The following is a 288,358-nucleotide window of genomic DNA, read 5'->3' as shown; positions in this document are numbered from 1 at the left end:
AGATGGGCCACCCCTGGGAGACCCCTTGTTCCTTCACAAAGTCGCGATACTCAAGAGTAGTTTAGCAACTAATCCCTCTTTCCTGAGGCAACGCTCTCACTGAATCCACAGGAAGAGCTGGAGTGACTGAGCTGATCTCCGATGCAGGATCTCCCCACCCCAGGGACGCATTATTGTTGCAACTTTGCGAACTTTCTCTTGAGGGAGAAACAACACCGAGATGATGAGCAGAGTTGTCGCCATGACAGCGAACACTCTCCATCGGAAATTGGAGCCAAGGAGAAAAAAACCCACTGAGTCGTACGGCACTCCGCACTGTAGCTCCTGCTGTGCCCCTGACACTTACGAGCCTATTTATAAAAAGAAATAACCATAGACAAAGCACAGACAGAGCATGCCATGTTTTAGAAAGAGAATGAGGTAACAGGGAACAATCCTCGTGGTTTCTTTCTCATAGGAGAAAGCAGAGATCCTGGCTGGAACTGCACTGAATATTCTCCTGATTCGTCGCTTGTTTTGATTTTTAGAGGGGTTGCAAAATCTTGCTTTTAAGGAGAAAATAAATATTTCCCCAGAAACACCTTAATGGTGAAAATATTTCAATTTATTTTTTCTAGTCCTTTTTCCTACCTTTGTTTCTCCTAGTGGCTGCTCCCCAGAGTGGCTGTGGATGGGCAGGGTATAAATAATAAATTATTATTAATTTTTATTATTTATTATTATTATTATTATTATTATTATTATTATTATTATTATTATTATTTTGCTTCTACACAAAGGGGGCCACTGTGGTGATCTCCAAGTGTTCTGGACTACAGTTCCCATCAGCATTAGTTGTATGGCCAATTGTCAGGGGCAATGGGAGTTGTAGTCCACAACATCTGGAAGGCATTATGTTGGTTACCCGTGTACTAGATCTTCCTGGATTAGTTGCGGAAGCGATCTCTAACAATCAGGGATCATATAATGAATTGAACCACACAACACTATCAGATTTGGTTAAGATAAGATGTCAGGAAGGACAAGCGATGCTTAGTGAAAATTAGAGCAATGCTTCCTCAGTCAGTCACATGGGTAATTCCAGCCAATTCTGAAAAATACGCCATTAAGGCGATAATTCCTGACACTGATAAGATGTAGGGTATATCCATGTTCCCTTCTTCAGCTTGAATAGTTAATTAAACATTCAGTCTGTGATCACTTAGAAAAGGATGCTGTGATTCCCAAGACTCAACATGGGTTTCTCAAAAACAAGTCATACCAGATGATTTTTTTTCAGTAGAATCAGAAGCTTGGTGGATTGGGGTAATGCTGTGGACGTAGTGTATCTTGGTTTCAGTAAGGTTTCTGACAAAGTCTCTCATGGTATTCCCGCAAAGAAGCTGGTAAAATGTGAGTTGAACAAGGTAACTGTTAGGTGGATTTGCAGCTGGTTAACTGACCAAGCCTAAAGGGGCTCACTAATGGTTCCTCATCATCCTGGGGGAAAGCAACAAGTGGGGTTCTGTCCTGGGTCTGTTGTTGTTCCATGTCTTTATAAAGGACTTGTAGAAAGGAATTGAAGGGATGTTCATCACTACAGCGACTACCCAGGCCCCCCGGACGTTTCACCATCTATTGGTCCCTGTGCCACCACTTTATTTCTCGCTGCCACCACCCAGGCCCTACCTGTTACAATACTGAGTCCAGTCAGGGTTAAATTGGAACATAAACTTCTGTTTATTTATTCCAGTTTAACAAGCGTATGGTTTCATAAACAGTATCGGTCAATTACATTCATGGGGTGCCTATCCAGACCTATAACTTTCGCTACCTGCTCTCACTCACTAAACCACCTCTCAGATATTTACTTCTCTGCCTATCCCCTAACTGTTCCTGACTCAGCCTACTTCCCTAAACTAACTCAACCTACCCACAAACTCTATCCCAATTCACCCCCACTCCATCCAACCTCCCAACGAACTCCTCCCTTCGCCCCTCCCAGAGCTGGTTTTATAGTCCCACTGACTCCACCCCCAGGTTCTGATTGGGTAACCTGTTTAACTATTTCACCTCCAGCACTCTCTCATATGTTAACGTCACAATCACCTCCATGGGACTGCTACACCTGAGAAGACATGCACAGGGTCGCTTTGTAAAAGTGGTGCAAGTTGAAATTAGTGGGAGATGCCGGGTCTGGGAAAAACTGAGGACCTCCAGGCTTGTGCAAATTTGCCCCGCTAGAGTCCACTTATTTTTAAGAACAGTCAGAGAGGCCTACATTGTGTGCAGGGCAGAAGGGGCAGCAGCTTCTGTGGTCTCCAATCCAGGCGCTGATTAATTGATCTAATTTCTACTACCCTGCCTCTCAAAGTGCTTGAGGTGGGTTCATAAAAACATAATCAAAGTACCACACCGTAAACATCTGAATGCAATCGCAATAAAAGCCAGCCTAATTCAATCTGGGAAGGGCAGTCGCAGCTATAGCCAATAAAGCCCCTCCAGCAACGTCGGCTCAGCCTGTATATTCTTGGAAATAAAAAGGTCTTCCATCGGCAGAGGGAGAATATAAACACGACACATCGATCCAGGCCAACAGCAGCTTAACTTTGACAACGTTGCGGCATCAAATCCTCTCCAAGACCCATTCATGGGAGTGTTCAGAGACAGGAGCCTTTCAAGGATGGGAATGATTGGCCCCATCTGCAGCATCAGGCCACTTTAAACAGTCATGACTTCCCCCAAAGCATCCTGGGAACTGTAGTTTGTTAAGGGTGCTCAGAGTAGTTAGAGGTAAAGTGACCCCTGACCATTAGGTCCAGTCATGGCCGACTCTGGGGTTGCGGTCTCATCTCGCTTTACTGGCCGAGGGAGCCGGCGTACAGGGTCATGTGGCCAGCATGACTAAGCCACTTCTGGCAAACCAGAGCAGCGCACGGAAACGCCATTTACCTTCCCGCCAGAGCGGTACCTATTTATCTACTTGCACTTTGACGTGTTTTCGAACTGCTAGGTTGGCAGGAGCAGGGACCGAGCAACGGGAGCTCACCCTGTCGCGGGGATTCGAACCGCTGACCTTCTGATCAGCAAGCCCTAGGCTCTGTGGTTTAACCCACTGCGCCACCTGTGTCCCACTGAGAGTAGTTAGGAAACAACTATTCCCCTCCCTTTGCAGTTGAACATGAGGAGACACTTCTTGTCACTATGAACAGCTTGAGAACAGAACCAATTACCTAGAGGTGGTTTCTCCCTTGCTAGAGGTCATGAAGGAGAAACTGGGCAGCCATCTCTTGAAGATAATAATAATAATTTTAATAATAATAATAATAATTTATTATTTATACCCCAGCCACTCTGAGCGGCTTCCAACAGACACTAAAATACAGTAACCTATTAAACATTAAAAGCTTCCCTAAACAGGGCTGCCTTTAGATGTCTTCTAAAAGTTTGGTAGTTCTTTTTCTCTTTAACATCTGGTGGGAGGGCATTCCACAGGGCAGGTGGCACCACCGAGAAGGCCCTCTGCCTGGTTCCCTGTAAGATGCCCCCCACTCTAGATTTCCATCAGGGATTGACCTCAAGACCTGCCTTCAACCCTGTGGTTGATTGATTCAATGATTCTTGAAACCACATCTTTTTAATGACTTAAATGATCTCACTGAAATAACTCCACTGGAGGGGCTGTCATACACAGCATAAATAGTGAAAAAATTGTTTCAAAAGAGAGAGAGCTGCATTGTGTACTAATCAAAGGGGGAAATCACTATGAAACACTTCATTGTCCTTAAATCCATGAACTAAACAAAATATATAAAAATGCAATGAGATGATGGAGCTATGGTCACTATGAAGTTAATTTTAACCATCTGCTCCATGAAATCTGTGTAATTACATCTCGCCATATCCCGTCTAATCCTTTCGGTGTTTCATTTGGCTGTTGAAGTGATACTCTGAACTATGTCAATTCTATTAATCTAGAATTTCCTAGCAGCAGCTAAATATCAGTTGCTAGCAGATGCCATTGTTCTAAGGCAGGGGTCAGCAAACTTTTTCAGCAGGGGGCCAGTCCACTGTCCCTCAGACCTTGTGGGGTGCGGACTATTTTTTTTGGGGGGGTGAACGAATTCCTATGCCCCACAAATAACCCAGAGATGCATTTTAAATAAAAGCACCCATTCTACTCATGTAAAAACACACTGATTCCCAGACCATCCGCAGGCTGGATTGAGAAGGCGATTGGGCTGGATCCGAGTTCCGGGCCTTAATTTGCCTACCCATGTTCTAAAGCTCCTGTAACAAGACTGAAATTGAAAAATCTGCTGTGTGCGAGTAAGAGAGGGCAAGCAAAATGCAGAAATTGCTACTAGCTGTAGTGTCAGGCTGCAGAGGAACCAACCCCCACAGGCAGGTTGCCAGGAATGACAAGGAAAAGTCCTTACCATCTACTTTATATTCAATATTTACAGAGAGAGGTGTGGGAATGCAGCCTCTTGAAATAATGGCGTTGTCCCAAGAAAATCTCCCTTCCCCTTCTTTCCCACTTCCTCATCCATCATCCCTTCTATGGGTGGTGCTGAGGGCCCTTTGCTTCTGAGCCCTTTGCACTCCTACTTTTAAAGCTCGCCGGGTTCTGGGAGATGGTGGGTCTGGAATGCTTTCTAGTGATAACATTGTCTGCCAGCTGCTCCAGCACTTCCTCCTCCTCCTCTCCCATTATTTCCCAACTTCTCCCCTCATCGTCCTCTCAGCTGTGACCTCCCTCAAACCCCTGTTGTGATTCGGAACTGACTTCTTCATCTCTGGAAGGGTCAGGCTGGGGAGAGAGTCTCCACCATTCCTCCTCTGCCCAGCGCCTGACATATAACTACTGACCCTGGTACTATGTTCCATCTCCACTGCCAGAGGCAATATGCTTCTGAATAATAGCAGGCCCAGACAGAGGGGGGGGGCATATGGGCCACTCTGATTCCAAAGGGGGCCTCAGTCAGCATATTCACAATCGCAGGGGATGCACAGTGGCCTCCAATGAGAGAAGCTTCAATATATTAAAACGAATTAGGTCTTTCTTTCGATCAACAATGGCTCAAGAACGCTTAAATGGTTTAGCAATGATAAACATAACCACGATAAGGCGAAGTTGCTTGATTTTTCCTGCGTAATGCAGGAATTCGCAGAAAAGAAAGCTAGGAAAGCATTTTTAAATGTAAATACTTAAAATAATCCTTTTCCCTGTGTATTTTTAAAAAGCACTATTGTATATCTTTATTTTTCCATTTTGTCTTTATATGCAGATACGGTTCAAGCCTTGAAATAAAATTATTTGTCAGCATAACTTTTGTGAAAATTATTTATATACTTATTTATAAGACTTCAGTTATCCCCAGGGTTAAAAAGGGGGGGCACATTATCTACCTAGCCCGGGCCTCTGCCTGACTCTGCAAGGCCCTGAATACCAGCTCCTGGAAACTGCAAGAGGGGAGAGAGCTGTTGCGCTCAGGTCTTGCTTGCGTCTTTTCCATAGGCATTTGGTTGGCCACTGTGAGAACAGGCTGCTGGACAAGATGGGCCTGTTGCCTCACCCAGCAGACTCTTCTTAAGTTCTTATGTTAAAGCTCTGTCTGACTATGGAGTCTGATTAATTACGGCAGATCAAAAACCGAGTGGGAAAATGCACATTATTGCGGTTATTATAATAAAGTATTTCATGTTTGAATTTGTTCTCATTTGACTTACAGAAAGTAACTGGGGGAAAGATGAAAGCCGCAAAAAATCATTTACACAGGGGGTAAATCTGAGTGATTGAAATGGGAACGACTTCTAAGGACACAAAAGCAACCGGGCTGGATCAGGCCAAGGGCCTAAGTCATGCAGCTTCCTGTTTCCCAAGTGCTTAAATCTTGGCAGCACCAGATTTAGGGTGGCGAGGGCAGAATTCCGACACTGGGCTGAGGGGGTGCAAAATCGAGAAGATCCAAAAAAAAAACCCTCAGTCTTTTCTGTTGGGGATAATTCAGATTGAAATCCCCAGGTGTCAGAAAAGGTTATTTATGTATGCAACAACTGCGCCTGTGTTTTGTTAGCCCAAAAAATGGAAAACGAGAGAGGTCCCAACCAAAGAAGAATGGCAACTTAAGTTGACAGAATATGCACAACTCACAGACTTAACATATAGAATAAGAGAACAAGAAGAACATACGTTTAAAGAAGATTGGGAAATGTTTATTGAATATATGGGAAATAATTGTGTACAGCTGAAAACACTGGCAGCATTAAGATAAATTCAACAGGGCAAGTGAGTTTTGATGGATGCAATAATGGAATACTGTATAGTTTCTGTAAAATATGCAGGGATTTATGATATGTAAAATGAACCGTGGGAAGAGAAGAAGAGAAGGGAAGTCATTGATATCTTAAGGATGTAAAATGCGTATTTGAAATTGTAAAGCAGAAAAGTTAATAAAAAATTATATACAATAAATTAATAAAAAGTTATATACAAAATTGAAAATAAAAAGTTATATACAAAATAATAATGCATTTTTAATCTTTTGTTGGAAGCCACCCAGAGTGGCTGGGGAAACCCAGCCAGATGGGCAGGGTGAAAATAAATTATTATTATTATTATTATTATTATTATTATTATTATTATTATGATGATGTGTATGGAGCTGATGGGGACAATTCTCCAATTTACATGTTCACAGTTGAGATAACATGGGAGGTGGAATCAGGACTGTACCTTCTGACTGCAAGCACAGACCTGATTCCACCCTCCAACCATCAATCCCACCCATATTCAGAATACATGAATAGGGCTCTAGTGGGAGAGCAGCTGCTCATTTTAAACCAGAGGGGCAAAAACATTTACCAAACTCAAATGCTGGATTTCGCAGAGCTGCTGGTGGAAAGACTTGCAAATATCTCCATCCGCAGCCGTCTCCTACAAAACCCCATATTTTAAACCGACATCTTCATTTTCTAGGAACAGTTTCATGCAGGCTCCCCATGAGAGTTTTTAAACTGCAGAATTTTTTTTTATAAAAAAAACAACAACTTGTGAGATGAAGCTGCCCTTTGAAATGCTTCCTAGGCAGCAGCGCCTGTGCTGCTTCAGCGATAACATCTTTTTACATGCCTGCTGTGTTGGAGGGGAAATCGACCCCCCTCGGTCAGAAAAAGACATTATCTTTGTGATTAGGTGCAAAGTGCTTACTGGAACAAGAAACAATGTCTTGCCTTCAGCTGAAGTCTTTTCCTGGAGGGACTTGTTTAGCTGGTTTAAGGCACATATCTTATTTGTCGCTCAATTTTTAAAAAATTGCATTCGGAAAGCTCATCCATCTAATGCGGATAAGGTCTTAAAAACGCAACTCCCTGCACAAGCTACAGTTTGTGAGTGTTGCAGGTATATCATTCCTGCATCAGAAGACACTACTGTAGGTGAAGGAAGAAACAGAACAAAGGTCTCAAGGACTGACTTAAGGAGAACCTGACTCCAACTCCCATCAGCACCAGTCATCATGGCCAATAATCAGGGATGATGGGAGTTGTAGTTTAGCAACATCTGGAGGGTCACAGGTGTTTTGCAAAGACATTTTGCCTATTCTAATGCATTTTGTATGCTATTTTCACCATTATATGCATTTCTATGCATGCTTTAGCCCAGTATATGCATTTCTGTACATGTTACTTGGCAGCAGAACTGCAACGAAAAATTTGGAGAAGTGTGAATTCCAAAGGACGGCTGTGTTTTGGTTTGTGTCTTGTTTTGGAACATGTGAATTGAGTAGATTCGCCTTTAAATGTGAATAAACTGAATGGAATTTGTAACCTAACCAGAGTTTCTACTCCTTGAAAGCTACTCATCTGGAGAGTGTTGTGGCAATAATATGGCATTGCAAAGAGCAACACAGTATCTGACGTAGAATGGCTGGCGCAAAAGGGGTGGACATCCATCCCGAGAATATAAGCATCTATCAGGCACGTCAAGCTGTCACATGAGATCTCCGTGACTGGCCGGTGTGAAATACAAAGTGATGGTCAGCTATTGCCCTCCACTCTACTGCCAAATGGCTCAGAGTCTTGGACCTCCGGGCTTCTTCTGTAGCTTAATGTGACCTGACAGGCCAGCCCTACCACAGCATGCCCCATCAAACCCTGGAAGCTGCATCTCAGTTTTGGAAGCACTCATATCAATTATTATCCTTTCTTTTATGTAAGGCCCTTGAGTGCCTCGCAGTCCTCACTGCACTTATAATGTTCCCGGGTCTGATTGAGGCATTCTGAAATTCTGGCAGAGATGAATAGATTTTCCATAAGCATTAGAGAACCCTTTCTCCCAACAGAGTGAACATTGGTGAGTTGGAAAGCTCAAGAACCGAAGGCAAAAATGTGGACTTCTTTTTTTCCTATAGTTTTCATTAAATTTTCTATTTTACATTTTAGAATATTCATTTAAACATCCTTAAAATATCAGTGACTTCCCTTCTTCTCTTTCCACGGTTCATTTTGCAAAACATAAATCCCTGCATATTTTATATGAACTAAACCATTCAGTATTCCATTATTACATCCATCAAAACTTATTTACACTGTTGAATTTATCTTAATGCTGCCAATGTTTTCAAGTCTACACAACCCCCCCCCCCATATATTCAATAGACATTTTCCAATCTTCTTGTTTTTCTTGTTCTCTTATTCTATATGTTAGGTCTGCAAGCTGTGCATATTCCATCAGTTTCAGTTGCCGTTCTTCTTTAGTTGGGACCTCACTCATTTTCCATTTTGGGACTAACAAAACATGGGCCACAGTAGTGGCATACATAAATAACTTTTTTTGACACCTGGGCATTTCTGTCTGAATTATCCCCAACACAAAGGACTCTGTTTTTCTTTCCTTTTTTTGAAAAGTGCTTTTAAACATTTTTTTCAATTCATTATGGATTATTTCCCAATATTCATTTACCTTTTTACAGGTCCAAACAACAGTTGTTTTAAATTACTTTCTTCTGACTCAGGAAAATCTGTCAAAATCCTTCTACAATTTCTACTTTAAGTATTTTTATTTATTTACTTGATTTAGATGCCCCTCCCTGCTCCCTAGCTACACCCATGAGGAATAACCACTCAGTGCTAAGGGGGAATGTTAGGTCTACCCAATTGTCATTCCCAGCAGCTGGCATTCAAAGGCATACTACCACTGAGAGTAGAAGCAGAACATAGCCACCAGGGTTGGTTGGCATTGATAGCCTTCTCCTCCGCGAATTTGTCTAATCCTCTCTTAAAGCTACCAACATTGGGGGTCACCTCTGCCTCTCGCGGAAGAAAATTCCTTAGTTTATGGGAAACTGGGTGCAACCCAGCTTGCAGAAAGGTTTGCACAGGGGGTTGAAGCAGATAAGGACCTCCAGATTCCCAGACTGCTGCCCCTGTGCCTTTGACATCTGTGCTGACCTCCCTACCCTTTAAAGTTCATCCTGTTCCCAAGCTCCTCCTCCTCCTCCTCAGACTTCTCTCTCCGATCTCAAGATGGTCATATAAAATGACATTTGCGTGGCACCTGCTTCATATAATATAGGCAGCTGGTTATAAAACTATTTTGTTTTCTCATGTTTTAATCAGTGCATTACGGTTGGGTTTTTTTAGCTGCTTTGGAACTTCTATTATTATACTATATATTGCTTTGTGCTGTATTTTCTGTTCTATTGCATTTGCATGTAGCTATTTTACTGCATTTTAAATAAATAAAAAATAAGGGTGCTAAATTAATTAAATAAAAAGAAAGATGGTCGCCTTGGAGTTATCCTCTGCAAACAAAGGAGCAGGCATGGCTGCCTTTCGTCCTCTCTGGATTAGTTAGTTAGAACTAGAAACTTGCAAGTTGTGTACTCCCTGTAATAAACAACTTTATTTTTTTGGTCTACTAATATCACTGTGCATGCGATTGCAACAGGTAAAGCCTGCTCTCTAACCAAATTCACAAGCCAATGTCCAGTGTTTTAGCTCTGCACTGTCTGCCCTGAGTTTCCCAATATTCAACTTCATTGGATTTGCAGTCGTGGGGCAGAGGGACGAGGACCAAAACCCTGCTTGTGGCAAGCGAGTGGGAAAGAAAGGGCATTCTTTATCCGAAGCTACAGGGAGCCGCCATAGGCAGAAATTAAAGAGCAACCAGTAGGCAATGGGGAATGGTGTTCAGTGGCCCTGCGATGAGACAGATCATCCTGAATGGCTCGTGCTTGCTAATCCTGGCATTTTCATCCTGACAGCAAGAAAAATGACTCTCCTAAGGGGGCTGGAAGATTTCCCGAGTCTGAAAGGCTTCTTAAAGATTTTAAAAAGTGCAAATTGCATCATCATGACACTCTCTTGCCCTCCCTGTCTGGCTACAAAAGGACCGTACCTTTTATTTTCTACTTCACGCGAACACACACACTCAATGTTTGATTTTTTTCCCTACACATCCACTTGAGCGAGCAAGGAAGGAGCCTCATTATATGAGCAGTGGGGGCTCCGTTGCTATTATTGAGGGGCAAGGGGGATAAATACAGAATGAGCAAAACACATTAGAGCTGGGACAAAAGTAGGGGGCGGGAGAGACAGGGACTTCAGCGCTCTTGTAAGGTATTTGCTATGCACTTTTATCTGACAGTTTTGCGGTTTCCTAAAGCGGCGCACCTTCCAGCGGAATGGGTTCACTTATTTCCATTTTGCGTTACGTTTGTCATTTATCTCGTTAGGTGGGGATGAAGGCTACAAGTTCAACCCACGTTTTCCAGAACGAGGGGCAGAAGAAAGCGCTCGCCTGTCTTGTTCCAAACCCAAAGGATGGAAATCACTCGGATGGATTATCTCCCTCCACTCTGAGGATGAGGAAGGCTGGGGAGAAGTGAGGGAAGGGACTCGGGGTGACCTTACAGGGACGAGGGAAGTACAGTTTAAAATCCAGCCCCCAACTAATTTCTTCATTTCCATTTATGAATCACTTCCTATAAAACATACTCAAAGCGAACCCATTAATGGTTCCTTTTCTTTTAAAAAAATAATTATTATTGGGTAATTCAACAAAACATATTATCTTAAAATATATCATCCTTAATTTTTTTCCTCATTTTTCCTCCTCCCCCACATAAACAACCTACCCTCCCCACCCCCGATTTCCCTCAGTTCCAATCTCTGGTTTCTCCACAAATGCCATTCTCTGCATGTTACGGAATTGTATAAGTCCTTAAATTATCTAACTAATTGTTATCAATAAAAAAAATTGTGAGTGTTTATTCAAAGCCTGTCAAGGGGTCCAATTCACTTTTGTTGTGTCTTTAGGTACTTTGTAAAAGGTTCCCATTCCTCTTTAAAGTCACAGCTATCCTTGTCCCGTAGTGTATGTGTCAATTTACCAGTTCTGCATGGTCCATCAGTTTCTCTTGCCATACACTAATGGTTCCTTTTCATCCTGGAAAAAAAGTGACAAGTGCGGTGCTGCAGAGTTCTGTCCTGGGCCCTTTGTTGTTCAACACCTTTATAAATGACTTGCAAATAAAGAGTTAACTGTGATTTACTGCTAACACATATGCAGCCCCCAGTCCTCTCTATTTTGCCTTTTTTATTTGCCATACTTTTGACACAAGCCAGGGAACGGTTGATGTGAAAAAGAAGAAAATCCCAAGAAAGCAGGGAGGGGGAGAGACCTTAAACCTACCTTTTTTTAAAAAATGTGACATCCTAGGTGACATCATGAGTGCTCACTGGAAGGACAGATCCTGAAGCTGAGGCTCCAATACTTTGGCCACCTCATGAGAAGAGAAGACTCCCTGGAAAAGACCCTGATGTTGGGAAAGATGGAGGGCGCAAGGAGAAGGGGACGACAGAGGATGAGATGGTTGGATAGTGTTCGTGAAGCTACCAGCATGAGTTTGACCAACCTGCGGGAGGCAATGGAAGACAGAAGTGTCTGGCGTGCTCTGGTCCATGGGGTCATGAAGAGCCAGACAAGACTAAACGACTAAACAACAACAACAAGGTGACATCATGCTGGGTCAAAAGGAAAGGGTTAAATGAGTGTGAAGTGATTGGCCAGTGGGAACCCAAGGGGAGGAGTTAGAGTTAGAGTTGGAGTTGTTGGGAAGTCAGTTGGGAGTTGGAGAAGGAAGAGGGAGGATAAGTCTGTGTGTTGGTCGAGTTTTGTTGTGTGTGTGAGAGAGAAACTGTTAGGAGGAGTCAGATAGACAGTTGGGATAATCAGTAAGAAGTTATTAGAAAAGGTATAGGCCAGTATAAGAAGGATAAGAATCTGACAAGAAAAATTATCTGAAACCATAAACTTGTTCATGCCTATAAAATAAACTTGATTATTTGTTTTTAATGTTCACAACTGTCTGGACTCAGTCTGTAACCAAGAGAAATGGGTTGGTGGCAGCGGGGAAGTGATCATAGTGGTGGCACAGGGATCAATAGACCGTCAAACGTCCAGGGACCCTGTGTGATCGTCACACCTGCCTTTAAAAAAAAAATTGTTGGTGGGGACAGGTAAACCAGAATCTATGGACCAGCTACATTTTTCACCAATGCTGCCATGGATGTATTTTTCTGTAACTTGGGATTCTCTGTGAACTGCAGCAAATTGCTCACATGCAAGCCAAGGAAACATTTCCTTCCACTCCGGTAGTTTAGACCGGAAGGAGGCCACTTTCAAAAGGATTTCTCAACCTCTGTTCCCGCTGTGCTGTTTGGCTCACCGCAGCAACACTCCAGAGGAGAGCAGGTGAAAGATTCTGTGCCCTTTTCACAGTCTTCCTGCTTACAGCCCATATGTAATCTGCTCACACCTCTAGCAAACTGCAATAACTCTTTCTGTGCGCCACACGGCTGTCATCTCTTCCACCAACGGAGCTCGCTGTGTGGACATCAGAAATTCATGGTTCCCAAAGCATCTCTTTCTCTTCTCAATAGCCTCAAATGTGCTAGCAGCAACCTTCAGAAATCTTCACCATAAAGTGAAATATGCCTCTTGCATTGGGGGAGCTAAAGTGAAATTTTCACTTCCATCTCCCTTCCCAGTCCGATGGCCATATAAGCCAGAGTTGGCCAAAGTAGTGCCCTCCCAATGTGGTGGTCTATGACTCCCTCATAACCCCTGACCTTTGGACATGTTGGATTGGGCTGATGGGGGTTGTAGTCCAAAAGAGCAGAAGGGAAACACAGATGACATGAGTCGAAATATATAATATATATATATATATATATAAAATGTCTAGTAGCACCTTAGAGACCAACTAAGTTTGTTCTTGGTATAAGCTTTCGTGTGCATGCACACTTCTTTAGATACACAGCTACCTACCTGAATCTAGAACAGGTGACATGGTTAGGAAGCTGCTGAAGAACCAGGTCTGCCTCCTCAGAATTTTATTATTATGGTCACAGACCAGTTTCGGGTCACTTACAATATGAGGAAAATCATAAAACACAACATTGAATTGCAATTGGCTATAAGAGAAACAATTCAGATATAGCGGTAGTTAAAAAAATATATTAAATCTTGGTCACTAAAATATAACCTAAAATTATCATTTAAAACCTTAATCATTTTGGTAGTCCAGCTTGTTCCCTAAGTTTTATGGCAGTCGCACAGAATTTGGCCACGCTTAGCATAGATCCTTGTCGTCTACCAGGAGTTTTAGACATTAAAGTTTGGACCCATTTGGAGATTTTTGTATAACAAGAGTGATAAATACTGAGTGTATATCCCCATAGAAATGGCAGCGTAACAAGACATGAGAGACAGTTTCTACCTCCATCAAGCCACAGGGGCAAACTCGTTCCATGCAATGAGGCAGATGGCAGCACGTTGAATCTAGCGAGGGGAAATGACCGTCTGTATTTGGGTATTTGTAATTTTGACAAATAATTTGCTGGGGTAGATCCTCTCCCATTATCTTTTATTGCTGGGTGTTTATTGATCTCACTCATGTGGCATTGCAGTTCCACATCTCAAATTCGTTGGCAGATTATTGTTCTAGCTTTCTCACAACTTACAGCTATCAGGGCCTGTGTGGAAAACCCCAAGTCTCTTAGCTTTTCATGCATTGTAGCTTTCCATTTGGATTACTGCCAGTAGGGTTAGGGGTTCTCCTCACTGTCTTCTTCTGCAGCTCAGGGTTCACAGTGGAAGTGGTAGCAATTACCAGAGCCCCTTCAAAGCCAGGTGGATCAGAACCATGGACAGCTCCCCATAGCCCAGATCAGAATCACGGTGCAGTGGAACCTTGGTTCTTGAACTTAATCTGTTCCCAGAGTCCGTTCGACTCCCCAAACCATTCAAAAACCAAGGTGCGGCTTCCGATTGGCTGCAGCAGCTTCCTGCAGTCAAGTGGAAGCCACATCGGACGTTTGGCTTCCAAAAAACATTCGAAAACTGAACACTTACTTCCGGGTTTTCAGTGTTTGGGAGCCAAAACGTACAAGTACTAAGGTGTTCGAGAACCAAGGTACGACTGTACTGTGGAAGGAGATTTAAACCTTCCCCAATTAAAACGCATACACCTGCCATTTCCCCTGCCTGTTTAGACTAAATGTTTGCAGGGGGGGGAGCTTTAATCAGGAATCTGACACAGAGGAAAGGGTTAGCCTCCCCTTTCTCCAGCACCATGGTCCCAATCGGAATAAGAGGGGCTCTGCGTGCTCCCAGAGCTGCAATTCCCAGAGTTTCCTGGGAAGAGGTATTGATTGTTAAACCACTCTGGGAACTGTAGACGAACAGAGCCTTCCTAGCAACTCTCGGCTCCATTTATAAACTACAGCTCCCAAAATTCTTGGGGAGGGGGGAAGCAATGTCCGTCTCAAAGGGTGCCATAGTGCTTCAAAGGCATGGCATGAATGTTTCCCAGTTGACTGGATGAATAAATATGAGAATGGAAAAGCAGGCTTGTTTACAAACATGGCACATTAAACCAAGAGAAATAGCCCCTTTTGGCCAGGCAACTTCCTTGTCAAGGTGTGTATATAGATATATAGATGGCTGGGATGTTATCCAAAGCGCCGTCCCCAGAAGGCAGAATATTGCTTGCTGCACAAACTTGGTGTTCAGTAATTGAAACCTCTGTTCCTGCTGACTGCGCCAAAACATAGCCCCGGCTGAAACCTTAAAAACCCTTGAATAGATTCTATCTGGAAAGAGCAGCTTTCATAACATCTCTCTGCGGCGAGCAGACGGCCAATTTCCTAAGGGTGCGTAATCCCTCACGACTGGTTCCTGAAGCAAGGGGATGTTTTCAGAATGTGGAGGTGCGTCTCAGTGTTCTTAATCTCCTAACCAAGCCACACGACTTTTAACCCACCGTGATAAAAATATACCCATTTAGATCTGGCTCTTTAAAAAGAAGAGGGGTGGGTGGATTTTAATTGTGCAGGAGAGCAGCAATATTCTCAGTTTGCAGTTAATCAAAAAGGATCCTTTCCACAAAAAGGATCCTTTCCACAGGCTCTGTTTGTGATGCTTCACACATAGCCAGACTGAGTTTTGTATAATTTAGCTTTCTTATTCTTTCACACTGACATAGATTCCCCCCCCCCCCCCCGCAATGTTTTTAAGGCCTTCAAAGCTTCCTATAAGGTGACCTTGGAGTCCATGCTAGGTTTTTCAGCTGTGGAAATTGGCCTCCGGCCATCCTACGCCATCCTATGATTCGGTCAGATTTCAAAAACTAAGTATGATCAGAGTGGGTCAGTACTTTGATGACAGGCATTGAAAAAGACGTAGACGCTGCCAGGAGATTTCAAGATGAGAGCCGCAATCATGAAACTCTTTCCTGCCTCACACACCCAAGCAGAACTTAATGTGATAATCTTCTATGTGAAATCATGAGCTCTGTAGGCATTATCTGGTAGGAAAATGCCTCTGAGCATCTGCAGAGGACAGCTTGCCTCTGTAATGAATTGCCACAGTCATTCCTCAGGAATAGGGATTGTTGCTTCCAGGCAGATTTAAGTTCAAGACCAGCGCCTTTCGTTTTATATATTACTGTATTTGCTGACTCTCCTAAGCTGTCTGCAAAACAGGGTCAGAGAATAGCCTAATCCTGCTGACTCAGGCTCTAGTACAAAACATCTGGAGGGCACCAGGTTGAGGAAGTCTGATCTAAATGCACATTGCACATTGCATTGCCGTGGCATTGTTAAAGCAAAGGCGGTTTCCGCTGTGCTGGCTCTCAGAGGTCTATATAAGCTGCTCAGAGATTTGTGCCAGGTAATAAACAGAGAGGTCAGCAAAGCTCCACTGAGCCAGGTTTGGATATGAGCTTCAGAAGCTTGTAAGAGCTCATCTCAATTGGGAAGTGAGCTTCTAAAGTCCCCAAGTTCTTCCACAGCTTAGTTCAAAATCTAAGCCAGAGAACAATTTCTGGCTTGCCTCGCACCAGCCCTTCCCCACCAGCCCTCAGCTTCACCCAAAGCCTCCTTGCTGGGGCCCAGTCCCTGAGTATGCAATATATAGAGATGGCCAACTTGGCTGGCTTTAAAAGATGATTAGCCGAAATCATGGTGGATACTGCTATCAGTAGCTACTATCCATGATAGCTATGTGCTGCCTCTGAATATCAGTTTCTGGGAATACAAGCACGGAGAGTGCTATTGTACTCAAGTCCTGCTCATGGGTTTTCCATAAGCATCTGCTTGGGCACTAGACTAGACAAACCTTTAGCCTGATTCTATAGGACTCCTCTGATGTCCCTGCTTCCCCTTAGTTGTAAAATATTGTCAGCACAGCAGTGGTGCATGAAGGCAAGATGCAAGGAGTTTTTTTCCTTCCTTTGCACCCCCAACCCAGAGTGCTTCCGCACATTGCATCAGGGAAGGGACATGCCTTCCTGTCTTCTTCTCTTCCTGTGCACTGCCACTATTCCCACTCGATGGGTAATTGAAGCAAAGTGGAGGGATGAGTGAGAGCGTTTTTCTTTTTTTAAAAAAAAAATTATTAACTGGCCAATCACATCAAATTAAATCACATCACATAAATTCCAAATTACAAAGCCAAATTTTTAAATTTTGTTTTTCTGAGCCCTCGGATTGGCTCCAAAAATGATCTGAGCTCTCCCAGTTAATCCAAGAAGAACTTGCCCATCTCTTTTAATAAAGAAGTATCCCATCACAAACGCCACCAAGATCATCCGTTAATTGAATATAGACTTACTGGTGCTGCCTTAAAGCACAGGCTGCAGTTGGTTTTGTGCACAGCAATCAAGGGGCAGAAGCGCATTGCACACATTGCACACAAGTTCAAAACGTTGTTGTTGTTGTTAAATAAATAACTTTCTATACCATCTTTCATCCACAGGGTGGTTTAAAATATAAAACCACCAAAATAGCATACCACAATAACTAACGAAAGCAATAACACACACACACAGGAAGAACAAGGGCAAGAAATTGTGGGGAGGCACCTTGTACAAAGGTGTCGATTTCAGCCCCAAAGCCAAGGACCAGATTGCACAAAATGCCTGGAGATCCTAGGTATGTTTGTTTTCCTTCATGCAACTGCAGTAGGGTGAGAACTAGGCAACATTACAGGTAAATGTAAAGGGACCCCTGACCATTAGGTCCAGTCATGGCTGACTCTGGGGTTGTGCCGTTCATCTCACTTTACTGGCCAAGGGAGCCGGCGTACAGCTTCCGGGTCATGTGGCCAGGATGACTAAGCCGCTTCTGGTGAACCAGAGTAGCGCACGGAAATGCCGTTTACCTTCCCGCCGGAGCGGTACCTATTTATCTACTTGCACTTTGACGTGCTTTTGAACTGCTAGGTGGGCAGGAGCAGGGACCCAACAACGGGACCTCACCCCGTCGCGGGGATTCAAACTGCCAACCTTCTGATTGGCAAGCCCTAGGCTCTGTGGTTTAACCCACAGCACCACCCACATCCCTTAGGCAACATTACAACCATGCAAAAGTCAGTAGTTTCTACATGCATGCAACACACACACCCCACCTTACCATCAGGGCAAAGAAAGAGTCACAATCAATTTTCAAGGACACCTTCAACCATCACCTGAGAAGGACACAAACTGGGACCAATGAGAAGCATGGCCTGGGAGGAGTCATGGCCTGAGAGTCCCAAGGGATGGATAGGAAAGTTTGGGGGCTGCATTCATTTCCCCAGGACTGAGGTTCCCATCCCTGGAGTAGATTATACTGACGTAAAGGAACACATTGTCTAACCTGGTACAAGGCAGCTTTTTGGATTCCTCCCATGTTGTTTCCGCAATTGAAATCATTCCACATGAGTACATCTGGGGAGAAAGACAGCTGCAATACAAGCACCTTGCATTTACCCTCTGGTGGACAGTAGCAGCTGAATGGGGGGCAACTTGACCTGGGAAACCACATGGGGGGAAATGGGTTTAAAGAGAGAGAGAAAACTCTGTCCCTGCTGCAACAACAAACCAATTTTCCTCACCATAAACTTTGAAAATGACATTAGAACCTCCATTTGCAGATGGGCTCCTTCCCATTTAATCTCCTTCAGCCCCAGACTTGATAACCCAGCAGAAGATGGGCAACGGGGTTGTGTGTGGTTTGTTTTCCGTTCTCCGCTAATGCTGTCGCAGCTATGAATTTTGTTCTCTGATCCTCAAGAAGACAGTGAAATGCAGAGCTTAGTAAATTTATGGCTAGCTTCTTCTTTTTATAATGGTAGTTACACGAATTTCTAAAGAATGTTGCTGGAGTAATATGGATGAGGGGAGTGCGGTGCCTCTCCTAAGATGTCCTGCTTGACTTTCAAATTGTGTCCAGCACCTATCTCTGTCAGCGCCGAGCAACAAATGTCAACCGTATTTTTATGAGCTCAGCTATGCCTCTCCCCACCCCCCACCCCCCTGCCCAGCACTTGCTGCTTCTCCTCCTGACAAAATGATTATATAGTTCTATTTTATGCACTTCAGTTGTGGGCTCAGCCACTCAAAAATAGCTACACATGTTTATTTGAAAGCAGACAGGGTAGATATTAAGAAAATAAAGTTTTACAACTCAGCTGGGCTAGATTCATGATAGATCATCGCATGATGTTGGCATTGATGGTCAGGCTGAAAGAAATAAGTCGTATTCCATGGGGTGTCATGTTCAGGGCTCTTCAACATTTTCATGAGTGGAAAATCACTCATCTATCTTATATATATTTAAACAAAAGAAAAAGAAATAAGTCAATAGAGAAATGGGCTCTGTTTGCAGAAAGACCAGCAGTACAGTTCTGGGACCTTACAGTTCAGTGCCCCTTCCAGAGCAGATTCTTAGAATAAATGGAAGCCCAGTCTGCTTAATGTTGAAGACAGATTTGTCAAGGTCCTTGCAAAGCTAATGTTGGAAGGACAGGTCCTGAAGCTGAGGCTCCAATACTTTGGCCACCTCACAAGAAGAGAAGACTCCCTGGAATAGACCCTGATGTTGGGAAAGATTGAGGGCACAAGGAGAAGGGGACGAAAGAGGACAAGATGGTTGGACAGTGTTCTCAAAGATACCAACATGAGTTTGACCAAACTGTGGGAGGCAGTGGAAGACAGGAGTGCCTGGCACACTCTGGTCCATGGGGTCACGAAGAGTCGGACATGATTAAACAACAACAAGAAGGGTGGGCAAGGGTGTTCACATTTAAAGGGGAACCTGACTAACTCGCAGCTTCAAAAATAATTTGAGAACTGAAACACAGCAGAACTTCGAGATTTGCATTTCTCCAAGCTTTGCACTGCATTTCCCAGCTGAATAATGTGTAAAAAATGCATATGCATCAAGTGTGAATCCAAGTGCATATATTGCCACCATCCTGCCCTAGTGCAATCCAGGAGTGAAGCAGCAAAACAAGTGTCAAGAGGGCAGCTGCACATCACCACATATGCTGCTATTGCAAAGGGGCCAAACCAGCAGCCCTCCAGATGATGCTGAACTTGAATGCAGGACCTGAGCACAAGAACACTCTCCCCACTTGTGATCCTCACCAACAGGCCTTCAGATCTGCTGCTTTGTTAGGGTGAGCTGGTTTGGGATCCAGTCACCATTTAAGCTGCCTGCTGGTTTTCATCCCAATACTCAGAGCTAAGCAGAATCCTTGTTTAGTGCCCCTTCAAACAAAATACCCAGCGCGGGTGCTTTTGCAAACACATCCACTTAGAGAACAGCCCATTGCTTTGTTTTCCCATCACAGCACCCTTATATATTCAGCCTGGGCAGGATGCATCATAAATGTGACATTTTATACCAGCAGTTAGTAAATTTTACAGAGGCTTACAGCCTATAAATTACCCCAGCTTGTTCCTTTGCTGATTTTATTACTGCAAACTCAACCACGGATAAACTCTGTGCCAATTTCCTGGGGATTTATCTTTTTTTAATACAGACTGAAGAAAATTCCTTCAAATATGCCCTCTCCTAACTAACAGCAACGTTAGTCTGACAATTTTTAACTTTTGTTTAATGCTCCATGGGACTCTGACCATTAGGTCCAGTCGTGGCCAACTCTGGGGTTGTAGCGCTCATCTCGCTTTATTGGCCAAGGGAGCTGGCGTACAGCTTCCGGGTCATATGGCTAGCATGACTAAGCTGCTTCTGGCAAACCAGAGCCACGCACGGAAACGCCGTTTACCTTCCCGCTGGAGCGGTACCTATTTATCTACTTGCACTGGTGTGCTTTCGAACTGCTAGGTTGTCAGGAGCAGGGACCAAGCAACGGGAGCTCACCCCATCGTGGGGATTCGAACCACTGACCTTCTGATCGGCAGGCTCTAGGCTCTGTGGCTCCACCCGCAGTGCCACCCGCATCCCTATTTGGGATCCGCATCCCCTAACTTAGGGGACTTCCAGATGATTTGTTTGCTGGGACATTAGATAATGTTGCATCAAAGCAAGCTATCCCACATTCCATTGCACTTTCCCCTTGCCTTATTGCAAAAAGTTAAATCTTCTAGGGAAGTGAGTTTGTTGTGCAAGTTTCCAAATCACCTATACTTGCACAACCTGGTATGTAACTAAATCCGATCCAAGAAGAGTAACATTCTAGAAACACCTTTTAGGTTAAAACAAAAAAAAATCCTTCCAGTAGCACCTTAAAGACCAACTAAGTCAGTTCTTGGTATGAGCTTTCGTGTGTATGCACACTTCTTCAGATACACTACCTATCTGTAACCTTTTAGGTTGTTTGCTGATTCCGTTAACTGCTAATCCCTAACCTGTTTTTCTGTCCCCCAGCCTTCCACTTGCTTTGGCAGTAAGGAAAGGGGACTGGTTTTTCATACAAGAAGCCTCAATCGCCAATATATACAGCAATCCTTTGGACCTTTTTGTGGGGGCGATTGTTAGCTAAAAGCCATTTGAATATTCAAATAGAAACGAATGCAATTTTAATATCCACTCTGCATGGGAGAATATATTACAAGCCACGCTGGCGTGTACATAACCTACATAGGGGAAACCAACACACTTGTTCATACATTACACCAAACACTCCCCTTTGATGAAAGGTTGCAGCCTTGGGGACTTTTTACTTTAGAGGAAAGGAGAGTAAGAGGTGTCATGATAGAAATCTTTAATAATAACGCATGTCATGATGAAAGTGGACGGAGAAAAAGTTTTCTTCCGCTCTCACAATGCCAGAACTCATGAGGATCCAATGAGGCTGACTGTTGGAAGATCCGGGACAGATAAAAGAAAGCACTTCTTCCCACAGTGCACAGTGAAGACTATGGAACTCACTGCCACAGGATGCTTTAAATTTCTCTGGCTTTGAAAGAGGGTCAGACAAGTTGGCGGGGATTAAGGTGATCAATGAGTACTAGCCATGATTATGATGTTGCACCTGCATGGTCAGAGGCCAAAATGCTTCTGAATTCCAGCTGTTGGAAACCAAAAGAGGGGAGAGTGCTCTTGGGCTCAGGTCCTGCTTGAAGAGGGAGCATGTGGCGCTGTGGTCTAAACCACTGAGCCTCTTGGGCTTGCTGATCAGAAAGTCGGCGGTTCGAATCCCCACGAGGGGGTGAGCTCCTGTTGCTCTGTCCCTGCCAACCTAGCAGTTCCAAAGCACACCAGTGCAAGCAGATAAATAGGTACCACTGCGGTGGGAAGGTAAATGGCATTTCTGTGAGCTCTGGCTTCCATCACTGTGTCCCATTGCGCCAGAAGCAGTTTAGTCATGCTGGCCACATGACCTGGGAAAGCTGTCTGTGGACAAACGCTGGCTCCCTCGGCCTCAAAGTGAGTTGAGCGCTGCAACCCCATAGTCGCCTTTGACTGGACTTAACCGTCCAGGAGTCCTTTACCTGCTTGAAGGTTTGCCAAAGGCATCTGGGTGGCCACTGTGAGAACAGCAGAGGTGGATTTAGGGGAGCAGGGCTGGTTTGCCTGAACTGGGCACTGAGCCGTACAGGGTGACACTGAAATTTGAAAGCCCAAAGTCCACCAGTGGGAACAGGATGCTAGACTAGAAAAGCCAACGGCTTGATCCTGAAGGACTCTTCTTATGTTCTTCTCAGCCAACACAGTGCATATGTTTCCCTGTTTCCCTTGCCTCCCTTTCCCTCTCTTTCCTGTGATGCCTCCCTTGCGTCAGTTCCTAAATTGTAGGGCCCTTGAGGGCAGAGAGCCATCATCTCAGTCTTGGGGAAGCACCATGTACGTTGAAAGCCCCATATAAACAGCAGCAGGAGGAGAAACAATAAGGTTGTCCATAACTTCAAGTTTTCCCAGAGCTTAATTTAAAAGCTACTGCTTTAGATGTCCCATGGATGAAGAGAACTGTACAAAAATTAGGCTCTTTGAGGTTGGAGGAGTGGGAAGAAAGCGAGAATGGTTTAGCTGAGCTATTTCTTAAGGCACAGAGCAAGCGATATTTAAGGAGGGGAGTTCTATGAATTAGGGATTTCTCAAACACAACATCTGCAGCTTAATTTTCCCTAATAAGGAGACGGTGCTTTTTCATAGCTCACGGTGAAGGACGAGAGAGAGGTAATAACATCAGGTGAGATAGCAAACTTTTGAAATCATTACCTATTCTGTATTCCACGGACAATTTTTAGTTTAATTAGGCTTTTATGACACCATTGTCATTTTAGTAATGGCTAATTACAAGTGGTAATTACATAATTATGCATTTATGGCGTAAATGTGTGATTATGTGGATTTGCAGTGAATTTGCAATTATACTTAATTATGCTGTTTGCTTCAGTGTAAACTAACCTGTTGCCCCCCTCCAAAAAAATAGATGAGATCCTATAACAGTGCTGTACACATCCCCAGTCTCTGAGTGGTACTGTGCAAGATCTGAGGGGTCCCAGCCACAAAGGTCTTTGGAGGCACGTGGAGGTTTTGTGAAGTTTGGTTTCATTTACACATTTACACATGGATTTACTGGATTGGCAGCTACAGTGGTACCTTGGGTTAAGAATTTAATTCATTCTGGAGGTCCGTTCTTAACCTGAAACTGTTCTTAACCTGAAGCACCACTTTAGCTAATGGGGCATCCCACTGCTGCCGCGCCACCGGAGCACAATTTCTGTTCTCATCCTGAAGCAAAGTTCTTAACCCAAGGTACTATTTCTGGGTTAGCGGAGTCTGTAACCTGAAGCGTATGTAACCTGAAGCGTCTGTAACCCGAGGTACCACTGTATAGATCAGGGTGGCCCAACTTTTCATGCCAAGTGGGCCTCAAGAGTGCTTCCACACACCACCATGTTGTAGGGGGGTGCGCAGAGGAGTGACGCCCACCATTGTTCTGCATTCCCAAAGCCAGCTAAGCTGGACTCCAGGCTTTGGGAAGGAGGCACGAGGCTCTGGCAGGGTCCTAGAGCCCTCCCATCTCCTTCCAAAAGCTAGGCAAGAGCTAACTAGGCTTTGGGAAGGAGGTGAGAGGACTCTTTCTTCCTGGGTGGGAAGAAAGAGGGAATGGAATTGAGCGCAAGGAGTCTTGACTTTAATTTAAAAAAAAAAAAAAGCTTTATGCATCTGTCTAATCTTGTCCCTTTCTAAAATTTATTTATTGGTGTCTGCTTTTCTTTTTGTAAAACTATGTACCAAAGAATAGAATATAGTGGTACTTCTGGTTACGTACTTAAATCGTTCTGGAGGTCCGTGGCAATTTATTTCCTGGGGTAATGTCCTAAAAAACACCTCAACAACTTTGGTCAGCCTTTTCACTGTCTGTCTCTTTCCCAGCTGGCAACAATCCTGAGCCTCTCCACAGTGCCTGCAAATTGAACCCTCCTGCAGGTAGGACAACATCAGCATACAAACAAAGTTACACTGTAGCACAGGATAAGCTGAATTAAGAAACATGTTCTTCACCAAACAGGGATCATATTTTAATGTGAAGCCTCCCTCTTGTGAGGCAAGCACTACCTTTTGTCTCAGTTCAGTGGCCCGCAACAAGAAATCTTGAGCATTGTCTCTTAATTCCCTGAGAAGCATTAGACAGGCTGACATACAGCTCTGTGGAAGCCTTCTCTTGATTATAAACTCTTAAAAATCCTCCTTAATTTAGGCAGCGTCATTGTGCAATTTCCTTCCATGGAGCTCTTCAAACTAGCTGGAGGGTCAATTGCTTTAACTACCCCTTTTGCGCCTTCCCTCTCTGAATAACCACATTGAAGTCCTGCTTCAATCTGATTTAGCAGACTGAGAAAACCCAGTCCTTCCTTTTAATTCAGGGCCCAAGATGTCCGGACACTTTAAACTCTCTCCTCAACTGACTCACGGGGAAAGGTATACTTAGCTGCTAACACTTTTGCCACATATTCCCATAGATATACTAGCTATGCTACTTTGAGTGTATTCAAACATATGTTTATTGCTGCTCATATGTGCAAGGGGTTTTGTTTTTTGGTAGAGTCTGCATGACACTGCTGGCATCAGAATTCTCCCAGTTCCTTCAAATCTACCCATTTGAGCGGGAAATCTGAAAAGTTTTATGAAATGCAAATTTCCCATTTGCAATATCTTTGCAGTATTAAGCTCTTGACTGAAAGTGCCCTTGTCCCTTAGGCTGCATAACACAGTCCTTAATCTCTTTGGCCAAAGCCCTGTTTAAAGAGCATTCCTCCAAGATTTGCTTGCACACAGCTTAGACTAGGCTTGCTTCCAGGCTACCTGTTTATTGAGCATTCATCTAGATTACTTTGCACAAAGTCAGCCAGAATACTCCTTTTGCATTCATTCTGATTTGCTTGCAGGGGGAGTTGGTAGTGTCGCATACAACAAATGTTACCTCACACTTTCTAGTGCATTTTCCCATCGTGTTCCATGATGTGAAAAGTCACCTTTAACTGCAGAACCTGAATTTGCCAGTATGCGATTAAATCCCACCTCAGAATAGCAATGGTTTGGGCAAGTCCCATGTCCAGTCTTCATTGAGCATTTCCTCTCAGGGGCGGGGGGCAGTCCGCTCCGGGTGTCATCACTGGGGGGGGGGTGTGACATTTGGCGTGCCACCTACCCACCCGGGAAGAATGGCAGATGAAGGTGGTGGACTACATGGAACTGGCAGAAATGACTGGCAGAATCCGAGACCAGGGAGAAGAGTCGGTGGAAGAAGATTGGAAGAAATTTAAAGTTTATTTACAGAAACATTGCAAAATTAAGGAATGTTAGCAGGATGTTGGAATGAAGTTACGTGGTTTTAGCAGAAATGTTATAAAGGACTAAGTAAAAATAGATTGTTAATTGGTGAGAATGTAAAGTTACATTATATTAAGATAAATTATTAGGATAAAAACAAAGATGGAAAGGATTTGCTGAAATAGCTAATTGAACTAGAACACAAAAAAGGGAGGTGTGAGGAGGTCAAGGAAACAAGCAAATGAAAGATAAGTTATGGAAGGATTGATTTGTCCTTTTTTAATTGTTTTTATTTTTCTGGGTTTTTTTCTTTCTTTTTTCTTTATTTTTGTAATCTTTCAAAACCTCAATAAATATTATTATTAATTTTTTTTTAAAGACATTTATCGTGCCACCTGCCCGCAACTCCCAAGCCTACCCCGAACCGTCGGGGGAAGGGGCAGAGCTGCGACTGTGGCCTTTCCCGCTTCCCCCTTCATTTTGACAGCTTGAGGGAGGCTTGGGAGTCACGGGCGGGCAGTGGGTCATTGCCCCCCACTCCCGGGCTGCTTCCTGGGGTGGGAAGCCTCCCCCAGCTGTCAAAAGGAAGGGGGACGGGAGGAAGGCTGCTGGCAAAGCGGCGCAGCTCCCCTCCCCCCCCCCGAAGCAGCCCACCATGGGTGGCTCACTCTGCCCCCATGGGCATCTCACCCCCTGGGATGTTCACCCCGTCCCATGGCCCCACCCCGGATGCACAGCATGTACGACGCTCCGGGTGCCGGAGCACCTAGCTCCGCCTCTTTTTCCTCTTATTTGTTGGCAGGGATATGTCAACAAGCATTCATCCTGCTTTCATTCTGATTTCCCTGTGCAATGTTTCTACGACTTCCTGTTCAGCCTACACTCATCAATTGTTAAATATAATTGGTTTAATTCGCACTGAAAATGGGAATGCCTGTGTATTGTTGAATACGTTTTAACATGGAGGTTTTCCATGGAGCTGCATTAAAAGCAGGGACGTGGGTGGCACTGTGGGTTAAACCACAGAGCCTAGGGCTTGCCGATCAGAAGGTTGGCTGTTCGAATCCCTGTGACGGGGTGAAATCCTGTTGCTTGGTCCCTGCTCCTGCCAACCTAGCAGTTAGAAAGCATGTCACAGTGCAAGTAGATAAATAGGTACTGCTCCGGCAGAAAGGTAAACAGTGTTTCTGTGCACTGCTCTGGTTCACCAGAAGCGCCTTAGTCATGCTGGCCACATGACCCGGAAGCTCCTGCCAACCTAGCAGTTTGAAAGCATGTCACAGTGCAAGTAGATAAATAGGTACTGCTCCGGCGGGAAGGTAAACGGCATTTCTGTGCACTGCTCTGGTTCACCAGAAGTGGCTTAGTCATGCTGGTACACCAGCTCCCTCGGCCAATAAAGCAACATGAGCGCCGCAACCCCAGAGTCGGCCACGACTGGACCTAATAGTCAGGGGTCCCTTTACCTTTACCTTAAAAGCAAAAAGAGATCCCTCTGAGCTTTGACTATTGTTGTTTCCTGCTAGCTAACCCGTGAGTGAGTAACCTTAGATCAGGTGACAAAGGTATTTGGTTGCTAATCTCCACTTTGAAGGGAGTTGCCTTTTAGTCTTCTCTCTCAAGACTCTGTGGAGTGAAGATGCAAATGGAGATCTCAAGGAAAACAGCTCCAGGAAAAATGGACACTGTTACAGAGAGAGAGACCTTTGCTTCTAGGTCTGTTTGGATTATTTCATATTTTCTAAGATGCTGAGTCTGTGCTGGACAGCACAATTTACTGTGGGGATATTTTTTACGTAGCATTTGATGTTTCTGTTTTGTTTTGAAGAGTTCTGCAAGTAAAAAATTGAATAATACTTTAATGGATCTGGACAATAATGTCTTCCAAGAGGAGTCAGTTCTTATGCTTCCAGTCGCTTCAAACTACTCAAAATATTAATATCTGAAATATCAATGCCTTTCCTTCTCATTTTCCTAATCAAAAAAAGGTCATTTAAAAAAGTGGATTTATTCCATCAGGGCTCAGAGTACTTTAATCCACTTTCATTGTGCGAGCCATAATTTCCAACATGTGCTTGAATCTCCCACAAATTACAGCAGGGCTGACAATGGAACAGACCGTTCTACAAGCCTACAGTCTCCTCCAGATGGGCTGTTTATTGAGCATTCAGTCTGATGTGCCTGTCCGCTCTTTATTGCATATCCCTTCTGATTTCTTTGCTGAGATCTTATGGAATGGTGAGCATTCTGATTTGCTTGTGCAGTGTGTATATGACGTCCCGCTAACCACTCATGCACCCCACCTCTTTCCTAACCACTGATGGTCTGTTGTTCTTAAAAGTAGATCTGTTGTGCCAGCATAACCCACTGAGGTGTATCACTTTAACAAGGTTGCACGTGCTCAGTGGGCGAGTTGAAGCAGGGAGCAACCACCGTTATGAGCAACTAGCTTATATTAATTCAGAATGGTTGGGGTGGTGCCTGTTGTCTCCATTCAGTAGGCCTTGAAGGCCTTGAAGCAGATGGGTGTTATTTTTGTACATGTTCTTGAAATGATGTGTGAGGATGCTCAGAATCAGAATTTTCTGTCTAGTTGTGGTGTTTCTATGTTATAAGGGCCTGTAATTATTTCTCTGGGACGAGGGTGGCGCTGTGGGTTAAACCACAGAGCCTAGGACTTGCCGATCAGAAGGTCAGCAGTTCAAATCCCCACGACAGGGTGAGCTCCCGTTGCTCGTTCCCTGCTCCTGCCAACCTAGCAGTTCGAAAGCACGTCAAAGTGCAAGTAGATAAATAGGTACTGCTCCGGCGGGAAGGTAAACGGCATTTCCGTGCGCTGCTCTGGTTTGCCAGAAGCGGCTTAGTCATGCTGGCCACATGACCCAGAAGCTATATGCCGGCTCCCTTGGCCAATAAAGCGAGATGATCACCACAACCCCCGAGTCGGCCACGACTGAACCTAATGGTCAGGTGTCCCTTTACCTTTACCTTTACCTTTAATTATTTCTCTGGTGCTTGTTTGAAGAGCACAGTGGAATCTAAGATAGCAGAGAAGACCCAGCAACATAGGTTCAGACAACCATGGTGGGAAATGCTTATGAATTATTATTATTTTTCAGCCACTTTCAAATATCTGAATGGCTTGTTTTCTCCTGCTGCAGAAAGTAAGACCCAAACCAGTGGAGTGAAATGAGAAGAAGGGAGATTCCAACTAAACAACAGAAAATACTTTCTGATGATAAGAGCTGTTCAACGGTGGAACAAACTGTATTGGAAGTTGGTGAACCCTCCTTCACTGGAGGTTTTCCAGCAGAGGGTGGATGACTATCTGCCAGGGATTCTTTAGCTGTGCTTCCTGCATTGTAGGGGGCTGGACTAAATGACCCTTAGGGTCCCTTCCAACCCTACAGTTCTATAATTCTATGATCCAGCAAGACCCAGCTTAAGTGAGAGAGAGATTGTGCAGAAGCAGCAAATAATTTTGCAAGGGACTGCCCTCATAAGTTACTCTTTTATTTTTATTTTTCTGATAGTGATTTAATTTGCATTGGGTGTGAAAATCCTTGTATATGCAATTTAGATTCATCGCTGTTAGTGGTCTGCATTCAAGAATTATACTTTATTTGTCTCTGTCGCTGCCTTTGCTGTGAGCCCCTTCAGAGACCCTTAATAAAGATCTTTGGTACACAAAAGAACATCAAGAATTGTGCCAAAAATAGTTACACCAGGTCAGGGTCTTTCAATCTACTTTAACTGCATAAACCTAAAGTCCCAGGATGTGCTGAAATGCAAAATACTGTCATTCTAGAGGCGCCCTCTCTCTGCTATCTGCCTCCAGCTTGACTGCGAATGTAACTAAGACAGCACATAACTATGCATGCCTACTCAGAAGTCAGTCCCACTGATTTCCATGGGGTTTACTCTCAGTTAAGTGCCTATCATTTTAAAACAAAAAACCAAGATCGTATGCCATCCGCCAAGCAAACCATGTTTAAATGAAGGAACTAGCCCGCCTGACAATTTGACTAAGTAATTTCACTCTGGACTTAATAGTCTTTTGAGGACCCCACCACCACCACCACTATTGTAAGAATAAAATAAAACTCATTATGGTCACATCCACAAAGGTAAAAACATAAAACCTAAAGCAAATGTAAAGCACCCCTGGACAGTTAAGTCCAGTCAAAGGTGACTATGGGCTGCGGTGCTCATGTCGCTTTCAGGCCGAGGGAGCCAGCGTTTGTCCACAGACAGCTTTTGCAGTTCATGTGGCCAGCATGACTACACCGCTTCTGGCGCAACGGAACACGATGATGGAAACCAGAGCACACAGAAACACTGTTTACCTTCCCGCTGCAGTGGTACCGATTTATCTACTTGCACTGGCGTGCTTTTGAACTGCTAGGTTGGCAGAAGCTGGGACAGAGCAACAGGAACTCATTCCGTCACAGGGATTCGAATTGCCAACCATCCGATTTGCAAGCCCAAGAAGCTCAGAGGTTTAGACCGCAGCACCACCCGCATCCCTCACATCAACAACATACAGTTAAACCACATTGTTGGAGGTGAGTTTTCCCTGGCAGCAGATGACAGAACCACGAGACTAGTGTAAAATACTCAAACAAGAGTTTTATTACAACTATACAAACAACAAACACAAAGCATGTGAGTGTTCTCTTTCTGCAGGCAGTTGCAAACTGCAACTTCTTCTCCAGCTGTGCCTAATTAGCTGGAAAACCAACCCAGAACTCATAGAAAACGTCCTTACAGTTATCTGCCCCCTTTTCTTGTTTCTTGACGAATGATACCAAAGAATACAAAGTTTGCTAAGGGTATTGGGAGTTGCAGTCTGTGAAGAGTAAGCTCCAGGTCCCAGGATTCTTTGGGGCAAGACATGTTGAAATTCTGTAAAACCCATCAAAACTGGTAAGGACCAGTTAAAGGGTAACCTAACATTTACTGTTAAGAGTGTGAAACAGCTCTAGATAAGGTACAAGGAGGGCTCTGCACATATAGAGGGGAAATGGGTAAAGTAAGTGTTCCAAGGGCTGTGATTGGATGACAGATGATGATGTGGCAGAAGCTGGTTGGACAAAGGATGAAACAACCAGGGAGACGTATTTTTCCTGTATCACTTATATTCTAATGGAGAGCTTTCTCACACTCTTTGGCCTCTGCCCCCTAACACATTACAGTGGTACCTCGGGTTAAGTACTTAATTCGTTCCAGAGGTCCGTTCTTAACCTGAAACTATTCTTAACCTGAAGCACCACTTTAGCTAATGGGGCCTCCCACTGCCACTGCGCCGCATGAGCACAATTTCTGTTCTCACCCTGAAGCAAAGTTTTTAACCCAAGGTACTATTTCTGGGTTAGCGGAGTCTGTAACCTGAAGTGTATGTAACCCGAGGTACCACTGTACTAAATAACGCCTGGCCAGTGGAGAACCTGGTGTGAGCCACTGTATTGAACCCCCCAAGGGAATCCCCCCCCCCCACAGAAAATTAAGCTGTTAAATGGTGCAGCTGTGACCCTAGTCCGGGTTCCTGATCTCAGTGGCCTATGGGCTGCCCCTAAGCAGGAGCTGAGTGCCACAGAGATATCCCCACTTATGATTAAAAAAAAAAAAAAAACACCTAATATACAGAAACTGGTGTGAGTGTCTCTCCCACTGTTTGACTCCAGCCTTCCAGCATAACTTTTTTCTGGAGCAATACTTTCCCTTCCCCTTCTGGAACAATACTTTCCCTTCCCCTCCTGACTGTATTAAAGATGGATAATGTCATGCATAAATGTAATTCAACTTCTTTACTAATTAGTGCCCTATTTTTCTGTCAGATACTTATCGTGTCCCCGGGGAGGACTTCAATCACAGAAGTACCCAGTGCTTTTGGTGCGCTTTTTGGTAATTAAATCTCTTCTTACATATTTATATACATTTTCTTCCTGTGGCGTCGGGACACGGCGGCGGCTGGTGGGAGAAAGCAGTGAAGATGGAGCATCCCTGGGTAACTGATGGGACATTTGAGACACAAAGGGTGGCAGAGAGATCCTTATCAGTGTGATGAGAGAGAGAGAGAGAGAGAGAGAGAGAGAGAGAGAGAGAGAGAGAGATGCAATTAAATATATTACATTCCAAAAGACTTTTGCTCCCTCCCAGATGAAAAGGGAAGAACTATTAATAAAACAATGCCATGTGCTCAAAGGCAATGTCATCCCATGTTAAATGAAGAGAGACTTTGAGTGTGTTTCATTGCCTCTGGGTACACAGTTTCAAGTCCCATTAACGCTAATAATGCAGTGACGGAATAACACGCAAGTTGCCTGTTCCACCCAATTCATAAAGAAGGCAACCTCATGGTGGGTGCATTTGCCAGAGGTGTTGAGATCATTTTCACCACCAACCACGTTTACCGTCAAAGAATATATTCAGGTGTCCCCCTCAGGGCGAAACCCCACAAGACCAGCAGCGGGCCTGTGTCTTTAAATGCAGATTTCTAGCAAACACCACTAGAATTTTTTTCCCCAAAGCCCAATAGAATGCATTTTTAATGCTATTTTCACTGGTTTCTGCATGTTGTCTCCTAGTATATGCATTTTTGAGCCCTTCTCTTCGTTTCAAAGTCTGGAGAAATGCAAATTCCAAGGGATGGCTGTGTGTTTAGGTCACACATATTTTTGGGAAAGTGCAAATTTGGCGGGTTCATCGTTAAATGCAAACAGAATTCCTTTTAAGCTGGTGCCAAAGCAATGGTATTCGTGAATGAAATGATAATGCCCAACTTATTCCAACAAGTGGAACCCTGTACGCATTGATTTGTTAAATAAAAATAGGTCACTAAGAATGTTTAAGAACATCATCCCCATTCTATACATAAATACTCATAAGGAAACTGTCAGAGTACAAAATAGATACAACAGGGAATTTATGGGCAATGCATTATTGTACAGATTAACTGCAAACTCAGGTACCAAGTGAAGATGGTTATATAACCTAAATGTGGATAATGAGAAACAAGAGGTAGATATTTTCATGCTCAAGGGAACCCAAACATTTGCAGAAGCAGTGCTTTTTTCTGGGGGTACTCAAGAGTATGCAGTCTCAACACCTTTCCCCCCCACCCAAAAAAAAAAAGTTAAAAGTGTGGCATTCAGTGTAACAACTTCATGTTGAGTACTGCCACCTTTTTTAAAAAAGGGGGGAGGGAGGGGAATCTAAGACTCAGGAAAAGGAACTCATCGAAAACAGTTCAGTGAGGTACGAGCACGCTCAGTGACTATGGCATACTGGCTGAATGGGGAAGGGGAAGAGGCAAAGAAAACTGTTGGAATGGAGTATTCTGACAGAGGGTCTCACTGGTTCACACACCAAGCAGTCGTGACCTGTTAACTGTAATGTGCAGAGCTTGCAACATGTTGTTCCAGCTTCTACTTGTATCTGTGCAGGATTGAACACTTCCCCTCGCTCAGGTGACATTAGTGCCTAGGAACGCCTTTTAACAGCTCCAGGTGGTTTGCCAGCTCCAGTCCCTTTTGGACAGAAGTGACATAGTCACTGGTCGCCCTTGAAAATGACTCAGAAACTTCAGCTGGACTAAAATGCAGCTGCCACATTCCTGGCCGGGGTTTCCTTTCAGTGGCGTAGCATGGGGGGTGTAGGGGGGGGCGGACGCACCGGGCGAAACATCTGGGGGTTAGGGTTAGGGGGCGCAAATGCATGGGTTAGGGGGCGCAAATGCATGGGTTAGGGGGCACAAATTACTTGCCTTGCCCCGGGTGCTGACAACCCACGCTACGCCACTGTTTCCTTTAGATCTGTATTTTTGAGGAACCACCTCATTTCTGTGATTGTTAGTTGCTTTAAACTGCATTGAACATTTTGTTGAAATTGTTGGAGAGAGAGAGAGAGAGAGAGAGAGAGAGAGAGAGAGAGAGAGAGACCTTGGGAGCAAGTGCAGGTAAAAAGGTAAAGGGACCCCTGACCGTTAGGTCCAGTCACAGATGACTCTGGGGTTGCGGCGCTCATCTCATTATATAGGCTGAGGGAGCCAACGTACAGCTTCCGGGTCATGTGGCCAGCATGACTAAGCCGCTTCTGGTGAACCAGAGCAGCGCATGGAAACTCCATTTGTCTTCCCGCTGGAATGGTACCTATTTATCTACTTGCACTTTGACGTGCTTTCGAACTGCTAGGTTGGCAGGAGCAGGGACCAGGCAATGGGAGCACACCCCGTTGCGGGGATTCAAACACACTGGGTTATTTGTTGTTATTTGCCTGCAAGTGCAAATAACCGAATGTGTCTAATGGAATGGTGGTGGTTTTCTTTATGCAACCTACTTTTCTATCTGGATAGATAGATTCTGGGTCCATTAGATACCATATTTACATGAATCTAATGTGCCATCGAATCAAAAGCACACCTCAAATTTCAAAATCTTGAAACCATGAAAGCATTTGCTGGAGAAAGTAAATGCACCATCAAATCTAATGCACACCCTAATTTTTGTGATGTCATTTGGCCAAAAAAGCTGCACATTAAATTCAAGTAAAGACAGTATCTTGGCACTTGCAGTCAGCTATTACAATGAGCTTTTGATTCCCAAAACTCAACAACTTTTGTGTCCTGAATCTTTTAGAAATATGGCAACCCTAACTTTGCAGGACCTCCTGGGCAATTTAATTATGAATATACACTCCCCTTTGGCACCTTATCAGATTAACCTCTCTTCTTCCTTCCTTAACCATTTCTGGCTGCTGGACCTATATTTGCTATGATGTGCACTTCTGCCTTAATATGAAACAACCGAGCCTGAATCGAAGCCGATTCTCTGCTGGAGAGGAAGGAGGAAAGGATCTAAATAATACTCTCCAGAACAAGCCTTTCTGAGATGCTGCTGGCGCAGATTATTTCCAGGTCAGCCAAAGACAAAGTGTTTCTTATGACGTTCAGTGGGAATATTTCTCCGTTCCCCAACAGCCTGCCTCACACTCTCTTACATCTTACGGTTTCTTTTAGCAACAATTTTAGCAGCAGACTCGGCAGTTAACTGGTTTGAAAGAAGACGGTGGATTCTCTTCTCAAGAAGGCACATGGTCTATCAGTGCCACGGAGAGCTCCCCACATCAGGGACAGAGCACTGCCTAGAATTTCCCCCATTCGTTTCAGCCAAGGGGCACATCTGCACGCAGGAAAGGAGTGAAGGATGCTGCCTCCTTGGCTGATTTTTCTGAGTGCCATATATTGTCAGGAGCGGGTGCCAAGAGCAGGTCAGCAATAAATCACACAGCATCAGTGAGTTAACTCTTTATCCAAGGAAACAAGGTTGACTCGCTGCCATCAAGAGAGGTGCAACTGACAAGGTGCCAAAAGGGAGTGTATATTCATAGTTAAATGACGGCAGCAAGAATATTATTGGCACAAAAATGGAAGCAAGAAGAATTAACGACAAAAGAAGAATGGAGGATGAAATTGATGGACTATGCAGAATTGGATAAACTAACCGGAAGAATTCGAAACCTGCGGGACCAGAGATTCACAGAAGACTGGTGTAAATTTACGGACTATTTGAAAAGTAATTGTGATGACCAGATTACGTTTGTAGGTTCGCAAGAAGTTTTGTCAGGTAAATTATTTGAATTATTGCAAAAAAATGGTTAAAGAGGTGGATTGTAAGTTAAGATAATTAAAGGCAATAGGAATTTAAGAAATGCAGAAGAAATGATAAAAATGGTGGGTTATCAGAGGTGCTCATGGAAGTCCGAAAAGATTGTATAAGATGTGAAATTCTGTGGAATGTATAATAATTGGTATGTTGAAATTAATAAAAATTATATATATAAAGGAAACAAGGTTGACTCAGGAGGCCAGGCTAGCGAGCACCACAATTCGTCCTGGTAAATCTTGCCCCTATGAAGCAGTTGTGGGGACTGAAGGTCCCTGCCTTCCAACAGCTGTCTAAGCCTTCTCTCCTGGATCATTCCCGAGCCATCTGAGACTCCATCACTGTGCCTGTATTTCCTGCTTCCTCTTCATACGTCTTCTGGTTCTGGGAGATCAGGGAGTAGAGGTGGTGATCCCAGCAGGAGGGGGAGGCTCCAGAGCTTCTTCACCAGCCTGACTTATCTCTGCCTCTTGGCCTCCCTCATCTCCTGCTTCAGCTTCTGATTCTGGACTGCTGTCTGCCACAGATTCTTCCTGCCCACTAAACCCTGTTACCTGCTCAGTTTCTGACACCTCCTTCTCCCAGTCTGTTCCCTCTTCTCTTGCTGACTATTCATCTTCATCCCACCACCAATCTCCTGGCTCCAAGCCTTCTTCCCTTGCAGGTTCCCCAGCTGGTGCCTCCCACCACTCCTCGACATCCAGCCAGTCTGTGATATCTATGCACTCCAGCACAGAATGGAAGTCTTTGGTGTTTCAATTGATGGTGGGTTAACTGTTATGTATCCAGTGGTCTGTGTTTGCCTGAGGTTGAGTCTGGAATAAGGATTCTGAGCCCCTATGTTCTGATTCGATACATGATATCCAATCACAGAACATTTCAGGATCTTGGCCTCTGCCATTGGCCCTTGAACTCTTAGTCGTGATTCGCAGTTTGGAAGTTTAGACAGCCAATCACGTTGGAAGTGGGAGTGGCCCAGGCCTTCAGAAATGTATATAAGCAGTTGATTTGCCCCTGTTGTCCAGTACTGTTAGTTCAATAAAGGATCTTGCTGTTATCACTGTGTCTTGCCTTGTGGGAACCCACCTACACTTCACTAACCATGAAGGATCCATGATGGCCACCAACTTTGGATGGCTTTAAAGGAGGGTTAGATGAATTCATGGAGGATAAGGCTATCTATGGCCACATGTTCTGCCTCTACCATTGGAGATGGTATGACTCAGAATACCAGTTTTTGGGAATCACAAGTGGGGAGAGTGCTGTTGTGCTCAGGGGCCAGGATTCAGCAAGTCATTCAACTAATGACCTATGCTTGTGCAATGGAGTTTCCCCCTGGATGACACACACACACACACACAAACTGGGGTTGGGGTGTTGGGAGAACCTCACACAGGAGGAGGGGATCATTCCATCCTGCAAGTCAGAATGCTTAGTGCAACATTGAATTCTTCCCAGGTCCTACTTGTGGCCTTCCCATAGTGAGTGGGTGGCATTCAACGAAGTAGACCTAATGAAATTAATGGACCTAACATACTTGTGTTTAGTAATTTCAGTGGGTTTACTCTGAGTAAAACTTTGTTCCTTATGTTCTTAACTGTAGAGGTCTACTATCATCCATTTGTTGTTTTTTTAGAGTAAAATGGAACACTTCCCTTTGAGATGAGCAAAGAAGTTTCTAAAAAGGGGTGGTGGAATTACTGGTTTTCTCCCATGACCTGGGTGCTGGTGGTAATTTTTTTATTTAAAAAATCTTTAGAAATGCTTCTCTTTCCTAATGAAGAAATTTCAACAGCCCTAATTAAATCTCCAATAGAATTAATAGAGTGGGAGGAGCATAGCAAAATTTATTTTCTAGCAGGCATGCTCTAATTAAGCATGAGTTTAAAGCATTTTTTAATCAAAGGGAACCCAAAGAAATGAGGTCAACAGAAGGGAATATGAAAGGCTCAAATTCTGATTTAATTTACAACAGGCTAAATCACCATAGCCTGAATACTGAATAGCTTCTGAACGGATTGTATGATCTTGCTTTTAGGGTGTTCTTTCAGGGTGTAATTAAGTGTTTGAAAGAACAAGTTGCTGCCACTAGAGATGGTTGCCCTGTTCTCTCTCCACCTCCACCCACAGCTAGGGAGGCCACTTAACACATCGCCCCCAACACCTCCTGAAAAGAAGAGATGCATCACTACAACGGAAGACAAAGCAGGACACCGTTTTGCATGATCTTTGTTATCACACGGTTGCCAGGTTATGACACCTGTTTGCCCAGGCGCTTGAAGAGTTTTCACCTATTTCCTTTCAAGTTTAAAAAAACTCTTCTGCTATTGCCATTGTTGTTTTAGACGTCTTGCTCATCAAGAGGATGTGTTTTGAAATTTTCAGTTGCAGATTGTGAAGTTGGTTTATTTTAGGAATTGTACTCTGCCCCAGTATCTTATGGATGAAGAGCAGGTTATGTCCACACTGATGCAGTGGCGTAGCGTGTGTTGGCAGTGCCCGGGGCAAGGCAAGGATTCTACCCCCTAATCTCCTTGTGGGCCTTGTGCGGGAGGCAACAGGCTGACTTTGCTGCACCCCTATGGCAGCTGCTCCTCACTGAAGTTGCCTACCAGTCATCGTGTTCACCCTCTCATCTCCACGAGCTCCCGGTGGGGATGGCGGTTAGTGCTCTTTGGCAGGCTTGGTGGCATCTCAGCAATGTCTGAGCCACAACTGCAGCAGGCCTAGGAGGAGGGCAACAGAGAGCAGGCCGAGGCACCAAGCACAGCCCTTCCCCAGGTGCTTCTCCTTGGCTGTGCAGCACAAAGGTGGGCACCAGTGGGTCCCAGGTGGGTGGGCGGTGTAAGGAGTTCAGCCTACACTTGAGTAGGACCCTGGCAGAGACACATGCCCAACTGGCGTGTTCTCTCTCTCCTGGTCGATCGTTCGGGAGCTTCATAAGCTTTCTTCAGCCCGAACATCACAGCGACCGATGCCAACCGACACTGGCACACTTAGGGATCCACAGAGTTTGCGCATCATGCGCATGACAGAACTCAGCATTTTGGCTAATCTACTTTATTTACATATAAACACATACGGAGCACTGCAACATGGCTCCCTCTCTCTCTAGCATCAGACAACAAAGAGAAAAAGAACAAAGGACAATAGTCCCACTCACAGAACATAGTAACACAAACATCCTGTTTCCGTCACTTCCCACTGTGTGGCGTCAAAACACATACCATCATGTGAAAGACAACAATCCTATGACTGCAATCATGGAGCAGGAATTCTAACAGGCGGCTCTCCTCTCTGTGCTCCCACTGCAGAGCCCACACCTCACCCAAGGAAGGGGGGGAGGGAAGTATCGGGAAAGGACCGGCATGAGCCCAGAAAAGTCCAGGTTCCGGCCAGCAGGAGTTCTGTCTAGGAACGAGCAGCTCTGGAAGACAGCAGCCATGAAGCTGTGTCCTTGGGCCAGCCACTGTCTCTCAGCCTAACCTTCCTCACAGGGTTGTTGTGAGAAAAGGTGTGTGCTATAAATGTAGCAACTTGTGAATGATAAGGCTCTTCGTCAGCAGATGTAGGAATTCCTATGTTTTGATACTTCAGCTAAGTAGTGCATTCTGTTTTCAGTTTGTGAGAGAGACAGAGAGACACTTTGTATTTTGTTTCGTTTTCCTACCTTCATTAAGCTGCCTTTCTACCCATTTCTTCAACATCTGTCGTTTGGATATGCAGATCGCCCTCTCGGCTCACCTCAGAGAGAAAGGGAGCCATTCTGCATCTTCTGATCTTAAATAATGTTTCATTCCCCTGCGGGTGATTGTCGAAAGTGGCGGTGCTGTTCTTTAAAAGCTTGTCTGTAAATGCTGGTGAGGGTTAACTGCAAATCAGACTTCACCGCCTCTGTCTGATTGAGAGAAGGAGACAGAAAAGAGAAAGAAAAGGGGACAGATTAACTACAAAAGTAGAAGGGATGGCAAAGGCATCTGTTTAGAACTGGTCAGAAAGCTTCGTCCTGGATAAGGATGGGGGAGAAATGAGCTCCAGTTCACATTTGAAGCCAAACTTGCCAGATTTGCAGTCCCCCCCCAAAAAAAATGCAAACTGAAACACAGTCATTCTTCAAAATCCACATCTTTCTTAATTTTGCAATGTAGTTCTCCAGCCAAGCAATGTGTACAAATATGCATGTATTAGGGTGAAGTGTGCATTAAAATTTGCATCTTCGTGAAAATTTGCATTACAAAAGGGGGAAATGCAAAACACTTGCATTCAGAAATGTATTTGTTAGGAGAGATTTGAACTAAAATGCAGGTGAATTTTCATGGAATGTGGATAATTGAATTCAAGATTTGAAAATTGAGAAGCTGGGAGACCCAAAACTGACAGATCCATCCATTTCTCCCAATTGGGATATGTTGTTGTTTGTTGTTGCTTAGTCGTGTCCGACTCTTCGTGACCCCATGGACCAGAACACGCCAGGGATATAATGAAATTAAATCTTGCTGGATAATTGAAGCAGGTTTCATTATTAATCGCCCATGTACTGACACCCAAGCCCTCTATTACTCCTCTGTAGAGTTTTTTTCACCTAGTTTGAACAAACATGAGCACCTTCCTGGGAACGTCTCTTGCCCACAAAATGAATATGCAAGAATATGCCTTGCAAGAATATGCTCTTGCCATCACACTCCTCATCCTCATTTCTGCAGCCTACTTTAAAGATGGCCAGTGTATATCCCATCCTTCCCCAGTTCATCCTCCTTGTGGGAAGACACAATAGGATGTCCCCCATCACTTCTTTGTGGATCATTTGAGTTGGTCCCCCACTTCCTCGGACTCCCTCAGGTGCTTGTGGACTCTCTTTCCCTGGAGGGTTTTAAGCAGAGGTTGGATGGCCATCGGTCATGGATGCTTGAGTTGAGATTCCTGCATTGCAGGGGGTTGGACTAGATGACCGTCGAGATCCCAAAGGTCCATCCATCCCGGCAATGTGTTCTCACCCTAGCCAACCAGATGCGCATTGGGAGCCCTGGAGCAGAACCCAAGTTCAACAGCACAGTCTCCAGACATGAATGCTATATTGTTTTTAACACTCAGTTGGGAGCCGCCCAGAGTGGCTGGGGAAGCTCAGCCAGATGGGTGGGGTATAAATATTATTATTATTATTATTATTATTATTATTATTATTATTATTACTGCCACCAACTGTGGGAAGAGAACCACTGTAGCCTTATCCTCCATGAATTTGTCTAACCCTCTTTTAAAGCTGCCCAGTTTGGTGGCCATTCACCCCATCTTAAGGTAGGGAATTTAGCAACGCACTGGGCGAAGAAGAGCTTTCTTTGGTCTGTCTTGAGTCTTCCAGCCATCAGCTTCGTTCACATGCCCCTGAAATTATAACCACCTTCTCCAAAAGATGCACAATACGATACACCTCCATCCTGTTGCCTCTTACTCACCTTTCCTCTAAATTAAAAGTCCCCAAGGATCACAGCCTTTCTTTATAGGGGAGAGATGGTCTTCTTCCCCTAGCTTAGACCCCATCCCATGGGCCTGTCACTTTGACACAATAGAGAGTAGCTACACAAACACATACAATGCTCTCCCCCAAGAAAGTTCACCTGGCGCCTTCATTATACACTCTTTTTAACCAGGCCTTTGTTTGATTTGATTGACATCCTACGCCCTTTAAAAAAAAAATCGGGGAGTCAGTTATTGGGCTGTTGTTTTCATTTTGATTATGTATTTTATGGTTTTACATTTTGATTTTATTCTATGAACCACCCTGAGACCTCTGGTGAATTTAATCCCCAGTGAATTTAAAACAATAACAGGGGAAATGAGAAGACACTAAAACAAATCAAGAAATGTATTAGATTTAATAAAAGGCCATCTAATAATTTTCTTGCATTTACAAAACAAAGTAAAAAGTAACAAAAAAAAAAGGATTGCGTTCTCCACAATGGAAGGACAGGATGCACAATGTTGTTGTTGTTGTTGTTTAGTCGTTTAGTCGTGTCCGACTCTTCATGACCCCATGGACCAGAGCACGCCAGGCACTCCTGTCTTCCACTGCCTCCCGCACTTTGGTCAAACTCATGCTGGTAGCTTCGAGAACACTGTCCAACCATCTTGTCCTCTGCCGTCCCCTTCTCCTTGTGCCCTCCATCTTTCCCAACATCAGGGTCTTTTCCAGGGAGTCTTCTCTTCTCATGAGGTGGCCAAAGTATTGGAGCCTCAGCTTCAGGATCTGTCCTTCCAGTGAGCACTCAGGGCTGATTTCCTTCAGAATGGAGAGGTTTGATCTTCTTGCAGTCCATGGGACTCTCAAGAGTCTCCTCCAGCACTCTGGGTATAGGGAGGTATATAAATTCAAATAATAATAATAATACACACCTGCACATGCCATGGCAGACACCAGACGTCTTCATTTTGCCAAGGCTAGCAGGTCACCCTAATAGCTACCAGGAAGCCGCCTGTCGCCTCTTCTGAATCTTAACTCCAATCAGCAAGAACTTCCTTTGAGATTTATGTGAATCGCTTCCTGCTGAGAGGCGGAGGTTTTGCAGAGGGTTGTGTGGAGTTTAGCCGGAAGATTTGAAAGGACTGATTTACTCTGATTTTCTTGTTTACCAGTTGGCCACTGCTATAATTTATACCTCTTGTTGTCGTTTCTCGTCCGGCCGCAGCCTAGAAGCGAAGGCAGCAGCAAGATCTTTTCCTATTTTGAAACATCAGCACCACCAAATGGCTTTCTCGGGCTTTGAGCGCTTTCTCTCTCCTTAATTCGGCATCTTAGGGAGCAGCCTCCCAGAGGTTTCGTGGATAAAACTATCAGAAATTGCATCCAAAGAACTTTGCGCAGAGAAAGAAAGCTGTGCCTTAACCTCCATTAAGTCCACCGTGTAGACTCAATACGTAATTGGTGACTAATGAATCGCAAACAAGACAAGCGTGAGTGGGATGCAAATTGCCACCCAAAATGCCAGCTATGTTTTTGCATTTCTTTTCTTTTTCTTTTTTTGCAGGGGGAGAACAATAAGCCTGGGGGGAAATATGGCGGTGCAGTATTTTGGCAGAAGGCATTGCTTGCTTGCTGGGACCCTGACTAGAAGAGCTTCATAATAAAAGGGAGCAGAAAGGGGGTGGGCATCCACAAAAAAAGATTTTGGCAATCCCACCTGCCATAGCACCCAAAGTGGTTTGACTATACATTGTTTTGGCTTTAGATGGACTCACGGAATGTAACTCCTATGTAAGTTGCAGGCTTACTGTGCAGAGAAGTCCTCAAAGGCATTTACCAAAAGAGTTTTTAGAAAATAAACATCAGTTTTAACTGCAGCAGACAGTTAAACCCCAAAAGAGTAGCCTTAAAATCAATGTCAGGTTAAGAAATGATTATAAGATAAGGAGATTAATAACAGTTTTGATGCCAGCACCACTAGGGAGGGGATTTCGTCACCAGGTGCTGCCACCAAAAAGGCCCTGGATTGCACTCCTGCCAACCAAATTGCTTTAGGTGGGTGTGTAGACCGGGTGAGAAAGAAAATGGCTGTTCCAAGGTGATCCAGGGAGTCTTGTGTCTGAATGAGTATGTGAATGGATTCTATGGAATTATGGAAAATTTATGGAAAAGTGGGATAGATATAAAACATATGTTCAAAAATATAGTAAAGGTTCGCTATCTATGCTAGCATTTGATTGAAGTTGGAGTGAGACTGGGTTGAGAAATAAGACTAAGAGCACATATTGATATAGGAATGTAGTAGATAATATGTAAAGAAATATACAGTGGTACCTCAGGTTAAATACTTAATTCGTTCTGGAGGTCTGTTCTTAACCTGAAACTGTTCTTAACCTGAAGCACCACTTTAGCTAATGGGGCCTCCTGCTGCTGCCACACCGCCGGAGCACAATTTCTGTTCTCATCCTGAAGCAAAGTTCTTAACCTGAAGCACTATTTCTGGGTTAGTGGAGTCTGTAACCTGAAGCGTATATAACCTGAGGCACCACTGTACAATAATAAGAGTACATTCATTTGTAAAAAAGGAATATACAATGGGAAAGACAGGAAGTCTAGTGTGTTGGTATGTATATGATTTGGGGGGCTTGTTTTTGTTTTTTCTCTTTGTTCTTTCTTTTTTTTGTTTCATTTTCTTTCTAGGTATATAAAATCTGTATATAATTTTTGTATACATGTTGGAAATTATATTATAGTAAGTACTGTAATGTAATATGACAAAGTTTACTGGTGTAATATAAGAATGTTAACAAATAAATAAAATGCAAATTCCAAAAATAAATAAATAGTATGTGAATGGATTCTGACATATGCTGGCACTGCCCACTTGACTCTGCAGCTAGCTGAGATGACACACAGCTGAGGAGTTGGATCCAGAAGTGTTGGTAGATGCTGAGAGTGTCCTCCTAGAGATAAAAGGTTGGTGTCTGAGAACATCCTGGATAGGTCTCAACAAGGAGGAAAGAAACCAGGATAAGAACACAAGAAGGGGCTGCTGGATCAGGCCAATGGCCCATCTAGTCCAACATCCTGTTCTCACAATGGCCAACCAGATGCCTCAAGCAGGACCCAAGCTCAGGAGCACTCTCTGCTCCCGCAGTTTCCAACAGCTGGAATACAAGAGCATTTCAGCCTCCAGCCATGGAGGTGGAGCAGAGCTATCATGACCAGTAGCCACCGATAGTCTTACCCTCCCGGAATTTGTCTAATCCTCTTTTAAGGTAAAAGTAAAGGGACCCCTGACCATTAGGTCCAGTCCCAGACGACTCTGGGGTTGTGGCGCTCATCTCGCTTTACTGGCCGAGGGAGCCGGCGTACAGCTTCCGGGTCATGTGGCCAGCAGGACTAAGCCACTTCTGGCAAACCAAATGCTGTTTACCTCCACACTGGAGCGGTACCTATTTATCTACTTGCACTTTTGACGTGTTTTTGAACTGCTAGATTGGCAGGAGCTGAGACTGAGCAATGGGAGCTCACCCCGTTGCGGGGATTCAAACCGCCAACCTTCTGATCGGCAAGCCCTAGGCTCTGTGGTTTAGACCAGGGTGCCACCCGCATCCCAGAATCCTCTTTTAAAGCCATCCAAATTGGTGGCCATCAACTGCCTCCTGCAGCAGTGAGTTCCGCAGTTTAACAACGCAGCAAATAACTACTTTCTTTTATCTGTCCCGAATCTTCCAACATTCCTTGGATGTCCACAAGGGGGGGCTTTTCTCTGCCCATTTGCCCCTATTACAATGCATATAGGGGAAACTGCCTTATAGTGCTCTGTGTTGCTCAGTATTGTCCACATTGGTGGGGAGCAGCTCTCGAATCGCAGCCCTACCTGTAGATGCCAGGGATTGAACAATGAACCTTCTGCATGCAAAGTCCATCTCCTTTCCCAAAACCACCACTGAAGTTCTGGAATATGCGGAATGCATTCCCCCCACTCCGATCGTGACAGCTTCAGCCTGGATCGGGTCAGATCCAGCTGCTTGTCCTCTCTAGAGCAAAACCCCGAAAGCTCTGGGTGTCTGGATCCTGATCTCCATGTTTTACAGATTCCCAGCCCAGGCACAATGTAAAGGAGAGCTCTTGAGAGAACAAGCAGCTAATCAGGTTACTGACCTTACAGCCGCTGCTGTCATTACTTTTTAGGAGGATGTGAGATTTCTTTGCCAGAGACTGGTCTTAGGAGAGAGAGAGAGAGAGAGAGAGAGAGAGAGAGAGAGAGAGAGAGAGAGAGAGAGAGAATGCTAACAAATAAACTAACCTTTCCCTTAGGAAAGACCTGCTATTAACATTAACATCCCATTTTTATTCTTCTGTTGTATCTGAAACCTCACTTTCTCTCCTCTAACTGTCCACTATTATTATGATTATTTTTTAAAACAGACTTTCTGTGCCTGTGGTTTCTTAGGAAAGGGACAGCTTTCGCAGGTCGTTAATTAAAAAATCCACCCTTTAGCTGAAATATTGTGTATCATCATGTTCCTTGTTCTTCAAGGACGAAAATGTTTTGGGGGTTTTGTTTGTTTTTTAGAAAAGGAATGGCAAGCAGAGGGAGAGATAACGACAGGGCAAGAAGCAGAAGGCACGGAGGCTTATAACACAGAGATACCAGTATTATACACCAATTTGAATTTTTATATACACACACACAAATAAGCCTTAGAATTGCTTCAGGGAGAGAAATATAATAAAAGCATATTTAGTATAAAAACCAGGTCGCAGTCAAATCCTTCAGAGCTGGAACAGGCCTCCTCCAACCTGGTGCCCACTTCAAATGCTGCGCTGGCTGAGGTTGATAAGGACACAGGAAGCTGCCTTAAACAGCTCAGGACCACAATACCTCAAAGACTGCCTTTCCCCCATATAAACTGTCCCGGACTTTGCATTCATCATATGAGGCCCTTCTTCATGTGCCTCCCCCACAAGAGGTCCAGAGGGTAGCAACACAAGAACAGGTCTTTTCTGTAGTGGCTCCTCATTTGTGGAATGTTCTCCCCAGAGAGATTCGCCTGGCACCTTCATTATAAGAAGAGAAGAGTTTGGATTTGATATCCCGCTTTATCACTACTCTAAGGAGTCTCAAAGCAACTAACATTCTCCTTTTCCTTCCTTGCCCACAACAAACTGTGAGGTGAGTGAGGCTGAGAGACTTCAAAGAAGTGTGACTAGCCCAAGGTCACCCAGCAGCTGCATGTGGAGGAGCGGGGAAGCGAACCCGGTTCACCAGATTACGAATCCACCGCTCTCAACCACTACACCACACCTTTGGGCGCTAGGAACAAATCTTCCCCTTTAGCCAGGCCTTTGGCCGATTAACAACCGATCTGTGGGTATAGGGTGGTATGCAATTTTTAACAACAATCAGGCCATCTAGTCCAGCATTCTTTTCTCACAGCGGCCAACCATACTGCCTCCAAAAATGGAGGTGAACCGCGGCCATTGTGGCTGGTAGCTGTTGATGGTACGTCCTCCATTAATTTGTCAGCACCTCCAGGATTGAAATTATTCAAGGGATTGAAGTTGGGATTGAAGTTGTTCAAGTTGATCATCATTGAGGGGAAGTGTGTGGAACAGGTGTCAATTTTTCGATTTCTGGGAATGGAGTTGAGAGATGACCTAACCTGGGGAGAAAACAGTAAAGACCTGACGAAGAGAGCACAGCAGAGGTTATATTTTCTGAGAATCCTCTGGAAAAATAATCTCTCAAAGGACCTGTTGATGGCATTCTACCATTGTACTGTTGAGAGTGTATTAACTTGTGGTCTGTGTGTGTGGTTTGGGAGCTGCACAGTCAGGGGAAAAACAATGCTGTCCAGGGTTGTAAAGACTGCGGAGAGAATAATTGGGAGCACTCTTCCCACCTTGGATCAAATCTATGCTTCCAGGTGCCATAAGAAAGCTGCAGAGATAGCACAGGATAGTGTGCACCCAAGAAACGATCTCTTTCAGCTTCTGCCTTCTAGAAGAAGGTACAGGGTTATAAAGACTAGGACAAGCCACCTGAGAAACAGTTTCTATCCAAATGTGATTTTGGTTTTAAACGCAGTATAAGATAGTCTCTGTGGGAGTATATTGTATTTAATTATGGGGTATCAGAGTTTTTAGGGGGTTAACCAGGCTGGGATAGCTGGGATAGCAGGCTTGTTGGTTTTTGAATGTCTGGTGTAGATTTTTTTCAATTTCGTTGTTCTGTATGGGACAATGACAATAAAGATTATTGCATCATTCAGCTGAGGTCAGGCTCCTGTGGGGACAACATCCTTCTCCCAAATCCTAAAGAGCTGAACCTCTCCATAATGTCTGGAATTGGATATCTCTTTCTACTGACCAGTGCTGGACAACGACAGCTCCGGATGAGCCTCCTTTAAGCATTATGCAGCTGGCCCCCATTCAGGCAGGATGGCTGAGTGGTCCAGGAGCGGTCCCTCGATATCATGGTGTTGGAGTCAACTCAAAACATTTGGCTGCCCTCAGATTGGACATATAGAAGCTGGCCATACTGGCAGCTGAATCTCACTTCAGCACCGGCAATGGGATAGTGACTTTTGTGGTGCTTGAGGACGAAAGGTTCTTGGGCAGCTCAGGGTAGACATTACAGCCAGGAACAAGTAAGCTTTTCCACTGCTGGGGGGCTGGCTCAGGAGGTCAGGAACAGCCAGAGGAGCTAAGGGGAACCTGTACCTGTACGGCCTCGGTCCAGTATATCTGAAGGAGCGTCTCCTCCCCCATCGTTCTGCCCGGACACTGAGGTCCAGCTCCGAGGGCCTTCTGGCGGTTCCCTCACTGCGAGAGGCCAAGTTACAGGGAACCAGGCAGAGGGCCTTCTCGGTAGTGGTGCCCGCCCTGTGGAACGCCCTCCCATCAGAGGTCAAAGCGATAAACATCTACCTGACATTCAGAAGACATCTGAAGGCAGCCCTGTTCAGGGAAGTTTTTAATATGTGATATTTTAGTGTATCTTTCATCTTTGTTGGAAGCCGCCCAGAGTGGCTGGGGAAGCCCAGCCAAATAGGCGGGGTACAAATAATAAATTATTATTATTATTATTATTATTATTATTATTATTATTATTTACCACGTACCCCAGGATCTGACGCCTGAGGCAGCCACCTCATTTACAGAATCATAGGCTCATAGAATTGTAGAGTTGGAAGAGACCCTGAGGATCATGTAGTTCAACCCCCTGCAAAGCAAGAATATGCAGCTGTCCCATACAGGAATCGAACCTGCAACCTTTGCATTATCAGCACCACACTCTAACCAGCTGAGCTATCCATGTCTTTTTCCCTGACGGGACTCGAGGCAGCTTACAGAGAAAAACAGGAATCGCTAAAAACATTGGGGGTATGGGAAACAATCATTAAAAACTAAACTGCAATAGATTTAAAACTATATAAACGTGTAAAATCCTTTTTTTAAAAAAACCATACCAAAAAATACAATAAAAGAAGCATGGCGCCAACCCTTTCATTAAAAGCAGTTCCTAAAAAGCCTGTTGGGGTGAGAAAGTATTCACCTGCTAGCAGAAGGACATCATGGCGGGAGCCAGTCTAGCTTCTCCAGGGAAGGAGTTTCAGAGAAGCAATAAAAATAAATAAAAATTGGGACTGGAGCCGGGGAAGAAAGGGTTAACTTCTTTCCCACCCACCTCCCTGCTGCAGTTCTGATCATTCTGATAACTTTAGGTAGGACCCCAGACAGTGGAGATGGAGCAAGCTACTGAGTCCAGTAGCCATTGATGATATGAAGAATCAGGTGAGCTCCTCTTTTAACCAGCATGTGTAAATTTGTACAAAGGAACCGCACAGCAGAATAAATAAAATGATCTAATCCGCACCTGAATTTCTTATCCTTTTTTCCTCCCCCCCCCCCTCCAAGTCTTGGAGTCAGTTTGGCCTAAGAATCCCATCTGCTTGATTCCCCCTTTCAGCTCACTTATCGTAAGACATTTTTTAATGCTCTAACCCAACTGGTAAAGATTGTGAGCTTTATCCAACCAGTGAACCGAATGAAGTAATAAGGTATCAGTGCTGTGCATAATCTTTCTTGTACCAAATGAGGGGGAGGGAGGGAGGCAGAGGAGGGGCCCAGCCCCGTTTTAATGTGAATAGGGACTAAATGTAGAGAAGGGGAAATGAAAGCAGCAAAATTAAACCCTGCGGCTTTTCCGACATTAACTACAGCAGATACAGATGTGCCTTTTCTACCTGTTCATTATCATTTATCCAACAAATGCATAATCTTATTGCACCCGCACACCCTCGGACACACTTTTTTCCCCCAGAAGACATGGAAGTAGGGGGGATGCGGGTGGCGCTGTGGGTTAAACCACAGAACCTAGGACTTGCCAATCAGAAGGTCGGCGGTTCAAATCCCTGCGACAGGGTGAGCTCCTGTTGCTCAGTCCCAGCTCCTGCCAACCTAGCAGTTCGCAAGCACATCAAAGTGCAAGTAGATAACTAGGTACCGCTCCGGCGGGAAGGTAAACGGCGTTTCCGTGCGCTGCTCTGGTTCGCCAGAAGTGGCTTAGTCATGCTGGCCACATTTTTTCTTCCTAATGTAACCCCCCTAATGTCTCAACAAATGAAACTGACCTATGGAAAATGTAACCTGAAAAAAGAGACATTGTGCATACCTTTGTAAACCAAGAAAATTTTAATAAAATAATTTTTTTTAAAAAAAGGGTGTCCTTCTGGACCATACACTTGTGGGAGCCTGAGAGCACAGCTCCCAAAAACTGGCGTTGGGGGGGGGCCTCTCTCACAGGAGGCAAGACAGTAGATCCTGGGATGACCCGGAAAGCTGTCTGTGGATGAGCACCGCAACCCTATAGTCACCTTTGACTGGACTTTACTGTCCAGGGGTCCTTTACCTTTATTTTTTTACCTTTATGGGGTTTGGTCTTTTATATGGATGTTGATGTTTTCCATCCTGTACTTAATTTTTCTCGTCTTCCATATTCTGTTTTGCTTTCTGTCACTAAACCGCTTTGTGTGTTTTTTCTGAGGAAAAGCAGTGTATAAATGCTTGAACTAAATCAATACCTCCCACCTCAATTAGCTCTTTCGTTCTCACTCACTAAGAAAGGGTCTCTGTTCTCCTCTGCCACCTGCAATCACTGGTCCAGGGATGAGGAACCTGGTGGTCACCAGATGTTACTGGACTACAAATCCCATCACCCTTGGCCACTGGCCATGCTGTCTGGGGATGATGGAAGTTGGAGTCCAACAACATCCAGGAGAAAGAAAACTCTGGTCCTAAACCTCCATTGCCTGCACTGCCTTGTGGGATATATTCAGGAGAAGAAAAGGTTGAGGAGTAAACCCTACACACATCTGTAGTGGTTTCACTAAGATAGTGGGATGGTGCCTTGTAGTCCTCCTTCCTGCAACTCCTGCAGCCAAGCTGGTGCCAAACATATTGTTCTTCTTTCCTTCAGACCACATCAAGGGGGTCTTATTGTTTGGGCAGCCCAGGACCTCCATTCACACTGCCCAGGCTTGTGCCTAGGGAAGTCACTTCAGTGCTGCTAACACAGCAATTTGGCTCCACCTGCAAAGGCACACTCCATTGTCTCTTGAGAAAGATGGACACGAAAAAGTTTCGGCTCTCTATTGTGCATCCTGAGTGCTCCCTGGAAGGACAGATTGTGAAGCTGAGGCTCCAATACTTTGGCCACCTCGTGAGAAGAGAAGACTCCCTGGAAAAGACCCTGATGTTGGGAAAGATGGAGGGCACAAGGAGAAGGGGACGACAGAGGACAAGATGGTTGGATAGTGTCTTCGAAGCTACAAACATGAGTCTGACCAAACTGCGGGAGGCAGTGGAAGACAGAAGTGCCTGGCGTGCTCTGGTCCATGGGGTCACGAAGAGTCGGACACGACTAAACGACTAAACAACAACAACAACAACATTGTGCATCCTGTCCTTCCATTGTGGAGAACGCAATCCTTTTTTTTTTTTGTTACTTTTTACTTTGTTTTGTAAATGCAAGAAAATTATTAGATGGCCTTTTATTAAATCTAATACATTTCTTGATTTGTTTTAGTGTCTTCTCATTTCCCCTGTTATTGTTTTAAATTCACTGGGGATCGCTTTAAACTAATCTGCTCATCATATTGCGGAGAAGCCCTCATCAATAAGCACCAAAGGGATGATTAAAATATCACTCCATGTAAAACAAATGAAGTCAAAATTACTGTGGGGAGTAAATTGCCCTCGCAGAGACATAATGTCAATGCCTTCATTTAGGCAAGATTTGTTATTGAAAAACAAAACTCTCTTGGAGTCCTAAGCAGGTAGTGGCTAGAATAATTACCATGATTAAAGAAAAAAAAGATAAATGGCTGCTTCTCATCATATATATTCCCCTCTTCAAATCCCTCCACTGGTCTTTACCTTAAAGCAGGCATCCCCAACCTGCGGCCCTCCAGATGTTTTGCCCTACAACTCCCATGATCCCTAGCTAACCGGACCAGCGGTCAGGGATGATGGGAATTGTAGTCCAAAATATTTGGAGGTTCGAAGGTTGGGGATGCCTGCATTAAAGCTAGATTGCGGAATCTGCAGTTAGATGATGAAGGGTCTAGAAACTTAAGCCTTATGAGTTGAGGGACCTGGGTATGTTTAGCCTAGAGAAGAGAAGATGTGATATGACAGCCATCTTCAAATACCTGAAGAGATGTCACATTAAGCAAGGTCGTCTCCTGCTGCTCCAGAGGGTAGGGCCTGAACCAATGGATTCAAATGACAAACAAGGAAATTCCGTCTAAATCTTAGGAAGGAATTCCAGGAAGAAGGACTGGGGGAGGAGATTCAGGATTGTGTGAATGAGAAGGAATGTTGGAATGTAAGTTTGACCTGACAGAACCCCCATCATCATTTGATTTAGTCGGTAAGCCTGAGAACAATAAAGGACAGATCGGAGATTAATTTTGTTTATGGAAGCGTTGTACAGAGGCTGTCCCGGATTGATATGATTTTTGGAAGAGTACAAAACCCACATAGAATGCCAGCTTCTAACCTGCTTGTGAAAACCATCAGAGATCGCAAAGAAAGGAATTTATGATAACAACAAGAAGAGAAAGGAAGTAACAAAGGACTATCCGGATCAAACTGGACAGAACTGTCTAATTAATGCAGTAAGACAAGTGATAGTTTTGCACTCGAGCTGAGCTTGATGTATGGGTATTCCCCCCCCCCAAAAAAAAATTAAAATTTGGCTGTATAATTTGGAATCCATGTGATATGGATAATGTGATGTGATTGGCCTGGTAATAAAAAATATTTTAAATAAATAAATAAATAAATCTTAGGAAGGAATTCCTGGTGGTAATTGCAGTTCAAAAGTGGAATAGGCTATCTCAGAAGATGGCACTGGAGGTCTTTAGCTGTGGTTTCTATGTTGCTAGATGACGCTTGGGATGCATTTCTACGACTCCATGATTCTATGACCACAAGTCCCATCGTTGCAGGTTTCTATGTTGCTAGATGACGCTTGGGATGCATTTCTATGACTCCATGATTCTATGACTACAAGTCCCATCATTCCTGGCCACAGGCAATGCTGTTGGGGGTTGATGGGAGTTGCAGTCCAGCAACCTCTGGAGGGCTACAGGTTCCCCATCAATGCCTGAAGGTCAACTTTTTAACATCTCTACATTTTATGCCCATTGCTAAAATGGGAAACATGCTTTCTGGAAAGTCCTCTACAGGATTAATTTCTTGACAATGTGATGCACACCTTGTGTGTCTTTTCTTGAGTTACCTAGTTGTTTTGCTGCCTTCCCGTTGTGATGCAAACTGTGGGTTGCATCCAGCCTTAGTCTCTGAGCAGGGAGGCAACACTGCAAGTGTTTGCACCTACTTCATGTTGCCGTTTCCTTGGAAACTCAATGGAAGGCCACAGCTCAAGAATATGGCACATTCTTTGCATGCAAAAGTCCCTGGTTCTATCTCTGGCATCTGCAGGTAGAGCTGGAAGGGACTTTTTTCTGTTAGGGCAGCTTTCCGTGCTCCTTGTATGAAGGTCACTGGAGACTGTGGAGTCCTTGTGATGTATGGTTTTATTTACACATATACACAAGCTGAGCATAAGACAGGAGGGCTCACACAACATGAATACACAGGCAGATTTTGCTGCCCCATTGAGATTTACTAGGGGACCCTCAAAGTTTTGACGATGGAGCACAGAAAGCGAGTTTGAGCCTCTGTGTCTCTTCTCACCTCAGCTCAAGACAAGGCAGGCCCCAAGTACAATGGTACCTTGGGTTACATACGCTGCAGGTTACATACGCTTCGGGTTACAAACTCCGGTAACCCAGAAATAGTACCTCAGGTTAAGAACTTTGCTTCAGGATGAGAACAGAAATCGTGCTCCAGTGGCACGGCGGCAGCAGGAGGCCCCATTAGCTAAAGTGGTGCTTCAGGTTAAGAACGGACCTCCGGAACAAATTAAGTTCTTAACCCAAGGTACCACTGGATATTGTTCTTTTACTGGTGACCTCCACCTGGGCAGGGGCTAAGCCTGCTCCTTTTAGTCCACCTTTTAGTCCACCTTTTAGTCCACCTTTTAGTCTCCAGCTAGTAGTACGTATATATGGCAACTTCCTTTGGTCCTTGTAAGAAGACATGAAAAGAGGCACTTAACAAATTTGGCTGGAGCCGTTAGCAACTAGGGACTCAGCCGTAAAACTACAAATACAATGGAACCTCAGTTGTCGAACATAATCCGTTTCGGAAGGTTCAACTTCCAAAACATTTGACAACTGAGGCGCAAATGGCGGTCGGCAATTTCAACGGTGAAAACTGAGAAGCGTGCCTCGGAAGCCGTTCGATTTTGAGGAGCGTTAGAACACTTCCGTTCGATTTCTGAGGCACATTCAAAAATGGAAGCAATTGCTTCTGGGTTTTCAGAATTCGGGTTCCGAAATGTTCGACTTCCGAGACGCTCAAAAACCGAAGTTCTGCCGTATAACGTTTTAAGTGTGTTCTAAGTGCATTATATTATAGGGATGCGGGTGGCACTGTGGGTTAAACCACAGAACCTAGGACTTGCTGATCAGAAGGTCGGCAGTTCGAATCCCCGCGATGGGGTGAGCTCCCGTTGTTCGGTCCCTGCTCCTGCCAACCTAGCAGTTCGAAAGCACTTCAAAGTGCAAGTAGATAAATAGATATGGCTCTGGTGGGAAGATAAATGGCGTTTCCATGTGCTGCTCTGGTTCGCCAGAAGTGGCTTAGTCATGCTGGCCACATGACCCGGAAGTTGTACGCCGGCTGCCTCGGCCAATAAAGCGAGATGAGTGCCACAACCCCAGAGTTGTCTGTGACTGGACCTAATGGTCAGGGGTCCCTTTACCTTTAAGTGCATTATAAAATGTTTTTTTAAAAAAGCATTTTGCAGTGTGTTTTTTAATATAAGCGTATATTAAAGAGACTATTAGTTTGATTGCTTTAGTGGTCTTTTTCTACAGAATCCTAACTTACAAATATAAAACTACAAGCTTGGGAGGTGTGGACCCCCAAGATGACATCCATCATAACCCCACCCAATTGTATAACAATACAGTGGTACCTCGGGTTACATATGCTTCAGGTTACAGACGCTTCAGGTTACACACTCCGCTAACCCAGAAATAGTGCTTCAGGTTAAGAACTTTGCTTCAGGTTGAGAACAGAAATCGTGCTCCGGCAGCACAGCGGCAGCGGGAGGCCCCATTAGCTAAAGTGGTGCTTCAGGTTAAGAACAGTTTCAGGTTAAGTACAGACCTCCAGAACGAATTAAGTACTTAACCCGAGGTACCACTGTACATTACAACTTCCCCAGTAGAAAGAAAGCATTGATACCTGCAGTTAGGAAGGGGGAGTTGTGAAGATTTCCCTTCATAGAAAACGAGAGATGCAACTTAAATGGTGTCTTCTGCCCCTGCTTATCATTGCATCTGAAACTGCTGTGTATTGGGAGCCCATCCAGCTGCAGACATCTTTAGGGCTGCACAAAATGCATAAATCGCAGGTGGGCCCTGTAATAATTAAGCAGTGAGATGCACTGGACCAAACAGAGCAGTTGATTAACAGGTGCCAGATCTGCCTCTCATCCTCCCGCCACCAGCACGCTTGAAGGGAGCATCAATCAAAGCAGGGTATCATGCAGCCTAGGGAGATTATGAAATGGGTGTTTAGAGTATTAAAATACTAGCGTGAGATACATATTTGCCGCTACTGATACAAATGTCGATCTACACCCCCGCTGCGGTAATTCATGGATGAAGTAGTCATTCATATATATGTGTGTGTGTGTGTGTGTGTGTGTGTGTGTGTGTGTGTGTGTGTATATATATATATATATGCAGGTTTTGGTGTCCTCGGGTGAAGACACCCGAGGACACCAAAACCTGCATTCCTGTACCCGTGAAAATCTACGAAAGCATATATATATATATATATATATATATATATAGCCCAAACTTTTATTTTTGAAGACTACTCATCGTTTTATCTCCCTGCCTCGGCCCCTTCCACAGCAGGTTGCTATGGTTACCCATTTCCCTTCTGCTCTAATACGCCAGGTGTAGTATAACCCTGGGCATCTCAGGTGCTAAGCATCATGTGCTCAGCACCTGGTCAGGCCAGAAAAGTATTCCAGCACATAGATCCCATATGGAGCGCACATTGCACTCGGGCTCCTATTTCATTTGTATATCCTCTCTCCTCGGCATTATCGGTGCTATATATATATATTCCTCTCTGCGTAGAGGCTGCTGCAGCTTCCAGCGACTTCTCTGCGCAAGCAAAACTTATCCATTATCGCCGTTATTGTAATCAGCATCGTTGTGGGTTTTGGAAGAGAGATAGGGGGCCCCGCCCCAAGGAAATTACAGCCCATTTTACTGCCCAGAGCGGCGAGCGAGGTCACACCTGCACCATATCTTTAAAACCTTAAAAGCACAAGGTTTCTCACTACCAAAGAAGGAGGCTTGTTACAGGTGCTGGGAACTGCAGCTCTGGGAGGGAGTGAACTGCAGGAATCAGGATCCTTTACAGGAAGCCCTGCATGTTAAATGTGTCGTCCCCTCAGTTTCAACAAGAGGGGAGGTGAGAAGAAGAGAAGGGAATCTCAGAGTGATGCTCAACCATACTTACTCAGAGTAGACATTGCTGAGAATAGGATGGGAATAGGTAAAAAGGTAAAGGACCCCTGGACGGTTAAGTCCGGTCTAAGGCGACTATGGTGTTGCGGCGCTCATCTCGCTTACAAGCCAAGGGAGCTGGCATTTGTCCACAGATATGTGGCCAGCATGACTAAGCCACTTCTGGCACAACGGGACACCGTGACGGAAGCAAGAGCGCACGGAAATGCTGTTTACCTTCCTGCTGCAGTGGTACCTATTTATCTACTTGCACTGGTGTGCTCTTGAACTGCTAGCTTGGCAGGAGCTGGGACAGAGCAACGGGAGCTCACGCCGTCACAGGGATTCAACCCGCCAACCTTCTGATCGGCAAGCCCAAGAGGCTTTTCAGTGGTTTAGACCACAGTGCCACCCACATCCCTATGCTGGGAATATGGGCTTGGAAGAGCACATCTTTCTTTGAGACTGTCTTGCCATGTTATGCCTAACATCCTCCTGACACAGCACATAAGGAAGGTATTGAAGCTTCACTCCTGGTGGGTGTAAATTGCCTTTAACTCACTTCCATAAAACAGCGTGCTTAACACGCAAGCCTGGTACACTTTCATCTTCATATTGGTATTTGAGTCAAGTAGCAACTCAGTTATTGTTTCCATTGACCCAACTATTCCAGTACAGTTGGTCTAACCTCCCACAGAGAGACCACTGAGACAAATGTTTGTACCTACCAACCATAACAGTTCCCAGTAAACCACAAGGCTGATTTACAGAAAACGGACATTTTATCATTCAGTACATCTTATCATTATCACCTTAGCTGTGGATAGGGGGAGAAAGTCTGTTAATCAAAACTACCTAATTTACAATTTGCAAAACAATATAAGAACACATCCTTCTTAAATTGTGGTGCCCAGAATTGGACACAGTATTCCAAGTGTGGTCTGACCAAAGCAGAATAGAATATTCTGCCCTCAAGGGACGAAAATCGAAAAGAAATCAGTATTCCTTCTCCCCACCAAAAAACAAATGAAGCCCCACCCTTTACCTTTAGTCCTTTTTGCTTTATGAATAGAATTTCAGAGGTCTCCTATTTTGGGTAGTTAAAAATGCTTCCAGCAGAGGATGATTAGCATGGTAACGGATTACATCATCTGTAGCAGAGAATGCAATAAATCTTTCTCATGGCAACAGAAGGAGTCATGACCCCCAGTTGTCCAAGGACTGGTTAAGTGTTCGTATCCTCACAAGGGGGAAGAAAAATTAAAATGGGGGGGGGAATAAGGAGGGAAGTCTCTTGCTGAGTCACTTTGGAAAGTGTTAAACAACTTTTCTCTTGTAGGTCAAATCGACCTGGCGCTGTTCTGCTGATTCCCTCCGGTTAGACTGCAATAATTACAGGTATGCTCCTCTTTCATCTTGAATGCTAAGAAAATCACACTTGGTAATAATAGCCACGTCTTCGGTTCCAAATAATCACACTTGCTAATCGCTGACCTTCAGCCGTTCACAGGCCCATTTCATTAGATCTAAATCGACTGATCTTCCCTTCATGCAAAGTGAAAACAAGCAGCTAGGCAGCCTGGATTTCCCACCCCAAACCCTCCATTTCTCTGAAATACTTTCATCGCTCTGCCATTTACTGTTGATTCGGAGCTAATCAGCTCTAAAAATCAATTTCCCCAAATGAGCCCATTAATTATATGCCGCATCATGGACCGGGAACACAGACGAGCGCAACTGAAGCCATCAGACCATACAATCCTTCCTCTCCAATCCTGGTTTCTGTCCCATGTTTCTGAAGTGTACAATTGCTCTTGCCTCACCATGTTCCCCACCAGGCAATTTATCTGGTCAGGTGGTCACAGTGATGGCACAAGTAGGCAGAGCAGCGGGTGTAAATTTTATCTTGACACAGTAGGCTGGTTTGTATATATGATCACACATCCTTCTCTTTTCTCCAGCCAGGCAAGCGAGAGACGTGGCGCAAGTTCAGGTACACACTCAATCCTGGCAAACATATTCATGGTGGGTGCGAAGCACAACTGGCAAGGGCACATGACCTAGGGAGAAAGGGGCATGGTTTGGGGAGAGAGCCAAGAAAGTCTGGAAGGCTGTATTCAACCCGCCAGGCCTGAGATTTCCCATCCCTGCCCACTGTCAGGGCTGGAGTCAGCATGAAAGATGTCTGGGCTTCATTGTCAGCGAAGTTAACTCTTTATTCAAGGCAACGGCATGTTGTTGTTGTTGTTGTTGTTGTTTTTGTTGTTGTTGTTTAGTCATTTAGTCATGTCTGACTCTTCGTGACCCCATGGACCAGAGCACGCCAGGCACTCCTGCCTTCCACTGCCTCCTGCAATTTGGTCAAACTCATGCTGGTAGCTTCGAGAACACTGTCCAACCATCTCGGCCTCTGTCGCCCCCTTCTCCTTGTGCCCTCCACCTTTCCCAACATCAGGGTCTTTTCCAGGGAGTCATGAGGTGGCCAAAGTATTGGAGCCTCAGCTTCACAATCTGTCCTTCCAGTGAGCACTCAGGGCTAATTTCCTTAAGAATGGAAAGGTTTGATCTTCTTGCAGTCCATGGGACTCTCAAGAGTCTCCTCCAGCACCATAATTCAAAAGCATCAATTCTTCGGTGAACAGCCTTCTTTATGGTCCAGCTCTCACTTCCATACATCACTACTGGGAAAACCATAGGCAAAGGCATACAACTCAGAAACTTTCTATCAGGTCTTGTCCCTATAGAGCAGTTGTAAGGATTTGAAGGTCCCTGCCTTCGACCCTCTCTAAGGCTCCTCCTCTTTTTGATATTCCCTGTAACCTCAGTTCTCACAGGGAGGGAACCACCAGAAGGCCCTTGGAGCTGGACCTCAGTGTCCAGCCTGAATGATGGGGGTGGGGACACTCCTTCAGGTATACTGGGCCGAGGCCATTTATGGCTTTAAAGGTCAGCACCAACACTTTGAATTGTGCTCAGAAACATACCAGGAGCCAATGTAGGTCTTTCAATACTGGGGTTATGTGGTCTTGGTGCCACATTCTGAATTAATGGGAGTTTCTGGGTCACCTTCAAAGGTAGCCCCACATAGAGCACATTGCAGTAGACCAAGCAGGAGATAATTAGAGCATGCAGCACTCTGGCGAGACAATCCGCGGGCAGGTAGGGTCTCACCTTACGTACCAGGTGGAGCTGGTAAACAGCCACCCTGGACACAGAATTGACCTGCGCCTCCATGGACAGCTGTGAGTCCAAAATGACTCCCAGGCTGTGCACCTGGTCCTTCAGGGGCACAATTACCCCATTCAGGACCAGGGAGTCCTCCACACCTGCCCGCCCCCTGTCCCCCAAGAACAGTACTTCTGTCTTGTCAGGATTCAACCTAAATCTGTTAGCCGCCATCCATCCTCCAACCGCCTCCAGACACTCACATAGAGTCTGTGTGTTCTTGGAGACCAGGGGGAGGGGAGTTTGTCGCAGCAGGAGAGGGGGACTCCCTGGATTCTTCAGCAGCCTCTTGACCTGACCCTCCTCTGCTTCCACCTCAGAGTCTGAACTGCTCCCTGTCACCGGCTCTTCCTGCTCACTAAGCCCTGTTGCCCCTTCAGCATCCAGTCCCTCCTCTCCTCCTCTCAATCTTCTCCCTCTGACCTCTCTTCGATGTCCCACCACCAAACCCCTGGCTCTGAGCTTTCCTCCTCTGGGGGTTCCCTTGGGAGTTCCCTGCCTGGTGCCTCCAACCGCTCCTCTTCATCCAGCCAGTCCTTGGCATCTAAGACCTCAGGGGCCTTGGCATTTGCCCAGCTGCGGCGAGTTCCAGTGCCTGGCCTGAACAGGGCTCCACTTAATGTTCTTTTGTTCATCAGGCAGCCCACTAGACATATGCCAGGTGAACAAAAGACTCAGCCCTGAACTAGATATCCACTTAAGCAGAGAGTCGGCATGACTGTTAAACATGCTCTCGAGTGATTTGCAGAGATACTGTCTTAATCAGAGGAGTCCAGGAAACTTTTGTTATAATAGACTATTTGCCAAGGAAGATTGCTGTCCCAGGTATTTAAGGCAAGAGCCTTTTGAGCAGTAACAGATTTATGAATTGTATTGTGGTTTTCCCCCTACCTGGGTTTACTTTAAGCCAGTTTTCAATTCACAGCCTGAGGAGCCAGAAGAAATTTAGATATTAATATTGCTTTTCCCCCCATTACCACCCCATGGCCCTTAATGCTGTCTAAAAGCAGACTAATTTGATTTTGTGCTGGTTTTCAAATGCTACATTTCTGCCACTGGGAAATGGCTTTTGCTAGGGGATAATGTTACCTTGGACTTCCAATATTCGCTTTGCTTGACCTTTCAGTCTGAGATATTAAAAATAAAATTGAGTTATTATCTCTATTTATTAGACGACTGGAAGCAGAAATCCTTTTGTTCTCCCAATTCCTCCGCTTTTCCTCACACCATTTGCAAAGCTGTTCAGAAAAGGATAAGGCTGAATTAAGAGGTGCGAGGCAATTTTATTGGGATAATCTTATAGTCCAGTATTATCCTCACATTATAGATAGCTGGCAGGGCAGGGGGGTGGGCTGAGGCATATAATTGTAGCTTTTCTGTATGAGTTCATGGGTGAGGTGAGATTTAGACATGGGGATTCACCGTTCAAAAACAGCTATAAACGAATCACTTGAATACACTCATACATGTTGCACAGACAATAATAATCTGTGATTATTTCTGTATCCAGTTTACAATAAGTGCCATTGAATTTCAATGGTACCACACTTAAATGATAGTAGGAACTAGAATGTTCTGCAAGTAAGTTTCTGGGGGGGAACATTTCGTCAGAACACCAGCAAATAAATCAAACCTAGGGCAACATATATATATATATATATATATATATATATATATATATATATATATATGCTTTCGTAGATTTTCACGGGTACAGGAATGCAGGTTTTGGTGTCCTCGGGTGTCTTCCCGTGTAAAAGTTGGGGTGTCTAGGCGACGTTTCGACGAGGTCTCACTCGTCATCTTCAGGCTGGTGCTTTCGGCTTCTTGTTGTAACAAGAAGCCGAAAGCACCAGCCTGAAGATGACGAGTGAGACCTCGTCGAAACGTCGCCTAGACACCCCAACTTTTACACGGGAAGACACCCGAGGACACCAAAACCTGCATATATATATATATATATATATATGCCTTTGTTCTGTCCAAGTAAGGCTCTTCTGACATCTTAATAGAATATATATATTCTATTAAGATGTCAGAAGAGCCTTACTTGGACAGAACAAAGGCCTAACTAGTTCAGTATTTGGTTCCCATAATTCTATCCATCTGTAAAACATGCAGCAAAGCAAAGCATGGAAATATAGTCTGTTAGATCTTTAAATATGCCCTTGTGGCTTCCTTCCAAAATTTCCCTCTTCCCTCACATTTGGTAAGTTAAATGTGGTTTACTTACAAAATCTCGAAAGGTCAGGTTCATGTGTTTTTCCATACAGCTTCCAGAAAACACACAGAATAAAACTTGGCTTAGTTACAGTGGTGAAAGGTCCTAAATGATTGGTATAGGAACAAGAGAAAAGCTTGTAGAGCCGTGCGGTCTGAGCTTCTCAGAAGCCTAAGGGAACAATAAGCTTGATTATTTTCCTCCCAAGATGAAGGGAAGTGACCTAGCTAAGTCTGGCAGAATAGCTTAAAGGTAAAGGTCTAGTTGTGGCCGACTCTGGGATTGCGGCGCTCACTCTATAGCATTAATTCCTGCAAGACTTAATTAGACTTAAGCACGTTGGTTGTATGAGGCCAGTTATCTCATATGCAGTACTTCCAGAGTCACCACTTGTATCAGCTGAGGTTTTAACAACTGTAACCTGAAGTGTAACTTTAAGAATTTGAGCTTGCTTTTCCCTCTTCCCTCCCCATTCCTCTCCCCTCGCATGTCATGCCTTTTTAGATTGTGAGCCTGAGGGCAGGGACCGTCTTGAAACTGGTTTCTGTAAGCCATTCTGAGAGCCTCAAGAGGGTAATGGGTGGTTCATAGATGCTGTAAGTAAGTCAATAAATAAAAATGACCAGCCAATAAACCTTCTTGTGTTCTTCCTCTCCAAGTGGGACTAAAAAAAAAAATGGGAGGTGATGGAGATAGTGAAAACAGATAACTAGTGAACCACTTTGATTACCCAGGCCAGCTTTAGACTCTACAGCCCAAGCCACCACATTGAAAGGATCAAGACGTCCATAGGTGTACATGTGTTACAATCCAACTGGGGGAGGAGGGAGACGCAAAAGTGCAACTTTGATTTAGTATTTGGGATGTCTCGCCTTATACTGAAGAGCGAGCTGTAATTATTTAGTCTTAAATAAGTAATTACTTTTTCCTGCTTCAATTTTCTGAAAATAATTATATTACTCATGGTTCATTAAGTGCTTCCAGCAGAATACCTGATTTTATTTAATTAACTAGACAGAGCTCTTTAGTTACTTTCTTTCTTTACATTGTTGATTAAGCATTACTTTCAGAAGATTAGCAACTCTTTTCTTTATTTATTTTAAAGAAGCACCATGAGCTTTATTGTAATAGATTCTTTTTCCTTCGGCTTTTGGAAGAAGAAGAAGAAGAAGAAGAAGAAGAAGAAGAAGAAGAAGAAGAAGAAGAAGAAGAAGAAATACAATCACAATAGTCCTATGATCTGTCAAAGGTACTTGCCTAGTTCTGGAGATTGCTTCATGTAAATCTGCCTTAGACCTAGTGAGGCCATTGGTCCTTTAGCTCAGAATAGCAACTTTCTGGGGTTTTGGGGCCATTAACCACACCCTTAAATAAGTAAATAAATAACCCGGATCATAGCTGCCAACTCCTTGGGGTCCTGGGTGCCTGAGCACCCATAAAATTCCACATAAATTTGAGTGCCGGAGCCATGCACGCTGCATCGCACCCATGGCCCCCAGGAACCTACGATCGCAGAGCCAAGTTGGAATTCCTGACCTGGATGGTTTTATTTTGCTGAAAAAGCACCCTCTGGTTGGGCTGGTGAGAGGTGTGGCTAGAGGGTGTTGCCTGCGGAAAGACCTGAGGACCAGATAGAGAAGCCCTGGGGGACACATTTGGTCTCTGTGCCTGAGGTTCCTCATCGCTGCAGCAGAGGCACATTTGACAGGAGAGGCACAACTGTTGGGATGTGTCTGGGGAGACGGGGGCATTTGGCAGGCCGGCAGCTGGGCGAACTCCGGTTCTCAGAACAGCATCAATCAGTGACACAAGCCTCAGAGACCTTTAGAGACTTGGCACGCTCTAAGCAGCAGAGTGAATAACTTCTCACAACGGAAGTGGCAGACAGAGACATGTGTAAGCATTATTTACAGGCGTTTATTCAGCATCAGGAACAAAGGGAAAAACATGTCTGCTTTCCTTTGTGTGCAAGCAAACAGCAGTATAGCAAAAGCAATATACAAACGGAAGTTCCCAGCAAGCCTGTGCTGGAAGTAAACAGGCATGTGACACACAACAGTCATGCCTGTTCCTTTTAAGGTGGAATGGAACTATGTCCTAACAACAACTAGCCGGCCGCTAATTGGAGGTGGCTTTTTCAGCTTCTTTCCAGTTGTGATCTGGCCCCTACAGCAACCCCTGAAAAGGGTTGGAGGAGAATCATAGAATCATGGAATTGTAGACTTGGAAGGGATCCCACAGACCATCTAGTCCAACCTCCTGAAATGCAGGCATCTCAACTAAAGCATCCCTGACTGGGAAATGATATACAATGAATTGAAAAGGATGTTCAAAATAACTTTTATTTTTTTAAAAAAAACCAGAAACTTTTATTTGGAGAATTATAGGGACAGAACTACCTAAATTGTATGGAAATGTATTTATGTATGCTACAAGAAAGCTGCTTGCCCCAAAGTGGAAAGAAGCAGAAGTCACAGCAAAGGAGGAATGTATACAAAAACTTGTGGAATATGCAGAAATGGAGAAACTTACCGGAAGAGTAAGAAATCAAGATAACAAACTTTTTATAAAAGACTGGAAATGGTTTATTGAATATTTGCAGATAAATTGTAAACAGATAAAAACATTAGCAGGATTGTTGTAATAACCTGCAGTTTTATAAGAGTATATATTCACAGTAGATAATTAAAGGAGCAAGTTAAATGAATTTGGATATGCATAAGTATTTAAAAATAAATTTAAGGAACCGCAGAAAGCGAAGTCAAATTTTGAAATATTCAATTGATTGTAAAACTAATGGAATGTATAAATTTGAAAAGTATAAACAAAAAAACTAAAACTAAAAAAAGAAGACACTGGCTCCCGGTGGAGTACAAGATCAGGTTTAAGGTGCTGGTTTTAACCTTTAAAGCCCTATATGGCCTAGGACCCTCGTACCTACGGGACCGCCTCTCCTGGTATGCCCCACAGAGAAACCTACGGTCTGCAAATAATAACATCCTCAAGGTCCCAGGCCTCAGAGAGGTTAGGCTGGCCTCAACTAGAGCCAGGGCCTTCTTGGCTGCGGCTCCAATCTGGTGGAACGCTCTGTCACAAGAGACTAGGGCCCTGCGGGACCTGACATCCTTCCGCAGGGCCTGCAAGACAGAGTTGTTCCACCAGGCCTTTGGTCAGGGCGCAGCCTGACTCCCTCCTCTGGCAACCTGCTTAGAATCTTGCTTAATTAGTTGCCATTAATTTGATTTTAATTGATTTTTATAATGAAATATTTTTAGAATGTGTGAATATCTGATTGTTTGATTGTTGATTGTTGTTAGCCGCCCTGAGCCTGGCTTCGGCTGGGGAGGGAGGGATATAAATAATTTTTATTATTATTATTATTATTAAGACGCATCCATGAGAGGTGGTCATCTAATTGTCCCTTTTTGCCAGGATAACGAGGAACTAGCTACAAAGCCACCTAACAGTAACCTCATCCAGTGATCTCATCCAGATGTTGTGTTATAAGTCCGCTCACCCTCATTGGTGGACAGTGTTGCAGCCAGGCCCCTGGCCTGGTGATCCGACCAATGGCAGGCCAGATTGCCCAGCGGTCAGATACTGACCAATGCCGGCAGCCCTTGGACAGGCATTCCCAGCCAATGGGGACACTTGGACCCCACTCCCAGGGGTCATTGCAGCCTGCCCAGCAGTCTTTCCTGTATTTTTCGCCAGATGTTGTGTTATAATTTGCTCCTACCAGACATGGGACCTTGAGGGGAACAGTGGGTAATAAATTAAAATAATTATAATAGATTGTATACATGGGTGCTCTTTTGCCTATACACAGATTAAACCCATGAGCATCAGAAGGGAGGAGCCATCAAAGTGAGCTGCAAGCAAGCATTAGCTGTCTGAACACAGTGCTTTGCAAGCCTCATCTTTTTAATTCTAGTGATGCCATATATACAATTTCAGCATCGTTCAAATCATGGTGGGCAAGGGCTGTCCCATTAAAAAGCACTGCTTAGTTCTCCTTTCCCCTCTGCTCCAATAAACCATTGATTTAAAACTTTCACAGACCATTTGAATAAAGCTTTGCAACAGAACCACAGTGCATTGTGAAGGTTTCAGGTTTTCTTTCTTTTTTTCCCCTTTCACAGCTGCCCAAAGATATGGATTTTTTTCCTTCCTTTTATCGGCTCCATCTGCGAAATGTAATGAATTCTTGTTCCTCTTTATAGGCGCTGTCCTCCTAACTTAAATCTTCCCCAAGAACCTGTTTACCAGCACTTACGATTCAGGCTGTGGGATCATAAATTGTCTGTTATGAACAGGAGATCTGGGGCTGTAAAAATAAAAATAAAAATCCAAAAAGTTCCAAGTAGATGCTGAGCAAGGAAAGTAGATTACGGGCATGAAAATTCTGCTAAATTGCAGAAAACCTGAAAGGTACACTTTGGGTATTTATCAGCCCTTTTTTGTTATTATAGAGTGTGGGAATGCCATACGAAGGTGGGCTTTTGTTTCATAAAGATCTAATAAAGAGGCTGCTCTTTCTCGAACTGAGTGCGATCGTGAGCCCAGTTTTGTTCACGAGGTGATTTTTCACTTGGTGTAAACTCATTGATTTCAATTATGACACTCCATCCAAGGTGGCTCCAGACAGCTCCATTGATCCCATAAACTGAATTACAAGGACGGCAACAGTCGTGCCAGTCTCTCTCCTCCGCTTTTGTTCTGTAACAAGCAGTCGCGGCCAACAGCAGTTAATGTCTGAGAAGAAGTTTGGCAGGACTCAGAGCCTCCCTGGAAGTCATGCTTTATGACCTCATCGCAGGGCCAGATGACAGCCAACAAGACGAGGCTCAATCTAGAAGGCTTCCTTCTTCTGGGTGGGGTTACACTCCCCTTGAAGGCTTAAGCAGCAGGTGGGGCAGAGCATTTAAAGTTAAAGGTACCCCTGACCATTAGGTCCAGTCGTGACTGACTCTGGGGTTGTGCGCTCATCTCACTCTATAGGCCAAGGGAGCCGGCGTTTGTCCGCAGACAGCTTCCGGGTCATGTGGCCAGCATGACAAAGCTGCTTCTGGAGAACCAGAGCAGCACACGGAAATGCCGTTTACCTTCCCACCAGAGTGGTACCTATTTTATCTACTTGCACTTTGATGTGCTTTCGAACTGCTAGGTGGGCAGGAGCTGGGACCGAGCAACGGGAGCTCACTCTGTCGTGGGGATTCAAACCGCCAACCTTCTGATTGGCAAGTCCCAGGCTCTGTGGTTTAACCCACAGCGTCACCCGTGTCCCTGGGGCAGAGCATACAAATCCCTAATACTTCCCTGTTGGGGTGGGGCAGAACAGCAACAAAACTTCCCTGTTAGAGGAGGTCATTTTTGCTTCCCAGATTGGCTCTGACAGTACATTTGCACTGTTCCTGGCTCCCTGTTAACTCGTCCCAGTAAGCAGCTGCGACCTACCTGCTGGGAAGCCAGAGTAGCACCTCTGCCCCACACAGATAGGGCCTGAACCACCAGGGCTTTTCTTATGTTCTTATGTGGAAGCAGGTGTGAACATTAGGGGGAAGCAGGGAGCTCCAGCAAAAGATAACCCACTTTCATCACTTTTGAATGTCTATATAACGTGATGGAAGTCTCAGAAGATCAGGGGTGGACTTTGGTAATCTTTGGTAATATGGTAATACCCTGAGCAAGGCCAACATTTGTCCCCACCCAATGGCTATTCTCAGTTATGGATCTTCTCAGTGCTATTTTGCTAGAAAAAGAGGTACCAGAACTCACCATGAACTTGTTCTCTTATCATTGCAATGGCGCCCACCTGAGAGGTGCCAGAACTCAGTTCCAGTGAGTTCTGGCAGGGGGAAAAAGTGCTGGACCTTCTCAATTTTGTGCCCCCTCACCTCAGCTCCCTGTGCAGGGGAACAGCCTGCATTGCCCTAGATCTGACGCTGCAGAAGATCCAATCCAATCGGCTTTTGCTATTCCTGTCCACAGTTTTCACTGATCAAGAGTATTCCTCAACCAAAAACCATGGGGAGCTCACCAATTCGGAAAAACTCACTATCACAGGTAGGCTTCCAGCATTCAAGGTTTTGAACAGTACAGTGTACAATGTAAATAAAAACTCAATGGTCAACAAAAACAGAATGCAACACCAATATGAACAAACAAGGGAATCCAGATGAACCAAAGACCAAATATAGGGTTGCCATATTGAAAATCTAGTCAAAGTTATTGAGCTTTTTAAAGGTGTGTGTGTGTGTGTGTGTGTGTGTGTGTGTGTTACACCCCCCCTTGCCATACGTCATTCTGCTGCCCATGTAACTAGAGTGTTGGACTAGAACCTAGGAGACCAGGGTTCAAATCCCTTCTCAGCCATAAAGCTCCTTGGGTGCCCTTGGGCCAGTCACTGTCTCTGTGCCTAACCTACCTCACAGGGTTGTTGTGAAGATAAATTTACACTCCCTTTAGCTCCTTGGAGGAAAGATGGGATGTAACAATAAATAAATGTTGCAATAAATAAATAAAAATGTTGTTGCCTCCCTCTGGAAGAGCAGTAAATTGCAGTTCCAGGAGATAGTTCATTTCACAACATTGAGACAACTGATGCACAGGCTCTGCTCCTAAGCAGAACACCCTCAACCTATGCTGAAAGGAAGACGGAAGCTCCAAAGCACTCCTCCCTCCTTCGTCTGACATCTAGCAGCAGCTATTCCATCTGGCTGCTGTGGAGCTGAAGATCAGCAGGGCCGCTCCATCACCTCTGCCAAAGGACCCGCTCCATTTAGTTCTCCCTCTTCTCAGAGGTGCAGTGCAGGAGTGGGGTCACCGATGGCGCTGCCGTGCCAACATGGCCCCAGCAATTCCTTAAAGATTCCACTAGTCGTGGGATAGGGATGCAGGTGGCGCGGTGGGTTAAACCACAGAACCTAGAACTTGCTGATCAGAAGGTTGGCGGTTTGAATCCCAGCGACGGGGTGAGCTCCCGTTGCTCAGTCCCTGCTCCTGCCAACCTAGCAGTTTGAAAGCACGTCAAAGTGCAAGTAGATAAATAGGTACCACTCCAGCGGGAAGGTAAATGGCGTTTCCGTGCGCTGCTCTGGTTTGCCAGAAGTGGCTTAGTCATGCTGGCCACATGACCCGGAAGCTGTACGCCGGCTCCCTCAGCCAATAAAGCGAGATGAGCACCACAACCCCAGAGTCGGTCACGAGTAGACCTAATGGTCAGGGGTCCCTTTACTTTTACCTAGTCGTGGGATGTTTGGAAAGTAGGATGGGAACTAACTGCTAAACAAATAACTTTTGCATCTCTCAACAGCTCTATGTTGTGGGTAAGGCTTCTGTTGCCTTGTAAAGGCTACCAACTGACAACCCATTGGTTCATTCCCCAGTGATTTTTCAGGTGCCCTTGATCCAAATTCAATCCACTGTACCCAACTCGTTCTCCTTTCGCCCTCTTTGTTTCCTCATGTACTGAAAAGTATTCTTCTTTTCCTAATTTACTTCTAAACCATTCTCTCTCCCCCCCCACACACACACAGGAAATAGAGGAAGAAAATTACAGCAAATAATAGGACATTCCAGGAGCTTTCCATGTGGGTATTAACATCTGCTAGAGAGATAACATTGTCATCGCTGGAGAATAATGCACCAAGTGGAGACATGTCAAAGTGATAGGAAAGGGATCTGTGAGATTGTTAGAAGAAACTTTGAAGGCTGAATTGCATACAATTACTGTCATATCCAGACAAGCAATTGGTTATGTGGCCTGGCTTACAGTCTGTATGGAAATGAGCAGAATTGTGGGTAAACGGCGATGTTATCCTAAGCCTGGAAGGGGTCCCAGCTCCAAGATATTCCAGTGACTGGCAGTGCATCACAGCGAGCATGCGGAATTAAATTTAGCGCGAGCGCTTGTGGCCCCCTCCAACTTGGTGGCTGTCAGTGGATCTTGCCAGTCACGCTGAAAAGATAGGATCGCAAGGTACAGAGTTGCAAAACTCGGGAGGAGGCAAGGAGTTGATGGATAGAATTAGGTCAGTGTGATCCGAGCCAACCAAAAAATGTATAGAAGGACAGGAGCGAGGGAGGGAGACAGAAGGATCGAAAAATTACTGTGTGTTAAAGCAGTTGTTGTAAAGTTAGAGAGAGGGGAAACATATTTTAAAAGGGACAGGGCAGTATCCTGCTAAGCCAGCGATGAGGAACCTCTAGTTCTCCAGTTATTGTTGGGCTACAACCCCCATCATTGCTCATCAGTGGGCATGCTGACTGGGGCTGATGGGAATTGGAGTCCAGCAATACCTGAAAGCCCCCAGATTCCCCATCCTTGATTTAAGGCATTGGTGGAGAACCTCTGCCTGTGGCCTCTTTGGCCTGGCAGGGTTCATGATTTGGCCCAAGAAGCCACATTTCCCAAGCCACACCCACTCACCCTACATCTGGCATCAGGTGGGCATCAGGTAAAGACGCCTCATGACGCCAAAACCAGGCTCGCAGATATCAGTGGCTCTTGCAGAGCTCTGTGGCCTACCCTTATGGTTTGATTTATTTATTATTGATTGATTGATTAGATTTCTATACCGCCCCTCATCAGAAGATCTCAGGTCAGTTCACAGAATAAAATGCAGGATAAAAACAGGTAAATGAGCAAAACGAAACAGCATAACGATAACTCCCTTCCCTCAGGCACATTTAAAAGGCTGTAGACTATTAATCAGCCAAAGGCCGGGTTGAAGAGGAACATTTTCACTTGGCACCTAAAAGTATATAATGAAAGCGCCACTACAGAGAAGGCTCACACTTGTGTTGCCACGCTCCAGACCTCTCATGGAGGAGGCACACAAAGAAGGGCCTCAGAAGATGATCTTGTGGGAATGTTCAGGGATGCAGGAGAGGATATATTGTTTGATTATAGCCTTTCCAACTTGTGTTAACAAGCTCACAATTTAGCAGAGTAACATTCCCCTTTTTAAACTCACAGCGGATGCATTTGCTCAGGCTCGCTAAAGCCTCTGTAATAACTGTTTTGGTATTTTCCCATTATTCCCTCATAAAAGATAAGACACAACACAGTCTTCTATAAAAGTATTCTGTTCACAATCGGATCCCAGAAGGCAGACTTAGCTTAGAAAAGTAACAAACACCTGGAAACTATCTCATAAGGAGATAGTCCCTTTGTCCTCTCTTGGCTGGAAGCCAAGAGAGCATCTTTGGCTAAGCAGATGTTGCTTCTTTGATGCATGTAGTCAAAGAGAGAGAGATGGCTGCCCTGCCCTGTGCTTTTGTCGTTACCTGCACAGGTGAGGCCACACCCACCTCTAGTCACATGCAGAGGAAGTCTGTCCCAGCCCAGAAGGAAACAGGAAGTTTACCTGCTGGCTGGACAAACATTCCTTCCCATGTGTAAACATGTTCACTCTAGGAATGTTGTACTTGACTGCTCTTGTGTTCCACATCCCACAGATCTCAGGGTCTGGGTCGGTTCGTATGGGGAGAGGCAGTCCTTGAGGTAATGCGGTTCTGGGCCGGTTAAGGCTTTATAGGTCAAAACCAGCACACCCCAAAACTAATTGGCAGTCAGTACAGTTGAGGCAGGATCTATGTAATATGCTCAAACTGCACAGACAGCAGGAAGCTTTTCACTTCATGGCAATGTCCCCAAACGAGTGTAATTGCACAACACGAATTGGTCGGTATGTGACTGAACCCCACTTGGAAACAGTGACAGTCTGGAAGGTGCCTATGGACCTGAAAAGCCCCTGCGGTCAATTAGAAATCTGAAAAACGCAAAGAGGTGTGAGTCGACTAAGCCCAAAACCACAGGGTAGGGAAAGTGACTCCCGAGCACTGCCTTCTGGGAATGCCCAGTGAAGCAATGGGTGAGCGTGTTGGCTGTTAACCAGATGTTTGGTGGTTTGAGTCCACCCAAGGATGGCTATGAGCAGAATTCCTGGATTGCAGGGGGTTGGATGAAATGACCCTCAGTGTCCCTTCCAAATTCTACAGTTCTGTGATTCTATGAAAGGACTGGAGCCTCCAAGCTTTATTCTGACAAGGTGACCCAGAAGGATACAATGGCTGATGGTACTGAAAGCGGCTAAAATAATTATAATCAGTATCATTACAAATGTCAATAGGCATCCATTTCCAGTCCTACTTTCATCCTCCCTGTTTCCATTCTGCTGCAGTTTCCGGCAAAAACTATGTTATTAGCTTTGCCTGTGGCAGAATTTCACATCATTTGCTGTAACATTACCACATTATTCCACCCTATTCCTTTCAATGGAAAGGAAACGCAGTGCAAATTGGGGGGGGGGGATTCATCAATTACATATTGTCTGCAGACTGGAAAAGAAAAAAACAGCGAATGCAAAATGGCTTTCCATGCTGGGGCAAATAAGCAAATTTTTGCTCCAGTTTCCATCAAAACTATCTAACTTCCCTAAGCAGTGTATGTGTGTGTACATACACACACACACACACACAAAATTTCAAAGGAATAAGTTTCTTTACTCAGAAGTAAGTCTCGCTGATTTTTGTGGGGCTTACTTGGAAGTAAATGATGGAAGAGCTGGATCTGTTGCAGGAGTTGCTGCCCTGCCGCAGAGAGAAATGGATTATCTAATCCGCTCCCTATTAGCTACATTTCTTAGCGAGCCCAACATGTTCTCATTTATCAGTCTTTTGTGTGTTCAGCATCTTAAGCAAACTCCTCAAATGCATAATAAATGGAATGCATCCAGATAAGACTCTTGGAGGGGTGTCGTCGTCCACACACACACACACACACACACACACTGTGCTTGAATTATGAATAAAATGAATGCTCACAACAAGCAGGAATAGCGAGTGCTTAGGGAAGTGAATTTTAGGAAGGGCGGGGGAATAAGCTTACATCTCCACGGCACCAGACGCCGTGTTTCAAGGGGCTTGCCCCAGTTCTTGAGTGGCTGGAATAATTCATCTTTCCCCACCAATGGGATTCATCTGGAACACTTGGAAGCAAACCCCACTGACTTCAGTCAAATTGGCTTCTGAATTTAGTATACAAAGGAGAGCAGCAGAATTTAGGGCTGTGTGCGGGATCGGGAAAAGGCCAGAGACATGATCCACATCGGGCCCATGAGGGGGTGGATCCAGGCCTTGGTTGAGTGGGAGGAGGGCGTATTTATTCATTTGTTGCATTTCTATCCCAGCTTTTTCTCCAAGAAGCTCAAGATGTTGTTCATGTACACCACACTAGTACACTTGCATGTTCTTTGCCTCACAGACTTCTGGACACTGTAGTTTATCCCTGTGGCGATCACACAGGGTCCCCGGACATTTCACCATCTGTTGATCCCTGTGCCACCACTTTATTTCTCGCTGCCACCACTCAGGCCCTACCTGGTACAATACTGAGCACAGTCAGGTTTAAATTGGAACATAAACTTCTGTTTATTTATTGCAGTTTAACAAGCGTGTGGTTTCATAAACAGCATCGGTCAATTACAATCATGGGGTGCCTATCCAGACCTATAACTTCCGCTCCCTGCTCTCACTCACTAAACCACCTCTCAGATATTTACTTGTCTTCCTAGCCCCTAACTGTTCCTGACTCAGCTTATTTCGCTAGACTAACTCAACCTACCCACAGACTCTATCCCAATTCACTCCCACTCCAACCAACCTCCCAACGAACTCTCCCCTTCGCCCCTCCCAGAGCTGGTTTTATAGTCCCTCTGACTCCACCCCCGGGTTCTGATTGGGTAACCTTTTTTAACTATTTCACCTCCAGCACTCTCATATGTTAACGTCACAACCCCTCCCAGAGTTATAATTCCCAGCAACACTTAAGAAACTACAGTGCCCAGAATGCTTTGAGGGGAGGAATGTGTTTTAAAGGCATAGCGTGTTCACAGCCTTCTACTGTGGAAGATGAGATGCATTGGTTGATTGATGAAGTAGCGAGGGAAATTCATGTTTCTAGTCCTTCAGCTTTTGCTCAATTCAAAATATTTAAACAAATGTTAATTGCTGAATAGCAGCTCCCTCTCCCCCCCTCCAAATCCAACAACAACGGGTGATCTCTGCCTCTGTCTCCCTGCAAAGCCATCTGCTTTTGAGAGGAAGCCCTGTGCTCCTAGCAAAGGAAGGCTTGAAAGGGCACCGTTTGCCCTACATATAGCTACGCTTTCATATTCACTGAAATGTCTAGGATTTCAAAGGGAAAAGAGAATCGAGACCGAAAGGACATGCTAAATGGAATTATGCAGCACATCCATCAGATTAGCTCAGCAGTAATGGGGGACGGAGGGTAACAGCACGCCAAGCAGAACAGAACAAAGTGAAAATATTGCAGATCACAACCATTGCAAGGTCAGAATATAAATTAATTTCGCTACTTATTAAAACAGAATAGGTGATTCAAACGAAAGAGGGAGATGGGGGGGAACTCGGGAATAGCGCAAAGGTTTGCTATAATGTGGTCTTTCTGAGCCGCTGCTTCGGTTATGACTGCCCTACACAATCTGTGACCCACTGGACCAAACCTCGCCCATAGGAGGTTTATGGAACTGCCTGCTGAGCTGCTGCTTGGTCTGCGTTCAGCTTGGCAGGCCGCAAGTTGTGCAGATCTGATTTATGAGGAGAAAATGCTGAGCCTGCCCATTGGCTTCAGATGTAATGTAGCTGGCTGTGGGGGAATCCATGGTTGGGGGGGGGGGGAGAAAGTCTTTTTAACCTGTACAGGGGTACCCTTGTCTTCATCCATCCAGTGTGTGCTGGGAAATATTATTCTATTCTATTCTACAGTGGTACCTCAGGTTAAGTACTTAATTCATTCCGGAGGTCCGTTCTTAACCTGAAATTGTTTTTAACCTGAAGCACCACTTTAGCTAATGGGGCCTCCCGCTGCCGCTGTGCCGTTGGAGCACGATTTCTCTTCTCATCCTGAAGCAAAGTTTTTAACCTGAGGTACTATTTCTGAGTTAGCGGAGGTTACAGATTTCGCTAACCCAGAAATAGTACCTCGGGTTAAGAACTTTGCTTCAGGATGAGAACAGAAACCGCACAGCAGCACGGTGGCAGCAGGAGGCCCCATTAGCTAAAGTGGTGCTTCAGGTTAACAATAGTTTCGGGTTAAGAATGGACCTCTGGAACAAATTAAGTATGTAACCAGAGGTACCACTGCACGAGATTGTGGACAGGATGCATTCGGCGCTGAGGCTGACTCTGTACCCTTGCTTGCCTGCATCTTTTAAGCTTGCAAGCCCAAATACGTGAAGATGGCCAGAAATTCTGGTTAATCTCCTTTCTCCCATAATAGAATTTAAGCTATCATTGTTATTATTTTTCTTGAGAAGCATGTTCAGCGTTTATTTAAATGTCTCATCAGCAAAGACCTTATTGAAACACTGCAGGGCAGAATATTAAGAGTTTCGATATGCGGTTTGGGGGTCTCATTTATCTTGGTTAGGTCAGCATACAGTTGTGTTTCATGGCAGATAACCCTGAAACGCTTAATTCTGCTTGGCATAACTAGTAACTAGAATGCATTGCTATTTCTCAACTTTCCTGACATTTTCAAAACTGCTTGGGTGAAGCAGTGGCGAAAGGATTTATTTGGGCAGGGGGTGGGTTATAAAACTTCTGCTTAAGACTGCAAGGCATAATTTAAATCAGGGCACACCAACCAGCCGACCAAGGACTATATACAATCACTAGAACAATTTTGTCTAGTCCTTGGCAGCCCTGAGCAACTTATACAGAAAAGGAAATTGTAATGAGAGGGAAGAGAGGAAGAGCTGTAGCTCGGTTGTGGGGGGTCCACTTTGCATGCAGAAGTAGGGTGTGTCATTTTAGGGGGTAAAACATTTTTTTTTGTACATTTCTTCAGTGAGGGGTCTTAAAAATGTGTTTCTGGGTGGGAGGAATTCAAATCTGCTATTATTTTTGTGATTGGACAGCATTTAGCTTGGGAAGGCTACGTTTGATGAAGAAGAACATAAACTGCTTTTGGAAAACCATTTTTTTAAAAAAATACCTTCTGAAAATGGCCACTCAATGCTGAAGAAGAAGAAGAAGAAGAAGAAGAAGAAGAAGAAGAAGAAGAAGAAGAAGAAGAAGAAGACTCAACAGCAAGAACTTGGCAATTGTTGTTAATGATTTCTATGCAGTTTTACATAGCATTTCTATGCAGTTTTACCAAGCAAAACTAAATTATACAGTGGTACCTCAGGTTACATATGCTCCAGGTTACATACGCTTCAGGTTACAGACTCCGCTAACCTAGAAATATTACCTCAGGTTAAGAACTTTGCTTCAGGATAGGAACAGAAATTGTGCTCCGGCAGCGCGGGTGCAGCAGGAGGCCCCATTCGCTAAAGTGGTGCTTCAGGTTAAGAACAGTTTCAGGTTAAGAACAGACCTCCGGAACGAATTAAGTACTTAACCCGAGGTACCACTGTATTAATTGAAGCAAAATATATTTTGAATTCCCAAATCACGTTACAACTTTTTAGCACCCCTCGTTTTTGGAATCTGAAAGTTGAAAAATTCAAGTTGGTCAAATGCAGAAAGTCCTAGGTTCATTCCTCAGCATCTCTGAGTAGGACTGGGAAGGCCTTCTGTTTGAAACCCCCGAGAGCTGCTGCCAGTCAGTCTAGACCAGAAGCAAACATATGGCACACGCATGACGTCATGGGCACGACGTTGCATTATCAGGAGGGAGCTGAGCAGGCAGCCAGCACGGTGCAGCTTCCTCTCTCATGCTCAGGAGCAGCCTGCCATTGAACAGTGCTGTGCTCTGCTTCCTCTGCTGGAGGCATACCAAGCCAAGCCCGGTGACCAGGGGGTGGCGCTGCGGTCTAAACCACTGAGCTTCTTGGGCTTGCCAATTGGAAAGTCAGAGCTTCAAAGCCCCACAACAGGGTGAGCTCCCGTTGATCTGTCCCAGCTCCTGCCAACCTAGCAGTTCGAAAGCACACCAGTGCAAGTAGATAAATAGGTACCGCTGCTGTGGTGGGAAGTTAAACGGCATTTCCGTGAGCTCTGGTTTCCATCACGGTGTTTCGTTTCACCAAAAGCAGTTTGGTCATGCTGGCCACATTGACCCGGAAAGTTGTCTGTGGACAAACGCCGGCTCCCTCCCCAGTATACCTGAAAGAGCATCTCCACCCCCATCGTTCTGCCCGGATGCTGAGGACCAACGGCGAGGGCCTTCTGGTAGTTCCCTCATGGTGAGAAGCAAAGCTACAGGGAACCAGGCAGAGGGCCTTCTCGGTAGTGGCGTCCGCCCTGTGGAACGCCCTCCCATCAAATGTCAAAGAGATAAACAACTACCTGACATTTAGAAGACATCTGAAGGCAGCCCTGTTCAGGGAGGTTTTTAATGTGTGGCCTTTTAATGTATTTTTAATCTTTGTTGGAAGCTGCCCAGAGTGGCTGGGGAAACCCAGCCAGATGGGCGGGGTACAAATAAATTATTATTATTATTATTATTATTATTATTATTATTATTATTATTATTTGTTTACATTGTTGTCATTCTTAAGTCTGCAAAGACTATGCACTTAATAACATTTTTTCATTGTTCTGGTGTTTCATTTGCATCAAAGCATGCATTCATTAGCAGATAGCGAGCTGAATGTGAGGAATACAGGTCAGAAAAAGAAACCGCTGCCTCCTTACATCCCTGACTGGAGATAGTACTGAGCTATAGCAATCATTTGTCTGATTCGGCCCAGCAGATTTCTTGAAACAAAAGAAAAAGAAAAACAAGAAAGGAGGAAACAAAACGACAGATACAACAAGAAACCACCCATGCCATGAAAAAGCATCACTTGCTGACTTCTGCATATCAAACTTCCATTAGAGGAAAAGGAGTAGAGGCTGTTTTTTTTCTGGGCAATTCGCAACCCGGCAGCAACTTCCTATGTACTGACAGCATTTTATTTTTTCAAATAAAAGGAAACAATGTCTGGCTCCTTGCAAACTCAAAAAATGCTGCAAGAATTACAAAAGCAGCTTCTGGAGAGCTTGTCGCAGCTGAAGTCTTTCCCCTGGGGAAATTCCCGTGATTTTTATTTACCTGAGTTGCTCTCATCATGTTCTGTTATTGCTGGGAGAGCTTTAATAATGATGAGACTTCAGCCACGTGAAGAACGAGGCATTTTTATACCTGCCTGAACTGATCAAGGCCCCCACCCACATCCCACTCTTAGGTTCGGGTTTGTTTGTTTGTTGGAGCGTCTGGAATCGATGTGACCAGGCCATCTTTGTTTCAGTTATGTTTTGTTCCCGCTCTCTCCCAAAGGCTGGACCCCAAACATTTCCCCATATTATACATATAGGCAGTGGTGCCCTTAGGTTAGGCTGAGCGGGAGGGCCTACAGGGATAGCTCACCACACTTTGATGTGAAGAAATGCACTTTATGAAAAGGCAGGGGGCTTTATACCATTAAGTCCAATATTAAGGCCATCACTAAGAGCCCCCTCCACACTGCGGCTCCATCTGCATCATATATTGAAAGCAGTATCATCCCACTTTAACTAAATCCCATGGAATCCTGGGAAGTGCAGCTTGTTATGGGTGCCAAGAGTTGTTAGGAAACCCCTATTCACCTAATAGGGCTACAATTCCCAGAGTGGCTTAAAATTATTGTTTTATTATTTTATTTATTTATTTATTTATACATACATACATACATACATACAAACAAACATACATACATACCCCACCCATCTGGCTGGGTTTCCCGAGCCACTCTGGGCAGCTCCCAACAGAATATTTAAAAAATGATAAAACATCAAACATTAAAAACTTCCCTAAACAGGACTGCCTTCTAAAAGTTGGATAGTTGTTTATTTCCTTGACATCTGGTGGGAGGGCGTTCCACAGGGTGGGTGCCACTACCGAGAAGGCCCTCTGCCTGGTTCCCTGTAACTTGGCTTCTTGCAGTGAGGGAACCGCCAGAAGCCCCTCGGAGCGGGACCTCAGTGTTTGGGCTGAACGATGGGGGTGGAGACGCTCCTTCAGGTACGTATACTAGGCCGAGGCCGTTTAGGCCTTTAACAGCCAATTCCTCTTCCCGAGGAACAAGGCAACTGGCTGGCCACTGTCAGAACAGGGTGCTGGACTAGGTGGGCCATTGGTCTGAGGCCTTCTTGTGCTCTTATGACCTCATTGAGTTCTGTCTTGGCTGGACTAGAATTGCTGAAGTCCAACTGCCGAAGTCCAACTGCCTGAAACCAGGTCTGCCAGATTATAAGCATGTCACACTTACTGGAACCCAGCTTTGTCCCCAGCGTAGATTTCATACATTATATATTATATATGGATATATGAGTGACACATTCCAGATTTTTAAAAATATTCTTAGCATCATTGTGAAAATGTCCTTGGATTGCTTGATTGATTTATCTTTAAAAAGAAAAAAAATGCATCTCCTGCAATAATTGTAAGTGTAGCTGGGTTTTAATTTCAGTACTGTGGCTTATTATATAGGAACCCACGAAAACGCTGTTAATAGGAGCTCTCGTTATCACAAGCGGCTATTAAGCCTCCACTGAAAAATTAGCAAAGGGAAATCTAATCACGTTGTGGGGTGCCATGCGCTGATTAAACATGTAATCATTTTCGTTCCCCACAGACTAAAAGGAAATATACAGTGGAGCATTTGGAAAGGCTAAACAATTTGTAAGCAGGGGGGGGCGGGAGAGCCGATTCCCCGAAGCCTGACAACCCACCTCTTTTCCCCCTGACCATTAGGTCCAGTCGTGGCTGACTCTGGGGTTGTGGCGCTCATCTCGCTGTACTGGCCAGGGGAGCCGGCGTACAGCTTCCAGGTCATGTGGCCAGCATGACTAAGCCGCTTCTGGCGAACCAGGGCAGCTCACGGAAACGCCGTTTACCTTCCCGCCGGAGCAGTACCTATTGATCTACTTGCACTTTGACGTGCTTTCGAACTGCTAGGTTGGCAGGAGCAGGGACAGAGCAATGGGAGCTCACCCTGTCGCGGGGATTCGAACTGCCAACCTTCTGAGCGGCAAGTCCTAGGCTCTGTGGTTTAACCCACAGCACCACCCACGTCCCTGTAGAAGAGTTAGAGACAGGATAAAATAAGACTAAGAGGGTAAAAGGTAACAGCGTTTCAAATGCATTTAAAGTTTATTTGTGATTGCAATAAACTACACTCTTCATTGCTAACTTGAGAACCTGACTGAGACTAAGTGATTTACCGGGGAGAACCAGAAGGGTGGTGTACGGGTCAATAGTCCGTGAGATGACCGGGGACTCCGTACAAACACCACACTAGTCATGAGGACTACATTACCTCCAATCTCAGAGGCCATGTGAATACTATAAGAACACAAGAACCTACAGGATCAGGCCAGTGGCCCAACTAGTCCAGCATCCTGTTCCCATGGTGGCAAACCAGGTGCGTCTGGGAAGCCATCAAGGAGACCATTAGCGTGTCGGCATTCTGCCCACCTGCGATTCCAAGCCAGTGGTATTCAGAAGCATTGCAGCCTTCGAACATGGAGGCAAGACATACCGTATTTTTTGCTCTATAGGACGCACCCAACCATAGGACGCATCTTGTTTTAGAGGGGGAGAACAAGAAAAAAAATCTCCCCCTCTCTGCGCAGCGCCCCTTCAGTGAAGTGGCAGGAGAAACAGAACCCCTTCCATTTCTCCTGCCACTTCACTGAAGGGGTGCTGCGCAGAGGGGGAGATTTTTTTCCCTTGTTCCCCTCTAAAACAAGGTGCGTCCTATGGTTGGGTGCGTCCTATAGAGCAAAAAATACGGTATGTCAGTGCGTTCAGTACATTCAAGGTACGTTCAGTCGCCTTCAGTGAAGGCAACCCGAAGCCTCCGGAGTGCAACGGGAGTTCCCACTGCGCTCCAGAGGCTTCAGGTTCCTTTCACTGAAGCTAGGAGAGTCCTGCTCTCCAGGCTTCAGCAAAAGGAAGCCAAAGCCTCTGGATCACAGTGGAAGCTACCTTGTAAGCAGCTACCTTGGAAGCCTCCGGAGCACGGCAGGAGTTCTCACTGCACTCCGGAGGCTTCGGGTTCCTTTCGACCTGCTCTTTGGGGCTGGCAGGGGGAGGCCCGGTTTTCCCCCACCACCAGCCCCAAAGAGCAGGTCGGGGAGCAGTGGGAAGGCTCCCAGAGCTTGTCGGGGCTGGCGGGGGAAGCCTGGGTTCCCTCCCCCAGCCCCAGGGACCACACATTCGCTCCATAAGATGCACAGACATTTCCCCTTAGATTTTAAGAGGGAAAAAGTGTGTCTTATGGAGCGAAAAATACGGTAGCTATCAATGCCATTGGCAGCATTCTCCTCCATGAATTTGTCCAATCTTTTAAAGCCATTCAAATTGGTGGCCGTCGCTTCCTCCTGTGGTTTAGTAGTTCTCTAGTTTAATGACGTGCAACACGACGAAGTCCTGAATCTTCCCGCGTTCAGCTTCATGGGATGTCCAGGAGAGGCTGGGGATCACGTGCAGGGGATCTGGTTGGCCACTGTAGAAACAGAATGCTGAACTGGGCAGGTCTTTGATCTGACCCAACCTGACTCTTCTGAGCTTCTTAGGTGCTTCATCCACAGGAGACAGACAGAGACGGCTGCAACTCCAGGATGTCTGCCTTGACTCGAAATCTCTTACATTTCCATCAGTTTGGTAAACAACAGTGAAATGTATTTCCTTAATTTAACTTGCCTTGGAATTTAAGGCTCAGATAATCACCCTGCTCATTATAACAAGCAATTTTTGTCTCCATCTCCTTTATTTCCTCTAAGTGGCATTTCTCTCCACCAGAAGCTTCTGAGAATTCTCAAATGTCAACAAAAATCTTCCAACAAAAGATATTTTCTTTTTTCTTTTTTTTAAGTACAAACCCATCCTGCTCTGCTCAAGGGAGGGGGGAGCCTCAAAACAGCTCAATGAACATGCTCAGGAACCATGGAATTCAGACTGTAGGGGGAATGGATGAAATCGTGAACAAGGAGCACGCTACACTGCAACATTTTGTTGCAGAACACACTACTAGTGGATCCTAAATGCTCTGTAAATAAGTCTCCAGTACTCTCCCATCCAAAGAAAATGAAATATGGTAACACTGCCCTGATTTTTCTCCGGTAGGGGAGTGTGTGAGAGGGGGTATCAATTTCACTTATCATAGCTACCTTAATGAAAATATAGATTTCATTCTGTCATAAAAACCAAATGCGGTCTTTGGTTCTTACATATTTCCTCCCCTCCTCATTGCCAAGCCCCGAGCCTTTATTTGCAAAACACACCTATAATCTCATTACAATGTTATTACACTTTCAGTTTTGATTATTATTTTCTGGTTAAATCAGCCTGGAAGCTTGCAGCCCCGCTCGCGGAAGAAATTAGCAAGCCATTTCTTTCCAATCCAAAATGATGCATAGCGCTGAAACGCTCCCAGTTTATGACTATAGAAAAGGAGGAAATTAGCGAGACACTTTGCATGGGCTCGCCGGAGAATGAATCGACACTTCTGTAGATAACATAATGGAACATGTCCTTAATGCAGGAATACAAATGCCTTTGGAACGTAAATCAGAGTTAATTATGCCTCCATCGATTTCTCAACCGGGAACTTTAAAAGTTTTAATGCCACCGTTAAGAAACTGCCGATAAGATCTGTCTCCTGTTTCTGATAACCTGACGCAACAGCAGAATAATGATCCATTTTGAGTGTTTTGCAGCTGCGGAATATACAGAACTCCATCTCACTTGTGCTTTCAGTCTAGCAAAATTCTGGAGTGAGGGGTGTGGGAATTCCCCACTCCGAATATTAATTTCATTCATTACATTTCTATTTTACAAGTCTATGAGGAAGGTTAGGTTGAGAGAGGGTGACTGAGGGTCACCCAATTGCGCTTCCTGGCTGTGGGAGGACTAGAACTCAGGTCTCCCAGATCCAAACAAAGCCACACAAATACTCACTAAAGGCTAGGCTTACAGCCCATCCATACCTTGGTTTGATGTGCCATGTTTTGTTTTGCTTTGCTTAGTTTTCTTAATTAGCTTTTATTAAAGATTTTCTTGTGTTACCAAACAAACAAGGAAAAGCATCCCGACTTTCAAAACGTAGGAGTCTTTTTCACAGTTCGTTTACATTCGGTATGAGACTTATTTGTCATAGACCTTGTGCTGTTGCAGGGAAAGAGGGAGGGAGGGAGAGAGTTTGGGGATTATGATCTTTCATTCTATTAATCTATTGCATAGGGATTGTGCCGGGCTTTTGTTTCAGCATCACATGGGTAGGTCCTTAATTTTATTGGCATTGTGAGAGATCGGAGGATCCAAAGGTTGGTTGGTTGCATTTGGTTGGATGCAGTGGGACTTGTTTGTATGTGTGGGGTGGGGTGGAGGGTTTGTTGGGTCAAATTAGCAGCTTGTGAACCCCTAATGCCTCCTTTAATTTCCCCTCATCCATGTGGCGTCTGCCTCCAACTACAACTTTCTCCCCTTTAAATGCAGAAGAGCAACATTGATTAAAAGCGACTCAAGGTGTTCACAATCCACATGAAACCGAAGAGGCCCATGGTCCAACCTTCTGTCTAAACTTTATGCAGTGCTACCTTGGGTTACAGACGCTTCAGGTTACAGACGCTTCAGGTTACAGACTCTGCTAACCCAGAAATAGTACCTTGGGTTAAGAACTTTGCTTCAGGATGAGAACAGAAATCACACAGCAGTGGTGCGGCGGCAGAAGGAGGCCCCATTAGCTAAAGTGGTACCTCAGGTTAAGAACAGTTTCAGGTTAAGAACGGACCTCCAGAATGAATTAAGTTCTTAACCCGAGGTACCACTGTACAAGCAAATCCAGATAAATGCTCAGTAATCAGGTCACTTGGATTACTGTTAGTGAACACTAACTGCTGGGGATAACAAGTGAGAGAGTGTTACTGTGTTCATGTCCTGCTCCCCAGAAACATAGGAACATAGAATCACGGATTCTGAGAGCCAGTGTGGTGTAGTGGTTAAGAGCGGTAGTCTCGTAATCTGGTGAACCGGGTTCGCGTCTCCACTCCTCCACATGCAGCTGCTGGGTGACCTTGGGCCAGTCACACTTCTATGAAGTCTCTCAGCCCCACTCACCTCCCAGAGTGTTTGTTGTGGGGGAGGAAGGGAAAGGAGAATGTTAGCCGCTTTGAGACTCCTGAAGGGGAGTGAAAGGCGGGATATGAAATCCAAACTCTTCTTCTTCTTCTTCTACTGGAGGAGGAAGAGGGGGGTGGGGGGAGTACCCCACCCCTGGCAGTGCAATCCTGGTGGGTTTTCATCGCAGCTGGGCTCCCCCCCCCCCTGCATTGGGCGTCCCGCCCCCACAGGTGGCGCGTCACGCCCCCAGAATGCATGCCACGCCCCTTTGGGCAGCACACCCCACCCCCGGGAAGCATGCCAGCCCCACCCCCGCCTGCTCTCCACCCCTGGTGCCAGAGCATGAAGCTCTGCCACTGCATAGAATTTTGAGTTGGAAGGGACCTTGAGGGTCATCTAGTCTGACCCCCTGCAATACAGGAATCTCAGCTCAAACATCCATGACAGGTGGCCATCCAGCCTCTGCTTAAAACCCCCCAAGGAAGAAGAGTCTACGGCCTCCCAAGGGAGACCATTCCACTGCCCTTACTATCAGAAAAATGTTCCTGGTGTTTAATCAAAATCTCCTTTCTTGTAACTTGAAGCCACTGGTTCGAGTCCTACCCTCCAGAGCAGGAGAAAACAAGCTTGTTCCCATTCTGGCATCAGGATGGCAACCTTGAAGCCAGAATAGGGTGGTTCTCAAAACTGATTAAACTGGATGCTGTGACTGTCCTAATACGCTAATTAAACTATTCACATTTCAGCTCTCAACAAACAATCCTGATTTTTATTTTAAAGAAGAATTCAAGTTTCCCAAAGCATTTAATTGTCAACTAGGAAAGAAGATAATTCACTTCTAATTTATACTCTAAATGGAGCAAAACATAAATATAATTAGAGTAAACCGGGTCAGGTTTAAATTGTGCTGCACTTCAAAAACAATTATACCCCAAACACCAAGAATGCAAAAGACACATCCATTAATGCTCAAGCATGTTCTTAATTGTTGTAGTGAATCTGGCCTTGGAAATAAGAGATCTGCATTGTAATAAGATGAAATGGGTTATTTCCCTTCCCATCCATCATGTTCCTTAGTAAACTGTGTAAAGATCGGAAGATATTCACAGTCATATGCTCAGAGGGACCAAACTGGCTCAATTTGTGAGTATACATTTCAACAAGGCATTAATTAAAGTGAAGTGGATGTGGCTTGCTCGGCACATTTCTCCTAAATGCGCATCTGCATTTTAAATGCAACCAGTCTCACTCCTCTGGTGCATTTTTTATATTTAACAGTGCAATCCAATGCATGCCTACTCAGAAGTGAGTCTCATTTAGGTAGCTGAAGTGTAGGTGGGTTCCCATGAGGCAAGACACAGTGATAACAGCAAGAACCTTTCCTGAACTACATACCGTATTTTTTGCACCATAACACTCACTTTTTTCCTCCTAAAATGTAAGGGGAAATGTCTGTGCGTGTTATGGAGGGAATGCCTACGGGTGGCATGCCTACGGATTTTCCTCCTCTAAAAACTATGTGCGTGTTATGGTCAGGTGCGTGTTATAGAGCGAAAAATACGGTAACTGGGAAACAGAGGCAAAGTGACTACATTTATACATTTCTGAAAGCCTGGGCCACTCCCACTCCCAACGTGATTGGTTGTCTACACTGCCAAACTGTGAATCATGACTCAGAGTTCAACGGCCAATGGCAGAGGCCAAAATCCTGAAATGTTCTGTGATTGGACAACATGTATCAAATCAGAACACAGGAGCTCAGATTCCTTAATCCAGACCATGGGTAGGCAAACTAAGGCCCAGGGGCCGGATCTGGCCCAATCGCCTTCTAAATCCAACCCGCGGATGGGCCAGGAATCAGCGTGTTTTTACATGAGTAGAATGAATGCTTTTATTTAAAATGCATCTCTGGGTTATTTGTGGAGCATAGGAATTTGTTCATTCTTTTTTCCAAAATATAGTCCAGCACCCCCATAAGGTCTGAGGTACAATGGACCAGCCCCCAGCTGAAAAAGTTTGCTGACCCCTGGTCCAGACTCAAGCTCAGGCAAACACAGACCATGGAATACATAACAGTAGCATTCAGCTTCAGAGTAGATCCATTAAAATTAATGGACCCAAGTTAGCCATGTTTACATGGCACAATTGGTCAGTGCATCTGGCTGTTAACCAGAAGGTTGCTGGTTCAAGCCCACCCAGGGACAGCTTTGGCAGGATTCCTTCTTTGCAGGCTGGCCCACGGGGTCCCTTCCAACTCTACAATTCTATGATTCATTCATTTCCGTGGGTCTACTCTGAGTACTATGAGTACAACCTTCTACTCTGAGTACTTAAAAAGCAGACACATCACCTTGCCAACAAAGGTCCATATAGTTAAAGCTATGGTTTTCCCAGTAGTGATGTATGGAAGTGAGAGCTGGACCATAAAGAAGGCTGATCGCAGAAGAATTGATGCTTTTGAATGATGGTGCTGGAGGAGACTCTTGAGAGTCCCATGGACTGCAAGAAGATCAAACCTATCCATTCTTAAGGAAATCAGCCCTGAGTGCTCACTGGAAGGACAGATCGTGAAGCTGAGGCTCCAATGCTTTGGCCGCCTCATGAGAAGAGAAGACCCCCTGGAAAAGACCCTGATATTGGGAAAGATGGAGGGCACAAGGAGAAGGGGACGACAGAGGACGAGGTGGTTGGACAGTGTTCTCGAAGCCACCAACATGAGTTTGACCCAACTGTGGGAGGCAATGGAAGACAGGAGTGCCTGGCGTGCTCTGGTCCAGGGGGTCACAAAGAGTCGGACACTACTAAACGACTAAACAACAACTCTGAGTACAACATAACTGAATACTACCCAGTGAGTTCAGTACTTCCAAGTAAGAAGGTGTAGCCTAAGACTTGACTCTACTAATCAAGTGATTAAATACATGCTGGAACCTAATGCAGTAAAGCCATGTGGAGACACCATGTGGTATGCAGCTAGATTTTACTCAGAGTATACCTACTGAAAGTAAGGATCATGACCTAAGTTCAGAACACTGATTTCAACAGGTCTGCTCTCAGTAAAACGTAGCTGAACACCTCCCATAATTTCTCTGCCTCCTGGTCTGGTTTATCAATGTCCTAGTAAGCAATGTTTGGTTGGCTATTTTGGAAGTGTTGCTTGCCAGCTAGTTTTCAAAAAAAACACTGTGTCTTGCTCCCTCACGTGAAACCTCCACTTAGAAGGTGTGCCTTTGGCTTTTGCACACAGCTGCTTGCCAGCATCAGCACCCAAGCATGCCATAAACTGGCAAACAGATCATGAGTGCAGAAGAGCTGGAGAACTCTTCACCATCTTCATCAGAATCAGGGATGAGGAACCTGAGGTATTTCAGATGTTGCTGGACTACAACACCCATCATCCTGGACCACTGGCTATGCTGGCTGGGACTGATGGCAGCTGGGGCCCAATAGGGAGGGCCACAGGTTCCCCATTTCTGCTTGGGGAAGGGCATACTAGGTAAGCATAGCACTGCGCAACTGAAAGTGGTGTACAGAGTCAAACAAATCAGAAATCCCCAAGGGTGCAAGTTCCCCTGCAGAATCACTGTATCATTGACTTCTAGTAGCTTTGACTGCAGAGACATCACCTTGCCAACAAAGGTCCATATAGTTAAAGCTATGGTTTTCCCAGTAGTGATGTATAGAAGTGAGAGATGGACCATAAAGAAGGCTGATCGCCGAAGAATTGATGCTTTTGAATTATGGTGCTGGAGGAGACTCTTGAGAGTCCCATGGACTGCAAGAAGATCAAACCTCTCCATTCTTAAGGAAAGCAGTCCTGAGGGCTCACTTGAAGGACAGATCCTGAAGCTGAGGCTCCAATACTTTGGCCGCCACCTCATAAGAAGAGAAGACTCCCTGGAAAAGACCCTGATGTTGGGAAAGATGGAGGGCACAAGGAGAAGGGGACGATAGAGGACGAAATGGTTGAACAGTGTTCTCGAAACTACCGGCATGAGTTTGACCAAGCTGTGGGAGTCAATGGAAGACAGGAGTGCCTGGCGTGCTCTGGTCCATGGGGTCACGAAGAGTCGGACATGGCTAAATGACTAAACAACAACAACAAGCTTTAACTGCTGGGAGACTCAAGGCCCCCAAGTTACAGTGCCTTCCATAACTCAAGCTGGCTTGGAGATTTGGTTAGCATCAAAGAACAGAGATGCCACAAATAGATGTGCTAAGTGAGCTGCATAACCCACATTTGTGTGTGTGCACAAAAGGCAAAGCTGGTCCATGCACAATCACTGTTAACGTAGGATTTATTCATTTTTTACATGTGTTTTTCATGTGAAGTCTCTTTTCACATTGCTGTATTTCACATTTCAGAAGGCAAGCATTTCAGTATATTCTTACCGAATGTTGCACACAAAAAACCAAAAGCACTCTGGATATTTTTGTACATTTCACCATTCTGCATCTCCAATGGCTTTGGAAAAAACGTAGTCCTTTCCCCCAAAGCACATCACACCATCTTTCAAGTAGAACTTCCATCTGTTCTTACTCCGCTGAACCTGGTAAAAAAAAAAAAAAAGCAGTATACTGAAGCCTTTAAATCCCACTAAAATAACAGTTGCTTTCCTTGGTAAGCAATGGGAAATATTGAACAATTAAAAACAATTCATGTACTAAAAGCAGAAGCACTCAGAAATATCTTCACTGCACACTTAAAAAGTAGCTTACATGTGGAACAGACAACCTTGCAAGGCAGGGAGCTGTTCAGGATTCCAGACAGCCACACCTTTTTCCAGGGAAACTCCATTGCGTGGACGGGCAGAGTCCCCAGATCCCGAGCGGTCCATCCCCCCCCCCCAAGTCATGTGGAATAACGACTCAAGACAACGTGCTATGGGATTAAATTGGCCACAACTTTATTAATTTTCAAATGTGGGTAGACCTTGGCTCAGGCATTGGGCGTTATCCCTCCCCAGTCCCCAGCCGGGAACCTAGGGAGCATCAGGGTTATCTAGTGGGGGGGGGATGGGCCGGCTCTGGAGAACATATGTTCAAGCAGAGATAGCCGCCCCCGTTACGCCACTGCTGCAGGGGAGAGCAATGACGACTTTTCGGCGTACGGTCAAAGCCTCCCTTCAGAAACCTCTTTAACGGGGAACCCTGGTATCGCCACTGCAAAGAGGAAGGTAGACTAAAGGATTCTGCCCAAGGCCTGATACCGCCAAAGTTGTGACGTTTTGCTATGGGAAAGGCGAAACCTGCCAATGCAGGGAAATTCCTTTCCGGCCCTTTAAGAGCAACCTTGACGTAGCAGCGCCCGCATACCTGTGAAGAAAAGTTAACCTGCAAAATAAGACATTAACTGAGGGTGGGTAGGGTGGGAGAAGCTCTGGAGCCAAGTGAGGATTCCCAGGTAAGATCCTCCCTCTACTGTGTGGGCAGGTAGTCCCTCCCCTACCTGGCTTGGTCTCCTTGGCAACGCTTCCCCCAGGCGGGATTGGACAACTGACTGAGGTAGGCGGAGACCTCCAGGTATCCCACCTGAGGGAAGGCAAAGCCAAACCTATGCTGTTGGAGCCGCTCCAGATCTAGGGGCTGCACGCGTCCACACAAAGGGCGCCCCCCGTTTTAGGCGGGGAGCGGTCATTCCTTCCCACCCACTAGGCAGCTCCCATCAGCTCCAGCCAACATGGCCAATGGAAAGGATTGAGGGGATTTGCAGTCCATACCAACCCACCCCCCAAATAAGCAGATAAAACGGCCTTAATTTATTCCTAGGTCGTCTTCCCACATTTTTTGGTTACAGCGCACATCTTAGTTGTTTTACTTAAGACACAAAGTGTAAATGCATCATACAGGAACTTTCATCAGGGATACATGATTGGTGCGGCTGCCTGTGGAAAAACTCCCTGCACAGCAAACCCAGGTCTGTGTTCGATGTGAATGAGGGAGGCAGTTACATTTTCCCCAAACATTTAACAGGGCTGGGAAGACTTAAATTGTAAAGGCCCATTTAACTAGCAAGCATTCTTCACTGTACCTTGTCATACTGGCATACAATTATGTTATCGGTGTCAAATACATCTGGTGTCTCCTGCTCACTGACATCGTCCCCAGAATTTAAAGGATCCTAAAAAAGGAAAAGGTTTCTTTTTTCCTGATTGGCATTGAACTATGTTTCTTAAATAACAACAACAAGAACTGGTCAACTCTGTTATGGTAGCAGCCTTCCAAGAACACAAAGGGTGACTCTGGAATGTGCAAGTATATGTGGAATTTTGAGGAAGTGTTATGAATTTTGAAGTGTTATGAATTTTGAGGAAGTGTTACCACAAAATACTGCCATAGGACGTGTTTGTTGTAACACAGGGGATGTCTCCATCTCAGTTTCTGCATGTGCAAAATAGGTGGGCATAGCATGCCTTTTCATGCAGGAAAAGAATGAAAGGGGAGAGATGTTTTTCATCAGTGCCATCACCCCAACAGGGGCGTCACAATTGCTCATGTCTGCAGTGCAGATCATGTAACTGGATGGCATGCAGCTGATTATCAAAGACTCAAAGTGCCCAAATCTGGATTGGCATCAAAGTTCACAAGTAACATAACAGGAATAAAGATGTAATATCTTCCCCATTTTGGTCCTCAAAATTGTTCTCTGATTCCTGCCATTTATCTACAGTGGTACCTCGGGTTAAGTACTTAATTTGTTCCAGAGGTCCGTTCTTAACCTGAAACTGTTCTTAACCTGAAGCACCACTTTAGCTAATGGGGCCTCCTGCTCCTGCTGAGCCGCTGAAGCATGATTTCTGTTCTCATCTTGAAGCAAATTTCTTCACCTGAAACACTATTTCTGCATTAGCGGAATCTGTAACCTGAAGCATATGTAACCTGAAGTGTATGTAACCCGAGGTACCACTGTATTTCATAAAATTAATACACTGCTTGACTGTAAAAAGATAAAGAAAACTGAAAGCAGTTTACATCTTGTGTAGTTTCAGCCTCACCCACAAATGTGAAAAGAAAGTTATTTTCAAGTGGATTGAAAGCTTTACCTCCTCAATTATGTCAACCGAGGGTTCATCCACATCACTACTGCTGCTAAGAGATTGATTGTCTGAGGTACTGTTTTCCCCATCTTCTTCCTCTTCCTCATCCAGGACCTTCAGATCTTCAGCATCAATGATGCCCACAAGTTCCTCATCTTCCCCATCTCTTGGGCTTTCTATTTCTGCCTTGGGAGAAACATCACCTGTTCCATCCAGCTGAATTATCTCTTCAATATTATTGGCAATATCCTTCTGGGTCTGCAGATCAGCTTCCATCTGCACGCTAGTCTCTAGCTGGAAGGAAGATGTGCACTACACTGAAGACATGGGAGCATTTCCTCACAAACAAATGCACACCACACTGCTTCTGAAGCCTTGCCCTTCTGTCTATGGGAGAGGCTCACAAGATCAATTCAGACATAAGCGTGCTCACAGAAAAGATACATGACAACTATTATCCGTGTCAACTTCCCAGGGTCAAACCCAGGAGCGGGGCTTAGGAGGAATCTAAGATCCTCCTCTCAGCTTTCAATCATTGTAAATTTACAAAGATAAATTGAAATGAAATGAAACTATTCCACAAGCATACACTCATTTTAAAAAAAAACCTTCAGAAAGTAGTTAATAATAATAATAATAATAATAATAATAATAATAATAATAATAACAACAAACCAGCAATGGGAATAATTCAGGGTAGTGCTAAGCAGATCACTCCATCAGCACAAGTATTTCTGCTTACGCGATGGAACAATCTCCCTTCTCTGCCCCACCTCTGCTGTTCCAGAGATTCTCCTGACCCCCACATATACAATTTGGGGGCATGGGAGGAGTGGAGAATACTCACTGCACTTGTTCAGCTTCCACTGGTAGGAGCAGCTAATTTAATCCCCCTTATGGGTGCATGCCAGCTCCTTTAACTACCTCATTCTCAATTTTAAATGGGAAGAATATGGTAAATACCCAAGAGCATGCTTGTCAGGGGCTCAGGAGCAGAGGCAAAGGGAAGAGAGGAAATGGGGAGCGAAGGGGAAGAATCCGAGGGGAGCGTAGGAGAAGAGGACAGTGGCCCGAGGGATTCCATGAGCCTCTCCAGCGAATCGGAAGATTCACAGAAGGGGGCGCCAGTGGCCAGGGGTAGGGGGTTCCCAAGGGGAACGCCCCAGGAGCAAGGGGGCAGCAGGGACTCCCAGAGCAGTAGTTGGAAATCAGGACCAGCTTCCCCACCAGAGCAGAGTGGGGGGGAAGAGTCCCAAGTATCGGGGCCAGTGCATTCCCCACCAGGGAGAGAAGACGAGGCAGGGCTGACCACGCCTCCATCGGAGAGTCGGACAACGGAGGGGAGGTCAGATCCGGCCAGTATCACGGAAGAGGGGAGCAGTGACAGAAGTAGTGTAACGGTTAGGAGAAAGGTCACTGGGTTGGCGCGAGAGGCAAGTTCAAATGTACAGGAGCGCGGGACAGCAGAGAATGAGGATTGGGAACCGGGTCCTAAAGCCCGCCGGAGGCAGGGGGAGGAGCTAAGCGACTCAGCGTCGGAAGAGTCCAGAAAGGGCAATGCCCCAGCGGGCAGGAGGACCCAGAGGAGGAGAGAGCAGCGGAAAAGGTGGAGCAGGGCTAGGATCTTAAACTGGTGTCAGAGGGGAGGAGACTCAGACGGGACTTCGCCGATCTAGGGTTTAAGTCGTAGGGCTGCACGCTGTGGCTTTGAAATGGAAACTGAACTTCAATAAAGACTTTTGTACATTGCTACAGCCTAGCATTGGTCCTCTGTGAGCTGGGACCTAGAGGCAGCTCTGACAATGCTTATTTCACAGTTCTGCACACATCCTATGTCCTGCTACATTTTAAAAATCACATTTGCAAGCAGTTTTGAACAGAAGAAAGAGGGGAAGAAATCCTTCAAAAGAAAGTAGGGAACCTGCGGCCCACCAAATGTTGTTGGACTCTGTCCCTGCTTTAAAATGAAAGAATTACCTCTTCAGAAAAGGAGAGGTTGGCTTCGTCAGACAGGAGAGTGCTGTCGTCCAACTCGTTGCCCATAATTATCAGCTCAATTATATCATTGGGATCCAGCGGCTGCTCAAGATTGACTGGCAATTCCGACCCATTGGGAGAGCTTCCTGCCGTCGCTTCTGTGGCCACTGTAGGGCAGTGTGCTTCAGATAATTTCAAGTCAAGAACAACTGCATTTGGAAGGGTCTCCAGGGAGCTGGTTGGTTGCTCTCTTACCAGAGCTCCCACTGCAGCTTTCCCATGACTCCCAATAGCCTCCTGCATGACAGCAGCAGCAGCAGTAGGCAAGGTCTTCTCTTCCATTCCCACTTGCTGAGATACAGCAGGATTCAGGGCCTGCAGGTTTTCACTGGGTGCCTGATGAGAAGAGGCGTTCACCGGCATGGCACCAGCGGTGGCAGGCTGAGCTCCCGAGGGCTGCCGCCCGAGCTGTTGGAATATTTGCTGGACTGGATTCTGGAGGACAGTTGCACCTCCCGGGGCCTGGGTGACCACCACCGGCATGTTGACTTTATACAGCTGCCCTAAGAAAGAGAAACTGAACATTGTGAGTAGGCCTGTCTCCCTCAATGGCCAATCAGAACTGCTTGGGAAGAGAGCCAGGGTGAGCCAAATTCCTTGGTTTGCCAGCTCTACTGCCATTCAGCTTTTTCCCTCCCACAAAGTTTCCTCCATCAACAGTCAGTTCAGTGTTGCAGTTAACAGAGTGTTAAACACATACATGGTCCACCTGGGGCCCTCCAGATCTTTTTTCTTTTCTTCCATTACAAACAAACAAACAAACCAAAACCTTACGTTTATATCCTCCCTTTCTTCCATCATGGAACATACATGCAGTTCCCAGATAGTACTCCATCCAGGCAATAACCAACCAGACCTGCTTAGCTTCAACCAGATAGTGGCTTCGTGTGCCTTCAAGCCATAATCTGGGGTTGATCTAGAAGAGGCAGGTAGATGAGAGCTGTTACATGGATGACAGAGGGCAAACTAATGCAAGTGTACTGAAAGAAGCAAAGATCACCAGTGTTGAAGGAATGATTCTTCAACATCTACTTCGTTGGACTGGTCGTGTTGTGCAGATACCGGATTATCATCTTTGAAAGCAACTACTCTGTTTTGAACTTAAAAATGGGAAGCGTAATGCTAGTGGTTAACAAATGAGGTTTAAAGACTCTCTCAAGGCAAATCTTTAAAAATGTAGTATTAACACTAACAACTGGGAAACCCTGGCCTGTGAGCACTCCAATTGCAGAACAGCCTTTACCAAAGGTGTCATGAGCTTTGAAGATGCTCAAACTCAGGACAAAAGGGAGAAACGTGCTAAGAGGAAGGAACGCTTGGCAAATCCTCACCATGATCAACTCCCGCTGGGAAACCTATGCCCCCACTGTGGAAAGATGTATGAATCCTGAATTGGCCTCCACAGTCACTTATGGACTCACTGTTAAGACCATGTTTATGGAAGACAATCTTACTCGACTACGAGTGATCGCAGAAGAAGAAGAAGAAGAAGAAGAAGAAGAAGAAGAAGAAGAAGAAAAAGAAGAAGAGGAGGAGGAGGAGGAGGAGGAGGAAAGGAGGGTGGAGCAAGCTTGTTTCCTCCTGCTCCAGAAGGAAGAACCTGAACCAATGGATTCAAGTTATAAGAAAGGGGATTCCAACTAAACCTCAGGTTTAGTAAGAGCTGTTTGACAGTGGAACAGGCTCCCTCGGAAGGTGGAGGACTCTCCTTCCTTAGAAGTTCTTAAACAGAAGTTGGATGGCCATCTGTCATGGATGATTTAGTTGAGGTTCCTGCCTTCCAACTCTACAATTCTACAATCTACGCTTCCATGAGTCTAGGATCAGCTTTCATTGTGCGAACCTGAATTTCTTGGGGTGCAACTGAATCCTACCCAAAAGCAGAAGCAGCCTGGAAACACCATGCAACAGTTCTTTTGTTCCTTTTTTATTAAACTAGTTTGTGGTGCAGTCTTTACCCTTAAAGCTTATCAACGGCCAACTTCCACAATGCAAAATCCTCGCAGTCTTCCTCGCACACTTCTTCAAACCCTGCCAACCATATCAACCACGTTCCAAGCCTGCACCTGCTCTGCTTACCAGAAGCTGTCTGCAGAGTCACGCCAGCAGGTATTTGGATGGGATAGGCGAAGCCTGAAGGCAGGGTGAAGATTGTACCGGCAGACCTGGAGGTGCCCTGAAGTGAAAGGAAGCCCGTCAGGAAAATTCAGTTAGATTTTGTAGATCGCAGCCCATGTTCTGTTCCAGTATCTCTAAAATATGCCCACCGCGCCGTAATTGATCACTTGAACATGGCTGAGGGTCTTGATGGACCACTCAGGGATCTTCCTGCCTGCCGTAGCAATTGCAAAGTGCTCCGCAATACTGTAGCAACTAGCTGTTTAGTGCTTCATACTGGAGAATTTGTGGAATGTCACAATGTTATCCAGGCACTGTAATCTTGGTCACTTTGAAAAATAAAGCTCTGCATTCTGGATTAGTTGTAGTTTCTGGGTCACCTTCAAAGGCAGCCCCACAAAGAGTGCATTGCAGTAGTCCAAGCGGGAGATAACCAGAGCATGTACCACTCTGGCAAGACAGTGTGCGGGCAGGTAGGGTCTCAGTCTGCGTACCAGATGGAGCTGGTAGACAGCTGCCCTGGACCTGCGCCTCCATGGACAGCTGTGAATCCAAAATGACTCCCAGGCTGCGCACCTGATCCTCCAGGGGCACAGTTACCCCATTCAGGACCAGGGAGTCCTCCACACCTGTCTGCCCCCTGTCCTCCAGAAATAATACTTCTGTCTTGTTGGGATTCTACCTTAATCCGTTAGCTGCCATCTACCTCCAGGCACTCACACAGGGCATGTTGCAGAAGGGTAATGTAGAAATGATCCCACTGTAGAAAGCTGGGTTTTACATTTGTTGCTCTTCCCACTTTTGCCTCTGGTGCTGCCCAGCCCTCGCGTTTGGCCTTGGGAAAGTTGCCCAAAATGCAGCCCTTGGGCTGCAAGACGTTGCCCACTCTGCTAGTGCAAATTATCCTCCTGAGTACGTTATTACAGGGCAGATTGTATCCAGACTTGCATATCTATGATTGGAAGGCTCCATCCATTCACATGGAGAGACAGGATCTAGAAGGGGTGCTCTGGTTTTCTCCTAACTCCTCTTTGCTTTGCAGCAACAAGCACCACCTCCCATGCTGCCCCCCCACCCCAAATCCTATGGGACAGTTTTTCCAAGGGGCTGCAGGGGGAGACAAAACAGATGAAAATCACTGCCTTCTGTCTTCCTCTAGCACCGCCAGGAGTCTGTGATGTGCAAGCCTGGACCAAAATCCATTGTACAGACAAGCCTAGCAAAAGCATCAATTCAATACATAAATGGCAAGTTGCTTTCAAATCCTTTTAGGAGACAAGCTATTAAATTAATACAATAAATGAAATAATGGAAACCAGTCTCAAGAGAAGGCCGCGTCTACAATTGGGTTTAGGATGGCAGACAAAAGTAGCGTAATGGTCATCGTCCCCATCCCCAATCGATACGAAACTCTTTAAAAACGAACTGGGCATCTCTATAATTACCGATGTTTGCAATATGAATGCTGATTGCTTGACTACAATTGGCATTTTGCAAGGCTATTTATCATCACCAAAGATTGTTGAACTGGGAAACGTTGATACTGATATAAAATTTTGCCTTTGAGGGAGATAAGAAAAATCATAAGGCAATGCTAAGTCTACATACAAGTTCGGCCGCTGCTGCTGCTGATGTAGCAAACTGTTGAATTCCTCTGCCGGCAGCAGCACCTAAAGGAATATCGTTTAAATAACAAATGTCACAAGGGTAAAGTTTTGAATTCTCCTGCATGGTGATTCCTCTCACTGCATATGCATCACCATTAAGCCCTGACAAAAATCAGAAGCTGGCGTCAGGGGGCGTTCCCAGACAACCGCTTTATTAAGCATCCATCACAATTTGTTTGCAGGGAGATTAGGAAATGCTGGCTATTTAAGGAGCATTCCTTCTGATTTGTCTGCAGGGAGATGATATGATGTTGCACCAAAACAGATTATCACCCCACACTTTCCAGCACATTCCCCCCTCACTTTCCTTCTTGCAAAAAGTCCAACCTTTTCGAGAAGTGAGCTTGTTGCGCAAGACCTCCCAATCCACAACATTTGCCCAACCAGAAAACTGGCTTGTAGGTGATTGAATCCCACCCGAAAATAGCAACAGTCATGAAGTACCCCTGGTGTTACAATAAGGCCGCAAGTCTTCTCTTTGTTTAATCCATCATCAAGCCAGCACCACACTTTGACTTGTGACTGCAATTCATTCAGAGCGCTCCTACGCCTCTCAATTTGTAAGTAAATCCCACTCTCTTCAAAGGGGCTTACTTCCAGGGGGAAAGGTAAAGGATCCCTGGATGACTAAGTCCAGTCAAAGGTGACTATGAGGTGCGGGGTTCATCTTGCGTTCAGGCCAAAGGAGTCAGTGTTTGTTCACAGACAGATTTCTGGGTCATGTGGCCAGTAGGACTAAACTGCTTCTGGCACAATGGAACACCATGACAGAAACCAGGGCACATGGAAACACTGTTTACCTTCCCAGCGCACCGGTATTTATTTATCTACTTGCACTGAGATGCTTTCGAACTGCTAGGTTGGCAGGAGGTGGGACAAAGCAATGCGAGCTCACCCCATCACGGGGATTCAAACCGCCAACTTTCCGATCGGCAAGCCCAAGAGGCTCAGTGTTCAGACTCAGTGGTGTAGGACTGTGGCCTGTGCCTCGCAAGGTATTATTGCCGAGCAGGTATCCGTTAGTAAAAGTGGAAGCTGCAGCTCCTTTCATACCTGACCAACAGCCACACTGGGGCCAATGAGAGTTGGAATGAAGCCAAATATGGAGGGCACCATGTTGGCTCTGCCTGGTCTAACCCAGCCTTGTCTACTGAAGGGCAGCCCTTCTCTGCCATCACATACAACCATCAAATACAAGGCTTGAACAAGGGGTTTTCTGCAGGCCAGATGTACGCTTCCCCAGTGAGCTACTCCCAGCCACCACTGTGCAGTATCTGCAGAAAGAGACCGTTCATCAACCTGTTGTTGTCTGCAGGGCTTGGTGGAAGTTGGGGGGCAGGTGCAAGGTGAACTGGGGAGGAAGGTGGCTGTGGCGGAAGAAGCTTTCCGTCGCTTTAGACTGCATCACTTTCGTTTCCCAGCGCTGCAAGAAAAGGAGGTTTGAATAATAAAACCACACACACATAAAGGTGAAAAGATCTCATTTAAGCCAGGTGATTTTTCCAATCCCCGTCAGGATCTAACATAATCCGTTGGCTTTATATATTGTTGAGTTTGGCCTCCTCTGTCACTGTGGGTGGGCCTATCACTAGGGCTATGCTAAAATAATTACCTGATAAAGGACCCATTAATTGTTCATTAATGAATAATTGCAGGGTGAAACCCAGGAACAGTCCTCTGAAGCAAACAGCTGAGTTTTCCATGTAAGTCATCTGAATAACTGGGGTACGGCCTTAAAACTTTGTATTAGCTGCTTTTAGGGGGTATGGTGAAGGATCGGTGATTAAGCTACCTGCTTTGGGGGGTGTTTTTGCTTCCACTATGCTCTGCTGGTATATTTGTGAACAAACCAATATTATAGAAATACAGAGAGATTTCGGTGTGTATGCTCCCTCTCAAATCTGTAGGAAACTAAACATCATTGCACTATCCCTGGACTCTATTCAAGAAAGTGGGGAGCATCTAAGATTATAATAACCATCCTCGAGGCTATTTTTCTAGAAAAAGAGGTGCCAGAACTCACCATGAACACACCTCCCTTGTTCTCTTAGAAAGGCAATTTTGCCCACCTGAGAGGTGCTGAAACTGAGTTCTGGCAAGTTTTGCCTGGGGGAAAAAGTCCTGACCGTCCCCGTTTGGAAGTATGCAAAAACCAGAAGCATGATCTTTGTGAGGAAATTGCAAGACAGAGCACAAGAACGTACACTCAGCTCAGAGTGTACTTCAGAATCCAATAACCGGAATTTTGATTTTTAGGGGTAGTTCCATATCCCATCATTAACTAAAAAATGAAGATAGATATGACTCCCTTTCGCCCCTGTGACACAGACAGATGCTTTCAACTCTAAATATGAACTAAACTGGTAATCAGTTTAGTAATCAGCGGTGGTAGAATAGTAATGAGGAGCTGAAGAGTTTGGGGGATCTCAACAGCTTGCTCACTAATTTGGTCTTATCTGGTGAATTGCTTTTTTATTTATTTGGCACTACTGAGATACAGCAGTCCAGGAGATCTTATTATAGTCCCTTCTGTGAAATAAGCAACGGGGCTTTGTCCCTGCCCCACCCTCCACTGCATCACTGATGTCAAAGGGAAGTGTTTGGGCTTTTCTGCAGAAAACAGGAATACAGGCTACTCAGACCAGACTAGGAATGGGAGAAAGAGAGAGGGGGAAAACTGCAAACCAGAGCCATTCAACTAACCCGCTTCAGCTCTTTCAGGACCTGCTCATCAACCCCTTCTTCCGCAAAGACATCCTGGACAACTTCAATCACATCGTCGATAACCGATTTGTAGAATTTAGGCTGTGCGGCACATGAATCACAGAGGGGGGGAAGAGTTAAAAGGAGGCTCCCTGTCTCTGTGTGCTGCAGTTCCGTGAAAGAACATAGGAAGATGCTGCCTTGCACCACGTCGGACCACTGACATATATCTAGCTCAATTATGTCTACACTGGCCGGCAGCAGCAGCAGCTCTCAGGGATTTCAGATGGGGTCTCCCAAACCTGCCTGGAGATTCTGGAGAATGAAACTGAGCCCTGCTGCATACGAACCAGGTGTTCTGCCACTGAGCTTCGCCCCTTCTGTGATACTAAAGAAGTTGCATTGGGTCCAGAACTGAGGAATTTCCCATTTTCCCTTTCAAAACATTCACAGGTCTGGCCATCGTGGCTGCAAAACAGGGTTTAAACATGGATGGGCAATGGCTGGTGAAGTCTCAGGAGTCCTAGGTATCTCTCAATAAGATCAGCAGCGCTCAGGGTGCTAAAGGAGGGGGGGAGTGGTCTTGCACCCGGGTCCTGCTTGCCAATTCCCCCCCCCCCCGGGAATCTGGCTGGACACTGTGATCCAGCAAGCTCTTCCTGTGTTCTTAAAGGAGCCCTCTGCACTTCTATGCATGCATGGCCCACTGTGCCCAATAGTGTTTCACTTTCCAGATAAGTGTACAAGGGACTGCAACCTTAATTCAATTTCTGCCCTGTCCGTTCCAAAGCAGTTGGGGCAGGTAAACACAGTTCTTTCCTTTGGCCGTGCAAAATGGCCAGTTACGTTAAAGTCACCCTACACCTGGGGTATGGGGTGTATTGGGTGTGAGGGGAGCGCGACTACCTCTGGGGGAGAGTACATCATGCTCCTTCTGGAGTAGTTTGCCCACCTTTGGTCCTTACCCTGCACTCAGCTCTCACCTGCAGCTCCTAGAAGCTGTCAGCATGCGACAGCAGCCTTATCTCAGGAACGGCTTTGACTGCCCAGCTAAACCAGGTGAGGATAGCCGATGGGAAGTTTTCAATGTTTAACGTTTGATTATATTTTTGTATATGCTAGAAGCTGCCCAGAGTGGCTGGGGCAACCAAGTCAGATTGGCAGGATACAAATAATAAAATTATTATTATTATTATTATTATTATTATTATTACTACTACTACTACTACTACTACTACAGTGGTACCTCGGGGTAAGAACTTAATTCATTCTGGAGGTCCGTTCTTAACCTGAAACTGTTCTTAACCTGAAGCACCACTTTAGCTAATGGGGCCTCCCACTGCCGCCGTGCCAGTGTTGTGCGATTTCTGTTCTCATCCTGAAACAAAGTTCTTACCCCAAGGTACTATTTCTGGGTTAGCGGAGTCTGTAACCTGAAGCATCTGTAACCTGAAGCATCTGTAACCCGAGGTAAAGGTAAAGGGACCCCTGACCATTAGGTCCAGTTGTGGCTGACTTTGGGGTTGCGGCGCTCATCTCACTTTATTGGCCGAGGGAGCAGGCGTACAGCTTCCGGGTCATGTGGCCAGCATGACTAAGCTGCTTCTGGCGAACCAGAGCAGTGCATGGAAGCTGGCATGCTTTCGAACTGCTGGGTTGGCAGGAGCAGGGACCAAGCAACAGGTGCTCACCACATCACGGGAATTCAAACCGCCAACCTTCTGATCGGCAAGTCCTTGGCTCTGTGGTTTAACCCACAGCGCCACCCGCATCCCAGGTACCACTGTATTATTATTGGTCTCAAACCCTCAGCAAGTTAGGGACTTTCCCTGCATGTGAAGACAGGCTTCAGAGGATTGAGCAAACAAGACCGAAAGTGGATCCAATGGTCAAGAAGGTGATTTTTGCAGGATGCTATCGAAGGAAATGAGGGGCAAATGGGGCTCATCAGCCTGGCAAGGTAGACGATCCAAGAGAAGGAAAACTCTGGTCCTAAACATCCGCTGCCTTGTGGCTATACCCATTCATTAGAAAGGCTTTGGGAGTAAACCTCAAGGAACAAGTCGTACCCTCCTGCAGCCAAGCTGGTGCAACACGTCTTGCTCTGCTTTCCTTTGGACCACATCAGCGAGGCCAAAAGGAGGGTCTTTTTGTCTGGGAAGCCCAGGACTTCCATACTTCTCCTGGTATGTCCCACGGAGGACCTTACGGTCTTCAAACAAAAACATCTTGGAGGTCCCAGGCCACAGGGAGGTTAGGCTGGCCTCAACCAGAGCCAGGGCCTTTTCAGCAGTGGCCCCGATCTGGTGGAACGCTCTTTCACAAGAGACTAGGGCCCTGCGGGACTTGACATCTTTCCGCAGAGCCTGCAAGACAAAGCTGTTCCACCAGGCCTTTGGCCAAGGCACAGCCTGACCTTTAGTAATCCTCACAGAACTCTAGCCCAATGGTTGCCATTAATTTGATTTGAACTGATTTTAGAATGAATTGATTTTAGAATGCTGTATTGTTTAATTGTTGTTAGCCGCTCTGAGCCCGGCTTCTGCTGGGGAGGGCGGGATATAAATAAAATATTATTATTATTATGATATACATACCGCCCAGGCTTGCACCCGAGGGAGGTCACTTTGGTGCTGCTAATGGAACAGTTTGACTTCACCCCCCAGAGGCACATTCCACTGTCTCTCAAGCCATACAAATGCCATAACCCCACACCTGTTCAGCACAGAAGCAACACAACCCAGGAGGGAGTGAAGGGGACATAAGTTTCTCTCACAGTAAGTCATGGTGTGGCTTGGTGTGACGTGCAAAGCAGGCTATTAATTTCATATTTTGCCACATTTCCCAGCAAATAAATGTCTTTGCAACATTAAGCTTGTTTTCCTCACTTCTTCTTCTTTTTTTTTTTAAGTGCTTTAAATGTAAAGCTTGAGAACCTTCCCCAGAATACATGCAAACTTGTGTTATCGTCATTTCTACAATTTCAAGACTTCCAAACTAGGTCAGATTTCCCCCGAAAATACATTACATTAATTTCAGCACAGGCTTATTTTGGTGCTGTTAGGCACACGCCCACAAAACATTTATTCTAATAACAGAAGCTTTGCGAGTAATCTCCCGATCTTGAGTTTTAAGATAAGAACGCTAACAATTTGGGTAGCATCGACAAATTTAAAACCCGGCACAAAGTTAACACCAAAAATAAATAAATGTCTGAAGCGTGACAGCCCCTCAAATTAAATGTTCCATGCACGTTTTGTTCAAACAGCAGGTTTATAAGTTTGCTCTTCTAAAATATCCATGCTCTGGAGTAGCTCAGGACATCATGGCAGTCATGAATGGAGGCTGAACTGCTCAACAGACAGTGGAATGTGCTACCTCCCTTCTTGGCGATTTTGAATCCTGCACTGCAAGGGGTTGGACTCGATGACCCTTGAGGTCCCTAGAATGGCCTGCTAGATTAGGCCAGTAGCCCATCTAGTCTAGCATCCTGTCCTCACAGTGACCAGTCAGGTGATTCTGGGAAACCTGCCAGCAGGAGCCAAGCACAAGAGCAGTCTCCCCTCCTGCAGTTTCCAGAAACTAGTAGAATAGTAGAATTGTAGAGTTGGGAGGGACCTCCAGGGGTCATCTAGTCCAGCCCCCTGCAATGGAGGGATTCTGCTCACAGCCAACCCTGAGTGGGCTCGGACCACCAACCACTGACCCATTGCACAAAAGCTTTACTGCTTCCGCAGAGCACAGCCTCTCCTCCGTGAATTTGCCCAATCCTCTTTCAAGCTGACAGCCATCACTGCCTCTTGTGGAAGTGAGTTCCAAAGTTTAACTATGTCCTGTGTGGGGAGGAAAACTTTTCCTTTTATCAGCCCTGAATCTTCCAACGCTCAGCTTCGTTTGATGCCCATGAGTTTTAGTGTTATGAGAGGGGGAGACAACCTTTTCTCTTGTCCACTTTATCCGGAAACAGTGGCTCATGTTCTCCTGTCCTGTCCCCTTTATAAAGATCTGAGGAATGAGATCATCACCCCACTCTTACTTACCATCCCAGGCCGCCCATCTGCGGCCACATTGTTCTTTCTTTTATCAGATCAAAATGATCAGACAACAGCAAAGGTTGCTAGGTTTATAGAGGGTGCAATGAGATTAAGGGCCACTATCTGAACAATAATCTTGGTCATCTGGTTGTCCTTTTTACCCACTGTTGTCTTTTTAATTGTATATATTGCTTGTTTTATGTTGCTGTGGCCGTTGGCTAATGCGAATAAAATTTATCTATGTCTTGTCCACTTTCTCTGTGCCGTGCATAATTTCACTAACTTTTATCATGTCGCCTCTTGCTCTAACCCTAACCCTAACCCTAAAAACGTTCCTTGCCAACAAAGGTCCGTATGGTAAAAACTGTGGTTTTCCCAGTAGTGATGTATGGAAGTGAGAGCTGGACCATAAAGAAGGCTGATTGCCGAAAAAATTGATGCTTTTGAATTATGGTGCTGGAAGAGACTCTTGAGAGTCCCATGGACTGCAAGAAGATCAAACCTCTCCACTCTTAAGGAAATCAGCCCTGAGTGCTCACCGGAAGGACAGATCCTGAAGCTGAGGCTCCAATATTTTGGCCACCTCATGAGAAGAGAAGACTCCCTGGAAAAGACCCTGATGTTGGGAAAGATGGAGGGCACAAGGAGAAGGGGACGACAGAGGACGAGATGGTTGGACAGTGTTCTTGAAGCTACCAGCATGAGTTTGACCAAACTGCAGGAAGCAGTGGAAGACAGGAGTGCCTGGTATGCTCTGGTCCATGGGGTCACAAAGAGTCGGACACAACTAAACGATTAAACAACAACAACAACAAAAACCGTTCCACTGCTTTGCAAGGAGAGGTAGCTGCGGGCTACCTCCATTAGCAACATTTGGGGCAGGGCGAGAGATTAGCCCCACGATGTAAAATACAGACCAAAAGAGTAACCCTGCTGGGTTGGCCGAAACTTCCAGTCAATCCAGCATTCCTGTTTCCCAAAATGCTTTCGGGAATCACTGAAGCAGGACCTGAAAACAACAGCCCTGCCCTGGCTACCTTTCCCACTCCCCACCACTGGTGCATATGGAGGTTTAAAGGTAGACTGCCTCTAAACTTGGAAGCTTCATTGCAGTAGCCTAGCTTCAAAGTGCACCAAGAGACCATTATTAGCCTGACTAGTTCTTCCTAGCCATCCCTTTCAAAGTGATGTAAATCAAGGCGGTGGTGGTGTTTCACCCGCAACTGCATACAACTAACCGTGCCCTATACTAACATGATGGGATGCGGGTGGCGCTGTGGGTTAAACCACAGAGCCTAGGGCTTGCTGATCAGAAGGTTGGCGGTTCGAATCCTTGCGAGGATGTGAGCTCCTGTTGCTTGGTTCCTGCTCCTGCCAACCTAGCAGTCCAAAAGCACATCAAAGTGCAAGTAGATAAATAGGTACCTCTCCGGCAGGAAGGTAAACGGTGTTTCCGTGCGCTGCTCTGGTTCGCCAGAAGCGGCTTAGTCATGCTGGCCACATGACCCGGAAGCTCTACGCCAGCTCCCTCAGCCAATAAAATGAGATGAGCGCCGCAACCCCAGAGTCGGCCACGGCTGGACCTAATGGCCAGGGGTCCCTTTACCTTTATACTAACATAACACAACAGAAAGGTGATATATACCAGCTCTCTAACACGGGGTGCTTTGATGCCAATCTCTTGGGGTTCGGTTCAGTTAAATGCCAGGAGGACTGGGGGGGCGTCTTTAAAAGAAAAATGTACTTTTTCTGCTCCCCCAATCGAGCCATTCTTTTAAGTACTACCCAGAGCCTCTTAACGGGTCTGCTCTAGGAAAGGAATTTGGGGACCCCCCTCTGCAAAAGGACACACACACCCCAAACACAGCCAGGCGCATTAGCATCCTAAGAGGGAAGGGGGGATGTTTGTAAACCGGCTAAGCCCAGGGTCTAAACGTGCCTGGGAGCTTCCCTGAGCCAAGCCGAGCTTCTCCCCCCTATTCCCAGCCCCCCACCCCAGCTTTTCGCCCTCACCACGGGGTTGCCATGAGCCATCTCTCCTCGCCCTCTCGCAGCTCGGCGGCCACCGCCTAACGCCCGTCCGCGCGCGCCCCCTGTCGGTTCCCGAGCCAACTGCCGAGCAGCCGGTCCCTTTCGCCCCTCCGCCGGCTGCCGGCGCTCTGGGAGGGAGGTGTCAATTAGAGGGGAGGTTTCGCTGGAAATGAACGGTTGGTGGGCTGGGACAGGGCTGGACCTAGAAGCTTTCTATTTTTTTATATATATATATATAAAATAAAATGTTTGCTCAGTTTTGCATGCACACGACCACAAAACGTGTGTTCGTGGCATTTTTTAAAAAATTGGGTGGGGAGGGTTTTTAAAAGGGAAAATTAAAGGGAAATAACCGAAGGCGTGTGATTATAATTTGCATTCATCTCTGGAATACCTTTAACACCGGTGCATTCTCCTCATACCTCAGTGCATAGAGTTGGAAAGGGAAAGGTAAGGGGACCCCTGACCATTAGGTCCAGTCGTGACCGACTCTGGGGTTGCGGCGCTCATCTCGCTTTATTGGCCGAGGCAGCCGGTGTACAGCTTCCAGGTCATGTGGCCAGCATGACTAAGCCGTTTCTGGCAAACCAAGCAGCGCACAGAAACGCCGTTTACCTTCCCGCCGGAGCGGTACCTATTTATCTACTTGCACTTTGACGTGCTTTCAAACTGCTAGGTTGGCAGGAGCTGGGACTGAGCAACGGGAGCTCACCCCGTCGCGGGGATTCGAACCACCAACCTTCTGATCGGCAAGCCCTAGGCTCTGTGGTTTAACCCACAGCACCACCCGCGTCCCGCATAGAGTTGGAAGGGAACCCCAATTGTGGAATCTCAACGAAAGCATCCATGGCATAACTTTCTTGTTCAGTGTCCCATCCTCAGCTGTGGGACTTTGAGAGCAGGTGAGGGGCTGCCAGAGCTCACCGGCGTCCTCTGGTGGCGCCTGACCTAGCTGGGTCAGTAGAGCCTGAGACTCTTCATCTCAGGGTTGTGGGTTCAAGTTCCATGTTGAACAAACGATTCCTGCAGGGGGTTGGACTAGATGACCCGGGGGTCACTTCCAGCTCTAGAATTCTATGATTCTGTGACAGCCTTTAATAATAATAACAGTAATAATAATAATAATAATTTATTATTTATACCCCACCCATCTGGCTGGGTTTCCCCAGCCTCTCTGGGCGGCTCCCAACAGAATAATAATAATAATAATAATAATAATAATAAACCGATAAAAGATCAAACATTAAAAACTTCCCTAGTAAGCCACTAGCCATACCACCAGGCACCAACCAGGCAATGACTCCTGAGGAGACCACCTTTGGGCATTGTCTGGGGACTCCAACTGGGGGACAAAAAATCCAGGAGGCTCTCCATTGGTGGCTTGGTAGCAAAGAAGGAACCCAGCTGCCATGGCAGAATTGTTATTATTCTTTATTAAATTTGTATGCTTCCTTATCCCCGCAGGTCTCAGGGCGGCTCACAGGATAAAATCACAATATACAAACACAAAACATACAATCAAAATAAAACAAAAACAACCCAACAATCCTTCCCCCCAACACTTTTTAACAGGGCATTGGATGTCGATCTACCAAAGGCCTGGTTAAAGAGGAACGTTTTCGCCGGGCGCCTAAAGGTGTATAAGGAAGGTGCCAGGCAAGCCTCCCTAGGGAGAGCATTCCACAAATGGGGAGCCACTGAAGAAAAGGCCTGATCTCCTCTTGCTATCCTCCAGGCCTCTCTTGGAGGAGGTACACAAAGAAGGGCCTCAGAAGATGATTTCAGGGTCTGGGTAGGTTCATATGGAAAGAGGCGGTCCTTGAAGACGAGGAGGAAATAAAAAGTCAAAGAGAGGCCCCATTGAGACAGGGAACAGGCTGGATGGTGTTGTCTTAAGACCCACAGGGCATGGTGGAAGAGGAAATCTGAGGCAACTGTGGGAGGAACTGACCATCCCTAGGACTTACTCCTGAGGAGACCAGACTGGAAATGGGATGCTAGCACACTGGGAAGAAAGAGCTGAGCTGAAGCACACACACCCCCCCCCCCGGGAAGGAGAAGTTTGTTGAAAGACCTGGTATTGGGAGGAATCTGGGCCTGAGGTGAAAGCGGATATTGTGAGGCAGCTGTTCTGGAGTAACACCTGGTGTACAGATCAGTTGTGAGCTGGTGGTATCTTTGGCAACCCCTCTGCCACATGGAACATGCCTTCTTGGACATCCCTTGCCCAGGGATGCAAAACACAGCACTAATGCAGATGAATGTTAGAGTCAAGCTCCAGGAAAGCTTTATTGGGACGGAGAAATATAGCTCAGAACTGCCTCCAATAATTGGCAACAGCTCTCCAGGATTTAAGAAAGGGGTCTCTCCTTCCTGGAAATGCCGGGGCTGAACATCTGCACGCAAGGCACTCTGCCCCCAGAGTGACAGCCCTTCCCCAAATGTGTTTCCTGCACCTTCCGCATAAAATGCTCTCTGTATGGCTTAGCAAGGCATATAAAAACAATATAATTAGTCAATAAAAAGCAGCCAACAACAGGCAGATAAAACCAAGTCACTCAATAATAAATAAGACAGAGCTAAAAACTCACACGGCGAGTTTAAAAGGTCTAGGAAATTGCAGAAAGATCTTAAAGGCACAGGAGAATTAAAGTTCTTGCCAGGCTGCGAAGAAAAGATCGCCTGTTAATTACTGCAGGCCAGACTGCCTGTTGCTACATGGGCTGTTTCATAAAGTTGGCAATGCCAGCTTCAGCCAGTTCTGAATCCAGGCTGTTGAAGAGGATTATGAACAAGGCGGGGAGGGCTGAATCACCTAGATACAGTGATGATGTTCATTTTTCGGGCCCTGCATATAGACAAATAGCTCACTGTCAGAACTGGGTTGTGTGCAGATTTGAGAGGGGAAGCATACATGGAATTCTGAACAAAAAAATGAGGAAGGACACACAGGTCAGCCAGCAGACAGTTCGTTTCTTCTCCAACTACCTCTGCACCAGTTCCAAGTTCTCATTCATCTCCGATCACCTAGAAAAGGTAAAGTTGGCTGAGAGGTTGTGTGTATGTTTGAAACAAATGTCCGCAATGCCTGTGAAAATAATGCCAGCAGCAATTGGGCTGCCTTTACGGCAAATATTGTTTGGAAAGTCATGTTGTGATGGGCTTTGCCTATAAAGCACACAATCGGAGCTTCTCATATATATCTGATGCAGGGCCTTCTCAGCACTGGCCCCTCAGTTGTGGAATTCCCTCCTTAAGGAAGTACATCGTTCCCCTCGCTGGTGGCATTTCACAATCAACTCTAAATACATAGTTGCTCACCCAGCCATTGTAATGTCAGTTTTGAAGTTAGGCTCTGTTGCATGTAGGTAAATTTTAATGTAATGTTTGGACCTAACTGTGTTGTAATGGTGTGTGCAGCACCAGGACCTTCCTAAGACATTTTGTCACCTGAGGAGAACCACGAAATGGCACGACCCTCCCTGCCAGCAAAGAAGGGGTGTGTGAAATTCAAGAACATCAGGGACGATGGGAGGAATAAAGATCTACATTGGGTTCTGCTGCCTGTGTGGATCTTGCCACCTGAGGCGGTCACCTCACCTTGCCTCATGGGTGGGCCAGCTCTGGGCTCCTGACTCGGAGGAAGGGTGTCACCAAAACAAAATGAATTCTCATTATTATCTGGACAGGTCAATGTGGAAAACAGGATGCTGGAGTAAATAGCCCTTTTGTCTGATTCAGTGGGGCTCTTGGTGCATTCGCAGTAGGGAGTGAAATATATTTGCGCAAAGCTCGCGTGCTTTCAAGGCTCATTACTGAGAAGCAATCAAGTTAAAAATAATAATAGAAAGATGTTTGGCTCTTCACATGGCATATCCCAATAGCACGAGTGCGAATCGATCCAGCTCCTTCTTGCAACCGTAGGTGCGACAGCGCCATCTGCCTGCTACAGTGGGCAGCGCGCATCTTCTGCGCAAAGCCCCAAAGCCCGTGTTGAGTTGTTGATTTAAGCTGAGTTACGCATCCTTTTAAAAAGAAGGGATTTTAATGAAAACTCTGACAGTCCCATAATTACAGAGCCGGGCTAACACCTCCACGTACCAGAAAGGCAGCAGCTTCCATAATAATATGGTAAACCGGAGCCTCACAAATGAGACAAAGAGCAAAGGCAATTTTCTCCTAAAGCAGTTCTGCATCCCAACCAAATATGCTTAATGGCACTGTCAACACTCCGGGTTCGATGGCGCCGGCTCGTTCAGCCGTGCACGTCCTTCCCCCATCAGCGCCAGGCAGTTTTGCATGCAGAGCTATTGAAACCCAATTGAAGAGCTCGGGGGATCGTTAGAAGGCTCTCTCCGGGAGCCATCTGGGAAGGCGCACGCGGCCACCAAGATGCGCTTCTCCTCCAAATGGGCGCCTCGTGCCCTATGAAAACGTAATGCAATTGCGAGGAACCCCAGCCTCTGGGATCCGACAAAGCCCCCCAAATGCAGCAAACGGTGTTTTGGCAGAAAGCGTGCCGAGGAGACGACTGGCTTGCTTTTACAAGCTCACAGAAGCCTACAGTATCCAATGCACCTTGGGGAGCTAGGGAGTCAAATATGCAACAGCAGTACAGTTCCAGGCACTTCTGGGTGATGCTGGTGTTTTTATTGTATTCAGTTATGTACGTTGCTTAGGGAAGAGTGCAATTAAGCGTTCTGTGAAACTGTCAGAATCTTCTAAATATGTCCGAGGGTCAAGGGCCTGGTCGCTGCATCCTTTAGGAGCCTAGCAGCACCCCTGGGTGGAGCTCTGAGGATTGTTCCGAATCTCAGTGGCTTTCTCAGTACATAACATCAATACAGTGGTACTTCGGGTTACATACGCTTCAGGTTACATACGCTTCAGGTTACAGACTCCACTAACCCAGAAATAGTGCTTCAGGTTAATAACTTTGCATCAGGATGAGAACAGAAATCGTGCAGCGGCGACACTGCAGCAGCGGGAGGCCCCATTAGCTAAAGTGGTTCTTCAGGTTAAGAACAGTTTCAGGTTAAGAACAGACCTCCGGAACGAATTAAGTACGTAACCAGAGGTACCACTGTACTTGGTATCCTTCTGGGCTGCAGTGAGACCATGGCTGCTTCCGGATGACCTGTTTCTTGAGCATTGATCCTGATGTGGTCCTAATCTTCCTTCAAATAACCCACACCATATATTTAAAGCACAGGGCATCTACCAAACCATCCTGGGAACTGCAGTTTACAGAGCTGCAGTTGACAGCATGCTTAACCAGAGGTGAAGCTGCATGCTCCGGCACCGGGGGCAGAGAGCAGGTGTGGTGGGGGCACGGCTGGTGTGCGCCCCGGGGTGTGGCACGTCGCCCACGGGGGCGTGGCATGCATCCCGGGGGCATGTAGCAGTGCCCGCGGGGGCGTGGTGCCCGGTGCAGTGGGGGTGCACAGCACATGTCCGGGCGGTGGCCATGATGGTACCCCCCTCTTCGATGGTGATGGGGGCGGTGCGCCCCCCCATTCCTCTGCCTGGGTTCCCAAGGGTTCTTTGGCAGAAGTGATGTTCTTTGCATGTGTATTAACTGTGCACTAACTGTACAGGAGCATTAACTCTACAAGGGACCAGGCTCACTTCAAATGACTGCCTCAGAGAGAAGAACCACACCTTTTTCCAGCAAGGAGGGCATCTAGGAGAACCATGTATTCATGGCATGAGATTCGCAGGGAGGAATTCCCTTCCCTCTGCAACAGAGCTGCCAATAAACAAGTCGACCGTTTTGCCCAGTCTTGCAGGAATTTCTGCCTTACCTGATGAAGACCCAGCATCCTGGCTCAGGCCGTATCCAGCACTCCATGCATCAGCATTGCTGACTACATGGCTGAAGTGGGTCCCACCATAACCAGTAATCTACCCATCAACGGTGAGCTGGACAAGCATATTGGCAAGGCAGCTACCACAGTGGCCCACCCCTGCAAAAAAAAGGCGTGGGAGAATGTGATGCTAAGGACCAATCCCAAGATAAAGGTCTACCAGGCTTGCATGTTGAGTATGCTGCTTTATTGAAATGAGTCACTGGCAACTTACAACCACCAGGAGCAACCCCTCAACGCCTTCTCCATGTGCTGCATCAGGGAGATTTTGGGCATCAGGACAGTCTCAAAGGTGTGCTCTCCCAAACCCACATTCCCAGCATGTTCACACTGCTTTCTCAGTGACATCTACACTGGCTTTGTTGTGTCCACAGAATGGAAGATGGCAAGAACCCCAAGGTTGTGCATTGCAAAGATGTCTGCAAACCTGGTGCCTGGAGATAGATAGGTTGTACATCCATAGCAGTGACCAGAGAAGGAATAACTGCTGGGAAGAGCGCAGAGAGAATAAACGCCATGGTGCATCTGCAGCAGCATAACTGAATAGATGCCTGGCTGGCTGGCTGACTGACCAAACCCAAAGGGTGCTCATCAATGGTTCCTCTTCATCCTGGAGAAGAGTGAATAGTGGGGTGCCACAGGGTTCTGTCTTGGGCCCGGTCTTATTCAACATCTTTATCAACGACTTGGATGATGGACTCAAGGGCATCCTGATCAAATTTGCAGATGACACCAAACTGGGAGGGGTGGCTAACACCCCAGAGGACAGGAACACACTTCAAAACGACCTTGACAGATTAGAGAACTGGGCCAAAACAAACAAGATGAATTTTAGCAGGGAGAAATGTAAAGTATTGCACTTGGGCAAAATAAATAAGAGGCACAAATACAAGATGGGTGACACCTGGCTTGAGAGCAGTACATGTGAAAAGGATCTAGGAGTCTTGGTTGACCACAAACTTGACATGAGCCAACAGTCTGACGCAGCAGCTAAAAAAGCCAATGCAATTCTGGGCTGCATCAATAGGAGTATAGCATCTAGATCAAGGGAAGTAATAGTGCCACTGTATTCTGCTCTGGTCAGACCTCACCTGGAGTACTGTGTCCAGTTCTGGGCACCACAGTTCAAGAAGGACACTGACAAACTGGAACGTGTCCAGAGGAGGGCAACCAAAATGGTCAAAGGCCTGGAAACGATGCCTTATGAGGAACGGCTAAGGGAGCTGGGTATGTTTACCCTGGAGAAGAGGAGGTTAAGGGGTGATATGATAGCCATGTTCAAATATATAAAAGGATGTCACATAGAGGAGGGAGAAAGGTTGTTTTCTGCTGCTCCAGAGAAGCGGACACGGAGCAATGGATCCAAATTACAAGAAAGAAGATTCCACCTAAACATTAGGAAGAACTTCCTGACAGTAAGAGCTGTTTGACAGTGGAATTTGCTGCCAAGGAGTGTGGTGGAGTCTCCTTCTTTGGAGGTCTTTAAGCAGAGGCTTGACAACCATATGTCAGGAGTGCTCTGATGGTGTTTCCTGCTTGGCAGGGGGTTGGACTCGATGGCCCTTGTGGTCTCTTCCAACTCTATGATTCTATGATTCTATGATCTGCTCCGGCTGCAACAAAACATGTCTCTCCTGTATCGGTCTCTACAGCCACAGCAGGTGTTGTAACTCTCCAACAGTTTGACATCACCTGCAAAGGCTCAGTCCTCCATTGTCTCCCGAGACAGATAGACACCAACAACTGTTATGATGTGAAGGTGACTAGTAAAAGCATGGCAAAGCCAGTGATCAGGCAGCGGTTTGTGCTAACTCATTTCATCATAAGCAATTTTTAAATTGTCCTTTACGTAACCATGAGGATGAACTTAAAATGGAAGGGGCATGCTTTCGACATTTACGATCTACAAGAACTGCTCACTTTTAATTATTTATACTTTTCACTCGGCTTGATAGCTAATGATGATTTATATTTAACACCAGATTTTTCTAAAAAAGATTTAGCTGCTTCTAAGAGCTGTGATCTGGGGTTTTTTTCTTGGCTTTTAATAAAAGACCCATTCATGATAGCTAACTAATGCCCTCTTCTGTTTTAAGCAAGTATTGCTCAAAAAGCACAATTTTTTTTACTAACATCGTTTTTCATTTAATCCTTACAGGGAGCCTGGCCTATATATTCCAAGGGGTGAGCTACATTTTGGCAAATCACGCACCAGTCTGGAGGCCCTGGATACTAGCTCTGTACTGGAAAGCGAACAAAATTTGGAGAGTGAGAAAGGTGGATGGGCTCAAGGGGCTTCCTTGCCCAACGTTTTCCCCAGCAAAAGTCTAGATCTCCAGGCCCACATAAACTGCAAGGAGTAAATAATCACAAAGGCATATAATCCCACCCCAATCTCTTTGCAAATGTAGGGTTGCCATATTTCAAAAAGTGAAAACAAAGGGGTTTTTGTTTTGTTTTGTTTTTTTGGCAAAAGTTGTCAAGTTTTTTTCAGCAAAATCTCAAAAAAGAAGAAGTTTTTGAGCTATTTTTAAGGGAAATTGCCAAAAACAGCACTGTCAACAAGGTTTGCTATACATTCGGATTTCCCCAGGCATTTTGGCGATTTCCGCCCAGACACTGTTTCCAACAGCCAAATCCTGACTTTCTACCACTTTGCAAAAGAGATGTGGCAACAACATCCCCAGTCTCATCCTTATTCAGTTTTCTGCCAAATGATTGCTTCCGTGTGCCCAAAGTCTAAACAAAAATGCTGCTTGCCATTTCCGGGCAGATTAATTCATACTCTGGTCAATGACCGAAATAAATTGATTGATTCATTCATTCTTTCACATACATTCACTAATTTGCTGTTTCTCTAGTACAATAAACCCCAGGCATGTTATAACAGATTAAGCACATAAAAGAGTGCAGACCAGTGGTCCCTGGGAAGGACATCCCAAGGGCTGTGTGGTGCTACAGGCCTTTTTCTGAGATAGTTCAGTTGGTAGGACATGAGATTCTTAATCTCAGAGTCTCAGAGTCATGGGTTCAAGTGCCACATGGGAGGGAAGATTCCTGCATTGCAGGAGCTGGAACGAGATGACCCACATGGTACCTTCCAACTCTATGATTCTATGACCTTCATTGTGAAGGTCCTCCCTTTGTTGGTGATAGGACAGCCCCTAGCTACAGATGCCCACCAGAAGTGCAAGAGCTAAAAGGGGGGGAGAGATATGGGGTGATTCCAAATCCATAGCTCCCGGTACATCTTTAAAGCCCTAAATGGCCTCGGTCCAGTATAGCTGAAGGAGAATCTCGACCCCCATCGTTCTACCTGGACACTGAGGTCTAGCACCAAGGGCCTTCTGGCGGTTCCCTCACTGCAAGAAGCCAAGTTACAGGGAACCAAGCAGAGGGCCTTCTCAGCAGTGGTGCCCACCCTGTGGAACTCCCTCCCACCAGATGTCAAAGAGAACAACTACCAGACTTTTAGAAGACATCTGAAGGCAGCCCTGTTTAGGGAAGCTTTTAATGTTTGATGCATTACTGTATTTTGTTGGAAGCCGCCCAGAGTGGCTGGGGAAAGCCCAGCCAAATGGGCGGGGTATAAATAATAAATAATATATTATTATTATTATTATTATTATTATTATTATTATTATTATTCCTTTCCCAGACAGGCACAATGGTATTTCTTCTATGGTTGGCAGCAGAACCCGCCCAAGCCATTGTCCTGCCCGAAGCAAAGGACACGATGACCACTCCCTGAATCCATCTACAAAAGACCACCAGAATGGTGGTTGAATCTTGCTTGGCAATGGGACAGTGTGTCCTCCGCTGTGCTTGGGGACCACAGACTAGTTCAGGGAACTCAGGGCAGAGGAGGTAGTGGTGCACACAGCTCTGTCCGCTCCCACCTCTCAGAATCTGCCGTCTGATCCCTTTGCCTAATAGTAGGGCCGGTCCTGATTGGAAAGAAAAGGAGGGGAATTCTAAACAGAAAAATGGGGAATCAAAAGGGGAACAGAGAGCCACCACACTAGGCCTGTCAGGGCTGGGGAAATGTTGGCTGCTTCACCATAGACAATCTCCTTCCTAGCCCAACCTCTACCAGATTGCTCTGTCCAACAGCACAGCAAACAAAGAGAGCCTCAGAAAAAAACACAGACACCTTTGTGACTGTGACAAGGAGTGCCCTTTTCAGCTAGTATTCATCTCCTTGTTTCCCACCCCAGCCTGCCTCACTAAGGAGCCCAGGGCAGCAAAAAGCTAAGCAGCAAAACAATGCAATTTAAACATTTTCCGTTTTATGGTTGCAACTGTTTCAGTGGTCTTATTTATCATTGTAGCCCACCATGAGACCTTGTGGGGAAGGGCAGGTATGAAATGTAATAAAATAAATAATTTTTTTTAAAAGTAAAAAAGATTAAAAAACATAAAGCGTTTCTAAAACCAGTTATGGCTGATTCGTCAGCTATTACTGTTTCTGGAATACAACAGCCAAAACACTGTCAGAGGCAGATTTAAGGCAACATGACTGGTTCCCCTGCTCAGGGTGCCAAGGCAAGAGGGCATCTTCCTGCCTCCTTCCCAAAGCCTAGTTAGCGCATGCCCCGTTCTGGGAAGGACAGGAGGGATTTTTCCTTTTTCCTTTCTCCTTCTGTGTTGGAACTCCTATCTGGAGACTTCCCTGGCCCATGTTGGACCAGTCAGGATAGTTAGCCTTGGTGAATACTTGACGTTTTTATCCCCCCAAAAATCTTTGATTGAGTTTCCACTGCATTTTAATGTTTTAATGTTGTATTTTAATCTTGTTCTTTAAGCTGTATTTCAATCAATTGTTTTTATATTTGGTGTTAGCCGCCCTGAGACCCTTCTTGGCTGGGGAGGGCGGGGTATAAATAAATTATTATTATTATTATTATTATTATTATTATTATTATTATTATGTTGGGAGGCATCAAATTTTGGCCTCGCACAGGGTGCCATATTACCAAGGCCGCAGTTACCCATGGTCTGGCAACTTCCAAGCTAGAAATGTCCTCTTCTTGGGACTTCCTTTGAAGACTGCAAAATGTGGCTACCAGAACCCTGAATGCACCAACCACCCATTCCCACCACCCTTCTGAGTAATACCCCTCCCCACCTTCTCACTATATAGAAGGGTCTGGAAACTTCTGTTTCAGTGTATCTGAAGAAGTGTGCATGCACACGAAAGCTCATACCAAGAACTGACTTAGTTGGTCTTTAAGGTGCTACTGGAAGGAATTTTTTTTTGTTTTGACTATGGCAGACCAACACGGCTACCTATCTGTAACCTGAATGCACCAGTGAGACGTAATCACATAAGATCACAGTTAAAGGGGTTCCATTGGTTATCTATAATTGAGTGGGCAAAATTCAAGGCCCTGGCTTTAACGTATGAAGTTCCAAACAACTTGGAGCCCAAATATCTGAAAGTGTGCATCCTGCTCCATCAGTCTACCTGTGTATTAAAATTGATAGTAGAGGCTCTTGTTGTAGTCCTGCCATTGAAGCAAGCTCACGACATGGTCACCTGAGGCAGGGTCTTCCCAGTGGTGGCACCTCACCTGTAGAAATCACTTGCACGGGGTGCCATAGTTCACCAGGACTCCTCTCATAGTTCAACAAGCGTGGATCCAGCAGCAGCAGCCAGTTGTGCCTCTTGGCATAGCCTCTCCCAGCCAGGATGCATAGAGTCCTGCTGCACATCCTCATTGTTCTCAAAACACCTTGCAAAAAAAATATCTGTGTAAAAGGACAGGGGTTGTTTTTTTCCTGTGCAACACCATGTCCAGTAGGGGCTTTTGTCTTGCAGATGGATTTTGCAAGACCACCATCTCCCTCTGCCCTTTTGTCTGGCAAAAAAATCCAAGCTCAGGCTGTCAGCTGTGATTAACCCCCAGCACCCAAGAATCTAGAGGGGGAAATCTGACACCCAGGAATCTGTGGGATCCCTCTCCCCCCACTAACCCATAGCATTATTAATGGGTTATTCCTCTGTTGTGGATGGCTCTGGGAAGAAGGACAGGATATAAATTGCAATTATAAATAAAACAAATCTCGAGGTGTGCTGAGAGGTCTGTTTTTGCCCTATTCAGCTGATTTAATGTAGTTCAACCATTAGTTCCCATGGAAACACATCATCGCAGCATCCCAATGCTATTAACACTCGTTTCTTCAAGTCCAAAACTCTATCCAGGTAAGACAGACCAGAGTGATAATCCTTTCTGGAGAAATACGATAGTAAAACTCATTAAAGTATACATGGGTGGAGATGGTCCTTAAGATATCTCAGCCCAGGCCCATAATTTTTAGGGCCTTAACAGTTAAAATCAGCCATTTCAGCTGCGCCTGGGCACAAATTGGCAACAAATGAAGGTTGCACAGTATCAAACCAAAAGGTCTTGACCACTGAATAGTCTTGCAGCTCTATTATAAAGCAACTAAATTTTCTGGATGTTTTTCTTAGGCAGTACGGTGTGAAACCAGGGATGACTGCAGAAAAAACCTAGTTCCGGAAAGCAAACAGCTGGCAAGGAGGATGATTAAGGGAATAAAGTTTTAGTGTATGCTAGTATGACCTCCTCACTGCCTTGCCTTTCCCACCTGACCTGAAAGGGCAGGACCCTGACTGACTTCCGCTGCAGACTCTTGGGCTGGGGTATTGCTCAGGGGTGCTGTTGCTGTTACTGATATTGATTTTTTTGTATGTGGAAATTGTTCAATTTGGTTGTGTATTTTTAATGATTTTTGTTACGTTGCAATTATGTATGTTTTCATGCTGAAAGAATCTCCAGAGCTCCTAAGTGGTGATTGGACGAAATTGCAATTTCTCCCACTCGCTGTCACTCACCCCTCCTTGAGGATTTCTCGATCCCACAGCAGAGTGCAACCCTTCCAGAGCATCTGGAAGTTTTCCCCAATGTTACCTCTGTTCTTCAAAGATAATTTGATAGTCTATTTATAATCACCACTTAATTACATCTGTCGACAGCGTCCCAACAGATGCGGCTGACCTGCTACGATGCCTCCCCAGAAGCCACTGCCTCTGGCAGCATTTCTGTTGGAACGAATAGAATGTCATAGTCTCAAGACAGCAGGGTGGCATGGTCACAAGACTGTGATGTGGGATTAGTGACACTTGTGTGAGCACCCACAATGTACCTTTGCCAACAGTAATGCCAGGGCTAAGGATGTAGGAGCAGAGGAGAGAGAAGAAACTCCACCCCCCTCTTCTGGCAATTAAATGTGTCTGCCAGTCTCTTTCATTTGTGCCCACTGCCAATGATTAAATGAGTCCAAACCACTCAGCCATGAAGCTTGCTGGGTGACCTTGGGCCAAGCACCCACTCTCAGTCTCACCTACCTCACAGGGTTGTTGTGAGGATAAAATGCAGAGAACTATGACTGCCACATTAAACTCCCTCGCATTGACTGCAGCTCAGCATTCGGAGCGGATAGATACTATTATATCCATAAGGATGTTCAAATATCAGTTGCACGTATCCAGCACGGCCAGCATCCACACAACTATAGCTTTAGTTAATTTCTTATTTATTTCAGTCTGCAAATCTTTCTTTTTTTCCTTTCTGCAGTCCTGAGTTTACATACTGAAGCTTGTCAGTGTCATACTGTATGCAGTGCAACAATAAACCGGAACAGAAAGATTATAGTCTTTATATATCTAGGGCTGAATGAAAACATGCAATCATGCAATTGCAGATGTCAATGGCAGGCATTCATTGTGCCAGCTTTGTCAATCAGCAGACAGCAAGTGTTTAGCAATCATTGCATCAACAAATAGCGGTGAATTAGATTTTGATAAACCCAGATTACTGGAAAGTCTGCTTCTGGAAGCTCAAATGTGGAGTCTGAATTTCAGATGAGGCTGAAGATACTTTCTCGTTCCTTCTTGCTCCAGAGGTGCAGATACAGGAGGGATGTTGCTTCCTTTAGCTCCTATCTCAGGCTGTATGTTTGAGTCCCTTCCTGGATCCAGCAAGGGCAGTAATGGCCCCCAAGTATGGGTCATTAAGATAACAAAGGAAGTGGCTCTGCAACAGGGGAAAAAATGGGTGCTCCTCCTCCCTCACCTGGCTGTTGGTGAGAAGGACAAGGGTCAGATGTGTGAGCTAGAAGCAGGTTGTAGGTGGGGCAGCTGAGAGAGCCATGCCCGATTTCTGCTGGAATCCAAGGCTGTGCAACAGCCTCAGTACCCGAGCTGCATTACCCAAAGGCCTTGCTCATTCTTCCCTTTGTAACACTGCAGCACAATGCCTTTTCACACACATTTATCAGAACAATTCATCATCATCATCATCATCATCATCATTATTATTATTATTATTATTATTATTATTATTATTATTATTACCCGACCCATCTGGCTGGGCTTCCCCAGCCACTCTGGGCAGCTTCCTAAAAAATTTTAAAATACTGTAATACATCAAACATTAAAAGCTTCCCTAAACATGGTTTTATGTGAGGCGTAAGACTCTGCATTCTAAGAATCCTAATGTTGTTTCTTATTATTTATATGACAGGTCTACTGATTTTTATTTTTCATATGCATTATGTTAGATAATATATTAATGCATTATGATCCCCCCATTTTTCCCCTTATGGTAGTGTGTGTGTGTGTGTGTGTGTGTGTGTGTGTGTACACACACTTACTGTAAGTCACTTGGAGACCTTTGGGCGACGAGACTGGCAAGCTTAATAAATGAAATGAAATGGAAAGGAAATCTCCACTTTCATCTAAAAAAGTAATAGTTCTCATGTTTCTAGGGCAGAGGTAGGGAACTTCAGGTCTGGGGCTAAATGTGGCCTCCAGACCTCGCCATCTGGCCCTCCATCTGCCTCTCCCCAGGCATCACCTCACTGTCAATGCTTTGCATCCTCAAGTGTTTGACAAGACTGGAATGTGTCGTGAATTCAAAGAATGGCTGTTGTTTGCCTGATTGGAGCCTAGATGATGATGATGATGATGATGATGATGATGATGATAAATTATTTCTTCCCCAGCCACTATGGGTGGGTTTCAACAGAACATTAAAAACAGAATAAAGTTTCAAACATTAAAAACTTCTCTAAAGACGGCTGCCTTCAGATGTCTTCTAAAAGTCGGATAGTTGTTTATTTCCTTGACATCTGATGGGAGGGCATTCCACAAGGTGGGTGCCACTACCGAGAAGGCCTCTGCCTGGTTCCCTGTAACCTCACTTCTCACAGTGAGGGAACCGCCAGAAGGCCCTCGGAGTTGGACCTCAGTGAGAGATGGGGGTGGAGACGCACCTTCAGGTATACTGGGCCGAGGCCGTTTAGGGCTTTAAAGGTCAGCACCAACACTTGAAATTGTGCTCGGAAACGTACTGGGAGCCATTGTAGGTCTATCAAGACCGGTGTTATATGGTCTCGGCAGCCACTCCCAGTCACCAGTCTAGCTGCCGCATTCTGGATGAGTTGCAGTTTCCAGTTCACCTTCAAAGGTAGCCCCACATAGAGCGCATTGCAGTAGTCCAAGTGGGAGATAACTAGAGCATGCACCACTCTGGCAAGACAGTCTGTGGGCAGGTACATGGAGGTACGCACTGCCTCACCAACCAACAAGTATGCAAAGCAACACAGTTGCACCACACTTCACAAGTGACGGTGTGCACAGTTCTCTTCAGCCAATGATTTAAAATGGAGAGTTAGACCTCTGGAATGCTGCGCTGGAGACAAGATCCATTTCCCTTTTCCAAAATGCATTTGCCACCCTTAGAAATCTGGAAAGGGTTATGTTTTTCTATACCAGTGTACAACAGAATCCTGTTGGAATAAATGGGGTTTGAGCTATCATATGAGCTTGAAAATGACAGCCTAAATGTGAAAGGCAAATTGGCTAGTATTTGAGCCTCAATATGACCTAAAGCAAGAACCAACATTTTTCCTCCTCTGAAACCCCCAAAAAACACACCATCCATCTATCTAACAAACAGCATATACCAGAGCTATTATCACCTAAAGGCTCTTTTGACATTTCAAGACAATTTACTAGTAAAATGAGATTAGAGAAGCTGTTGTATCTTCAAAATTAACTGTTGGGACAAAGCTACATAGAGAATTGAGACTGTAACTTAATATCCACTTCCATTGAACTGGAATTATAATATAAACTATGTTTTCCCAGATTAATAAAACTCAATTTATTCTAAATCATTTTCCCTTTGGGGCGAATTAGCTGAAGTGTTAAGGTCCATATTTAATATCTGCAGCAGGGACAAAATATTAAAGTGAGATGAAGTATGCTATTACAGCTTTATTCCAAAAAGACTTACACACAGCAAATATATCATCTAGAGCAATCGCAATAAAACAGAAATCCATCAATACAGATTAAAACAGAGACAGACACTTCTCTGGCTTCTAGAGTATACAAGAAAGGCCTCAAAAAGCAAAGGACAAAGATGATGTCTCCCACAAGGGGACAAATAGAACTGTCCTACAAGCCTAAAAGTCAGCATCTAAAAGGTTAAGGTGATTGTCAAAGCATTTACAGTTTCATATTTCCTTTAGACTTAGAAGTCTTCTGTGGCACACCCCTTAAGCAAACTCTAGCTCAGCTGGCAACGCAAAGGAACATCTCGCTTTCCACGTTCTTCTGGAGTCTCCTGGATCTTATAGCTTCTTTGACTAGCAATTCAGGACATGCTTTTGTTCCAGATCTAACATCTGTTCCTGTTGGAGATCCAAAATAATTCATAATAGTTGGCAATGTGTTAAAAATAACTCTGTTCTGTCCAAGATCCTGAAATGAAAACTTTGCCTCATCCTTTCAGGTCAAGAATTTTTATTACCCACAATGCCTCCCCCCCCCCCCATATGAGCCCAGGCAGAGTCCCCTTCCAAAGAATGAAAGGAAAAAACTTTCATTTACAGATTCAAACAGGAGAGGCCAAAAGAGCAGCACATATTAGCTATTTGAAACATGGTATGCCTTCCTGTGTGGAAGAATGTATGCAATAGATTTCAAAGAAATACTGAAAGCAATGAATTAAATTCCTGACATTAACTATTCTGAAAGCCAGTGTAGATTTGTAATTCAAAAGTAACATTTTTCATACACATATTCCTCTGTACAGGAATAATATAGTGGAATAATCCAAAAAGATGCCATTTATGAGCCACTGAAACTTTTATCTGCTCTGCCAAATGACACCCCTTTTCAATATACTTTAGGCTTGCATTATTTACCAATACTGGGAAGAGCAAGACATATGATTACATTCACAAAGTACCTACAAAAATATATATACAGTATGTCCACAACTTATGCACATTTAACTTGTTTGCATTCAGCTATGTGTTCATGACAAAAAATAAATAAAAAGGGAGTGGAAAGGTGGGGTTCCAGGAATCAGCCTGGACAGCTAAGTTGGTCAGAGCATGGTGCTGATAACGCCAATGTTGCAGGTTTGATCCCTGTATGGGACAGATGCTTATTCCTGCACTGCAGGAGGTTGGACTAGATGATCCTTGGGGTGCCTTCCAATTCTACGATTCTATAAAAAATGACTTTGGCAATCCCACCCCACACTGAACCCCATGTGTTTGGACTGTACACAATTTTGGCTTTAGGTGCAATCCCCGGAATATAACCCCCACATAAGTTGCAGGCTTACTGTAATACATAACTTAATTTGAAATTTATAATTTACCTTTCTGGACCACGGCAAGATATATATTTGATGTTAAGTCTAAATGCTTCATAGGCAACTGCCTTACAAGAGTTCATATCAAGTGCCACTAATTTTCAAGATACTGTGAACTGACTGTGTGCTTTAGCTTTTTAAAGGATAACATTGGTCAGTAAGCTAAGTTAGGAGCACAAACTTCAAATGGCATCTGGTCTTTCAACATGACAAACTGCAGAGAATATGCTGTAGTCCACTGCCTTGCAAATTCATTTGGAGACAATATATAAAGAACTTTCCCCCACAGTCCTAGCAGCACACCATACTCTTCAGTTCGATTCCTCACTACTGCATTTGACAACTGCCACATTTATTGGAATCTTCGCCATCAAGCCTTATCCATTTCTTCTCAATTTCAACCTGTAATATAAAAGCAAAAAGGTTGTATTTTTTTTACAAAGCAGTAACATTACTGAAGCTCTTGACACTATACCCAGTGAGCCAATAGCTAGCATTCTAATCCTATTAAAAATTAGATGACAATAATGAACCAGGACTTGTGTAACCAGCAATCACCTGCTAGTGTAGAAGCCATGTTTGTTTAAAGCATAAGAACACAAGAAATCCTGCAGCACTTTGTTGCAAATTAAAAGTTGCAGAGTGCATGAGGTTTATCAAAATCTACCTCATCAGATACATACCCCAAGTAGAAAACAAAATATAAGAACAAGAGGAAAAGTAAATACTATTATAAAATTATTGATTAAACTTACATCCTACCCTCTGTCCTAGGACCCCAGGTTACAATGCTATAAATATAAAACAATCAATACTGAAGCAGAAATTTAAAAACTAACAACATAATAAGTAAAACATATATCAATTTTCTGCAGTGCAGGTATCAATCTTCAGTAAACAGAATCCTACTCTGCATTTGAGTTGAAAGCTAACCCTACACGTTTCAGTTTTAAACTGCTTTTTCACTAGCTAAGTCTGTACGGTGTGAAACTATATTTCAGTTTCCTTACCCCCCTGTCCCAAAATAGGTTTATCTTTGCGTTTTACTGCAGTCCCTCAAAGCTGCCATGCTACAGTAGAACTGAAAACTTAAGTTTCTACAGGCTTAGTATCTCTAGGATTCAGTTCTTGAGCTATAGGTTTTTACAAGATATACCCTACTGACAGTTAGCTCGTGGCCCAGAATGCCTTTATTGTGCCTTCGTGACCATTTTAGCTGATGCTTTAATAAATAACTGGGTGATACCAAGCTTTTCCTTGCATAGCTGCCTGACTTGCTTTGTTGCCTTGATGTTCCAAAAGGCTAAAGAACAAAACAAGAGGACAAGAAGATTACCTGGCAGTTGTAACATGCTTTACGTATCACATGTTTCTGGGGTTGGATGTCACTCTCGATGCCCAATGATTTAACTTCAGTTCCGGAAGCGCATGCATCAGGCACAACAAACTGCACTGTGGCAAAGGGATACCAATCAGAGGGGATTTCCTGATCCGATCCAAGTTCTAGCTTGTAAGACAAACTGTGCGGATGATCTGGACCTTGAGAAAGGATGGAGGGAATGTCACAGGAATTTAGCCAAGACAAGTAGCTGAGAGAACAATCAAGTTAATGGAGGTTTTTGCTAAGCTGTGATTAAGCAGAGTAACCCAATGAAAGAGGAAAGTAGCTCAGCAGGTCACAAGTACCACCAATGCCTGGTTTAAAAAAAGGAGCATTTGCTCCCATTCAAAGCTGCTCTTTGTATCTCGGAAGGCTAGAAACACTTTTATAATTCGCCATCACAAACAGCTCAATATTACATGAAATTATTCACCATTTCAAGTATACTCTATCAGCAGTAATCCCCACCAAATACCTTCATTCTAACGCATAGTCCAGATGGGCTTTTGCCCCTTAATTTCCCCATCTGCAAGTTACTGTCAGAGTGTAGTCACTTGTACACCAATGTACCAATATGGTTTGACAATATGTTTGTCAATATGCCTTGTCAATATGGTTGATAAAGAAACAGAAGCTCAGGTTCAGGCACAGAACAGTTATACTTTATAGGTTGAATAGACCCATTTACCGTAAATTAAGGAAGTTAATTTAGCCAAGGACATTAATTTGAATGGGTCTACTCTGAGTATGACTAGCTTTGGCTACAACCTTAAGGCATCACCTTTCTCAGGGGCAACTATTTAGAAAACTACAGTTATTAAATCACACAGACTCTGTTTATTTTGTGAATGCCTCTATAGCAAAAAGCTCCCTGCAGAAGCAAGAAGGAAAAGAATTAAGTCAAGTACACTAAGTCCACAACTTATGCGAGGGTTATGTTCCGGAAATCACGCCTAAAGCCAAAATCACGTCAAAACATATTGGGTTCAATGGTGGGTGGGATTGCCAAAATCATTTTTCCCTGGACACCCGCCCTCTTTCCCCTTTTTTCCTCTGCTAAGTGCATAGATCTTAATTTGCTCAAGTTAAATGCGCATAAGCTGCGGGCTTATTGTACTGCATTAATGTGCAAACTTTGTTCATCTAAGAGCAACCCAAAAAACTTCACTGGGAGCTGTTTAAACCACCAAGAGGTTTTACTCATCACAAAGCTTTGCCAATGTAGGAAAATATTGGCCAGGATTTGACATCATCAAACAACAAGTGCTTCTACAATAAACCTCTAGCAGAGATTCAGAGGAGAAGCTCATGATTCAACTGAATCTGATGGAATTTACTTTAGAATGCATCTTAAGTATATGGATAATCATTAAAATTCCAAAATGGGTATGTTAAAATATGCAGTGAAGTATGTCTTTGGGTATCAGAAAGAGGTAGTAAACTGGGAATTTTATCTTCAGTGAAGGATATAGTACACACAAACATGTGTACTTCAACCTAAACTGATCCTTTTTGAAATAAAAAGCAGCTTCAAAGTAGAAGCAGTCTAGCATAGGAGTCTTATGGCAAGTGTGGGGAGGAGTTAGCCTCTCTCTTCCTGTCTCTGCATCCTCTCCCACAAACATCAACCAAGGAGATTTTAATGGAGGCATCTGCATACAATGTTTCACCCAATTTTTAAACACTATTTATATTTTTCCAGCACTTGATTAGGAATGTACATTTAGCCAAGTAATCAGGGCATCTTTTCTAATCAGGCAGAAAAGGAAAGATTTCTAATACAAAAACAGCAGGAGGCAGGCGCCAACTTAGAAGTAGTATTCCCTCTCCTCTCTTACACAGTAGGGACTGACTTAAAATGTTCAAATTCATACATATGCCATCTAAAAAAACAAAAAGTATGCAGAAAAATGTTTCTTACTCAAAATGCTAATGTATGCATATTTAATTATTCTAGTACTGTAATGCATAGAGTCAATCAACTAAAATTTTAAGGAGGCAACAGTCCTATTTTTTATGTACATAACACTTCACAATCTCTTATTACTACTTTATACAGTAGTTCACTTTTCCCACTTCAAAGACACTCTCCCAGCCTCACATTTTTTCATTTGCAATAGGAGGGAAATGCAACAGCACAATAAGAAGGTGGGGAATATCATTTAGGAAATTGTCCCTATAAATGCCAGGTAATGTTACGTAAGCAGAGTGTCCAACTGTTCAGGCAACCGTTGGAGTTCCATGGATTGTTACCTAATAATCATAACTGATATGGAAACAAACCAACCAGAAATCCCATAAAATAAACACTCAAAAGCTCATTTTGGCATTCCACATTGACAACTCACAGCATGTATTAGACCAGGGGTGGGATTTTTACTCTTAATTTTGTTTGCTTATGTTCTCCATTATATCAAATCCTTTAACAATTTACTATAAACTTGAAAAGAAGAACAGTGAGGCCATGCTGCCAAGAAAGCATTTCCTGGAACAAGGCAGATATATTACCAGCAGTTATTGGAAAATCCAATGTGAAAATAATCTAGGAACTAGACCCCATGTGATTTCATTTAAAAATGATTAAGAAAGATTGTGGTTAAGAGATCATTGTTACAATTTGGATCTGAAGTCACATTTCTCCCATAGTTTTGAGTTAAAGTCACATTTCTGCCATATTTACATCCTATCAACAATAGGAATAGCAAGCTGTCATTCTTTTCCTCATGCAAAGCTGTATTTGTTTTGGAATTGGAAACTTTATGCATTCTGGATGAATACCCATTCACACAACATTGGATCTCACTCATTTTCATTACTATAGATTCCAGACTGAACCCAGGGACTTGAAGACCTTGCTTGCAGACTCAATTTTCCTTTTGTCAAATTGAGGAAAATGTGTCACATAGGAGGATGCTAAAAGACTCCATGCCTCCATAAACACATACATTAATTGTGTAAGCTAAACATTTGAAGAGGGCTATGACATGACAACAGCATAGCAATGTTGGCTGTGGCCTCTCAAAAACTGCAAATGTCTTGATATAGACAAATGTCTATAACTGCAAATGTCTTGCTGTAGTCTGGAAACATGCATATGAGCTAGGCCTTATCTTATTTCCCTCGTTGACCTTTAGATTAAACAATAAGCAGACTTCACTTTCATAATTGATTACAATTGTTTCAAATTTAAAATCTTTTTCAATGCAGGGGAAATCCATTATTTATCTATCGCTAGCAACTCTTCCAAGTAACACTTTCACTTAACTTTGCTCTTATGCAATTTTAAAATCTACCCCACTAAAGTGACAAAGGGAAACTTAGTCCTTGTATTAGTTAAAGAGTTGTTTTAAAGTTATGATATTTTCATCTGTCTCATCCCCAGCATATTTAAAGATGCACAAATATACCTACATACATTCCTGGGAGAGATGAATCATCCTAATCACCAAAGGACACTAAGTGTCTGATACTTCATGCATAACATTTCTTTCCTCCAGAGAGCTAGCAAGTATGTATGTATGTGTGCGCCACCACATACAAAGTGGGTTTAAATCATATACCCCGGTGTACTCCTGAAATCAGATTGTTACAATGGCCAATGTACCTTTCACCTGACGGTTTCGGTTCCTTTATTTTGATGCAAACTCAAGTTACTCTTATTTATACCTTTATACCCTGAAAGGCTTGCCTACTGCAATATACAACATATAGGGCTGCACTCTATTATTGTGTTACTGAAGAATGTGACAGCCAACTCCCTAATGACTCTCAATGACTGGCTGGCTGGCAACCAAATGGAGCCATTCTATGCAGGCTTTTCCCATAGCCAAGGACCTGACTGTCATATGAACAGGCCTTCATAGCAGTATTTTTTAAATCATAATTATAGAAGAGTATTTTAAATTATTACTAAAGCTACATCATTTTAAAAGTTGTTTTTGTATGTTGAAAACACAAACCAACAGGACCATATATAATCTCAAACTGCTCCACACCTTCAATTTCAACTAAGACTGAAATACAGAACTTACTGCTGAGCAGGCATATACAGGATTATATCCTGTATTATATTAGATCACTTCCCCTATCACTGGGGGAAAGGTTATAGCATACTTGGCCATGATAAAAAGCTTGAGTGCTTGTGCTACACTAGATATTTATATAATGAAATATTAGTAGAACAGAAGTGTAACTGGAGGCCGTCTCTTGTCACTGTGGATATTCCAGCACTAACATGGACTGAATGCATTAGCTAGTCCACCAGCATAGCACTAGAGGATATTTCTTTCCAAAGTAGATCTAGTATGTCAGCTGCAATGGACTTAACAGAACTCAAGAATCTCAAGAAAAGGCTGGCAGTACAGCCATCTAACTGTTACAATACTGCTCTCTTTTGGTTGATAGAGGCTATGTCAGTAGATAGAGAGAAAAAGGATGATATTCTTTACAATGGGCACTCCAGACCACATATTTCCAAAATTCAGAACCAGGAATACCACAAAAAGTTCTATTTTGCATAAATATATCTCTTATTCTACCATGTTGTTCCTGTAGAAAGCTCAGACCAGAGACAAACACTGATTAGGCATACTTAAGCAGTGTTTGTCTCTGGTTTGAGCTTTCTAAAGGAACAACATAGAAGAATAAGAGATGCCAACAGAACTAATTATTCAAATTCATTTACAGTGGTACCTTGGTTGTCAAACGGCTTGGCTTCTGAACAAATCAGCTCCCGAACGCCGCAAACCCAGAAATGAGTGTTCCGGCTTGCGAACATTTTTCAGAAGCCAAACGTCCGACGTGGCTTGCGCAGCTTCCGATTGAGTGCAGGAAGCTCCTGCAGCCAATCAGAAGCCGTGCCTTGGTTTTTTAATTGTTCTGGGAGTCGAATGGACTCCTGGAACAGATTAAGTTTGACAACCAAGGTACCACTGTACTGGAAGAATTCATACTACAAAATGAGGTGTGGGGTTTCACTGCCATGTGTTGAACTTTGGCTCTTTCGGTTAACTATGCTGCATGACTATGCTTTTACTTAGCAAACATAATGCAAAAGCTCACAGAATACATTTTTTAAAAACACATGCTATTTTTAGTGTGTGGTACATACGAATATGAGTATGCAACATGAAAGCAAAAAAGGCTGTTGGGTGTTTCAATGTGTACCTCCTTCTTATCATTTTAGGGAGGTCTCTATTTTTAAATTTCTCAGTAAGTTGCAATATTTCTAAAAACAGCAATTAGACAAGCTATTATTACTTTCTCATTTTTGCTTTTAATGATCATACATATTTTACATTCTGTAACTTTTTATATTTGTTGTCTGTGGACCATAAGTAAATTATATTCTTATATCACCTTCAAAGTAATGCAAAAGATCAGCCGTAGACTGGCTTCTATGCACTGCAATTTCCAAGGACAACAGAATTTCTTCCTGCAATCTAACATGAAATTCTTTTTTTTTTACTTTTGCATACTTTTGAAGACGCAGAGATGCACTTCATACCTGGGAAGGTGATACCAAATTTATATGGATGTCCAAGATGGAAAGACACCAGTTCCAGAACAATTTAGAAATTCTTACCCCTACACACTTCCTTTTCCAATACATTGTAGTACACGCAGTGAATTTACAGAAGTTAATTGTAGCCACCTAGGGAGAGGGAGTTTGATTCCTGGATCTAATAAAGAAAAATCCCAGAATATGAAACAAAATAAACACTTTCAAATATGAAGGTGCCAAGACTTCTTAAACGGAATGTGAAAAGCAGGCCTAATTATCACTTGGCTTGAATCTAGCATCTATCAAAGCTGCTTTGTTAGGTTGGTGTGGTTAAAATATTCGGATTTCTAAAGCACAGGAATGTGTGCTATATCAAGAGTATCTTTCTTTTTCCCAGCTCAATAGCACACACAATTCACCATCTGCAGCCTTCATACCATACATTTTAATCAATTGGCCAGTAAAATCTCTGGAGTCATCATATTGTTAACCCACTATGAGAAAATGCAATTCCCTTTCAGCACAGCTTTATACCATTTTTAGAAAAAATCTTTATATAAAACAAATATTTACTTGAGTTTTTATCGGGAAGTCTGTCAATCTTCCACACAATAGCTCTATAGGCACTTTCATATTTGGCTGTTCCAATTGAGACCTGTATTACAGGATCAGATTCAATCTCAGTTAAAGAGCCAAGGCATGTTCTTCTGTTCATTTTTGCTTTCAGAGACTTCTGTCTTTGGAGGTTCATGGTCCAAAGAGTTTTAATCCACTGTGAGGGAATAGGAAAGTGTACCATAATACTTTCACAGGGTTTCATGGAATTTGAATGCACTGAAGTCAGAGCAGAAGAGGACATGTTTATGAAAGCTTGCAGTTCAACATAAGCTCCTTGTACTACCACCATGGCCTTGACAGAAAATGGAAGATCAGCTCCATTATACCATGTCCTGAAACGCATCAGTTCTAACCTACAGCCTTCTGTAGGTGTAAATTTAATTATCCTTGACTGCTCAAATTCTTGTTTTTTCACACATTGATGGAAGTGATAGTCAATTATTTCAATCCATTTTTTCGCATCCTTTTCAAAGTAGTGCTCATCTTTGCTCTGAAGCTCCAGATCATTCAGCGTCAAAAAGCACTCAGAGTTTCCATTCACAAAACTCAAGCAATAAATATGGGTGATGACAGCACTTTCAACTAGCTTCCCTTCTGCTTTAGTGATCCTCCCTGTAAAGTTGTCCACTATCTCCAGGATCATTTCCTGTTCTTCATAGTGTTTTTTTGGTTTTGAAATAACAGGAAGCTTCATTAACTCTTCCTCCACTATCACCAGGAAGTCAGTGAAGTCATTGTAATCAGTCGTTCCCAGCTTTAGCATCTGTTCTATCTCTGGTTCATGAACCACTTCAGCTTTGGGATGATACTTCTTTCTCTCCACATAAGACACATGCTCAATTTTCACAGTATGGATTTTCCCAGAGATACTGCAGTTCTCTAGCTTGGGTTCTGAAAGTTTACAAAATGGCTGCAGCTGAAATTCTTTGAAAGGTTTCTCAAGACCCTTTTCATAATACATTTGTAGGATTCCTCCAGGTAAGACCTTAAGGTATATAGGCCCCCACTGCCTTGATGACATCATATTCTTCTTTTCGGGAATCCTCAACATGAACGGCCAGCCATCTTTTCTTTGGCTGCTGAAGAGGCTGTGTGGAAGAAACGAAGAAAAGCCATCTCCCGTATACATGTATGGCATGGCTGTCAGAGTCCTTTCATTATCTGAAGTATCAGTTTGCAAGTGCTCAAGCCTCTCACAAATATAGTGGAATGATCCCTGATTGAGACTTTTCTGATCAGGGAACCTGTCCTTTTCACTGGAAGAGCTACTATCCTTTTCAAGGTTTGCATCCTTTTTGTGCACATTGATGGATGTATCTGGTGAATCTTCTGACCAAAATGGACTAGCAAAAGCACAGTCATTCTGAATGTATTGGAAGAATGTTTCTGATCCCAGGGAATCTTCTGATTTCTTTGCGCTTTCCTGATGAGTGGCATTTGCACCATCTAATGGCTCTGAGACTGAACATTCTGAGTGGTGCTGAGCCTGAGAGGTACCAGTCAGTTTTTGAGAAGATGTCCCACCCACTGGCAGAATATTAATGTTGGATGACAACTCTGGAATAGGATAAAGGTGCTGAATTCCAGATTTTGAAAATAAAGGGCTGACTGAATAATCTTTAGTGGGTGTACATAGTGGAGAATTGCTAGGAGGTCCAGGGCTAAAGTAATAGTCAACTACAGGAGAGGAGAGAGGAGTATTGCTGGAAGATGGAGATTGGCTCAAGGAATCAGGCATTTTAGGCAGATGGAGTTTAAGCCCATTTGCTTTGCAGGCACTATGACTTCCCCCTGCTTTCTGAGGAGAATGGAATAGGGGTTCATCTTCAAATGTAACCCAATTTGCAGGATTCGTTGTAAACATCTTGTTGGAACAAGTTGGAGATACACAGCTGAAGTCTCACTTGCAAATCATCTGTTTAAAAAGAGAAAATGAAATGTGTAAGAAAATGAGTACTATCTTTCTAAGAGCATATCCCCATGACAAACTTAGACCAGTTTCAAGCCTTCGAGGAATCCTTGAAATTGTGATTGTGAATAAACTGGAGAACCGGAGAACCACAGCACTTTCCCAGAACTGTAACTCCCAGGGTTTTATGGCTAGAATAGTGAAACTGGTTTTAAATGAGCAAAATAGATATTTTCATCAGCCCTAGACATCTTATACCTTGGACCCTAGTAGTTCTTAACGAATGGCAAAGATGACAAATCCAAAAGGGAGAGACCAATTCTGAATAGCCAAAAAAATTGTGGGGACTCACCTTATACAAATATGGATATGCAATATATTTCTACTTTTTTGCAGTAATTTACAATAATGCAGGGTAGAGACAAAAAAAGAAAGGCATTTTCTCTACCCCAGATTGCTGATATTGACAAGCTTGTATTATCAGTGGCTACAAAAAGCAAGGATACAGGGCAAGAGCTTATTTTGATAGGCACACTAAGAAAACATATTTGTGCGTGATATTTGTATCCTAGTGTCTGCGGGCACTTCCAAACAGCTTGCTTATACAGTAGAGGATTCATTATTGTATTGTTTGCATAAAGTTTGCAGAGAGCTTAGACAATGACAGCTATTCACTGAGCATTCATTCCAATTTATTTGTGGGGAGGTTAGACGATGCTGAGTCAAGAATTATCTTTATCACGCACTTTTCACTGCATTTTCCTTATCACAAAAGGACCATGGCAGGGGAATAGATTTGTTTTGCAAGACTGCCAAATCAACTTTCATTGTACAACCTGAATTTACTGGTAAGTGCGTGCACACACCCACACTGATATTATATGAAAAGCCCAAGAAGCCTTAATTTCTTAATCATATGCTTCAATCAGGAACTCATTCATAATTACAATTCTGTTTCCTCTGCTAATGCAGTTTTGAGACAACACTTAATTTGGTCTCTCTTCATCAGGGTTACAAAGGCAATTATTCCCAAAACATTTTTTTTACAAAATGCAATATACTAAAGAAGGTATGGAGGTAATATAAAATATTTGTTTAGTAAAGGGCTTCAGGATTATATACAATATAGTGTAGACCCAATTATTTTAGTGCAATGCTCAAGAACAAATGGTCTGAATTCCTTTTTGGAATTCTAGTTTTTGCAAGTTGCCAAGTATTTAATGCTCCAGCCAATAAGCACAATAAGATAGACTTTTTCCAGATGAAATCCTTCTCTGTGGTGTCTATTCCTATGTCTGTCAACAGAATTACAGTTATCACTTATTACTTTGCCAGCATCACCCAGGGTCCTGTGGAATTGGGGGTGGGGCAAGAGCCACTGGGAGGCTTAACTGCCTTTGTTTGGGTCCATGAAGTGTTTGAGAGATGTTGAAAGTAAGCAGAGAGTGGAATTCTTGACCACCAACTTAAGGAGACTGGGCCAGCTGATCCTGAAGAAAGTGTCCCCAGATAAAAAAACTTGTGGCAGGACTCTGATTTGCAGTTTGGGACAGGAGGTGAAATGGACTGGCCCAGGGACAGCAAGAAGAAGAGATGAAGGGGGTCATCCAAGCCATTTTCTTTATTCCTCTTAACAGCCCTTGCCTCATCTGGAAGTTAGCTTGGCTATTCCAAGAATTAGAAGTGGGCCAGGCATACAGCCTAACCCGCCCCACTCCAAAAAAACCCCACCTCTATTATTTGTCTGTTAATATATGTGTGATTTTCCCCCTTGTTTTACAAAAGCCATTTCCTGTTGCCCTTCTGGAAAAGAATCTTGCACATGTTTGCAGTTTAGGTATTATGGACAGCAGATGTACTAATACTGATCACAGCAGAACCCTGCATTAAATTTCTGATGTTAAGGTTTGCACACGTGCTCTGTCATATTAATTAAATGTATCAGTTTTTGTTCCTTCTGATTTCATGAAAAATGTTAAGTTCCACAAGAGTCATGAACACCTTTCTCTTCTCTTGCTGCATTAGAATGGCATTCTGCTTCACCATGAAGTTAACAGCTCTGGAGAAAAATGGAGCCAGTCTTAAAGAAACACAAACACAGCTGCAGCTTCCAATTCCTGAGCTCTTTATCACTAACAAGCTTGCCACAGAATAATTAAATATTAAAGCACAATTTGCAGCTGGACAAAGGAGCATGGAGATCAGGTGTGCCAGTGAGCAAAGAAGCATGGAGATGAGGCAGGTGGGGAGCATAAAGATTGGGCATGCGGCTGGGCAGAGGAGCATGGAGATTGGACATGCGGTAAGTCAGGCATGCACACACATAGATGGGAGCAAGGGATGAAAGAAGTTGAGCAACACAGGGCAATGTGGTAGGTCTTATTTTTACTTAGTGGCGTCTGGGAGGGAAGTCAGCAATTCAGCATCAGCAGTGGCTTCATGAAACTGTGCTTTCTGCCAGCTGCTTCCAGGCAAAGGCATGTTGTACACACACAAGGTGTGCTTCAAGATGTATTTATTGCCAGCTCAATTATTTTTAAATGGTTATCATGATGTGGTTTAAAAACCAGTACTGAACAATGTATCAGTATATTGTTCAGCTCTACTGGCCATCAGGCAATAGCTTTTCCCATCTGCCTTGTCTCACCCTACAGCCCAGGAACCTTCAGAATGGAGCTGCTGCCATGGGCATTATGTATATGTGTTTTTTAATGAACTGAATAAAATCGAAGATTATGAGTCATGGGGATGGGGAGTGTGTGTAGATGAATTCAACTGTGCTTAATTTACTTTTTGGCTGCTATTTTGTTAATGTTGTTAATATTGTTTTATAAATTATGAATGCTGTAGTACTTTATGAATCCTATGACTTTTATTGTAATTGTGCTGTTTATCTTTTTTTTAGTTGTTTTGTTAATGGTGTTTTATAGAAGATTTAATTATTTTATATTATTTATGTTGCATTTGGGATGTTCTCTTATGTTATTGTTACTGAGCCACTTTTCAATTCATTTGAATGAAAAGTGGCATAGAAATATAATAAATCAAATTGATCTGGTCTGGTCTGGTCTCAGAGCTAACTGCTAGGCATGCAGGCTCAAGCTCATATTTAATCACCAATATGATTCAGAGCAAGGGACGCTGGTGGCGCTGTGGTCTAAACCACAGAGCCTAGGGCTTGCTGATCAGAGGGCTGGTGGTTCGAATCCCCGCAACGGGGTTAGCTCCCATTGCTCGGTCCCTGCTCCTGCCAACCTAGCAGTTCGAAAGCACATCAAAGTGCAAGTAGATAAATAGGTACCGCTCCAGCAGGAAGGCAAACGGCGTTTTTGTGCGCTGCTCTGCTTCGCCAGAAGCAGCTTAGTCATGCTGGCCACATGACCCGGAAGCTGTACGCTGGCTCCCTTGGCCAGTAAAGCAAGATGAGTGCCGCAACCCCAGAATCATCCGCGACTGGACTTAACAGTCAGGGGTCCCTTTACCTTTATGATTCAGAGCATAAAGCACTGAAACAAGACCTGGTACACCTGAGTAAAATGCAGCGGGAAGGAGACATCTGCATGCCCACAGGCAGCTTGAGTGAACATAAAGTTTGAATTCAAGCAGCTCTTCCCTATGCAGATTTGAAGATTATACCCTTTGAATAGTAAGCACTGAACATGACAGTTAAAATGTTTCAAGGAAACAAAAAGATGCATGCATAAATCCAAAGTTTCTCAAAAGTGTTTACCTATGTAAATGCAGCAGAAAGATATCGCCGACCCTCCCATGTGTGTGTAAAGCACTAATATCCATGCAGATTATAATCCAAAAACACACAAAGCTAAATTTATCAGGTGTTTGTATGGTGTATGGTTTGTATCAGCAATTTGCATCATGTTCCCAATCTAAACAGTTAGAGGGAAGAGTATATCATTTTATTGCTTTTCAAGCAGGACAGAGTGTCAAGACAACAATCCTACAATTTCTGGTGTACAACACTTTAATCTGCTAGGTTTGAACTGTTTAAAAACCTCAAAGCAATGCAACTGTCTCGAGTTATTAACCGAGAAAAGTCAGGAAGTTCATATGTGTGTGTTAAGTAAGGACAAAATGCCAGTTTTAACTTGGAATTTCCTGCTAGTTTGATTTACATTCCAAATATTGCTCAAGTTCAACTTCTGGCTATGCCTCACCATGGCTGATGAGCTATTTTTATCCTCTTCCCTAACCACAACTATTTATACCAAAGAGTAATACTGTCTTTTCCATCAAAACATATAAAGCAGAAAAACACTTCTAGAAGTTTTGTGAAATAAAAATCATGGCCGAACATCTCACACACTTTGTACCCCTCAAGTTATAAACATTTCAAGATTCACAAATACTGTATGCCTTCTAGTTTAGGCGGCTTTAAAAAAAAGTTTAACAGCCTCATGATTTTTCAGATAAAGGAGTGTTTCATCTGTGTATAAGGGAAAATCCACAAGTATACAGAATCAATGGAAACTTATGTCTCTTTGTGTATAGTACATAAAGTGGCTGGGGCAGCACAGTCAGGTATGTATTATTATTATTATTATTATTATTATTATTATTATTATTATTAAAAATGGGCACAGGATTCAGCATCACAGACACCAAACAAGATGCAATGCAGGCAAGTTAGATCTCCCACTTTTTTTTTAAAGTTGCAACCATAGAAACCACCAATTCAGAAAGGGACCAGGGTGGGTAGATTAATCATTTCTCACACAAACAGAAAGCATCCTCCTTGAAGCTGCTGTTTGCTGTGTAGGTAGAATATTGAATATCCTGTTGTACATGACTTTGATGGCCACAGGCTGTGAAGCAGTTTATGAATTTGTAAAATAAACTGAAAATAATTATGCTTTCCCACAAAGAACAAACAACTGGAGGCGGGGCACAATTTAAAGTAGGCTCTTCCTATTGGAATAGGAACTGGAATTCACAACTAGTTTCGCCAAAGGCTTTCCAACCCCTTCCCACAATTCTCAGAAGCAGAACATAGTATACAAAAGTTAAAATATATAGGCACATCAGCTTGATTTGTGTAACATAATTCCATTTTTCTTGGTGCACAGATCAGGTTACCTTTGTATAGACTTTTGATTGATTGGTTTAGTACAAAGTTCAGACAACCCTGGCTAATAGGACCAAAAAAATAAGAATGATTGGAATGCAACTGCCTTTCACAATAAAGGAACATGGCTGTCAGCTTGTCTGAAATCTAAAGTGAGTTTAAATCAGAGTAGCTGAGATGGCTTTCAGTTGATAGCAATGTAGTGTCACTGAAGACCGGCTTGATATGAGGAAATTCTACGTTTGTGCAAATTATATTGGTAGAAACTGGAAGAGTTAATCTCTGAACACTTCTTGGCTCCTCCATGCAGCCTTGCACACAAAGTATTGGTTAGTAAAGTATACTTCCAAGATATGGTGGGGGTTGGCAAGACCTTTTATTCACCACAGATAGGCTGAAGGCAAGGATCCTACCAACAATGAAAACGGGGAATAAGGATAATCACTAGTAGTTTGTATAAGCCCAGTACTAAAGCTAGCTTTGAAAAACAGCTAACTTGCAACTAAGTAGGAATGCTGGTCAGCAAGCAATTTAGTACAGTCATTCTTCCCAGCCCTTCTGACTGTATTTGAACCACCATGAATACTGGTTGGCTACAGAAAATGCTGACAACTTCAAGCACAGCCACTAACACAAGTAAGCCTCCCATAAAACCTATCCTTTCTAAAGCAGCAGAACAGAAATTAATAATTTTGTAATTAAGGAACAAGTATTTAAAAAACCTAGCCACATGATCCACTACCCTCAAGTATGTTAGTGGAAAGCTGATGTTCCAAAACCTCTCCATTTCTTAGCATTTTGTACAGCCAAATGCTCCCTCCTGCCACTGTGAAGGCTTTTCAGACAAAATTTTCCACTCCCATTGACCACAGCAAGCTCTGGGGCTCTGTGCCAGCTGAAAATTTAAACCCAAGATTTGTAGTTTGGCAATCAGAAACTAATGTTACCACAAAGTTGTTTGCTCTGAGGTTGACTATATTGGCACTGTTTTGCAAAGTTTTCATGAGGCTAACATCATTTTAAAGCTTCTGAACAACAATATATAACAAACCTAAACGGTGACTGTAAGCATAGGATGTAATAAACTCAGCACAGACTAGTGGTGAACAAATCTGGATTTGGAGCACAGGTTCAAACACCTGCCAAACTGCAATTAGGCAAGTTTCATGGCCTGAGTCTTGTCTGTAAAACAAGATAAAATGATTTATTTGTTACTAGCTATGGTGGCATTTATTTGTTACTAGCTATGGTGGATTTAGATTTGGTGGACAGAATGCCTGAAGAACTATGGATGGAGGCTCGTAACATTATACAGGAGGCAGCAACAAAAACCATCCCAATGAAAAGGAAATGCAAGAAAGCAAAGTGGCTGTCCAATGAGGCCTTACAAATAGCGGGGGAGAGAAGGCAAGGAAAATGCGAGGGAGATGGTGAAAGATACAGGAAATTGAATGCAGATTTCCAAAGAATAGCAAGGAGAGACAAGAAGACCTTCTTAAACGAGCAATGCAAAGAAATAGAGGAAAGCAATAGAATGGGAAGAACCAGAGATCTGTTCAAGAAAATTGGAGATATGAAAGGAACATTTCATACAAAGATTTCCATAATAAAGGACAAAAGTGGAAAGGACCTAACAGAAGCAGAAGACATCAAGAAGAGGTGGCAAGAATACACAGAGGAATTATACCAGAAAGAAATGGATGTCTCGTATACCCCAGGTAGTGTGGTTGCTGACCTTGAGCCAGACATCCTGGAAAGTAAAGTCAAATGGGCCTTAGAAAGCACTGCAAATAACAAGGCCAGTGGAAGTGATGGTATTCCAGCTGAACTATTTAAAATTTTAAAAGATGATGCTGTTAAGGTGCTACACTCAATATGCCAGCAAGTTTGGAAAACTCAGCAGTGGCCAGAAGATTGGAGAAGATCAGTCTACATCCCAATCCCAAAGAAGGGCAGTGCCAAAGAATGCTCCAACTACCGCACAATTGCACTCATTTCACACGCTAGCAAGGTTATGCTTAAAATTCTACAAGGAAGGCTCAAGCAGTATGTGGACCGAGAACTCCCAGAAGTGCAAGCTGGATTTAGAAGAGGCAGAGGAACCAGAGACCAAATTGCAAACATGCGCTGGATTATGGAGAAAGCTAGAGAGTTCCAGAAAGACATCTACTTCTGCTTCATTGACTATGCAAAAGCCTTTGACTGTGTCGGCCACGGCAAACTATGGCAAGTTCTTAAAGCAGTGTTTCCCAACCTTGTGCCTCCAGCTGTTTTTGGACTACAATTCCCATCATCCCTTGCCACTGGTCTTGCTAGTCAGGGATGATGGGAGTTGTAGTTCAAAAACAGCTGGAGGCACAAGGTTGGGAAACACTGTCTTAAAGAAATGGGAGTGCCAGATCACCTCATCTGTCTCCTGAGAAATCTCTATGTGGGACAAGAAGCTACAGTTAGAACTGGATATGGAACAACTGATTGGTTCAAAATTGGGAAAGGAGTACGACAAGGCTGTATTTTGTCTCCCTGCTTATTTAACTTATATGCAGAATTCATCATGCGAAAGGCTGGGCTGGATGAATCCCTAGCCGGAATTAAGATTGCCGGAAGAAATATCAACAACCTCAGATATGCAGATGACACAACCTTGATGGCAGAAAGTGAGGAGGAATTAAAGAACCTTTTAATGAGGGTGAAAGAGGAGAGCGCAAAATATGGTCTGAAGCTCAACATCAAAAAAACGAAGATCATGGCCACTGGTCCCATCACCTCCTGGCAAATAGAAGGGGAAGAAATGGAGGTAGTGAGAGATTTTACTTTCTTGGGCTCAATGATCACTGCACATGGTGACAGCAGCCACAAAATTAAAAGACGCCTGCTTCTTGGGAGAAGGGCAATGACAGGCCTAGACAGCATCTTGAGAAGTAGAGGCATCACCTTGCCAACAAAGGTTCGTATAGTTAAAGCTATGGTTTTCCCAGTAGTGATGTATGGAAGTGAGAGCTGGACCATAAAGAAGGCTGATCGCCGAAGAATTGATGCTTTTGAATTATGGTGCTGGAGAAGACTCTTGAGAGTCCCATGGACTGCAAGAAGATCAAACCTCTCCATACTGAAGGAAATCAACCCTGAGTGCTCACTGGAAGGACAGATTGTGAAGCTGAGGCTCCAGTACTTTGGCCACCTCATGAGAAGAGAAGACTCCCTGGAGAAGACCCTGATGTTGGGAAAGATGGAGGGCACAAGGAGAAGGGGACGGCAGAGGACGAGATGGTTGGATAGTGTTTTCGAGGTTACCAGCATGAGTTTGAGCAAACTGCGGGAGGCAGTGGAGGACAGAGGTGCCTGGCGTTCTCTGGTCCATGGGGTCACGAAGAGTCAGACACGACTAAACGACTAAACAACAACAACAACAACATGGTGGCATCAAACATCCCTGCACTTTTGGAACATTACCTCTAACCTCCCTTCTGCCTCTTTTAATGGAAGATTATGCTAATCATTTTAAAGCAGGTTAGCTAATGGCAACTAGCTGCCCTACCTGAACCTCTGTTTTATCAGGCATGCCCCTAGTTAAAGACACTTAACTCTTGTGCCGGTTGTGGACAACCTATAATATATTGGCTAACATGTAGACAAGTTTGTATATGGTTGATCCCAACTTGGGTGGAGAATTGCTCTACATATTCTTAACATGTCTTCCATCCTATAAAAGGTGTTTATGGATTGCTATACGAACCAGATGTTATTACTGTACAAAGTTTAATATATACAATAACTCAAACAGAAGCATGCCAGCACACACACAAACACTCAGGCGCACTGTTTAACTTTCAAAAATACTGAAACAGAGAAAACACATTTTCCTGAGCTAGCACCTAGCAAAAAGTCAAAGAATGCAGTGTTATCCCACAACCAGGGGTAGCTATTACCTCCAAAATTGGGACTGTTATATGTCCCATATATGCTATAAAGCCACTCCCACAATGCTTTCCCTTAACTCTGCTCCACCCCGATTTTCCATGTACATCGTATACCTCTGAATACCAGTTGTGGATGCTGCCCTCATGTCATGTTTGTAAGTTTCCCAGAGATATCTGGTGAGCCAGTAGTGGAAACTGGAGTACAGAACCAGATAAAATCAAGTGGCTTGCCCAAGACAACACATTGTGAGCAGAGCAAAGTTGGAATCTGAAGCACAAGCCAGGTTCCCAAAACAATTTCTTTGCCAATTAGCCTTCTCCCAAAACATTTCACCTTTTGATTCTCCCAAAAGACCATTTGTTTCCAATATTAATTTCCCAATATATTTCATCCCACTTTCCACCCCTATTTGTTCCCACTCCCCACCCCACACCCCGAGAGAAAAATAATAATCCATCACTACCAAAACAAAATACATCTGTTCACTTGCTTCACCTAGTTAAAGGAAAACAAAGGAGAAACTACAAGATAAAGAACTTGCACCATTCTCAAATCATTAGCCAACCATTAGGGAGGAAAACAAAGTCTCGTGGCACCTTAAAATTTTCAGCTGTGCTGCAACCAGCTAACATGGCTACAAATCTTTAGGAACAAGTAATTCTGGTACTTTTGTATCAATGTATTCACATGGCAACTGCAAACATTTTTACCCTTTTCAAAGTAGCAGATTCAGCACACAAAGTAACTACAATTGCCTATAACAGAGAAAGGAAGCCTAAAAGAAAGTCAGTGTTTGGCTCTGAAGGAGAAGACAGGCTGAATCTTTGGATTTTGAGAAAGAAAGTGACCCCTCAGATTTAATACTTGAAGATTGCTATTTACAAACCTTTTCCAAATAAGTTATTAAAGGTAAAAAGCACTCACTGCAGAGCTGCAGTGTTTGGAATGCAAGTATTTCTACCGTATAGAAAAAGGACAAACTTTCTATATCATTACTCTTTTAAATAACCATAACCCTCCAAATGAAGTGCATCCCTACAATTTCACTCTCAAGGTCATCCAACACATTTTAGCCACTGCCATTTCACCCTAATCAGGCACCTGGAATAGTGCAGGGCTAATTTTTTCCTTGCTTGCAAAGCATGCTTATAGCAGATAAATACAATCACAAACACAAACACATATTATATCCTCCTATTCACCTCTGGATCAAAGCACTGGAGTGGGGAGCCATCATTTTGATATTCTTTAAACTATTTAGTTGTCAGGACAACACTAGGTAAAATAACCTATACAGTGGTACCCTGGGTTACATACGCTTCAGGTTACAGATTCCGCTAACCCAGAAATAGTGCTTCAGGTTAAGAACTTTGCTTCAGGATGAGAAGAGAAATTGTGGTCCAGCAGCGCGGCAGCAGCGGGAGTCCCCATTAGCTAAAGTGGTGCTTCAGGTTAAGAACAGTTTCAGGTTAAGAACAGACCTCCGGAACGAATTAAGTACTTAACCCGTGGTACCACTGTACTAACCAGCTTTCTCCACACCTTTGGTGGGTAAAGATATAAATAGCTTCTAGCCACTGCAAGAACAGGAAAAAGCGATGGCAGTTGTTCCAGTCCAGTTAGCGAGGGGGGCAGAGGATGGGATGACTTGTAATGTCAAACAGCAAAGAAAGGCTTGAAATAAAAGCAGCATCCAACAGCTATGGAGAAAATGGAATTAATAGAGTTAGAAAAGACTGTGGAGGTCATCTAATCCAACCCGTTGCTTAGTATAGGAACTGCAGCGAAGTATGCAGAAATAGCATCCCTGACAGATGGGTGCGCTCAAATACATCTAGTGAAGGAAGGCAGTCTTTTCCAGTGTTGAATAGCTCTTATTGTTAGGATGTTTCTTCTAATGTTTAGCCACAATCTGCTTTCTTGAACTTTCCACACCTTGGTTCTGATCTTGCCCTTTGGAGCGACAGAGATTAAGTATTAATGGGAAGAATAGTGGTTTTTTTCGCGCCCCCCCCCCCAAGAAAAGGTATGTATTGTATGTGGTATATCCAGCTTAAGTGTGTGCTTGCACAAACACAAACTCTGAAACGAGGGGCAACTTTAAATTTAACAAGCACGCTTTGAAACGAAGGAGATGCGGTAAAACCATCAGCATAGAAGCCGAACTACTCTTGCAGTAGCAGAGCTGCTTCCCTAAAAAAACCGAAGTCCTGTGCACTTTTACTTGGAAGTAAATTTCACAGTGTCCCATAAAGGGCTCGCTCTCACAGATAAGCGAACCGAGAATTACAACAGAATCAAAAAGAGCGTCTGGGGGGGGGGGGGGGCCTTAAAAGCACTAAACGTGGCATAAAGCTTTCGCGGACTGAATCAGATGCGCGAAGTGTTGTTGCCGTTATCCTTTTCTGCGGGGGGAGGGATGTAAACACTGAGGTGAAATGCAAAACGTTCTTCTGAGGCAATTTGAGTAAAACGCGTGTGAGGCATCTGCCTTGCTGGCAATGGCAATAAGCCCCCCCCCCACCTCCTTCTCCCTCTGGAGAGAGAAGCGGGGGGGGGGGGTCTTCCACTAATTTCCCCCAATAGTTACCCTTGGGGTAGGGCTTTCGAGCAGACGTCCACACGGTCCACAGCCCTCCACTACCACCCCAACCAGCAGAAACTTCAGGAGGAGCCCCCCACCCCATTGGAAGTCCGAGCAACCATGTAATTTTTTTTGGGGGGGGAGGTTTCTGTGAGACCGTTTAGCCCAGAGCTAATCGCACCATTATAACCCCCCCCCCCTCGGAGACAGGGGCTGCACCAGCCTCCCTGGCTTCTGGAAGTGAGTTGCCTCACCCTCCCCGCCCTCACACCCGTCCCTTTTTCCGAAGGGAGAAGCGCCCACCCGCCATCCTTACCGGCGCGGGCGCCTCTCAGAGCTCCGACGAGCGCACTGAGGGGACGCAGCAGGGAGAGGAGGAGGACGGCAGACTCTGCCCGGGGGAAGGCTGGCCGGGACCCAAACCCCAGCCTCGCCTGGCGCGGAGCCGAGGAGAGTCGCCGCCCGCTCCCTCCTTCTCTCCTCAAAACTTCAGGACGGGAGGCCCCGCCCCCCCTCCTCCTCCTCCCCCCCCCCAACTCCCGCCCGGCCCTCGCGCTCCTTTTTTTAACTGTCAAAAGCCACCAGCGCGCGACGAGAAGCGGAATGCGCATGCGCGCCCAACGTCCAGCGAGAGAGCTTTTCAGCCCCCTGACGAGGGGCATATACTGAACCAAAGTGAGGCGGGAGCGGGGGGGACGATGGGTAAGCAGGGACGAAGCTCCGCCTCCTCGTCTGGCCGGCTCGAGCCATCTGGGCGCAGGCGCAGTCACTCCCTAGGATTTGTTTTTGTTTGGTGGGAGTGGTGGGGATTTTGGCGCCTTTTGGGGGTCTGAGGCGAAAAGCACCTCTATGCTGGGAGGGGGGAATAGGAAGTTGGGGCTTCTGAAGCAGGGCCTGGCCACCATGAGGCAAGGTGAGGTTGGGGGCATCAGGGGGCAGGATGCACAGGGACAGCAGAACCCTCATGTGGGCTGAGAAATCTGAGGGCTCCCTTGGACAAAAAACAAGGACACCAGCCAGGAATACCAGAGCAAAACAGCAGCCAGTAGGCTTGGTCTTTATTGAAGACTGTCACAACAGGACTCCCACCTGGAACAAGATGGAAGCCCCGAACAAAAGAGCCCCCAAACTTTTATTAGCTGCTAATCCCCATGTTAAAGCTAAAGGGACCCCTGACCATTAGGTCCAGTTGTGACCAACTCTGGGGTTGCGGCGCTCATCTCACTTTATTGGCCGAGGGAGCCGGCGTACAGCTTCCGGGTCACGTGGCCAGCATGACTAAGCCGCTTCTGGCGAACCAGAGCAGCACATGGAAACGCCGTTTACCTTCCCGCTGGAGCGGTACCTATTTATCTACTTGCACTTTGACGTGCTTTCTAACTGCTAGGTTGGCAGGAGCAGGGACTGAACAATGGGAGCTCACCCCGTCGCAGGGATTCAAACCGCCAACCTTCTGATCGGCAAGTCTTAGGCTCTGTGGTTTAACCCACAGTGCCACCCGCATCCCTAATCCCCATCTCCATTACTAATACATCACGGTTACATCATGAAAGGGTAGGTATTGTGGCAGTAATCTGAGCATCCTGGACCCTGCCCCATGGTTCTCCTTGCCCTCCACCAAACACCCACCAAGTGTAACGAAAAACATATTTACATTTCCCTGTTTCCCAGCCAAGTTAATCACACCATTTTGTCTTCATCTGGATTTGTTATTTCTGGAATGGCTACCTGTCTGGCACTCAGGTATCAGGATGCCAGGAATTAGCTGAGCTCACATGTCTATATGAATTTCTGAAGTTTTCCCAGTGAGCTAAAGATTTCTCAGTGAGCCAGTACATAGATACATTTATCAGTGAATTGTTACATTTGGTATCATGCAGCAAAGGCCCTTTGAATAGACAGGAAGAAACTGTGATTAAGTGTTTTGTGGGGACAAATCACAAAAGTCACAAAAGTGATTTTCCTGGTTTTGGTAGTGGGCTGCATGTGCATGATATCTGCTCAGTGGCGTAGTGTGGGGGGTGCAGGGGGGGCCGGCCGCACCGGGTGCAACATCTGGGGGTTAGGGTTAGGGGGCGCAAATCCATGGGTTAGGGGGTGCAAATCCACGGGTTAGGGGGTGCAAATTACTTGCCTTGCCCCGGGTGCTGACAACCCACGCTACGACACTGTATCTGCTGGAGGGGCAACCCCGCCCCCAACCTATACATAAATTCCTGCAACAACCTTTATTCCGCACTTTGTTCCTTTGTCATTTGATGTGGGAGGAACATTCAGGTGTGGCATCCCACCTGTAGACCCATCCATGCAGAAGGTCCCAGTTTCAACCCCTGGCAACTGCAGGTAGGGCTAGGAGAGTCCCCTGCATGAAACCCTGGAGAGCTGCTGCCGGTCAGTGTAGACCATACCAGACTAGATGGGCCAATGGGTCGGATCGGTACAAAGCAACTTCCTGTGTTCCTGTGAAGACTTGCTGCTTTCCTCCCTCCTTATGAAGTTCCTGATCAATTGAATTCCTGCCTGTCATTACACGGTGGTCAATGGGGTTATTCCCAGGCACTGAGATTCAAATGCTGAAGAAGGGAAACTTCTGTGGTGCCTTAAAGCAGGGGTAGGCAACCTAAGACCCATGGGCCGGATGCAGCCCAATCGCCTTCTCAATCCGGCCCGTGGACAGTCTGGGAATCAGCATGTTTTTACATGAGTAGAATGTGTGCTTTTATTTAAAATGCATCTCTGGGTTATTTGTGGGGCCTGCCTGGTGTTTTTACATGAGTAGAATGTGTGCTTTTATTTAAAATGCATCTCTGGGTTATTTGTGGGGCATAGGAATTCATTAATCCCCCCCCAACATAGACCGGCCCACCACTGGTCTGAGGGACAGTGGACCAGAGCATGGCTGAAAAAGGTTGCTGACCCCTGCCTTAAAGGTTTAACAAATCTATCATGACATGAGTCTGCATAGGTTACAGTCCGTTGGGGGCAGGTTGTAAACAGTGGGGTCAGAGGGAACCCAAATTACACAAGAGGGCGAGGGAGCCTATGAGCAAAATTCAGTGACCCAGTTCCACTTCCTCAGCTGGATTAGTCTTCCTCATCTGGCATGTCACACACACAATCAGCTGGACTATTTCCTAAGCAAAAATATGCATCTTTATACTGGCTCCCTTTCCATTCCCTTCAAGATTCAAATCCTTTTGCAGGCATGCACAGGATTGGTTAGAAATGAGAACTATCAAGTTCAGTGGGCCACATTCCCTTGTAAGTAGGCACAGGATTGCAGCCCAGGTTTTCATTTATTAAAGCTGAACAGATTTACAACTAATTTATTTTCCTGTATTAGCAACTTTAAATTGTATCTGACCAGCTGAATTATGTTGCTTCACAAGAAACGAACAAGTGTTACCACAAGGAGCCATAAAGAAACAGCTCCATGCTTGCAAAGCTCTTTGGCCAGGGGTCTGCAACCTTTAAGACAAAAAGAGCCACTTGGACCTGTTTCCGAAGAAAAAAAAACTGGGAGCCGCAAAACTCATCATTATAAAAATAACTTTTTTGTCACTTTTTTATTATTTCTTTGTTTGACCCCTCAGAATTACTCCTCCTCATAGAAATAAACGTTAAATTAACAAGTTACCTTTTTGTGTGTGTGTGTTCTTCACTCCCCTTCAAAACAGTGACCAGCGTACATGCCCCCTTTCAATGCAGTGACCAGCGTACATGCCCCTTACAATGTAGCGGACGGGCGGGCGGGAAGGTGACGTTGGGACGGTGCGTGACTAACGTACGCACCGCCCCCATGCGATGTCACAGCCAGTTCAGCGCCTGCCGCAGTGGGGAGTGTCGGGGCGCACAATGCGCCTCCTCCCCTCGCTAGTATCCGCCCCAGAGCTACGGTGTAAAAGAGCCACATGCGGCTCCAGAGCCGTGGGTTGCTGACCCCTGTCTTTGGCCATTGATGCTGCAGGACTGGCCCTACTGTTCGGTAGGGCAGTGGCGTAGCGTGGGGGGTGCAGGGGGGCCGGCCGCACCGGGTGCAACATCGGGGGGTTAGGGTTAGGGGGCGCAAATCCACGGGTTAGGGGACGCAAATCCACGGGTTAGGGGGTGCAAATTACTTGCCTTGCCCCGGGTGCTGACAACCCACGCTACGCCACTGAGGTAGGGTGAGATGGCTGTCTCAGGCAGCAGATCTTAGAATTCTAGAGTTGGAAGGGATCCTCTGGATCATCTAGTCCAATCTCCTGCAATACAAGAATATGCAGCTGTCCCATACGGGGATCGAAACAGAGGCAGGGGAGTGATGGCACATTGTTGGGAGGATAGGGCTGTGTGTACGATGCATAGCTTGCCCTGAACCCGCTAAGCTAACCTGCTGCCCTCAGATGTGGAGGATACAGTCCTGTTGCCATTGTTGAAGTAAGGTCAGTCTGGCTGCTTTCGGTTCATGCAATTGGGAGGGGACTCCCTCTTGTCCTTCACCTCAGGCAGCAAAATGCCTGCATCTGGCCTAACAAGCAAGGTTTGATAGCAGAAAGCAGTGAGGGTTTGTGCAACGAATCTATTTTTTTCTCCCACTGCTGTTTAGCATTGCCCTCAAAGATCAAGTCTTTCATAGGTACAAGATAATAATGGAGTTCTCTTATGTGCCACCTCCCACCCTCACCCATTGCAGAGATTCTTTCAAACAATTACTCCTTGTTCTGAAACTTAAAACAAGCAGAGAATGGGGCTGCTGAATTTAAAACCTGCAGGGCCATTAATCTGCCATTACAACATAATCTTGTTTCATTTCCTGTCCTTTCTCCAGTTTACATTAAAGCGCTGAAGCATCAAATCACTTACGGCTTTGCAGATTTACGCATGTCTTTGGGGCAAAAGTGCAGCTCTGTTCTTATTAAGCCCCTGAATGCAACTCTTTTTTCCCCTCTCCAGTGTTCCACTACCACCCTCCCACATACAAATGCTCACACTGTTTTTCAAGCTATCTATGCTTAAGGAGGGCAAATGTGACAGTGGCTGTACCATAAAGGATAACTAAGCTGTACCCTTTCTTGATAGGGACACACTGATCAGCATTTTGAATCAACGTATTTTGAACTGGAAAACTACTGGAAGATCCTGCCACTGATTCACTGCTGCAGGAGTCAAAGTTTAGGTCTCTTTCCCCCACTTATTTCCCCAGAGTAAACAGCAACAGAGGTCACACATAGCTTTTCACTGCCTATGCACTGGCTCAGAGAATATTTGGAAGGGGGGGAGTCTATATCTGCCACTGAGTAAATTGGTGCAGATTGTTTAATATTACTTTAATCTTGCTGAAGAAAGCTATAGACTTGACTCCTGCTCCTTCCTCCTCTTCAACTGCTGCTTCCTCCCGCCACCAGTATGATCTAACAGTTCCATTCAGTATTAACTGAACCAAGATTTATCATAAAAGAAGTTTCATATAAATTTTCCTTTCTATTTTGACTATCTCAAAAATATTGGAGAATTCCAACCCCACCAATGCCCTCTCCAAAGAATATTCAGTGAATCCCACCACCTCCTAACTTTACCACCTGCAAATAAGTTCTATTTGATTTTATACGGGAAGCAGCACTGAGGAGGGGTTATTTAATTTACTCACCCTAAAGCTTCTATGAGACACTTACAGCATCTGGTTCAACATTACATTCTTTCAGAGGCTAATAGAGAAACTGATGCTCACGCCATTGATGTCAGCATAAATAACTTGACTACTGTGATCTCAGAAGTAAGACAACTTCATGTGTGTATGGTTACACTACCAATGTGTCTATACTGTACATACACAAGAATTTAGGGACAATTATACTACAGAAATGGGAAAGAGAGAAATATGAAGGAGACATGATATGCAAATAATTACCCTCCTTGAAAGAGATAATAAAGAGTAGTAGTCTCCTGAGTTTTACCATGATTTGTGAGTGCACAGTTGTGACTGAATTCAGAGTTTCTGACAGCAATTTAAACTGCAAATTGCAGCAGTTTAACAACTAGATCAGGGTTTCCCAAACTTGGGTCTCCAGCTGTTTTGGGGCTACAATTCCCATCATCCCTAGCTAGCAGGACCAGTGGTCAGGGATGATGGGAATAGTAGGGAAAGTCTGAATTAGATAAAATAAGCATTAAATTTTCTCTGCTCCCTGAAAGGATGCCCTCAACAGATACAGATGAGGTCAGTTTGTCGGCCGTCATGCCTGTCCAACCTGCCTACTGGGTTCCTTCAAAACCTCATAATAAAGTTAAGAAAACAGAAAAAGCTTTCATGCTGAGATACCACTGGCTTGTTATTCCCACAAGGATCCTGAGTAATCCAAAGAAAACAGCATATGTGGTTGAGAGGCAGGGAGAGGAGGCAGGCTTAAGAGATCTAGATAGGCCAGAGAGCACTAGTGTTAGCTCTAACAAAAAGGGTGAGCTTATTAAAGATAGAAGTAGACAGAAGTCACAACTATTTGTGTTACACTGATGTTAACATGTTTTAAATTGCTATGTCCCACACCCTGGGATCTTATGGTGAAAGCTGGGTAATACATCAAATTATTAATAATAATACAAAAGACACAGGTAGTGAGCTGTCACCAGGCACTGCAGTGCAACTTTCTTGCTGTGATGTATCAGGGAGGTTACAAGGGATCTCTAATCAATAGCAGCTCACAACCAGGTATGAGATAACCCTTGTGTGGAAAAGTGAAGATATTACTTAAGCCAGACATGGCCAAACTTGGCCCTCCAGCTGTCTTGGGACTACAATTCCCATCATCCCTGACCACTGGTCCTGTTACCTAGGGATGATGGTAGCTGTAGTCCCAAAACAGCTGGAGGGCCAAGTTTGGCTATGCCTGACTTAAGCAATGCAAATCTAGACCAAATCCAATTATTGGTGGGGACTTTTCTTTCTCAGAGTTAGTTGATAGCTGAATGGAGGTATATGTATGCATTCAATATGGTACTGGTTCCAGGGACTAATGAGGCTTGTACCTCCGTTGTGGGCAACTGCTGCAGGAGATTCCATTTAAAGAAGTGCTGTTTCCTCCAATTCCACTGCAGTGATACCATGCTCTTTTGGTCAGAGCCAAGCCAAAACAAACACAGAGTTCCAGAGCATATACAGAGTTCCAGCTGAGCTGAGTGTACTGTCAGTATGTCTGGTAGTCAAAGTATTTGTGGGCTTAGGGAACCTAGTGACTGCTGAACAAGCTTCTCTTCTAAACCAGCAAAGTGAATGGACTGTACATAGGGTCAATAAACCCTGCTGGGAAAAGATAATACTGAGGCTGCATTTTTCTAATTTGAGTTTTCACATGAAGCTTCTTATGCCTCAGAGAATTGTGCAGTATACATATATCACGCCTGCCCCCCCCCCCACTCAACTGGCCCTGCTTCCACAGGAGCAGGAATTGCAATGACATTTAGACACAAATCCTCAACTCTGCACAAAATGCTTAGATTCAAGAATGTGCGCTTCCCACACACACAGATATGGAATGCTGCTTCACTGAAATGAAAATGCTGAAAATGCCTTTGTGGTCTCTACAAAACTGCCTGGATTATCTTGAGAACAAAAGTTAAGCCACATGATATCCCATAATTTCTGAGTCCTGAGAGACAGACAAAGATTGAGTGGACAACGCAAGACAGAAGAAAGCCCAAGCCCAAGGACACTGACACACACAAACACACACACACACACACACACACACACACACACAATGTAATGTAGGCGTTTGAATCCAAGGATGCTGGCTCTACAAGTGAAAGCCCAGGAGTCTACAAGTTCACCATAAGATGAACAATTAGGTAAATTATATTGATTTATGCAAATAATAAATCAGTTAATGGATCTAAGATCAATAACTTGAACAATTAGATCCATTAAAACCATTAACTGATTGACTACTTAGACCTTGGTCTGTGTTCAAGATATTGGTACTAATGTACTGACGTAAAGGATCCTTTTCATCACTTTTGTACCCAGAGTGCTCCTGCAGGTTCCTCTTCATGAGCTCTTTTCTGTCAGATATAGGAACTGGGAATCAGCGTGTTTTTACATGAGTAGAATGTGTCCTTTTACTTAAAACGAATCTCTGGGTTATTTGTTGGGCATGGGAATTCATTTTTCTTTTCTTTTCAAAATATAGTCCGGCCCCCCACAAGGTCTGAGGGACAGTGGACCGGCCCCCTGCTGAAAATGTTTGCTGACCCCTGTGGTAGATGCATCTGAGCCAAGCTGGGGAAGCTGGAGTGCTTGGCCTTAGTGCCGAGACATAGTGGGCACAACAGAAACTTGATTGTAAGCATAAGGGCTGTTCCACTCAGGACCTGCTTGCAGGCTTCTTCTCATGGGAATCTGGTTGGTCACTGTGAAAACAGGATCCTGAACTATGATGGGCCACTGGCCTGATTCAGTAGGACTCTTATATTCTCTCTCTGTCTCTGTCTCTCTGTCTCTCTCTCCCCCCCCCCCTTTTCTCTCTCTCTCTCTCTCTCTCACACACACACACACACATTCTTTAAATTCTTAATAAATCATATTAAAATAAAGAATACATAAGAGAGGTCTATATTATTGCCCCTTTGAGAAGATGAAATGTTCTTATGTAATTGGGCATAGTCAAAGATTTTTTCCTATCTGAGGTGAGAGAGAAGATGCCTCCACACCCCACCCAGCTCAAAATACAGAAACTGATGAGACTGGCAGTTGAATCTTGTATCAATAGTTGCAATGAGACATCTTCCTCCACTGTACAGGAGGGCAGCTGGCTAACTTAAGGGGACACAGGGTAGACTGTGTGGCTGCTACTCCCTGCCTGCCCTGCCCTCTATCCTCAGCTTTGTCACCTGAGGTGGCCGCCTGCCCAATAGTGGAGCCAGTCCGGAAATATGTCTTTAGGTTTTCATCATTTAGTGTACATCTTAATGATTCATCACCTGATGGTTTTGTTGATTAATCTACCCTTAAGACTTGCAGACCTAATTTCTCTCACCTGGCCATAATCATTTCACAATAAAATCAGCAAGCACAAACCATTCTGCAAGCACCTATTTCTTACTTCCCAATTCCAAGCTATTTTCTAGACAAACAACAGATTTCGAATAACATTCCAAGCACATAGCTGAAGAATTCTCAGCCACTTTGCCTCTACTGGCCCAGATAAGAGGAGCACAAACAGTTCTGAGCAGTTGCAGGGCAGCCAATTTGACAACAGCAGTTTCACAACAGAGTAAGAAGAAACACTAATGCTAAAGTAAATGGATTAGGAAACAATTTAGGGCTCAGATTTTCTCCCAGTACAGTACACAAGAGGAGTACATGAAGGGGAAAAGGGGTCATTCCAGCAAGCTTAGGTCTTTAATCAAAGTAGCATTAAAATTGTTTAAAATCCATATGTGGTGGCTTAAATAATTCCAGAATTGCTAACCAACATCAGACACATTGGATTGTACCAACAATGGTCAGTATACATCAATACAAAGTGTGTGAGAGAGAATGGTAGAAAATGTGCACACTGACAAGGCTCAAGGCCAGTTAATTGCCCTCTGTACAATTCCATCCTAATTTCCATCTTTCACACACAGTATTTATCATGACCTCAAACTAAAGTTCAAGCACAATTACTCTGTTTCTGATCAGTTAATCTCAAGAATCACAAAGTGCTTTCAATAATGAATAAGCAAGAAAAGTGTGTATCCACGTATGTTGCAGCTTTAAAAAGTTAGAAACTAAAACAAGGGACATCTCAAGTCAGGCAATTCGGTCCATCTAGCTTTGTATTATCTGCGCTGACGGGCAGCATTCTCCAGTGAGCACCAAGACCTTCTTTTACACCCACCCACCCCTATTTTCTTCCACCTAGCACTTCTTAGTGGCTACTTTTGTTTCTGGCCACATTGACTACTGGCGTGTGGCCCCTGCACATTTTCCCTTGAAAGGAATGCAGCTCTCAGGCTGGAAAAAAAACCCCCATAACCTGGCATAAGGAAGTTGTAAAACAGAAGCTGCAGGACCATGACAACAAGGGGGAATACCCCTTTCCTTGAATCTTCCTTTCACTTTAAAGGCCTTTAGTCCTTTCACCAAGAGGGGCAAGTGACCTGAAACCTTCAGCCTCATTTCACGCAGGTCTCCTTTACGCTATTGCCCACTGTGCATCTATTTGCATAAACACAAATATATGCAAGTGCTTTTGGTGTGCCCATGTAAGAGAATGTGTGCGTGTAAACAAGGGCATGCAACAGCAGATGTAGAATGGCTTGCTTGTGTGCTGCAAACATGAGATGGGCTCTTATTAGAACTGTTGCTTTGTTGCTGCTGTTTGTTAAGATTGCATGACTTTATTCATATCAACTTGATAGCTCTGGCTAGACATAGAAGAAATCCAGCAAAAAATAACCTAGCACACCTTACTTATCCAATGCATTCGTGTATCACTTTTCAGCCAAGGCAGGAACAGGAGGCGGTGCCCTGTAAGTCTGTGCCTCTAAAAAAAGGAAAAAAAGAAACCTATACCTGCATGGAATTTTGCAAATTTTTGCAGCCAACTGCAGCACTTTGCTATATAAAGAGCTGTGTTTCAGGGTTTGGACACCATAGGTAAAGGTAAAGGGACCCCTGACCATTAGGTCCAGTCATGACCGACTCTGGGGTTGCGGCACTCATTCCGCTTTATTGGCCAAGGGAGCTGGCGTACAACTTCCAGGTCATGTGGCCAGCATGACTAAGCCGCTTAGAGCAGCACACGGAAACGCCGTTTACCATCCCGCTGGAGCGGTACCTATTTATCTACTTGCACTTTGCCGTGCTTTCGAACTGCTAGGTTGGCAGGAGCAGGAACCGAGCAACGGGAGCTCACCCCGTCATGGGGATTCAAACCGCCGACCTTCTGTTCAGCAAGTCCTAGGCTCAGTGGTTTAACCCACAGCGCCACCCATGTCCCTTGGACACCATAACTCAGAACAAAAGCTGAACTGGAAATTGGGGAAAACAGGTAGGTGACAGGAAATGAAAGAGGTCCCAACATTGCAGATTCTGATGACGACTTAACATCATGCTGCCCAAATGGTCCATACATTTTACAAGTGCTACCTGAAGAGTGATGGACAAGGAGAGATAGAGGATCTGCCAGAGATGAAGCTGCTGGAGACATCTGGTCTGTCCCCCTTCAAAAACCACCAGCTGACCCTGGAAATATTCCAATTCTACAAAGAGCCTATCACTTCCTTTTCTAACGTAGATCAGCATATATCCAGAACTAAATAAATCCATACATAATGCACACTTCATGAATTCTCTATCAATGTTTTCTTTTAGCTCTGTCCGATCTTGATCTCTGAGCAGAGATGAGATGAGGAGGAATTAGAAATGTAATATGAACAGTTACACAAACTGGAGTTTCAGTTGTAAAACTATCATTACCTTACAGTAGCTTGTATTTTCAATCACTTTTGAAATCAAATAAATCTAATTAATTTTCTCACATGCAACACCTTTATGCTTTTGCGTGGTTTGAGACTGTCTTTAAAAGCAGTGGTTTATAATTAACCATTGAGTGCAGTAATCTTTTTCAAAACACACTGCCTTTCAATATTCAATCTTCCATCCTCCTACCAACCAGTGCTTAGTCATACAGTATTATCTTAAACACTGCAGCTATAAATCTTAAAAACCATTAAAAGTCAGGACACACAGACATGTCCAAGGGCAGTTTTGCTCAAAACCACATCTAACGCAGGAGCACACAAACATAAAAGTCTGACAGCGAAAGTTTTAACATGGCAGTATATTTATTCTATGCTCGTAATACACATTGACATGGTTGATACAATGAAGTAACCCTTGAACATAGGACAGCTACTATCTCTTACGGGACTACAGAAGTAGTTCATTGTGAAATATTCAGTAGTAGAGTTTCTTGTGAATGGCGAGGAATTCCCATGGAATACTGTGTTGAAAAGACCTCAGGTTAGTGTCAAAAATCTCCCCAAGGAAGAAAACTTGGAATGGGAATAAATTTTTAGAACACCAAGACGTCATTTGGGCGATTCCAAAATGCCACAGAACAATCTTCAGCAAGGGACTGGCTCAGACTTTGAAAGTGCCAAGGTAAGCTTCAAGCAGCAAGGCATTGCTGCATTTCAGGAATTAAGAGCCTATGTTGCCACATGGAAGTTGTCATGTGAAACTCGGGTGAGTGTGCAAAAGAATCTCCACCCCAGCCTTCAAGAGGAAAAAGGAACTTTTAAAAACGGGCAAGTTACTATGTGGTTGCAGATGGGGAAGGCAGGCAGGCTCCAAAAGAACAGCACCACAGACCCATGTGAAGGTTTACATCAGTATTTGAACCAGCCCCTCTCTGCACAGCTTTGCTGATTCAGTGATTTCTTAGCCTGCTTCAATGCAACAAGCTGCGTTTGAAACAGAAATAGCGATGGCCCATCATGCGTACTGTCCCACTCCTATTGAAACGAAAGGTCTTCACAAGAAGCCACTTGTCAGCACTGTTTGTTATTCTCACATCTTCCTCCAGGTAGGCAATCAATTCTCTATCACCGGCTTATGAGAATAGTAACAAACAGAAACAGACAAAATATCACCCTTCAGCACAATTCAAGAACACCTTCTTTGGCCCACTTTCTGCACTTGATTAAAAAAAAAAAAAGGACCACTACTGTACACTTTTAATAGTTCATTACAGTTAATATGAATAGTCACAGCCGCATTGAATGCTTCAATATAAATGTACTGAGACTGCCTCTCTAAGGCAATCTAAGCTAGTCTAGAAGAGAAGACCGAAATCAGTAGTATGTGTTGTTTTTTTTACAATAACTGCACAGGTGGACATCACTGAAAAACACTGATAGCTCTGGGCTTCTTCTTTTTTTAATTCACAGAAAGGAATGGACGGGTAGGAATGACAACCTCTTAGGCAGAAAGAGACAAGTACCACACTGGTGTCAGATTTGTTCATCTCAAGATGCACTCAAATATACAAAATCTGGGAAGTTTGTACAAGGAAACTAAAAGCAGTTACAAAGTGGTATGGTAAAAAGTTATGGTTCATTCCTATGCAAGTTATCCATGGAGTGCCTATTTTTCCCCATCTGCTCTACTGAACATGCCAAGTCCAGTTTGCATTACACTGGCAACCAAATCTGGTGCTGTCTCAAATCCAAATGCAACACCAAATCAAACACTGGTAATGTCCAGTCCAAGAGGCATTTTGCCAGCTGAACATCAGTTTCGGCATCGGTGTTTCTGTGCATCAGCAACATCCAAAGGTCAGTTGGACGACCAATACTATCGACTTTTGTTCTTCTTGGAATTTCCCTAGATCAAAAAGAGAACACAGGAGATCAGCAGAACATAGGATGCTGCCTGTTGCGATCAGACAATTTGTCCATCTGGCACACTTCTGCCTAGTAGTCTTACTGACAGCAGAGATCTTTCCCATTTTTCTATTACTTGATCTGTAAAAAAGCAACAGATATCCATAGGACTGAAGGTGGATCACATTACCGTAAATATGTCCCTCAAAGTAACAACTAAAATGCCAATGCCCCACACTAGAGACTTAGATCCTGAGTTCTCTTCCAATGAAGGGAGCATTCTGTGAGCAGCAGAATTTTACTCTTCCCCTGAAACTCCTTGTGCTGCTCCACCCAAAAGTTGGGGAACGCACTGAAACTGTCAGAGGAGGTACTACAAAGGGATTGGGAACCTGGGGAGGGGGGGAATATTACAAACTGTCACACATACCCTTCCACCAACCAGAATCCTCTGCTGGAATGTAGAAGAGAAGGGGCCATTCCATTTATTATATTTTCCAAGAAATACAAAATACTTGTTTCTAGGAGACTGCCTAATGTTTGTGGGTCACTGGGGTTCCTGCAAATAATTCTCTGGCCTGATCCAACAGCACCAGCATGCAGTGCATTCATTCATTCATACTTCTATTTAATATACCATTTGATTTTTAAAAATATCAAAAAGGATCATGCATCACAGATAAGTTGGACATTAGTATTTTAGAGACCCTTAGTATGGGCTCCTGCTTTGTACATTGTACACATTGTACATTGTGCTTTGTACACACATTGGTGAAATTCTAGTAAAACAGAATCTTATCTCTTTATGGGGAAAAAATGTCGGTTTTAACAAGAAGAAAAGGCTTCTAACCAAGCCTCATGCAGGATAAGACAATCAAGGGTACCTGCACTGATGGAATGATCTGTTTTAACACTACACTTAATACAACCCCAGGGTCCTTCAATAGTAGTCAAGTGAAAAATGGTAAACATAGGGGTTGCAGTAAGGTAAAATATGTTGGTTCAGAGGGCAAAGCCAATCACATCCTGTATCCCATGAGCCATAAACCGGGATGATAACAAACACATGCATAAGCAAATGTGAGTTGCTACAGATCAGAGAAGGGAAACTAATATAGAAAGCTTTCTTGTAGTCAAGAAACTCTTTCCGATCTACTGCAAATGCCCAGAGATCACCAGTTGATTCTCTGCTATACTTTCTGTCTGCCCTTAGTTTACAGTACTATGGCTGCATTTCAGTTTTAGGGTGGGGGCATTACAGGGGTAAAGACAAAGATTTCATGGAACAGAGGCGATGTTCGAGGAGGGGATTGAAGCTGGAAAGTGATTATTCTACCATGTAAAAAGGTAAAGATACCCCTTAATGGTTAAGGGGTATCTTTACCTTTTTACATGGTAGAATAATCAAGTAGATAAATAGGTACCGCTCTGGCGGGAAGATAAACGGCATTTCCGTGCACTGCTCTGGTTTCGCCAGAAGTGGCTTAGTCATGCTGGCCACATGGCCCGGAAGCTGTACGCTGGCTCCCTCAGCCAGTGAAGCGAGATGAGCGCCGCAACCCCAGAGTCCAGTTACGGGATCCCTTATATCCCAGCCCAATCACTGAGATTTGTGGGGAGGGGACCTCTGTTGGTGTTCCCCAAGGGAAGGGCTGTAGCTCAGTAGCACAGCATGTGTTTTGCTTGAAGAAGTTCCAAGGTTCAATCCCCAGTATCTCTAGCTAGGCCTGAGAGAGACTCCTGCCTAAAACCCTGGAGAGCTGCTGCCAGTCTGTGTAGGCAATATTAAGGCATGCTCCTGTATCTTGTTTCTATGTATGGGGCTCAAACTTTTCCTGCATAGGCTCACCCATTGCTTCTTCCCCCAGGAATCTGATTTCCCACTGATCAGCCTGCAATTTGTTTCTGAGCGCTCTCCAACCGGGTGTGCTAGCCAAGGGCAAGGTCTTTTAACAACAGCCTGTCTCTCTCCACTCCATGTGAAAACTCATGACTCATGAATTGATTGCTCTACACAACAAGCTTCCTGCCCGTCATCAACAAGGCTTCAGCATTTCAGGAGGAGTCAGAGCTTGTGTGGGCTAGAACAGCCTCCCATCCATTAAGCCATTTCTCTAGCTTCTTCCAGATTTACTTCATCTGGAAAGCTTCTCCTGACCTGTTCCATACCCTCTAGCATCAGTTCCCATCCTATTGCCATAACGTCTGGCAATACTGTATCAAGTACTTGGAAAAGAGCAGCCTATAAATGTGTTTTTAAAACATTAAAAACAACAACCCCAAAACCATACTCTCATCCTTTCCATTCACCTTTGGGGACTGAGAGGGCAGTCTCTGACTAAGTCTCCTCCACTAGCATATCACTGCTGCATTCTAAGTGGCATCCAGAACAGTGCTGATACTAAACAGAAGCATCAAGCAGAAATACTGTTAGTGCATGCATGTGCAAAAACACTATACTTTACATAGCCTGTACAAACTACTACTAATACTAAACTGCTCCTTCCTAATATGGCACATAGGCTGGGTGGGGAAAGTGCACATGCCCCAAGGCTGTGCTGCGAAGTATCAACATGTGACTTCTATATCAAAAGGCCATAGGAAGGGCCATAGCTCAGCAGCAGAGCATCTACTGGGCAAGCAGAAGGCCCCAGGTCCAATGCCCAGCACCCACAGGTAGGGCCAGGAGAGAACCCTGCCTGAAATCCTGGAGAACCTCTGCTAAGTCAGAGCGAGATGGACCAAAGGCCTGACTCAATATAAGGCAGCTGCCTATGTCCCTATGGCACTCTGCCTGCAGAAGGGTAAACTCAAAACCAGCAAAATCCATATTGGGCTGTGCCATCTCATTTTGCACTTAGTTCCAGTTGTTTGTATATCTTGCTGCAGAAAGTCACTACATGGTAGGAAAACTGGCTGTCAGAATCTAAATGAAGGAGGGGGAAAGACAAAAAGCGGGCAGGACAATTCGCATTCCCACTAACTGGATTGTGTGAACATTTCCCTATTTGTGTCCCACTGTAAATCCACATGAACATATAAAGCTGCCATACTGGGCCAGACCACTGGCCTATTTGCCCTTCTACAGTCTGCCTAACTGTGGCCTCTGCCCAAATGCTGCGACTCACAACTGCAATACTCAATCAAGGCCCTTTATCTATGCATTCCTCATTCAGCCCTCTTCCACTGCCAGCTCCAGTTCTCAACTTCTCCATCTCCTATACTGTACTACATGGTTTGATCAGCCTCCCCTATTTGCCAAGCTACTTCCCTCTTGGTACTTATGTGAATTCTCAGGGTCCAGCAACTTCTTTACCATCCATCCTCTTTTTATTCTTTATCCTAGATATCATTTCTTAACCTGTCCCCCACAATCACTGCCTTGTCTTCTAATAAAAACCGTATGGCTTCTGAGTAGGGGACCTTCAATGTTCTGTACACCACTTCGGACACAGCTAGATATTAAACAACAGCAGAGATGGACAGAGAATCAGGAGGAGTATTTTTCTTAGTTCACCAACGAAGAACTCACTTTGCTCTCCTCTCCTCAGCCCTTCTCTAAAGAGGGATTTAGTTAATTAGACAGCATGTAGCTCTTAGTGTGATATTATACCAGAAATTGACAAGCATCCTTGAAAGAAGCTATGAACTCAAACTAAAAAAAGAAAAAAAGAAAAAGAAGACATTTGTTATATATGGCTTCATTGATTCAGAAACCCATCTGATATAATCTCACATTTGTTGCTTTTGGAAACTGAAGCAATCCTTCAGATGACATAGGCCAACACCCGACACACCCAGTAATTATTTTTAAAAATATATTATTATACTTTATAGCCAAGACCGTTTGCTTGTCAGGAAAAAAGAAAACAAGGAGTGAGGAAAAGAAAAGAAAAGAAAAATGGCATATGAGGGGGGAAAGAGGCAGCATAGTGCAAGAAAAGAATAGATTAGGAGGGAAAATATCATCATTTACATTATTCAAAAAAATGCAAAAACAAGATTGGCATGGCCCCTGCACACACTCCAGGAATGTGTGTGTGTGTGTGTGTGTGTGTGTGTGTATAAGTGTCCTATCCTAAGTGACCAAGAAAGGATAGGAAACACTAGCAACTTGCAGGAAACCTGGCCTGCAGCCCATGCAACAAGATTACTTACCTTACTAGCCAGCTTTAGTGTATCTATTTCCTCCCGTTGTTTGGATAAGGTTTCGTTCATACTGCAGAAGTGGTCGCTCATCATGCTTAACTGATCCTCGTAACTTCTCTTGGTCGTCGTCAATTCATCCTGAAAGGTCATAGACATCGTCGGTTTATTTATATCCTACAACTTCCACAAATACATTTGTAAATAAACAAGTATAAATACAATAATAGTGCAAAATAAAAGTTAATAGCATGAGGTTTTCTCCGGTTTACTCAGACCTAGTTAGGAAGTTTCTTCCAAGGAGAACTCTGATGAAGTATACTGCAGAATGTAGGTCATCAGAGATATCTTTTTGCCATATCCAAAGGGACACCTTGACCTTTAACTGAGTTGACTCTTTTAATGCTTGGAACCATTCTAGTGGGCATAGAAAGTAACTACTCTGCAACATTTTGGTGTGGGTGTGGTGGGCGGGGTCCACGTAAATTTGCTCACAGGTTCTCATAATATATACAGTGGTGCCTTGGTTCTCAAATGCCTTGGTTCTCAAACAACTTGGAACTTCCAGTTTGCGAACCCTTTTTGGAAGCCGAATGTGATCCGTTTTGAGTGTTATACTTCCGATTTGAGTGCCACTCTTCTGTTTTGAGTGTTGCAATGGTCTGTCTGTTTTTGCTATTTATTTTGTGTTTTTGTTTTTGAGGCTTTATTTTGTTTTGTTTTTGTGACAGTGTGGAACCCAGTTCAGCTACTGATTAATTGCTTGTGTGACTGTAGTACATTGTTTATTGCTTTCATTTTATGGATCAAAGGTCTCGTTAGTAAAATTTGTGTTGAATTGCTGTTTTAGGGGTTGTTTTTAAAAGTCTGGAACGGATTAATCCATTTTGCAGTGCTTTCTATGGGAAAGGGTGCCTTGGTTCTGGAACGCTTTGGAACAGACTTCCGGAACGGATTAAGTCTGAAAACCAAGGTATCGCTGTACACACTAGGGCTAACCGCTTTGGCCGAATCCTGGATTCTGAACCAGGCAGCTTTGGGTTAACCCACAATTCTGCTGGAGTGGGTTGAGGCAGGCCAAACTGGGTCAGGTCCACCCAGAGTGATCCAGGACTGTCAAAAGGATTTCATTCAAGCAGAGAGTAAGGGGGAGGAGAAGGAGAAGGAGATGCATAGGCAGAGTGCCTGTATCTCCTTCTCACCCCATCCTCCCGTATATTTAGTCAGGGTCTTAAAAGTCTAATAAAACACTGTGAAATCTCCAGGGATTCAGTTCAAGGCCCAGATCTGGTGAGTCCTAGGTTGTTCCAGGTTGGTTCAGGCCCCAGATCAAGGTGGCTGTGCACAACTCTAATGCACAGACAGAGCCATGTGATTAAACAAACTTACCTGCAACTTGGTGATGCTCTGTCTAGCTTGTCTCACCTCTTCCAGTGAGGATTCTTTAGATTTCTCAGTCAGAGCGAGTCGCTTTGCAAGTGCCCGGCACTGCCAACACACACAAATAAGCCATGTTAGTTTATTTAGGCCGTCTTTTATGTGGACAATTATTATTTAAAAATCAATAGCACCTTCACTCCTACAGTGGGGACTTTACTGCCCTTCACTCATTCATCACATTAGCCCGGTGAGGTAGGTTGTTTCCCCCATTTTACCTATGGGACTCAGCGCTCCTCAAGGCCACATGGCAAATTTATGTCTGAACTGTTTTCTCCAAACACCTGGTCCATCTAGCCCAGTAGCTCTTCAGGATTTCAAGCAGGGTCTTCTCCCAGCTCTAGCTGGAGCTGCTGGATGGACTGAACTTAGGACCTTCTGCACACAAAGCAAGTGAGCTCTATGACTTGGCTGCAGCCGTTCCTCAGTAAGATTACAGATCACATTATTGACTGAGCCGCAATACAGTCATACCTCAGGTTACAGAAGCTTCAGGTTTTTTTCAGGTTATGGACAGCTGAAACCCGGAAGTACCGGAACGGGTTACTTCCGGGTTTCGGCAGTCACGCATGCGCAGAAGCGCTAAATCGCGCTTTGCACATGTGCAGAAGTGCCGAATCACAACCCATGCATGCACAGACGCACCGCTGCAGGTTGTGAACGCTGCAGGTTGCGAACGTGCATCCTGCACGGATCACGTTCGCAACCCGAGCGTCCACTGTATCTTCATTCACTGTAGTACAGTGGTACTTCGGGTTACATACGCTTTAGGTGACATACACTTCAGGTTACAGATTCCGCTAACCCAGAAATATTACCTCGGGTTAAGAACTTTGCTTCAGGATGAGAACAGAAATCATGCTCCAGCGGTGCGGCAGCAGCAGGAGGCCCCATTAGCTAAAGTGGTGCTTCAGGTTAAGAACAGTTTCAGGTTAAGAACAGACCTCTGGAACGAATTAAGTACTTACCCGAGGTACCACTGTATTTCCAAAACTAAGAGGGGATTGCCTGCTTGTAAAAGCTGAAGCTTCAAAAAGCCCAGCAGCCGCAGATGGGTGGAATGAAGTCACTTATCATATCCTCCAGTGCAAAAGGGAACCTTCACTGTAATATGAAGTTTGCATTTTTGAAGTAGGAAAGCACTCGCACACTCACCTCTGCATGGAAATGTACAGACTTGCTGTCAGCCAGCTGCAACTGAGATGTAAGCTCCACTATTCTTGCCATGTAATGGTTCTTTATCAAGTCTTCCCGGGTGTCGGCTTCTGGGGCCTACAAACGATAACATAAGAATAGTTAGTAGCTATTACGACTCACGTGCAGAGGCAGCACACATCTTAGTACTAGATGCAGGAAGCAAACACAAGAAGGTCATTATCGGAATGCTTTGCCGGTGATATCTGTCTGGCCACTGTTATAACATGGATACCAGATTAGATGGAGACTGCACTAATCCATCAGCAGTCGGCCGTGGTGGTGGGAGAGATGGGGCAAGTTCTCCTATTGATAACTGCGACAGTCAACAACATTGCTGTCAAACCGCACTCCACCATTTCCTGGAGTATCACGTTTCCATAATCACAGCAAGATAAGCTCCTGGCAGAATAGGAAATGTCATAAAATGTATTTATTCATTTCCTCGTACACATATCCTGCCTTTTCTCCCAATGGCAGTACAACAAGAGGACATTAACAACATCATATATGAAGTAGCAGCGCCAGAAAGAATGCTGATTACATTTCAAAGACTTGGGTAAACAACAAGGTTTTCACTTTGTGCCTAAGTGAGTCCAACATGAAGGATGGGGTGCGGGGAAAGGACCAGTGTAGATTGCAGTAATGTAATTGCCACTGCACCAGATAAACAGCCAAGAAGTGGAATTCTGCACCAAAATGTCAAGAGGCAAGGAAGATTAAGACCAAAGAAATGGTGGGAAAGGGTACAGTTCATCTGACAAAGTAAACTGAACAGCAGATACATCAGGGACAGGGAATCTTTGGCTCTGCATATCTTGTTGGACTGCAACTCCCATCACTTGCTATTCATTGACAATGATGGCTAAACCTGACAAGAGTTGGAAGTCCAAGATCTGGAGGGCCCCATCCCAGAGGGATATTTTTACATTACAGTGTTTTGACCAGGAGCACAAGGTTGTAAAGGGGTCACTTTAGCACAACTCCATACAGTTTAGCTTAAAAATTATGCCAGCATGACTCTGTCATATTAAAAAACATACCTCTTCATTTTCAGTGGTTATCAACATTCCGACCTAGAAAAATATTAGGATGACAGAATCAGTACATTCATTTTCTAATTCTAAAGTTCATTTAAATGAAGTTGGTTTCAATGGCTCCAAAGTAAGTTTAACTGGCTTTTGCTCCAAAGTTTGAAAAAGGTAATTACTACTAATCTTACTATGAAAGATAAGTATATGCTCCCCCTTTCCTCACTGGAATCAATGGGGCTTCAACATGGGCAACTTAAACTTTGCCCATGGTGTTTCCCCCCAATAAAAATGAAAACCTATTCAGTGGGATCAGCTTGCAAGTGTGTCAGTTCCAAACAAACACTGAATCCTAAAAGACACTCGGAAATGTCAACATGCATAATTTCCAACTCTAAGGCCTATGTAACATTACTTAGGTTTAATATATCAGATTACCAGGTATTTGACATGGGTAAGCTGGCTGTTTGCCATAATAAACATTGACTGATTGATTGATTGATTGATTGATTGATTGATTGATTGATATGGGCAAGATCACAAATCCCACGCCTTAGCACCAAAAAGTTTAGCTCTGCTGTTGCATGAAAGCTGTACCCAGGTGAAATGAAGGTTTGCGAGATAGAGGACTGGGATGGAATTTACCCGAATGAAGTCCTGGCTGAAAACATCAAACTCTGGACAGGAAAAAACACACATTTTGAACACCGTCCAAAGTAACAGAGCCAGTGTGGTATCACAAAGGGACATCTGGGATCTGAATCCCTGCCATGAAGCTCACTTGGTGACCTTGGGCAAGTGGATATTTCTCAATCTAGAATAAAATGGTGTTACTCCATTCATGTTGTGCTGAGCTTTTCAGTGGAAAGGGGGGAAACAAATGTGAGATAAAATCAAGACATGTTGGCCACATTTGGGCGTTTTGTTCAAGGCATCATGAATGAACCTTGTGGCCACTTGCTTCCCTCCCACCCCTTCCTTCCATGCACCACATTCAGCACAGAGATGCTAACCTACATTAAACTGGAGTTCCTCATTTATATTGGGCTACTTGTAAACACTTTAGGACATGAGAATTCAATTATATTCACTCCCATTACATTATTAAGGGTTTGGGTGAGGTTTTTTTTTAGGAGAATGAAGGCCATGAGAGCTGTGTACAAGAATATATGTGGTTTCTAGGGTCACTCGCCTGAAAAATGTTAATTACAATGTTAATTTTAGATTTAGCTAGTATTGTGGTCATTCCAGTTGCCCAATTTCCAACCCACATCACTGGGAGTAAGGTGCACTTACGAGACTTGCAGTTTGAACTGGTTCCCTCAAAGCCTTCTCTGCAGCGTCCTCCTGCTCCTGTTCATCTGCATTCAGTGTGAAGAGGCTTTCCTGGGTTGCCTCAATCCTCTGGTTGCCCACAGAGTTTCTGAGCTTATCGCTTACTCTTTTGTTTTCTTTCTCCAACCTAATTTTGGCCAGCTGGGCCTCCAGCATCCAGTGTTCTTTCTCCTGCTCCAGTTTTGCAATCTTCTCTAAGCTCTGCTGGACCTAGAGAACAGCAAGAATTAGCACCATGAAGTGAACAAATGGGAAGTTAAAGGGTATCTAAAAGAGTGTGCATAGCAAGTTGAATCATTGCTCGAGCAGGTTGTATCTGGAGCAGAGAAGAGGCAACAAAAGCAACAACCTGTAGCTTTGACATGCTTAAATGTGCGCCCTGCAGGCTCACAGCTTACACTGAAAAGTTTCTGCCATCCATAATGCCACAAACTGCAAGGAATGCTACCATCCGAGTGCTGCATTTCTGGCTATTTAAAAACAGAAAAAACACAGGAGGGAATAGAAAAATGGAAGAGAGCAAGGAACCCATATGAAACTCAGGATGTGACAGGCAGCTCACATTTTTACGAATCTTTAAACAAATAATGTTTCCTTTACTTAAGAATGTAAACTTAAGATAGCGTAATGTGCAAGATGCACAGCTGAATATATGAACCAAACAAATTCATCTGCAGAACAGAGGAAACGGATGCCTGCGGTGACAGACCAGATAAAGTTTTACAAACTAAGGAGATAATGGTTTATTTTTAAACACCCAAGAAGAGCATAGCCCATTAGACTGGCTTCCATGGAACTATGATAAGTTTGGCTAAACAGAATATTTGCCCTGGATAAGTGTTGTGGTTTTACATTATTCTCCAAAAGCCAGAGGAAGAAATATATTTGGGGCTTCACATTATGCATTCCTATCTATTTACTAGCCATTTTATAGAACAGCTTGAATTAAATTCTAGCACAACATTAATTGGAGAGAATTACGAACTGCAAGAGGACTACTCAGAGATCAACTTTGGGCTTTTAGCCACTAGGTCAACTGGCCATCTAGCTGGAAACCTGGTTCCTGAAGCCAAATTTCCAAGCTGGACAACATGTTTGGCAGCAAATAGACCTGACAACAGCAGCATTTGTGTTAGAGGTTCTCTTCATTCACCCCACCAGCAATAAGATGACACAAAATAAACAGAGAATGCATGCCAATTTAAAAAAGCTTTGTGTCCATTCGCCTTTTCTGTCTGCTGAGTTCTGGTGGAGGGAATGTCCAATTTCATACACATTTGACCTTCCTTTTTTCTTTTTCTTTTTTACAATAAGCCTGAGGCCAAAGAAAGATGGAAGCGAAGTAGGACAGCAGGTAATCAGAGATTTGATCCAAACCATCACATGTAGAGAATAACCATATCAGACAGCGCTACTGAGCTTTATGGCAGACTCACCTTTTCAGAGTCATACTGCCAAGATGCCTGCCTGCTCTAGTCCCCTTGTTCTGCATCCCAAGCCCGGATTGCATGCAGAAGTCTAGAGCCAAGCGTAATCCTTTCACTAGTTAGACAAGGGATGCTTGAGATATTCAGTCTTTGCAAATTTTAATGCAAACTGAACCCAATACACACTTTGCAAACTAACATCATTATCCTCCAAATTTTGCGATGCATTTTTTGACTCAATAACTTATTCAAATTTGTTTTTAAAATATTTTAAAATAAAATGCATTTAGAAACTACCGTATTTCTCGCTCCATAAGACGCACTTTTTTCCTCCTAAAAAGTAAGGGGAAATGTGTGTGCGTCTTATGGAGTGGATGCAGGCTGCGCAGCTATCGCTGAAGCCAGCAGAGCAAGAGCGAGAGCTGCACAGCGCCTCTTGTTCTGCTGGCTTTCCAGCGAAGCAGGAAGATGGACAGAAGGGAGCCCTTACAACGCCCCTTCCGTCCCTCATCCCTCTTCCCTAGGAAGCCAGCAGAGCAAGAGCCGCTGCGCAGCTATCGCTCTTGCTCTGCTGGCTTCAGTGATAGCTGTGCAGCTTGCTCTGGCTTTTCAGGGAGGTGGGAGAAGGGACAGAGGGCAGCCCGTCACTCCATTCTCCCACCTCCCGGAAAAGCCAGCAAGAGCCGCTCTATCTTTAAAGAGCTGCGCCGAGCGAGCGTGTCTGCGGCTCTTGCTGGCTTTTCCTCTAAAAACTAGGTGTGTCTTATAGAGCAAAATATATGGTAATTTTTTTTACTAATATTTTGTTTATAGGTGCACATTTTGTGGGAAAAAATCCATTAAAAGTATGTATGTAAATACAAAATAGTATTTTTCTATGTATTGGAAGCCACCCAGAGTGGCTGGTGAAGTATAATAATAATGATGATGATGATGATGATGATGTGTGGATCAGGCTTACAAAAGAACAAATGCAAAATTGGCACAGTCTGCAAAAACTCACCCATCAATTCCCTATTTAGAGATGCATTGCTATGAGCATTAAATGATGTTAGGAGAGTGAGACTATCAAATTTAATACAGTTTCAGTGAGCGCACTAAGCTTAGGAACAGCTACGTGTCGGACGACTGAATACCTGCTGTGCAAGGCCTTCTCTGCTCTCCGTGGAACTCAGAAGAACTCTGCGGTTGGCCAAGGCCTCTTCATAAGGCACTGAATCGCAACATGGCTAGAGCCAAAAGATATACATGACTTCAGTGAGTTGGGTTACATATGGGAAGCGTTAAGTTCCCCTGCCCGCTTGCTCTCCCTCCCTCCCTCGCTAGCAAAAGTATTTGTTGATGCTTTCCAGGCCCTTGGTGGCAGAGATCTGTGCCTGGTATATTACACTTTTGGAGGGGGGGGGGGAGGCAAAGAACAAAGAGAAAACACACAGCTGCAGCATTGCTCTGAAGTGCCTTGGGCAGAAAGCAACAGAGGAAAGCCACTGTGCATTCCATGCGTGGACCGGATCTCAAACAATGAATGAAAACAGCTGCATGTCATTCAGACGGCAGGTTTTTCAGCTGGAAACACCATCGGAAGTCCTGTCATATAAGCATGAAGGTAACAAAAGAGTTGTGGGAGATGCTGGCAGCAGGCAGAAAGAAGGGGGAGGAATTAGGATGGTGTGAAAATAGTAAAAGAGAGCCTGAAACAGGGTGACAAGGGGTCTAATGGGATGCTATGGGAGTTAGCATGCAACAGGTCTGTCCTTAAAGCAGCTCCTAGCTAATGACCAAGAATCCCACTCAACTAACTAAAATTTGGGAGCTGCCTCCACTGTCACTTTTCTTCCAGCTATAAGCAAAAACCCAACCCACCCACGCCCACAGGCAATCAACTAACTTACAGCAGCTTGAGTTTTTAATATTTCACATTTCATTAGATTAGTCTGGGACTGAAAAAACACAACTCAGCAGATTCATGTGATTTATTTGCCACTGAACCGCACCACTTCAGACAAGAGGTGGAGTGAACTCTATATACTGTTTGAGTGCTCCTCCTTATTTTGTTTAAAGTGTGACATGATGGGATGTGGCAGGGTTCTGTGCAAGGAGAAGGGTTCTAGTCCTACAATGCAAGTCTGTGGCTTAGAAACTCCAAAGTCGCCCAAGATCGAAATTTGTGGCATAATAAAAGATGCACTCGTGTCCCTCCCACTCTATGGTTCAAGTGAGACAAGGAAGACAATAAGCCTGCAGTGGCCTCATCAAACTTTTCAACAGCTCTAGTTACACTAAACTCCTAATTTGCTCCATCCCCAAACAAACCTTGGCCTATGCAAACATATTGATCCTGTCCTGCTAACAAATGTCCATCATCTCTATTCGACTACTAAGCTGAGAGACCACCCTGCCCAGATTTTTCCACACATACTAATAATGACATTCCATCCATACAGCCTGCCCCACCCAGCCATATTTCCATAAACAGAGAGCGCAAAGGCTGGTGTATATTGGTCTCGTATATATCCAACAATCATCACGCTCCACAATCTTTCCTACAGCTCTGCCCCAAGCAAGTATACAGCTCGGGAACAAAAAATGATTTCATCAGCAACAAAGAACCACTTATTCATGGGCGGAGAGAATCCAATCCCACATCAAAAGGATTTTTAGAGCGTGTCCAAGGGATCCAAGTCACTGCACTACAGCTATTGTTCTTGAACAGGCACAAACCTTCTTCAGCAATCTCATGTAAGCAGCTGCTTTCTTCTTGTACTGAAGCATGCACTCCGCCGAGAGGGGGTTGATAAACTCCATTCCTCCCTTAGGCCCATAGCTCAGCGATGCAGTGAAGCAGTCTAAGTTATTGCTGAAGAATGAAGCAACCTAAACATACAAATGCAGAGATTTAAAACACTGGGCAAGTTTGGATAGTTTAGAGCTAGAAGAATGAGATGCAGAGAGAGTCCTGAGCTTATGTGTTCCCCTTCATCCTACTTCAGCAAAACCACAAGGAACTTGGAACCATTTGCTTACATTTTAGATTAACAGCGTGTTGCAGCATTTGCGGTTTTTTAGGTTTGTTTTTGGGGTTTTTAAAGGTGAGCTGTGGGGACATGAAAGAGGTGTGCAAGGCATGCCTGCAGTGAAGGTTTCCTCCTCATATAATACTAGAAAACCAGGCCCATCTGAGCTGTGTGAGATTCAGGACAGTGAAAACGAAATATTTCTTCATACAGCCCACATTTTATACCATGGATTTTGCTCCAGGGTGATGTGACAGCAACTAGCTTCACTGGTTTAAAAAGAGGATAAGACAAATCCATTAATGATAAAGCGATCAATGACTTTTATTCATTTATTTCTTTAAAACTATATATTGCTTGATTCATGGGGGGGGGGAATATTTCAAAGCAGTGATGGTTACTTGCGAGAAGCCAAGTTACAGGGAACCAGGCAGAGGGCCTTCTCAGTAGTGGCACCCACCCTGTGGAACGCCTTCACACCAGATGTCAAAGAGAAAAACAACTACAGTGGTACCTCGAGTTAAGAATTTAATTCGTTCTGGAGGTCCATTCTTAACCTGAAACTGTTCTTAACCTGAGGTACCACATTAGCTAATGGGGCCTCCCACTGCCACCGCGTGATTTCTGTTCTCATCCTGAGGTACTGTTCTTAATCCAAGGTACTATTTCTGGGATAGCGGAGTGTGTAACCTGAAGCGTCTGTAACCCGAGGTACTACTGTACCAGATTTTTAGAAGACATCTGAAGGCAGCCCTGTTTAGGGAAGCTTTTAATGTTTGGCGCACTATTGTATTTTAATATTTTGTTGGAAGCCGCCCAGAGTGGCTGGGGAAACCCAGCCAGATGGGCGGGGTATAAATAAATTGTTGCTGTTGTTGTTGTTGTTCTCCTCCTTGAAATATTGGAGGCAGTGTGTCTCTGAATACCAGTTGCTGGGAGTCACAACTAAGTGCTTCTGCACTCATGCCCTGCTTTGGGGCTTCCCACAGGCATCTGGTTGTCCACTGTGAGAACAGGATGATGGACTAGATGGGTCACTGGCCTGATCCTGTGGGGCGCTTATGTCACTGCGTCCTTATGAACATACTTTCTAGCTGCACAATTTTATACCCCCTAAGCTTTACCTTCAAGGAATGCATCACAAGAACAACAACTTTCTGCTTTATAAAGATTCCCAATTTGTGACAATAAAAGAGAACTTTTGCATGAATTTAGATACAGATACATCACAGAGAGGCTGCAAGCTCGTGTTAGTTTCACAATGCTGATTTAGGCTGCTGTGACGGGCACTTTGTGTAAGAAAAGAAGTTACCTTGCCGGCTCCGTTTGTTAATGCTACCACAGATGATAAGATGCAGTCGTTGGTGGTGGTGAGCTTCTGTGTGGCTGTGGGCAGCTCTTGCTCCAAAGCAGCTTTTTGACTATAATGCTTATAAATATCTAAAACCAGAAAGAATGAACTTGCATCAGTTGTGTACATCGCCCTCCGAACCTCTCATTCAGATCCAGTCAGAAAATCCCATTTCTTGCTAAATGTCGCTTTTTCTACCTAGGAAAGCACTTTCAAAAGACAGATACGACTATCTGTGGAGACAATCCTACAGAGATTAAACTTTCCACATGCAAAGCATGCGCTCTACCACTGAGCTAGCTATATTTTGAGCAAATCCCGATTGCCTGGCACACCTAGACAGCAGGAAAGAAGAATATAGTAGGAAGTAGCTAGAACCGCTTCATTATTGAGTATTGCCCTTAACGAAAATGGACTTCATATCTTCTGTTTCAATGTAGTTAGGCAGAACTCTTTACATTATGCTAGAAATACTTAATTTCACTATAAACCTTGTGCTTCAAACCTTACAGTCCAATCCTGTGGATATTTTCTTGCAACACTTTCCCCTTATTTCAGTGGAGAGCCAGTACTGAGTAGTGGAGGGATACGGGTTCAAATTTCCACTCCATGGTAAAAGTCAATGTAAGCCACCCCTGACCCATTTCACAGGGTTATTACCAAGATACATTACCAGTATTTATTGTTATTTTTGCATATGGTTGAAAAATTGTATCAGTAAAAAACAACAACACTGTATTTGAGTATGATTTGTTTCTCCCTTTTGTTGAAGCACATACTAGGTAGGCCGACCATGCAAAGGCCATTAAATCTTTATAACATCCACCCACCACCCATAAAGTGTTAAGTGACCAGGGCGCTAACGTGTCATTTTTTTAATAATAAAAAAAAGCTGTATATCCTTCAGCCAGTCTCACCTTTCATGACATCGTGAAATCCATTAAGGGTTGAAGCAATGTATGTGAGCAGAGTGCTGAAGTTTGTACGAAGCAGACGGTCTGGATTTGTACCTGGGAGTTGTACAAAGAGCAGAAAATCCAAATGGAATGACAAGTGTCAGGGAGAAAAAGGGGCATTTTCCAAATAGAATAGTTCCCACCAGCAAAACAGTTTATAAGAGGCCTGGTTTCGTTAAAAGGGTGGGGGCATTTTTGAATTGCAGTCGGTTGGGCTAGATGACCCCTGGGTTCCCTTCTAACTATACAATTCTATGAAGGATTGCAGCCTTCACAAACTTGGTGCCCTCTGGATGTTCTCACCCCTAGCCAGAACAACCAACTGCAGGGCACTAGGTTGGCAAAGGCTGCCATAAAAGAGCAATATGCAACCAGCGATTATCCAGCTTCCTCAGTCCAAAACAGGGAAGAAATCAGAGTCCCTTAAATTTTTGAAGTTCACGAGAAGTTCAGATTCCTGATCAAGTGAAGAATTTGGATAAGGCTGGGGAGGGAATCCTATAAATACTACTACCCATAATCAAATTATGGAGTATTCCAACAAAATCCCTTGATTCGTTTCTTGTCCACTTTCTGTAAAATACAAGTCTCGCTCTTATTCAGTGTTGATTCCAATCTCAGTACACATATAAAAACACTGTACCTACAGCTTAAGGAAGTTTTGTTCAAAAGAAATATATATATACTAGCATTGTTGTATCTGGAAAAGCCCAGGAAAGGTACACAACCAGGGGATTGATCACTGGAGCATAATTCTTAAATATTTATATCAGAGTCATACTAGTGACAAAAAGGCAACTGCTCTCCATGGCCTACAAATCCCTAGATACCCCAGATCCTTTCATACAATAAACGGAGGCAATGACATGCATGTAAGTTGATGTTGGTCTGGCAAAAACAGAAGCACCCACCCACCAGATTCAATACTTATCACACTGAATTTTGAAATTTTAGATCCTGCAATATGGTATTTCAGCTGCCCTGGTCTGCTGCTGCTGCTGCTACTTACTAGGTAAGGCAAGAAGATTAATGTAGGTGTGCAACTTCTCAAAGACTGCAGTCAGCTTCTTCATGTCTCTCTGAAGCTCCATGTTCCTGGCTCTTAACGCAGCTGTGCAAAGAGAAGATTCACACTCTTCTTCCAAACTAGGAACATATGAATTTATGTTTTTAAAAGTGAGTATTAAGGTGGTAGTGGTTGTTTTTTTTAAAAAAATACATGATATTCAGAAAAGATGAGATAAACATTGTGGGGCACTTTTCTGAACAAGTGGCTATTGAGGGTTTGTTCAAAATGTCAAAAAGGAACCCATATCAATGCTTCAATGATACATAAATTTAAGCAACTGGTTGAAATGCTGCTGTTTGCATTCCTTTCTCTTTACTATTTTATTAGTTTTAGGTGAGTTCTTAGCATTGTACATTGCCTTTGACGCTTTGTGTTGGAAAGGTGAGTTGTACGTTTATAAATAAAATTTAAAAGGCAGACAAAGAATCAGTTAAAATTACTAAACTCGCAAACAGTTCTGCTTTTAACTTTGTCAGGCGCCTTCATCACTTTCACCTGGCGGCATCCACTACAGCAGGCTATAGGTCAGTGAGGAAGAGAAGAAACCAGGCCATTCCGCTGGCTCAGATGAGAGACCAACAACTTCTCTTTCTGTCTCTCCTTGAAAAACTTTCTGCTGCAGTTGATTATTTTAAGAACTCTGCAACTAAGAACTAGTGCTTGAGGGTTTTTTCCTTCTCCCTTCAAAATATTTTCCTCTTGTGCTATGTATTTTTGATAGTAAGTCTGAGGATAGGGGCTGTCTTCTTACTGATCTCTGTACGTCAGTCTTGCAACTTTTTTGGGTTAAAGAGTGAGGTAAAAATGCCCAAATATATATACACAAATAAATATGAAGATGGCTCTCTAACAAGATGCATGGGCGAGAATGACATTTATACGAAAGCTGCTAAAACTCTGGGTGATATTCAATGTTAATCACATTAGTAGATCCATTGTAATCAATGTATGACCATTCGATAACACACTGCACAAGAGATCCTGAGTCACATTAAGCAATCTAACACTGGAAGCAATGCCCTCTCAGACAGATAATGACAGTTGCTAAAATAAAATAAAGTAACTCCCCACCTCCCGCCGACACCTTTGAAATATTCATTGTCAAATATCATTATGAACATTCTCAAGAACCAGAGGTATGTTACCATGCTGCTCTCAGACTCTTAATATAATTTATGAACAGCACACTGAATTATAGTTCCCATTGTGCAGATCAAAAAGGAGGAAAGTACCTTTTCAACTGATAAGGAAGAATCTTCCTGAGAAAGCAGACATAAGATGCTAAGTAATCAGAAAAGGATTTCAATTTCACAGTTGTCTCCTTTGAAGAGAAAAGAAGAAAATGTCTCTCAGGTATTTAGTAGCAACCTGTCTCATACACGGAATGTGACAATAAGGACAACCATATTACCAGAACTGTGACAGTGTCCTCAGTGATGCTCTCAAACAAGTGTAGCATTCCTTCTTCCAGGGGGCGAACATAGGATGCATTTTCATGAAGGTACTGCGAAAACTAAACCAAGAGAGACCTGTCAGTGGTTCCAGCAGGCACTGCTTGCGAAGTCAGGGAACTATTTGGCATTAAAACAGATTACCAGCACTGCTTTTGAACTGCTGTATGCCAGGGGTGCGGTGGACAGATTATTTTGGACTATGGGGGCTGGGAGAGGGAGGAAGTTAGAGAAAGGGAACATTCAGAAACCCTGAAGCAAAACTCTTTGCAGGCATTTTGGCCAAGGGAAGTTAAGATGTATTTTATTTTATTTACAAAACCATATCCTGTGACTATTTACCGTATTTTTCGCTCTATAGGACGCACCCGACCATAGGACGCACCTTGTTTTAGAGGGGGAGAACAAGAAAAAAAATATTCTCCCCCTCTCTGCTCAGCGCCCCTTCAACGAAGCAGCAGGAGAAACGGAGCCCCTTCCATTTCTCCTCCCGCTTCGCTGAAGGGGTTCTGCGCAGCTCTCCCTCTCTGCTGAAGCCAGGAGAGTCTTGCTCTTCTGGCTTCAGCAAAAGGAACCCAAAGCCTTCGGAGCGAAGTGGGACCTCCTGCTGCGCTCCAGAGGCTTCAGGCAGCTATCCCTGAAGCCTGTAGAGCGAGGGGGGTCAGTGCGCACCGACCCCTCTCGCTCTCCAGGCTTCAGCACTCCCTCTGCGCTTCGGAGGCTTCGCGGTGCTATCACTGAAGCCAAGAAGCTTGCATTCACTCCACAGGACGCACACACATTTCCCCTTAATTTTTGGAGAGGAAAAAGTGTGTCCTATAGAGCGAAAAATACGGTAATTATAACCCACAGCTTCATCACTACAGAGTTCCCTAAGGCACCTTACTGTTAAATATTTTCAAAACAGAGTACATATAAAAGCAATGCAGCAGCAAAGGCTCAGAACATTACTGCCCAACATCACATAACAAAGTTTTTTTTTAAAAAAAAAAGAATCTGGGAATTATTATTTTTATTTTTATTCTTCAACTGGCTTTCCAGCATCTTGGACAGAGAGATAACTGCTCTTTCAGCTGGAGGTGCCAGGGATTGAACCTGGAATCCTTTGCATACAAAACAGCCGTAATGTTACCTTGGAAGACATGTGTGGTGAGAAACTTTCACCCCATTCTGTACAATTTTGCACAAATAAAAAAGGAGATTGTTTTAACAGCTACATTGCATCCGCTGTAGAAAAATGCAGCAAGCTGGCACATAGTGTGCTTATCGTATGTCCACTTTAATCTCTTTACGTAAAGCTCACCCCAAGCCAGCTTACCTTCTGATTTAATGGCGATATTGTATCTGTGGCGGAATCAACAGGGAAAATCTGGACTCGCTGTTCTGTGTAGGTATGGAAATTCAGAAGGGCCGTCACCAGGTCTTGAACAAAGGCCAGCGCTTGGCCAGCAAGGTCACGCAACTTCAACTGCAAGGTACAAAGAGCAGTGATGCAGCTCACTCTTATTTTGATGGAGAGCAATCTCTTTTACAAAAGGCCTTTCCCAGAAAAGCTCGTAACTGAACAAACAGAAGATTCAAATATGACAGACCTCCTCCCCGCTGCAAAGGTTCTTTGGCTGAAGAAGCAGATTAAGAGCACTGTGATCTGATTGTATCAGGGCAAAATCTTGATGATAATAATAAATTTTTATTTGTACCCTGCCCTCCCCAGCCGGAGCCAGGCTCAGGGGGGCTAACATCATGAAACTAAGACAGTATACTAAGAACATAAGAACAATCAATTAGTTAAAATACATCTTAAAATTAGTTCAGAGCAAATTTAAATCTGGACAGATGGCAGTCCACGGGTAAAATTGAGAGCGGTTAATATTCTTCAGAGCCAACTGTTACCACTGGTCTTATAAAGGACCTGTGAGCGGGCTAGGAGGCCTCTTTAATGCTTGTTCTTATACAGAAAGAAAAGAATCAGACTGAACCCCGACCAAAGGCCTGGCAGAACAGCTCTGTCTTGCAGGCCCTGAGGAAAGATGTCAAATCCCGCAGGGCCCTAGTTTCTTGTGAGAGAGTGTTCCACCAGGCCGGGGCCATGGCCAAAAAGATCTTGGTGCTTCTCATTCATTTTTCAGCAACAAAACCAGAATGCATTTTGTGGTGGGAATGAAAGCCAATATACTAGGCATCCTTCTATCATCTTAATTGTTTAGAAGACCATGTGCAAAGACTTGGACAGCAGCAAGTTTTACCGTATTAAAATCTCAACCTAGAGAGTTGGAGCAGTGCTGTACTTCTGTTCCTCATCTACAGCACTAATGCCAAGCTCTTTTTCAGTCTTGGTGGGTGGGGCTGAGACAAATGACTTTTTGCCATCTCCAAGGAGCAGAATTCTGGGAGAGCCCGTTCTACCTCTGAAAACAGGTGGCTGCTCTTTTGACCCTTATGTCAAATTGCTACCAACAGCTTATACGTAAATCCCCCCTTCTGCAGTCATGAATACTTGGGAGGCATTAACTAAGATCTGGCAAGATGGGGAATCCCAGGCAAATGGTGATAAAGGGTGGGCAAGAAGCAAAGGACTTTGGGAAAAAATGCTTAATATCCAACATGCTTCAGATCTCTCAGGTTCAAATACAGTGTAAACTTCAAATACAGTGTACATTTCAAATACAGAAGTTGAATCTCTTGTATGATCTTCCACAGTATGAGGAAATTGAAGACAGTATAACAAAAGACTAAACTTCAGTCCTTGATGAGGTGCCTGAGAAGTCCGAAATGCATTGGATATTAAAATGTTCCTCCTCCCGCTTTGCTTCTTACTTTTTTCCACCCATAGCTAAGAGAGAACAAGCATCCCAGCTTTACAGTTCTGTGGTTCTATTATTTGCTCTGCACCATCCCAAAGCCTTAAGCCAAAGATGGTGCAAACCTTTTAGGTTAATAATTTAGATTTATTACTCACCTGTCGCCTTCTACTGTGTAACGGCACATTCAAAGCATTATACTGGCTAGACCCTACGAAAAGAAGTATTACAGCAATTATTTTCTCTCTCCAATCCTCCTGCATTGCCTTAGACTGTTAAACCATTCAAGAACAGAGAATCATCTTTTACAAGGTGAACGCCTGACTCCTAGAGCTAGTAAAGGCTAAAAATTCAAATAAATGAATAGGATATTGGCAGGTGCATGTGTCATTACTGAATAACACACTTCAACCCCGATCACCTTTGGATTTCTAAAGTTCTTTTTCAACAATATAGTAGCATGATATTGTTAAAACTATATCCCACCTTTCTGTCTCAAATACCAGGTAGGTCAGGAATATACATATAAATAAATGGAAGGCCACCTTAAGGCTACAAAGAACTGAAATTTGAATTGAGAACTTCCTAATTTACAGCTCAGTTTTTTTAGCAAATACAGTGCACAAATCCATTTATATTAGGCACATGGATTTATTAGTAAGCAATGCAAATGAGACACCTAAATTAATGGTAGGCATTAATCCATAATACAAGCATCTATTTCAGTCGTTCCGCTTGGCAGACTTGCAACATTTGCCACACACCTTGTCACCGTAAGCTAATTAAGTTTCTGGATGCTCAGGTGGTAACAATAAATTCAAGACAACTTATAAAATGCCCAGCCACGTCAAAGCTAAATTGGGGAAATAAAAGACAATTAAACCTAAACCCACACCTGGCTTAATTCCCAACAAGCTAGCCTTAAAAAAAATCAACCACCAAAGCTTAGCAGCATCTACAGAGGAGCATCTACAGTAAATACCTATCTAGGTGCCATTAACAATCTGAACTTAGAGCACAATAGCCAGTTTACAAGAGCATTTCTGACCACAAGGGCAAGGGCAGGCAACTATTATAGGAACGGAGACTGCATTCCCTTGAGAAAAGTGATCGGGGCCTACAAAAACCAATGTTGGCAGGAACACCCCCTTTTCTCTCCTTTCTCATTCATACACATTCATAGCAGAGAGTCTACCTCTCTCTGGGATGTCTCCAGCCTCTCCCACTCATTTATATGCTCTCATAAACAGGAATACAACAAAGCAGTGGCTAACACAAAGCTGGGAAGTACAGGGAAGACCTCTTCACCGAGTGACCCATGGGTTGCCAGCCTGTGTCTTTAGAGGGTATGTAGAAAGTGGATGAGTCTTAGGTACAAAAAGCCCCAAGCAATGGATGGTTTCAGCTATTCAAGCAAGCCACAGAGGATAGACAATTGGCTCAGGACTTTTCTCTGATGTGCCACCAGGATCTGCATCTCTTGGCATGGGAGCGGGACAGGAACAAGAAGAAGAGAGTTTTTGGATTTGATATCCCGCCTTTCACTCCCTTTAAGGAGTCTCAAAGCGGCTAACATTCTCCTTTCCCTTCCTCCCCCACAACAAACACTCTGTGAGGTGAGTGGGGCTGAGAGACTTCAGAGAGGTGTGACTAGCCCAAGGTCACCCAGCAGCTGCATGTGGAGGAGCGGGGACGCGAACCCAGTTCCCCAGATTAGGAGACTACCGCTCTTAACCACTACACCACACTACACCACATTACTTTTAATGTTAATGAAGGAATAATAAAGAAGAGAGACAAGCCCCATTCAGTGGCTCATTCTGTGGCCAGCAATTGTTTGATTACCCCCAGCCACCCTGCCCTAACATCAATTTCCACTGCATCATCCCTCATGTGATTGTATGTAGAATGTTATGTCATTCCCAGAATGCATGAGAGAGACAATCTGTTACTAGGAGCACAGGGCAGCTGCCAAAAAAGGGCAGCTTATCTGTCGCCTTGCCCTGCCCATCACTTAACAGGTACCTGTACCTGTCTTGGTGCAATTACTGCATATGTTTCACTACCCCTGTTCCAGATTTGTTGGCATAGGCAGAAAATTTGTGTAATTGCATCCATACATTGGTTGAGTTGTAATACACACTACAGAAACAGAGATGGAAATTTAACACAGCACTGCCATTTTCAGCGGCAGCCCTGTGTGTCTTATCAAGCAAAATTCCAGCCACAGTCTGGTTGCTGACTGGGCAAAACTAAGTTCAATTATTTTTGATGAATTGGGATGGGGAAATCTCAGCTTTTCAGTTTTCTATAGTTTCTTTTTGGCACACAACAAAGGTAACCCCTGAAGTACCTACTGGTATCATTGAAAGGAACTTTTTCACTGATGATGTTCAAGGACTCCCCCAGTCTGCTGCTCAAGTCCTCATGAAGGTGCTTTAACTGCTGCTGGCTGGGTGATAAAAAAATAAGACAACAACATTAACTATTGGGTTTTGGGGTGCTTACTTGAAGCTGAAAAAACCAAATGCATACATTTCCCATGACGTTTCACCAGTTATGTCAGCTGATGATGGGCAGGTGAGTATGGGAAAAATCCTGATGGGCCAAACTGGACCCCCTGGTAGGCAAAGATTTCCCCACCCTGGACCTATATATATATAAAAAGGTAAAACACCCCTGACAGTAAAGTCCAGTCGCAGATGACTCTGGGGCTGAGGCGCTCATCTCGCTTTACTAGCCAAGGGAGCCGACGTTTATCTGCAGTTTTCTCGGGTCATGTGGCCAGCATAACTAAGCCGCTTCTGGCGAAACCAGAGCAGCGCACAGAAACGCTGTTTACCTTCCCGCCACAATGGTACCTATTTATCTACTTGCACTTTGACGTGCTTTCGAACTGCTAGGTTGGCAGGAGCAGGGACCCAGCAACGGGAGCTCCCTATCGCGGAGATGCGAACCGCTGACCTTCTGATCGGCAATCCCAAGAGGCTCAGTGGTTTAGACCACAGCGCCACCTGCTTCCCGTATAAGGTTGCTCTTTATGCCCATGCCTATGCTAAGATGACAACGAAGCAATAATTGTTTTACAACACTATATGCCTCAATAAAATGGAACTCCTAATCACGTCTTTATTTTTTTAAAAAGTCAAGAGCATTACCATTCTTCTGTTCGAACCCTGCAGTCCTTGGCCTCTCTCTCTAGCGTTTGAGATTTGATCTAAAGGTAAGTAGGGAGAACAGAGCTGTCAATAACTATTTGCACAACCAACTCCACACAGAGATTTTGAGTATGTCTTGTAACTTTAATGAACCACAGTTTATGAACCACAGTTCTGCCCCAAAGACCACAGAAATCACTGTTGAATGACAAGAACAATCAAACAAAAATGAGTAGTTACCTCAGCACCAGGTAAAAAAATATATAATTAAAACAGTCACTCAACCTGCAAATAAAACATTGATTGAAAAAGGAAGAATTTTCCCAGTCCCAAAGAGGCCAACAACATATGAGATGGATAGGCCTTGGTGGTCTGAGATCTGGGACAGGGGGACACACAGCTTTGATACTTACTTCTAACTTGGCTTTATCGCTTTGCAATTTCTCTATTGTGTCCATGTACTTCCGAGTGAGGCCATCCACCACGGCTTGGTGCTGCGCCGCCTCCATCTCCAAGACCTCCAGCTTGCTCCTCAGCTCAGTTTCCAAAAGATTGTGTTTCTCATTGGCTTCAAAGAACTGAAACAAGAAGGGAGAGCCTGATGTCACAGAGCATCACCCAGGGGAGGGCTGGCAGCTCAGATCCAAGGCTACACTGGAACAAGCACATGCCCCTAGGGCTGCAGCTCGTAAGTAATTTCTGGCACCATTGTTTCCAGGAACGTCATAGGCTGAAAACTCTTACTTTGCCAAAGTGGTACACTTCTATTATACTGGTATTTTGGCTCTTGAACTGGGAAAAAAACAAGAGAGGGCCAAAGTAGATGTGATGCAGGGCATTTGTGCTCAGATTCTCCTCTGGTTTTGTTTTTTATTAAGTTAATATAAGTGACCCTGGCCAAGGGGGCGGGGAGAGAGAAAACAGATAAGGATCAAGGCATTAATAATCTCTCTGAAGATATATAAACATACGTATACCACTACACCCCTGCTGCTTATACCCACTTTTGTAAAAATCACAGGAGCTCCTAATCACAGATTATCTAATGTTGACATGACCCAATACTGAATCCTTCGAACACAGATGCTGAAAATTCACACAACTTTAATATCTGGTTTCTTACCTTCTTGGTTTTTTGTTTTTTAAAACCTTTATCATTATTATTATTTTACCGTTCCCCCCCCTCACCCCCCAACAAGTATAACATTTGAGCACTTCCTCCACAACTACCAAAATCTCTAGCCTTGTCTGTCTTTGGAAGCTGGACAGGCACATACACTGAAAACATGGGGAAGCTCTGCTTCTGAATTAGCTCTCCTGCAGACAGGTAAAGTAGATTTTTAAAAATTATATTTTTAATGAAGAAGTTTGAAATACCAGCAATTATTAGAACCAGTGCTAAAGAGGAGAAACAAATCACATTCAGCAAAAAATTAAAATTAAGAAATGTTTAATGTAAAGCGAGTGTCCACATGGTATTGGACATATAACGGGGGGAGCCAGATTCAAATTTGGTTCAACCATAAAGCTTTCTGGGCCAGTCACTACCTCACAGCCTTACAGCACAGGGTTGTTATAAAGAAAAAATGGGGATATACCCCTCAAAAATGGACATTCAGTAAATTTAAACAATGAGGTACTGAGATGGAGGGAGCAACAGCCATGCCCATTTTTTTTTTTACTTTAAGAGTTCCTAATGCTTTTAAGTGCAAATACACATTTACACAAAAATAACTTTATGCACAGCAGCAAGATAAGAGTTATCTGGCTCCACTGAGACCACAGGTGCTAATCTGCAGGGGAGAATTTAGCTTTAAACTGAAAAAGGAGCAACTAAGGAAAAAAAAACCTGCAGAAACAATTTGACCAGAGTCTGGAAATGAGAAAGAATGAAAGAAGCTGGTGTGTGAATGGAGTAAGCTTAAATATGTATAGCTTTCTGAGCATTACATTTGGAGGTATTTTGGTTATCACTAGAGCATTGATGAGAAAGGAAAGGTAGTATGGCTAGTAAATGTGTCTAGTCAGGAAGACAGGGACCTATGCCAGGTGAAGGGGTCATGGCCATTGCAGATTACATAGGAACGGAAGCTGCCTTACAGAGTCAGACTATTGATCCACCTAGCTTAGAATTGTGTCTTGTGACTGGCAGGGGCTCTCCAGGGTTTCAGGCATGAGTTTTTCCCAGCCCTACCTGGAGACGCCGAGGATTTAACCTGGGACCTTTTGCATTCAAAGCAGGTGCTCTACCATTAAGCTATGTGTACAGCAAAGGCTGGTCAGCAAAGAAAAACTGAAAGATGATGTAGCCCAAGCATCTTTCTAGAAGACAGGAGACCAGCCAGCCACAGATCAATCTATGCATTATCCAAACAGCAGAGACACCAACAGATGCATTTAGGGCAAACAGCTTCAGTAATGTAGTGAAAGCTACATGTTATACATGCCACTTGTTGGCAACTAGTTTTACCAGTGAGCCCCTCTGCCCTTAAGCCAACATTTCGTCTCTACAAGGAATAGCCAGCAGCAAACAGCAGACTCTGGCACTCATCTCAAGCTTTTCCCTGGGAAGGAGGAACAGGGGATTCAGCTACTGCTTCCCTCTCTCTCCTCACTTGAGCTGCTTTTGCTCAAAAAAAGACACAAAAAGATGAAGAGACTATTCCATATGTGCAGCTTTTGTCTCTGCTCCCTCTGGTCTTCGAGTCCAGAAACTACTTGGGAAAAGGAAAGAGGGAAAGAGAAACGGGGACAAAACATTTCCTTGTAAAATTCTGAGGTTTTTGCTTTGTTTATACAATAAAGTAGTGTTATAATTGTTGTTAGTGAAATAAAATGGCAAAACAGCCCCACAGTCTTTCCTGCATCTCTTCCCTACCCTCCAAAGCAACAGAGAAATGTTTTATGACCCCAGAAGAGAGAGAGAGTTGATGACTGGGGAAGGTGTCTCCCCCCCAGGTGAAGCACAACGGGCTTGAACTAGATCAGAAGTGTGGAATCTTTTTCAGCCAGAGGGTCACATTCTCTTCTGAGAAGGACCTCAGGCAAACATGGGCAGAGCAATGAATGTAAATTTTCACCTTGGAACAGTAGGCTAGTTTCTGCCCACGCTCCTCTCTCTCAGTTCTCTACCCAGGCAAACAAGAGTCACTGTCAGAGTTCAAGAGCACACAAAAGTGCTGGAGGTGGGTGTAAAGCAGAGTCAGGGAGGAGGGTGGCCTCAGGAGTCCAGGGGGCCAGACAGAGAGGCTTGGAGATCCCTACATAGCCTCTGGGCCTCAGATTTCTCACCCCTACATTAGAGAATGGGACGCGGGTGGCGCTGTGGGTTAAACCACTGAGCCTAGGACTTGCCGATCAGAAGGTCGGCGGTTCGAATCCCCATGACAGCGTGAGCTCCCGTTGCTCGGTCCCTGCTCCTGCCAACCTAGCAGTTCAAAAGCACGTCAAAGTGCAAGTAGATAAATAGGTACCGCTCCGGCGGGAAGGTAAACGGCGTTTCCGTGCACTGCTCTGGTTCGCCAGAAGCGGCTTAGTCATGCTGGCCACATGATCCGGAAGCTGTACGCCGGCTCCCTCAGCCAATAAAGAGAGACGAGTGCCGCAACTCCAGAGTCGGTCACGACTGGACCTAGTGGTCAGGGGTCCCTTTACCTTTACATTAGAGAATACTGGATTTGTTCTGATTCTATGATGTACCAAGTGTCTTGCATTCACTTAGTACAAATTTGGCATTTTTTTTCGATTCAAAGAAAGCTGGGCATCTTGAAACAGACAGGTCAGGACACTGTGAGAAACAAAGTTCCAAAATGCAGAACTGGCACAAGGCAGATGGGTCATTCTGTTGTTTAATGTTTCTTAGAAGTTATACATTTCTAGAGAGCACTGCTCCTTGTAGACTACCAGAGTTCATGGGCACAAACCGAAGTTTTTCAAAACACAGCAGAGTCACTGAACAAATTGGCCAATCTTACTTAAAAGACAGCCTTTAATGATTTGTTCTAAAAGTCTTACCCACTAGGGCTGCTAACCTTTTTTGGTGGACACCTTTTCCAAACTGGATAAACTATTGTGGGCAACACACACACATACACAAACACCATAGCCAAGTCCATGCAACCTTTTTTATTTGCTACAAGATGTTTCTTTCATGCCTAATTTTAGGGCGGGAGCAGGGGAGGGACTCCTGTGAGTGCCAGAGAAGGCCTCTGTGGGCACATGGGCATCACAATGGCACCCCCTCCTGTACAAGTTGCCATGGAATTTAAATAGCCATCAAATGTGTACTACCAAATTACACACCTGAATATGCAGCCGCTCGTTCTCTTCTATTTTCTTCTGAAGGTCTTCATCAAATACGTTTTTCTGTTCTTGGCTTAACTGGGATGCGGGTTCACCGGTCTTCTAAGAGAAAGCAAAAGCATTCCTGCTTACTGAATGTACTTAAAGACTACTCCATAATCATAGCTCCTGTGGATAGTTAGTACAGCAAAATATTGGAACTGCTTACGGTTTTCATACATGGGATTTCTTTAGAGTTACTACAGAATGGACTAGAGAGTGAGTTTTCAACTTGGGACTTCCTGATCTGTAGCTCAGCTCCTTAGTCATTGACATTAGCTCTTCCCTGAATAGGTTAGGCTAGGTATGGACAACTTTTGCCCCTCCAGATGTTGCTGGACAACAGCTCCCAGCAGCCCCAGCAAGCATGGCCAAAGTTGGGAGTTGTAGTTGAGCAACATCTGGAGGGCCACAGTTTCAAGGAAGCAGCGAGCAACATGGACTCCTGAACCCAGAGCTCCTAGTTCCAGTTCTCTATGGCAGCACATCAACCTCTGAGGGCACCCCACTCTCCTAACTTTCCCTTTATCTATTTTGCTGTCTGCCCAGAAGGCCGTAATTTTGCGCAATTTCTCACTTCCTCAATTGTACAATGGAGAGAATGTGGGCAATGCTTGGCTTGCTTCCTCCTCTTGCTTTTATTGAAGATCCTGCACCACGGGTTCTATAAAATGTGCTAGTCATAACGATTTAATGAGAAGCAGGAAACGAGCAACGATCTGGCTTCATCTAGCAACATCTGCTTTCAGAGATTGCATCAAATGGCAAGAAGGCATATTACGCAGTTTAGTTGCTCAAGCTAAGGGGGTCTAGTCCTGGGCACTGCCCAGATAAGTGCCTGGGAATCAAGCATAATGTGGTACTCAGGGTTCCTCAGTGGAAGGGCATGGTATAATTGTAATAAATAACCAGTCCACTTTTGTTGTTGTTGTTTAGTCGTTTAGTCGTGTCCGACTCTTTGTGACCCCATGGACTAGAACATGCCAGGCACACCTGTCTTCCACAAGACACTCCTTCATGGATCACTGCCTTGTATGGCGAAGGGGCTTAAATAACTCAAAGAAGCTATAAGCTGTGCCGTGCAGGGCCACCCAAGATGGACAGGTCACAGTGGAGAGTTTTGACTAAACGTGATCCATCTGGAGCAGGAACTGGCAAGCCACTCCAGTATCCCTGCCAAGAAAACTCCATGGACAAAGTCCATTTTAGGACACATCAAATACTAAAATAGTGACGGGGGGGGGGGGGATCAGATAATACAGCTGGAAAGAAACCTCTTAGACAGCAACCCAATGCACAATTACCTTGGAGCAATACCCAAAGAGCATAGTGGGGCTACCTTCAGAGTAAATATGAATTAAGATTGCATTATCAGTATCTAACAGGAAGAGCAGAGAAGACCAAGCAGTAACCAGGAATGCCAAACAGGGCAGACGCCAGAGGCACCTGCTGAGGCCTAAATTTCAGCAGGGAGCCCAGTGTTCAGAGTCCCTTGAATCTGACCATGGCAGCTCACTTGCTTATCCTCCTTCTCCTTCTGGCCTCAAGAGGATAAGGGAGAAAAGGGTGGTGGTAATGAGGAGCATCAGCTGTTGCCACCTGATTACTTGTCAGCTCTTTGCCTGGGAAAGCCTGCTTTCAAGAAACACTTCCTAGGTGACCTTGGACCAGCCACTTCAACCTGGCGCACCAAAAGAAACTGATATATTCACAAAGCAATCCTACCCATATTTACAGTTTGTGCAGTGGTGCTTACTCTAGCCTCAATAATACAGACTTCTATGAGCCAACAGAACACATTCATAGAAGAGGTTCCCCACTGCCCCTCTGCATGAGTCATTCCTCTGCCTTGCCCTCCTTCAAACTAGCCCTCCAACTGCTGGAGGTGGGTAATTCTGCCATGTCACAGAGCCGGCTGTGCTCCCTGACCCAAACGACAGCTCATGAAGAAACTTATTTTCGGATCCAAGAGCAAAGCCTAATACTTCAGGGGGTTATATCTCAACCAACAGAAGGCTGGGAAAATGCTGCTTCACAAAAATACTTGCACAGGTTGATTCAGCTAGGTACCCACCTTGTTCTTCTTGCCTTTAGATTCACTTAGGACAAGTTCATCCTGAAGCAGCTCTACCCTCTTTGCCAGCTGTTGGTTTCGAAAGGTCAGACTGTCCATTTCCTGCTGCAGCTTTCTGAGCGACTGGTCCTTCATTTTCAGTTGTTCCTACATTTGGGGGAAGCAGTTTTATCACAATAGATTCGACAAGATTTTCTTTTTCTTTCGTTTTTTACAAAGCAGGAAGCTGTCCTAATTTTTTAAAGAAAGAACACTTCCCATCCCCTGTTTTTACAGAGTATCCAATCCACAGTGCACTTTCTCCACCCACCAGGAAAAGACAGAAGGGGATCTATGAGATCTTTAAATGCTAATCAATTCCTTTCTGAGCTTTAACTACCCTACTGCACCAACAATAGTAAAAGCAAATTCTTATTTACTGCTTCCATATAAATCTGTAGACCGTATACAGGGAAGAGATTATACACTGTGTTATGAGTTGGGAGAGGCATAGCAGATACTATTTTCCTTAGAAATACTGGAATAAAAGACTGAAATTCTGAAATGAAAACCCAGCATAAGACTAGTTTAAAAGAGAAATAAAGGAATTTGAATTCTTAACTAGTAGCATCTGTTTTAAGCAACCTTGGGTATTTTGCTATTGCTATTTTAAACAACTCAGAGGTAGGGCAACTGCCTTGCATGCAGAAGGTCCAAGGTTCAAATTCTTGGTATCCTCATGTAAAGTTGGGGAAAGCTCCCATCTGAAACATCTGAAGCTAGATGAACTAATGGCCTGATGAAGTATAAAGGAAATTCCTATGTTTCTAAGTTCCTATGCTTGCTCCTGAGATTTTCCCAACCCTGTTAATCTGCTATTCAAAATAAAAGCAATCTTTTGGATAAGCATGTTGATTCTGGCTGTACCACAATATGCACATTCAACCAGGCTGGCAGTACTGCAGGAGAGTTAGGCAGATGTCATTTTTTTTTCCAGCCCCTCTGTGCAGCTTTCTTGCACAGCTTCAGAGAGGGAGGAACGTAAGACACTTTACGAAAACCAGGTGGCAAATTATTTATCCACCCTTATAGCAGCAAGAGAAAGGAAGAAATATCATATACCTAACTACGAGGATTTAATTCATTTTGTTCCTTATTCATATACTTATTGGATTGATATCGGCCGTTCCAACAGCACTTTCAAGGAAGCTAAAAACATTACCATTGCACAAGCCAGTTACAGTAATTTGGTATAAAATCACAACAAAGAGCGATCTCCAACAAAGCAATTCCATTAGTGCAAGGGCTTCTGTTTGCACAACTTCCACTCCTGGCACGATCTCCCCAAATCTGTTCTGCGGGGTTGGGGAGACCCCCAGAACAGATTTAGGGCACAGATAGAGAAAGAGGAGAGGCAGGAATTTCTGTTGCACAGCCAAACATCCTTGCACTAATGGAACTACTTCAGTGAGTACCACCCAGACAAAAGAAATCGTATGATGATTCTTGAAGTAATCTTGGATAACAGAATTGGGCAAGCCCCTTGGGTGCTGTCAGTTGAGAGTTATGTTGATAACAGTCCTGGAAAGCAGATGTGGGATTCTGCCCCTCCCTCTGCTGCTGACAGCTAGTGGTCCTCTCTCCAGTAGCAGTAGTGGTGGAAAAAAGAAGGCTGGTTCTCATTGGCCTCACCCTCACTTGCCAGCAGAGAGGCGCCTTCTGCAGAAGCAGCAGCAACAGATCTCTAACATTCTATCAATACACGCTGTGGTGTGTGTTCTTCAAATATCCAAGAGATGCTTGACACCTTATATGTCAACAAAAAACAGCCTGGCCCTTGAATGTACGCGTGACATGGAGATGGTGCCAACCCTGTACAAACAAGGCAGATCTGCACAGAACTGTGTATGTAAGCAAGCGGTAAATGTCAGAATCAAGCTCATTTTCGCTTCATTGTTTTAAAAGCATACCTTCAGTGATGCTGAATTTGCTTGCTCATCCACCACACCCTTTTTCAGTACATGGTTCTGAGCTCGAAGCTGCAAAAGAGAGACAATGAGAAATCATTAACTCAATGATGAAGCAATGAGGTTGCATCGAGCTGATCATTAGCCACCTGCAAAATCTTGCCTTTCTCTAGGAAAATAAGCAGCACACTCAGAGGACCACAGAAAAAGCATAAACGTCATTTGTAAGCTCATAATATGGAATCTAAATCAAATTTTAGACTTGGGCAAGTCAATTTAGCCACCTAATTTTTTCAAGATGCGAAGGGCATTGACAACAGAGAACTTCCAGTGCAAATCTGATTGTGGTTGCTAAAGTACTTTTAGCTACAAAAGGTCTGGAGATATTGGCTCCATGGAGAATTTGATGGCATTGGTTCACAGTGTGTCTCAGTAGCCCAGTGATTTTTGAAGTAGAAGAATCTGGAGCTTTGCGGGTCTATTGGACTCAGAAGTGACACCACCACAGAATGGTCTGCAAACTATTTACCAGGGAAGGTCTCCATCTCAGTAGCAGAACACATGCTCTGCTGCAGAAGGTCCTAAGTTCAACCCCTGACATCCCCAGGTGGGGCTGGGCAAGTTTCTCTGCCTGAAACCGTGAAGAGCCTTTAGCAGTGAGGGTAGACAAAACTGAGCTGGACCGACTGGTGATCTGACTTGGAATCGGTCACTTCAGTTGCCTATCAATGGTTCAAAATCCCCAATTAGATGGATAGTAATAAGTATGGCTCCCTGAAAAATATATTGCCTCCTGCAGCTGGTCTTTCTCTTCAATATGAAGGTGCAGGGGAATGTTGTGTGGGCTGTGTTCTAAGGTCACATGCAACTATCACAAAATGCAGCAGGCCTGGGCATTGACACACATGGCGCTGACCCGAAAACTAGAAAATGTCCCTAGAATCCCCATCAACACACAGCGTTCCTCAGCTGACATTCAGGAGTTACTCGTCAATGAAGCTGATGTAGGAAACATTCAACAGCAGCAGTACACGACACTTGCAATGTTTCATTTAAATTACAGTTTTAAAAATCATACCAAACTTAAAACAGACTGTCCTTGCTCTTCAAAAAAGTCAAACATTTTCTCTTTGGGGGATGGTGGCTGAAAGAGTCCAAATTCCACTTCACCCTTTTCAGAATGGAAGTGCCTTTGATAGCCGACTGGGCGGTGTTCCTTTGTGTGCATATTTACACGACTAGGAAAACGAATTTTAGTGCTTATTTTGATAAAATGTTAATGACACTGGTGAACAAGGCATTTAAACGACAAGTTACTTTCCCAGTTGACGTGGCATGCAAAATACACATTTTTAAGCCATTAACTGGATTAACTGTTTTGTTTCATATTTCCACACTACAACACATAGTGGTGCTTCTTTATGTATAGCAGGCATGTCCAACAGGTCGATCACGATCTACTGGTCAATCGCGTGCGTGTCCCTGGTCAATTGCACCCGTGCGGTCCTTACTGATCCCCCCCAAAAAGCTCAACGTTAGGTCAGTACTCCCCTTAAAAAAGCTCAACAATTTATTCCTGACTATGACAATGGGTAGATCACAGCCAGTTTTTTTATATACTGGGAGTAGATCACAGTCTCTTGGAAGTTGGACGAGCCTGATCTATAGGATTACCAGCATATGTTTTGCTCCAAACAGGTTCATCTCTTCTGTTGGCATCCATCTTGGGAGACCATGTCTTTAGGGGTGAAATCAAACTCTTCTAACCCATGTTGTCTCTTACAGTGATATCTACATATCATTGAATGGCCATAGTGGTCTCATGTACCTAGTAGTTAGGTATAGTACTCAGGATAGGGGTCTTGATTCAGGAAAACCTGAGCTCTCTTTTTTCATTAGGCACTGTTAGAATCACTGCCATTATCTCTTCCTCTTAGCTGTTGTAGATGGAAGCCTTATGGCAGAGCTTTCCAAACTGTGTCGAGATATGTAGGTATGTAATGTGAACATTCCTTGCGCTCCTCCTGGGGTTGGAAAGAAGGGGTTAGTTTAACCTCCGGTTTGCTAGCAAAATTGAATTACTGCATCACGAAATGATGCATATCTAAAAAATGTCACCAACATGAAAAGTTTGGAGAGCTCTGCCTTAAGGAATAAATCAGATGTGCTAGGGGAGTAGGGGGGAAAAAGGGAAGACTGACTGAACATCTCACCAACACTAAAGACAAAAAATATGAAGGATAGCAATAATTCAGCAGCAATGTTAAAAAAAAGAAAGAAAAAGTTGTATCCGGACAGGAGAATCAAGAGATCCACATTATCTATATCTGGTAGCTCTCACTACCAAGGAGGGCATCACTATACTAATAAGAAACTATTATTCTTAAGTGTAAAGAAGCAACTTCAAGTTAGCCCTGTGTGCAGGGGACACTCTGTCTCAATATTAATAACAGAAGATGTTGAAAAGACAGGAAAAACAGATGGCAGTTCAAAACTAGCACTAAGGAAGTATATATACTTCCTCATGACAGAGAATCTGTATCACTACCAAGAGAGACTGGTAGCAGGAAGTATCTCGGAACAAGTATTCATGTGTGTATGTGTGCATCTCCTGAGAAACTGAACTATGCAAGAATGTAGTGTACCGATAGTGCAGACCTGCTGCTGTGGAATTAACACACAAATGCTGGTATCAGAATTAGAAGTCATCAGTCATATTGGAAGAGGGAGATTGTTACATCGAAGAGCTTCAGCATCAACCCCTTTAAGAAGTGTTAGTATCACAAATAAGACTTTTTAACACTTCAGTCAATGAAAATTTACATCATAAAAGCTAGTTAGATTTTAAGATGCTACTAAGCTTTTAAAATGCTTTTTATTGATATTTTTAATATACAAGGGCTAGCTGAGCACACCCATGCATATGAAAGTGCCTAAGGATACAGTAATCACTTTGTTGTTTTTTTGCAGGACAAGCATCTGCTTTGTAAAAGGCAACAGCCCCAGCACTGTATCAGCACTAAGGGCTGGTATGGACAGCTCCTGCATTAATATCCCCTAAGTACACAAAACAGAAAACAACAGCCAACATCACAGTGAATGCAAGAAAGCAGCTGTGCAGAAAGTATGCTCTTTATTCAGCATCTAGCTGTCCCCCTGCAAGGAATGCAAAGATCTTAGGAGCCCATCTAACCCAGCATCTTATTCTCACAGTGGCCAACCGGACGCTTATGGAAAATCCACAGGCAGGACCCGAGTGCAACAGTGCTCTGCTCAGTTGCGATTTTCAGCACCTGCTTTTAAGAAACATATTCGCCTCCAACAGTGAAGACAAAACATAGCTTTTGTGGCTAGTAGCTATTGACAGCCATATCCTCATCTCTGAAAAAAGAGGGGGAGGTATGTGTATCTGCCATCACCCCTAAACTCTCCCTTCTGCCCTGGGTTAGACATTGGGATGGGCAAGTACCAACAGGCTGGATTTGATCCAGGAATGTTTAACTGCTGACCCCTGGCTCCCCACACCATGCCGATTTGCAGGTACAGTCATACCTTGGGTTACAGATGCTTCAGGTTGCGTTTTTTCGGGTTACAGATGCGCTGAAGTACCAGAACGGGTTATTTCCAGGTTTCAGTGGTCGTGCATGCACAGAAGTGCTAAATTGCGCTTTGCGCATGCACAGAAGCACCAAATTGCAACCCGCCGTGCACAGACACAGTGCTGCAGGTTGCAAACATGCCTCCCGCACGGATCTCCTTCGCAACTCAAGTATCCACTGTACACACTCAGGAACCTCTTATGCCCTTTTAAAATGGGGGGGGCGGGTTGGAGGCGGTTACTGGGTTGCTTTTATTTTATATTTTGTGGTTTTATACTATATTTTGATTTTGCTCTGTGAACTGCCCTGAGAACTCTGGGTATAGGGCGGTATAGAAATTCAATAATAATAATAATAATAATAATAATAATAATAATAATAGCAACCTGCCATACTATTTGCCCATCTAGCCCAGTACCGTCTGCTACAATGTGCAGGAGCTCTCAAATACGAGCAGCTCCCGTTAATTAAAACCACCACCTGGAACTGCCAAGGATTGAAGCCTTCTGCACGCCAAGCATGTGCGCTGCAACTGAGCCTTGGCCCTTCACCCCCAAATAAACAATGACACAAGTCATCTCTTGTTGCCCGAGGTAGCTCAACACTTCCCACGGGAGGAGAGAGCTGTCATTCCGCGCCTGTCTCTGCCCGGCTGCAACAGGACTGGGGCAGGGAGGAGGAAGCGGCGGACCCTGCCTCAGTCCTGGCTGAGCCTGGGCGGAGGCAAGCGGGGTCCGCGAAAACGGACCCCGCGGGGCTCCCGTACCCTTGCGAGGGTCTCCTCAGTATGAAGGGACCTGGGGCGGGGGCGTCGCTACGAGGCAGCCCCGCGAGGAGGCCTCCGCGTCGAGGGGGCGGCGGCGCGGCCCAATACCTTGGAATACTCCTGAGCCAGCTTCTGGTACTTCCCTTGCAGCTCGGCAGCCGCCGCCATGGCCGCTCACCGTAGGCGCGGCTGAGGGACGGGGAGACCCGCTATCCGGAGAGCCGCCCCGCCGCTCAGCCCACAGCGGGAGACGCACTTCCGGGTTCGGGCGGAGCTGGCGCGCTGACGTCACCGCGCAGCCTCGGCCCGGCACCCGCTGATCCGCCATCTTGGATCCCCTATCCGACCAGCGGCGGTTGAAAAGGGAAAAAGGGAGCGGGTCGGGAGGGGGGAAGTAGGCGACGTGAAATTGCCCCTGCCGCAGTAGGCACTGCCGGGTGAGGGGAGCGGGGCTTGAACCATAAACGGCCGCTGCCCGTTTTCTCGTGGACGGCGGGCGGCCAACGGAAGTCGGGGCGGAACATGTGATTGCGGGCGCCCTCTGCGTCCGCGCGCCGCTACCGTCGTCATGGTAACCGGCGCCCTGGTCGTCTTCTACGGCGGTTCGGCTCAGTGGCTACGGGGTCTCCCCCACGGGCCGCGGCTATGGACGACGCCTCCCAGAATGCAGCGGGGCGGCGTTGCCATGGCAGCCGTAGATCCTTTTCCTAGGGCTGGGAACACAAAAGGCCGGAGCTGGGGCTTCGCTGGCTGGGCTGATGCCTGGAGGGGAGGCCCTTTTCTCCACGGGCTTAGGCTGCTAGCAACCCTTGAATTTGGCGGGCCTTGCTTCCCAGCAGGGAGGATCAGGATCGCACTGCTGAGCTGACTTGGGAAAGAAAACCTGTCGCACCAAGTAGCCTCTCCATAGGGTTGCACTGTGGGCATCTGGAGAGGACACAAACCATAGAATCCTATGGAAGGGACCCCTGAGGGTCATCTAGCCCAACCCCCTGCAATGCCGGCTTAGGCAGCTGCCCCATATGGGAATTGAACCTGCATCCTTGGTCATTATCAGCACCAGGCTCTAACCAACTGAGCTATCCAGGCACTTTAGGAGTCTTCACTCCTGAACACAGCATTATTTTTTATATATAATAATATTTATTAAAGTTTTGAAAATGTTACAAAAAAGAAAAAGAAAATAAAAAATACAAAATAGAGAAAAATAAAAAACAATTAAAAACATTTCAATCTTTCCATGTCTTGTCTTTCATTTACTTGTTTCCCTGACCTCCTCACACCTCCCTTTTTTGTATTCTAATTCAATTAACAGTTTCAGCAAATCCTTTCCATTTTTGCTTTTATCTTAATAATTTATCTTAATATTTATAACTTTACATTCTCACCTATTCATAATCCAATTTTACATTATTCTATAACATTACTGCTAAAAATTTGCGTTACTTTGTTTAACCTTATCCTGCCGTAAAACACCTTGAAACTTAAAACTTAATGCTTATTTATACATAACTCCTTATATCATTTCTACTATAGCCAGACAGTTTCATTCCAACATTTTCCCTAATATTCATTAATTTTACACTAATTCCCCAAATTAAAAAAAATTCTTTATAGACTTTCCAACTTTCATCCAGCGTCCCTTTTTCCTGGTCTCGGGTTATGTCAGTCCTTACTGTCCGTTCCATTTAGTCCATCAACCTGGTAGTCTTATGTCCGAGGCTCTTAAATCTCTTCCATGCCCCTTCTGCAGATCTTCTTCTTGTTTATACTCATTGAGGAGTAGGTCTCTGGGGGATTTCAGCCCATAATTATCTCCATCTCCCCTCATCAAACCAACCCATTCCCCACCGTCCCACTCCCCACAGTCATCAATATAATCCAAAAAATATTTAACAACATATTTCAAAGTCCCTCCAAGTTTAAAAGCCTCCTCAGCTCCAGACTCCCACTGGCCCATTCCAAATTCAATCTTCCAAAACAACGGCTTATGCTCCTGCAGGGCCTCAGATCTTTCCATTTGTATTGCTTGAGGTACCATCGCAACCTCTTCCATTATCATCTGCCCTTGCATTTGCACAGTCGAACCAGTTTCCTGAGTTGGCCTCTGTATAATTTCTGCATCAGTATTCCCTATTTGTTCACATTCCCTGACTACAACAGTCATCAAATCCAACTTCTCATTCATCAAATCCATCTTCTCGTGCAGCTGCTCCAACAAAGCGCTCGTCTTGCAGAAAGCAAGCACCAAAACTTCCTCCAAACACATTTTTATTCAAGGTCGCTGTCTGCTTCCACGATCTTAATCTCGCAGCTGTGAAATCCCAAGTAAACTGCAGCAACAATTTGATAAGCTCCCTCTAGAGGAGACAGTTTCTATTTGTAACCGTCTTTTTAAAGCATATCCAACAAAAGAAAGTTACTTTCAATTTTCAAGTATTTTGTTTCTTTAGAATGCAAAAGGCAACATTGGAATCAATTTGTTTCTCTTTTTTAGCTATCTGTCAAAATGTTCCATTCACAGTCAATGGAAGTCTCAAACAATTTCTGTCTCTGACCCCCGTTCCCAGGTTTGAGACGGTGGAAACTTATTTTTCTTTACTCCCTCTCCTGCAGACATAAACAGTCAAATTGGGGATTTTAGTGGTTATAAATGAAGGAAATTTCAACCTTTACGAAACAATTTTCCAGGCTATTAGCTTACAAGGTTTTTGCTTCAGTCTATTTACAAAAAGAGGAAGGCGGACTTCCTGTTTTGAACCTTCCCGCTTCGATGCCAAATTAGGATGTTTCTTGATCCAATTTTCCGTTTCTACTCACGGGTACTTGTTTAAAGTCCAATTGTCAACAGAAAAAAGTCAGCGCTCTCCGGCAATGGCTATGCGGCTTCCCTCCGTGAAAGTAGCAATCAGTTCGCAGCACCGCGCCGCTCACCCTACTTCGCTCCAGTGCCCCAAAATGGGGTTCCCCGCGAGTAGGGGAGGCGCTCCTGGTACTCTGCCGAACCCCACGTTCCCAGGCTTCCTCCACCTGGGATTTCTAGCGGGTCCCCGCCTTCGCCGCGGCTGGAAGACCCAGTTTCTACGGAGCCCGTTCCTCCGGTCGGAGGTACTCCGCCATTCGCCGATGGCGCTAACCCAGATGTCCCTGAACACAGCATTATTGAGGACAAAGTGGTTTAGGTGGCCCTGGCCAAAGTGATGGCCAACATTTTGGGCGGATGAGGCAAATGCAGTGAGCTGAAAGTCGCCAGTGCCTACCCGCTATTCTCCCTGCATTGTTTAAGGCAGCAGCATACCTCTGAATGCCAGTTCTGAGAATGGCAGGGCTGCTATTCTTATTTAAAACATTTACATACTACAATTTCTTCCAAAAAAAGCTCAAGGTGGTGTACAAGGTGATGACCCTTGGGGTCCCTTCCAACAACCTTGTGAGGTAGGTTGCGTTGGTGGCTGGCCTAAGATAACAACAACAACAACAACAATAATAATAATTTATACTATGCCCTCCCCGGCCAGGGCTGGGCTCAAGGCAGCTAACCCCAAATATAAATTACAATAAAACGTAATAGAAAAAAACAGTTAATTAAAATACAGCTTAAAATGCAGCCTCATTTTAGTAGCAGCCCATAAATCAAGACCATAAAGGGAGGAAACATCAGATATTCACGCAACCCAGCTATCCAAGCTGGTCCTACATGGGCCAGCAAAAAAGCCCAGGGAAAATCTATATACCAAATCCCATATAAGGGATCAGACTGAGTCCAAACCAAAGGCCAGGTGGAACAGCTCTGTCTTGCAAGCCCTGCGGAAAGATGTCAAGTCCCGCAGGGCCCTGGTCTCTTGTGACAGAGCGTTCTACCAAATCGGGGCCAGTGTTGAAAAGGCCCTGGTCCTAGTTGAGACCAATCTAACCTTCTTGAAGCTCAGGACCTCCAAAGTGTTATTTATGGACCTTTAAGGTCCTCCACAGGGCCTACCCAATGAGTTTCATGGCCAAGTGGGGATTCAAATCCTGGTCTCTCCGTTCATAGTCCCAGTGCTAACTCAGTGGTTCTCAAGCTCTTTGCTCTGGACCACATTTTCAGAATAATAATTTGCTCACTCCACACTGAATTTGTAATTGATAAAAAAATACATTGGAAAACAAAAAGAAAACTCCTAGCAGTGGTTGATTTATAACGTAGACAACTACTTTTTAATATGATAATGGGGCAACCAGAAAGTATAAAACAAAAGAAAATGAATCATTCCCAAGATATAAATGAGCCTTGTTACTTATGTACCTTAAGTATGTGTAGCTCAATGAGTGAGCTTGCTTTCGCTGGGTAATCTTATTTATAGTAGGTCTAATCAAAACACTCAAATTAGACCTATGCAAATAAGCCTTTCTCTTCTGATCTTTAATTTTTTCAGAAAATATATTCTGCAAATAATAATAAAATATTATACTACACTACACTTAAATTTTTAAATATTCCTTTGATTGCCCTTGAATCTTCCTGCCACACTGGCCATCCTCTTTGCACAACAGTGTGGTGCACCACTGCTCTAACCATTACACCACACTGGCTCTGCTTTCAGGCTTCCCACAGTGGTTATCTGCTTGGCCACTGCGAGAAAACCAGGATGCTGAACCAGGTAGTCCTTTGGCTGGATCCAGGACCAGGAGGGCTCTTCTGATATGGGTGGTCTCCCAATGACCACCCTGCGATTGGCAGACAACGAAGGCTGTGGCAAACAGGCCCAGGAATAGCAGGGACTGCCAGGGCCCAATGACCTGCCCAAGGGTACCAGGTGCTAATACCTGCCGTGCAGTTACCTGTCATTGGAATTGAGGTGGGTGGTGCCCTGGGACAGTCATTTTCGGATGTGGCACCCCAAGTTCCTAATGATTCCCCCAGGAAGGCTTGCGTGGCATTGTGCTTGATGCCATTTTGGCACCAGGTGAAAAACTTTTCAGTTGCTTGGGACTTTAGATCTTTTAATCCCGTTTCATGGTGGTTGTTTCATTTGAATAGAATTTCAGTGCTGACATCTGTGCTGCACTACTGTTTTATTGCCTAACTTAGAAGCCTCACTACTCCAGCAGAATGCCAAGTACAATAGTGGTACGGAGACAGAGTATGCGGCAGGGGCAACAGTGGTGTAAACCAAAGTATACAAAGTTTTAAAAACCCAGATAGCACAGAAAATATGAAAAAACGCATGCTTCAACGAAGTCCAGGTCATGATGGGAATTTGTAGCTGTTGTTACAGGTAGAAAAGGCTTAAACTTTGACAGAGATTCCAGAGGTGCGTGTTTACTTTTGAGCTGTGCCTACATTTTTTTTTTGAAGATTTAAGTCACTTCTCTGGATACTGAAACCCAATTACAGTGGTACCTCAGGTTAAGTACTTAATCCATTCCAGAGGTCTGTTCTTAACCTGAAACTGTTCTTAACCTGAAGCACCACTTTAGCTAATGGGGCCTCCTGCTGCTGCCGCACCGCTGGAGCACGATTTCTGTTCTCATCCTGAAGCAAAGTTCTTAACCTGAAGCACTATTTCTGGGTTAGCGGAGTCTGTAACCTGAAGCGTATGTAACCTGAAGTGTATGTAACCCAAAGTACCACTGTAACGTTTTACACGTTCCCTGTGAATAACCCAATTTGCTCTTTATCTTGAAGTTCACTAGGGGGAGCTTTTTGTCTGTGATTGGAATGTAAGCTCCGCTTTTCTGTACAGTACTTTCAGAAATAAAATAGAAGCTCCCAATTCAACTAAAGTTGGTTGTGTGACTAAGGCCGAAACTAGACAAGTCACCACTCGTACAATTAGCAATTGTGTGAATGGCTTTTAAAAAGTAAATAGCATGTGTGTTGAGTGGACACCCAATGTGGTCTCTGTTTGGACCCAGGCCCCACTTTGCAAAGAAGAAAACCTTTTATTATTTACTTGAAGTATTTCCACACACCCCTCGTCATCTGAAAAAGGTTCACAGAGCAGCTTACAGAGTTCTTTCTGGATCAGAGCAAGGATCAATTCCACGTACATTGTGTATCACCCAGGGCTGAGCAATGTATTGAATTGGCAGGAAGCGATTCATAAATGAAACAATAACCAAAACAAAAATTCCCCAATATCTCTGGAAACTCACAAGAAGGGGTTGAAGCTTAAGGTCATAGCTTGTACAGTTGTACCTTGGAAGTCAAATAGAATCCATTCCAGAAGTCCGTTCAACTTCCAAAATGTTTGAACACCAAAGAGCGGCTTCTGATTGGCTGCAGGAATATTCGGCTTCCAAAAATAGTTCCCAAACCAGAACAGTCACTTCCAGCTTTGCGGTGTTCTGGAGCCAAAACATTCGAGAACTAGGCTGTTCGAAAACCAGGGTACGACTGTAGGTTGTATCCAGCATCTAGTACTCAGTGCTATCTTGATTCTGTAAAGTGAAGGCTCAAGGTTTATCATGACCTATCCTTAATTATATATATTTTTTACCCATCCTAGCTTGGGTCCGTCACCAAATTTTATGACCGCAAACATCACAAGTTAATGCACCATGTAGTAAAGTTCTTCCTTCTGCCCAGTCATGTACGTTTACGGGTTCTGAGAATTTCACTACAGTTTTCTGTGAACTGGGGAGGGTGTGAGGAGAGAACCAGAAATTGTTGGGAAACGGCTATTGTGAGTCATGCAAAGCCAGCAGCTCTAGCTGAACCCAGCCCTACAGAAACCGATGCTGCAATGCTCCAAACGGCTGTTTTGTTTCTGTTATCATAGCAACAGTAAGGCTGAGCAGCAAAATGTACATGGTTTCCCATGACAGTCATGACAAATCTCTCTTGTACAGGCAGTGCCTTTTAAATCTCTCCAAACCCAGTTATTCTTTACTGTACTTAGAAAAGCAGGCATGAGGGGGAGAGCAGAATGTACAGACAGGTGTGTGCTTGGTTACACATAAAATCCATAAAATATTGTGATGCTAGGGAAGCATTATGGGCTACTGACGTTGCCACAGCAAAATCCCATGTAAAGCAAATACAAACCTCTGTTCTGCACTTCTCTCCTAAGCTTATTTTAATCCTCCATACTTGCAAAAAACACTTTACTAATATGATATTGGGGCCAAATAAACCACATTGCATCATTTTAAAATAAGAGGGAGCGGCATTTGACAACGACTCCAGTTTATTGTACATGTGTATGGTTTTCAGATCCTGTAATAACTTGGTTTAAGGCATCTCCCTTTATTCCTGATACGGGCCAAGTGGCTGTGAGTTTCTGTTTCATTTCTCACTATGTCCTGATGTAGGTTCAGTCCAGGGCATTGTGGGACACTTAAAAGTGGCAGTCAGTACCTGGGCCTGGCACTGATTGGATAACCTCAAAACTTTATGGGCACCTTAGTTGGCATCAGGGATAGGCTCTGCCAGAGTGCTGGTTCCCCCGTTGCTGTTCCCTGGTGCCACATATTAACATCAGGCTTAGCAAAACCTGCCTCTTGCTTGACACACTCTGGTCTCCACCAGCAGGACTTTTTGTAGCCACTATTCCAAGGGGATCTGCAAGCACAACCATTTGCTTGTTGCATATTAGCAAAGCATACACTCCAACATTTCTCCAGTGAAAACAGGGACGTCCTATTCAACAACAAACAACAACAACGAATAATAATAATAATGCCATTAATTTGATTTTAGAATGCATTTCAATTAATTGATTGTGATTTTATGTAAACTGTGTTATTTTTATTGTTGTTAGCCACTCTGAGTCTGGCTTTGGCTGGGGAGGGCGTGATATAAATAAAAAATTAAATTTATAATTAAATAAAATTATTATTATACTTAATAATAATAATAATTGTTGTTGTTGTACTATTTATACCCTACCTATCTAACTGGCTCACTTCAGCCAGCCTGGGTAGCTTCCAGCATACAGTGGTACCTCAGGTTACATACGCTTCAGGTTACATACACTTCAGGTTACAGACTCCTCTAACCCAGAAATAGTACCTCGGGTTAAGAACTTTGCTTCAGGATGAGAACAGAAATCGTGCTTAACCACTGTATATAAAACATAACAAAACATTAAACGTTTTTAAAAAACCTTCCCTATACAGTCCTGCCTTCAGATGGCTCGGGGTCGGATAACTCCATGCCCTCCAACACTTCTCCAATGAAAACAGGGACGTCATAAGGAAAAGCCAGACATTCCAGGATCAAATCAGAAACCGGGACGGCTTTTATAAATCCAGGACTGTCCCTGGAAAATAGAGGCACTCAGAGGGTCTGTAAATGGCTGCCTTTATCTCTTATGCAGAAAAGTATATCACTCCCCTTTGGGGAGCAGATCTGGCCTCTGCCAAGTCTTCACTGACAAGGACATTGTAGAAGGCGGAAATGTGTCTCCATACTGAATTTGCCAGGGCATGTATGCAACAGTGATTTCAGCCTGACTTCCCAGCCCTGCCAATGTAAGGGTAAATATTTCTCTAGTGTACGTTGTTTAAATACAGAGCAAATGTTCTAATCCTCCCTGAAACCATTTCTTAAACAACAACCACAACATATCCAGAAACAGCCCAGAAACCACTCTAGTTACGGTGAATCCTGGCTCTTCTAGAGTTAAACCCTTTAAAATTAGGTCTTGCCGAAAGCTGGCTCAGTTGCCTAGCAACTGCAGCATGGGATGCTACTGTCATTCACGGGGTACTTCCCCTAGAGAGTCAACCTTCTGCTCACACAAAGCAGGTTATGATTGGGTGGAGATGACATCATACCGCTTGACAAGAGCTCCCAAAATTTTTCTTTTACAAAGAAAGGCAACTACTTTTGAAACCGGTTCCAGGGGAAATTCCCAAGGAAGGACCTTACGGATTCCTAAGGCAGTTTATCCAGAGCAAAGGAAGAAAGGCTCAGGCTTGGGACCCACAGATAGTCCTTCAAGCTTCTCTCTCTCTGGCCAGAAGTACAAAGGGCTTCTGCAAGTCATAGACCCCACCAGGCAAAATGGCGCTGCCTCTCCTCATCCCAAGCCTTATTTACCTGGGTTGAGTCCAGAGATGTGAGAAGCAGCAGAAAGTGCTTACAAGAGCTCAGCGAGATCTCACTGGAAATGGCCACCCCCTCAGCTTCTCCTTGCTTCTCTGGTAGGTTGGTGGGGTGCTCACAGGGCCACTGTCCCTGAGGATTCTGCCGCCTGAGGCGACTGCCCCAGACCACCTCATGGATGGGCCGGCCCTGGTTTCAGCACACATAGGTTGGAGAAAATAATGGAGGATACGGCTTTCAGTGGCCACTAGCCATGATGCCTATGTGAGGCAGTCTCTTCCTGAAATTCAGCTGCTGCAGATAATAATGATAATGATAATGATAATTTATTATTTATACCCCACCCATCTGGCTGGGCCTCCCCAGCCACTCTGGGCAGCCTCCAACAAAATATTAAAATACAGTAATACATCAAACATTAAAAGCTTCCCTAAACAGGGCTGTTTTCAAATGTCTTCTAAAAGTCTGGTAGTTGTTGTTCTCTTTGACATCTGGTGGGAGGGCGTTCCACAGGACGGACGCCACTACCAAGAAGACCCTCTGCCTGGTTCCCTGTAACTTGGCTTCTCTCAGTGAGGGAACCGCCAGAAGGCTCTCGGCACTGGACCTCAGTGTCCAGGTAGAACGATGGGGGTGGAGACGCTCCTTCAGATATACTGGACCGAGGCCATTTAGGGCTTTAAAGGTCAGCACCAACACTTTGCATTGTGCTCGGAAACGTACTCAGAAACAAACCATGGGAGGAGTGTTAGTGTGCTTGGGTCTTGCTTGCAGGCTTTCCATAGGTATCTAGTTGGCCACTCTTGAGAGCAGGATCCTGGACCAGATGAATCATTGGCCTGATCCAGAAAGCTCTTGTGTTCTTACTAGACACCTCTCGACTTTTGCACGGCTAAAAGGTAGCCCGCTGTACAGATGTTAAGAGTCACATCTCTTCTTATTGACTTCCTTCTCCCATGTTTGCCTCCGACTCCCGGCATAGACCTTGGAATTATACTTACGATGGAATGTGGTGCTCTGGCTGAAAAAAAAAAGACCCCAATTTCTGTTCTAAGGGGGAACAACTACGTAGTGATGCAGCAATAAAACTGCTGGCTCGTTTGCAAAGCTCAGCAGGGTCTGGTAGGGTTTCAAATTGAAGGGGGGACCACGCATTGAGATTCCTGCATTTCAGGGGGTTGAAATGGATTACCCTTGGGATCATTTCCACCTCTACAACTCCTCCTCTTGGGCAGCCCCCAGCCCCTCAGAAACATCATAGAGGGGCAGGGAGATGCAGAAGGGAGAGAATCCTGTCCTTGACGTACCTCCGTGTGTGACTGAAGCTTTACACTAGAATTGTACTGTTCTGGGGCAAACAAATGGCAAGACCATTGAAGGGCAGGGAGCTGCCCGTTCCTTGACTTAAGTGGAGATACCATCAGCAGCAGTGGTTTGAGCCTTGATCCCAATGGCATCAGCGAGCATACCAGCTCACATGCTTCCTTGAAGTTAAGCAGATGGTTGCCCCTTTCCTGAGAGGTTTCAAGAACTGAGAGCAAAGGGTTCCAATGAAAAGGAGAATTAGGTAGAGGCACATTTGAAAGAGGATATTCTCTGAGCCTCTGCCTGATAAACAATGGACAGGCAAGGGGTTCCCCTTAGTTCATTGCTCCCTCACTTAAATTTCTATCCTGTCTTCCTTCCATCCATCCTGGAACCCAAAGCAAGCACGTATGTGCGGGAACCCAAAGCAGAAACCTCCTGCATTGCAGGGGGTTGGATTAGATGACCCTTGGGGTCCCTTCCATCTCTACAATCATATGACTCTGTGGTTCCTAGGACTCCCAGTGCTGGCACTGACCAGACTTAAGCTCGCTTAGCTTCAGCAAAGTGGCGGCCTCGTGCTCCCCCTTGCTCCATCCACCCGCAGCAAAACATTTCATGTGGAAAGGAATCCTCTATCCACCACTCCCCCACCATGGCCTAATACAGTGGTACCTCGGAAGTCAAACGGAATCCGTTCCGGAAGTCCATTCGACTTCCAAAACATTCAGAAACCAAGGCGCAGCTTCTAATTGGCTGCAGGAAGCGGCATTTGGGAGCCAAAATGTTCGAGTCGCAAGGCGATCGTCAACCAAGGTACGACTGTAAATCAAAACGAGCAGTGAAGTGTCAAATATGCAGGATAACTGTAATTGAATTTACAGGAACGAGTCTTCAAAAGTCTAAAGCTCTGCAATCTTGTCTATCCACAGTGCTATTTTAACTAGAAAAAGAGGTGTCGGAACTCACCATGAACACCTCCCTTGTTCTCTTGTAATGGCAGCCACAAAATACATCACTCAAGAATGTTATAAAACAAAGTTTATTTTGAAATACTTTTATCATAATGAATTGCATCTCTTTGGTAAAAATAAACTCCATAAACATTTCAATTAATAGAGGTTAGCATACAAAAACTAAAATATCTGTAAAATTGTATTTAAACCAGGCAAGCTACTCAACTGGGCTCAAGGTATAAAGGGGTTAGAATGGTGTTTTTATCTACTGGCAGAGTTTTATTCTAAGTAAATTCTAAGAAAACAGGCAAACGGGGATCATTAGAAAGAACTCCAGTTACTTTGATCCGAAAGCATTCGTACAATTTCCACCTCTTCAATAAATAATAGTTACAATGAATTGGCAATTGTAAATGGTTTCATATATCACTGTAAGATGGCAACATAATACTTTTTAAATTATGCACTTTAAGTCTGGGGGAAAATGTACATTTCTAAAAACAGACCTTTTATTGGCACTGGCAGTTAAGCTGTGGAGAATGCGATTTCCCCCCCAATAAATGGCAGGTACAATATTTTAAAAAATACGCTACTCTTCTTTTTCAATAAATATTTTGACTACACCATTATTAGCATGGCGGGGCATTCTTTGCTTTAACCAAAGCGCTTGATTTAGCCAAACAAAGAAGCTGCAAAAACCATACAAGTTCAAAAAGTTGGGCTTTTTTTTTCTTTCTAGAAAGGATTGCCTGCAATTCTCCTGGAAGCTATAATTTAAGCACTGGAATATGAAAGAGCTAAAGATTTGCACAGCACAGCCGGCAGTTGTTATCTCAAGTAGGGGCGACCCTCTTCCAGAAACCTCTCCAGGGCAATCTTTAGCGCTTGAGGAAGGTACGTTTAACATCTCCCCCCTGCTGCTGCTGATTTCAACTCATTTACAAAGTTTAAAAAGCATAAAGGAAAGAGCAAAAAAAAGGAACCTGAAACCCTCAAAACCTCACAAACATCAGAACTATACTTGAACACTTGGCACGGAATTGCTACGGCCAATGGCATTGCCTGTGTCCTCTGTTTCTCTCCCTACAATGCATAGGGCAGCTCCTCCTCACCCCCAAATCATTATGCCACTCAAATTTCCTGACCAGTGGCAACAAGGCAGTGGAGTTCAACAGAAGGGTGGGTGGTCCCACACATTGCAAGGGAGTAACTGAAATTGGGAGGCTCCTTTCACACAAACAGCCTAACACACCATCAACGTGTATCTTCATGTATACTGCCACCGTCACTGTCAACGCTTTCACGTCCCCAAGGGGTAGCAGCTCTTTTCTCCAAAGAGATCCTGCAATTGCTGAACCATGAGATCTACCTGCTCCTACCCTTATAGTGGCAACGACAACAACAAAAAGGTTTCGTTCATCCTTTTGACTTGATAGGTCTAGATTGGCCTGAGCAATAACAACAACAACAACAACAATAATAGCAACAATAAAAATAATGAAGGGTAATTAAAAGCTGAGCTACATGGACAGAAAATAGTATATGGCACAGTCATCCAGGAATTGCACTGCAGAACATAAGGGGCGGGGGTGGCAGGATTTATTAATGACCTCTGCACAAACTCCCTGCAAGCAGAAGGCTCACATGTCAAGGATAAAGGTTCTACCCTAGCCTTCTCACAGACGAGCTTGTTTTCTATGTGCCAGATTCACACACACGCACACATCTGCACTCTAAAGCGGTATAGCCTAAGGAGGACTGTTCCACGTTACTTCTTCTGAAGTCACCAACCAATTCTCATTCAAAACATTTATATTAAAAGGGCATGTCGTGTTGGCAAAAAGAAGGCTTGTAAATCCAGGTGCAACCTGGGACTCACGCTATTCTTGGAAGAGAAAAAGTAGGTGCAGAGGCACTCTGCAGTTGGCAGTGTGCAAACCGGCGCCTTTTAATAGGCAGGAAAGGCCAAATAAGGAAGAGGAAGGAGAAGCACCATTGAACAATTAAAAAGGCATTAACATCCTTTCAAGGTGCATTTAGAGAACAACTGCCCTTAGTTTCATGCCCTGGCTAGCAAAGTCAGCAGCACCTGCAAACACACAGGTATGCAACCTGCCATTATCATGAGCGAGGGACCTGCGTTAATACTTATCTACCGTTGTTTGCTTCTGCCTTGTGGCCATCCTAACCTGTGTTGTTGGGAACAGCAGAGGGTTAAAGTCCCAGACCTGCAGGGAAGGAGCAAATTTTCAAGGAAGGGAAACAGAAACGCCAGACATCATCGGGTATTTCCCTGCTACGCCAGAGCTAACCGGATGCAAAGAAATCAAGGACTTCGCCACAGAAAAGTGAGACGGGGAAGGGCTGAGATAGAGAAATGCTGGAAACTTTTCTCCGTTTGCTGGAACAGAAGTCTGCGTGGAGTCTTGCCATAGGAAGACACACAGGTTGAAAGCCCACAAAGGAAAAGCACATAATCCAAACTACAGTAGCAGACAGACAGGGTTCACGGACCCGCCAATGCTGAAAAATTGGGGGCAAATACTTGTTCACACCACATGTTTGCCCCAGGATGGCAGAGCTGTTGTGTACAAGCTGCTGTAGGAATCGGGAGAGGTGAATTCTGACCACCCTGGGAATGCAAGTATGGCAGTTCCCTTCCCTGAACTTTCCCCACATTGCATTAGGGAAAAGGATCAACTCTTCACCTGTTACCACGCAGTCTCCAAATTGTTCTAATAAGTATGTAAAACTCCAGGCAGAGCCATTCAAAATTCAGGAGTTGTGTGTCTGTGATTTTTTTTTCCCCAACTCCACCCACCGACCAAATGAAAAAAGATTCGTGCGCATAGCATTATCAGGAAGAGGGTTGTACGAAACCTCTCCCTAAGGTGCTGACTTTCTACATGCAGGGAGCGGTGACGGTTTTAACATGAACAAAACAAGAAAACTCCACTACATCCCATCTGCAGGTTGGATGACACTGGTTGAAGTGATGGAATGCAGAATTCCATCCTTCCAGGGGCAGCATTCAGGTGGACCATGGCTTACTGTGAGTGAGCAGAGTGCTGGGACAGACTCCCAGTTCCTTGCTGCTATGCTCTTCCACTAGCTCAGGCAACCTTGGGCCTTGGCATCCCATGGCATCTGCAGCAGCGCCCATGGTTTCATACTCCCAAACAAGACGCTATAAGGAAGACAAGAGCAGGCCTTGGCTTCAAGCAATGGTTTGTTTGAAGAGAAACAAACCCAAAGCACCAGTTCAGACACCACACAGTAAGCAACACGGCGGAACAAAATTGGGGAGCCTGCACTAGTCGACTGCTTGACCGCGGTAAAACACGGTTTATGGCATACAGGGTCATCCAAATGCATCTCGTCAGATCCCAAGCACCAGACGACGACATCATTACACTGCCACTAGTTTCAGCCCTTTAATTTGAACTCACAGCGGAGGTTTTGTTCCTCCTACTTTTGTTCCCACGCCACGGGGACATGTTCCCGTGTTATTGCTCCACCTTTGTCCATGGAAAATCAAGAAAAACCTAATTAATGAAACGACTAACAAGTACAGCACATTTCCTGGCACAAAAATGACACTAGATACTTCACTAATAAAGAGGGAGGACGCAGGGGGACAATTCTGCGCACACCAATTTCTGGCAGGCAGGGAGGCAGGGGTTAAGGGAAGAAGAGCAAGATGGCAGACAGAACAGGTCAGGTATAAGACAACAAGACTGATCCAACAAGTTCTAGGGGGAAAGGAGCCTCATTTGGAAATCTGGTCAATTTTAGCCGGAACTGAGTTTAGTCCTTGCCGGCTTTCAAAAGATACACAAGAATGAAAGAAACACGTCCTTTTTATTATTTAAAAAATAAATAAAATCCAGCCCTATTGTTATCTGTATTAGTACAAAAACAAATTCCACACCACGTAAGTTATTGAACACTTATTTTGGACGAATGTTAATGGGAGAGACACCTCTTTTCAGCACATACGACATACAGGAATTTAAAGATGTGCATTTGCACTTAATTTACAAGCTTGTCCATTTGCAATGAGTTCACATTCAACCCCCATGCGGCAGGTGCTCAAGACCACTTAGTAGGACATCGTTTTTCACTTAAGGAGGTGGGCTCACAAGTCACACCTGTGGCAAAAGCCATGACATGGGAAGGGTGTCCGTCTAGAGCCATTTGCAAGTTCAGACATGAGCATCTATTGGCCCCTTTCTTTCTCTGCATTTCTGCCAAATCCACAGCGTTGGTAGTTTCTATTGAGTGAAAATATTTTGCAAATTAATCCCACCTAATGACACACAAACTGATCCCCAAGCTGCTACGATATTAGTTTTGTTCAACTGCTCCCAATTGTTTTTAGTTTCCATTCTGTTAAAATCTTCAACAGACATTATTCAAAACGACCTGTGGGCGCCCTTGAAAGCATGGCAGTCAGTGTCTTCAAGCAACCTTGGCTCAGCCTATGTGCTAGAAGACCTCCCCCCATATAAACCACCCCAAGACCAGCAGGCAGGATTCCACTCTGAGTGTTGTTTTATGGAGGTGAGATCTAGCGAAACTTAGAGCAGAGCCTTTTTGGTCGTGGCACCACAACCTTAAGAACAGCCTGCACAAAGAGGGCCACTGAACACCCTCTTTGTACAGCAAATAAGAACTTTTAAATTTAAAGGATTTTAAACCATAGCCTGTGCACAGTCAATGTGGTACCCTCTAATTGTCTGGCCAATGGCCAGGGATGATGTGAGCTGTGGTATTAAACACCCAGAGATCACCATGTTGACTAACCCACCAGAGGCTTACCAAGCCAGGCTTCTGTTTTCTTTTTTTCTAGTGGACCTCTTAAAGATGTCCTTTGAGAGTATTCAATTTCTTTTTAAAACCTATAAACTTTTAAAGAAATAAAACAAAGCATCATGTCTGACTTGCAGGCAGACCCACTTGTAAACCCTTCCCATGTTTGACTTCTTGCTGTGAAGTTCTGGGAAGCAAAACAGTGACACAGGAAACGGCTCTAAAAGGGCTTTTCAGCAAGAAGATTGTTTTGGCCAATCCATCAGAACCTCTGGGGAGAAGAGAAGCAGCAGGCAACATACACGATGGGCACCATTGGCGTTTATAGACTTTTACATCAGAGAAAGTGGTGTACAAACAGGTGAGAGCGTGCAAACACCCATGCATTAGAGACTTTTTTTGTCTAGAAACTAGCAACATGATTACAGAGCAAGAGCCATTTACAGTTTACTACCATTTGAACGAAAGATTTCCTCTGAAATTCCGGGAGGGGGTGGAATGCTACATAAATCCTTGCAAACGTTAAGGTCTACACTGGGAGAATCTCTTGACCAGATTATGCAGTTGAGAGTAGTTGGGATCCAACAAACCACGTCAAGGTCCAGAGCTGGGAGAAAGCCTGGTTTGGGTTCACTGGATCCCGGCTCAAGGCATTGAAAGTCCACAGCAAGGGTAGCCAATGGGATGCTTTCTGGATCTTGTTGAACTCCAGTTCCCATCAGCACACGCAATATGGCCAATGGTCAGGAGCAATGGAACTGGTAGCCCAAGACATACAGAAGGCATGAGGGATATTGGGGTGTGTTTGTCTGAAGAATGGTTTCAAGAATTATTAAGCTGGCAGAGTTTATACCAGGTGTATAAGGCGGCTTGCGTTCATGAAGAGGCAATGAAATCAGAACTCTTGACCACCTCTGGCTTAGTCACCAAGGAACCAGAGAAGCTCTGCACCATTAATAGAAGTTTAGCTTCCCGCCTTCGTTCTCTGCCAACCTGGAAGCATTTTGCTAATGGGGAGGCGAGGTTTGCTTAACCAGCCGCTCGTGACTGCTCAACACTCGGAAACACGGGAAAGAAATTAAAAAGTGGCACTCCAAGCTGGCCCTCCATGCCAGGCAGAATGAGCTACGCTAATGCAAAAGAACGCTCAAGGGGTTCTCAGAACCACAGGGCGCACTTTGCAGAAATGTTTCCTGCACAAGCATCCGCCGAAAGGACCAGGAGTGGGGTAAGAGCTTGGCTGTGCCTCCCTGGAGAGACTCGGACGGGACTGACATGGGAGATCTTTCCAGTGGCACCGTGACAATCCATTCCCAGGCTACTATTTCACTCCAGTCAGGGCCATTTCCCAACAGGGCATGGGTGCAGGATCCATCCCACCCCCCCTCGGTGATACATGTGGGTCCTTCTGTCCATCTCCAAAACTCATCATTACAAGTGGCAGGAACAGCAAAAGGTCTAGACTGGACTGCACACCTGGATGGCAGACTGGCCGCACCATTCAGGCAACGATGCCTCCAGCTGCCTAACAACAGCCAAACAACACAGCAGCCACCACAGAAGACCCAGGAGGACACAAACATTCTGTGTTATGGTTCGTGGGAATGGTAAAATACACAAAGGTTTCCCGTGGAATTCCATGCACGAGGCATATGTCATTGCACAGAAAGGGCTGTGTCGGAAGATGAAAGGTGTCTGGATCATTACCTGGAGTTAGCCCGCACTCATCTTTACCATTCCCACGTGACATTTTAAGCACGCGCTAGAATACTGTCTTGGCGGAAGAGCAAGCACAGAGCTCTTGGGCTTCCTTGACACTTGGCAAGGGAGGGGATATTATTGCTGCGATAACGAATAAAAAGAAAGATGCCGTTCTGGCTGCACGAACCATGGCAAAATTCCTGCTGATTTTAACAGGAGTCAGGATTCTAATGGTCACTGCTCCCCAAGGAAGATGGGACGGACGGCTAACCATCAACCGCAGGCATTTCCTACGCTCCTCTCAGAGTCTTAAGGAGGGAGCGTGACTCTGCGTGCGCACACATTTAGAAAACGGTGCCCTTTAAGGCTGCGTATTATATACTGTCTTCTTGAGGGATGCTAGGTTAATACAGTGCAAAACTGAAGCACACAGTAGAAGAGAAGAAAAAAAGGCCGGTTTTCCAAGTGGAGTAAGAATGCATTCAAGAACCTAGTCCTCATTGAGGCTGCCAGCTCTGTTTGTACGGTTCTGCTTCTGACTGCAGGTGGGGGCTCACACAGTGTAAAGCTGCACCGCGATTTGAATGATTTTTACATTTAAAAGAACTCGATGTCAGGAAGAAAGCCAGGCTAGAGTCCTTCCCCTGGACACCTAGTTTTCTATTTGAGGTTTTCTGCTTCACACAGAACAGTAATCAATTGTGTGTGCCCTCACCTGTAGCCTAAAATGGTCCAGTCCAGAACAAGCTTTTCTCCTCAGTGAGAAGTAGGCCAGTATCAACCACCGTAACCTTAAAACAAAAGAAACCCATTTTATTATGCTTCACCTGAACAAGTAACTACAAGTTCTCTGTGCAACAGTCATTTACAATTTTAGCAGTCAACATTTTTCACTCAATCTGGATATCGAGACCAAAAGAACATTGGGTTTGCTAATAAAAGTGTGTGCTGAAGATCTAAAATATAATAACGAAATAAAATATAAGAAAGAAAGAAAGAAAGAAAGAAAGAAAGAGAAAGAAAGAAAGAAAAGGAACCAGCTCCTTACTTTGTGCTGTTCCAAGGAAGGTGAGGACAAGAGTGGAGATTAACCCTTCAAGATTAGAGTCTCAAAAACGTTTACATGGTGCATTCCCAACACCTTCCCTGTGTTATCGTTGCAGGCATCAGTCAATCGGTAACTGACCCATGACGGCAGTTGTCTAGTATTCAGGTTATTCCAGACCCTCGACTTGCACATGAGACAATTACGCAACAACGGAAGCCAAGCTGAAAGCTGGTAGACCTTATCCTGCGTTTGCAAATACTTAAATCTGAACACGTGAAGGTGTCAGAACCAGCTCAGGGATAGTCAACTCCATGCCCTTCCGTTCTTGCTGGACTCCCAAGTCCCATCAGCCCCAACCAGCATGGACATTGATCAAGAAGGGTGGAAGATGTAGTCCAAAACTGGAAGAGCACCATGTTGGCTACCCCTGGTCTAGAACCGACAGAGGTAGGAGCCCGTGGGCACAGAGAGAGGGGGCAGGATTGTGCCTGCTTATTCTCCTGCTCCCAATGCACCTCCCTCCACTTTCAGTCCCACCTGGGATTTGTGAATTGCATGTCAATCTGGAACAGGAGACAGTCCATGTAGCCTTTTCCCGCTTGATCGCCACCGACTGATCTTTGAGGGCCAAAAATTATGAAGGCTGAGAACTACATGTGTAGAGTTCAATGCAGGCACTGCATCCACTGCACCCTCTGCCCAAAAAATTAGAGAAAGACAGGCTACACATTGGACTTTATGCGCCATAACATACAAACACCAGGCCTCGCTGCGGAACAGGCGCGCCAGGAAGCAAGGCACAATTCTTCACTCCCATTGGAGGAAATGGGGCATGTGTGGCTCTCTAGATGCTGTTGGACTACAACTCCCATCAACCCCTGCCAGCACAGCCAATGGGGAGGGCAGAAGGGAGCTGTAGTCCAGCTCCCAACATTTGGTCGGCTGCCCTGTTCTTTGCACAGAGCCCTATGAACTCAGACAGGTCAAATGAAGCCCCCAGGTTCCAAACCCAAAGAGACGTACAAGGTATGAGATGATAGAGATAATGGCACCCACTCCTCCAATAAACTCAAATATTCAACTTTGCTAAAATTACCAGGGAGAAGGAACTGCTGTGTTGGTTTGTTGGTTGGTTTGGTTTGCCCCCGCCCACCTGTTTTGCACAATTGTAATCCGCTCTTCAATGCTTCAAAACCACCGCTTTTGCAATTAGAAAAAGAAACAAATTGCAAAACTATAATCTGTGAAAATAAAAAGACATGAACAAAAAGTCCTTTTATGGCTTTGATCTCCCTTGTGAAGGGTAAAAAGTAGAGGAGTATTGCCACGCTAAAAAATAAAATATGCATTTATCTCTATTGATAGACGTATCTTCTCCCCCCCCCCTCCCCAAAAACACTTCTCAGGCTGTGACGTCGTTCCTTCTCCTTCGTTTCTGGCTATGGGTCTTTGCAGTACTTATGAGGGAGCCTAGACAGGGGCTAATCCCGGCTAGATGAAGCAGAGACCCGGCCGCCTCTTTCAGTTCCTCGTCGATTTCTAGGCACAGCTCCTCCAGGGCTTTCTTGCGAGGCTGGGCCTTGTCTGAGGTGGCGTGGCACGGCTGCGAGGTGTAGCCGCTATCGGCCAGGGGGTCGTCGTCGTCGTCCTCTTCGCGGTCGTCTCCGTCCGTGTCCACCTCGCTGTGGAACCCTTCGCTGCCCTCGCTCCCCACCCGGCTGGCCTCGGAGACAAACTCGTAGACCTCATCGACGGACGACAGGGAAGACACACTCGAGGGCGACACGCAGCGCTGCGAGGCCACGCTGCTGGCACTGTAGTTGTGGTCCTCGTTGGGGTCAATGTTGGCGACGGGGAAATCGCTCCCCCCGGGACTTGCCTTGCCGTGGCTTTGGAACGTGCTGACGTAATTCCTTTTCTTGGACAGCTTGAGAGGCTGCGGCTTCTTACCTGAGGAAAATAAAGAGTCTTGTCAGAAGCGGGAGGGATCAGTGCCTCGCCTCCCCACCCCACCCTGATGCCCTCCAGATGTATTGGGCGGGCTTTTCAGCAGCTGGCTATGTTTAGCCTCTAAAAGAGGAGACTGAGAGGAGATAACAAAAGCCACCTTCAAATATCTTAAGGGCTTTCCCATGGAAGATGGAGCAAGCTTGTTTTCTCCTGCTCTGGAGGGTGGGACTCAAGCGACAAGAAAGGAGATTCCGACTAAACATCAGGAAAAACTGTCTGATAGTAAGAGCTGTTTGGCAGTGGAATGGTCTCCCTCAGAAGGACTCTCCTTCCTTGGAGGTTTTTAAGCAGAGGTTGGCTGGTCAGCTGTCATGGATGCTTTAGTTGAGATTCCTGCATTGCAGGGGGTTGGACTAGATGACCTTTGGGTCCCTTCCAACTCTACAATTCTATGATTCCATGAAAGGGGTCAAGTTTCCAATACCAACGTTCGGCAAGCACCATCTTTTAGACCTGAGGTTCCCAAAGATTTCCAGGCCACTTAACTCCATTAACTCATCCCTATTGCCCAGAACCCTATAAAAAGCATTATTCAGAATAGCCATTTCCACGACCCACGAAGGAAAATAACAACACAATAAGATTCAAAACAGTAACCATTAATGGCACATTTACCGTATTTTTCTCACCATAGGACGCACTTTTTCCCCTCCAAAAATGAAGGGGAAATGTGTGTGCGTCCTATGGTGCGAATGCAGGCTTTCGCTGAAGCCTGGAGAGTGAGAGGGGTCGGTGTGCACCGACCCCTCACGCTCTCCAAGCTTCGCACACCTCTCCGCAAGCAGCGGGAGCCCAGCGCTGGGCTTCCGCTGCTTGCGGAGAGTTGCCAGCATGCCGAAACCTGCGCGCACTGAGCTCAACGCGCCCAGGCTTCGCGGACCTCTCCGCAAGCAGCGGGAGTGCTCCCACGGCTTGCAGAGAGCTGCCTGTTTGGGGGCTGGGGTCGGGGGAAGCTCAAGCTTCCCCCACCCCAGCCCCGCGCCTGGGGGGAAAATAATTTTTTCCCCTTTATTTCCCCCCCAAAAAACTGGGTGCGCCCTATGGTCCGGTGCGCCCTATGGTGCGAAAAATATGGTATCCAAAATCCAGTTCAAACTATGTGCAGTGGTTTCATTATTTTTTAAAAATGGGTGAATTTGATCCAGTGATACCAGCTTTCCAAAGTCTGATAGTTATTTACACCAGTGCCCCCCTGCCACCTCCTCTGTGACCCCTTAGCGCCCCCGGGCAATCCCGCCACCCCTGGGGGGGGCAGGACCACCCACTTTAGGAAACGCTGATTTAGACCCCTGCTGAAAACTTTTCTGTTTTGGTGGGCCTGTCCAGACACATGATTTTGTTACGATTTGTTGTTTTTAGATGCCACAAACCTTCTTTAAATACGTCTTCACTTTATTTCTAATTGTTTTTATTACAGATGTGTTTGGTGCCCTGGGCTGCTTTCAAAGGAAGGACATGCTGTAAGTTTAACAAACAGATATAAAAAGGTAAAGGACCCCTGACAACTCTGGGGTTGCAGCACTCATTTCGCTTTACTGGCCAAGGGAGTCGACGTTTGTCCGCAGACAGCTTCCGGGTCATGTGGCCATCATGACTAAGTAGCTTCTGGTGAAACCAGAGCAGCACATGGAAACGCTGTTTACCTTCCCGCCGGAGCAGTACCTATTTATCTACTTGCACTTTGACGTGCTTTTGAACTGATAGGTTGGCAGGAGCTGGGACTGAGCAACGGGAGCTCACCCCGTAATGGGGATTCGAACCGCCGACCTTCTGATCAGCAAGCCCAGAGGCTCAGTGGTTTAGACCACAGCGCCACCCCCATCCAAACAGATATAATAATAAATAAATGTAGTTACTTTTGTAACTTTTATTGTTATTATCTATTTTTTAATATCTTTTTATTGCTCTCTCTCTCTCTATATATATATAGTTTTTTCTTCTGTTTTGTTGTTGCTGTCATGATGTATCAATAAAATCATTAAAAATAATAAATAAATTTAAAGACACCAGAAACTGGTGCACTTGGAACAGTCTAAGGCAAGAGTGGGGGGGCTTATTGATTTGTGGTTTTTGTATTTTTGTCGTGAACCGCTCCGATATCTACAGATGAAGGGTGGTACACAAATTTAATAAACAGATTAATAATAGTCACCACGGTGCCCTTCAGAATTTATTGGACCCTGTTGATGAGAAATCCCATGCATTGTGTAAGGCATTCCCAACGTTTGATTTGGAACGTACATTTATGTGGGAAGTTTTCTTTTTTCTTTTTCCATTTACATGCTTTTGTTTCTTTATTAGCAAAGAGTACAAAAATATGTGGGAAGTTTTCTGTGTGGTCCGGCGACAGTTGGTATAACTGTGGCTGAACAGGGCCTTAACTGACAACTGTGACGAAGGGTTGGCGTTCGAATTCTCGGAATGCAAATGAAGGATAGAAGGTATGTGTCTTTGATTGGTGGGTGCAGGTTTAGAATTTTCAGTTACACCACATGATTGGCTGGGGTTGGGCCAGAGGAGTGTATATATAGCCCGGCACTGGTCAGCAGAGAGCCAGAAGAAGAAAGAAGCTGAAGGAGAGGGTTGGGGAGGAAGGAGAAGGGGGAAGAAGACCTTAGAGGCAGGAGGAGAGGCACAGTGACCAAAGACTTGCTGGGCCTACTTGAACTAGCCAACCTAGGCTGAAAAGGCAGGGAGAAAAGACCTGTCTGCAGCACCAAGAGGAGAAGTGAGGAACATCTTTGAATGGTGACAGGTAGGAGGATTATTACAGGGAATATTTCCAGGGCATTGCTGCAGGACAAAAGCTCAGCAAAGGGTTGGAAAAGAGGCTTTTAGCAGAATCCCAAGTTATAGTGTAGATGAGGCTGAATGGGGGGGGGGGGTTTTGGAGGGAATAAAAGCTTAATCTGGGTAAAGGATTTGAATAGAGTAACCAACTGCTTCGTTAAAACTGTCTTAGTTTAACATTAATGGTTTAATATGAGCTGTCAGTATTTAAAATTACAGTTACAAATAAATAAGCCATATACTCATTCCAAGATGCGGTACTATTTCAAAGTGACGAGATTTAGCTTGTGCTGTAATCCTAAGGACGTTTACCTGCAAGTAAGTCCAACTGGAAACAATGGGACTTTCTACCAAGCAAACAGGGTATACATTATTTCATTTCGTGTCGCAAATCAATATTCTAAAGGCGGGCTTTTTAAAACAAACAAACCAGAAATAAATGGCCTCGTTTTCTATGAAACCATCAGGCGCTCTAACTAAAATTTTGCATTTGAAAAGGGATTTAATACAGCAGCAGCACTGAAAAACAGAAAGGCAACAAAAACGTATTTATACTTACAATCTAAAATGCCTTCTTCAATGGAAGTATTCAAGAGCATCATGGCAGTAGCAGCATCAATATCAGAGTCTGGAAAAGGAAAAGGAAATTGCCTCCCATTAGGTTTCATCTAGAGGAGTGAAACATGACCATTCTTTTAAAAACACACTTTTTTAAAGGACAGGGGTCAACAAACTTTTTCAGCAGGGGGCCGGTCCACTGTCCCTCAAACCTTGTGGGGGGGGGCGGATTATGGGGGGGGTGAACGAATTTCTATGCCCCACAAATAACCCAGAGATGCATTTTAAATAAAATAACACATTCTACTCATGTAAAAACATGCTGATTCCTGGACCGCCCGTGGGTCAGATTCAGAAGGCGATTGGGCCGGATCCGGGTTTGCCTACGCATGGTTTAGGATAAGGTGAGGTACCGTATTTTTTGCTCTAAAAGACGCACCAGACCACAAGACACACCTAGTTTTTGGAGGAGGAAAACAAGAAAAAAAATATTCTGAATCTCAGAAGCCAGAACAGCAAGAGGGATCGCTGCGCAGTGAAAGCAGCAATCTCTCTTGCTGTTCTGGCTTCTGGGATAGCTGTGCAGCCTGCATTCGCTCCATAAGACGCACACACATTTCCCCTTACATTTTAGGAGGGGAAAAAGTGAGTCTTATAGAGCAAAAAATACGGTAAGTGTCTTGACCAAGGATACCTGGTGAGCTTCAGAGCCAAGCAATTGCCAAGCCCTGCCTGCCCACCCCATTCAGCATCCTGTCTTCGTATTGGCCAACCACATGCCCATGTGATCCCCAGCAACTGGCATTCAGAAGTATACTGCCTCTGACAGGGGAGGCAGCGAAACAGCCATGCCGGCTATGTCTTCTCCTGCTCTGGAGGGCAGGACTCGAACCAGTGGTTTCAAGTTGCAGGGAAGGAGGTTCTGACTAAACATCAGGAACGGACTCTCTTGGGAGGTGGTGGACTCTCCTTCCCTGGAGGTTTTTAAGCAGATGCTTTAGCTGACATTCCTGCATTGCAGGGGGTTGGACTAGATGACCCTTGGGGTCCCTTCCAACTCTACAATTCTATTCTTCCCCTATATAGGGAAGCTTTTTCATGTTTAATTTTTCTCTTTTTTATATATATGGGAAGCCACCCAGAGTGCCTGGGGCAACCCAGTCAGATGGGAGGGTAAAAATAAATTTACTATTATTATTATTATTATTATTTATTATATTTATCCTCCATGCATTTGTGTAATCCTCATTTAAAGCTATCACTGCGTCCTGTAGCAGCAAATTCTCTCCTTTAACTCCACACTGCAAGAAAAACTACTTTCTTTTGTCTGTCCTGAATCTTCCAACATTCAACGTCATTAGATGCCCATGTGTTCTAGCATTATGAGAGAGAGAAACTTTTTTCTCCACAGCATGAATCATTTTATATACCTGACCATGTCCCTTCTTAACACACCTCTAAGCTAAGGGTCTAAAAGTTGTGGCCTTCCCTGATAGGGCAGTTGCTCAATTCCCTTGGATCATTTTCGGTGCTTTTTCCTGAAACCTCTTAAGCTCTACAATGTCCTTTTTGAGGTGAGGCAACCAGAACTGCACACATTATTCCAAATGTGGTTGCACCATAGATTTCTTTTATGCTACTGTGGTATCAGCACTTTAATTTTCAGTCCCATTCCTAAAGATCCCTAGTGTGCCTTTTCCACAGCTGACACACACTGGTTCCCCCCACATTCATGCTGATAGGTGCCAACCCTGGTTCTCTAGATCACATAATTGCAACAACCAATTTAAAAATGGATGAACACAGATCTTGTTCAGCGCCCCAATCTCCTCCAAGTGCTTAATCAATTACAAAGTTGGAAGGAATAGCCAGACAATCACTGAAGCAAAACAAGGTACTGGGGCTGGCAGGGAGGGGTGAGAATCGAGAAGGCGAAAAGGGAAGACAAGTTGAGATGCTGGAAAACATCTAAATGATAAATGGAAAAAAAAATATTAAGATTTAGAGGAGTCCAGATTGCAAATGCAGCTGTTAAAAAAGAAGATGGAATCGAGACTAAAGTTCAGATGAAATTGATGCTTTAAGGCCCCATCTGCACTATGTTTTCAAAACAGCATCGAACCACTCTAAACAGTCATGGCTTCCCCCCAAAAATTCCAGGTACTCTACTTTGTTGTGGGGATTGGGAGTTGTTAGGAGATCCTTATTCTCCTCACAGAACTACATTTCCCAGAGTTCCCAGGGAAGAGGGATTGATTGTTAAACCACTCTGAGAATTGTATCTCTGTGATAGGAATAGGGCTCTCACAGGAACAGACATCCTCCACAAACTACACTTCCCAGGATGCTTTGGGGGAAGAGATGATTGTTGAAAGTTGTAAAGAGCTGCTTTAAAATGGATAGTGCAGTTAAGGCCTTAGACTGGTCCAAGAAACTAGAATGGAAAATCTCAAGAGAGAAGACCTTTAACAAAACTTCTGGAAACAACCAAGCCGAGTTCAGATGCTGCAACTGAAATCTACAGGTTTAAACCATGGTTTGGGAGGCAAACTGATACCTGGTGGCCACAGGTTGCGGGATTTGTGATCCAGTACAAATGTTGTGGCCAAATTATAGTTTGGCCATAGTGAACAGCCTTTGGGTTTGTGCGTTCCTGCCTCTCCCCATGTGCTCAAATCCCCAAGCCAGGAAGTGCAGGAAGGAATCTGTTGTTCATGTTGACCAAACCATAATTTGGCCACAACATCTGTACCAGGCCACAGACTGAGTCTATAAAGCTACCCGAAGGAGAGCTAAAAGATGGACACACAACTTACCTTTGATAGATCGACCCTGATTCTGTTTCAAAACTGAGGTTAAGTAGTGAGGAGAAGGTGAACCACTGGAAGAGAGGAGAAAGAAGGTTTAGAGACTGTGCTGAACCAAGAAAGAATTCACTTAGTCTAGCCATATTTGCCCCTTCAGTGATTTCAAAATGGCAGGATCTCTCCTGTACCAGAAGTGATGTCAACAAGGACTGCTGGCCTGGTGGGAGTCTTAAACCTGGTGTATTACAGAGCTGACCTAATCTGTGATGTGGGTGATCTGGAGAAGATTTGAGTTGGGAGGTTTCCCTATGCAAATCCCTAGGGCGCCTTGCCGCCGAACATTTTCTGATGTCCCGGAAAGTGATCTAACAGGTTTCTTTTGCGGGCATTTAGTTAACAAAGTCAAAAACTGCATAGCTTGCCTATTATATTATATCTGCAAGTGGCATTTTTGCTACTGAACTCAAGAAAACAGAAATAAAGGGACTGCATCTAAACCCACTGCCACATTTGACAGCTTGCCACAGACTGAGAGCCTATTCAGACTTACTTTTCAAAGACGTGAAACTAATGAGTTGTGGAAGGGAGCTTATATCTAAACACTGACAGTGTGAGCAAGACAGAGGTGTCTGAAAACACACCTCTATCATAATTGCTTGCTCATCAGGAGATTGACTGCAAATCCCTTTGAGAAGACACTTGATTAAAAACCCTGGCTGGCCGCTGTGGAATGTGTGAAACAGTCCCCATTTGGCCTATCAGACCATTTCCCCCAAACCACACCCAGCTGTAGCACACCTGATGCCCTATATGTGTGGGGCAGGCAGAGGCACAGTTGGTGCAGAAAACAGGATCAAACCTCCTGCCCATCAACTAGTGCACAGGGACTTCAATCCCACTTGGTGGGACCTGTTGAACACCTGATATCATTATGATATCAGATGATTGACAAGCGTTGTCCTGCCCACCCGTCAGAATTAGCTGGTGGGGTGTTGGGATATAAAGATCTGGCCCACCAGACCAGAACATTTCTGCACCTGTGAGGGACAGAGTTCAGTGATGGGCAATACTCTGGCTGCAGAATGCCTTGGGTTCCAACCCTGGCATCTCCTGTTACAGGTGATGTGAAAAAACTTCTGCCTAAGATCATGAAGTGCCACTTCCAGTGAGATAATACTGGGCTACTTGGGCAAATAGTTTGAACTGGTCTAAGGCAACTTACTACGTTTCTGGATTCCACCTTCAGGTTTCCATAATCCTGAGGACTAGAACCTCTGTTAATGAGCAAACGTTTTGTGCTTTTTATCCTGATCCTGCGTCCTCGTGCCCTGTCATTTCTTTCTCAGAAACACAGTTTCCCTTGGCATTTCTTCCTTCTTGTTTTAAACCCCAGTTCTCTAGATTTGGCTTTACTCCAGGGCCGCAAACACTGAGCTCCAGCACAGGCCTTGCAAATCCTGTTCTAAAGCGTGTGGGAAGTGTTCTCAAGCCAAACACCACCACATATTTTTTAAGCTGTCTTTGTAAAGAATGCTCTCTCTCTCAATCTCTCTCTCTCTCTCTCTCTCTCTGTGTGTGTGTGTGTGTGTGTGTTCCCTTAAAGATGATTTTCCCTAAGTGAGTTGGAAAATAAAGTCTGAAACAAGCATCTGTTAACAGGAGCCCTTCTGGCGAGAATTTCTACTGCGCTCTGGTCTATTTTGGGAAAAGGGGACTGGAAGTCATGCGTCCTTCCTGCAGTGGTGCACATAATCTACCTCAGGGACAACACTGCAGAACTTTTAGCTGCCCTGATGATTTTAAAAGGACCTCGTCTCCTCAGCAGCAGTATTTGTTAACCTAATGGAGGGCAACCAGTTTGACACGACAGAACAGCAAATCTGCCAATTTCAGTTCCCCATGTTTCTACAGCAGTGTAGAATTTTCTTTTTAAAGTCCTTGTGAAAATTCATCCACATTTTTAGGGCAAACTTCTCCTAACACAAACATTTTCATATGCAATTTTACCACCAACATACACATTTTTGCAAAGCAATTTTCCTTCAGGTAATGCATCTTTTGTATGTTGTTTTCACTTTTAGCCCAGCCTAGGCATTTTTGTAAACACTGTTTGGCCCTGCAAAATTCAGAGAAGCGCCAAGTTTGAAGGATGGCCGTGTTTCGGATTGTTGTCTTGTTGAAAAAGCTACAAGTTACATAGGTTTGCCTTCACATGTGAACCGAATCGAGTTCCTCCTCCATCCCTATCTGAAATTCTGTCAGTAACAGGAAGTCTGTCTTGGGCCCTGGAATATCCAAACAAAAACTGGCAAGGCACCTTCTAGTTGACACTACCGTTCACATTCAAAACACAAGCTGCAGTCCTGCAGCTATGTTTGAGTGGAAAGCCTGGCCACAGTCATAGAATCATAGAATCATAGGTTACTTCAAGGCTGGATTAATGCAATGCGCTCCATGCGGGCCGTCCCTTGAGCCTGATCCGGCATCTGCAGTTAGCGCAGAAAGCTGCAGCACAGCTGCAAAGAGGAGTGAGACCTTGTCAGCGTTCAACACCTGTGGCCCACCAACTTCAGTCTACTTGCAACCAGTCAACGGGAGGCTCTTCTCAAGCGACTGTTGTCCTCTCTGCCTTCCACTCTACCAATCCCAAAGGGTTCAGCCACCCTTGGGAGCTACCAAGCTCCGATCTCTGTGTTCCTACATATGCAATGCTTCTGGCAGAAAGAAAAACAAAAACAAAGCACGTCAGCTGTTTTTCAGTTCATGCCAGACATGGATACAGGCTCGACTTTTTGTTGTCAAGGGACTCCCAAAATTTCATTTCAGCCTTGACGCTTTGCCAGGAAGGCCTTTCCATCTTGGTCAGGTTAAAGATTTCTCCTAAAGTTGATTAGTTGTGTCGATTTTTAGAGCGCATCTAACTCTTTCGTTAACTGGGCAGAGCATCGGTTTTGCGTAAAACACCAATTGATATTTTCTCCTTTGGATTCGTTGCTGGGATGGATTTCTCCTCACTGCACATCATCGAGGCGCAGCCTTGGCTGAAAGGCATTCCTGTGTTTGCAATGGGCAAACTGTTTCTACCATAGGCTGCTGGTGGTGACCTGGGCTAAGAGCCAGCTATGAGCTCCATTTTCTCCCACCACAAGTTCATTTGCTTTCTATCAGGCACAGTTGGCTCATCTTCTAAACTGGGAGCATAAATACCCCCAATCTCCTCAAATGCATAACCCAAATGCGATCAGAAAATTAATTTTAGCTTGCAACTGCAATCTTCAAAACACTTACTTGGAAGCAAGCCTAGTTGAAATCTATATGTTCTCTTTATCAGAGGCAGCCAACATGGTGGTCTTCAGGTGTTGATGGTCTCCAGCTCCCATCAACTCCGGCCAATGTGCCCTATTGGTCAGGGATGATGGAAGGTGCAACATCTGAAGACCACCATCTTGGCTACTCTTGATCTTTATAATTTGTTCTCAGTTCCTTAGTTTTAGGTTTTGTGGTGAGCCTCCAGAACTGACCGGGAGGGGATGAGCTGCAGAGGGTGGGGGGAGGAGAAGAAATTGCCAAAAATGGCTTCCTACCCATTCTGCTCCTGTATGTTTTCTATCAGAGAAGGGATATCAAATGCAAACTGCCCATAACATTTAATCAAGACTTTCCACTGGGATTCCAGTAAGTCTCTCTCAGCTAACACAAACATTCAGCTGTTGCCGTTGCTTTTTTAAAAAGATGCTTCCTATATTCAAGCAGAATAGCAAGGATAATATAAAGAAGGTGGTCAACATGAAGCTGTCTTAGACTGGGCTAAGTCTTATTTTCTCTGTGTGTGTGTTTCTCATTTTTTCTAGTCCTAAGCTGAGTTCTTCATATGTTCAAATCAGTTTGCACTTTTTTAAAAATAGAAGAGTCCTCATGAAAATTCATCAGTGTTTTAGTGCAACGTTTCTCCCATTTTATATACAGTGGTGCCCCGCAAGACGAACGCCTCGCAAGACGAAAAACCCGCTAGACGAAAGGGTTTTCCGTTTTGGAGGCGCTTCGCAAAACGAATTTCCCTATGGGGTTGCTTCGCAAGACGAAAAAAATCTTGCATCCCCCTGCGGGTTTTTTCCGCTTTTTTCGCCCTTTTCTTAAGCCGCTAAGCCGCTTATCAGCTGTTCCGCTGATAAGCCGCTTAACAGCTGATCACTGGAAGCCGCTTGACAGCTGTAGCGCTAATCCGCTAAGCTGTCAATGGGCTTGCTTCGCAAGACGAAAAAACCGCTAGACGAAGAGAATCGCGGAACGAATTCTTTTCGTCTAGCGAGGCACCACTGTATATATAATTTTTGCCTGATATACACCTCTTCTTTTTTTTACTATTTCCTCTAATATGTGTGCTTGGACGCTCTTCCCATCAATACGTTCATCTTCCTGCAGACATGCTTTACCCCAGTATAAGCATTTTTGTACACATTACAGAGGTTGGATGGTCATCTGTTTTAGTTGAGATTCTTGCCTCGCAGGGGGTTGGACTAAATGACCCTCAGGGTCCCTTCCCACTCTACAATTCTATGGCTCTACTTGCCTGGAGAAATGCATCGCAAAATTCATAGAATTTTGCAAATTTTGAAGGGTGGCTGTGTTTCGCTTCATGCCTTGTTTCACAAAGGGCAGACTGCGCAAGTTCACCATTCAATGAGAATTGAATTTCTGCGCAAGTTCGCCATTCACTGAGAATCGAATTTCTGCGCAAGTTCACCATTCACTGAGAATCGAATTTCTGCGCAAGTTCGCCATTCAATGAGAATCGAATTTCTCCTCTGCTCCTACTCAGAGTCATCCCAGCGTTGCCTGATCTTGGCTGGCAATGGCTTTGCAGGGCTACAATGTTTGGAGAAGGGTGTGGGAGTCTGGAGATGAACCTAGGACCTTCTCAACACTAAGCTATGGCTGACTTTTCTAGACTTACCAAAACCAAAACTAATGTTCTATTTTTTTCACAAAACATGTATCACCACCTGCGGACAACACTGATCTAGACGGAAATCTGCATTCCACCACCCACCCATCCCAGATTGCACTGTGTTTAGAGCAACAAGAGTCCTACCTCAGTGGTGATGCTGGTGGGGTATAAAAAAAGGCAGAGGGGAAAGGCTGCTTCTTCAGGGCTTGTATTAGGTTCGGTTTATATTCTGGGTCCACACACCACAAAGAACCTTTTCCATTCACCTAGGAAACAACAAAAGCACCCGTGCTTATTACGAAGGACTTCTCCCATTTTGTGCATGTCCGCGTAAGCCGTGTCAGAGGACAGAACCACCACTTCCACAACCGACTCATTCCAGGAGACCTCCTGCAGAGAAACAGTCCTAAGGCAGTAGCATATCCAGTTTGCAAACGTGTGATGATGAACTGCCAATTTTGGTACTTGAGACACTCTGGGTCGTAGATGAAATATGCTCACGGCAGGCTGGAGGCTGCTGAGACAGACTTGCACCCCAAGCCTGACAAATTGCAGTTCAAAGTCTGTGCACCATTCTGTACATCAAGCTTCCTCAACTAAGGGGGCCTCCCAATGTTCAGGACTACAACTCCCATCAGTCCTAGCTAGAAAGCAGTGTTAGAAACTCAGGTATCTCAGGTATATCAACAAATGGCACCTTAAACCTGGGTTATGGTTGCCACAATGGAATGTCTAGGCATCTTTTTTTCCTGTGGAATTTGCAATTTTATATATATACCGTATATACTCGTGTATAAGCCGACTTTTTCAGCACATTTTTAATGCTGAAAAATCCCCCCTCGGCTTATACTCGAGTGAGGGTCCCTTTTGGGCTGTTCCTTCCTCCTCCTCCACCTTTGCCGCTGTCGGCGGTGGCGGCGAAGAAACGAGCAGCCTAAAAGGAGCAATTTTGGGCTGCTTGTTCTTCCTCAGTCGCTGCCGCCACCAACCTCTGCCTCTCGGCAACACCCTAGGCAGGCAGGGGGGCGGGAGGGGCTGGGGGGGAGAGAGAAGCCTCCTCTGTCACACTCCGGCCCACCGGGAGGTTTGTGGTGTGGTGAACCGGCTTATACTCGAGTCAATAAGTTTTCCCAGTTTTTTGTGGTAAAATTAGGTGCCTCGGCTTATATTCGGGTTGGCTTATACTCAGGTATATACGGGTATATCATTTCTATGCCGCTTTATATTTTAAAGAAAAAAATCTAAAAGCAGTTTACAACACATTAAAACATCAAATAATACAATCCAGAATAAAACAAAACAAGCTTCAAGGAAAACATTTCAGATCCTTCTCTAGGTGACATATGCCTTTCCCCATATTTACTTACCTACTTAATTTATAGAGCTGCCCCATAGCAGAAGGACTCCAGGAAGCCAGTGTGGTGTAGCAGTTGGAATGTCAGACTAGGACAGGCATAGGCAAACTCCGGCCCTCCAGATGTTTGGAACCATAATTCCCATCATCCCTAGCTAACAGGACCAGTGGTCAGGGATGATGGGAATTTTAGTCCCAAATATCTGGAGGGTCGGAGTTTGCCTATGCCTGGACTAGGACCTGAGAGATCAAATCCCCATTCAGTCATGAAGCTCATTAGGTGACCTTGGGCCAGTCGCAGCCTCTTAACCTGCCTCACAGGGTTGTTGTAGGGATTAACTGAGGAGGGGGGGGTGTGAATCGTACTCCTTGGAAAAAAGGTGGACTATAAATGCAATTGATCGCCCAAGACTTGATGCTTTTGAATTATGGTGCTGGAGGAGACTCTTGAGAGTCCCATGGACTGCAAGAAAATCAAACCTATCCATTCTGAAGGAAATCAGCCCTTGAGTGCTCACTGGAAGGACAGATCCTGAAGCCGAGGCTCCAATACCTCATGAGAAGAGAAGACTCCCTGGAAAAGACCCTGATGTTGGGAAAGATGGAGGGCACAAGGAGAAAGGGACAACAGAGGACGAGATGGTTGGATAGTGTTCTCGAAGGTACCAGTATGAGTTTGACCAAACTGCGGGAGGCCGTGGAAGACAGGAGTGCCTGGCGTGCTCTGGTCCATGGGGTCACGAAGAGTCCGACACGACTAAACAACAACAATAAATGCAATAAATAAGCTCTTCTTCTTACCTGCTCCAGCCAGATGGAGATGCCAGTCACCAACCTGGCATTCAGAGATTTCCACATAGTAGCAACTGGACCTGCGCCAGTAGCAAAATGCACCTGGTCACCTGTCTAATTTCTAACACTGCTAGGGGGTTATAGTCCAGCAATGTTTGGAGGGTACCAGGTTGAGCAAGGCTGCCATTCATCCACACACCAAGATTCTACCAAATCTTCTGCAAAATCACAACCATCCTATGTACTTAATGGGGCCAATGTGCAGGTTAACCTTTTAAAACATGGCAGCTACTCACTTCCAAGCACTTAAGATGGGTTTTTTGAACAGCTTCTGCCTGTTACCCACCACACTGGAGGGGGGGGGGAAATATCAACCTTACACGGTGCCTTGGGACCAGTTCGGTTCTTCAGAAAGGCACAGGTGCTGCCCTCCAGGTGTTTTTCTGGCTATGCTGGCGAGGTCTGAGGAAAGCTGCAGTCTCAACAACATCATACACAGCACCAGATGTTGTAAATAAGTGCTTCTTTGCAAACTCCATCCCAAGCCCCTACCCCAAACACTTTCCCATCAGATCCAGGAAGCAAGTTGGAAAAGCGGGAGGAGAAGGGTCAAGCTGCCAGTTGAGAGAACATCTTTCTCAACAGATCGACGGAAAACCTTGTATATTTCATGGCATCCCAAACATCCTACTCAACACCTGCCACAGTAGCAAGGCATGAAACCATCAGCAATCCTGATTCAAACCCTAAGAAACATGACTGTTTTGAATACTGTTCGATTTTACAGCAACAGAGGAACCATGACCCTGCCTCACGCCAAGCCAGACAGCTGGTCCCTCTACATCAGTGTTGTCTACACCTAGAGAACCTCAAGCTCTCCAGATCTCTCCACCAGGCTCTCAGGACCCTTCCCAAATCACATACCTCATCCAACCACCGCCCTCGCCAGAGCTGCTTTGCACCCTCTGCAAAAACCTTTGACTGGCTGGAACAGAGGTTGGACAGCCATCTGTCATGGATGTTCTTGCTGAGATCTTTGCATTGCAAGTGGTTGGAGTAGATGACCCATGGGGTCCCTTCCAAATCTACAAGACTATGAAAGCCTCTTGCTCTCCAGGATGGAGAACAGAGAAGGTGTAGAAACTAGCCTGCGTCACATTGAGAAAACGGACATCCATTGCTGCACCCCCTTTTGCACCTGGTCCTGCCCACCATGGGCACGAACTCCGCTGCCCCGAAGCCAGGATAAATGACAATTCTAACTTCTGTAACAGCAGGGTCTAAAATAAATTATCTGATAGGTTTGGCATAGAATTTGCCTTCTCTCTCACACACACTCCCGCAAACCCTTGTTAGAACAGCATGTTCTTAACAGACATCCTAAACACAGAAAATAGAAAGCAGCAGGCCTGCCGAACTTTTCCATGGGTGGGCTTCAGTACACGGAGAAAGCCTTGCCCAGCCCTTGTTCCCAGACAACCCAAAATCAGGCAAAAATATAGCAAGGGAGACAGTGGCCCAAATGCTGGTTTTGCAGGAAGTTGTTCTGGCTGGTTTGCTGCTTATAGGTGGGGTCTGCAACAATGTGTTGCAGCATGCAGTGCTCCTGTTCAGGGTTCCAGCAGGGATACTCCATTCCATTCCTCGCCCTCCACTTTCAAATCCACCCCTTTCCCCAAGAGACATGCCTCATTCTGTGTGCACCAGAAAAATGCCAGGGGGTATTTCCCCCCCTACGTAAAACAATGGTAGTTATGAGTGACTTTAAAGAGGATAGGACAAACTCATGGAAGCTAAGGCTATCAATGGCCTCTAGCCACGATGGCTGTGCTCCTCCCACCACTGCTGGGGGATTGTGACCCTGAACACAATTGCTGGGCATCAGAAGTGGGGAGATGGCTGTTGCCCCAGGTCTTGCTTGTGGGTTTCCCATAGGCACCTAGTTGGCCACTGTGAGAACAGGATATTGGATGAGATGGGCCTTTGACCTGATTGAGCGGGGCTTTTTGTATGACGATTCAGGAACCAAATAAACATCTGAACCAAGCTTTAATCCCCATGACGATGTTCAAGGCCGCAAGATAAGACATTTTAGGCTTGCCTGAGGCAGCCTCCTCCTTCTTTCTTTTTACACAGGGGTGGAGCAACTACTCTATTCCGAACTTAAAAATGCTGGTGGTCAACAAAAGAGGTTTAAAGACCCTCTCAAGGCTAATCTAAAAATAATGTAGTATAAACACCTACAATTGGGAATCCGTGGCCCGCAAGCGCTCCAATTGGAGAACAGCCTTTACCAAAGGTGTCACGGGCTTTGAAGACACTCAAACTCAGGATGATAGGAAGAAATGTGCTAAGAGGAAGGCACGCTTGGCAAACCCTCACTATGATCAACTCCCGTCCGGAAACCTATGTCCCCACTGTGGAAGGACGTGTGGATCCAGAATTGGCCTCCACAATCACTTACGGACTCACTGTTAATGAAAGACAGTTTTACTCAGCTATGAGTGATCGAAGGAGGAGGAGGAGGAGGAGGAGGAGGAGGAGGAGGAGGAGGAGAGGGGTTTACGTGTGTAACTCAACCATTCTGCTTCAAAGCGCCTGCTGGAAGCAAACCATCGCTGAAAAACTAAGAAGTGTTGAAAGCAGTAATGGATACAATTAATAGCGTTATTTCTTAATAGCAGGTTTGCTTGCATTTCTAATGGTATCTCATTTGGAAAGGCCGTGTGGAAAAGGGGGCTATGGGCTTCTTTCTCTTCAGGCAACGAATTAACGGAGCCTGTTTCAAAATAACAACCATTCGTTCCATTTGCATCTCGATCTTTCTTCTGGGTGCTTGTAAAGGTAAAGGTAAAGGTACCCCTGCCCGTACGGGCCAGTCTTGACAGACTCTGGGGTTGTGCGCCCATCTCACTTAAGAGGCCAGGGGCCAGCGCTGTCCAGAGACACTTCCGGGTCACGTGGCCAGCGTGACATCGCTGCTCTGGCGAGCCAGAGCCGCACACGGAAACGCCGTTTACCTTCCCGCTGGTAAGCGGTCCCTATTTATCTACTTGCACCCGGAGGTGCTTTCGAACTGCTAGGTTGGCAGGCGCTGGGACCGAGCAGCGGGAGCGCACCCCGCCACAGGGATTCGAACTGCCGACCTTTCGATCGGCAAGTCCTAGGCGCTGAGGCTTTAACCCACAGCGCCACCTGCGTCCTCTGGGTGCTTGAGGCAGCTCTTATTTATTTAATTAACTGCATCTGCATCCCAAATTTCTTCTCCAAGGAGCTCAAAGTAATGTCCATGGTGCTTCCACACCTCCTTTAAACCCTGAAACAACCCTTAAAAATGGGAAAAGATGAAGTCCCAGCGAAAGAAGAATGGTGAACAAAGATGATTGAATATACTGAGATGGCTAGACTTAACTGTGATAAATAAAGAACAGAATGAAAAAAAAAATTCTTGAAGAATGGAAATATTTTCAAAAAAATATCATGGTTATGCAGGATTTAAAGTATAGCAGCTGATAGTGGTAGTTTAATCATTTATGATTAACATATGTAATGGCTAAAATGTAAGTAATATAGCAACTTTCTAAGGTACGAAAAGAACAAAACGGAAGGGTGGGTGGGAAGTCAACTAATATGAGATACATGTTCTGATGGTTGTTTAAAAGAATTTATAAAGTTTGAAAAGCTAATTTAAAAATGGTATTTTTAAAAAATAATCCCTGAAACAACCCCATGTGCTCAGTTCGGCTCAGAGGCAGTGACTGGGGCCTATGGCCATCTAGTGAGCTCCATGGATTTGAACCCTGGTCTACAAGGTCCTAGTCTGACCCTGTAACCACTACCCAACACTGGCCAGTATCCGTACTGTGCAATGGGAGTTTCAGCACCTGGTGAGCACCAGGTTGCCTACCTTGGGATCAGTGGCAGATAACATGGCTTGTTTGTGGAAGATCCCAGGTTCGGACCCTGGGGTATCCAGGTTTTAGGTGGCTGGCTACGAAAGGCTACTACCTAAGACCCAATCCTACTTGGTATGGAAGGCAACTTCATCTCCTGAAAGTATTATAGCTTTATCTGATCGTCCTAGCCAGTCACTTGAGTTCATCATCACCAGAGGTGAAGCTGAAATCACTCCCCTGAATGTACTTCTTAGAACTCAGCTATTTGTTGCTGGACTGCAGCTCCCACAATTGCTAACTACTGGCCATGCTGATGGGAGTTGGAGTCCAACAACCTCTGGAGGACCGTAGGCTCGCTACCCCTGCTATAAAGGATCTCGCAGGTCAGCTCCTTGCCTAGGTTATCAGAAATAAGTCAGTCTACTTTCAGTGGCCGTTATTTCTAAATACGCTTGGAAATAGCAGCCTTTGTCTTGAAGGTAACACCTGTGTGTTACAAGGGAAGCTGACTTTGCAGAAGCTGCGATCCCAATCCCAAAATGTGATGCTTTGTCCGAGCAGAGATTTTTGTAGCGGTGATGACAATATAAACAGGGAGAGAAAACCTTCATGTTGACAAGATGAACTCCAAGGACCCATCAGCTTCTAAAAAGTCTATGATTTTGAACAAGGCAGGCAGGCTGCACACATCAGTTAGCTAAATAAGATGAACTGCATTGGGAAGTTCCTGACTCACCCCTAGCATCTTCACATTGCCAAAAACAGAAAATAAAACCAACTTTCTTTTTCTTAAAATGAGCATTTCTTGAACATCTGTCATACCCTGCCTCCATTCCATGGGAAAGCAAAATAAGCAGGTTTCGCATCACTTGCACTATTTACTACTGGTCTTTTACAAATCATAGTTCCAAACATGCAAAGACAGGCTTGAAAATGTTTAACCTGGAAGCCAATAGCAGTTCTCACTAGCTCCAAGAGTAGCAGGGGAAGGAGAGGGAGCAATAAATAGGCTTGCTTTTAAGTTCAGATCTTGGCCACTTTTGCAGCCCTATGTCCACACTTCTTTCTGCACGAGAGAGCAATGGGCCAGTGGTGGTAATAATAATAATAATAATAATAATAATAATAATAATAATAATAGTACCCTGCTATCTGACTGGGTTGCCCCAGCCACACTGGTAGGGCACATGCTCAATCTATAGCATAGAGAGGGAACTCCTGCCTTAAATACTAAAGAGGTAGACAATACTGAGGTGGACAGACCAATGGCCTGGCTGGTAGAAGGCAGCTTTCTATCTGCAGTTACGTTTGACCTGGAAATTGGGTCCAATTTAGCAGAAGCACGGCCCTCAGGTGAGAAACACGCCCTGCTCCAGACAGCTACCCTGGCTATATAACAAAGCCGAGTTGTGTTATTTCAGCAGATCTGATCTGCGCACGTATCCTGTTTCCATTGCATAAGCAGATCCTCTGTGAGGAACTCCAAAACCGGTTTTGCAGAGCAACTTAGAAAGCGGCAGTGTTCTTCCCCTTTGATACTCCTGAGTTTGGGTTGCATCAACACGCACACACGTGTGCCTTGTACGTGCCTTCGTGCTTGAGCTTAAAAAAAAAAAGACGGAGGAAAGAGAGGTTCCTCCCTCCCCCCCTCCTGCCCACCCCCACCCCCAGCAAATGGCACACCACCGGATCAGCAGGAACACAACCTCTGCATCGTGGCGGCGGCAGCCTCTCGCAAGCCAGCCAAGCAAGAGGAAATGCTGCCATGGCAACACAAACCAGGCTGCTATTTGAGCCCATACTTCACACGCTAAGCTGTCTCTACCCCCCCCCCCCCCGCAAACAGCACAACTTTCAAATAACTAATCTCTTCCACTTTAGGAAGCGGGGCTGACGCAACATGCAATTTCCAGCTGTTCTGAAACAACCACATCCTTCCCCAGGACGCACAGGCTCTGAAAGGTACACCCAAAAGAGCTGGCAAAAGCCTGAGTCACCTGGGCAGGTACCAAAGCAAGGAAAACAGCAAGAGTGGGCAAGCAGGGCACCGATATTAACTTCTGCGGCATGTCTTACGCTCGCGTGTAATTATTACTGAGTCATCAGTGTTCAGAAACGGAGGAAGAGGGTGCCTGTCCCCTTCCTTTGGTTACCAATACACAGACGCAGACATTGACGGCACCTGTTCCAATGATCTCAATTTACTAGAGACAGTCCCTTGTATCCTGCTACCTGCCGCAGGCAGTGTTAGACACTGAGATATGAAAGCTAGGAGATAAATGGCACCTTCATCCTAGGTTATGGACGCAACAATGGAATGTCTAGGCATGCTTTCTTTAACAACAAGAATACAGTGGGAAATGAATGAACTGCATCTAAAACATCTAACAACCCACCGACGTCTCCCGAGATGCAGAGACTCAGGTCTGAGAGAAGGAGAGACCTGAGTACTCGCAGGAGGAGTGCTTGCCTTTGGGCGAAACAGGGAGGTGAGTCATTGGGGGATGAGGACCGGCCATTACCCTGACAAAGATAAAAGGCTGTCGGACCCCACCCCCCCATGTTGCAGGAGCAACATTGCTGTATGCCAGACCCTGCCTGAGATCCTATACCTGTCCTTGCCTGGTTTCCTGCCTCGTGTCCTGCCTTGACCCTGTCGGACTGTCTCCTAGTGGAACCTTTGGATTCTGGACCAGACCTGGGCCGCAGTTCTCGGGTTACCCCCGGGCCCAGCACAGGCTCGCGCTAATGAAATTCCATGTCGCAAAATGCGCCTAGAACAATGGGAGCTTCGAACACTGGCTGCGGGTAAGTTATCTTCCTTGCACGATGCCCATTCATGGACAGACCTACAAGGGTCTCCGTAAGCCAACAAACTCTTCCAAAGTGGAGTTTCTTTTTCTTCCCCTGAACGGCAAGATCCTTCCTTTAAACAAGGACACCTAGCAGAAGTCCTTCTCACGTCCTATGCACGACAACACTCTTCTCCAACTTGATGCTATTGCGCTCCAAGCTCCGACCAGCCCCCAGCCAGCACGGCCAATGATCAGGAATGATGGGAGTTGTAGCCCAGAGACATTGAGAGGGCCCCATATTAAGGAAGGCTGTGCTATAAAGACTCCATCTGTTTCTGGGGAGCAAGACGAGCCTGAGTTTTGCTCCCAATACTGCAGCTACAAGCTCTGGAGAGGCGGGCAAAGTTAGGTGGAAGTCTAATTTGTTTTCAATTCTACCGATTTGTTTTCAATTTTACCATGGCAAACTAAAAAAAAGAAAGAAAAACAGTTGCAAAAACAGACCAAATCAAACTATTGTTGCACATGGCTAATAAATACTGAGAATCTGAAGCATCTCCCTACCCAATGCCTCTCAGCCTCCTAGTTCTCATCCAGGCTCCCAAGCAAACTAAGATGACCCAACAAAGTCACACAACAAAGAGGATTTCTGGAACCTGCTGACATCAGACTAGTCCTAGGTGGCTAGGGTGCTAGATGGGTGCCTGTAGGAACTGATGGGTGGACCAGATGTGGAGCAACAAACTGAAACCGTATTCTGAAAAGACAGAGGTGTTACATGTTCTAAGTTCTCCAGCCCAGGAGGTGGGAAGGTGGCCTGGTCAGGATGGGGCCGAACTCTCCCGGAAGGAAAGTGTCAGTCTTTTTGGACAACGTCAAAATACTCTGTTGGTTTGACTGCAAGGAACTGAACAGGGCTACCCCTTCTCAAAATTGTAGGGCAGCAAAGACATGGTTTGTGTCTGTGTGTTCCAACAAAACATCTGAATCAAAGGAAGTTCCACCATATTTTCCCTTAAACCAACAAGCAAAGCAAACTGGTTACGGTTTTTGTTTTTTAGAAAAAGAACAAAAGGAAGAGCAAAAAGCGCCCAGTTCTCACCTTGCCGTGGCTTCTCTCCACCTTCCGGAAACACTTGTTCAAGGAAAGATTATGCCGGACCGAGTTCTTCCAGCCAGTGGGGGCCGTGGCAAAATACGGGAAGCGCTCCAGGATCCAGCTGTAGATTTCTTTCACCGGCAAGCTCTTGTTGGGCGAATGCTCTATCGCCATATAGATGAGGAGACTAAAGGAATAGGGGGGCTTCGATGTGGCAGATTTCTTCTCGGGGTTGGAGTAGCAGGAAGAAGGGTAGGCTGGCACACTGTCGCCCTCGATGTCGTACAGGGGGCTAACCACCGGAAGACCCTCACTTCCGAGGCTGAAGTTTGTTAGGAGGTTCGTGCTTTCGTGAAGCCAGTTCAAGTTTGTGAGTTCGTCGTCGGCCAGTTCGCTATCCACGGCCGTGGCCTTCGGCCGAGCCGCATCCACCGCCTCCGGCAAGCTCCCCATTCTTTGGATGTGCCGCAGCCCCGCGGATTTCTCTGCCCCCGGCGTTTCAGCTTTCTTGTCCGGAGTCATTCCAGTTACTGGACCCATTTAATCTTGTTGGCCTAGAAACAGGGAAAAAAGCTTTTATAGAAGCGTAAGGAAAGCCTTCTGGATCAGGCCAGGGGCCCACCTGGTTCAGGATTCTGAACGCAGGACCCAAGCACAGGAATTAATAGAATCAGAGAATTGGAGGCGACCCTGAGGATCATATAGTCCAACCACCCGCAATGCCCCTGTCCCCATACGGGGATCGAACCTGCAACCTTGGCGTTATCTCTGCTCTCCTGTGGTTTCCAGCAACTGGCATTCAGAAACATACAGTGGAGACAGAGTATAGCCATCATGGTTTGAAGTAGAAAGCTGCCTTATAGATGAACAAAACTATTGGTCCGCCCAGCTGATTATTATTTACAGCAGCACCAGAGGTCTGGGAGAGAACCTCAGGCCCAGGGGTGGATTGCGGCCCTCTTGGCCTCTCCATCTGGCCCTCAGGACTCTCCCATGGTCACACTAACCCTGTTTTGTAGCCTCCTTTCTACCTGGGCTGGAACATGTCCTTGATCTCTTATGAGGCCTCTTGCTTGGAGGACAGAGAAGGATCTGATAGGGTGCGCAGAAACTAGCCCACTGTACAAGGTAGAAAATTACATCCCATCTTCTGCCCATTTTTGCGTCTAATTCGCCTGACCACTGCTATGCGGTCCCCAGAAGGATGCCCAGAAGGGAATGCAGTCCTCAGGTTGAGTTGGGTTCCTCAACCCTAGTTGAAAGTAACTGGAAACAGGTCTCCAAGTGCCATGGACTGGCTGGATGAAGGCACCTGTCAGGGAACTTTCATGGGAAGAAGGCTCAGAGCCAGGGGACTGGATGACCATGAGCGTTCAGAGGGAGAAGAGAGAGCAGGCTGGGAGGAGGTGGTGTCGGAAGCTGAAGAGGCAACAGGCTTTAGTGAGCAGGAAGAGGCCGTGGCAGAGAGCAGTTCAGACTCCGACTCGGAGGCTGGAGAGGAGGCTGGCCAAGAGGCAGAGTGGAGACAGGCTGCTGAAGAAACCAGGGAGTCTCCTTCTTTGAGCAGCTCCCCTCTCCCTGGTTTCCCATAACATGGAGAGAAATCAAGCAGGCAGAGCAGAGGATGACTGTGTGCAGACACGGCCTGAGACTGCGTGGGAAAGGCCCTGGAGAGGTGGAGGCCTAGTGGCTACTGGGAAGGCGGGGACCTTCAGTCCTCGCAACTGCTTCATCGGGACAAGACCTCCTGGAAAGAGTTGCTGAGAGCACTAGGCCAGAGCTGTGGGTGGTTCCCTTGAACAAAGAGATAACTCCACTGGCCTGGAGTGATGCATTGCTTTGTTGCTGACCTACACCTGATTCCGGCCCTGACACCAAGGTTTCAGGGAGGAGTCTTGAACCCAGAACCTCCTGTGTGCAGAAAGCACTGAGCTACGGCCCTTTTCCTGAGAGGACGGCTCCATGTTTTTTGGAGAATTAAAGTGCATAATAAACAGCCAACCTGAAATTTAATATTTTTTTATTATTGCGGGGGGTGCATAGAAGTTTGGGCCATCTTTGCTCAGCTCCTTTCCACCCACCCACCCCTCGGCTCGCTTATTGGCAACTGTGTATTCATTTGCCTGCAGGCGCCATTAAGAGGAACAAGTCCTTTGCCATCCTTTCTGTCCCTCGTATTAATATTTGATACGTTGCGTCGTAAACTGTTGCTCTCATAAACAGTATTAATACCGTGGGTTGCTCTTAACCATCCCCCTTTAGCGGTGTGGCTGAATCAGAGACGCCATTTCCCACTGGGAAGCATTTTCATGGCAAAAGCTCAATGTGAGCTCTTTTGAGCTCATTGGAAGGCAGGAATATACAGAAAGTGTGGTATTGGCTGGCCTGCCATTTCTGAAGGAAATGCAATTTTGGGGGGCTCAGTGGCAACACACTCACTACTACGGCATTGGCAGGTAAAGATGGACATCATGGGTTGTGCTTTATTTTAATAAAACAAAAGAGGAGGGCAAAATTCCAAGAGCTCTCGCTTTCTTTGCTATGTATTCAAGCTCTGGGAAAGAAAAACTCCTGAAAATCTGCAGTAGGGTTGGAAATGAAATGGAGGAGGAAGAAGCGTTCACCTAGCTGTGGAAGGCACTGACTGGATAGCATCCATGACGTCACAGACACACAAATATCCAGAGCTGTTTTGCTCTTGCAGGTGAATAATCCACTATAACGACTTCTGCTTCAAATTAAACACTTTAGTATTAAAACAGATAAAAAAATGATTAACAATTGAAAACTTACATACACACACACACACACACACACACACAAATTTAAAACTCAACAGGCCAAGAAGCTTTGTAGTTTGAGGTGGAGGGTCATCAGTCACCCACGGTGCTTGTGGAACCACAATTATGTGCAGCATCTACCAATGCTGAAGATTTGGGAATGGGTAACATTTAGACACACGCTGTCATGAAAACGAAGTTTCTCTGTTGCAAGAGAAATTCTCTCCACTTCCCGTATTCTTCATGTCCTGAAGTCGGAAGACGCCTCCAAGAAAGATGGCTGGATCGCTAGCAACCACAAAGTAACAACCAGGCAATTACTGCATTAAAAATGTCAACTAGTAAGGCCCAAATAAAGCTGAACCTTCAATATTGTTCAGACCCATCAAGGATGACTTGACTTGCCTACACCAAATTATTCTGTAGGCAGGAGGACAGATTGCTGCTCCCTGGAGAGATATAAGCTCCTCGATATACAAGCTCTCTTTAAATTAAAATATTTCATAAAAAGGTTTACCGCCAATGTGTTAAACTTGCAGATTATGGTCCAAACACATATACACATAGAAAAAAAAGATACTTTTTTTTTTTTACTATTTCCTGCAACTACTTTAATTAAATTCTGCATCAAAAACCACTTAAGCATTTGGTAAGCTATAAAGCAGCAGAATTTATATTCTCTGTGCATATATAAAAAGAAACCTGTCTTCATTTCACAGTGGGAACCCACAGCCATATCAGTGTGAATCAAACAGAGTTATGACATCTAATCAAGGCAAGGTTTCTATAGCAATGGCAAAGCGATTTCTTCAGACCTGGCTAACAGGCAGCTGATACGCAAACAGAGCACGCAATGCCTTTACATGCCTTATATCTTGGGCATCCACAAAACAAAACTGAAAACCTGAGAGGTACACGGATGTTTACTTTTATTTCATATTTTTTTTAAGATGGGGAACCGAGCTGAGGGTACAGGCAACTTCCCAAAACTGCCCATAACCCACAACAGTGATAGAATTTTAACCCGGGCACCCAGTGCATTCCACTCTTTGCCATGCAGAATGGAGGCTGTGCAACTTGCAACCACTTCTCCATAGGATTGAGAGAACTGTCCAAAAAGCATAGGTAGTTATACAAGGGCGGGGGCTGCAGGATGAATGGGTGTAAATAGCATCCCCCTACTTTCTCGAGCAGGATCTTGCATTAGATCTCAGTTCATCCATGAGCAGGAAGAGTCCGTCCATTCATAAAAGGGACACTTTGGGTACAACCCATTGTCCCAAACATCCAGAAATATCACATGGCACAACATCACCACCCCCATATATTGTTAAGGACTTGCATAGAATCTTGTTAAATATTAAGAGTATTTCACACACACTTCAGAAACACATTCTGCAGATTTGGGCGGCGGTGGGGGGAGGCAGATACACTGAGATTAAGAAACAGCAGCCCAGTTAAAACATCTTATTCTAATTTTCTCAACAGCCTTTGTACATTCTGCCCCACAAGTGTGGGTTCCCAACTCATTCCTAGGTTGCCCAACCCACGGTTTGCCATGATGCAAGGCCATTAAACGCTAGACCATGGTCTGAAGAGCGTTGACGAACCCTAGTTTGGAGACTGGCTAACTTAGTTAGCACTAACCTGCCTCAAACCATGATGTGAGTTGGTACTGACAATAGCTTTCCTGGTAGGACAACGTGGTAAACTGTGGCTAGAGCACTTGGGAAAGGACGTGAGCTTCTGTGCCACATTCCCAAGCTAAACCATACGATCATATGAAGCTAATTTAGAATGGGCAAGATGACGTCCCTACCTAGCCCTGCCTTCCCAAAGCCAGTACCCTCCAGATGTTGTTGGATTAAAACTCCTGTCAGCCCCAACTAGCATGATCCCTCTGAGATATCAGGTTGAGAGAAGTCAAGTCCTTTCCTTATATAGAGAGATTGGCTGCGGAAACCCAGCCAGATGGGCAGGGTTTAAATAATAAATTAACAATAATAGTTGTTGCATTTATTATTATGAAAAGAAAAACTGTTAACGTACTAATTTTTAGCACACTCAAAGAGATTTATCATATATTTGCACATGCTGAAGTCAGGTGTTTGGAACTGCCCAGGTGGATGGATATCAAACCCGTTTACAGTGGTACCTCAGGTTAAAAGCTTAATTCATTCTTGAGGTCCGTTCTTAACCTGAAATTGTTCTTAACCTGAGGTACCACTTTAGCTAATGGGGCCTCCCGCTGTTCCACGCCACCGCCACACAATTTCTGTTCTCATCCTGAAGCAAAGTTCTTAACCTGAGGTACTATTTCTGGGATAGCGGAGTCTGTAACTTGAAGCGTCTGTAACCTGAAGCATCTGTAACCCGAGGTACCACTGTACTGAGCTGCACATTTATTTTATGAATAAAATTTCACCGTGGAATTTCTCCCCAATTTGGGGGGGGGGGGGAATCCCCACTGTACAAGACGGCTCTGAGTACGGGACCCTCACACATCCTTGTCTGTATAGGAGTCAAATCAGCCAGCAAGGGTGTTGGATAAAGAGGGGATAACTGAAGCTAGAGAACTCGCAGCATTCCTAAATAGAGTTGTGTTCTGGCTTCCTGCTTGTTCAGCACTGCACGTTCCAATCGGTCTCTGAACGGCTGGACTGTGGCCTCATTACGCCAGAACTTAAACCTTTGGCATTTAATACCAGAGTGCATTATGTTGCAATGCTCTTTAGGGTGTGTACCTGCATAAGAGTGTAGGTGGGGGCAGGGAATCAGGAGGCGGAGGAGGGTTCTTCCTAGACTTGTCATTATGATCTGACATCCCATAAAACCTGTTCTGCCTCCTGGGCAAAAGAGAGAGGAAGTCTGCGTAAAAACAGACACGACTATTTTACGCTGCTGAACAGCATTCAACCTCCGTGTCATAGTTGGACATGCCCATTCCCCTTGTCCCCTGCTTCTGAGTACCAGCGGCTCAAAATCACAGGAGCAGAGAGAATTATTGTGCTCAAATCCTGCTTATGCGTTTTTCCACAGGTATCTTGCTGGCCACTGTGAGAATGGGATGCTGGACTAGATGGGTCATTGGCCGGATCCTGCAGGCTCTTCCTATGTTCATGTTAGGTGGTATCTGCAGGAAACCCTCACCTGCAGAGCACAGTGATGGATTGGGTATCAGTGTCAGAAACACAAGAGATCTGATCTAATCGCCAAAGGCACATTAAACCTAGGTTACGGTTGCCCTAATGGAATGTCTAGGTGCCTTTTTCCTCCACAAAGAAGTTTGTTGTTAGTATTATTATTCATTTCATTTCTATACCGCTTTATATTTTATAGAACAAATCTCAACACATTAAAACATCAAATAGAACAATCCAGAATAAAACAAATTCAAGCTTCAAGGGAAAATATTTCAGATCCTTCTCTAAGGGGCATTTTGCACCCAGAGATCTCCTCATGGTTGCAATTGGGCCAGTGCAAAACACGCCTGGCAACTGTCTAATTTCTAACACTGTTGGGTATGTGAGACAATCTTTCCTGCGAGACAATCTTTCCTGAGTGATATTACCAACAGACGTACTCAAGAGTAGACCCACTCAATTCATGAACATGATTGAGTTTGCTCCATTCTTTTCAATGGGTCGACTCAAAAGTATTCAGTGGTGCCCCGCAAGACGAACGCCTCGCAAGACGGAAAACCCACTAGACGAAAGGGTTTTCCATTTTGGAGGCGCTTCACAAAACGAATTTCCCTATGGGGTTGCTTCGCAAGACGAAAAAATCTTGCATCCCCCCGTGGGTTTTTTTCACTTTTTTCGCCCTTTTCTTAAGCCGCTAAGCCGCTTATCAGCTGTTCCGCTGATAAGCCGCTTAACAGCTGATCGCTGGAAGCCGCTTGACAGCTGTAGCGCTAATCCGCTAAGCTGTCAATGAGCTTGCTTCGCAAGACGAAAAAACCGCTAGACGAAGAGAATCGCGGAACGAATTCTTTTCGTCTAGTGAGGCACCACTGTATCTCGGTGGAATACAACACTTTCGAAGCAGACTTTTCTTCCATGAACTTCTCTAAATTTCCTTTAAAGCAGTTGGGCAAACAGGATCACAGTATTTATTTTTTTTAAAAGGCTTTAGTATCACAAAATTCTTATGCTACTAAATCACAATCATCATCCAAAGGCCTTCTGGTATCTCACAACAAGGCATTCTCAATCTTTATTTTCTTCCCCAAGCGCCACAACCTCTAAACCAGGTGTGGAGATTCAGCTGGTGTCCAAACCTGGAACACAGAATCTCCGTCTGACATTTGGCACAGATCTCATTACAACGCCTATGTGCTAGGGGTGAGGAGAGAAATATGTTTCAGTTCTCATTTAAAGATAAATGTGCCTATTCATGCTTCTGAAACAACACAAGAAAACTGAAGCACACCCATCCTTCAAAACTCACAATTCTTCGAATTTTGCAAGACAGTTCTCTGGAGAAGTAATGTGTACAAAAATGCATGCGGTGGAGTAAGGTGTCCAATAAAAGGCACATATTAGTGAAAGCAACACCTGAAATTTAGGGGAAATTGCTCCACAAAATGTGTATATTAGGCAAAGTTGCATTCACACATGTGTATCAGGAGAAATCTGTATTATAATGCTGATGAAAATATTTTTTAATGCAAACGGATGGGGAAATGTGAAGAACTGAAGTTAAGATTCGGGGGGGGGGGGGGAGAGACTGGAAGAAACCAAAATGGCCAGATTTGCCCATCCCAACCAAACACATAATTTCCGCTTCCGATTTGACAATGGGTGTAGCCTGTCGGGACGGCTCCTGAACTCAAACACAGACTTCCCAACTGAACGCCAAATTTCATTCCAACGTCTAAACGCTCCAATCGAGGCAGACCAACAAACAGGAGAGAGAGATTTGTTTGGCTCCGCCATCAGGCCCCTGAAACACTCATCCATTTAAAGCATATGTTCAAGGAAAATCCAAGAGGCGAGGAGCAAAAAAGAGTTACCTTTATTCCTTCTCTCCCTTTCCCTTTGTTCTCAGCAACTTCCACACATGTGCTACATTACGCTGCCCATCTCACCAGAGCTGCTGCTGAGATCAGAGGTCAGATTTAAATCCCAAAATGCAACTACAGACGGCCTATATTTGATTACAATGCTACATACACCGCCGTGTATCCAAGACAACTGGAGCATTATGTTCTCCTCGGGGATAAAAAAGGAGGGGGGGAGAGAAGAAACCTGCCTCTTGGTCATAGTTAAGGCAAGCTGGCACATCCCTTAGCAGTCTCATCCCCGCTAGATGAGAAAGCGCATGCAGCTGTAGTGTTCATAGCACAAACCACCTGCCTTCTACCTGGTAGCGCTGATGACAGACATAATCCGTTTTGGGGTGCCGTTCGCACCCCAAAAAGTCCGCAACTAGAGCGCCTCTTCCACGCATGTGCGGGAGCAATCAAGCATTTCTGCGCATGTGCAAAGTGCACAGATTGCTTCTGCGCATGTGGCAAACCTCCGGGTTTGCCACGTTTGTAAGCTGAAAGTCCGTAAGAAGAGCGGAACGCAACACGAGGTATGACTGTATATATATGTAGCTCGTGTATGTTTATATATGTCCATGCTTCATTGTATTCCACCAGTACAAGTACTCCCCCCAGAATTAAAACACAATTGCAAAACTGCTCTGGGGATTCCAGAGTGGAAGTGTGAGGATGCTGTTAAGAGCATTAGTAAAATGACATCCTTCGCATCTGGTTTTTCTCTAGTTCAAATCAGCCACAATGGAAACATGCAAACCTGTTTTTCTTCACAGCTCCCTCTGAGGAAGGGGGGGGGGAGGTACACTTTTACCCAACACGGTGTGTTGGCTTGGATTGTGAGGATATCTCCAAGTTAGCTTCAGATTGGCAAACTTCCCCCTCCAATGTAGCCATGAAGAGGAGGTTGAAAACTTTTGGTTCCTTTTTAGCCACCAGAACCTGACAACCTGTGATTAATCTTAAGTATGGTTTGTTGAAACAAGCCAAACTATAGTTTAGGAAGTTGACTTTGTTTCAACTAACCATACTTAAACTTAATCAGTTTAGGGTTGGATGTCAAACTGCGGTTCATCCGAAACAGAAGCAGAAATTTTCTATCTTGTCCTCATGTCTGTGCCAGAAGGAGAGGAGGGAGAGTTCAAGTCTGGGGTTCACTTTGGCTTGCTCTTGCAACACCAAACCATAGTTTAGTCCCAGTATAAATCAGGCTACTGGGGACACTGCCCTACAATACACACTGGATATCGAAGACAGTACTCACACCCAATTAAAGGGCAGATTGTGCCAAAGTAAAACAAACACTACTATGGCAATCAGGGAGTTTATATTATGAACAGATATGCATAGGGTTGCTCTGCAGATTACACGTTCAGCTTACTGTTGGGTCTAAAAATGGAAGCAAGACTTAAGCCCAATTCCTTTCTTTTGATAGATACTGTTACGATGGAAGGGGCGCTTTATCCACGCTGTGTGCTAGACCTCTCCATAAAAGAGCACATCTATCGCATAATTAGAGCGCAAATAGGAGCAACCGAACACAGGCACCAACAATGCCTCTATTAATTAATCTGCCTTTATCCCCTTAAGCATTATTGTTCTCAAGCATTTTCCTAAGGGAAACCAACTGGATTTTACCATTGTTGAGAACCATCTGTCTGCTACTACCTCCGGCAGCGTGGTTGAACGAGTGAAGCCACCCTGGATTGCCATGGTTTTTGGGAGAGGGGGGGCTTTGGGGGGGGGAGGGATGGTCGGGGAGTCTTGCTTATGCAGCTCAATATCTAATAGGAAATCGTCTGTGTTGCAATCCGTACATTTGCAAACCTGCTCACCGGTTGGAAAGCCGCAAAGGGGGTGGAGGGCTTGGGAATTGGCAATGCCTGTAGCAGGGATCAACTTTTTAATTTAGCCACCTGGGCAAACTCCATATAGAATTGCCATTCACCGTCTGTGCATGCTTCAAGTTCAGAGCTGTACAAAGAGATCCTTTCTGTCCCTGCGCCTTATCTCTAATTCCAACCACACTTTCATGTTCAAACTGCAAGGGCGCATGTAGATGGGCACTCGGATAGTCACAGCAGCTTCCCACACACTGTGGAACATACATCCCTAATCAAGAACAGTGACAGAAAATTATCCGGCCGTGTTTTACGGCTGGTGCAAGCCCAATTTCAACCACACGGAGATCTTTGGACACCAGGTTGGCGACTGGGGAAAGCAAAATGCCCCTTGGAGAAACATCTGTAATATTTTCCTCGAAGCTTGAATTTGTTTTATTCTGGACGGTGTTATTCGACGTTTCAATGCTTTGAGGTTTGCTCTTTAAAATACAATGCGGTATAGAAATGAAATAAATAATAGTAATAATGAATCCCAGTGCTAAAAAGGGCCTAGACTAGGGGTAGGTAAACTAAGGCCCGGGGGCCGGATCTGGCCCAATCACCTTCTAAATCCAGCCCACGGACGGTCCGGGAATCAGTGTGTTTTTACATGAGTAGAAAGTGTCCTTTTATTTAGAATGCATCTCCGGGTTATTTGTGGGGCCTGCCTGGTGTTTTTAGATGAGCAGAATGTGTGCTTTTATTTAAAATGCATCTCTGGGTTATTTGTGGGACATAGAAATTCGTTCATTATTTCTTTTGTCTTCAAAATATAGTCTGCCCCCCCCCCACAAGGTCTGAGGGACAGTGGACCAGCCCCCTGCTGAAAAAGTTTGCTGGCCCCTGGGCCTAGACATTCCATTGTGGCGACCATCACCTTGGGTTTAAGGTGCCATTTGGCAATTATATTATATATATGAGTTTCCAGCACTGCTTAAGAGCCAATCTATACCTGCAGGGGAGTCATTTGGTGCTGAGTGCCTGGGATCGTACAATTTCAAGGTGCAGCAGGTGCATGGCTGGAGGAGAAGCCATGTTGGAAATGCAGATATGTAAGCCAAGCACCAAATAGGACCTCAAACCTAGGTTATGGTCACCACAACAGAATGTCTGTTCGCCAGGGGCTTGAGCTAGACATCCCTTTGCAGCGCTACAATACTACAATTCTGTGATTCTATGATCTCAACTACATTGCTTGGCTGTAGCTTGCGCGTAAAACAATTCACTTCTCCCTGTATGCAAGAAGGAGAAACCCACACCATGGAAATGGACCAAACTGTGGTCTGTGAGTTCTGCTTGGGTAGCCTACAGAAAGGCTGCAGCACAGTCAGAAATACCTGTACTCAGCCCTATACTTATTTTCCTTGATATGATGCCTGGAGGACTGAGATGCCCAGCAAGGGGTCCATGATTCGCTCAGCAGTACAGAAGCACAAAATGTGTGTCTTTTGCTATGCACAAGTCTGCTGGCTCGATGGAGATGTCAGTCGCCAACCTGGTGCCCAGAAATCTCCACGAGGTCGCAATTGGACCCGCGCCAGTAGCAAAACGTGCCTGGCGCCCAGGGAATTTTGAACACTGGGGATAAGTTGGGTATCATTTTCTTAAATGCTCCATTAAAAAAACAACAAGAAGTTTGGCAGAGAGAAGCCTAGTTCCAGAAACAAGAACCCTCTCTGCCTTTCCAGGGGCAGGGAAATTTCTATATGGAAGTGCAGCCCCCAAATTCCCTACTTTGCCATTTCTCTCAGACCTCCGAGATTTTCAAAGCATATATATATATATCTACACCTTTTGGAAGACTGCAAGGCTTTTCTATATGGAGAAAGGTTCAGCTGACAGAAGGCTGGGGTTTTTGATATTTATGTTTTTAATCTAGATGTTAATAGAACTGTAAATATATATTTGTGCTTGTTAATCTGTTACTACTGCGCCCTCCGGGCCATCCCTAACTGGGAGAGCTCCAAATGCAAATAAAAATAAGCAGCACAAGCCAGGCTTATTTTAGTCAGGCTATTCCTGTTTATATGGGCTCCTTTAACATTTTACTCAGGTGGATTTGTGTAAGTAAAGAAGCAGAGGCTTCACGCCTTCCTCGAGAAACCAGGTTAGGATTACAATGAAGGGAGCACTGTCACCATGGCTGAAATGGTTCTGCATGGGTGTGTTTGTTTTCTTAATTTACTGCTGCAGGAAATGGCTACTTGAAGAGCCGAAGTCCACTATATTTAACACGCAGGAATGAGGGGTGGGAAGAGAGCAAATCATGGCACAGAGCATTCTGACATTATTTCTGGAGATATATTTTTTATAACAGTAATTGAGATTTCTTACCTGCCTTCCCTCCCACCATGGATTCCTCAGACAGGTGACAACCATTTAAAACACATGTTTTAAAATGTTAAAACAGGTTGCGATCAAGAGAATAAGGTGGGTCTTAAGATGTATCTATCTCAGGTGCCCAAGGTCAGAGGAAGAAGATGGGTACCTTCCGCCGTATGATGAATACAGTGGTACCTTGGGTTACTTATGCTTCAGGTTACATACGCTTCAGGTTACACACTCCGCTAACCCAGAAATAGTGCTTCAGGTTAAGAACTTTGCTTCAGGATAAGAACAGAAATCAGGCTCTGGTGGCGCAGCAGCAGCAGGAGGAGGCCCCATTAGCTAAAGTGGTGCTTCAGGTTAAGAACAGTTTCAGGTTAAGAACGGACCTCCGGAACAAATTAAGTACTTAACCTGAGGTACCACTGTACAAAGAATATGCAATACAAAGAATATGCCAAACGATGCCACAGAGGCCTGCTCTCTGCTTGCTACCTCCCAAATTTCTGAAGGCAGCAGATCTACCAAGAGGAACCACTCTGACGAGTTTAACATCCAAGATGGCCTGAGGAAAGGAGGTGGCGTTTCATATTTGGGACATAAGTCATTTTAGGGCTTTAAGCGCTATTTAAACAGCTACAGCAGTAGCTTCCTACAACTCGTATCTATCCAGCCCCAGAGAGGCTTGGTGTGGTTGTATCCCATTGAGCTGGGATTGAGGAGACCCCCGGGGAATCTGGAAATTAAAAACATCTGCTTTAATCTGTGTTTTTTATCTTATTTTAAAAAATATTTAAAATAGCAATAAGGCAACAGCAGATTTTAAACCATTTTAAATAGCTGCTTTTAACTGTTTTGTCATTCAAGCCTTTTTTGTAAGATGCTTTGAGAGGTTTTTTAAAATAAAATAAGTGGTGTAAATAAGTTTTATGGATCAGTAGGAAGTCTAAGTTCCAATCTGGTCAATTCTCCCCCACACCCTTTTTATTATATTGTTGTTTTAAAAAATATGCTTTATTAAATAAATTTGCAAATACCATCAAAAGAAAAGGCAAATTCACAGCACACCAGTGTCTTTTGACAGCCACAACATGTGTAACAACTTTTACTCCTCCTTAACTCCTGTTCCTGCATCAATTTTATTAAATTCGTAATTCCTAAAAGGGAATATTTACCGTATTGCTTTTTAAAAAATAAAATTCCCAAAACCATTTTAGTCCATTCAGCATACCAACTCCAATAACAGAGTTAGAACACAGCCACTGTTGCAAGTAGCCAAGTAGCCACTGGCAGCTGTATCTCCCATGAGTTTGAACAAACCCCATCCAAAATTTCAAAATTCGCTCCAGAGCCCAAACAGGTTACAGGTTACCAAGTCAGGAAACATGGCAGAACTGCAGAGCACATGGCTCGGAAGAAGCTAAGATGCTGACCCAACATTCGGCATACCCCCTGGACTTTTGAAGAGCAGGGTGGGCACCATCACTTGACATCGTCATCCCAAGGCTCAGGACTAAGCAAGCAAGCCCTTTTCCAAGTGGGCTGAGCCTGTGAAGATAGTTCGAACCAGCTCATTGTCAGATTTATGGCACTGCACCTCCTGAGGCAGGTGACCCTGCACTAGCAGGGGCTGGTACCACATTGACCAGCTGAGACATGATGCCTGGGCAAGGCACTTGGCCCTTTCCACGAGTCCTGGTTGCTTCCCAATCCACCAGGCCCCACTGTAGGGTTGGCGTCTTCTGACAATCGCTACTTCCCACTCCCTTGGACCCCTCTCCTGGGTCAAACTCCTCCAGTTCTCTCTCTTTCCACATCTGAACACTCTCACCAAGTCCGTCTCCACGGGGCTCATGGCAATGAGTTCTAGTATAATAATGAAAGGGGGAAAACTGCTCTATCGGCTTTCTTGCATAATTTTATACACCTTTAGCAAGTCCCCTCTTCCTTGCTTTCCCCCCTAAACTAGGAAGTCCCCTACACTGCAAATTTTGTTGCTCTAGCCCCCTATCAAAATATATTGTCGTCCCCACAAAGTGTTTTAAGCAGGCATAGGCAAACTCGGCCCTCCAGATGTTCTGGGACTACAATTCCCATTATCCCTGACCACTGGTCCTGTTAGCTAGGGATGATGGGAGTTGTAGTCCCAAAACATCTGGAGGGCCGTGTTTGCCTATGCCTGGTTTTAAGAGCCTGCATTTTTTCCCCAATTCTTCCCACTTTTTATATCCACGCGACAAGGGCATTCCTGGGTGTATGAAGAGCACGAAACTGAAGTATTATTGAATAATCCCTTAATGAGACAAAAGCTACTATTACAGGGATGAGGAATCTGTGGGGCCTTCCGGTGCTGCTGAACTTCAATCCACATCCACTCTGTTAGCCAAGCTGGTTGTGGCAGCTGGAAATTGGACTCCAAAATCCACTAGAGGGACACAAGTTTCCCCAGCCCCTGTTCAACAATGATGCAAAAGAGCAGCGCTCAAAATTAGCCAGGCGCCAGGCGCATTTTGCACCTGGCTATCGGCCACTTGTGACCAAGCAAAATGCGCCTGGCTATCGGCCACTTGTGACCAAGTGAAGATGGTCGGGCGCCAGGATAATGCCTGACATCTCCACCAACTGGAGTTGCATCCTTGGGGATCCCTGGATCTTGATTGTTTTCACACAATAATACCACACCCTGTAGAATTATATCAATTATATTTCATCTGCACAATCAGAATGAATTTCAGGAACCACAAAGTCGTATTGAAAAAGACGACTTTCGAACTAGACTTTCCATTTTGGCGACTGCAATCCTGATTTAATGAGCCATTTGTCACTTAGCTTATACAGTGGTACCTCGGGTTAAGTACTTAATTCGTTCCGGAGGTCCGTTCTTAACCTGAAACTGTTCTTAACCTGAAGCACCACTTTAGCTAATGGGGCCTCCTGCTGCCACTGCGCCACCAGAGCACGATTTCTGTTCTCATCCTGAAGCAAAGTTCTTAACCTGAAGCACTATTTCTGGTTTAGAAGAGTCTGTAACCTGAAGCGTATGTAACCTGAGGCACCACTGTATATCTGAGTTTCTAACACCGCAAAATTGGTTGAAGTGCTGTACTGAGAAAACTGGACAGCCTCCCCCAAATATTTTTAAAAAAACAAAAACAAACGGATGCTATCATCTAGAGACTCAGAAGCACTTTTTTATCCCAGTCCAGCCAATATATTGACCCTTTATAACCTCATGTAACAGTTCTGCCTGCCCGCCTAGAACGAAAACACCATCATTTTGCCAGTAAAATACTATTACCCCTACAGGGAAAGATAAGGTTGTCTGTGGAAAGGCAGAAGGAAAGGCAGGTGCTCAACACAACAATGTAAGTAGACCAGAATAATATAATTCACATGCATCCAATGCACTGAGGAAGCTGCCTGCGAGTTTACCTGTTCTGTCTAGACTGAGCGGCAAGATCAGACAACATGAAGCTGAGAGAAGGAATTAACGTGCAAGGTCACGTGATAAGACTTCTGGTATAGCACTTCCCATGCTCTGAATTCTAGCTACTTCTTTAAAAAAGGATATCCTGTATAAGTCATTTTTGCCACACGATACACACAGCTAGTTTTGCATTGTGACAATACAGCTATTCCTGCTCCTCATTTCAGACATTTTATATACCGTATATACTCATGTATAAGCCGACTTTTTCAGCACATTTTTAATGGGGGGGGGAGAGAGAAGCCCCCTCTGCCATGTGCACTCCGGCCCACCAGGAGGTTTGTGGTGTGGTGAACCGGCTTATACTCGAGTCAAAAAGTTTTCCCAGTTTTTTTGTGGTAAAATTAGGCGCCTCGGCTTATATTTGGGTTGGCTTATACTCGAGTATATACGGTACTAAAGATATAACAAGAGAAAGAGTTTGTAAAGTTATGGAACAATGAAAATAAGATGCCTGAAGGTGGTTTGCCATAATGGCTTTTGCCAGGCAACACATATTCCGCAGACACAGCTATCAGTCACAACTTGCGACCCATACTTGCCCAAAGTCCTGAAGGCCCAATTATCGATTCGCCTCTGGGGAAGAGAGAGAGATGATGCGGGAGAAAGGACAGTGCAGAAGGCAATCTTGCTCCTGTTTATCTGGGAGCAAGTCTCATGTAATTCAAAGGGGTCTACTTCTGAGAAGACATGTCTAGAACTGCATGGTAAATAGGCAAAAACCCAGCACTGTGACCCTTGGTTGCCCCTCATGGGTTTTGCATCAACTACAGTGGTACCTCAGGTTACATGCGCTTCAGGTTACAGACTCCGCTAACCCAGAAATAGTGCTTTAGGTTAAGAACTTTGCTTCAGGATGAGAACAGAAATCGTGCTCTGGCGGCATGGCAGCAGCAGGTGGCCCCTTTAGCCAAAGTGGTGCTTCAGGTTAAGAACAGTTTCAGATTAAGAATGGACCTCCGGAACAAATTAAGTACTTAACCTGAGGTACCACTGTACATGGAACCTGACTGAAGCTCACGGACCACAGTTTGGGACCCTGCGGCATAGAGGACAGGAGGCGCAACGCTTTGCTAGAACCAGGTCTGCATGCGCCTATCTGAGCCACGAAATCATTTCTGCTTGTGCCATTTGTGCTGCTTGCTGCCTATTCCGCACCATAAACTAATTGATGGCTACAATGGAGAAGCTGAGTTTGCGTTTGTATCTCAACCTGCATGCACTGACATTATCTTTGCTTCCTATTGGTCCCCATCCCTCTCCGCAAGATCTCAACCAAGATGGACACTTTCTTGACCAGGAAGGAAAAGGGAAATATCCCCTCTTGCACTTGCTAGCAGGGATCATGGCCACTTTTACAAAGGGATAATCCTCAGTTGAAGACCACCTGGTGGGAGACTCACATATTCTATTTGTAGGTTGGAATGAAATCGAGAGCTCGTTAAAAGCACATCTTCTCTCTTGTGGTGGGCAGGACTAGAAGTCAAGAAGGTTTCAGAAGCTTAACAAGGTGCCTTTAAACTTTTGTGAATACAGTACCGGCTTCTCTGCTAATAAGAGGTGGGGGCGAGAGATATCGGCTCTTAATTCCCCCCCCCCCAGTTTCCACCCACCTATTTAAATAAGCTAACCCATAGCATATAGACAGACGTGATCTGGCTGACAAAGTGCACTTGGATGCTCGAAAAGCTTTCAACAGAGTAGGAGTCGCGGGATAAGAAGAGATGTCCTAGTGGATCAAGAACTGGTTATATAGCAAGAGAGTAGGAATAAATGGACAGCTCTCCTGATGGAAGGATGTAGAAAGTTAGGGTTGCCATATTCCCAAAAACGAAAATCCGGACAAAGTTGAGTTGCTTATTATTATTATTATTAGTTTTGTTTTTGCTGGAAGTTGTTGGCCTTTTTACTGAATGATTTAAAATATATATATTACCCCCCCCCCTTGCCATACGTCTGGGTTTCCCCAGACATTTTGCCAATTTGCCGGAAATCTGCCCGGACGCCATTTTCCTGCCCGATTCCCAGACATATGGCAGCCCTAAGAAAGTAGAGTCCCCCAAGAATCAGTATTGGGACCTATGCTTGATACCTTGTTCATAAACCATCTAGAGTTAGGCGCGAGCAATTAGGTGGCCAAGTTCGTTAATGATATGAGTTGACAGAAAACAAAAAGAGATTGGGAAGAGCTCAAATGGCATCTCTCAAAAGTGAGTGAACGAGCAGCAAAAAGGTGAATGCAATTCAATGTAAAGAAGTGTAAAGTGATGCGTGTCTGGGAGGAAACATCTTAATTTCACATATACGCTCATGGGGTTATGAACTGGCAGTGGCTGACCAAAAAACGGGACCTTCGGTTCATAGAGGACAGCTTGATGAAAATGTCGGCCCAGTGCACTAGGGATCATTAGGAAAGGAAAATAAAACCACTGTTACCATAATGCTATTATTACACAAATCTTTGGCGGAACCGCATTTGGAGTACAGTGTACAGTTCTGGGTGCCTCACCTCAAAAAGGAGTTGGAAAAGGCTGAGAAAAGGGCAAGCAAAAGGGTCGAGGGACAGCAGCCTCTTGAGTTCAAGGAAAAGAGGTGTAAGAGGAGCCAGGATGGAAGCATAGAAAATTGTGTGGCACTAAGAAAGTGGGATGCGGGTGGCACTGTGGGTAAAACCTCAGTGCCTAGGACTTGCTGATCACAAGATCGGCGGCTCCCCGCGGCGGGGTGAGCTCCTGTCGTTCAGTCCCAGCTCCTGCCCACCTAGCAGTTCGAAAGCACCCCTAAGTACAAGTAGATAAATAGGTACCGCTTTATAGTGGGAAGGTAAACAGCGTTTCCGTGTGCGGCACTGGTGCTGGCTCGCCAGTTGCAGCTTCGTCACGCTGGCCACGTGACCCGGAAGTGTCTTCGGACGGCGCTGGCTCCCGGCCTCTTAAGTGAGATGGGCGCACAACCCTAGAGTCGGTCACGACTGGCCCGTACGGGCAGGGGTACCTTTACCTTTAAGAAAGTGGATAGAGAAAATATCTTCTCCCACTCTCATAACACTAGGAAGTCATGGACATCCAAAGAAGCTGGGAGATTCAGGACAGGTAATAGAAAGTACCGGTACTTCTCATGCAGATTATAATTATACTATGGAACCTGCTCCCCCAGGAGGCAGTGAGGGCCACCAGCTTGGATAGCTTTAAAAGAGGATTTTGGTGGAAAGGGCTATCAATGTCGTCTTCCAGCCACAGTGTCTGTGTTCTGCTTCTGTGGTCCGAGGCAGCATGTTTCTGAATTCCAGCTGGAGGAAAGTGCTCTTGTGCTTGGTTCCTGCTTGTGGGTTTCCTACAGGCATCTGGTTGGCCACTGTGAGAACAGGATGCTGGACTAGGTGGGACATTGGCCTGATCCAGCAGGTACTTCTTATTTTGTTAAGAAATTTAAATTAACAAACAAAAAATCAGCATCGTGCACCATGGACATGAGCCAGTTCGGAACTGATTTTGCATTCCACCGATTTCATTGGGGAAGTTTAGTGTCTTGAACTCTCCCCTACTGAAATCAGTGGGAACGGAAGGAGCTTAATTTCAGTTGCAACCCTAAACACACATTTACCTGGGAGTCAGGTCCCATAGAACTTAGAACCAGGGGTCAGCAAACTTTTTCAGCAAGGGGCCGGTCCACTGTCCCTCAGAGATTGTGGGGACCCAGACTATATTTTTGGGGTAAAATATGAACGAATTCCTATGTGCCACAAATAACTCAGGGATGCATTTTAAATAAAAGCACACATTCTACTCATGTAAAAACACACTCAGTCCCAGACCGTCCGTGGGCCGGATTTAGAAGGCGACTGGGCCGGATCTGGCCCCCGGGCCTTAGTTTGCCCACCCATGACTTAGAATAATAGAACTGTAGAGTTGGAAGAGACCCCAAGGCCAAGGCAGCCCCTCAATCATCTGGGTTTCCCTCCTGGTTGTCCAAAACTTCTGGAAGAGACCTAAGCACAAATTCCCTTATTGGCAAAGGGCGAAAAAGTAATTTTTTTACCTGAGCATAACTCCGCAGAAAATAAACAGAGAAAGGAAATATTTTTAAAGACCACTTGTTGCCCTTGAGATACATTAGAACAAAAAAAGACCACCACAAATGCATTTCATGTTTTCTACAGGGTTTGCTCACTACCCTCCCATTTATTAAAACATCTCAGCCACTTTCCCCGTGGGCGTATGACCCTCAAAGCAGCTTACAACCATCCAACCAAAAGGTGCAATTAGCCACAGCAAAAAAAAAAACAACAAACAGCACCAAGATATAATTTGTAACATTAACAAACACCTTTCTAAAAAAAACCCCACACATGTCCACCGAAATTAAAAACCCAGTGGGGGGAGCAACAGAACCAGCACCCTCCCCCTCAAAGCAATGCAACTTATTCTCATTTGCAGGAAGCACTGCACAGGATTTCTGCAAACCAGGAGTTCCCAAGTGCACATTTAGGGCTGTTAACTAAGGGAAAGAAAAAAAGAGAAGAGTGCTGATTGTTGCCTCCCTAACCCTTTCACAGCGCATGCATATGGGGGGGGGGGGGTTGACACATACTGAAGTGTGTTTAAAATTCTCTGCGCGCTGTTCCCCTATTCTCTCTATGCCTGCATATATTTAGGCGTTGGGGGGCGGGGAGTGTACTCCCAATTGTGCCAGTTACAGAACGGGAGGAGGAGGGGAGGTTAATGTTATTTAGTGCGGCTTGATCGATCCCACACAAAAGGGTCCAAGTTTTTTTCCAGAGGATGGGGGGGCTGTCTTTTCTCCGTTGGCTTGAATCTCTTGCGCTTGCATTCAGCGTCCGGAGAGTTTGCATTTTCTAAGCAGGAGCGGGGGGGGGGGGAGAGATGGGAGGCAGGACTAAAGCGCAGAGGGGGGCACCTTTTCTTACGCCTGCATGCAAGAGGAGGAGGAGGGGGCGGCGGCGGCGTTGCAGACTTTGCGCCGGGCTTTGTGCCGGGCTGCTAACGCGCAGCCACCCACACGCTCGCGGAGCCGCCCGGGTGACCCCGTGGCCGCCTTTCCCCGGCGAGAGGCTTTGCCAGCCACGTGGCTGTCACAATCCTGAACCAAAATGGGGGAGGCTGGAGGAGGGAGGGACGGAGCAAGCCGGGAGAAAAGTCTCTTTCTCATTCTTTTCTAAGGGGTTATGGGGGAGAAGGAAAGAATTCACTTAGTTGCATTTTGAAAAACTTCCAAAGCAGGTGAACTTTTTTGTGCGCACGCGGGATGTCTTGCTCCCTTCCAACTTCGTGACGACGGAAAGAAAGATCGAGCCAGTCACTCTCACCCGGAAGCGGGGAAGATTTAATAAAAGAATACGGACAGCAAAAGGGCACACAAACGTCTTAGCAAAAGCCCAAGCGCGCGCGCATCGTATTTAGGGGGGCCTGGTAGAACCGCACAAACAGCGCTTGAGGATGAAGCAAGGTCCAAAAGGAGGCGAAAGGGCGCGTGCAGAACGGCAAATCTACCTGGTTAAAGGGGTGTGCGTGTTTGTAGCAATAGTCTAGGGCAGGAAGAGGGACATGGGTCAGAGGAAAGGGGGGGCTGGTGGGGGAGGAGATCGGAGCCCCTCCAGTGAAACGCCACCCTCGCCTGCCTGCCTGCCCCAGATGCCACCTTCGTCTCTCCACCGCCCAAGGCAGCCCGGACCACTTTATTGAAGGAGGAGCACATTATATCAGAACACACATCTCTAAAGTGGTCAGTAGGTAGGTTAACAAATAAATAAATCAGATTTGGGTCCTATTAAGCCCACCTATCTCTCGAGGGGCGTATTTAGAGACTCGTGTCCGACAGAGAGAGAGCTTTGGCTTGTTCCATTCACTCCTCCCAACGCCCCACATAAACAGGTCAGACCCAGATCTGGCAGTCAAGCTTTTTATACATTCACACACACGACTGGCTTGGGCAGAAACCCTTTTTCACCACCCACAAGAAAATCCCTCGTTCTCCTCTCCAATGTCCTCCTCTCCAGTTTCGAGCATTTATCTTCCCTTCTCCAAGTCACACACCCCTGACTCCGGAACACGAATGTCTGTTCTCTCACACACACCCCAACTTGCAGGCACAACCCTCAAGAAAGACACGCGTACTCCAGTTCTGACACCAACTCAAACCTCCTCACCTTTCCTCTGATCCCCAGCCGCCCTAGATCCCAACCTCGCCATGTATCTTGAAGCCAAAGGGAACTCAGCTGGAGGCGCGCGCGCACACACAAATACCCACAATATATTTGTGTGTGTGTGTGTGTGTGTGTGTGTGTGTGTGTGTACACACACAATACACACAGAGAGAGCACAATTTAAGCCTCCGCGCTGCACAGACACACACCAGACGTCAAAGGAGGGAGAGAATGAAACAGAAATACACCAGCAAAACACAACTGGAAGTAGTCGCTGCTGAAATCGGGAAGGGAAGACCAGTGAGAATTAAAAAGCTAGAAGTAGAAAAAGAAATCGGAAGGAGGGGGGGAGAAAAACAGGGGTTGGAAAGAATAAAATTAAGAAGAGAGGTGTATGTATCTCTTAGCCACCCCCCAGCTCCCCACCCCACCCGCATCCCTCGACCCGAGATAGTTAATAAAGGAGAGGTTCCGACTCACTGTACGCATGAAGCTCGCGCAAAGGGGGAGGGGGCAGCAATATGGCAGCGAGGGGGGGAAATGTGTCAGGAATCAGCAGCTGCTGCTGCCGCCGCCGCTGCCTCTGGCTTCCCTTGCCCTGCGCAGCAGCAGCAGCGGCGACGCCGCCCCCTCCCTCGCCGTCTCCCCATAGCAACAAGGCGCCCCGGCCGCCGACGGCTCCTCCTCTCGCTCCGCCCGCCCGCCTGCCTGCACAGCCTGCGGGCGCGCAACCGGCCCCCTTTTTCCCCTCCCCTCGCGGCGGTGGCGCCGCCCCCTCGGCAAAGCGGCCGAGTCCATTGCAAGCGGAAGGGGTGGGCCGGCGCGAAGTTAAGGGGGGTGGGGTGTGCGGAGGGCAGGGGTCGTCGCGGGTGCGCGCGGGGCCGGGAGCTGGCTGCAAAAAAGGGGGTGGGTGGGGAGGAAGGGTTTGGTTTTTTTAGCCTTCGAAGTTCCCACGCGCTGGCTTGACTCTTAATAATAATAATAATAATAATAATAATAATAATAATAATAATAATAATAATAATTTATTATCTATACCCCGCCCATCTGGCTGGGTTTCCCCAGCCACTCTGGGCGGCTTCCAACAAAACACTAAAATACAATAACCTATTAAACGTTAAAAGCTTGGCTAAACAGGGCTGCTTTCAGATGTGCTCTAAAAGTTTGGTAGTTCTTTTTCTCTTTGACATCTGGCAGGAGGGTGTTCCACAGGTCGGGTGCCACCACCGAGAAGGCCCTCTGCCTGGTTCCCTGTAACTTGGTGTCGCTGGACCTCAGTGTCTGGGCAGAACTCTTCCCCGCAGGTCGGGAGTTGGCGGCCAAATAGGTTAAAGGGACAGCGGTCGTCCGTGGAGTCTGCCCGGGCATCGGAGGAGGAGGAGAAGCACGTGGCTGGCGGGATGGGTGGCACAAAGGAGGGATACGGTGCTGCGTTCAAATGCGGAGATGGTTGCAGAACCATAGAGTTGGAAGGGTCATCTAGTCCAATCCCACCCCACCCCGCAATGCAGGGATCTTTTGCCTAACGTGGGGCTCGAACCCACAACCTTTGAGAGGAAGAATCTCGTGCTGTACTGACTGAGCTGGCCCAACCATTAAAATTTGCGAGGACTCTTTCTGAGTGGTCTCCATGCGCTTGGCGCTCTGCACGCTTGCTTAGAAGCAGATTGCATTCCGCCCATAGCCTAGGTGAGGGTGCGTAGGGTTGCAGACATAGGACGAGCAGTATAATATTTCCCAAAGTTCTGTTCATGAAACGGGTGGTAGACAGATGGCTGGCTGGAACCCACCCAGGGTGACAAAGCAACATTTATTTCTACTTTTAAAAATAAACAAATTATAGTCATTGGCTAGCAGACCAGGCTAGCATAGCATATACATGGCTACGATGCTCATGTTACTGTATTATTTTTACTTTTAAAATTACGTGGTTGCCACAGCAGGTGCAGCAACCGTCCAGCAGCTTGACCTCACCCCCAAAGGTGCACTCCCATCGTCTCCCGAGGCAGACGGATGCCAGCCTTTTTTACAATAAAATTGTGCTTATTTTGATAATAGAATTTTAAAGTTGGAAGGGGCCACAAGGGTCATCCAGTCCAACCCTCTGCAACGCAGGAATATTTTGCCCAGCATGGGGTTCAAAACCCACAACCCCGAGATTAAGAGTCTCATATGCTGTACCAACTGAGCTAGTATCAGGGCACCAGAAGCAAGCTCAATTTTATTCCTGGAGTCGTGGTGGTGCTATGATTTAATTGAGTTTAAAATGTGAAATCGGGAGTGCTCACATTATTGCTTTTTATATGTATGTAGAAAATCTGGGTTGCCAACCTTGTTTAAATAACCATAATCATAATAATATCTAACAAAGCAGGAATGTAGAAGCCGCTATAAACCGTTGAATGGGGTGAGCCCTGTAAGTCCATTAATTGCTGGGTCTAAAATTAACTACATCCCTGCAAGACCTGATAACCACCGTTGCTTCTTTAATTCAATGGTATGTTGTTTTTGTTTCTCTTATACATCTTGCAAGAAGAGTTTTATCAGATGAATCCTCAGGTAACCTGCAGTGATCTATCACTGGTACCATGTCCCCAAATATACGACATACACATCTCTTACACAGATGGGAAAAGGAGAAACGTCATCAAGTTCCCTCCTCATAAACTCTCAGATCAGAATCTCTACCACTTACATAAATATGCCCTGAAGGGATGGGGGCCAACTCCTGTTAACCATCCTAGGAATGGAAGAGTCAAGCCAGATCAGACCAAATGCCCATCTAGTCCAGCCCCCTGTTTCTCCAGTGAGCAACTAGATGCCTCAGGGAAGGCCACAAGCATGCTAAAGTTGCAGGTGCACTCCTAAATATTTGCTCAGAAGTACGGCCTTCTGAGGGTGGGACGCAGGTGGCGCTGTGGGTTAAAGCCTCAGCGCCTAGGACTTGCCGATCGAAAGGTCGGCGGTTCGAATCCCTGCGGCGGGGTGCGCTCCCGCTGCTCGGTCCCAGCGCCTGCCAACCTAGCAGTTCGAAAGCACCTCCGGGTGCAAGTAGATAAATAGGGACCGCTTACCAGCGGGAAGGTAAACGGCGTTTCCGTGTGCAGCTCTGGCTCGCCAGATGCAGCGATGTCACGCTGGCCACGTGACCCGGAAGTGTCTCCGGACAGCGCTGGCCCCTGGCCTCTTAAGTGAGATGGGCGCACAACCCCAGAGTCTGTCAAGACTGGCCCGTACGGGCAGGGGTACCTTTACCTTTACCTTACGGCCTTCTGATCTCAGTGGGACTTATTTCCATATAAATATGTTTACAGTGGCAGCCAAAGAATCTGCAGTGGCATCCTAAAAACCGTCAAATTGGGTTATGGCATGAACTTTTCATGGCTGAAAAGAGATGTTTATCGCAGTGTTTTTCAACCTTTTTTGGGCGAAGGCACACTTGTTTCATGAAAAAAATCACGAGGCACACCACCATTAGAAAATGTTAAAAAAATTAACTCTGTGCCTATATTGACTATATATAAAGTAATTCTCTTGAATAGGAATCAAATAAACACAAAGAAAGTATTTTATAATTACTTTATTATGAAATAGTAAGTAAACAGAAATATGAAAAATTATAAAATACTTTATTTTTAAATCTTTCAAATTTTTCAATTTTTCCCACGGCACACCAGGCAACATCTTGCGGCACACTAGTGTGCCGTGGAACAGTGGTTGAAAAACACTGAAATCTGTGGATTTATATAAGTTATTTTGATTTCAAAGGATCTACTCCTAAGTACGACTAATATTTTATATAACCCTTTATGTTTAAAAAGCTGTAAACCATAACGTCTACCCCAGATTATACAGTATGGCCTGGGAAAGTCATGAAATAATGGATGTCTTTTATGGACTTTTGAAATGTACTGCCTTAAGAATGTTTAAACGTGGGTCATAATTTTTAAATTGGAATAACAGATCTGTAGACTTCATCTGCAGGAACACAGGTGACTTATCTGCAGTGTAGGTGCTGCTTAGATTTTATTTCCTGAATTTTAAGTAATTTAAATATAATTTTATGGGTCGAGGACAGTGACAAAAAACCCCATAAGGTTTCTGTTTGTAAAGCCCGACTGCTCAGCTGTTTGTTTTGCGTTGTCCCACATCTTGTATCCTGATAGTTTTAGCTTTATAATCTCCTCTGGCCAAGAACTTTGGTATTTGTTCAGCTCAGTGTTCTGTGTGCTGTGTTTACACTGAAGAGTTCTGCTGCATGATACGGGATTTGGGGGATAGCATTCACATCTAAACATTGCAGCAATTTGGTACAGTCAGTCTAGTCAGGAAGAAACAGCTCTGATGAGTAATCTTGCCCAGTATGTTGTCTAGAGTATAAAAGATGGGGGGGGGCTCTTCCCCAATCAATCAAATTGTCCCTGAACTGTATTTTTAACTTTATTACAAGACTTGGGAACCAGTGGCTCTTCAGACATTGTTGGATTATGTGAGTCAACAGTGTGATGCAGCAACAAAAAAAGGTTAATTCTGTATCAACAGAAGTATACAGTTCAGATCTGGGGTCAGCAAGCTGCAGCCCATAGGGGTTGTTTAACCAGCCCATGGACCCCCACCGCCCGCTTTGTCGGCTCCTGTGCAGAGCGGAGCTGGAATATTACATCCAATTCTGGGCACCACAGTTTAATGAGGATATTGACAGGCTGCAATGTGGCAGAGGAGGGCGACCAAGATGATCAAGGGTCTGGAAACCAGGCCTTATGAGGAATGGTTGAGGAAGTTGGGCAGTGCATTCCCCCCCCCCCCCCTTGTTTAGGAAAAAAGGTGCTGGTACTCACCATGAAGTTGTTGTTACAGTAAGTGCCACACATTTAACATTTTGGGAGGAAGGGATGGTACGGCTTAACCTTGAGTACACCCCCCCCCCAGGGAAATAGCACTGGAGTTGTGTATGTTTAGCTTGGAAGAGAGGAGACTGAGAGGAGAGACGATTGCCATCTTCCGATATCTCAAGGGTTCTTTCATGGAAGAGGGAACAAGCTTGTTTTCTCCTGCTCCAGAGGCTAGGACCAATGGATTCAAGTTACAGGAAAGGAGATTCTGACTAAACGATTGGAATAACCTTCTGATGGTAAAAGCTGTTCGACAGTAGAACGGACTCCCACAGAAGGTTGTGGATTCTCCTTCTGTTACGGTAAAATCTGGGTGCGAGGCTGCTCTGCCACCCAGCTCGTCGGACTAAGTCCGTGGGTCCCTGCGGAGGAAAATGAGCTCAGTCGGAGACAGGAGCAAGCTGCAGAAGATCCAAGTTTATTGCGCAACAGGTTCAAGGCGAGATTGAACAGCGAGAAAGGGGTGACATGAGCTTTTGAAACTTCCCTCCATGTCCCAGAATACAGTGCAAAACACATCACAGTTACATCATGAATACATTAAGGAGAGGTTGGGTTACACCGGATTAACATATGGAGGAGGGAGGGGGGAATATGCAGAGCTGGAGATATGCGCAGATAAGCACATCCTGAGTACCGTGATGAGAAGACAATGATCCATGTACTGGCATTGCCTGGAGGAAAGGCTTGGCAGAGTGATTTGACAGGATTAGGGTCTTGACACCTTGCTTGAGGGATTATGGAGGACAGGGGAGGTGTCATGGAGTCCTAGAGAAAATGAGCAAATTGGCACGTTGATTTTCTATGAATTTTATAGATTTTAGTCCCTTTTGACATTGACAATTGGAAATAAATGGATATATTGTAGCGAAGAAGAAGGTGAAGAAGACATGCCCCCCCCCCCTCCGTATCACCTTCCTTGAAGGTTTTTAAGCAAAGGTTGCATGGCCATCTGTCACAGGTGCTTCAGTTGAGATTCCATGCGTTGCAGGGGGTTGGACTAGATGACCCTCGGAGTCCCTTCCAACTTACAATTCTGAGATTCTGTGATCCATTATCCGGAGGGCAACACATTCCCTGTCCCGACTTAATGAGATACTATACAGGCAACTGATTTAGGGAAGTTTTTAATGTTTAATGCTGTATTGTGTTTTTAATACTCGATTGGGAGCCACCCAGAGTGGCTGGGAAAACCGAGCCAGGTGGGCAGGGTATAAATAAAATATTATTATTATTATTATTATTATTATTATTATTGGAGAGAAGACCTGTCAGAGACTCGGAGGGCTGAGCTGGAAACCTTATGGTCCTAGGTCCAATTAGATGTGACATGAATTGTGTGATTGCCACTAACAAGCCTAGTTTTTAAAATTTAACTAGCAGCCTTGGATTGGGACCATGGTGCATAGGAAGAGGTCACCTCCACATGCACACCACAGATATTCCCAGATGTTGATCGGGGGTCACATCTGTTAGAAGACAGGGAAGGGCAGACAGGCCTGGTATGAGCACCCAGCACCGCATAGGCAGCCCTTTGGCAAGGCTCACTTTGCCGATACCTTTCCTTGGCCTCAGCCGTAGACTAAACAAGTGACTGGAAGCCATTTTGATTTCCCTGGACCTGAAATTGTGCTGAAATGGCCGTCACCTCTGCCAGGTAAGCCTATAGCCAAGGCCCTAGAAAATTATTTTTATTATGTATGTTGTGTTTTTTACATTGTGGTGTTTTTTTATGTTGTAACTGCCCTGAGACCTGCGAGTATAGAGCAGTATAAAAAAGGTAAAGGTACCCCTGCCCGTACGGGCCAGTCGTGTCCGACTCTAGGGTTGTGCGCCCATCTCACTTAAGAGGCTGGGGGCCAGCGCTGTCCGAAGACACTTCCGGGTCACATGGCCAGCATGACAAAGCTGCTCTGGCGAGCCGGCACCAGCGCAGCACACGGAAACGACGTTTACCTTCCCGCTATAAAGCGGTACCTATTTATCTACTTGCACTTAGGGGTGCTTTCAAATTGCTAGGTGGGCAGGAGCTGGGACCGAACAACGGGAGCTCACCCCGCCGCGGGGATTCGAACCGCCGACCATGCGATTGGCAAGCCCTAGGCGCTGAGGTTTTACCCACAGCGCCACCCGCGTCCCTATAGAGCAGTATACAAATTTAATAAATAAAATTTAAAAAAATAAAGAGAGAACCTCAAGATTTGAATTGTTTATTATTCTGTATCTCCCACGTTGTTCAAAGTGCCACACGTGGCTCTCCACCTCGATACGATACGATAATCTTTATTGTCATTGTCCCATACAGAACAACGAGATTGAAAAAATCTACATCAGACATTCAAAAACCAACAAGCCTGCTATCCCAGCCTGGTTAACCCCCTAAAAACTCTGATACCCCATAATTAAATACAATATACTCCCATAGAGACTACCTTACACTGCGTTTAAAACCAAAATCGCATTTGGATAGAACTCTCGAACTTTCCCTCACAACAACAGTGTGTAGGCAAGGGGTGGTATTCAACTTATCTTTACTCAGAACAGATCCATTGAAGTTAATGGACTGCCTGTGGTCATTTCCATTCATTTCCATGGATCTGCTTTTGAACACCACCCTAAGAGACCATTGGCTGGCCCAACATCGTCAATGCAGTGAGCTTTGTGGCTGAGTGAGGATTTGAACCCTGATCTCCCAGGTCCGGCCCTCTAGCCACTATGCCACACTCTCTAGGGTCTGCTCTCTACTTATGTGGAGCAAAGGTTGGGGACCAATAGACTTGGCCAGCAGCCCTCATGGACGGGAACACTTTCCCAGAATTCAGTGCTCCGGTTCTGCTGCAAACCCGCAGGGCTTCCTCTAGTTGCTGTGGAAAGGGTTTCCTAGAAGCTGGTTTCTATAGCAACTGCAACTAGAACCTGTACAGGCCAGGACATTTTCAGTAAGGCCAAGGCAGTTGTTTTTGCTGAGCCCAAACAGAAAAGGTGGGCTCGTGACAGGAGAGAGGCAGCCTGCTCTGCGGTCTCCCCGGCTGAATTACCCAGATAGGCTTTGTTTTGAAGAGGGTATAGAGATCCTACAGGTTTAATTGCCAATAAATCAGCATGACCTCCCTTCCCCGCCACCTTTTAGAAACACTGATCTTTTCAGCTGGAGAATGGAGAGCAATTTTTACAGTGTGTGCAAACTGTCTACGGTAAGATAACAGAAATGGCACACGCTGTTTGCTCCATTAAAGGCGACCGCTAGATAATGAAGGACTCCATTAAAAGCATGTCCTATTTGTTTTCTGGTTATGTTCATATTGTATTACTGTGTGTGTCTGCTGCGTTTTAAACAATCGTGCTCCGAGTCTGATGACTTGGTATTTTATCAGTTGTTGAGAAATTATTTGATTGCGCTTTCAAGATACCTGCCTTCTAGAGAGAAAAAAAGGATGTCCCGTTTCAAAGCTGATGGGTGTGTAAGTAATTTTCTGCCAGAGGAAAAATGCACAAAAATTACTGTGTTTTTTTAACACGGCAGTAGTATGGTGAGATTATATGAGAGAGTTCTAGCTATAGCAGGTGATGTAGAATAGAAGCCAGTTTTCTCTCTCATTTTGGGGGGTCATGCCACTATTGTAAGATCCTAGACTCCCTGCAGTTCCACCTGTGTCTGAAAATAGTGTATAATGGACAGGTAATGAGCATCTTCTCCTCTGCAAGACTCTCATTATTTAGGGTTGCATTGCCTGGTTCAAAGGATACAATTCAAGGTGGTCTAAAATCACAAAACCACCAGGCGCAGTATCTGCTTAGTTATTAATTTATCATATTGCACACCCCAAAGTCATCCCAAAGCACCTCGAAGGAAGCATACAAACATACTCAATAAATAAGAAACTGACTTAAATCAGTTTTTAAAATGTGCAAAGCAAAAGGCAGCGTGAAAAAGAAAAAAACACCCTGGCACATGAGAAATATTATTTATATGTAGCAGTAGGCTATTAACTTGCCACAAAGGCCTGCAAAAACATGTATTTCATTGCTAAGCAACAGCTGAGCCAGGTGCCAAATGAGGGCGAGGCCTCAGGTGTAGACATGAGCACACAGATATACAGAGGTGTGAGGAGCTGGTCCTTCAGATGGGCTGGTCCCAGATCATTTAGAGGCCACATGTTTTGTATATCTTACAGGCAGCCTCTCGATTTATGATTGCATCAGAGTTGCTAGCTGCATTGCAAAAATCCTGCTGCTTGGTGAAAACCACTGGGGGCTCAAACCTAACAGATTCTGGCAGAGCAACATGGAAGAATTCATCAGACAAGTAGGTGCAATCATGATCTCCACACGCTATATCATCACTAACTCCCCCCCCCTCCAGCCTTTAGCCAGGCTGCCTTCTTCAGCTCATCAGAGGCTGCTTATACACCAGGTATCTCCAAACTCGGCCCTCCAGATGTTTTGGGACTACAATTCCCATCATCCCTGACCACTGGTCCTGTTAGCTAGGGATGATGGAAGTTGTAGTCCCAAAACATCTGGAGGGCCGAGTTTGGGGATGCCTGTTATACATTATAACTTTAAAGCACATTCTTTCAAAGAATTCTGGGCACTGTAATTTTCCACTCACAGTCAGAGTGACCATTCGCAGCAACCCTTAACAAACTACAATGCCCAGAATTCTTTGAGGAGAAAAATGTGCTTCAGCTGTGATTTAAATGTATAATTTGTTCCTCGGCAGAGTCTCCAGGCACCCATGGGTTGGAATGCCACCTCCCAGCACTTGGAGACTTCATTTAAGCCAGGGATGAGGAGATTGTGACCATCCATACAATGGACAACAGGTCCCATCATCCCTGACCATTGTCTATAATGGCTGTGGTTGATGGGATCTGGAGTCTAACAACATCTGATTTCTCCTTTAGTTGTTTTAATTTGCTGCATTAATGTGCATTATATTATATTCCTCTTACTATATTGTACTTTTCTGTTCCTTCCTATTCTGTTAGTCCCTCTAGGAGCATGCATTTATGGTCAAGGTGTGGGATATAAATCATGCAACTCAATAAATACACAGCAGGATACGAAGTATCAAGTTAGCGGCTAAAGCTAAAGGAATGTGGTGTTTCTGAAAGCGTGCTTTTTTCACGAAGGTACCCAAAGCGAGAAATCAGATATTGGCCTTTAATTGTTTGTGGATCTTTCTTGCAAAATCCAGAATCAGGTTTCTCAAACTGGAATTCCGTAGAACTTCCTGGTCCAGTTCTGGAATCCTTTGAAAATGGAGGTCAGAGTGGCTGGGAGGCCTAGTCATATATGCATTAACCTACATCCCTGCGCAATGTCCTGGAGACTATGTATCTGTGGAAGCCGCTGGTGCATCAAGCAGTGCCATGATAGTGCCGTGACATCATAGTGCAACTAACTTACCTGTGCGGGGGGGGGGGGGATGCTTGCAGCGTTGCGCAACTCCCATGTGCTTCCTATAGATGTCGTAAGCTGGCCTTCCTGCAGTTTCTTCTGCAGAATAGCATGGGGCGTTTCTTTGGCACGGGAGACACAAAAACTTGAGAAGTGTACAAATGAAAGAACGGTAATGTGACGACACAGCACAACTAACATGCGCTCAGGCAGGGGGAATTGGAGATGGAATAATGGAATGGGCACAGTTTGAAGTATGAAGCCAATAACATGAAAATATTCGGGTTCATTGCAGATGTGATAAAACGATAAAGTTAGGCTTGCCATATTTCAAAAAGTGAAAATGCGAACACAAAAGTTGTTGAGTTTTTCTTAGTTGTTACTTTTTTGTTGCAAAATCTCAAAATAATAATAATAATGAAGTTTTTGAGCTATTTTTAAGGAAATTCACCAAAATCTATACTTCTGACATGGGTTGCCATATGTCCGGATTTTCCTGGACAAAGGTTTTCTGCCTAGGTGTTGTTCCTGGCGGCCGAATCCCAGCTATGTCCAGGAAATTCTGGACGAATGGCAACCCTAGAGAAAGTAAGATTATGTATAGGTGGTCCACTGCAAATCCACTTCAAATGTGCTATTTATGTGCCATAAAACAGCAGTCTGGAAGGGCCCCAGGTTGTCTACAAAAAGAAACAGTTCTTGCATGCCAGCTGCTGGCGTTAACAGCTCCTGGTTAGCCTGTGGTAACATTCCTTGGACAGCTTTGCTCACCAGTGCTCTAGTTGTCAGGTCTCTGACTTGGCTGGACCACTCCCTAGCTTTGCCTGCAAGATCGGGAACAGAGCGGTCTGCCACGAAAACAGCCAGGGGACAAGCATAGGCTGTGAATGTATGGCTTGCACCCGCTGAATCTCCTAAAAACAACACAAAACATTTAGACACACTTTTAATTGTGAGATTCCGGGGGCTGCCAGTCCTCCAGTTATATCCTTCCCAGGCAGCGGGAGGTCTACTGGCCCTTAGCTAAAGGAAGACAGAGGGGGGCATGTCCTCCTGTAAATCTTTTTACCACTGTAAAGGGGGAGCAAAATGTGGGCAGAGCTCCCATTTAGATAATCTCCCTTTGTATATGTTGTATAAACACAAACTATTCATTGCTCACAGCTGCTCTCTGCAACACAGTAATTGGTGTGAATAGAATTAATACTTTCTTTCTATAATGAACATGTCTGCACTAATCTGAGCTGGTCTAATTCTTTGCATTTTGCCCAGCAAAGGGAACCGAGACAAGGGATTCATGGAGCAAATTGGGGGTGGGGTAGGGTGTTAACCACTCCATCAGTTTACTTGTTTGTGTTTTCTCCCTCTTCCCCAAAGAGTAAGGGCTGGAGACAGACATATAGCATAATTTACCAGTCTCAGCAGGGTCTTCAACCAGAGCAGCTGGTGGCACAAAAGTACTTGTTGACAAGTCAAGCACAGGATCAATGAGGGAGTCTCGCTCCCACCCTTGTGTGTCAGGTGGGGTGTGTGACCTAAACTATATAATAGTAAGAGGCTCCTTTATCCTACACCTCACTTTAAAAAAACCAGCAACATAAACCTGCTTTCCTAGTGGAAAAGTGTTCTGAGGAAGATGACACGGGTGCTAGCCAATACGCCCTTGCCAGGACTATAGAGTTTTCAACACAGTTCACAGTATGCTGTGAACCGCCCTGGGAACTTCGGATGAAGGGTGGTATACAAAACTAAGAAACAAACAAACAAAAACCCTGGTTTATCAGAGCTTGTGAAATACTATAAAAGGGACTGTGTTTAATGGCTGAGAGAAGTGTTATCAAAATAACATCTAGCACTCTTAAATTTGAAGATGGAGGAGAGGAAGAAGGAGAAGAGGAAGTAGTTTCATCTGTCTTCATCCTGAGATGATCAGCCTTTCCAGGCTATCCATTTTGTGAGAGCACAGAAAATTGTTGGGTCACAGGAGTGAATAAACTCAGATGTATTTGAATACTGAAGATCAGGCTTCCCCATCCCGGTGCCTTCCAGATTTTTTGGACTACACCATCATTCATCTCTGGCTATCAGCTTGTGGGAGTTGGAGTTTAGAACATCTGAAGGCCACCAGACTGGGGAATGCTCCTCAAGCTTCTGTTTATTTATTTTATACATCAATTTCTATCCTGCTAAATCAAGGGGAAAATGTTCTCAAAGCTGTGTCAGTAATGAAACCAACATAAGGCAAGAAAATCAAAGATAAAGGCATAAATCAGGCAAACATCACAAAAATGTAAAACTGCGTCACATGGCAGGGCAAGCTTGTGTAAATGAAAACATTTTAAGATGGAGACTAAAACCAGACAGAAAATGCCACACTAATGGGCAGATGCAATGAATCCCGCCATACAGGTGCTTCTACACTAAATGTCACATTTATTGTGGATGCCAAATGGATTTGGGACACTTAGGAATGCTTCTGCAGCAGATGTCCAAGAATTGGCAGGAAGGTGTGGAGAAAGGTGATCCTTCAGGTGGGCTGGTCCTACGTTTTTCAAGGATTTACGGCAAAGGTAAAGGACCCCTGAATGGTTAAGTCCAGCAAAAGGTGACTATGGGGTTGCAGCGCTCATCTCGCTTTCAGGCCAAGGGAGCCAGCGTTTGTCCACAGACAGCTTTCCAGGTCATGTGGCCAGCATGACTAAACCCCTTTTCATGCAACAGGACACCGTGACAGAAACCAGAGCACACAGAAACATCGTTTACCTTCCCACCGCAGCGGTACCTAGTTATTTACTTGCACTGGTATGCTTTCAAACTGCTAGGTTGGCAGGAACTGGGACAGAGCAACAGGAGCTCACCCTGTCACACAGATTCGAACTGCCAACATTCTGATTGGCAAGCCCAAGAGGCTCTGTTGTTTAGACCACAGTGCACCCGCTCCCTTTCAGGGATTTATGTACAGTGGTACCTCGGGTTACATACACTTCAGGTTACAGACTCCGCTAACCCAGAATTATTACCTCGGGTTAAGAACTTTGCTTCAGGATGAAAACAGAAATCATGCTCCGGCGGCGCAGCAGCAGCGTGAGGCCCCATTAGCCAAAGTGGTGCTTCAGGTTAAGAACAGTTTCAGGTTAAGAACAGACCTCCAGAACGAATTAAGTTCTTAACCCGAGGTACCACTGTAGTAGCATTGACAATATGAATTTTATCTCGTACCATTCTGTCAGCAGTGGTCTCATCTGTTGTCAGAGGTTGCAGTTATCATTGCTAACGTAGCTGCTCTAGCATTGGAGCCACTTGGAAAAACAGCCATGTCTCAAAAATCTATTCTTCAGGCAGAAAATGAAAAGGCAGGAACTTGCCATACCCTGAGCAAGTATTCAGGCAAGCACTGCTTGATTGGCAATGGGTATCATCTAGTCATTTCAGATAATTAAGGTAGCTTGTAACAATCCATTAGCACATCAAACCTTTGGAAGACAGTGGAGAATGAAACACCAGGGGGTTACATGCTGGTGCTGTGAGTCACAAAGGGAGGGTCTCTAATAACTCATAACCGTTGCTGCTGGGGAACAGAGCTGCGTTACCTCTGAGAGCTGTGGGTTTCGATTCTCAGATCTCTCTGGTGCATCCAGTCAATGAACTTCTTGCGCAACATGTTCTTGAGATTCAGGTGAGGAGTTGACACACACTGCAGGCTTCCTTTTTATGAACTGTCACTGTTTAGCACTCTGCTAACTAGTGTGCTGCTCTAGTTTGCCAGAAGCGGCTTAGTCATGCTGGCCACATGACCTGGAAGCTGTACGCGGGCTCCCTCGGCCAATAAAGCGAGATGAGCACCGCAACCCCAGAGTCGGCCACGACTGGACCTAATGGTCAGGGGTCCCTTTACCTAGTGTTAGAGGGGATGCAGGTGGTGCTGTGGTCTACACCACAGAGCCTAGGACTTGCCGATCAGAAGGTCGGCGGTTCAAATCCCCGCAACAGGGTGAGCTCCCATTGCTTGGTCCCTGCTCCTGCCAACCTAGCAGTTCGCAAGCACGTCAAAGTGCAAGTAGATAAATAGGTACCGCTCTGGCGGGAAGGTAAACAGCGTTTCCGTTTGCTGCTCTGGTTCGCCAGAAGCGGCTTAGTCATGCTGGCCACATGACCTGGAAAACTGTCTGCAGACAAACGTCGGCTCCCTCAGCCAGTAAAGCAAAATGCAAAAAAATAGCAAAAACAAAAGCACCAAATATAAGCTCCAACTATCACCTCAGAACACTGAAATTGGAAATGGAAGGCTTTGATTACAATGGGGGGGGGGGGGAGAGAGGCACAAATTAGCAGCGCAACAGTGAAAATGGAAGCTCAGGAGCACGTTCAGCTTCTGAAGCAAAGTTCGCAAACCGGAACACTGACTTCCGGGTTTGCAGTGTTCGAATTCCAAGTTGTTCAGGAACTAAGCTGTTTGAAAACCGAGGTACCACTGTACTCAGCCTCTACTGATTCTAGAATAAAATGTTGTGTGTGCGCACTGCCTTTGCTATTAATAGAGTTTGTTGCATAACAAGGGTGCTTCTTGGAAAATATATTAGACAGCCTAGCCATAATTCTGAATTATATTTATTATTTTCACATGCAAAGTAAGTTCTTTGGCATCCAGTTAATAGAAGCATTCCAAATTTTCATCTCTGATGTAGTGTCTTACAAGCATCTGAAAAATATTTCAGCACCAGTGCAGAATTTGTGCGTTTCACAATATAAATAAGTTCTTTTTTTCAGTTTCGAAATATTTCACTTTTCAGCAATGACTAAACATTGGCTAATTAGCTGTTTTGTTTTTAATTAAGAAGCACCAGTGAACTTATATTATATGAGTCCTTGCGGCTTTAAATCAATAAAGTAAAAATGATTGCTGTAACTAATAGTACAAATTCTTCATCAGCAACATAAATATTAACTGTGAAAACAGGTGCTGGGATATGTTGACCATGGAGCCCAAACGGACAACTGAGAAACAAGGAGGAGATATCAGCGTGACCAGAGGAACCCCAAAGTTTGCAGCATGGAAAGCCAAAGAGGAACACTCCACCACCAGCAGCAGTGCAATGCAAACTGAGAATTTCTGTGGACACAGAATGCTAAATGTCTCTCGGGGATGGTTGTACAGTGGTACCTTGGGTTAAATACTTAATTCGTTCTGGAGGTCCGTTCTTAACCTGAAGCACCACTATAGCTAACGGGGCCTCCCGCTGCCACCGTGCCACGAGAGCATGATTTCTGTTCTCATCCTGAAGCAAAGTTCAAAGGTAAAGGTAAAGGTACCCCTGCCCGTATGGGCCAGTCTTGACAGACTCTGGGGTTGTGCGCCCATCTCACTCAAGAGGCCAGGGGCCAGCGCTGTCCGGAGACACTTCCGGGTCACGTGGCCAGTGTGACATCGCTGCTCTGGCGAGCCAGAGCCGCACACGGAAACGCCGTTTACCTTCCCGCTGGTAAGCGGTCCCTATTTATCTACTTGCACCCGGGGGTGCTTTCGAACTGCTAGGTTGGCAGGCGCTGGGACCGAGCAGCGGGAGCGCACCCTGCCGCAGGGATTCGAACCGCCGACCTTTCGATCGGCAAGTCCTAGGCACTGAGGCTTTAACCCACAGCGCCACCTGCGTCCCTAAGTTCTTAACCGAGGTACTATTTCTGGGTTACCGGAGTCTGTAACCTGAAGCGTCTGTAACCTGAAGCGTATGTAACGCGAGGTACCACTGTAAGTGGAAAGGGACACTGGTGGCATTGTGGTCTAAACCAATGAGCCTCTTGGGCTTGCCAATCAGAAGGTCGGCAGTTCAAATCCCCACGATGGAGTGAGCTCCCATTGCTCTGTCCCAGCTTCTGCCAACCTAGCAGTTCAAAAGCACACCAGTCCAAGTAGATAAATAGGTACCACTGTGGCGGGAAGGTAAACGGCGTTTCCGTGCCCTCTGGCACTCGTCACTGTGTTCCATTGTGCCAGAAGCAGATTAGTCATGCTGGCCACATGACCCAGAAAGCTGTCTGTGGACAAACGCCAGCTCCCTCGGCCCGAAAGCAAGATGAGCGCCACAACCCCATAGTCGCCTTTGACTGGACTTAACCGTCCAGGGGTCCTTTACCTTGGAAAGTCAAGAGGGGGGACAGAATGGAATGGGAAGAAAACAGGGCTGGCTGATGGGATCACTCCACACTACAACATTGAGCGGCCAGTCCCACTTATTACACTAGCAGTGCCATGCAGAGCCGTAGCTGGGTGATATTGTGCCCCTGACAGAACCGTCCCGATTTCGCCCCCTAGTCACGGACAAATTAGCTCTTCTTTTCGCCTCTCCTCCAACCAACCCCCCCCCCCATTCAATTCAACCTCTATTAAAAAACCTTTTCTTATGAGTCAATAATCAATATTTTTATTTATGGACATATTTTTAAGACAATTGGGGGGGGCACTTCGCCACCCCCTAGCCACAGCCCTGGTACCAAGTGAAATGTGCTGTGTAAGTACATGAATGAACCTTGAAATGCACAGTTGTTGCTATCCTTCTGTCTCAAGGATGCCTCTGGGGGTGAAATCAAACCACTGTATTAGCAGCACCAAAGTGACCTCTCCAGGGTGCAAGCCTGGGCAGTGTGGTGCATATGGAGGTCCTGGGCTGCCCAGATGACAAGACCCCCCTAGGGCTAGGTTTGATGAGGCCCTAAGGTACTGAAGATAATGGGGCCCTTTGTATGTCCAACTGTCCTTTGTCAACAACAAATTGTCGCTGTTTTTTGTGTTGAATATATGCTATATGGTAATTTATGGAACTGATAGGTATCTAACCAGTGATATTTTAGGGAGCAGGCTAGCAGGCAGGGCCCATTACTTACACCATAGGATCCTATACAACACAAAACACTGTTGCTGTTTGTAGGTTTTATTATTATTATTATTTATCTTATACAGTAATGCCTCTGGATGCGAACGGGATCCATTTTGGAGCCCCGTTTGCATCCTGAGCAGAATGCAAGCCACGTCTGCGCATGTGCACAGGTCGCGATTCACCGCTTCTGCGCATGTGTGTGGCGTCATTTTGAGCGTCTGTGCATGCGCGAGCGGCGAAACCCAGAAGTAACCTGTTCCATTACTTCTGGGTCGCTGCAGAACGCAACCTGAAAATGCTCAACTGGAAGCTACTTTAACCCGAGGTATGACTGTATTTTGGAAATGTACATCCAGTTTTTTCCCATTAAAGTTTTTTGGGGCCCCCAAAAAAGTGGGGCCCTAAGCTATAGCTTGTTTAGTTTATACGAAAATCCGACACTGGGCCACCCTCTCGGCCTCACTAATGGGCATCAAGGGAAAGCAGAGCAATACATTTGGCACCAGCTTGGATTTAGGAGTTGCAAGGCACCGTCGAACTGTCATAGAGACTCCGCTCAAAATTTGTTTAGGGTTTACTCCTTGGCCTTTTCTGTCTCCTGAAAATACCCCCCAAGGCAGCAGAGGTTTAGGATCAGAATTTTCCTTCCCAGGTTGATGAGCCCCATCAGCTCCTCACTTCCCTCTACAGCACATGTTGGACCCACTATTGGTCTTGTCCCACCCACCCCCCACCCCAAGCCCGTCTTTGGACGCAGGGGAAATCCCATCCCTGCCATTGTACATAACACAAAACAAGGAAGGCATTCCAGCAAAGAGAACGAGCAAAGGTGTAAGGGAAATTGATTTCTTATACTGTCTACACAGGGAACCAAACCAAATTAGCAGGAAGTGATACAGGGTGGGGATTTGGGCGTAAGGAAATGGGGCTGTTCCCCCCCACCCCAGGCTGTTTTCTAGTCCAAGACGTCTCCGGGGTAGTGGGTCAGATTTAGGCACAATCCTGTGCCCCTCTGTGCCCTTTTTCTCATTGAGCACGTTTGCTCTGGGAGAGACTGATGTCCTTTTGGAGGGGATGGAAGTGGCAAGGCTATTGCCTCCCATCTCAGATCTTTAAGAGATAAGGTCTCTCTCTCTCTCTCTCTCTCTCTCTCTCTCTCTCTCTCTCTCTGTGCAATCTGACATCCTGAGTTGTTCTGCATTCCACACCTTGTACCAGTTTCTCTGCAGAACTTCGGGATCACACAGCACAGGTAGAAAGTGTCTCTTCTCCTTTTGCCTGCATTGTCCAAGGGCACAATTGCTCCCAGCATCTTACAGCTGCTATTGCAATTCAGCAGTATTCCATCCCACATTTATTTTTAGCTCGCCGACCATGCTCCTGCCCCCCATGGTTGCGGCCTCTCTAAGCCAAGGCAAAAATCCAAAAATAACAGAAGTCCCCAGTCGAAGGCCGAGCCCACAATCAGAAAGTGGAAGACAATACATGGCAACTACTTTCCAAGGTCTAAAATTCAACGCACACACAAGAGAAAAACTTTGTTCTTGTTGTTGCACACTCCGTCAAGCTCTATGGTGCAACCCCAACAACTTTCCAGAAGTCAAGAGCCTATGCAAATTTACATAAAGACACTGGCAGTCTTTTGTAGATGTTCTTTCTGCAAACACGCACCCCCAACCAGCGAAACTCGTTCGAATTTGAGCACTTCAACGGCACGGCCTTAACAGGAAGCTCTTTTGTACATTCATGCTGCTGTCATGGTGCTTCGCCTCCCAGGGGGGACTGAAAGATCCGTTGTTTTGAGACAATTCGCTTTTTGTGCCCAGGACAGCCATTTGGCCTCGTCCCTTCCCATTGTTTGCTTTAAATAAATAAAAAATTACAGCAAGTTTGGGTGGAGAGGGAGGCAGAAAGGAAGGAGTAGCACAGCGGGATTTGATTTTAAAGCACAAAAGTGACACGGAATTGTAATGAGCTGGAAGTGTGTGTATAAATGTATGTACAGTGGTACCTCGGGTTAAGTACTTAATTCGTTCCAGAGGTCTGTTCTTAACCTGAAACTGTTCTTAACCTGAAGCACCACTTTAGCTAATGGGGCCTCCTGCTGCCGCTGTGCCGCCAGAGCACAATTTCTGTTCTCATCCTGAAGCAAAGTTCTTAACCCAAGGTAATATTTCTGGGTTAGTGGAGTCTCTAACGTGAAGCGTATGTAATCTGAAGCGTATGTAACCCGAGGTACCACTGTACTGTATATGTGTATATGTCTGTCTGTCTGTCTGTCTGTCTGTCTGTCTCTCTCTCTCTCTCTCTTTCTCTCTCTCTCTCTCTCTCTCTCTCTCTTTCTCTCTTTCTCTCTCTGTGTGTTTGTGTGATACAATTTTTTTGGCCTATTATTATGAAGTTTTGAGCACACACAGCTTTACTGGCAGTTGCATCAGATCCAGCCTTGGCTTTCTTTACTGTTTAGTGTAAGCATCTCTGCAAGGGCCAAATGGAGATGAAACGCTGCCTAATTCTGCAAGATGTGCACTACTGCAATGATGCAGAGAATGTTTGCGTCCACGTTGAGGGGTATGGTAAGCCCATCCTGATTCCTGTGACGAGGGATTGCTGCAGGTCTAACTGGGGCACTGCAGTAAAGTCAGTTTCCTTGTATGTAGAATCATAGAACTGTACCATGAGGACCATCTAGTTCAATCTTTTGCCCAACGTGGGGCTTGAACCCACGACTCTGAGATCAAGAGTCTTATACTCTAGCGGTGGATTTTGCCTTGCTTACAGCTGTCGCCCACTCAGCCCACACAAGGGGTGCCAACTTGAATAAAATATTGGGGGTGGGGACCCAAATAAGCCCCACCCTGCACAATCAATCACATGATGCAGGGCATGGACAGGATTTGAATGGCAATTCCCATCAACTTTGCAGGGGCTTAATGCAGGTGGCGCTGTGGTCTAAACCGATGAGTCTAGGGCCTGCCAATCGGAAGGTTAGCGGTTCGATTCCCCACGATGGGGTGAGCTCCCATTGCTCGGTCCCAGCTCCTGCCAACCTAGCAGTTTGAAAGCACATCAAAGTGCCAGTAGATAAATAGGTACAGCTCCGGCAGGAAGGTAAACGGCATTTCTGTGCGTTGCTCTGGTTTCGCCAGAACAGTTTAATCATGCTGGCCACATGACCCAGAAAAACTCTGCGGACAAACGTCAGCTCCCTTGGCCAGTAAAGCGAGATGAGCGCCGCAACCTGAGTCATTCGCGACTGGACTTACTGTCAGGGGTCCTTTACCTTTACCTTTAACTCCCTCACATATTTTATTGGTGTATATATTCTTTGCCCCAGTGACTTTAAACTTTCAATGCCCTTTCACCCAGTTTAGAGAGATCCTTCTGGAGTGCCTCACAATAATTTGGTGAATTTGGCCAGCTGCATGCTTCCAGGTCAAATATGGAGTTCTGGTCAGACCTCACCTGGAGTACTGTGTCCAGTTCTGGGCACCACAGTTCAAGAAGGACACTGACAAACTGGAACGTGTCCAGAGGAGGGCAACCAAAATGGTCAAAGGCCTGGAAACGATGCCTTATGAGGAACGGCTAAGGGAGCTGGGCATGTTTAGCCTGGAGAAGAGGAGGTTAAGGGGTGATATGATAGCCATGTTCAAATATATAAAAGGGTGTCACATAGAGGAGGGAGAAAGGTTGTTTTCTGCTGCTCCAGAGAAGCGGACACGGAGCAATGGTTCCAAACTACAAGAAAAAAGATTCCACCTAAACATTAGGAAGAACTTCCTGACAGTAAGAGCTGTTCGACAGTGGAATTTGCTGCCAAGGAGTGTGGTGGAGTCTCCTTCTTTGGAGGTCTTTAAGCAGAGGCTTGACAGCCATATGTCAGGAGTGCTCTGATGGTGTTTCCTGCTTGGCAGGGGGTTGGACTCGATGGCCCTTGTGGTCTCTTCCAACTCTATGATTCTATGATTCTATGAATACAGTGGTGCCTCGCAAGACGAAAAGAATCCGTTCTGCAATTCTCTTCATCTAGCGGTTTTTTCGTCTTGCGAAGCAAGCCCATTGACGGCTTAGCGGATTAGCGCTATTAGCGGCTTAGCGGCTTTTAGCGGATAAGTGGATAAGCGGCTTAGCGGCTTAGAAAAAGGGGGGGGAAGGGGGAAAAAACCGCAGGAACTCGCAAGACATTTTCGTCTTGCGAAGCAAGACCATAGGAAATTCGTTTTGCGAAGCACCTCCAAAACGGAAAACTCTTTCATCTAGCGAGTTTTCCGTCTTGCGAGGCATTCATCTTGCGGGGCACCACTGTATATTAAAAGGCACCAATCCCAGTACAGATCACTGTGGATCTTCCACCCACCCACCATGAGAACTATCCCGTTCCCTTATTATTCCATGACTGCTGAGATTTTGGAGGAGTCTTTAGCGACTTCTTAGCTTGTCAATACATTCAGTTAGTGTGATAGTCTGTCCTACTTGCAGAAGACAGTGCTCTATTATGAAGGACTGTCAGCAAACAGGCCTGGAATGGAATTGCATACCCTCCAACATTTCTCCAATAAAAATGTCCTATTTTATTTATACCCCACCCATATGACTTGGTTGCCGCAGCGACTCTGGGCAGCTTCCAACATGCAGTCATACCTTGAGTTGAATGTGCTTTGGGTTGAGCGCGTTCGAGTTGCGCTCCCCGGCAACCCGGAAGTAACGGAGCGCGTTACTTCCGGGTTTTCCCGCTTGTGCATGTGCAGATGCTCAAAATGACATCACGCGCATGCGCAGAAGCAGCAAAAAGCAACGCGTGCGTGTGCAGACGTTCCGTCACTAGTTACGTTTTCTTCTAGATGCAAACGGGGCTCCGGAACGGATCACCTTCGTATCCAGAGGTACCACTGTATATAAAAACATAATAAAACATTAATATTTTTTTTAAAAAAAATCCCTCTATAGGGTTGCCTTCAGATGTCTTCTGAATGTTGTAGAGTTAATTATCTCCTTGGCTCGAGGGTCACATAACTTCATAGCCTTCAACATTTCTCTGATAAAAATAGGGACGTCCTAAGGGAAAGTGGGACATTCCAGGATCAGATCAGAAACCAGGATGGCTTCTGTAAATCTGGGACTGTCCCTGGAAAATATGGATACCTGGAAGGTCTGGAATTGTTTGGTTTGTGGTCCGGGGCACAGAGCCAGGAGCAAAAGCTGCCTATTAATCTAAAGCGGCCTTCTACCATCTGGTGGCAGCCAGGTATTGTGGTCTACAGCGCCCATCACCCATTCTCCATCGGCCATTGTGGCTGGGGCTGAGGAATCCAACAACATCTGAAGGGAGACCAGAGTGGAGAAGGTTGAGCTAAAGTGTCCTGCTTAAAACAACAACAACAGAGAAGGGGGGAATAGGTTTGCCTCTTGCTTTTTGGCCAGTGGCCAGAGACATTGCTTGTTTCCTTCTTCCGCTGTGATCAGTTGGTATCCTTGGTTCAAGGCAGCAAGCAGTGCTCAGCAAGTTTGCTTAGGAGAGCCATTGAAAGTCATGGGCCTAGGAAATTCCACCTAGACCAAGGGCATAAGGGCCAAACAAAGTCACTTGTAACGACGCCACGCTGACCATCTGCTCCAAGCAACAGCACCATCAAAAGTGTCAGAATCGGGTGAGGCGATAAAAGGCCCTGCTTGCTCAGTTGCAGATGCTGCTGTTTAGTTATGCCTGGCTATGCTCTCAGCTTTCCCTACAGCCCCTATCCCATTTATGGTAATTTGCCATCTGCCAGCCTGGCAAAATCCACGGGGAGGGTGACCACTGTAGGACCCAGAACTCGACTCTGGCAAGTGAAAAGCAACCCCATTCACTGGAGACGGGGCGGGGTGGGGGGACAGACGGACACCCAGCAGTTCAAAACTGCTAAAGAAGATCTGTGGCAGAGGAACTATGACATCGCTACAATTCCTTGAACTCAGTGAGACTTATTCTAAACTGCTTCGAGAGGGTTTCCTCTTTTCTCTTTTCTCTTTTTTTAAAGTCTAGTGGTGTACAGTGTTACCTCGGGTTACATACGCTTCAGGTTACAGACTCCGCTAACCCAGAAATAGTACCTCGGGTTAAGAACTTTGCTTCAGGATGAGAACAGAAATCGTGCTCTGGCGATGTGGCGGCAGCGGGAGGCCCCATTAGCTAAAGTGGTGCTTCAGGTTAAGAACAGTTTCAGGTTAAGAACGGACCTCCGGAATGAATTAAGTACTTAACCAAAGGTACCACTGTATACATTTTATGAAATAAAATAAATTATAGCATGGGTACCCAAACTTTCTTCTCCCCTTCCATGGACCTCTTGAAAATTGTGGAGGGTCTTGTCGGAACATTTCATTCATTCATTCATTCATTCATTCATTCATTCATTCACACTTATCCTGTTGCAGCCATCGTGATGCCCAGTGCTAGATTATGTGTAGTTTTTCATTGCATTTCATTGCTTCTTTTATTTCTTATTGTATTTTCTGGTGCTACAATTCAAATTCCATAGAACAGAGCTTTCCAGACTTGTGTGTCACGACACGTTCGTGTGTCAGCTGCAGTGTGTGGGTTGTGTCGTGCAAACGCCCCCACCCCCACCCCCCCTGGGGCTGGAAAGGGGTTCGTTTAACTTCCAGTTTGCTAGTAAAACTGAATTACTGCGTCACAAAACGATGCAGGTCTAAAAAGTGTGTCACCAACATGAAAAGTTTGGGAAGCTCTGCCACAGAATTTGAATGCCACAGAAGTTTCTTCTTTTTGTGACCAATTGCAGTGGCTGGAGGCAGTAATGCTTCTGAATACCAGTTGCCGTTGTTGTTGTTGGAGGATGGATAGATGGATGAATGGCAGCTAACAGATTGAGGTTGAATCCTGACAAGACAGAAGTACTGTTTTGGGGGGAAAGGAGGTGGGCAGGTGTGGAGGACTCCCTGGTCCTGAATGGGGTTACTGTGCCCCTGAAGGACCAGGTGCACAGCCTAGGAGTCATTTTGAACTCGCAGCTGTCCATGGAGGCACAGGTCAATTCTGTGTCCAGGGCAGCTGTTTACCAGCTCCATCTGGGATGCAGGCTGAGTCCCCAGCTGCCTTGCCAGAGTGGTGCATGCTCTAGTTATCTCTTGCTTGGACTACTGCAATGCGCTCTGTGGGGCTACCTTTGAAGGTGACCTGGAAACTACAACTAATCCAGAATGCGGCAGCTAGACTGGTGACTGGGAGCAGCTGCCGAGACCACATAACACCAGTCTTGAAAGACCTACTGTTATGTACTGAGTTCAATAGGATCCAAACTGCAGCAGTCTGATTGGTCCTAGAACAATAGGATCCAAAATGCAGCAGTCTGATTGGTCCTAGAACAATAGGATTCAGAATGCAGCAGTCTGATTGGTCCTAGAACAATGCAGCAGTATGATTGGTTGGCAGGAACCACCCAATCATGCTCCAGATATAAGGGAATCCACAACCTGATTGGCTTACAGTAGAATTCCAGAATTAGCCAATCATGTGCAGCCCATTGTGTAAACAATGTATATAAATCAGATACTTTGAGGGGACATTCATTCATTCCTCCTCACCACTATGAGCTGAATAAAGAGCATGAAATCACTTTGCGACTCCGAGTATATTTCACCTACACTATTCAAAGTGTTGGTGCTGACCTTTAAAGCCCTAAACAGCCTCAGTCCAGTATATCTGAAGGAGCGTCTCCACCCCCATCGTTCTGCCCAGACACTGAGGTCCAGCTCTGAGGGCCTTCTGGCAGTTCCCTCGCTGAGAGAAGTCAGATTACAGGGAACCAGGCAGAGGGCCTTCTCAGTAGTGGGACCCGCCCTGTGGAACGCCCTCCCACCAGATGTCAAAGAGAAAAACAACTACCAGACTTTTAGAAGACATTTGAAGGCAGCCATGTTTAGGGAAGCCTTTAATGTTTGACCAACTATTGTATTTTAATATTTTGTTCGAAGCTGCCCAGAGTGGCTGGGAAAACCCAGCCAGATGGGTGGGGTATAAATAATAAATTGTTGTTGTTGCTGTTTGTTATGTACTGAGTTGAATAGGATCCAAAAGGCAGCAGTCTGATTGGTCCTAGAACAATAGGATTCAGAATGCAGCAGTCTGATTGGTCCTAGAACAATAGGGTCCAGAATGCAGCAGTCTGATTGGTCCACAGGAGCCACCCAATCCAGCTCCAGGTGGAAGTGAATCCGCAACCAGATTGGTCTAAAGGTGAATCCCGGAATTAGCCAATCACGTGGGCCCATTGTATATAAAGCAGACATTCTGGGGGAACTTCCATTCCTCCTCACCACTATGAGCTGAATAAAGAGCATGAAATCCACTCTCGACTCCGAGTATATTTCATTGTTGTTAAAATTTGTATACCTCCCTACACTGGTAGATCTCAGGGCAGTTCACAACATAGAACCACAAGAGGGGAGAGGGATATTGTGGCTGGGTCCTCCTTGAAGGTTTCCCACAGGTATCTGGATGTCATCTATGGGAAGAGGACGCTGGGCTAGATGGGCCACTGGCCTGATCAAGGAGACTCTTTTTACATTCTTATTTAAAAAAAAACAAGACAAAACTACAATTGAAAATCAATATGAGCAACCCAAAGCAACAACATACTATGGCATTACTGAGATAATACAGAAACTACAGTAATTCAATATTCCTGCAATCGGAGACAAGAACTTCAAAATGCTTTCCATAAAATGAGCTTTTACTGGTAAGTCCGAAATCATTGAGTTAAGTGCCATTCAGCTGAGTGCATTGATTTTTTCCCCTCCCCTCCCTCCTCTCTCCTTGCCTTGCCTTTAATGGCTTCCATTTACTATTTACTGAAAGAAAGCAGAGAGTATAGCAGAGATGATCAGGCACAGGAAAGCCCAAGGAAGGGGTCTCTAAGGGGTGGGAGGGGAAAACTGCATTCCGGGAAGCAGCCAGCAATCTAATACGACTTCTCTGGATGCATCGACTTCCTCCGCCTGATTCCAAACACCTCTGCCTCCTTCCTTCATGCCTTCACCATTCTGCTAGGCCAAGCTAGGAAGAGGCACTGCAGCTGATTAAAAAGATCAGATCAAAACATCATTCTCAATCTCTCTCTTTTAAAGTCCACTTCTGAAATTCTGTTGCATTCTCACAACACAATGGGGTCCACCAGTGGTCCTGCAATGTGAAATTTCTGAGGTGCCCGACAGCCACATCCAGGGTTCCTGAGAAACTAGATTTGTTAGCATTTGTATTGTATTTGCATTGTAAATTTATTTCACAAAGAATAAATGGTATTGAGGAAAGGAGGTGGCTGTTGGCAGGGTATTCTGTTAGTTGATTGTTGACTGAGAATGTGACTGAGAATGTGAGAGTAGACAGATTAATAACTTAGGCACTGCTATGAAGGAGTTTTGAAAAGAAAAAAAACTGATAAGAACAGATACTACACTTGATCTTAGCCAAAAGGCCGAGAAGCGATTTTGAAAAGAAAAAAAGACTAAACCCTCTCTTGGGCTCAAGGGAGAGAAACAAAGTGTGTGTGTGTATGTGTGCGAGAGAGAGAGAGAGAGAGAGAGAGAGAGAGAGAGAGAGAGAGAGTGAGAGAGTTCTTCAACTCTTGCAACCTGCCAAGTAAAGATTTCTCTTCAAGTCTTGTGTAAGGCATCTATTTTATCACAAATAGCTAACAGTATTTCCCACAGTCATTGGTACCCAGAGTGCAGCCATTGCAGTTTTTATGGTGCCGTTCAAAGAGGAACAGGATGCCTTCAATGAGAACTCTGCTGTTGATGGTAAAGGTAAAGGGAGCCCTGACCATTAGGTCCAGTCGTGGCTGACTCTGGGGTTGCAGCACTCATCTCGCTTTATTGGCTGAGGGAGCTGGTGTACAGCTTCTGGGTCATGTGGCCAGCATGACTAAGCCGCTTCTGGCGAACCTGAGCGACTATTTTTCTAGAAAAAAGAAACTCACCATGAACACCTCCCTCATTCTCTTGGAATGGCAATGGTGCCCGCCTGACAGGTGCCGGAACTGAGTTCTGGCAAGTTCCGGCTTGGGGGGGGAGGGGAAGCGCTGGATGAGAGAAAGTTGGAAACTCCAAAATGGGGAGGCGTTTTGTATTGGTGCTCAATTCACAATGCAGCCAAGCACTACGCGCTGGACAAATTTATATTTCTAGTCAATTAAATATGGACTTTAGTGCCACCACTAGCAAGAGCCTGTAGGACTTTTTGCTTATCTTTAAAATGCTCTAACTCAGAGGTAGCCAATCTGGTGCCCCTTAGAAGCTGCCATCATCTCCGACCAATGCCCATGCTGACTGGGGCTGATGGGAGTTGTAGTCCAACGTCTGAAGGGCACTACATACATACATACATACATACATACATAAACAGGAGCCATGTTGACTGCTCCTGCTCTAGTCCCTTTGCCCCCAGCCCAAGAGTACGACCTCCATTTCCTGTTCTATCCTTGCTGATGAGCTTTGATTCTCCAACACTGCAAGGCGTGCATCAAAAAACAGAAGTGCTTAGCACAACATTCAAGTTATTAGGGTCAGCTGACAGCCCCAGAATATACATCATGTGCAATAATAAAACTTGAAAGACTTGTTATCACCCCATTCACTTGCCAGAGCCAGGAGGGTCCATCAACTAATCTGGTGCTTCAGCAGATGACATGGATCACCCCTGCTCTGAAAAATTCCCAGAGCTGCACTAACCTGTATTCCATTCAGGGGGAAAAAAATATATTTTTTATCCCAGTGGTCAGTTCTGTCCTCCATCCAAGTTGGCTTCCAAAGGAGCAGCAGATTGAGGACTCTTGTCTATTACTGTTTGGTACTTTATGCCACTGCTGCCTATTTAAAACCACAACATTAACAAGAAACAAAGTGCATTGCAGTATTTTCTACATGGGGAGCTTTCTCCAGTGAGGGTGCCCATGTCAGGTGGCAAAATAATTTGTGACTTCTTGTTGCAAAGTCTTCCAGCTGGTTTCGTTCACATCAGCGACCATAATTTGTGAACAGCGAGGTGGTAAAAGACCTGAATCAGCTTAATGCACTATAAGTAGGACATTGTCATGACAACAAGATGCTGAAGGTTTGCTACTATTTATGTATGGGTTTTGTTTTGCTGCTGAACCTTGATACAAATAGATTTAGAAACATATTGTTAGGAACACATTCTACCCCCCCCCCATCCCTCAACCCTCCTCAATGCATTTTTTAAAATACATTAAAAAACATATGGATGCATAGATGCTTAAATAAGCTTGCGGAAGTTTGCAAACATTGCCACCAAGATAGCTAATGAGCTGCAATTCAAGCTAACGGCACAGAAACGAAAAGGTCTAGGTTCTAGATTTATGCCTAGATGTGCTAGGATATCAATGTGGGTTTGGGGGGGGGGGTCGGTTCTTAGGTTACCAGGAGTTTCCCGACTAGACTTCTTGGCCTTTTGTTGCATTGTCGATGCAAATAGGGAATTACAAGGTGGACTTTTCTGAAGGTGAAAAATGGCTCACACCGTATAGAGCCTCAAGTAATCTGGACAGAGGAATTTATGACATCAGAGGAAATTATGACAAAGACATGGACTTCAAGGGGTGGTCCGAAATCCAGGTCTTTTGTGCTGTGGGGGTTTTTTTTTTTTTTTTGCCAGTTCTTCCGCCCTCCCCACCTTTTAAAACAAAAACCAAAAACCTTTTTTTGCTTTTCCTTCAAGTACCTTTCTCACTTCATCTGATCAATTTAATATGGCAGCTGGCTGGGAGGGAGTCTCATCCTGGCTGAGTTGCAAACCGCTGGCAGTATAGAAGCCCTGGACAGTAGATGGGGAAGCACACAGCATAGGGCTATATCTCTCTGGTCTCAGGTTGCCAAGCTCGCCAAGGGGAGCTCTGGTGAAGGAGAAACGACAATGGGCAGTCTGCAGAGTCGTTTTCAAGTTGTTTCTGCACCAGCTCTGCATTCTCTGATACTAGTTGGGTGTCACAGTCCGGTCTACGGGCAATCGAAGTCCTGGCTGAGGATGTCGGGACAGGGGGCAAGATGGCAGGGTGGGAGCAGGAATGAGAGTCCAGAAGCCGAAGGTCAGGAAGCAGGGAGTCACGAAGTCAAGGGTCCGAGGATCAGGACGCAAGGAGTCAAACGCAGCAAGGCAGGAAATGAGTTGCTGTGGCAAAGAGCCGAAGGGAAATGCTGAACTTATATCCCTTCCTGGCTCTTGCCACCAGGTGCAGTGAGTTACCAAGCGGCCTCACCTGTGCAGCCACACCTTGCTTCTCCAGAACAAACTCAGGAAGGCCCCAGTCCTGTGAAGCCCTACTGGTCACAGGGCCTGGCTCCTGCACGCACTCCTGACATTGGGGATGTCAGGACAGAACACTCCATGAAGAAGGGGGGGGGACATGTGCTTTAATACACCCCTCCCCCGCAACCTGGTGCCCTCCAGAGTTTTGGATTCTCTCTCCCATCACCCCTGACTATTGGCCACCCATGCTGTCTGGGGCTGTGACAGCGCTAGTCTAAAACCCCTGGAGGAAACCTGCAGTAAGAGGAAATAACTGCAGTTGTCTTCCATGTCTTCAGCCTTCCCCTATGTCAGGGAGGGGACACCTGGTGCCCTCTGGACAACACACTGAATGACAATGCCCATCCTCTCTGATCATTGGCCATGCTGGGGTTGAAGCTCAACAGTACGTGGGATGCCACTGGCCCCTCACCCCCTGGCTATTGCGCTTTTGTCTGCCCTGTGCTGCTCTAACACTCTGGGTCTCCCAGTAACAGCAGCAAGAAGCAGCTGCTAAGAGCGTACAGTAGCAATGTAAGACGAACCTGCCGGATAAGGCCAAATATCACCAGACACACCGTATGTTTCAGCTAGGCAATTCCAACATTACACTTCCAGAATCTAAGAACGTAAGAAGAGCCTGCTGGATTAGTCTAATGGCCATCTAGTCCAGCATCCTGTTCTCACAGTGGCCAACCAGATGCCTGTAGCAAACCCATAAGCAGGACCCAAGAACAACAGCTTTTTCCCCGGCTGTGGTTTCCAGCAACAGGTATTCAGAAGCATAGCTGCCTTCGACCGTGGATCCAGTTACAGATAGGTAGCCGTGTTGGTCTGCCATAGTCAAAACAAAAAAAATTCCTTCCAGTAGCACCTTAAAGACCAACTAAGTCAGTTCTTGGTATGAGCTTTCGTGTGCATGCACACTTCTTCAGATACACTGTATCTGAAGAAGTGTGCATGCACACGAAAGCTCATACCAAGAACTGACTTAGTTGATCTTTAAGGTGCTACTGGAAGGATTTTTTTTTGTTTCGACCGTGGAGGCAGAGCAGAGTCATCATTGTCTATACCACGCTCAGGGGAGACACTCGGTCCCACATGGCCACATGCAGGCCATGTCCTCTGACTCAACGTGAACACTTACACCTTGCCTGGCGTCACTGTGCACAGTGGTGTAGCGTGGGTTGCCAGAGTCCGGAGCCACGTGTGTGGGAGGGAGGGAAATGGACGGAGT

At 45.0% G+C, this 288,358-nt stretch overlaps 4 protein-coding genes and 5 long non-coding RNA genes across 17 annotated transcripts; 5 read left to right on the top strand and 4 right to left on the bottom strand.

Annotated features, from left to right (window-relative positions):
* Nucleotides 1–87,705: 87,705 nt before the first annotated feature.
* On the bottom strand, nt 87,706–105,164 carry GTF2A1L (general transcription factor IIA subunit 1 like). The gene is made up of 9 exons (XM_083733581.1): nt 105,035–105,164; nt 98,988–99,089; nt 97,584–97,707; nt 96,226–96,287; nt 94,579–94,675; nt 92,440–93,002; nt 90,469–90,756; nt 89,457–89,546; nt 87,706–87,975 (listed from the first exon to the last, which is right to left on the bottom strand). Exons 1-9 carry the CDS (start codon nt 105,053–105,055, stop codon nt 87,868–87,870), a joined length of 1,455 nt encoding a protein of 484 aa, XP_083589707.1. The 5' UTR covers nt 105,056–105,164; the 3' UTR covers nt 87,706–87,867.
* Nucleotides 105,165–121,210: 16,046 nt separating this feature from the next.
* LOC310841887 (stonin-1-like) lies at nt 121,211–144,280 on the bottom strand. 3 transcript variants are annotated; one of them, XR_014562760.1, is made up of 6 exons: nt 143,934–144,144; nt 142,203–142,986; nt 130,076–132,035; nt 123,955–124,157; nt 122,625–123,020; nt 121,211–121,644 (listed from the first exon to the last, which is right to left on the bottom strand). XR_014562760.1 is itself a non-coding variant. In XM_083733579.1 (5 exons), exons 3-5 carry the CDS (start codon nt 131,982–131,984, stop codon nt 122,946–122,948), a joined length of 2,187 nt encoding a protein of 728 aa, XP_083589705.1. In that variant the 5' UTR covers nt 131,985–132,035; nt 142,203–142,986; nt 143,934–144,280; the 3' UTR covers nt 121,211–122,945. The 3 variants fall into 3 exon arrangements, 1 of the variants encoding a protein (XP_083589705.1); XR_014562759.1 differs by lacking the exon at nt 142,203–142,986 and having other exon boundaries at nt 143,934–144,279; XM_083733579.1 differs by having other exon boundaries at nt 121,211–123,020; nt 143,934–144,280.
* A 3,502-nt stretch (nt 144,281–147,782) lies between these two features.
* LOC310842130 lies at nt 147,783–168,021 on the top strand. Of its 4 annotated transcripts, none has more exons than XR_014562902.1 (3): nt 147,783–148,041; nt 148,679–148,775; nt 167,425–168,021. It is a non-coding gene; the product is annotated as an uncharacterized lncRNA (long non-coding RNA). The 4 variants fall into 4 exon arrangements; XR_014562903.1 differs by lacking the exon at nt 167,425–168,021 and adding an exon at nt 164,225–164,781; XR_014562904.1 differs by lacking the exon at nt 167,425–168,021 and adding an exon at nt 159,096–161,118 and having other exon boundaries at nt 148,679–148,769.
* On the top strand, nt 149,261–150,910 carry LOC310842111. Its single transcript, XR_014562875.1, has 2 exons — nt 149,261–149,372; nt 150,692–150,910. It is a non-coding gene; the product is annotated as an uncharacterized lncRNA (long non-coding RNA).
* Nucleotides 155,407–194,624, bottom strand: PPP1R21 (protein phosphatase 1 regulatory subunit 21). 2 transcript variants are annotated; one of them, XM_083733302.1, is made up of 22 exons: nt 194,172–194,624; nt 189,702–189,770; nt 187,753–187,899; nt 185,640–185,738; nt 181,751–181,915; nt 181,338–181,396; nt 180,537–180,631; nt 178,338–178,390; nt 176,697–176,846; nt 175,339–175,440; nt 175,160–175,248; nt 173,868–174,004; nt 172,820–172,912; nt 171,864–171,991; nt 170,259–170,411; nt 168,674–168,766; nt 166,072–166,320; nt 164,788–164,820; nt 163,706–163,822; nt 162,503–162,601; nt 161,126–161,254; nt 155,407–156,968 (listed from the first exon to the last, which is right to left on the bottom strand). In XM_083733302.1, exons 1-22 carry the CDS (start codon nt 194,229–194,231, stop codon nt 156,939–156,941), a joined length of 2,349 nt encoding a protein of 782 aa, XP_083589428.1. In that variant the 5' UTR covers nt 194,232–194,624; the 3' UTR covers nt 155,407–156,938. The 2 variants fall into 2 exon arrangements, with proteins under 2 accessions (XP_083589428.1, XP_083589427.1); XM_083733301.1 differs by having other exon boundaries at nt 185,640–185,741; nt 194,172–194,623.
* Nucleotides 173,943–175,153, top strand: LOC310842188. Its single transcript, XR_014562980.1, has 3 exons — nt 173,943–174,034; nt 174,261–174,308; nt 174,404–175,153. It is a non-coding gene; the product is annotated as an uncharacterized lncRNA (long non-coding RNA).
* LOC310842160 lies at nt 181,893–184,186 on the top strand. The gene is made up of 2 exons (XR_014562947.1): nt 181,893–182,025; nt 183,579–184,186. It is a non-coding gene; the product is annotated as an uncharacterized lncRNA (long non-coding RNA).
* A 10,804-nt stretch (nt 194,625–205,428) lies between the features above and the next one.
* Nucleotides 205,429–258,358, bottom strand: FOXN2 (forkhead box N2). Of its 2 annotated transcripts, none has more exons than XM_083733621.1 (6): nt 258,131–258,358; nt 235,972–236,522; nt 226,177–226,298; nt 221,094–221,158; nt 218,279–218,347; nt 205,429–214,869 (listed from the first exon to the last, which is right to left on the bottom strand). In XM_083733621.1, exons 2-6 carry the CDS (start codon nt 236,506–236,508, stop codon nt 214,322–214,324), a joined length of 1,341 nt encoding a protein of 446 aa, XP_083589747.1. In that variant the 5' UTR covers nt 236,509–236,522; nt 258,131–258,358; the 3' UTR covers nt 205,429–214,321. The 2 variants fall into 2 exon arrangements, with proteins under 2 accessions (XP_083589747.1, XP_083589746.1); XM_083733620.1 differs by lacking the exon at nt 258,131–258,358 and adding an exon at nt 246,628–246,715.
* On the top strand, nt 217,252–269,926 carry LOC310842093. 2 transcript variants are annotated; one of them, XR_014562852.1, is made up of 3 exons: nt 217,252–217,684; nt 266,718–266,848; nt 268,051–269,926. It is a non-coding gene; the product is annotated as an uncharacterized lncRNA (long non-coding RNA). The 2 variants fall into 2 exon arrangements; XR_014562853.1 differs by lacking the exon at nt 268,051–269,926 and adding an exon at nt 267,534–267,606.
* Nucleotides 269,927–288,358: the final 18,432 nt, after the last annotated feature.

The sequence above is a fragment of the Podarcis gaigeae genome, assembly GCF_964106915.1.
Source record: "Podarcis gaigeae genome assembly, chromosome: 3".
Classification (NCBI taxonomy): domain Eukaryota; kingdom Metazoa; phylum Chordata; class Lepidosauria; order Squamata; family Lacertidae; genus Podarcis; species Podarcis gaigeae.
This window is presented reverse-complemented; position numbering and strand designations above follow the sequence as displayed.

Excerpts from the sequence above, each read along its gene's own strand:
- GTF2A1L (XM_083733581.1), bottom strand. The coding sequence starts at position 105,055 with ATGGCTCATGGCAACCCCGTG. Across the intron at positions 97,708-98,987 it reads TCCTGAAAGAGCTGAAGCGG|CGCTGGGAAACGAAAGTGAT; the intron begins GTTAGTTGAATG and ends CTTTTCTTGCAG. Across the intron at positions 89,547-90,468 it reads CGGTTGACATAATTGAGGAG|GATCCTTTAAATTCTGGGGA; the intron begins GTAAAGCTTTCA and ends TTCCTTTTTTAG.
- LOC310841887 (XM_083733579.1), bottom strand. The coding sequence starts at position 131,984 with ATGTTTACAACGAATCCTGCAAATTGGGTTACATTTGAAGATGAACCC. Across the intron at positions 124,158-130,075 it reads ACTTCCCGATAAAAACTCAA|GTCCAGATCATCCGCACAGT; the intron begins GTAAATATTTGT and ends TCCTTTCTCAAG. Across the intron at positions 123,021-123,954 it reads AAGCATGTTACAACTGCCAG|GTTGAAATTGAGAAGAAATG; the intron begins GTAATCTTCTTG and ends TTTATATTACAG.
- PPP1R21 (XM_083733301.1), bottom strand. The coding sequence starts at position 194,231 with ATGGCGGCGGCTGCCGAGCTGCAAGGGAAGTACCAGAAGCTGGCTCAG. Across the intron at positions 178,391-180,536 it reads AGTTCCTTTCAATGATACCA|GGTCTAGCCAGTATAATGCT; the intron begins GTAGGTACTTCA and ends TTCTTTTCGTAG. Across the intron at positions 172,913-173,867 it reads TAATCTTCTTGCCTTACCTA|GTACAAATCCAGACCGTCTG; the intron begins GTAAGTAGCAGC and ends TACAACTCCCAG.
- FOXN2 (XM_083733621.1), bottom strand. The coding sequence starts at position 236,508 with ATGGGTCCAGTAACTGGAATGACTCCGGACAAGAAAGCTGAAACGCCG. Across the intron at positions 218,348-221,093 it reads TCAGGGTCGATCTATCAAAG|ACTCTGATATTGATGCTGCT; the intron begins GTAAGTTGTGTG and ends TTCCTTTTCCAG. Across the intron at positions 214,870-218,278 it reads TGAAGAAGGCATTTTAGATT|GTAAGAAGCCGCAGCCTCTC; the intron begins GTAAGTATAAAT and ends TATTTTCCTCAG.